At 38.7% G+C, this 265,829-nt stretch overlaps 2 protein-coding genes and 2 long non-coding RNA genes across 11 annotated transcripts; 1 reads left to right on the top strand and 3 right to left on the bottom strand.

Moving 5' to 3' along the window:
- Positions 1-41,014: 41,014 nt before the first annotated feature.
- PIP4K2A (phosphatidylinositol-5-phosphate 4-kinase type 2 alpha) lies at positions 41,015-149,168 on the bottom strand. Of its 3 annotated transcripts, none has more exons than XM_053970631.1 (10): positions 148,862-149,168; positions 91,831-91,928; positions 90,634-90,730; positions 74,347-74,499; positions 62,389-62,535; positions 59,746-59,784; positions 50,019-50,132; positions 46,340-46,583; positions 45,105-45,208; positions 41,015-43,328 (listed from the first exon to the last, which is right to left on the bottom strand). In XM_053970631.1, exons 1-10 carry the CDS (start codon positions 149,000-149,002, stop codon positions 43,248-43,250), a joined length of 1,218 nt encoding a protein of 405 aa, XP_053826606.1. In that variant the 5' UTR covers positions 149,003-149,168; the 3' UTR covers positions 41,015-43,247. The 3 variants fall into 3 exon arrangements, with proteins under 3 accessions (XP_053826606.1, XP_053826598.1, XP_053826591.1); XM_053970623.1 differs by lacking the exon at positions 148,862-149,168 and adding an exon at positions 96,893-96,977; XM_053970616.1 differs by lacking the exon at positions 59,746-59,784 and having other exon boundaries at positions 148,862-149,104.
- Positions 149,169-183,029: 33,861 nt separating this feature from the next.
- Positions 183,030-190,916, bottom strand: LOC128803555 (uncharacterized). Its single transcript, XR_008435757.1, has 3 exons — positions 190,654-190,916; positions 189,486-190,474; positions 183,030-183,179 (listed from the first exon to the last, which is right to left on the bottom strand). It is a non-coding gene; the product is annotated as an uncharacterized LOC128803555 (long non-coding RNA).
- Positions 190,917-191,007: 91 nt separating this feature from the next.
- On the top strand, positions 191,008-254,306 carry ARMC3 (armadillo repeat containing 3). Of its 5 annotated transcripts, none has more exons than XM_053997609.1 (20): positions 191,008-191,229; positions 197,702-197,745; positions 201,080-201,163; positions 202,168-202,216; positions 210,440-210,557; positions 212,557-212,682; positions 213,754-213,822; positions 214,153-214,328; positions 215,685-215,879; positions 216,533-216,716; positions 221,939-222,091; positions 222,219-222,324; positions 234,798-235,047; positions 236,215-236,351; positions 239,749-239,917; positions 240,792-240,892; positions 244,916-244,984; positions 249,793-249,990; positions 252,428-252,590; positions 254,065-254,306. In XM_053997609.1, the coding sequence occupies exons 4-20, from the start codon at positions 202,169-202,171 to the stop codon at positions 254,263-254,265; spliced, it is 2,463 nt and encodes an 820-aa protein (XP_053853584.1). In that variant the 5' UTR covers positions 191,008-191,229; positions 197,702-197,745; positions 201,080-201,163; position 202,168; the 3' UTR covers positions 254,266-254,306. The 5 variants fall into 5 exon arrangements, with proteins under 5 accessions (XP_053853584.1, XP_053853599.1, XP_053853574.1 ...); XM_053997624.1 differs by having other exon boundaries at positions 201,080-201,219; positions 215,685-215,795; XM_053997599.1 differs by having other exon boundaries at positions 201,080-201,219.
- Positions 231,527-235,822, bottom strand: LOC128818367 (uncharacterized). 2 transcript variants are annotated; one of them, XR_008440470.1, is made up of 5 exons: positions 235,734-235,822; positions 234,537-234,626; positions 232,045-232,154; positions 231,786-231,909; positions 231,527-231,675 (listed from the first exon to the last, which is right to left on the bottom strand). It is a non-coding gene; the product is annotated as an uncharacterized LOC128818367 (long non-coding RNA). The 2 variants fall into 2 exon arrangements; XR_008440468.1 differs by having other exon boundaries at positions 231,817-231,909.
- Positions 254,307-265,829: the final 11,523 nt, after the last annotated feature.

Here is a 265,829-nt window from a genome sequence, read left to right as displayed (position 1 = left end):
GGAAAACAAATTCCTGGAAGCAGGAGAAGAGTTCTGCAGAGGTAAAACCATGTCCTGGCTGCCCATGCCCACAGTCCACTGAGTTTGCTACCCAGTGCTGGGGCAGAGGCAGGAGCAGGGGCTTGCAGGGCATGGCACAGGCTTGGTGGGCTTGACATGGGCTTGCAGGGCTCTGTCTTTATGTAGGAGATGGAGGAAAACACATTGAAGTGCCCATAAAGGCTCTTTTATTTTCAACTAAGAGCAGCAAAAGTCAGTTTTGCCCCTGTGTCATTGAGAAATGTGGGATTGTCTCTTCAGACAAGTGCAGCATTCTCCACTGTGTTCACCTTTGCGAAGATACCATACTGAAATGCTTCCATCTCTCACTGTAAGACGTTTTGTAGCCTCTAGGACTCTCTCCTGTTCATTTGTGTCCCACTCAGGAGGTGGCCTGAACAGAGCAGCCCACGAAGGCCGATGTCAGAACTGACATAACTTACTGCATCATACTTGGCCTATATCCATGTCTTTTCCCTAACCTCGGCTCATCAGCATGGGCTCTCTTCTGCTGTGAGTCTTTCATCCTTCTGATGAAAGCCAAAAGCTTGCTTTTGGCTACATTGGAAAGATTATGGTTTGCCCATGCAAATGATCAAGCTACTATTTGGGTTACAATCTTTCCTTCTTGTTGCATAATGTTGCATTGATTTTGGACTTTTTGAAAATACTACTCAGGAATCACTGTATCAAATATTTTGTGCAGTGCAAAAATAAGAAATCATGCATATTCAGCTACCTTCTTTCAAACTGGAAGTTAATTCACTTATCTTATTATAAATAATATTTTTCTATAATTTCCTACTGTTATAATTTTATTCAGTTTCTTCTAGAATCAAGGAGTTCATCTAGGAAATGCCATCCTGGAAATGGGGATATGATCAATAGTGGATGAGGTCAGCCACACCTCAGCTAAATCTTGGAACACCTTCAGGAGCAGAAGTTCCACAGGCTCTCTGGCAGCCATTGTCAGGGCTACCCTGCCCTCCCAGTGAATATGTCCTGTCCAGACCTCAGCATGTGTCCACTCCTACAGCCTTTAGCACTAAGAAGACAAGTTTGACTCTCTTCTGTATAGCCACCCTGTTCCAGCAGCCCTTAGCCTTCCTTTGATCAGATTAAACAGGCTCAGCTCCCTCAGCCCCTCTCATGTTGCTCCAGGCCTCTGATGATCTCAGCAGCGCTTTACTGGACCCTTTCCAAATTGACACTTCTGGCCTTATGCCCTCTGTAATCCCCAGCTCCTTTTAACCAGGATGGTTCCTCAGCGAGGTGCTTCCCAGCCTGGAACAGATCATGTTTCCTTGTTGAACATCATGGGGTGTCTGTTGGCTGGGATCTCAAGTGTATAAAGGAGCCTCTGCATGGGAGCTTTGCTGTTTGTCAGTGCAGACAGCTTAAGTCATCAACAAATCTGACTGTGTCACCATCAAGGTATCTGATGAAGATACTGAACAGTGTGGATTTTGGTACTGATCCCTCGGGTGCACCTCTGGTTCCTGGTCAGACATGACCAGACAGTTTTCAGTGCCTCTTTCAACCTGCTTTTTTAGCCCACACCCTCTAAGCTTCCAAATCATACTATGTGGAATGGTGTCAAAACCTTATAGGGCACATGACAGCCAGCACTTTCATCTTCACACATTCAGCAATTTCATCTTAGAAAGCGGGCTGGTCAGTCAAATTAGGTTTGCTTTAAGTCCATACTACTTGCTTCCCAACTAAGTTTTTGTCCTGTATGGCCTTCAGTGTGGACCCCAAGAGGGACACCTTCCCTGATCTTCTAGTGATCGAGATGATGGTGATCAGCAGGTAGTTCCCCAGTTTCCTTTCTTGCCTTTCTAAAGATACATGAGGTGTTAGACTTTTTCCAGACATTGGGGACTTCCCCAGTCTAGACAGCTGTCACAGACAGTGGTGTTACAATCCCACTGGCCAGTTCTTTCAGGAAATGTGTACTGTGCTTCATGTCAGTCTCTTGTATGTTCCCTTTTTGCATCTGGTTTCATCAAGAAGATGCTTCTGTAGCCAATTAAATATTCTGCTGAAATTCCTTCTTCCTGCACAACAGGATCATTTTTTGCTGAGCTACTCAGTAAGTTGTCTTTAAATATCATTCAGAACTTCTAGGCACATTTCCACTCCATGGTTGCATCTCAAGGGATTTTATTTAGCAACTCTGTGAGTAGGCTGAAGTTTCTTCTTCTGAAATCCAGAGTAATTATTCTGTAGCTTACCTTCCCAGCCTTGTTCTGGAATCTGAATTTAATAATGGTGACAGAAGATAAATCCAGGGTGATACTGTGACCATGCTCACTGCTGGAAGTCGAGTGTAATCCCTAGTTGTCCCCTCCAGCATTCACATGATGGAATTATCACTTGTACTGTAAAAGGAGCTCCTGGATTGCCTGGTCATTGCTGTGTTACCCTTCCAGCAGATGCCTGGTTTGAAATGTTTTGTAACAATCAGACTTGGAGGACACTTCTGCCACTTTTCTGTAGGAAGCCCTGTTCACATGCTCCTGTCCTGGCTGGACATGCTGTGAGAGGCTGCCCTGTTCCCAGTAGGTCTGTCCTCTCTGCTCCTCACCCATTCATTCCAGTCTCAGCATTCCTGCTGGAGCTTGGTACAGTCAGGGAACTCCTTAATACAGAGCACAACTCATATTGTTCATTTTTGATTCACTGTGATTCACATCTCCTTGATTAATTTTGAATCTCTTGATTCATATCATTCTTGTTTCCTAATCAAGATGTCACTGATCTCTAACCTTACAGGCAAATGCAGTCAAAGATAAGAAATCTAATTCCTTTTCTTATTATCTGGGCTTGGTATAGAAGTGTAATAATAATAATTACATATATATTGCTTTATCCTCAAGCTCTTTGAACCTGACCTGCACAGAATTTAGTGTTCTACAAGTCAAGCCATCTGCATGTGATGACATCAGAAGATGAAGTTCTGTTTGCTATAGAGAACTGCATTTGCACCCTAGAATGCTACAGCTGTGAAGGTGGAAGGTATTAGAGGGGCATGTGAGCAAATCTTTGTGCTAATGAAAGTACTGCACCAACATTAACATCAGGGTGAACAAGCAGAATTTTTTCTTTATTGGTTAATACCCCAAAGCCCCAAACAATCATGAAAAGAATAGACTCTTTTGAATGAAAGTCACACATTAACTTTATGTTTTATATTTTCTCCCACACCAGTTGAAGTTTTTTTTTTTTCCCATTCATTCATTTGACAAGGTTTTTGTGTAAAAGAACGAAGTAAAGGTGGGGGTATTTTTGTTTGGATTTTTTTGTGGGGTTTTTGTTGGTGTGATTTTTTTTTTTTTTTTTTTTTTTTTTTTTTTTTTTTTTTTTGTGTAAGCAGAAAGCTTGATCTTGGGCTGTTCCTGTAGCCAGAAGGTGCAGCAGCCTGGCTGCACGGTGACTCATGGCCCTGTGCCACATCACAAATAATGCTCTTATTAATCTCTCCAGGCTTTGTTCTGGCCCCCCTCCTAGTGGTGTCTGATTTCATGGTGTGGCGTAGCCAAAGGTCAGATAAACTACATGATGGCCAGAGCTGCTACTGCAGAAGGAAATCGGAAATGCTTCTCCCAGCAATTTCAGCAATGAGAATGGAGAGAAAAATAATTTCTTTTAGTACTAACCTGCCTGATGCGTCATCTTCTGTTTCTGTTTCAGTAGAGGAAAGCTGTGGTACAGCAGTAACCCAGGGAAGCAGCCAAGCCCAGCTGTGTTGCAAATGCTTCTGGATCTGCCTGGCTCAGTACATTTTTCAGCAAATATGTTCTTTCTTTACGAGTTTGATCATTTGCAACAAATGACAGTCCCAAGCTAGAAGAGATACTGTGCTTTGTCCCTGACTGAGCTGGTGTCATTGACTGATTCATTAATTACCCACTTTTCCCCAGATTAGATTCAACATACTGTTCACAAAGAGATAACCAGTCACAAATTAGTCAAGCTGAAGTTAGATGTGCTTGGCTACAGGGCCATTTTTTTGTTACCAGTTTCAGATGAGTGATTACTCTTGTGAAACTAGCTAGTGCTTCTTGCAAGTTGTTTCTTTTCCTCCATGTCTACCCAAAGTGTTTTTATTCAAATGAAATGGAGCCCATGCGCACTGGGTTGGGTGCTTTGTGAGCAGTTAGCACAGCCAGATCAAACATGTATGCTTGCTGTAAACTGGTGCATGGTTTTCCTTGCTCTCCTTTGAACCAAGCTAACTGTGGTTTCTGGTGACTGCTGTCTCTGTGCTATAGGCTCTGGCTAATGCTGACACATAGAGGACTTATCTGGAAAAAGAGTGGGGAGAACAAGACAGCATCACTTCCTGCACACACAGTCCTGGCCATTTCAATCAAAGATTGAGACCTTACTGAAGCTTCCTGGGTCACATTTAAATTGTTTTTGGGGCAACAGAACCTGCTGATGGCTAGACAGATGCAAGAGAGCAGTAAGATTGTTCTTCTAAAACCTCATAATATTGATATGAACATAGTATATGGATGAGCATAGCAATACCAGCTTCATTACAACTTTCAAAATCACATTAGTGCAAGTCTGCGGTGCGTGGGGCTCTGTTTTTCTGTCACATAGGGATATGCTGGCTCTGCTCCTGGGCTTTCCCTTGCAGCAGGGCTCCCGCTGCCCGCGTAGGCACAGGGCTCTGTTGGCCGGAGCCAGCAGTCATACGTTCCCATCCGGAGCAAGTGCCAGTGATTGCATAAAGCCCAGAAAAGGGAAGAGACTGATCCAAATGATCTGTCTTAAACCTGGCCTCCAAGACCATCAGGGGCATTGCACTGAGCAGATTTGGGGCTCGTCAGTCAGTTGGCTGCCCCCAGCTCATCAGCCTGTTTTCCAGCTGCCAGCAGCGGGCCTGGGCCGAGGCCCTGTGGGCCCCTTACCCCAGAGCTCACCCTGTTTCTGCCCCTCAGCTCACTTGCTGTCCTGTGGACCGTGGCAGAAACTGAGGAGGTGACAGCCAGGGCCTGCCCTCCTGCCTCAGCGTCCAATGTCCCCTTTGCCACTGCCAGCCTGGTCTCAGATTAACCTGATGCCTGGTGGCAAATTGTGCGGGAGCCGTGCCCTCTTTGGCTCGCTTAGCCAGGGGGGTTTGTTTTGCGGAGCGTGGTTATTACTGCTCTGCTTTTGTTCTTTGTCGTCAGTCCTGCCTTATTCTTATGTGCATTAACTGTTAATAATAATGTGAAGCGTTGTGCTTTGGCAGCCAGCTGAGTTCTGCACAAACCCGAGCACAACACGGCTGGCACAAGGCTGCTCGCTGCCGAGGCGGGCGGCCGGGCACGCGGAGCGCTCGGTTTGGCCACCGACAGGACCGGGCGCTTCCCGACGTCCTGACCAGGCAGCGGGGAAGGCGGGGAGGGCAGCCCAGCACATGGCGACACAGGGCTCAGCACTGGCCTGGCTCCCCTTCAGCCCGGGCTTCTCCCAGCACTGCCCCTTGTGCTCCTTCCCACCCTCCCGGGCTCCCCGTCATCCCTCAGGAAGGCAGCGGGAGGAGGGAGGAGCAGAGGGATGGATGAGAGCTGGCTTTACTCACAGATGCTGCTGCTGCAGAGGGAGGCACCACCACGGGAATGTAGACGGACAGGCAGAGGTGATTAATAGTGATACATATTATTTTAATTGAGTCTTGTTTGGCCTCTTGCTTTGCCAGGACTCAATTTTTTTGCTATTGTTGTGCTGTGAATTTAGAATTAATTTAAAGTATAATAAGAATCCCTCACCTGGCAAATGCAGGCAAGACTGAAAATTGAAATGCTATGTAAATCTCACAAGATTAGGGCATAAACTGCAGCAGGCAGTGGAATGGCTGAAGCATCAAGAAGCTGGAAAAGCCTCTCTCCACATTATTCCTGATAATACAAAATCAATTTACATTGAGTGCATTTTTTCCAACTAACTATCCACCACATTCTAGTTGATATTACCGATGAATGCAGAAATTAGATCCTAATACATTCCAGGGAAATATTCTGCAGAGGTTTTATTAGTTCTAAAAATACTTGGTGGCATCACAGTACTTTGTCATTAAAATTGCCAGGTTCTGTGATACATTTATTGTGGAATTGTAATGAGAATGCTGCGGTGCTGGCGGTGGTAGCATTTTGTTTTGAAATCCCAGATCCTTTCTGAGGGTTTTTGGAGCACCATGTATGAGACGCTGCCACCTCCTGCTTTCAGCTCTGCCACAGCTGAAAGCACGGCAGCAGTGAGGCAGGGTGGGGATGGTGCAGGGGACAGGGAGGTGTCAGCCAGACTCACGGACAGCACCGAGCTCACATACACGACTCTGCCTCAGAGCTGCCTTGTCTTCCCCTGAAGAAAAGGCAACAACAAACAATTTCATGAGTTTCTTCCAGCTGGGATACGGCGGAGGCTCAGGGCTGCGAGGTCCCACCGTGGCAGAAGCCGCTCACTTTGTGCTTTGGGGGGCTGCAGGGGCAGCAGGCGCTTGCTGAGGCTGCTACTCCCAGGAATCCCAGCAAACCCCATCCAAAGGAAGGCATCCAGCATGTGGCGGGCCGGAAATCCCAAAGAGCCTGAGAAGGAGGTGAGACCTCCAGCCCTGCAGCAGCACACCGTGGGCTCACCATTCCTCTCACCGCCTGGATGGCTGCTGAGATTGCCGGGAGCTGGCGGTGCGGCTGGATGGCACAGAGGCTGGGGAAATCGCTGCCGAGCCCTCTGCGTGTAGGGCACCCGCTTCGATCCGCCTCCGGTTAGGAGGAGGTGGAAGTCCCCTGCTTTGGCTGTTGCTTGGAGCTCCATCTGCAGCACTGACGAGGAAAGTATCATTCCTCTTGCGCAGAAGCCATTAATTCCCAGCTGCGGGAGAGTAATCCGGCATGGGGCAGGGTCCAAGCCTTTGCCTGGAAGAAGGTGCTGCGGAGAGCGGGCCTGGGGCTCCCGGCAGGTCTGTGTCACCACACGCTATTTCTGACCTGCCCCAAAGTGCCGCTTATCTCTGCAGATTAAGGGCAGCCCGAGCGCGGAGCTGGGGCGGCCGGGCAGCCCCTCCCCTCCCCTGGCTCAGCTTCCTCTCCTCGGGAATCTGGATAATAATATCTGCCCGTGGGAGCTTCCTCGCTTAGAGCCACTGGCTAAAATTGTCAAACCAAGTGAGAGAAAAGGGCCGTGCTTTGTTAGGTTATCCATCAAGGTTTCCATCACCTCCCCCCCCCCCCCCCCCCCGCCCCTTCTATTGGTAAAAAACTACATGAATTGAAAATGAGACACATGGAAAAGAAAAATAACCCCATGGAATCTAAATAAGACTGTGTGAGGCTTCCTACTGTCTTTAATTATTCTGTTGTGCATACAGACAACCGCGCAGCTCTGGCCCAGAGGAAGGTAGAACATCCCCAAAATGAGGGCTGTTGGAGGCAAAGTGGAGAGATGAGCTACAACAGTAGCATTAATACTATTTTTGACACCCTTTTCAGACATGGTTGCAGCTACCATTTATTCTGCTACTGATTAATTTGATCAAACATTGTGAACAAATAATTTGTATTAAAAATTGTGTGAGTTCCACCCTTCCTGTAGTTGGCTCCAGGCGGGTATTTATTGGATAACATAGTCTCAGACTAGTGAATGTTGACATTTAATTAATATGGAAGCTTAGCATTGTGAATATGAAGAACAGAAAAAAAGGCCCAAGAAAATCCTGTGATAATGAAAGGAGATGACAACCAGGTTCTGGTAGTCAGACATTTCTGTTGACATTGAAGGGTCAAATGTAGATATCTGGTGGAGGGCTGCAAATAACACTGCGGGTCAGGGTTTGCATGTACAAATAGTTCCACACGACGTCTGACTTATACTTGAGCTGCAGTGCTAGGGTGGATATTTTTGTCATGACTATACTAGGAAGATGCTACCAAAATAGGGGGAGCGGTGTGACGTACTAGTACAGTCCTACAGCTGTGAATGCCCACCATGCAACCACGGGACTACTTTCCACAGAATTTAGAGGTTAAAAACCCCCAAAATTAGGCTAGTAAAATTGAATCTATGTTAGGGGATTAGGTACTGTGACCAAAAAAAAGCAAAATTAGGCTAGTAAAACTTCATTTGTATTAGGGGATTAGCCACCATGACCTACATGCCTATGCCAGCAGAACTCTGGAGTATCTCAAAAGTACTTGTGTCCTGTCTAACTTGTGACGGGTAACATCCGTGCCCAGGAAAAGCAAACAGACTGCAAAGAACATGATTGTAATAAAAAGAGAGTGTTTTATCATAGAAATGTATGGGAAGTGTTTCTCTTGTCATGCATAAATCAGGAGCGTGGGATTGCCTGAATTTTCCATTCCATTAACTCCTCACTTTTTGAGTTGAGATGAAAATAGCTGGAGGAAGGAAATATTCTCTGCTGTACAATGAGGATATCACAAGGCATGTAAAATTGCTGTGTTACTTTGTTGGGCATTAGCCTGCTACTAACTTCTGTTTATTATGTGGTTTACCTTACAAAGTAATTGTGTTCAGAGTCCTGTTTATTGCATGTGCAGGAAGGGCATTATTTTTTCCTTACATTATTGGGATTTATCGCCTATGCTTTGATCTACTTCATGCTGAAATTTGACCAAAATAAATGTAAAAAGAGGTGAGAGTGAGTCTTTTTCTCTGTTTCATGTTTAGATTCAACAGAGAAGTTTCTACTTAGTGGAAACAGATATTCCATTAAAAGTCCACTGCTGCTGTATAATTTAAATGCTTTTTCAACACCACAAACTACCTCAAGCCAAACAGCTGGTGTTGACTAAGAACGGTATTTGAGCCTGTTACATGCTGTGATTATTACTTCCCAAACAAGAGTTTATACTTCATTTTCAGTGAAGATTAAATTAATTAGGATGGCAATGTGATACGGGCATAAGGAGGTGAGTGAAATTAACAGTTTTCACTTACTCTTAGATTTATTTAATTAACTATTTTCATTTGGAATTGGTGGTCTGGGACTATATTTTAGCAGTAATACTTCTTTTTGGGCAAATAGTACACTTCACAGGTCATGCAGGAAAACACAAGCTTATCAGAAAGCTGATCAGTGCTTCCATTTTGACTATGCATGACATACTAAAAGAAAAAAATTATATTGAACAGATTTAAAAATCTATCTTTTGATAGCATGTATTGAAAATGAATAGCATCCTCCCAGAAAGTAGGAAGAGTTGTAATGTGTGAAGAAATTGTATTCTGCTCTTTTATTATATTTGAAGAAATTCCTTTCTCATGTTGCTGGAAAGTTGTCATACTAGAGAAAGCTACAAATTCCTTTTCTCTCCATTAAAATGTAGTGAGCATTCTCCTAAACCATCAATATTATTGCAATGCTTCTCTCTCCACAGATCAGGGGCTATTTCTCTCTCATCAATAATAAGGTTTCATGTTTAAAATTTATTTCTGCATTTATAATGAGTTGTTGATAGGAAAAAAAAAAGATCATCACTATCCTTTCAGTTGTCTTAAGATTTCATAAGTCATTTTAAAAACAAATAAAAATGAAAAACATCTGCTTTAGAGACCAACCTCTAAGAATGTGATTCTACAACAACACTGGTTGCCCTCACATGCCCTTAATGACCACTTATTGGCAGTAACATAACTTAAGGTTTTAATTGATGTTTTAGCCAGGCTTTTGACTTCAGAGTAGTATTTGTAAAGATTCTAATTATCATGATATAGTAGAAATTAGAAGGCAATTTGTAAATGTTTAGATCAACATGATTAATACAGTAAAACTAGAGCAGCCTGAACATGTATATAGCTTTACCTGGGGGAGCAGTCTGTGCTTAAAAAAATACTGACAAATAACTGCAGATTCAGGTCTTAAGAGATAAAACAGCATCAGTCTCACCAGATTTTCATTTCCACAGAAATCTGGTGTGTAGTGCGACTTGTATTCCACCAATCCCACAAATATAATTTACATTCCATCAATTATATAAACAAAATGTATCTCTTCTTCTGTTTGAATTTCAACCACAAATACATATTGAGATATCTGAATATATTTGTTATTTTAAAATATATAAGTGAGTAAATCTTAGTGTAAATCTTCATGAGTTTTTGAGAAGCATATAGACATCTGAGGTATTTTGACTGAACCTCAAGGAATATTTCTTGCCATTAAACACAGCCCTGGAAATCTGTATTTCCACTATGTGCCTTAGTAAATTTCAGACTCCCTTTCTGTGAAGATTTTCTCACTTTTGGTTAAAAATTACTGTATCAGTGACAGTCTCACCAAAACTGGACAGTATTTTGCTCCTCTGAAGCACATTTGAAAACACTGGATACAAAAGGAATGTAAACAAACTGAAAACAAATTAATTAAACAGCAGAACTGTTTTGTAGTAACATTCTAAGGCATTTTCAGCCTTCTGCCTTAACACTCACCACTTAAGAAAAGACCAGTTTAGAGGTTGCGTTTGCTGTTCCAAACAAGTGAGAACAGCTTTAACTGTGCATTGTTTACAGTGGTACAATTCCTTTAAAAATATAGTCCTTTAACATTTCCCGATCACAGCAGTTTTACTCGTCTCCTAAACTGTGCCCTTTGCATGCAAAAGCCAGCCATCAGAGTTTAAATAGGCTTCCCCCTACAATTCTTCTAAAAATTACTTTCCTTTCATAATTTTGGGGCACCTTTATTTCATAGAGGCAGAGAGGACAGAGGCAGTTTGTTTCTGGGCAGCACGGAGTACCTGTTTTGAGTTAGCTCTTGCTTGTCTGACTCCCCTGAATGATTCTATTGATTTCAAGGGGTCCACTTGCATGAGAAAAGTGAGCAGCAGAGACTGGATGCTCCTTTTATTGTTTCATCCAACACAGATTCATTTTATAGGATCAGTTATTCTGTGTGATGAATGGGAAGTGCAACTAAAAAATTGAGCCTAGAAATCTAATGTTAGCAGTGAGCGTATGAAAGTCTGATTGTGAAATATGATCCACAACACATTTACTAACAGACAAAACTCAAGACTCATTTCTCACACAGGCAGGACTGTTAAAGTCAGTAATACTTCGCTTTTCCATTACAGCCAACAGGATTTCTGCTGCACAAAGGCTAAGCAAAGCAAAGATAGAAAGGTCTGGTGCTTGGAGTGGTAACATTTTCATTTACTAAAACCTCATGTGTGCAGAAGGTAGAATTAATTTAATTGCAAATAAATGTCAAGAAATAAATTAATGAAATAATGCTAGATTTTGCTAAGAGAATATGTTATGGGTAAGCTATTCCTTTGTGTCAGTCTTCCTAAAGAGAGGGAAACAAAGGAAAATGGGTAGAGAAAAAAAAAAAAAGGCTGTACTGAAAGCACATACAGAAATCAAACACAGGAAAACTGTTGGGGACTTAATAGTGCTAGAGGTAAATTGACCACTATTCTTTCTATCAGAAAGAGACCAGAGTATTTGATTAAGTTAAACAGGAGCCATTTCTTTGTTCCTGAGAACAGAGAAAGCTGCATTTCAACCAGACAACTGAGACAGAGAACCCTGGAAAAAAAATCTATTAAAGAGATAACAAAGGAGAAAAGCACTTACACTAATTCTGTCAAAAATCATGAAGCATCCTGAGAGATTGATAAAGGTGATATTCTTCTAAGGCACGTAGAAGCTATAGTAGAATATTTGTGGTAGGTCCAAAGGATTGGTGATTTCTTTACAAGTTAAAGGCCCAGTAATGCCTATGAAATAAGCTAAAATGATGTATTTTTGAGTCACCAAACCAGCACAACTGTGTGGCTTAGAAATTAAATGTTATAAAGACAAAAACACTCAACCTCTGTAATGCTGAAGTTATTTTAAAAGGCTCTGTAGAAAGGCAGGCCAGAGATTGGATAAATATTTTAGCTGTTTTACCTAGAACAGGCAACTCTCACATCCTAAATAGGTGCTGACACTAGTATTGATATAAATAAGAAGATAAAAGCCTGTGATTCCTTGAAGCTGGTCATGTCAAATTAGTATCCTTTTATCTCCATGATAATTTATTAAATTTACCAGAGTGTAAAATAAAACAAACACCTTGCCTGATCCTATGTTCACTTAAATCAATGTTCACCCTCAAGCAAAAAATAATTCTAGCTGTCTACTGTTACGTATTTGTCAGATTTTCAGATGTGAACAGTCAGTTATCTTGTAAAAAAAAAAGTCTAATTTTCTCATTTCTGATAAATTCACACTGACTGTATTTTACAACAGTTCATAAACTAAACACATTTTATGCAAATACAAAGATATCTTAGTAGGGCTAATTTAGGATAGATACTGATTTGAGAGCAAAATATGGCCCATCAGCTTCCATATTTAAGTTAATGCAAAGATTTATTAGTCCTCTAGGTAAACATTGACCTTGGCTTCACCTTGGTCAATATTTACTTCTCAAGTTAATAAATCTTTATATTAACTGCAATTGAAGTCGCTCTCTGCTTAAAAGATAAAGACCAAAGAAGTCCTTATATGAAGATAGCATTCATCAGATAAATGCTGCAGCTTGATTTATCTCTTTGCCCACTTGTCTTAAAAAAATGGTAATCCATAGATGGTGAAGGATGTTCTTCTCTAGAGAGAAAGAGGTTTGGTTTTTTTGTTTGTTTGTTTGGTTGGTTGGGTTTTTTTAACCTGTAGATTTGTGATTTTACTTACATTACAAGGTAATGGCACCAGCTTTTTGTCTCTTGCACTCAGGAATCTTGAGTTTCCAGGAAGTTATTCCAAAGGATATTACATTCCTACACAATCTAGTTACCTATGGGCAAGCCTGGAGACTGTATTACTCAATGGACAGCCCTCTTGGTCACTGACTTGGTTTCTACTTGGTTTCAACAAGGTGACAGGTTTAACTTTTTGAAATTCATAGCTATTTTGGAAAAAAGGTGCTGACTGGGGTGATGAGAATGACACTGCAATGAAACACCAATAACAAACAAATCAACTAATATATGAGGACCTTGGTAAAACAGGAAACTTTGAATTTATCAGAAGAGAAAAGACATCAAAGTCTTGACTTAATCCAGCTACCAGGAGTGGGAATCTGAATTACTGTAAAATAAATTGTCTTGAGGAGCATAAGTTGAGGATGAGGTTACAATTAGAGATTTCTCTGAAATTATAAGTGAAAAGGAAAGCCAGACAAGAACATATTTACGTATCTTCTCTTTCCATGATTTCAAACATTATTGCACTGATTAAAATCTCACCATGCTGTTTTCTCCACATTTAACTTGTGCTTTTAAAAGCCAAAACAAACAACATATGTTTTGTCCATGGGTCTCTCTGATTGAGTTCAGATTGGATAAAGATTATATCATATATCATTTTTACTGAGTTCTGAACAATATGAAACCTTTCTGCTGGCACAAAAAAAATTGAAGACTTGCTAAGAAATACTCAGTCACAGAGAAATTAAAAACTGAACTTTCTGAGAAAGAGAATCAAAGCAGCAATAACTTCAGAAACTAAATGGCAAAGCTGTTTCATTTTAAAAAACATATTTAAGATCTCACTTAAGTAAACATCAACCACTTCACTTATGCAGCCATTTCCTTTGAAGTCAATGGGATTAGCCATGGATAAAATTCGTCCTAAATTCTGTGTAGAAAGACAGGTACAAAGTCACTGACTCACTTAAATCCCACAGAGTCTCAGGCTTAAAAGCTGCAAAGGTTTCTTGTTAGTCCTTTGGAGTGGAGTGCTTAAAAATGTGAAAATCTGGGGGGCAGGATTTGTCCCCACTGGAAGATGCTTTAAGTCTCTCCAGTTACATCCCTCTCTTCCATCGAGCTGCAGTTTCAGCATCCTCTTGTTTTCTCCATGCAGCGCTGATGAGTTTACAATGATGCTGTGGTGCCTTTCTACAGGCAGTGCAGGGAAATATCATGCAAACTCCATTAATAAATCATCCTATTGGCAAAAACAGTTTGAATGGCACAGCCAGCTCTACTAGCAAGACAATGTATTGCATGGTTGTGTGTGCATACAAAAGTATATATACTCATCTTTCAACCCCAAAAAATCTGATCCACGTTTTTATTTCTTTTTTTCCTCCTTTTTTTTTCCTCCTCATTGAAAACAGCAGCTTAGTCAGTAAATGACGAGGCATACAAAGGGATACAAGCTGTATAAAGGCAATGGTGACTGGTATAATACACATCTGACTTCCACTGTAAATGGTGTAACTATTCAGAGCTGTACTTCTCTCTACACTTTCTTATTTCTCGTTCATGAAAATAAACCACAGATAGAATTTCAATATAGTTATAAAATATGCCAGGATTTAAAAAGAATTTTTAAAAGAATAATCATGAATAAAGATGGTTTAATTTACTGGCATGAGAACTGAGATCTGGGAATGTAGCTGTTTGAAGGCTGAACTGTGAGCAAGTGGCAGTCCTCCGAGACGGAAAACCAAACAAATTACGGCTGCTGACTCCCAATATTCCACTTTAATTGGTGGGGGTTGTCCTGGAGAAAGATACATGAGCCTTTCCTGGCGGCAACAGGAATTTGACATAAATAAATACAGGGGCCCATTTGCGTTTGAGTCTTTCACGCACCCGCGTGAGCCGTTCGCGCTGGTAGGCGGCCCGTGTGCCCCCGGCGCCGCTCACGCCGCGGTGCCCGCGGCAGCGGACACGGGCCCGCGGGGCTCGGAGCCCCGGCTCGGACGTGGGACCACCCCCGCGCCAGGAGCGCTGCACCGCGGCTCCACCGCACCCCGGCCCGCCCCGCCGGGGCGGTTCCGTGCGCGGCCCGCGCCCGTCCGCAGGCTGCGGTGCGGGGGCTGCGCGGAGCCCTCCCGCCCGCTGCGGGTTCGGCCGCCCGGTTGCCATGGGACCGGCGCCGGCCGCCCCGCGGCACCGCTCCGCGCCCGGCACCCGCCGCCCTCCCGGAGCCGCCGGCTTGCGGGAAGGGGGAGGGGGCTCCGGGGCGCTCCCGCTAATTTTAACAGCCTTCTCCTTTTTCTCTCCCCGAAATCCGGCGGCCGAAATTGCCGGAGAAGCGCCCCCGCCCCCGCGCCAGGCTCTCGCCTTTGTTGTGCTGAGCCCGGCACCGGCGAAGGCGCCGCTAAATGAATGGTAAACTGCCTTTAAAAGGCGCTGGCGGGCGATGCCCGGTCCCTGGCGAGCCGGCGGCGGGGGCGGGGGGCGGCCAATGCCTGGCGCTGGGACACATGAGGCGCGCTGGGGAGGTTTCAGACACCTTTCTTTCCCCATTTAATCCCCTCTCACCCTGGCGTGACCGCTTCCCCGAAACAGAGTGCCGAGTGAGCCGGACACACAGGGTAGGCAAGGGCGCATGTGTGTAATTAATAAAGTAAATTAAAGGGTTTTAAAAATTAATTCTACTCATTTAGTCACCAATCTGTTAATGAGGCATGGAAAGCCCCCGGGACCGATAGTAGGGAGTAAAACCGAAGTAGGTGAAGGAGGTGCCTGCTGAAAGATAAAAGCTTTATAGAGGAAGTATCCGTATCTCAGGCGATATAAATATATATAAAAGGATGTGTATAAATCTTTGCCTGCTCTGGCGGGGTCTGGATTCCATCGGCGCGATGGATGCAGCCGCCGTCTCCCTAGTTTATGGGGCTCCGAACTTTCCCTTCGCCGGTACCGCGGGGCTTCAACCTTTGCTCCGCCGCATCCTCTCAGCCACAGGAGCCTCTGGCTCCCACCATAAATATTAATACTCTGCGCTAGTGCGAGGCATAATTATCTCCCCTTAATTGCAAATTCAACCAAAAATTGAGCCTGCTGTCATTCAGGCACCTCTAAATTATTGTAATTAGGGTTTTTTTTTTTATGTCAAGTGAATCCCTGGGCTGAATGTTAGTCCTTGTATGCAGTAGTGCAACATGTAAACCATATGCTGTGCCGCTGCTCGGGAAACCCTACGGCCGGAGAAGCCGCCCCCGTCCCCGCTCCCAGGGAACGGCTCGGCTCCAGGAAAGGGTCCGGGCGGAGCGGAGCAGCCCTCGGGGAGACTCGGAGGGTCTGCCGGCCGCGGCAGCGCCGTCGAGCACCGGGGGCGATGCGGGCGCGATGCTCCGCACCGGCACCCACGGCTGCCTCCCCATTCCGGCACCGGCGTCGTGTCCCCCGCGGCCACCACGAAATCCCTCTTCGGAGAACAGACCCGCTCCCCCTGCTCGCCCCGGCCCTTTGTTCGGGGCCGGAGGGGCCTGGGGTGGGGTCTCCGAGCCAGGCAGGACGGGCTGGGGGAGCGCCAGCTCCTCAGCTGGGTGTTGAGCCAGCTGCCAGTGCCAGTGTGGGGGGCTGCCGTCTGCGGGGGGTGCCCAGACTCCTGCTGTTCCCATCGTCTTTTGGGAGTGAGAAATGAGTCGGTCTCCGCACAAATCCTTTGAGCGGCCTGGCACTGAGGCATCGATGAGCCAGAGGTGAGGCTCCCGGAGACACAGGGCAGCGCCAAGGTGTGCAGATACAATGTTCCAGCCATGCCTCTCGCTCAACCAGTCCTCCGAGCAGAGGCAGAGCGCCACTCCTGCGGCCTGCAGCCCTTCCCAGGGCACCCGGGGTCTGATGCCTTCTTCAGGCTCATGAGATAAGCTTTGTCTTTCTGCCGAGTGCAGTGGTAGCTGAGGACACTCTTCCTGACCAAGGACATGCATCGTTCTGTGTGAAGCTGGGGTGCTCCACTGAAAGGAATACCAGATTTGTTGGGCCAGTAAGACAGACAACAGGAAGGGAGCCCAAAGTTTATGCTGAGGACCTTCTGCCAGGATGAAGGGAGCTTGGATCTCTGTCCCCTGTGAGATTTATGCGCTTCATGCAGTAATTCTCATACAAAATACATAAGCAACCTTTATGTCAGATGCTGGAGTTGTCCACTTGCACGTGGTCTGCTAGTGGTACTGTTTGCAACTCTTAAATCATGCCTAGTAAGCTGAAAGGATGAGAACTAATAGTTTGTATGGAAACATGGCATCAAGCTTTCAGAAAACTGCTTAAAACCACAAGTTTTTAAATTGGTGCTCAGGAAATGATCTAGCACAGTGCTAGGTACAAGAGCCAGGTGAGCACAGTGTGTTGCTGCCCAGACAGGAGAGATGCTGCTGGCTCTAGTTGTGATCTCACCTTTGGTGGCAAGGCGGTGTAAGGGGCTATTCCCCTCTTATTTCCAGTTTATTCATTCCTGTCCTTGTGCTGCCTGCTGTGCTGGACTTCCAGAGCTGTTTGAACAGCAGTGACTAGGGAAGACTGAAGATATGTTCCCCCACCAATTCTGATAACTCAGAATTCTACTGAGAAATCGTGCACCTCCCTTTCTAGGCACATCCCTGCACTGGGCCTTCATTAGCACAGGCCACACAGGACTCACCTGCAGCTTCTGATTTCCCAAGCCATGTGATGGAGTGCACGATAGATGGAATTATATTCAGCAAAAAGTTTACTTTCTGTGATGTGTAGTGTTCTCAGTGGAAGGTTTTTTTCTGAGTAAGAAATTCACAGAATAGAAGTCAAAAGAAAAAGTACATAGAATGGAGCACTCAAAAGTAGGAAATAACAGGATGAAGCTTTTCCCTGTAAGTTAATGTGGCCTTACTATAAAAGGGATTTTGGCCCATTTAGATTTTGAGATTTTTACTTTATCTTTGCTGCAAGTCTCTCTCATTTAATGCAGAAGATGCCTCCCGCCCTGCAAGTGAGTCCAGATTGTGTTTTTGTCCTTCCCTGGCACGAGCTGCAGTGTTGGGCAGGCAGCAGGAGCAGGCAATGCTTTTCCTGAGGGGAAACCCACAGGCAGCAGCTTTGCCTCAGATGTGACAGCTTATCTGTCACCTAGGCTGGCCCCTATCACAAAATTTCCTGATGTGGCTCTTCTGTGCTGTGCTTAGCTCTGGTCCTCAAAGAGCAGTTGAGACCTGAGGTGAAGGAAATCTGATTTGGGAAAAGGTTCTGTTTAAGTTGTTGAGGGCTATGCTGTGAGTCCATGAAGTACCACAAAACATGAAGATATCACAAGACTCAGCTCTGAGGGTTTCCAGTTTGGAGATCCAAAACTCAAGGCATTGACATGTCTCACTGTGCCCCACCTGGGGCCTCCCTGACTCTGCCCTTGGCCCAGGCCCCTGTGCCAGCCCAGTCTGTGGCTGTCAGTCCCTGCCCTGCTGGCCCCAAGGGAGCAGCCAGCCCTTATTACTCCCTAAAGAAAACCATTCAAAAGATCTGACATTTCTGCTTTAATTTTTTCCTTTCATTTTATGTCTTGCATATACAACTAAGAGAATAATGCCACCTTGCCTCACAGTGATGTAGTGCAAATACATGAGTATTTCTAACAAAATGAGCTGGCAAGGTGGGAAGGCCAGAGATAGCCCCACAGAGAAACTGGTGGCAAAGTGAGAGGCTGGAAAGTCCCCACTGAAACACAGCTACAGCAGCTCCCATCGTAGGGCAACCACATGGCAGTAAAGAACTGTGCGCTTCACACTTTGTTGTTGTTGAGCAGCTAAATTGCTTAAAAATGAAAAGGTCCTTTGAAAGTCACCAAACATATTAGCTGCTCTGTAAATCTGAAAATAATGTTGCACTGTGATATTTTTCAGTCTGTGGCCTGCTACTTACTTGCCTCCTCCAAAAATTTTACTTGCTGAAGTGGTTTACAGTGACAGAGGTGACCCTGTTCTGGCCCTGTTGAAGTCAATGGGAATTTCCCTGTGACTCATGAGTGCTAGTATTTCCCATGGGGTAAAAAAAATTGCTCTCTTTTCCTCCTTAAATTCAGACCAGGTCAGTGCAGATTTGGTGAGTCCTAAGTGTTACAGAAAGCTCTTTCCTTGAGCCTGCAGATATTGGCCCTGTTTGAGGTAAACTGAGTTGTGTTTTAAGTTCCAATTTTAGAAACAAACACAGATGTGGTAATTACCACCTATGAGCAGGAAACCAAGATGGTGTAAATGGGTCAACATGCTGCCTGGGCTTGAGCCAGAGAAGTGTTTTATTTATGTAACAGAAACCATAGTTTGTTTGGAAGGGAAGTTTTAAATTAAATCGTAGGCCTTTAGAAACAGAGATAGTCAGTGAAGCTTGTGTTATTGTTAGTTCTCAGTAATTCTGCAGAGTTAACATCTGCTGTATATTTTATTTGTTTTGTATATTATTTGCAACAGTGTTAATAACATTGTTTGCAATATTAATAATACAGGATTTCTGTGAACTTGTGCTGAACTGTGTGCAGGAAAATGGGGCCAGTAACATACCACCTGTGAATTTGCAGTTATTAATTAGCAGTTTTGATTGGAAAGGCCACCATACAGGAATTACTGCCCTTGCCCTCAGTCTGAGTTTTGCCCGGGGGCAGCATCCCAACCCGAGGGGCACCAGCGCAGCAGGAGGGATCCCGGAGGAGTGCTGCTGGCTCTGCGGTGCCCGAAGTCGGCCTGACAGCATGGAAATGGCACTCAGACGTCTCTGGCGTGCTTGGTAACAGAGGAGGATGTGAAGGTGAGCTTCTAGAGGAAAGAGGACGCTTTTCTGGAAAAGGTATTCTTGTGCCGATTAAGAATTTCCGCCGAGTACCTTCCCAGCAAAGAAAAGCGGTTAACGAGATGCAGAGCTCCTCTTTGCCCAAGCTCTCACAGTGTACTCCTTGCCAGGATCCAGCCCTTGCTAGCTTTGCTAACATAGTCTCAACCCAGATTTTCTTTGTGCCGAAAAAAAAAGCGATTTTGGGAAGCAAGCCTTGTGCCCCGCAGCTCAGGAGAGGAAGGCAGGAGAGGCACCGTATCCCATGGAAACTGCAGGGGGCACAGTGTCATTACTAGAGGGCCGGGATAATTAGATGCTGTTAACTCGCCTTCCCTAACGACGAGATGAGATGGGGCTGTGGGTGGCAGAAAATCAAGCCCCGGCTCTGATCACGCACCCCAGTACAGGTGCCGTGGTGTGATGCCAAGCCAGCACAGGGCCGAGGCCGCTGCGGAACCCAGGCAGCTCCTTGGCACGGCTGCCCAGCGGCAGCGAGGCCTGACAAGAAGCCCCAGGTGACATCGGGGACGTGGCCCGCGTCATCCTGTTAAAAAAGCGCTCGCTCCCGCCCGCAGCAAAAGGGACCCGGTTCAGGAGGATGCGCTAAACACCCTGAAAATGTAAGGGAATAGGTTTGCCTCACCTTTTCGAAGATGTTAAAAAGCACTGAATATAAAAGAATTTTTGTTAACAGAATGCTTTCTGCTAATGCATCTTCGAAATACATTCGTTTGGAAGCGAATACATTCACTGTTACTTTTGGTGTATTTTTCTTACATGCAGCCGTGAGGCACAGATCCCTCTCACCTGTTCTGGGTCAGCAGGATGAGGCATTTGCTTTCAAGGTAGAGACATAGATAGGGCCATTCAAATGGTATCTTGTGGCTTTTTTTTTCCCTGCAGAAATGCTTTGTATAGTTGACATCACTGGTTCAGCAGTCCACGGTGCTGAATAATCATAAACATATTTGTCCTAGTTATTCCCCTGGAGGATTTTTCCACCTAAGATATTTAAAGGAATATATTCTTGCTGTGACACAGGTCTATTTTAGAATACTGTCAGATTATAGTACTGTTAAAGTTCATAGCTTTAGTAATTGTTTTCCTACAATTAAAACAGAATAGGTTTTGCCTATAGATACAGAGCTCTTTACCAGCTGAAAATGTCCTAACTGTCTAAGCAAAAACATTTATTCTATTTATATAAAAACATCCTCTCATATTAAATATGTGTATGTGAAGTGACTGGTCTCTGGTCTTAGAACTGATAAAGTAGCTTTGGAAATATTTTTTGCTCTGTGTGTCACCTCTGTGAAATATAGCTGGGTACATAAGGAGTTTGATATTGCTTGTGCACTTGCTCTTTCTATGTACTTCAAATAGTGCTAGATTTTGTAAACTTTTCCTCTCTAATATTTGTCTCAAGGGATCAGAAAAAAGCCTTTTTTTCAAATTATGTCTAGGAAAATGACAGTTAAACAAGAGAAAACTACTAACAAATTTAAAAAACAATATAAGGTTTGCTTACCCTTATGTAAACTTAACCTTTGTGGAAACAGAGGAGAAGAAAAAATTATTGGGGAAATGGTGTTCCCTGATCTCCAGGAAGCACTGTTAACAATTTATTAGAATTAGTTGTAGTAGTTAATAGAATTTCAATGAAAGTATTAATATTATTTAATAATAATTATAGACTAATTAGTAATTATTGATTTTAGTTGTTTCCTGGTTTTGTTTTTATCTGATACCAGTTATTTGGATTTATTCAGGTACTTTACTACAGTTCAGCTAGTTAATTAAAGAAGTTTATTAAACATTATCCAAAATACACTGTTCGTAACAGTACAGTGGGTTGGGTGGGTTGGACCATATATTCTCCTAGTAAAAAAAAAAATTATCTAGTACTCCTGCATATATTTAACAGCAGAAGGATTCATTTGAGTTGGTAGAGGTTTCACCTATATTTAGGTGACTGCATTTTTAGCTAGTAAAGGCATCAAGCAGAGAAGAACCTGCCAACTACTTTCACAGGTGGAATTAGGAAAGGAGTCCAATGGAGAAGAATCTGCTGAGTACTTTTCATACACTGAGTTACTTATAATCCATTTTTCAGCTCAGCAGGTTCCTGTGATGAAAGGGAGCTGATCAGAGAAGATTCAGGCAGGGGATTCATGCAGGTGAAGCGTGGCGCAGCTGCAGGGAAGATGAACCTTCCCCACAGTTTCTCCCCTCTGATGTGGCAGCACCACCTTGCCCGGACCTGGCCAGCTCTGCCCTGGTTGTCCTGGAGCAGTCGTGCCAGGCACGTCTCCGAGGGGCAGCTTTCTTCCCCTCCCTTGACTTCTGATCTGTCAGCACCTTTCAGCATCTGGACCTAAGCTCTGCTATTTTTGAGGGGAGCCAGAACAATAAAAATTCTGCCCATCTGCCTTCACCCCTTCCAGCACTTCCTACAGATTTGTGTTTTATCCTGAGTTCCTAATGGAACTTTGCTGTGAGTAAATATTCACATGGTGTCTCAGTTAGTGACTGTTACCTTGGGGGATTGTACTTCCACTTTCCCCTGTGCAGGGTGCTTAGTCCCCCTTTTCTACCCGAACTCCTGTTCCTCCGAAGATGTATAGGAACTTGGTAGCTCAAAGCAATCTGTACCTCCCTGTTCAATTTGGTTAAAGCTGGCCAGAGAATCTGGACGAGAACTGGATCAGACACATACAGAGACACATGGTGCCTTTGCGTCTTGGTTTCCTTAGGAAACGAAGTTAAAAAAGACATCCATATTTTTCCTAAGATCAGAAGCCAAATTAATGCATCTGTGTCCATGGGGAAATCCTTCCTTTGTGACTCCTGTACTTAATAGCAGAAAGCTTAAATGCAATACTTGAAGAAAATAATAGCTGGCTTCATGGGAGGCTACAAAACATGCAGGTCTGGCCAGTGTCCATAAAAGAGTTGGGTGGAAAACTAGTTCCAGGGTTGGGAAGAACAATAGCTATCCAGCCCAACTTAGGCATGCAGTTGTTCTTTGGCTCACACTTTTATGACTTGTTTTCCAAATTTTTACCACTTTTGTACAGCTGTCTATAAGGAAGCTGAGAGATTTAAAAAAGTGGGCATGAGGATTGCACATAGTAGTGGTCTTGGGAGTGAATTGTACTGTAGCAAAATCAATTCCTTTCACTCAATATTTCCATTTGCACCTTATGCCACAGGCTTGTGTTTTGGATGGCATTTTCAGCTTCCCTCTGAGAAACTGATTTTCAAAGTAGTCTTCTGTCCTACCAGCACCCCTTGCTTTTCTGATTTCCATTAGACTTTCCAGAAATTTCCTGTGGGGCTGTGTCCATTTGTCAGAGCACATAAGAATAACGTGTTCACTTCTTTCTGCAGACTTTGGTTTTAGTGCCATGCACGAGCTCTACTGACCAAGCTCTTGAGATTGAGTAGACCATCAATGAATAGACGAAAAAATTGAGAACTATGCTCAGGAGGTTGTCCCAGGAGAGGCCCTTTCAGATATTTTCTCATTAAATGACACCTTATATTTTGATATTCTTCATTAAGAGAGCTTTATCTATATGTGCCTTTTTATCATCATATAAAGTATCACCTGTTGTGTGGTTCTAAGTCAGACAGCTGGAAGAGATCCAGCTGTGCTGGCACAGCCTCCTTCTGCTTTCTACTCAACTGTCCACTGATGCCAGGCAAAATGGTCCATAACTTCTGAGCCATTTTCTTGTGTTTTAAAATAAGGGGGCACAATTTGGCAGTTTCTGTACTTTTAAGGGAACCAGGGCTGTCCAAGAAGAGTTTGAGCTGAGAAGCTTGGTGTAGGTGCAAGGGCTGTGGGTGGGCCTGAAACGCAGAGTGGAGGATGGGGCAGAAAGGGGTCAATCTCAAGGAGAAAGACTGGAGGTCTCTGTTGATTAAAGCAAGGATGGGATCTATGGTTTCTAAATCCTGCCTTTCTTTTGCAATCACGAAATAGCTGAGACATTTTCTGGTGAGTTGTGCCTTGTGCTCCCTTCCAGTGCTGGTCCATGCAGATGTAACAACCTGCTCCTGCTGCCAGCTGCTTCCTGACCTCAAGTGGCAGATGTGTTTGTGGTGAACCCAAGGGTGGCAGCCCAAGTGTTGAGCCATGTGGTTCATCATCCATCCTTTGAATACAATTGCTGCTTCTTGAGGCATTTGCCTTCAGTAAAGTTTCTTCATTTGCCATAGAGCTGGTATAACCATTGTTTAATGATTAAGGCAGCCAAGTGATGGTCTGGAGAACAGCGGCCTATCCTTGCCCCTGCAGGGCTCTACATTTTCCTCACCAGATTATTATGTAAGCCAAATATTTTCCAGGCAACCACTGTTTTCATGTTTGTGAAATAAGGCCTGTGGGAATGCAAGACACTCAGAGGTGGAGTTGGCATGATGAGACCTGTTCTTTCAGTCTATGAAGTCCTATATAATGTCCAATGCTTTGAAAATAGATAACAGGCATCACAAAATTAATTTTTCCCCCCTAACCTGTCTCCAGTTCCTGGTCCGTAAAATGGGATTAATAATGGTGTCTCACATCTAATGTAGGATAAAAAGAATACAAAATTAGAGAAATAATATATTTGATCCAGTGATTAATGTCCATAAGGAAATAAGTAATTCCTTTAGGATAGTAGAGTTTCAATAGCATGTACAAATAAAGTCTTGGATTATACCTTGAATAACAGGAATAAAACAGAATGCTGGGCTTCTGTTTGTTAAATTAACACTCTCTTCTCTGCATGGAATAACATAAAGACCTTGTGGCTGAACAGCGTGCATGTAATCAAAGATCATATATTAAAATCTGATAAACAGATATGCATCTGGAGGCAAATCAAAGTTGCACAGATCTTTAATTCTATTATTTTCCCCAAATCCAGCATCAGAAATCCACTGAAGTGTTAAATATTCTATTTCAATAGACTGCCTGAAAAATTATTTATCAGAAAAACATGATAAAGAACATCACGAGCGGTTTTGTGTCCGTCTCCCCACACTCCCTCCCTGCCTGTTGCCTTATACATGTCGTAAATCCTCTACATTGTTGCTCTCTAAGGAACTGTGCAACTGGTTCATTGTTCGTTTGTCAGTTTGCATATGCAAATGGCACAGCGCCATACATTTCAGCAGCAGAAAAAGCTGTTTCTATAATCAGGAAAACTAGCAATTAATGAGGTGGGAGTAGGAGCAGATATTGCTATAGGCAGGAGCAGCAGGCTTTTGTGCCGTTCCTCCACGACTTCTTATGTCTCTGCCTGGGTTTTAAAACTGTTACGTGGTCGAGACAGCTCCTGGTTGTTGTCTTTCTAGTCACTTCTGCCTTCCAAGGGCTCAGCACTATGTAAACATGCAATTGAAAACTCATTTGCTCTGAGAATGAATTTGAAGGTGAGGAGACTGGATGTGAAGCAAATGGCCTAGCTGAATGGCTTTTAGAAATGTTGTTTCCTCAGCACGTGTGGTGCTCTCTGGGCTGCCTCAGCGCTGAAGGTGGGAAAATAAGAAACTGCAACAATCGAGGCAAACAGTGACTAGAGATGTGTATGTGTATGAGAGCTGGGACACCCTGCCTGAAGGGACCATGGACAGGAGATGCTTCATTCTGGATGTTTGCTCTGCCATATTTTCTGTGTATACTTCCACATAACCCCTGTATTTATCTAGTAGCACTCTACTCTGGTATAAACTGACATATTTTACAAATGGTTTGGATTGTAGCATGGTATTTAAAAGGAAACACAGATGTTAGAGAGCAATTCAGAGAGGAAATGAAAAGAGGAAGAGCATCTGGAGACTTGAGTCTGGGCTGGAGCTCTGGTTGTTGGTTGATTTAGTACTCTGGGGTCTTTGCAATCAGATCTGGCCTTTCTGTTTTTAAGTAGGTGCTCTGAAGTATTCCCCAGCATACCTGACTTTGTTCTGGGTGTGGGACTATGCACTGTGCAAGTTTGAGGCTCTGGAAAAGGACAGACAGAGGAATTACTTTGATGCCAACTCCAGTTGCAATATTCACAGCCACAAGTTTTAGATCCCTTTCAGATCTTATCAACCTTCTAGTAACACTGGTGTCCACAAACAGTTGTCTGTTTTACAAAAACATTGGCAAAGGACAATCACACAAAGGGGAGAGATTCTGGGGACTCTGCTTAAGGGTTTTGTGTTTCAGTCACTTCTCTGAGTCCAGGTAAAGCTGGCAAACCTGCTCCTTTCATAGGTTTAATAGACAGGTTTGTGAGCATCTGTACAGCAAACTGTTACACCACCTGTGGTGATGATAAATATTTTATACTGTGCAGAATTTGTGACTTGGTTACAATTACTTGCATGTTTCTGTTGTGCTTGTGTCTGTTTGCTGAGTTTGTGCAGATGGTATCTGTGCATCTGAACAGGCTTGACAGAAAATTCTTGTGTTATTCATCTTCTCTCAGGCTGAGGAATAGAGAGTTCAGGAGCAGTTTTATGTTGGAAATGTAGTGGTGCAATGTTATTTTCATTCCCTGGTATTTGTTGGGAGAGGGGTTTCTTTAACATCCCCACAGCTCAGTACTTTCTCTCCCTCAACCTCTCTTTGTCCTCAGTGAAATGTGAGATTTAATGAATTCTATGGCTTATACATAGCCAGTCTCTTTTCTGAGCTAATTTTATTATTTAAACAAACATTTTTGTATTTTGTACCCTTCCACTGACTTTGTTAATGCATAGCCCTGCAAATACTGAGCAATTTATCTTTTACTATCAGCGATGTAGTTCATGTCTCCTAATAAGTAATATGGCCATTATCTGTGTTTAATGTAGAAATTTCTTTCTTTCCTTGAGGTTTGGTGCTGTATATTATATGATGTTTAAATCTACTCAAACTTAAAAGCATCATAGAAGACATTTGATGGAAACCAACCTTAGGGTCAGTTCTTTGTTGTCTTTGGAATTTTTTAGGAACAGTGTGAATGAAAAAGTAGAATCAGTGAGATGAGGAAATGCAGGTTTTTTTTTTTTCTGCAGACTTTTTTTCCAATTTATATTTAAACTTATCAAAAAGTAAATTCTAAAGACAGAATCCTCTTTTTAAATTTTTTGAGGTAGTTCTTCCTTGCATTTTATTTTTTGTTGGAGGAGGAGGAATATTTTACTCTGCTCTGGGGTATTGACCACTTTAATCCTCTAAACACAATATTCAAGCCTCCTGGATGTTTCTGCCAGTGCAGCTAATTCAGGCTCCTAGGGCTGCAGTGAGAGAACAGCATGAGAATACATGCAGTACTTGTGGAGGCCAAAAGCATTAAAGGGAGGGGTGGGTCCACTGAGGGCTATTAAACATAATGGCCCAGATGCAACTGTGGTGTTACTGGAGATGTGGACTCTAAATGCAAACTCATTGGTTAGATCAGAAGATTTTGTGGTATTATATATGTGGGTTTGGAGATATTTTTATTTAGTGTGTGTCTGTTTTCTAGATAACTAAATCATGTATGAGTGTTGCAAATGTATCAGGGTTTTTATTTCTCAGAGATAGAAAAGAAAATGTACCCTTTATGTAGCTTCCTTTAAATAATATAACATGTAGGAGAGTATAATAGATTCAGCTCTAGGCAGGCTACACAATACTTGTTTTTGAGGGAATTGTTCTGTTCTTTTTGGAAATCCAGTAGAATATTATCAACATGAATAGGATTGAACGGTAAATGCTTAAAATTATCAAAGCTAAATACATGCAATTTAGCTAGCCACAAATTACATACAGTAAAGAAAATATCACTAGCAGAACTTGTAAAGGAGTCTACATATGGGCTATGGTGAGCTTCAGCATTTAGAGGAAAAATGATGAAAAGAAAGAAGAAAAGCAAACTGCTTATGGAAATAATTTTCTGGCTATCCTGGGTCATAAATAATCTGTGCCAAAATGCACAAAAAGCACTAAAAATGTTTCTTCAATGCAAGTTTGACTGTACTAGTATTGGACAAAGCAGCTAAGTTTGCACAACTGCATAACTGCTGTGTGCATAAACTGCCTAATTTTTTTTAAAAATTGCTGTTATCCCTTCTTGAATAATGAAGTTTCTATAGCAAGGACATAGAAATGTTTGCAGCCTTTAACATTTTACAGAGCTAAAAATAAACTGCATACATAAAAAAAATCTGAATTTCTTTATAAAACCAAATGACACCACTGTTGACTTTATGTGAACAGGAACATGTAGGTTGTTGTTACCCCACATTCATTGTCTTCTAAAGATAATGCAAGTTTTGATGGTGTCTTTATGTGCCACGATTCTCTTCATATTGTGAAAAATGCTTTCATGTTTCTGATAGAGAAATGATAATTTGCAATCTTGAAGAGATTGTCACATAAAGGAGACTGCATGTACTGAGCTGCATATGCTGCACAGATGAGGTAATGTCTGTGGTGCACACTTGAGATTAACCTGTTTGAAGCACAGAATACATTTTAATGATGAATTAAAAACCAAAGGGGTGTGTGTGTGTGTGAACATATTACTTTGGGCAAAAAGGTGAAATCCTTCTCTAAAAAGGTTAAATGTGAAAGAAAAACACCAAGATGCAGAAATGAGCTGGAGAATTAATTCATTGTCAGAGGGAGTTTGGAGGAAAATAGAGTATCTTCCCAAGATGACATATGACTTACTGAGGGGCTGAAGAAATGTAGTGGAGGTGTAGAGGGGAAATAGATAAAAATAATTCCTGTTTCCTCTTACCATCAGACTTCCAGGTGTTACATGTTTTCTTTCCCTCTTGTGTCTAATAAAAGACTTGTGGGAATCAATGAAAACATTTTTGCCTCTGTATTCTATTTCCCCCCAATAACAGAAATTCTGAGAAAAAAAAATGAAACACCATCTAAAGAAGGCATTTCTTTAGATGACGTAGATTGGAAATTATTTTCTAACAGGACAAGCAGTGCAATCTTGAGTCATAGTTCAGCTTTTACACCAGTTCTGATCAATTTTCACAAAACCAAGGCTTTAAGAAAAGTAATTGCCAGACAGCTTCAAAATCTAGTTACTATTGCAAGTGATACATTGAAACATACCTTTTTGAAAATAATTGAGGTATCATCAGTCCATATACTACTGAAATACGCTGGTTTATATACTAAGAGGGGAAAGAGCATGTTTTATAAACTACTACACTGAAGGTTTAGAAATGCAGCATATTATTGCATATCTATATAGACTCAGTAATTGCTGAGACTTTGTAGCCTAATGATTGAGTCTTTTCATTTGCCAGATGTTAGGAATTTCAGCCCCTGTTATGCAAAGAAACTTCTTGCTTTATTTGTATTTCTTTTAAACTGAAATTGTAAGCTGTTTCACTAACATGCTCCATTTATAATGATACTCTTAAGAGTAAACCTTCAAAATGGATTTTGTGTAACTGCAGAAGTGGAAACCTGAGAGGTAGTTTTAGTAATTGAAGAAGGTTAATCTTGTATGGTGAACTTCTTGCATGGATAGGAACAAATGTCACCAAAACTTGAATTGTTTGCTGGTGTCCCATTGCCTCTAGTTACAATAATAAATGTTATATTAACAGGACAATTGTATTAACATAGAAGTCCTTAGATAATTGTTTTTATAATGGTAGTATCTACTTCTGGATAAACAAGTGCAAGAAACACCTATAATTAAACAACTGTATATAATGTTGATGGTTTTATGCCAGCCAACAAGAATCTTTCCCCTGGAAAGGCAGCCAAAATACCAACAGAAGCATGATGCAGGTCAGTGGACTTTAACTCACGACTTAATGACACGAAGATGTGTCAGGGGAAGTTTAAGCTGGATAGTAGGAAAATGTTCTTCCACTGGAGGGTGGTTGGGCACTAGAACAGGGTCCCCAGGGAAGTGGTCACAGCACTAAGCCTGACAGAGTTCAAGAAGCATTTGGTCAATACTCTCTGTCACAAGGGGTGACTCTTGAGATGGTTCTGTGCAAAGCCAGGAGCTGGACTCGATGACCCTGATGGGTCCCTTCCAACTCAGCAGATTCTATGATTCCTTGCTGCTTGAAGTCAAACTGCAGCTGCAAGCGGTAAGTGATTTCAGCTGATGCACCTTCCTGTACAGCATCTACAGGAGTGGAGGGAGGAGTTCTTCTTGGATTTGCTTCACTGTGGAACAGGGTTATTTTTTCCATTTTGTCTCTCAGGTCCAGCACCATCAGCCATGCAGTGGCTGTGCCGTGTTCATTTAGTCCATGGAGTGAAGGCTACTGTGCCACCCCAATCCCCATGTGCTGGGGTGCTCCAGACAGAAACTGCTACACTTCTACTCTGCTCAGCCTGTGCAGTGAGCCTGAAGCTTCTGGGAAGTGTTGGATTCATTGTAAATGTGCAATAAATTTAGCATTCGGGAAGTATTTTGGGCTGACTGTGAATGTGTGAATCAGTTGTGCAGGCTGTTAATGGCAGATCTGAAGCTTCCAGGCAGTGTCAGACCCATGGTGTGTGAATGTGCAGCCAGAATCACAGGTGGCTTGGCTTGGGAGGGACCTTTGAAGACCAGCCAGTCCAAGCCTGCTGTCATGGGCCGGGTCACCTTTCACTAGACCAGGCTGCTCAGAGTCTCCTCTGGCCTGGCTTTGAACATTTCCAGGGATGGGGCACCCTCAACTTCTGTAGATAGCATGTTCACCTCCCTCATTGTAAAAAAAAATTTTTTTACTCCTAATCTAAATGTCTCCTCTTTAGATTAAAGCCATCACCCCTGGCCCTATCACAGTTTACCTAGACAAATCTTCAGGAAATGCATTTCATTTCCAAATGACAAGTAGCTGGAAAAATGGCCTTGTCTGGGAAAATTTGGGCTAAGGCAGTCCAGCACAGATTGCTGTAGAGCTGGTCAGTGCCTTCTGGCAATCAGGGAGACTTCAGCCTTGTCTTAGGTTTGTTGTTCCTCAAAGAGGGCTGTGTAAGGCCAGAACACCACCCCCCTCAAAAAAAAAAAAACCAAACCAAACCAACCAACCAACCAACCAAACCAAAAACCAGACGAGGCTTCTTTCCTTATGGCTTTGCATTGTCTCCCCATAAGCTGCAAATGAGGCAGTGATAGAGTGGAGAATGTGGAGTTCCTGAGACGAAGCGTTTCAGGGAAACAAGGACAGGGATGCATCCAAGAAAGCAAAGTGTGCTTTGCCTCTTTCAATGAATCAGCTGAAGAATAGATTTTTTTAAATCTCATTGGGAATAATTTTGCTGCCTAGTCTTGAAGTTGGAGGCTATTTTTAATTTTAAGAGGATTTCTCTCTTGATGAGGTGATAACCTAAAATGGCACAGGAGGATCTAAAGCAGCATGTTTTCATTCAGGGACTCTGTTTTACAGTCAAGCCTAGCAATACAAGTAACTTTATAGATCCAAAGTTGTTCACTTTTCTGCACGTGTATTTATGGTTTTGAACATTACACTACAACTTACATGCCAAAGAAATACTTGGATGCCATGCAGTCCTCCAACTGCTTATGTATATCCAGAATGTTGCTGTATATGTGGAAATACACTTATTGCACAAAAAGCATCTTGGAGAAGTAGCTAGGGAAAGCCGCCCAGCACAGGACAGGAGAGGATTTGATGATGGACTCCTAACAAAAAAAAAAAAGAAGAAAAGAATCTAATCATAGAATTGTTTAGGTTAGAAAAGACCTTTTATATCATTGACTCCAACCACTAACCCAGCACTGCTAAGTCCACCACTAAACTGTCTCTAAGTGCCACCTCTAGCGTCATTTAAATACCTCTAGGGATGGGGAGTTGTGAAAAACTGAACTGTTAAGTGATAATGGCTCAGAACATCCCCCCGTTTGTGAAGTGTGTAAGGGCGCTTTGCTCAGATAGAGGTGAGCTTTTGGGTGTGTAATGGCTAAACCTCTGATCTGATAAGACAGAGCGTGAAAGAATGAGGGGCTATGAGTGAGATAGGAGAGGATCCTGTGTAGATGGATGCGCCTCTCATCATTGTCCTCCCCCGCACAAACCACTGGGTTGTGAGGCTACCCCTTCCTCCCCGGGGAAGTACAGACACAGGCTGTGGCCTGAGGCTGTTGGTCTCTGCTGATGGGCCATAATCGACTCAGCTGTGCTGATGTGACGGGCAGCTGTGCTGTCTTAGGTGTCAAGGGCTCCCAAGAGTCCACCATCAACACTATTGCATCAATCTCCCTGCCCCAGGAGAGGTCCCTGGGTGTTCCTGAGTGGATATAAACCCAGTAGATGGTGTGCTCCAGAGACTTTTCCCCACCATTTCTTCCGGACTTCCTCCTCCACCTGATGGGTCCAGTCTGTGACCAAGACTACAAGCAGCCAAATCTTGTTGCAGGGCCTGTGAGTGGTGAGATCTTCACTCTGGTCCCTTCTCCCTTTATTTTGTTCCTCATGCTCTTTTTCTTCTTTTTCTTTTTTTTTTTTTTTTTTGTTCCTCATGTCCTTTTTCTTTTTCTTTTCCCTTGTGCATGTCCTTGGATGATGTTGTACTTTCATATTGCAATGTTTTTATGTTGTTCCATTACTGCAGATAATAATAACCAAAATGGCTACATACCTGCTTTCCTTTGCAACCAAATTGTTCTACAATAAACTCTACATTTGTGTGTTCACCAACACCAAGCCTTCCGTGTTGTTCCACTCTAACCTGCCCCACGGGATCTAATAACAAGAACCTGGGTTGCCCTCACCTTCTGTAGGGGGTTGTAACAGGACTCCACCACTGGGCAGCCTGTTCCAGTGCTTGATAACACTCTTGGTGACGATTCTCTTCCTATTAGCCAATACTTAAATCTCCCCTGCTGCAACTTCAGGATATTTGTTCTTGTCCTGTTACTTGGGAATAGAGACCAACTCCCACATTTTAAGTAGAAGTACCAGGAGAACCATGACTAGCAATTGCAGGACTTCTCCCAGTTGCTTACGGAATTTTTCATCTGCCTCTTCATCCTGGTTAGGAGGTCTGTAACAGACTCCCATCATGGTATGTGCCAGGCTCTCAACCATAAAGATTCAATCCCACTGGTACCATCATTAAACTCCAGACAATCAAAACTGCCCCTAATGGACAGGGCTTCCACACCTTCTTTCCTTCCTTGCATATCCCTCCTGAAGAGTTTATACCCATCCACTGCAGCTCTTCCGTCGTGTGAGCCATCCCACCACGCTTCTGTCACAGAAACATGTCACAGTTTTCCTGCCGTGCAACGGCTCCCGGCTGCTCCTGTGTGTTGCATTGGAGCAGATAGATTTGCACTGGTCACAAGGTTAAAGCCCAAACAAAAGCCAGAGGGCAGAAGGAATGTCACCACGTTGGGAAATATGCACTCACAGCTAATACCGTTGCTGCAGATGGATTTTCCGGGCACAATAGCTGGTAGCTGTCCCAGAACAAGCACAATTGGTGCTTCTACCCTACAAACAGCTGATTGTGGGTGGTGAAATTGCTGCTTTAAAATCCAGTCAGGCCATGAACATCCTTTTTCTTTGCCCTTATTGTTTCTCTTTACAGTGACTTCCAGGGCATCTTTAATAACCTTTCCTTGGCACATACACCAAAGGTATCTATTTTTTTTCACTTTTTTACCAGAACAGGTGCATATTTCTTCCTGTCTGCAGCCCCCACCCTTGCTCTGAGGACATGATAGTAGGTTATGAACTTCTGGAGTCAAGGATCAGTCCCTTAACTGCCATAAAACAAAACAAAACAAAACAAACCCCAAACAAACAAACAAAAAAAACCAAACAAAAACAAAAACAAACAAACACCCCCCAAAAAAAAACAACCAAAAAACCCCCAACAAACCCCCCCCCCAAAAAAAATCTCAATGAACCTTGGCATATTTCTCTAAGTGATGTGAATGAGATGAAAGGGATAGCTGACTTCCGTGACCTCTGCTGGATAATTGTGTATCATGTGTTGCATGAATACAGGCGTGTGCTATAGCTGCAAAAATGGGAATTGACACTATTCTGTTCTTTAACAACATCCATTGGTGTGTGACATCCAAGTACATGAGCAGCTGTCACCCTTCATTTCTCTTCTGCTCCCCTCCCAACTTCTTTGTTCATTTGCATGATGAAACTTGGTGAGTGAAACAGTTTGATGCTTACAATTGTTGAGACCCTTGTTCCAACTTATTTTCATAAATATAACAGTAATTATTAGTTTGCTGGTACTCTTTCCATCTTTACTAGAGCAAGACAGCAGGAAAGTCAGCAGAACATCTGGGAAGGTTCTTCCATATCTTGCAGTATTGGAACGTGGAGGAGAAGTACTTTGACAAAGGTCTACGTTACAGATAAGATACTTATCAAAGCAATAGGTTCTTGTGGTGCAAACTGACGTGCATTATTAGGACTTAAATTGCTCTCCAATGTTTTTTTCGAATAACATGATTTTGAGTTGATTTTGTGGTATTTCTTTCTCAATCAAGAATGAGCAGTATTGAAAAGGTTTTGAGAAAAATCAGTTCATATTATATATTTGTGAAATAAATATTGTTTCCATGTTTTTATTTCATTAAAACTTTTGTGTCTGGCTGTAAACCAAGCTTCTGTCATGTCTTACTCCTCATGGAAGGTTTTGTAGCAACTGAAGCTGAAGAGCATCATCTTACTACACCATTTCAGTCAACTTAAGAGTTGAAATGGTCATGCTTGTGTTTTAAATTATGTACTTAAGTATCTTTTGGAATTGAGAAAGTCTAACAGAGAGAGTGTGAGCTTGCTTTCCCTTCCCTTGGTTAGGGCAGAGGGTTCTCCAGTTGCACAGAGAAGCTGCATGGTACTAATTACACTGTAGGAAAACTAGCACATATTCTGTGTGTGTTCTGGAGCTGGATTTGTTCTGCTCTCATCTGGTCTGTGGGAATTTATTTGACAGTTGAAAGGATGTTTGAGCTGGCTGTTAAGTACTACAAGAGCATTAGGCAAACAGGACTGAAGATTCTGTTCAGGAGAAAGTCTGCTCAAACATCTGTCTTGCTAAGTCATTATACTTAATATAGTTATACTCAGTAAATGTTTTGGTGAGAAGTTTGACTCTCCTTTTAAAGCTGCAGTTATGCTGTAAAGCTTTTAGTACAAGAACTGTCATACGTTTTATGCTGGTACAAAGCAGAATAACTCCAACAAGCATCATAAGGAAATACTGGGATACAGGCTAACAACATAGATACTTTTACCAAGATGTATCTAGATCCATGGTAAGAAAGACTGGAAACACGAGTTTATGCTGGCACAGTTAAAACAGCAACACCTTTTAGTTTCACAGGGACTAATTTGTGTGAGTCATGGATGATGAAAAGGTTATGCTTGAAGAACCTGGTTCAATAACTATTGAATTTCGACAGAAACTTTCCTGGGCTTTGGATCAAGTTATAATTTCCAATTCAAGTTATTTGTAAGTTAGAAAATATTTCAAATGCCTCTGGATTTCTTTTGATGTGTTGAACGTGTTCCAAAGTGAATAATGGTTTGAAGGAATAACATGTGCTTGACAGAGTGAACTTCAGAAATAGTACAACTTGCTTTTTACCACAGTAAATCTTTGCTATAGGAAACTCATAGCTAAAGCCAGACCTGATTGCGACTGCACAGGGGTCATCGCAAAGGAAGTTGATGAGACCATTTTCTATTATTCTGATTAAAAGCCAGAGCAGTGCACTCCAGGCTGTGAATTAGTCTGGAAGGTAACATTTTAATTTGTGGAATAAACAAGAAGGGGCCAAAGAAGTTTTTGTGAGCAGCTTGCTTAAAAACCACATTAAGCCACATAGGAGGTCTGTTTAAAATTACTTTCCACCTTTTATCTTCAGGAGAAACTGTGAAATGTAGCCCTCTGGTTATGCTTGGCCATGAAATTATGTTTCTAGGAGCTGGCAAGTCCCTTAACTCTCTTATTCAACCTCCCTGCTTTAGTTGCCCTATGTAATGACAAAATGTATGCTTGGAAACATCCAAGTTGGAGTACATGGACTTTCTTTCCAACCACTCTTTTCTCCCAGACACAGCCTCTGTATTTATGTGGGCTGTGGCTGCCTTGCAAAAGCTACACCTGCCCTGGTGCCCACGAGGTCCAGCAAGCACAATTCTCTCTGAGCAGGGTCACAGCAGGGTTTCTGTTCTACTCACAGCTTGTGCAATTAATTTACTCTCTGACTTCGGTTACTCTGATCCTATTATGTCCCAGCTGCATTTTTCACACTGTCTGCCTATAAAGCATGGATTAATTCAAGCTGATAATTTTGATCTATAAAGCATTTAACAGCATAAAGCTTGGCTGTTTGAAGATCATCTTCAGCCTTCACCTTCTGGGTATCTGTGGTCAGCCACAGTTCACTGTAACGTTTCCCACTCTTGCTCTAGATTATGGATGTATACTTGTACTTACTAGGGTGCAACCTTCTTTGTTTCTTTGTTTGAAAAAGCTTATTTTTTTACTTTGAGCATGTAATGGAATTTGACTAGTAACAACAGCTCTGTAAATTCTTTCTCTTCTGTGAAGCCATGTATGTCAAGAATCCAACAAATGCTGTTTCAGTAATACTCTTGGTAGTAAATGTACAGTTGCTCAGTGGTCCACTGTGCCTTTGGAGAAGGTCTGGATAATGAGCCCTGTTCACCAGCACAAGAAAATATATGACAGCAACTCTTCTATGGATGTTTTTAAGGACAGAACCCCATTTTGGGAAAGTATTTTTTTATTTAAAACATTTGTATTCTAATTCTTCAGAATAATCATACATTTAAAGCATGAGCCTTCAACTGCTATGTATGTATCACACTAGGTGACTTCTAGGGTATGACCTGTGATCTGCTCTTCCACTGCAGCATCCTCCAGTGAATTGATGAGACAGAGGATGCACCTTCCCCAAGCAGGCAAGTTAGAGCCCTGTTTGCTAACTTAAAGCCTGAACTGAGAGTTCAAAGCTAACTCCCAATACTTGAGAAGGGAGGGCTGCTTCCCAGTGGACCTTAAGAGAATGACAGTCTTTTCAAACCCATCTTCTCATCTGAAGACACTGTTCCTCTTCTCTATCAGCTCTCCCTTGCCCAAATGTGCCCATGAAAACAATTGTGTTAGGCCAGACAACTCCGAACAAAGCCACAAAGTGTTTGTGGGGACTGTGTCTGATGAAGAGTCTGAGTTAAAACAGGGGGATACAGGCTACACAGGGCATGGGGAAATGCTTCTGTCCAAAGAACATCCCATCCAAACAAAGTGTTTCCACAGACTGGTTTGGGTCACAGAGCTTATTTTGATGATGGAAATGATCCATGCAGCCACCTTCCCGCTCAGTCTTTTCTTTATCAGCATACCATCATATGACCCAAGTCCAGCAGTTTAATTGTGTTTTACAGGGATATCTCCTTGAACCTTTTACTGCATTTCTTTTAAATATGCTGTGGGGTCTAGGTGTTTTTTTAGGGTTGCTATCATCTATTCTTTAGGCTGATCAGTTCTCTCTTATTCACTCTACTTCCAATCTTACACCATAGCACTGTTCCCATTATTTCAGGCAAGAAGGTAATTATTGTAAAATGCTTTTATGGTGTTGTCAACACAGAAATTTATGCCTTTCCTTTTGCATCATAATCTTTATGGTCTGAGATTTTTCTCTCCTTCCATAAGGGACTGTCCTCCCTGACCCCAGAGCTGAAGTATATAATGCCAAGCCCAGTGCTGCTTCTTTGTATATTGTTTTTTATTCTCAGCTTTATTTCTTTACTAGCCTCAGTACTGTCTCTTCCTTGTCACTTCAGAAAAGGTTTTTTTGGTTTGTGCTCTCCTCTTACCCTAAACCCTTGTTACTGCAATCTGTGGAACTCCACTAGTGACAGGTCACCGGACTGATGTCACCCCATTCACTGTCACCCTTTGTGCCTGACCCATGAGCCAGCTGCTCACCCATCACAGGACATGCTTATCCAGCTGGACATCTTGTGCAGAAGGACTCTGTGAGAGATGGCATTGAAAGCTTTACTGAAATCCAAAAATCTCATTATATCAACTGGCTCCTCTTGATCAGCCAGTTGGGTTACCTTGTCACAAAAGAAAATCAGGTTTGATGAGCAGGACTTTCCTCTCATGGAGCTGTGCTGGCTGTGACCAGTCACTGTGTTGTACAGAAAACACATTTTTCTCCCTCCAGACCAGGACCTCCAAAAGCATCATTGTACTGCTGGGTCCAGTTTCAAGGCCACAAATGCACTCAACTTTCTCTCTTTCAACTGACTCAGTGCCACCTCACTCTCCTGCATCCTGGGGTGAAAGAGCAGCCCAACACAGAGATGCTGCAGCCTGTGGCATGTGAAACACGATTCACAAACTTCTGCTCCAGAGCACTTCACAGTGTAATCAGATCAAACACTGCAATTCCTTCCACACAGATCTTTGCTGACTGAAGCAGCAGAGCAGTACTAACCAGGCGAGCATGCATATCACTGCTTAACTAAAAGCAGATTCTTTCCAGTCTACCCTATGAAGAAATGATCGTCATTGCACAGTACAATTTGATATTTTAACATCTTAAATACAAAGTCTTTGGTGCAGCTGATGTACAAATACATTTCTAAGACTTACTTGGTTTTATGCAATTCCACAGTGTCAAAGAAGATAGGGACCTGACCCAGAGTGTAAAGTTCAATTTAGCATTACATGCCTGGCTGAAGTAGGCACTAATTAATGAGACCTATTTGGCAGAAAGAATTCTTTTGTATCACTCAAATCCAAGGTGCTGGGATAAACAGACACATCTCAGGAACACAGGACTTTCTCTTAAACAGAATCAAACATGACCCTGTTATCCCCAGGTGATGGAAGACAAACCAGAATTGCTGTCAGCCCAGCCACTGGAGCTAGCCCTTCTCTCTGCCTTGGTACAACACATGCACTCTAAACACTAGAGTGACTACAAGAGATATTCTTGTAACAAAATAGCTTTATGCAGCCACTTAAAAATGGATAAAACGGAAAAGAAAGAGTGCTTTGGCCTTGGGCAAGGTGAAATACCAGGAATGTAATGAGTTAAATTACCTTCCAGGCTTGTGTGGAAGTACTAAACCTCTTCAAAACACAAGGTTCCTACACAAACACAATTTATTCCAATAGGACACACATTGCTGAATGCATCAGATCAAGTTGGAACAAAGTAGAAGCTTTTTATGAACTCAAAGCATACTGGGCAGTAACTAAAATGCCTACAAATATTCAGAGGAGTGGGTAAAAATGAATTTATGCCACCTTGCAAGAAGTATTTTTTGTATCTTAATACTTATGGCCAAATTATTTTATTTGATTATCACTAACAGAGATGAGACAGGAAGCTGTGGAAAGGGAATAGGATGAGAAAAGCTAAGATTGTGATATTGTTTAGTTTGGGAAAAGAGAAAAGCAATATTTTATTGCAGTTATAGCAACAACTATAGCAAAGGATTAGTTGTACTCATCTTGAAACTGCACTTTGTGCAAACAGCAATTATGACAATTTTTTTTAGTAGATGGTAAATGAATGGCTATGAAATTCTCAAAACAAATTCAAGAAGCACCATTTTAACTTTTTTTTTTTTTTAATTAGGCATTACAGAAAATTGAATAGGCCATTCTGCCTTGCTCAAACCATTCTGATAATTTTGTTAAATAAGAGAGGGAATATTCAATTTTAAAATGCACAAAAGCTAATATTTACATTGTTCAGTACATAGAGGCAGGATCACATTAAGAGAAACTGGAAGAGGAAGAGAATAAACTGTTCTTAGAGTCCACTGTGGATAGAACAAATATTAATGAGCTTAAAGGATAGTAATGTAGTCAGGTAAGATTCTAGAAAAAAAAAAATCTTTGCAATGATAGAGCTAGTAAGGCATGGGAAGAGATAGCACAAGGAAGTCATGGAAGTAGCTCCCTGGAAAAGATTAACCCTATTTTCACCAATGTTTATTTACAGCTGAACTGCTCTGGCACAGACTATCATTACCTCTTCAAGTCCTCTCTAGATCTGTTTTTTAACAGTTTTAATAAAGCAATTGTTAATGATTTCATCGCACACATAAGGCCTTTGTCACTTGGCATTATAAGGGATATGCTGATTGCCAGAAATCAGGACAGTCATGGATGAAACAGACTTCTCCTTTAAGTTAACTGCTCTCTATTTTTATAGTTTTTCCCCCATTAAATATATGAGTTTGAGAGAAACCAAATGGACAGCACATATAGAGAGCAGACATCGGATAAAGGCAGGCTTTGCATCAGAATGCAACGGTCCCACTTGATGCAGGGACTTGCTAACTAGTATTACTTTGGAAAAGAAATACTAGTTGCACAAGGGAGGGAGCTGGAAATTCAGATTATACACTTAGGTTATGTAGTTGACATAGAAAATGATTGTTTCCAAGAATTTTTAATTTATTTATTTTGTTGCAGTCCTTGCATGGACAAGCCAGCTGGATCTCCTACATGGAATACCATCACTACCTTCAGGAAAGAGAACCTTTTCTTACACTTTGCCACATACACACTTCTGCTAAAGACAGGGTCCTGCAGCTGCCTGCTGCCCACCGTTGCTAATGATCCACGTAATTTGAGCAGCATTCCTTGAGCACCATGTTCACACTAAACTCTCAGCAGCTGGAGCAGCTGTGTGAAGTGCAACCTTAGATTACTAGAGACATCATTAAATGAGTAATTAAGAAGCTGAATTTCTCCAGTCTCTATCATTTCACCTACTTTTAAGAGAATAGTTACTCAGCCACCTTGTCTTTGGGGTGTATCTACTTTATCATTAATTCAGTCATGTATTTTACACGTAATAATGCTGAAAATATTGTTTTGCTACATCTGTGCAATAAAATGAAAAACCCAGAAAGTGACAAATGTATTAAAAGAATTAAATGGTAAGTCAGAACAAAGACACTTTTCTGCCATTTGCCCACAATGTGTAGGACAGGCTGTATCATGCACTGAAAGCCCTGACAAAGTCTTGAAATTCTAGAACAAAGATCCCTCCCTCCTTCCCATGAAAGTTTGGACTTATTCCCAAATATTTTAAAATAATTGGTTTAGCATAAGATCACAGCCAGCAAAGTTCTGCCAATCCTTCTATCAATTAACTATTGTGGATGATCTTGCTGTTTTGTTACTAATACTAGGATTTAGTCCACAGATTTGCCAATTACAAACCTCAGTATTTGCTCTCAGAGCCAGCCACAGCCCAAGACCCCAGAGACTAAATGTTTCAAGCCCCTTAAAGTGAGCATGGAAGAAGCATGTTAAAATCTAGTGAAAAATCTCAAGTTTAAATTTTGTCTTACTTTTTTTCCTTTGTGCTACAGGCATTTAACATCCAAAAATCATCTGTAAGCAATCAAAACCACAGGTGAAAGACAAGAACAAAGGATTTACCTAGTGAGTCATCAAAGTGCTTTATTTTATAAAGCCTTCCTCATGTTTGGAGTGTAATCTAAGCACTAACATACACAATAATGAGTCTTCCTTGCCCTGTCCAAATAAACAGTTTATGAACAAGAGTGAATGACAAAAATGCTACAGAGACAAAAAGAATGCTTTGCTGCAAATGTCTAAAATGGTCTAAAAATGTACACTCATTAGCCGCAATTAAATATGTACTCTGAGTACCTTATTTTTACTCCAGGGTCTCCCTGTAGCCTCATACCTTCAGAAGCTTCAAAAACAAAACTTGGGTGAGAACATAGACAACCAGGGTGTTTAGGGAGAGGGAAAAAAAAAAAAAAAAAAAAAAAAATCAAGCCACAGTACCAACTTATTTAAATACATACAATACAAAAGTATACACATACATTACAGTGCTGCAGACATCACTAAGTCAAACGTAACAAAAAACCCTGTGGGAAAGGTTGGGGAAAGGAAGAAAAATTAGTACACAACAACAGGGACAGTATTGCCTTTGGCCGCTGAAAGTGTATTTAAGGGGTTGCTGTTGTTGGTGAAGTGAACCACAACACAGGTTATGCACAGTTGCAGGCTGAGCAGCACTGACATTGGTTATGGAGAAGGCATGCTGGCACTCCTGATCCCAGCTAGAAACGATGAGAGGGAGGTTTGACTTCTCTTATGTTGCCTATAAAATCTAATAATTTCAATAAAGAAATTTTAAAGGCACAGCTTTAGCACAGTGTATAAGTAGATAAACTTTTAAGCATATGTAAATTTGTCTCTTTCAAGCATGGAGTCTTTCAGGGAAAAATACAAGAGGAGAAGGAATACAATGTTGTTTAAAAATTTTAAACAAGTTAAACATGATCAGCACAGTTTCAGGCAATGTACTATACAATCAAAATTGAATAAATGGTAGGACAGGTCATTTTGATGCTGAAAGACAACCTTGGGAAAAATCCCTCCAAAATATCCTTTTGCATTTTATTGTAAAAGAGTCCACATGGAGGTGAGCGAGACATTCACTTTAGTACACTACTGCACATTACCTCTTGGAAGATGACAAACATTACTTCATTTGTACTGCAAAATAACTTTACATGTAAACTCAAAAGTCTTATATTGTACACGGCTCTGAAATTCAGAAATATCCCTGCTTTCCTAATAATGTAAACAGTAAAATTCAGGGTTCATTTTTCAAGGGATAATCTATAATAAAATACTGCTATTTCAACAGTACAACATAAGCAATTTAAACTTCAAATTCCCAGTAAATTACAAGGGAATGGAATTTCTATCAGTGTGCACATCTTTCAGGATGGGTAGAAGATGGAGCTACTATTGCCCAAAACTATGCGCTTCTTCAGACAAGCTACTTTTACACTTGTAACATTATTAGTTCCTATATTGCAAGAATATAAAACAAATGAAAACTTCAGGTAACAAAGAGAAATAAGCAAAGTTTTCCCTTAACGTAAGTTCACTATAGCAAAAATGTACACATAGCATGAATTATGTTAGCTCTTTCTAAGGTAAGAGATGCCAGCTCTCAGATGCCTGAGAGGCTGAGCTTCCTGATGCAATGTGCTGAAAAAGAAGACAAAAAACGGGAGAGGGAGGAAAGAAAAGGAAAAAACCCAACTGCTAGGAACCAAATGGGAAAAGCCTCCGGCACCAAGGGCTGTTGCAGCTGTGTTTTTAAGGAGTGCCAGTGTGCAGGGTGTAACATTCGCAGTAAGGTCTTCATTATTATCATCATCATCATCATGAAGAATACTGTCATGTATCTTTTTTCAAAATATAAACTGATCCACAGTTTACAATTTGATATCAATATTGTAGATTTAACATGCATTTACTCTTCCCCACCCCCACCCCACACCTCTTTGCTCATTTATTCCATTTCAGCTGGTAGCATCAGAGTATTACTGTCACAGTGCACTCTGAGTAAGCTGTTCTATTTATTTAAATTATTTTAATTTTTTTTTTTTTTTTGCACACACAAAAGAGTCAGAAATAGCTAGAACTATGCTGGGAATATCAGGCAGCTGTTAAAGCGAGTACTCCACCCCACTTCAGTCATCTTTGCCAGCAGATGTAAACAAAGGGGTTGCTTTCTGTAAGATGAGTGCTTCTCTGAGTTCCTTGTTTTCCCTACACTTGTAGCCACTGCTGCTGTCCCCAGGTCTCGTGTCTGTCCTATGTAACATGATAGGTTACGTCAAGATGTTGGCAATAAAGTCCAAGAAGCGCTTTGAATACTGTTCTGGATTAACAGTTGAAATTTCTGCACCAGCCTATACAGAGAAATGGGATGAGAGAAGAAAGAAGAACCAGTTTTTATTTGATGCTTTTGGCATTGAGGATTTTAATAAGTTTCATGTGCAGTTTTCAGAACCAGAGACTAGAAACACAAACTGTAAATTGTGGCCCTCAAGCAGAATCTTACTGGTGCCTTTTTATGCTTCACAGGAGGACACTGATAATCAGTACTCACCCGTGACAGCTATCTTCCATTTCTGAAAAAATTTCTTTTTACCTTCCATGCTTCTCTTTACTTTCGTTGTACTTCAGTCTTCTACATGAATTGTTACAGCACATTAGCCATGCTACCTACTGATTCACCAGCAGATTCTGTCTCTAGAGCAGCAGTGCCTTCATAGAGAGAAGACTGAATTGCCATACTTACATCTGGCATGTCAACAGTTGTGTAACATGTATTGTTACCTGAATGCTACATAGCCTGGTTTGAAATACATGGCAAGAGTAACACTTTTTCAACATTTATGCATTTAAATCTGGACTCGCTGAATAAGCCATACAATTGTTATTTCAATGAGGTCATGATTTCATTCGTATTTTTACTTGAGTTTTTCAGAGCCATACCCACATTTTTATTCTTATTTTTCCTGTTTTAGAAAAGAGGAAAGTTGTATGCATGCAATTAATGAACGAAATTCAGCGTCATGTGGCTCAGCATGGAGGCAGAGAAATAAACAAAATGAATTTATGAAAGTAATGTTCTGTAATAAGTTCTAATCACAAGCAGCTTCAATAATCATAGCTGTTACTCACAACGTATTTCTATCTGTTATTTAAGCCAGAAGTGTGAGTTTTTAAAGTCTGCTACTTTCAAAGTTCATTAATAATTGCCAGATAATGGCTGCATATGGTCTGCATCAACTTTCAGCTGCCCAGAAAGCAGAGAGTAATGGCAGAATTGCTTTAGAGAGACAAAAGAATACCTCCTACACGCCTTTGCAGGTCACATCATTCTCTACTGTAACTAAAAAGCCCAGAGCCCTTTGCCCAAAAATTTCTCACAATGCCTTGACCCTTTACATACTTAGACACAGGAGGGATTTAAGCCTCATGAATGAATATGCTCTTTTTAAGAAGTTTATGAAATTTGAACGTTAAATCACCACAGGAGTGATAATAGTAGACAAAAATCATTAATCTGGAAGACCGGGCTGTTTCACCACGGTTCTTTGGTGTCTGCTGCTAAGCAGCAATTTCAGTCAAAATTAAATAATGGCAATCAAGCAGAAGCCCTCACTGAACAGTCTCTGAGTATTTAATATGTAAATGCTATTTTTATGCCTAATTTTGGAAATTGTGCTTTTTTTTTCTGAAGTCTTCTAGGGTGAGCCACGTTATATATGCTGAAGAACTAACTTTCAGCAGGACGTACCAAACAATGAAACCATCATTAGGGCCCTGCATCTGAAATTGGATTCATGACAGCTTTCATAGAGTGGTGAACAGCTTTGTTTGCAAGAATAAGGTGCATCTCACAAATTTAGGACAAAGTCTTAAAAAGCATCTCACTAGAGTTCTTTGTGGGTGAGAAAGCTGTGTACACAGCTGAAAAAGGAGTTCCACTCTCAGTATGTAATGTTTAGCAGTTACTCCGTACATTTTTATTGCACATTAAACTTGAAAAAATTTGAAAAAAGTTCTGATTTACTTCCCTTTTCCCTAGCTTTATTGAACTGTCCAGTATCAGGGCACTAAACAAAAATACATGAATATAAATGGAGTAAGAGGAAGAAACCAACCCAGGTACTTACCCCATGCTTTACTGTCTTTGCAGCATGGGCAGCTTTCTTTTTTGCATCATAATGAGTAAGAATGTCAATAATGGCCATGAAGTACACCTCCTTCCTGGGAGCATCTGCCAACAGCAAACAGGGCAATAAGGACTTCTGAAACATCCTAACAACGAGTTCTCCTTCTAACAAAGGAGACTTGGTATGACTCAATCAGCAGCTAAGACAGGTCAATGTCAGTCATAATCAAGATGTGTAAAAACCACAAGCTCAAGCTGTCCTTAATTCAGAGTTTAACTGCACTCATATATAATGCAAAATCCTTTAAATGACTGTAAAATAAAAAACTAGCACACAGAAATAGGAAAGATTGCTCAGTTAAGGTAAAGTGGATTTCATCTTCGTGGAAAAACTATGAAGTTTTATATGAAAGGTAATGCTTCTGAGTCAACAAAGATAATTACAGAATGAAGTAGGCTGGAAAAGACCTTTGAGATCATCAAGTCCAACCTATGACCTAACACATCCTCATCAACTGAAACATGGCACTAGAGTGCCACATCCAGTCTTTTTTTTAAACATGTCCAGGGATGTTGACTCCACCATGTCCCTGGACAGACAATTCCAGTGTCCAATCACACTTTCAGTGAAGAATTTTTTCCTGACATCTAACCTAAACTTCTTTTGGTGCAGCTTAAGATCATATTTTCTTTATGAACAAACCCATGCATTTTTCCATATCAATACTTATAAACAAAAAGAAAAGGTAACTTTCCTGTATTGAATAGACACAGGTACCCATTTACACTTAATTTTATGCACTAACTTTAAGCTCAGTTTCAGGCTTCTTACACGCTCCTTATTATGACTTTCTTAGCTGCAACACAGAAATTGGATATGAATGCACAAATTTTCAAAAAACAACCAAAAAATGAAATGTAACTTGGAATGCTGCTTTTCTCATTTTTTTTAGACTGTGTTTAACAGTGTTATCAGCCTGAAAAGACCAATTATAGATACTAGACTTCCTGAAAGGGATGAAAACCCCATGAATTAACTGCTCAAGAACTGGTGAACCAGAACAGCAAAGCATTATAGAAATCTCCTTTCTGCTGCCATCAAAGAGCAAATTTCCTTTTCCACAGAGTAAACATCTGTTTTTCAGTTTACATTTACCTTTACATGGTTGTGAGGACTTCAGAATTTTGATGCAAGAATCAAACCACTTTAATATAAAAACATTTCTTACTGCTTACTTTCATGGGACTTTATTCCATAAACATCAATAGCTGGATCAAATTCCCCTGGAGCCAAAGGCAGTGAGCTGTTCAGTGTATTTCCTGGACTGTCTGGAGGGGTTCCAATGGGGTGGGTCCCATCACTTTCACCTTCCTCTTCTCCATCATTCTCTTCACACTCTATTTCTTCCTGTTCAGCTCTTTCAACATCATGAATTCCAACCAGCAAGCTGTAGTCCATGAGTTTTAACTGAGCAAGGAACTAGAAAGTGATAATAAGCAGTCTGTCAATATTGCTGAAAAACATAAGCTCCACTTACAAAAAGGTGTCACCAGCTGAGAAAAATTTCTAAGGCATTTCTGAGAGAGCAAAAGGTAAGATTAAGTGATAAAGCTGGCAAACAGATACCTGATTTTACTAAAATGTATTAGCAGCACACAAATTACTTGAAATTTATTCTGTAGCTCACTCTTCCAAAAGCCTCTGGGAAAAAAATCCGTGAGTAGTGAAGAGCAGTGTGCTTGCAAGCCAACAGTTACTCCTGGCTCATGTTTCAGTTAAATTAGATTCATAGAATAGCCTGGGTTGGAAGTGACCCCCAAGGATCATCAAGGGCAACTTTTGGCCCTTCTGAACAGAAACACTCCCAAGAGTCACACCATGTGCCTGAGAATATCGACCAAATGCTTCTTGAACTCTGTCAGGCTTGGTGCTGTGGCACCACCCTCTGTGCCCTCCTTTGGACAGCTTCCTTATGTTGTGACTACACACAGCACTTGAGGTGGGGACTGCTCTGTCACTGCTCAGTGACCAGAGCAGTGCTATCAGGTGTAGAGCATGCTATGATCTGGTGCTGAACCCACCCTCTCAATCCCTTTTAAGTCTTATTAAAGAATCATGAAAAAATGTTCAAATATTCTTGCAGTGGAAAGTTGTGAAGTTTTACACCCTGAAGACATGAAATGATGTTGTATTCTCTTCACAGTGACAGGCTCATGATTTACATCACGAAAGCAAAACATGTATGTGAATGAAAGGGTGGTTTTGAATAAAGACTAAGGATGGGAGATTTTAGGAAATTGGAAGATGAATACACTCTATGTACAAACAAAGAGTTATTTTAGTTGAGGAGAACAGGATAAGGCAGAAAGAGGAGTATGGAAATAAGGAAGGTATAAAAGCAGGAAAATGGGATAAACAGCTCAAGGGGGTCAAGGATAAGCAGGACAGCTGTGCTGCAGATTAAAAACAGTACTGTGATTTCAAACTTGTGAAGCCCTTGCTTGTGGTATGCAGAGAAAGTGGTTGAAAATAAAAATTGCTTCAGTTTTTAGAAATGTTAAGTGTTTATAAAAAGGAAGTTAGAGCAGACCAGGGAAGAAGGCATTTGAGCTAGACTTTGGCACAGAGAGAGTTATGGTGATGAAAAAGATAAAATACTAGGTAATGAGAAACTGCAGTTTGTCAAAATCTGATTCTGAGAAAAGAGACAAGCTGGAGATAACTGTAAATTCAAGTGCAAGAAGAAATATTGTGAGATTGATATGAGATTTTAAGAAGAAAAACTGTTTTTTAATAATTTCAGTATAATTTATTTCAATATAATAAAACAACAGACTCTCACAAGACTGGAAGGGATCTAAGTTTGAAAGGATGATGCACAACAATATACAAGACAAGCAAATAAGACTGGCCAAAGGTGATGGGGTGGAAGAACTCCAGGCATATTATTCACTACTTGGTAAATACATGGGGAGGAAAAAAAGTCTACCAATAATAATACAGAACAGCATGAAAGAGAACGGACTCTTGATAAAAAAAACAGTGAGCTACAAATTAGAAGGGAATGGCTCTTGGAAAAAAGAGTGCTGCTGCTAACAACAAGAAGACTTAGGGAGATCAGCACAAGGAAAAAAATCTGATTTTAAATGGAAAAAATATGTAGTTTTTCTCAGGACACCCACAATGGAATAAGGAGATGGGAAAATATACAAGGGGACATCAAAAGAGCAGTAATAGCTTGTGTTTGAACACAGGAACGGGACATAGGACTTGATTAGGAGAGAAATATAGAAACAAAGCTTAACAAAAAACAAGAACAGATATAAAGTTATATCGCTCAGAATAGTACTCCATGATATGTTTAACTATAAATACTGTCTGATAAGATAATAATATACTAAGTGTGGTGCATTTCTTTTCATTGTAGTGAAATGTGAGCTTTTACACGTTGGTTACAAAGTGTGTCTATCAGTTATCTAATCAGGGCAAAAAGAGCCAACAAAAGAAGAACAAGGTTAAAGAATAGCTTGCCATTGTCAAAATCAGGAGCCAGATCACTTCACACTAGTGGTTTACATGGATATTAAACATTTCTCAGTATAAACTTCAAACCCATAAAACCAACCTCTCAAGTCATAATCTGGAATCTGCCATTATATTCCCAGTCTGGTAAATTATATAGATCATACACAATCTACTTTTCGGGGTAAGAAAGGATCTTCCACATTTCTACCACACACTCAACCTATCTGCAACCTACTTGATGTAAAAGCAGAATTTGGCAACAGCAGTACATGTTAAAAGAGCACAAAATTTAAACCCAAATAAACTTATCTCTAGAGCTGTGACATCAGTAGACCACAATATTTTAAGTATAAAATAAACGCACATTGATATTTCACAAAGTATTTATGTTTTCATCGTCCTCACCACCATAAATTTCCCATTGTTACTATGATGGGAAATTATATTTCCTCAGAAGGAAATTATTGGGTAAATTCTAAAGTAACAGAATTTTGTTTTGTAGAACTAATGAGATAAAATCTGAAGAATTTGGAAAGCTAATTCACAGAGCTCTTTTGATATAAATAGCTGAAAGTCTCACTAGGTCACAGACACATTTTGCTACCAACTCTGTTCCAAATCTGCCTTTTTACTTGAAAACAGATTTTAGTTTTTGAGTATAAAGCTGCAAAATACTGTGTTTAGGAAAGATATTTTAAATTACGCAAACTAAAGGCAAGTTGTGTGAACAAGTTAGTCTGATATTTATTGTATGAACAAAATCAGTAAAAATATTTAATTAAATTCATACATTAACACTTTTCTTTGAAGTATTTACTATATTCAGCCAAGTAAAATGGAAATTTATATGAAAGACTACATTAAGATAATGAGAATCCAATTGCTGTATTTAGATTACTGAAGTACTCTACTGTTGTGATACTAAGAATGATTTAAAACTGGATCACTAATATGAAACAAAAAGGGCATGCACAGCTGTGAGCAGGGGAGATGCCCCATCTCTGTTATGGACTACAGTTCATATTTGGCCTTAGCCCTGGTGGACCTCCACCTGTAAAATACAACTACAATACTCACCCTCTCTCTCGGGGGCATTTGGAAGTGCTAGGCTTGTAAAGCATTTAAGTACTAAGCAGTACCATCATTTTAACATCACATCATCAAGGCAGGAACAATGTATGGCAACCAGCTATGGCAGCAAGCTATTTATCACATCAGCAAAGCAGTGATCAACTCCTGAAAGTTTAAATTGTGTTTCATTTAAAACAGTCAGTGTTTACAGTTTTATAAACAAGAGCTTTTATTAATGAATTACAGGTATGATTTCCTGGGATATCCATAATTTGCCACATATTTTAATCACATGTAACCAAACAGGCACGTTCTTACCTCAACATCCTTCTTGAGTTTCTCAAGGAACATCTTTTTGTTATTCTCATCAATATGAATCTTTTGGCCATCATTAATAAAATCATTGTCTTTGAACGTCGGCAGCTCTTTGGCCTAAAACAAACCAAAATTCCTGTAAGAGCAGGATTGTAAAGAGGAGTGTGGTGAAGCTGCTGGTCCTGTGCCTGAGAAGGCACCCCTGAGTTGCCTCTCCTCCATGGCACACAGCTTTCCATAACTGCACCCACAGAGCTCTTTGCTCATCTTACCCCTCCCGGAAACAGCCCAGAAAGCTATGTGTTAACTGGACAGCAAATGCAGCCAGGAGAAAATCTCCACTCAATACCAGATTTTCATTGAACACTGATTTGCATCGAGCTTCTTCCAAGATGTCATTTGTCAAAGTGACTGGCAGTAAGTGAAGTTAAAACAATCTATCCCTCAATAACAAAGGGCTTGCATCAGGTCTTCCACAGAGGAAGTTAGACAGGATTGCATTTTGCACAACTATTATGAATATTTGCAAGTGCCTAATACCAAATAATCACTGGAAAGCATCAAATGAATATTGAAGGATGAAATTCTGCTTAAAAGTAGCAAATGCCTGAGAAAACCACTGCCTCTTCAATATGTAATTAAATTAATATTCTTAATGTTGGAGCAACTTGATTACCTTCATCTTCAACTGCCTCATGAAGTAATTTGCAACACCTCAAATGGGCTCTGTTTTCAATGGGCAGTGACTATAAGTTTACTCAAAAAGCCCCAGCAAACTGACAAACAAAAGAGCAGTTCCTTCAGGACATTTGGTCAAGCAAGCTAGATGTAATACCAACTCCTGCAATCAGAGCTTTTAAAAAATTGCCCCATTAAGAGCAATGAACAGCCTTTCTCCCTGCCCCACCTGTAACCAATAGTATGGAAGAACAGGTTTCCTTTACAAAGAAAATGTTACAGAACAACCAGTGCTGCAATTCCTATGAACTGTCAATGGCCAAGAACTAGTGAGTACCGTGAATAAAATAATATCCCCTTTATCTGAAAGTCCTTCTAGGAATAAAAGGCAGCTAACATCAACCTACAGGAATGTCCTTTGTAAGTTTAACTAGTCAGACATTGCTTATAATCTTGCTGGAGATGGTATTTTTCAAAAAATTTATTTTCTTTCTATGACACAGCAAGGAAAAGAACCCGAGAGCTTCTTTCCTCTCCTCCAATACGTGTATCTTGGAAAGCACAGCATTAAAATGTGAGCACCACAGCAGACTCCCAAAGGCCCTCATAGATCATCACAATGGGCAAAAGTTCTTTTTCTTTTGTTGGCCTGTGTGCACTGAGGTGGCCAAAATACTCAGTTCCCCAACTGTCCAAATTAATTTTTTGGACCCAGAATTTGCCAATTGCTGAGATCCCACAATGTTACTTTTGTTTAGAAAAGTGATCCTTTTCTTCCAAAAACTGTTCAAAACCACTTGAGAAATTGTAACAGTTACATTGTAACAGTGAAAAATCAATTACTAAATCCACGGCATCCTGATACCTATGAAGTTTGAAAAAAAGTAAGGTCACAGTCTGGCTGCTCTGAATTATTACTGTCTAGCATCTAGAACATTCTGATACATTAAAATACCCTCTAATAGGAATCTTCTATTTATATTAAAAAAAAAAAAAAACAAACCAAACAAACACCCAAGCAGCTGAGATGGAGCTATAAGCATTCATCTGTCCCAGACTCCACTTCCAAGGAGGAGTTGTTCCAAGGAGTGCTCTCCTGCTTTACTCAAAAACAATGCTGGACACTTTTTGAAGCTCACAATGAATTGTTTACCACAATATGACTGCACAGTATGCATTGATTTTCTTTCTAGCCTACTCAGTAAGAGGTTTAGGACAAAAACAAACATCAGATAAGCATTCCAGGCTAACAGCTGTAGAGATTACCATACTCAATTGAGCAGAGTGTCCCATGGACAGGGCTAATTCCGCAGAGGCGGGACTGTGGATCCAGGGATGTTGCCAACACTGGAGGACGGAATCCAGTGTGTGGGATGCTTAAGAATGGAGAGGAGATTTGGATGAAATAATTTAAGATTAAGCAATAATGAAAAGAATGCAGGAAACCAAGTTTCCTTCATTTTTAGCCCAAAATCACTTAAAAAAAATCCCCAGATTATTTTTCCACCTAGTATATCCAAGTTATTGATTAAATTAGGCAGAGGTTAAAGTGAAACAAACCCATTAACACAGAAACTCCCCCTACTAGTGCTGTCTAAAAGCTGGAGGGTGAGCACAGAGGGAGGATGTACTTGTGGTTAAGATGCGGAGATGCTTGTTTGCCTCTAGGCTCTGCCGCAGGCTTCCCGCAGAGCACAGCCCCAGTGACACCAGCGGGGCTGTGAAGGGAAGCTGCCTCGCCACTGAGGACAGTCCCATGGTGGTAAAAAGAAACTAAAATTACAAGCAGTGTCTTCTTTGGAAGATGCTAGCACTGGTAAACCAGTTGTGCAAGTGCCATACTTCACTTTAACCTTGTCCCTAACCTATTTTTAATAGAAGTGAGCTAGCAAAGCTGACACTGCTGCAGCTCTTACCTGTCATCACAACACCCAAGGGGCACTCCCAAGGACATTCTGGGCAGTAAGTCAGCACTCCCAAAAAGCCACTCTTTGCTGCCTTGTATGCAGGTTCCCCCAGTCCACCATCATCCCTCTGACAATATTTATCTGAGGCAATTTTTATTCACCCCAATACCCATAGTTGTAAAGACCTGGCAAGTGTAGAACCATGTAAGTTAAAAGCCAGCTCAGAAGCAAGTGGTGAAAAAGGACAAAGTAAAAGCAGTGGGTCCCATATAAGCAACTGAAGCTAAAAAGCTCTGTCTGTGCCAGTGGTTACCCTCACTACATTATTTGCATGATGGCTCCCAGCTATTCTCTTCTCTCCTTCTAGGTGTTACTAGACAAAGCCTTTTTTTTTTTTTTTTTGGTGTACTAGGCAATATTATTCTCCCTATTTATTTGAAGCTGAATAGTCCTAGGATACTGTTGCAGTCCCACATATTAATGACAGCCACTGGTGGAAGTGATTCTAGTAGTACTTTAACTGAAATTTATCTTAAAATTGATTTGTGACTCTAAGAATCAAAACCTATGAAATGTTCAGCTAACAGGGGCTCTTATAGTTATGTCAAATTAATAACACATTCATTCGTGTTGAAAAATCCCACTATGTTCATTTCTTACATGCTGAAATAAACACAAATAGAATCACATTGTGGCAGTTTAGAACATTATCTGAATGAAAAAATTGAGGCTTTGCTTTAATGAAATAATTGATATGGTTAATTTTTTATGATGTCTCAAATATTTCCAATGAAGCAAAATCCTTGTTGGAAAATGATTCTCCTAGAATGTAATTCATTATAATGAACATATTACTGTCATTAAAGAACTAAATATTTTAAGAGCTGCACAGGAGATGAGCATCTAACTACTTCCATTAAATTAATAATAGATTTTCTTTCTGAACCACCTCCACTGTTTTAAATCTCCTACTTAAATATGCAAGAAAGGCACAACAGATTTTACAAATATAAAACATCTATTTATTAAAAAAACATGTTATCAACACACTTCAGGTCTGCATTCCAAAGTTTGCCATGGTCACAGAGAATTTTAATGGCAGGAAGATTTCACTGCCTTTGAAAGGCTGAAAAATCAATAAAGATTTCTTAGTAACTAAGATGACAGAATGTGTAAAGCCTCATTCAAAATGAAAGTATAGTGTAAGAGCTGATACTGTTTTGAGTTAAAAAAAAAACAAACTTGGACTGTAAGAACCAGGTGAAGTTTTATTTCTAGATGAACATGGTAACAGTTTTTGTATACTTCTTAGGCCATCTCAATTCAGCATCTTATCCTAATGAGTTGAAATGAATATTAGCAATTTTGTTATCTCCAAAGGGATTTTGTATGCATCATGACATCAAAAATAATGGTCATAGCTAACATTAATGCTGGCATTTTGGAAGCAGCTTGCTAAAATAGCTGTAGGTCAGGTAAGTTTCCAAATAAGTGACTGAAAAAGGAAAAAAGACTAATTGTCCTCATAACAAAGACAAAGATCAGGTTTCAGGAGAAATGTTGATAGCAGCCTTATTTTTTCTCTGGAACTAGCCACAAGTCACATTATTCACACAGCTAATCATGGAAAAATTTGGCTTACAACTTACAACTTTTGAAAATTATGTAAAACATCTGCCAAGATTGAAGGTCCACACCCCAGACTTTTTAACAGAAAGTGACCCACATACACCTTATGTTTTTTTAAGTACTGGGCTCACCAGCATATATGGAAGGCAGTGTTTGGGGAAAAAAAAAAAAAGGCTATAATACTAAATAGAGTCTGCAATAATTTGGACCAGGTGATTTTGAATTGAATCAAAACTCTGGAGTCACTAGATATACAAGAGGGAAGAATAATTTCCTTTAGAATTATGCAGTTTCTTGCCTCCAATAGTTCTGTGAGCTGGGTCCAAACTTCTGTTGTACAAATTGCCTTGCCCTAGACAGGGGTTCCTAGACAAACGGTCTGAGCTCAAGTTGCCGTCACAGGACTGTAAAAGGCAATGGAAATAGAACTGTAACCCCAAAATAGTGTTTGCGGGGAAACACTGGAATGACTTTAGTCAGTAGCAAAAAAAAAATAATTGTGCAGGATGCTGTAGAAGAGTTAAGTACTAAAGCATGTACCAAAATAGAAATTCTCTTTTCAATGCTCAAGGAAATGCTTCCAGAATTATCCCTAGCATTAATGTCTTCCTGCTGCAAAATGAACATGCAATATATAAAATGCAACACAAAATTCCCCTGTTGTTTTTAAAATTCTTTTAACATATGGAAAGCAGACTTCTAAAGAAAAATGAAACAAAACACCCCCAACCCCTCAAAACCAAACAAAGGCAAACTAGTGATTTGTTTTGAAAAACTGTAATGAGGTTGGTGTCATGAGAAGGCTAAATGCTGAAATCAAGACCCTGAATGTCTCTCCCTAGCTTTGAAAGCTATAATCTCTGTATGTTGCAATGTTTAGATTTATTTCACAGATAAATCTCAGACACTTCACAAGATCAGTACATGAAGTGGACTGAAATCACTAATAAGAGATAAGTATAAAAATGTTCTGGAATTAGTAATTCTAAAACAGCAGAAAAAATAGCTCAGATTTTGGAATGATCTACCTTGAATAATGTTTTACATAGTGACACCAAAAGTAAAAAAAACAAAAAACCAAAAACAAAAAACCACAAACAAATAAAACAAAACCCAAACAAATAAACAAACAAACAAAAAAAAAACAAAGAAAAAAAAAAAAAAAAACCTAAACAAAAAAAAACACCAGAGTCAAGACTGAGTGATCTTTTTCTTATGCTCCTCTACTACAGCCCTTCTTCCTTAGGTTACACTTTCCTCTCAGAAATCAGTTAATTATTGTATGTTGTAATATATAAAGTTAAACACAAAGCTAATGTCTAGTGACAACTTCCAATCTAATGATCATAGCTAAGTATTTTGCATACAATTTAATGAAGATATAACATAGTTGTCAGCTATGGCAATCTTTTTCCCAAAAGAAACTTGAATAGAAAATCCTTTATTCAACTGTATTGACTATAATTTTATTGCACTTATGAATGGTGATTCATGAAACAACACATACTATAGAGGTGGCAATGCAACCAGTTTTAGATTGATTTAAAAACATGTGATAATCTCTGAAATTGCTTGAGAAAGATGAAATGTGGTGGGCACCACTTCATTTAGGATTTGTTTTTCTTTTTCAAATTTCTTTCTGCACTGCTCACTCAGAAGCAAGAGCTTAGATTCTTTTATCAGTACAAGTAGACTCAGCTGTTACTGCTAATTTGATGTTGTACTGCAAGCATGGCATAATTGTGAGCAGCTAGACCACCAGAGGAGTTCTGCATTATCCTCATTTCACTTGAGAGGGCAAAATTGTCCCAAGAATAAAAAGAAAATGCCCACTATTAAAATAATAAAAAATTTAAGAAGAGTAGTAAAGCCCAAAAAGTAAAAAGGAGCAGCTGTCAGAATTTGACAACTGTTGAAACATTGTGTTCTTTTAAAATCCAAGGCATCTGTAAGTGTATGTTACGATACATGTCGCCAAGAAAGCGATGTCTTTATTATTAAAAGTCTCATTTGTAACACAAATGAAAGGAATTGTGTGTTAAGGTGAAATTTAAGGGATTGGTGCTTGTTTCTGCACTGATTATCACAAAATACTGAAATGACAGTTTTGGAACTGCTCATCCATATGTTAGGATATTAAACAGCTGAAGACAGTCAAACAGGAGGTAAACAGCAAACAGGATGGAAAAGTACCACTCTCAATCAGGCAACTTTTCATCCTAAAAAAATGATTTAAAAAAATGTTTGAATAGTAATACCCTTTTTAAACTACCAAGCTAAAGTAGAATTATACTATTTTCCCAGATTTCTTATCCATTAAATCTTTTTGCATATTTGTTTCTTCTTTATTAACTGACTAAATAATAGTTTGATACGAAGAAGATTCAAGAATATAAATTTCATCAAATTTGCCTTTACAAAGTAATTTATCTAAAATTTACAGTCTACATTAGAATGTGACGGAAAGACTTGCTCTTCTGTTTTCTGACTTCTGCAGCTTTAAGAGAAGTAAAGATATCATGCTTGATATTCTGAAAACCAATTGATTACTTGAATGTTGTCATTTGAAACTCAATATGAATTATTTAAAGCCCACTTAAAAACTAGCCATTGACAGACAATTTAGCCATACATTTTAGTACCAAAAGCTTTCTATATTACTCTCACATGTGAATAGCCAAATAGTTATAATAAGTAATTATTGTGCCACTAATTGCAATTTATTAATATTAATGTCATTTCAAGATAATATTAATAAATTGATTATTTAGCTTGCATCTGGCTAAAAATTAGATGATAATTTACTACACCAGCTCAGGTTTTCAGATTGTCTGGTTTCGTTTAATCCCTCAGTGCAGTTTCTTCTGTGATAGGAGATACCAAAAAATCTCTTTAGAGAATTTGCTAGAATGCCTCCCCCCCGCCTTTCAAGTCAAATCTTTCCAGTTGTTTTCAAATCTTAAGATGGATTTGAGATTCTCAGAGATGACAACAAAAAGTTTGAAACACTGACATCTACTTAAGAGAAAATGGAAGTAAAAAACCATGCTACAGGGCTCCACTTGCCATTCAGGAATAATGGATCATTATTTAATGGATCAGGTCAACAGAGTCCTCAGGTCTTGAAATCAGTGGCACATGTGCAGAATACATCTCATGACAGCACCTCCTGAGCACTGCTCAGAGTTTCAGAACCAAACTTTCCTTGACTCTTCATATAAATATAAAGCACCCTTTTAGTCTAAACCTAGAAGCTGTGTGTTAGATTTGAGTAGTCAAAGTGAGTAGTCAAGTGAGTAAATCTGTTGTCATGCCTACTGCAGGAGATTCAGATCATAGTGATGACAAATCTTATGAACATCTGCAATCCACAGGCAAAATGTATTCTGGCCCATTCAAATCAAGCAGCAGACTCCAAAACTTAAAACCCATGCGATAAGCAAAGTACTAAGTTTCCCTTGTTTGAATCTCAAAGAGTCTCAAACTGTAAAATGTTGTTCCCTCTAAGAATGTAGAAACCTACCCAATAATTTCCTTTCTTAGAAATCTTTTTTTCTGAATGCAAGCTTGTCACTTCCCTGCTGCATTACATCAGGGTTTGATGGGAATGATGACTGATAGAAAGCTGTTTCGAAAGCTTCAAACTCTCTGCTTACAACATCAGTAGCCTTTGTACAGTTCCATCCCCAAGAAATCAAACCATTAAAAGAGCAGAATAAGAATTAGGAGGATGAGGCTTTTATGCATTTATTTTCAGAAAAGTACTCAAAATCAAAGGGAAGGTTCTAGGTGTGAAGTTGATAAGAATTTTTGTTATCTGCCTTATGGAAGTTATGATTTCACATTAAATTTACAGAATAATTGTTTTATGCAGTTATATAAAACTACACAAATTTGTTTCAATTTATCTATAAGCAAGTTCAATAGTAATTCTGCCATGAACTTACACAGGAGCAAAATTAAGGCACTGTTTCTTTAAGGTTCTCACTCTATGTATTAACTACAATATACATGTACTATTATTAATCTATTATTACGAGGCATATTCCAGAAATTGCTCAAAACTACTTTGCTAAATATCTGTATAGTATCAGTTCCTGTATAGCTGACTGTACATAATATTTTAAAATTTTTGTTAGTAGTCCAAGCATTAATGTTGCAACCTGAAGCAGTCCTATCCAAATAATTTGTCCTCATCCTTTCTATCAGATTATTTTAATAGTACAACAGAGGTTTTCAATGACATTAGGTATTGTTTGTAAGACACTGCAGGGCTACTCCCTGGACATTAAAAACACTACAGTTGCCACTAAACAAGAACAAAAACAGATGATAAAAGAAAGAAAGGAGACCATTCAAGACATGATCTTGAGGGCCTGGTACAGCAGAAGAGAAGTGTTGCTGGCAATGGTAACTGTAGCTTGCAGGTGGGGCTGTGGTATTGCCTAACGCTAAGAAGAATTTTAAGTGTTCCATCATGACTTAGGAAAGGTGGAAAAACCTGGCACAGAGTTTTTCATGCAGCGAGAACTGACAGCTACTGCATGTCCCTTACTCCTTTAGTGCAGTTGTGTGATCTGTAGAAGACTCAGAGAAGCAGGTATGGTACAACTGCTGCTTAGGAGAAAAACAAATGATCTGAATGGAATTTGGGAACAACAGAAAATGAAGTCTCTTAAGTGAACTCCGGGATGATCTCATGCTAATTCAGGAGGAACGTGCTTGGACAAATTAAGAAAACAAGGGCCATGGGTTGTTAGACCTTGCCCAAATTTGAAATCTAAGATGTCTGAGATGATGGAGACTATGTTACACTTCCAATTATCTGTAGAATCTCCAGAGAAACCTCTCCTAAAATGCCATCTGACTATTTTGCTAAAACCACAAAGAAAAACGGAGAACATTAAATTTTCCAAAAGAACTGAAGTTGGAGGTGAAGAAAAATAAAGCAATCTATTTCTCTTTAGAGCAAAGTTTCAGCCCAGAATTAGATGGAAACTGTCTCTCATTACAGCTACGTGTACATCTAAGTCTGTCAGTCACTTGCTCATTTGTATGAACTTCACATACCCAAGGGTTCTCATAATTTAAGGTTCGGTTCATCCTTGCACTCAGTTTAGAAGTGGTGTCCCATCACATAATTCCATTAACTGACATGGAATATTCATAAATCTCAATATTAAATAGGAAGAGAAAGAAGATGATGCAGGAGAGAAGGGAATAAAGTTATGATGTTTTCCTAGCACAGGGCAGGCCCTGAAGAAACTAAGAGAAAAGAAAAGGAAAGGAGGAGGTAGAGGATTGGCTCACTTACCTCTGAAATTACAACACCTTTGCAAACCAATATTCAAAGGTCTGCAGGAAATAGAGGACAGATAAAGAAGGGATAAGGTAGAACTCAAGAGGGAAGAATATGGCAGAAAAAAGAGGAAAGGGTCAGAACAGTACTAGTTATGTTTGTTCTGAGTTTAGCTAGAAGGTTAATTAATTGAAAAAGAAACAGAAATGCACCATACCTTTTCTTTGTCACTGGCTTCTCGAGCCACAGTAGAGCCCTGAAACAGAAAAAATGGATCTAAAAATGTGCATATGTCAGAAGCTAATTTGAAAATGTTATGATAACAGGTCAAAAAGTGGATGAACTGTATCCTTTTGAACTTGAGAAATGTTTTAAAGAAAGGTGATACAGTAGGTAGAATGTCTAGGACTGCTGAATTGCTGCTATCATGTGAAGAAGATGCATCATGAGAGAAGAAAGATGGATTAAATCCTCAAATGCTCTACTTCTATTGTCCTCCCAATTCCTGGAGCTTTTCCTCATCTCTCATCCTCATTTTGAGTGTGTCATTGCTAGAAGTTTAGTTTGCTTGGTAGACTTCTCATTCTCATCTTTTTTTTTTTTTTCCATGCCAATTTAGCTGCATGGATATGGAACAGCCTATTCTGTGTAACTGTCTGGACATTTGTAACACACATTTGAACAGGATATTACACAATAAAAACACAAAAAGTATTTAAAAGATCATAAAGTACAAACAAGAACAATGCATCACACAGCAACATGGGGCAAAAAGAAGAGAAGAGACCAACTGTGGATCCACAGGACTTACGGTGCTTGCCAAAGACCATTTGGATTTTCTTTTTAAATTTATTTTTTAGATTAAAACTAGTGAGCAGGACCACACCTTTAAATACCCAGCACGTGTTTATCACGTAACAGCACAGCAAGAAATAGTAACTACAAATATAGTAACTGGACATTGAAAGATGGGTAAATTAGCTCTGCTGTTTGTTAAAGGGTGTGCATTGTGTAAAGAAGTGCTGGAGTGGAGTCCTACTAGTTTAAAGAATGTGAGGATCCCCAACCACACCCTTTTATAGCATGTTTTATTCTGTTTATAGAAAGAAACTTAGAAAACTCAGAAGTGATGGGAGAGAAAAGATATATGGGACAGTATCTCTTAGTTATTATGCATGGCCCAGAAGAAGGGATTTCACAGAATTATTCTTAACTGATAATAAAGCCTGGTAAAAGCCTAACATTTCATTTTACTCAGGAGACATCTTTTATATTGTATTCTGTGCTCCACCAGATTATTAGGCCAGAAAAAAGATGAACTGAAAACCAAACTGAAGGAAAAGAAAAAAGATCCACAACAGTAAAAATTAGGGAGGATGTAAAATTTGACATTTGGTAAAAAAATTACATTGAAATAATTTTAACAAAATGCATCTATGGCCAAAAAATACCCTTGAAATCCCATGCTGATTTGTGGTCTTTTTTTTCTTGTATCTACAGAGGTAGAGACTTGTGCTACCAAGTGAGTTCTAAGCTGGTGTCAAAAATATTTATGTACAAAACAGAACTCTGAATCTACAACTGCAGATGACATAGCAAAAAATATCAAGAAAAAGTAATTTATAATAAATTCAAGTAATTTATAATAAATTCAGTGTCACTATAAATCTGTTCAGTGAAGGAGTTTGTTTTGATGTTAAATTTGAATTACATGAGAAGTTAAAGCAATGCTGTCCAGCTGGACAAACTGAATAGACTACAGAAGCATTCACAGAGGTAAGTAACATAAAGAGCTGTTGATACCAATGTTAAGAACATAGTGTATATAATTACTGTTTCTTTCTGTTGTGCTTTCATGCCCTTGTTAATGCATCTGTACATTATGATGCTCTAAGTCACAGTTTTCTCAAATTAAAAAAAACAAATCTTCTCTGGTAACAACTGCTGCCAATAATACTGAATTTCAGAAAATAGATTGTTGACATTCTGGAAATCCATTCTTATAAATCAAGTTAGGTCAACTATCTAAGCAATTGCTAAGCAGACTTGACAGTAGGAAAGGATGGTGCACTACATAGCATTACAAATCTCCTAATACAGAATGATAAATTAACATCTTAAAAACAAGCTTGCAGATGCATTAGTGGTTCAGCACATAGAAATTAAATGTATTAGAAAGAAGTAGGTTTCTAAGGGGATATTTTACAGAGGAAATTAAAATATCATCCCTTGGGTAAAAAGACTAAGACTACGTTTTGGGTATTTGTTTTAAGCCCTGTATACTGTCAAAATTACAATGAGCAGATAAAGCTTCTGAAACAAAACTAAAACAGATCTTATGATAAAAGCAGATGTTTTGGTTTTTCAAAGACTCCTCTCTTTTTCACTTGAATGATTTTTAAAATATTGGATAAATTATTAAGCTTTTGCCATAGTGATGTACTTTGTTAGCAGCATTTGTTGGTTTAAATGATGCTATTTAGTTGTTTTATAAATGCCCTCTGCATAATAAACTGTGGCTTTCCATAATGTTGATAAAAACCTATAAGAAGCAGAATTATTATTATACTAGTGTGAAGGGTTTTACCTTTAACCACTAGCAACATTTAGCAAACATACCTGGCTAAATTGCTTCTCTTAAAAATGCACAAAACAGATAAATTTCTATAATGTCTACAAAACCACCCTTTAGTTTTGCTAAACCTAGGTGTAGAATGAAATAAGTTATGCCGGCTCTTGCATAACACAATTTAAAATTAATTAAAATTCTGAGCAATATTCAAGCTTCAGCATAACCTAACATTTATAGTAAAGATTTTCAGCTACTCTATCAGCTATTTAATCAGCAGTTATTTCTCACCTTTAAATCATATTTTCTATAAACAGATAAACGATGGCTGAACACATTTCTTGTGACAACCATATATACTTCAACTCCATCAACAGTAAGCCGGTACATGCCCAAAAACTGGGGAAGAAGTGTATTCCCATGACACTCCACAATAAACTGCAAAATGAAAAGAAAAAAACAGAAATCAGGATTGACATATATTACATAAGTATATATTTAGAATTTAGATATAAAATACCAAGAAACAATATTTTTTCCCTGAATATTTATGTGGCAACAAACCTTCAAAAAATTATGCAAAAACAAACCCTCTCATGAGCAAGTCATTCTACTTTTAGGCCAGTGTTTAAAAATTAAAATCTTGAACTGCTTAACTTATAACTCTTGACTTCCACAGATAGTCTCCTAGAAAGAAGAGAATCTATTGGACAGACCTTTTAACTTTTATGTTAACACAAAAAGCAAATCTAAGCAGACAGCATGAATTTGGTAGTTATGTCAAAACCTAAGTATTTTTTTAAACATCACACTGCTATAATCTGTACTGTGTTGTCCCAGACTGTATTTAAATTGTATGTTTCTCCATTCTCAGTATTTGTTTATTATGATGAACATTTATGGTGTTATACATTTATTGGTATTATTACAGTAAGACCTCAACAAGGGGTATTATTATAATAATACCAATACCCCAGCAAGGGGTATTATTTATTATCACCAACTTGCTGTTAGCTCCTAATGTGGTAGTTGCATTTTGGGGTCAATAGAGCTGAGCAATGAAGTACAAATTCCCTGTATTTTTTTATTTATGAATCCTTATATTTCCTTAAGGTCACCATATTCCATTACAAGTGGGCTATTAACCTTGTCACCTGCAACCTTTTTTTTTCCTCTAATCACTTGCCTTACAAGTAATTGTTCTATTAGAAAGACCGCTGGAGGAAGCAGAAAAAGCAGACACACATTGATGATGAGAACTATTGAAGGATGAATTTTTATTCCCAGAATAAAAATGCCTATACTACATTAATCTTACTCAGAAACATTCACTTACATGTTTTGTGGAACCAAGGAAAAGTTAAGCCACAATGATGCAAACCAGAAAGCCAGCTTTTCTCTTTCTGTTAGTACCAAGTCTCAAACAGGAACTTGGAGAAAATGTAAAAACCCAAGGCCCAAAAAGGAAACATTAAATTTAATGAACAGTCAGCTTTTAAGCATTAATTGCATACTGAAGCTGCTGTTCCTTTGTGCCTAATTGACCCAGTTATTAGAAACACAGATTTTAGAAGAATTTAAAACAAGTTAACTGAATAAGCCACTTCATTTGTTTAACAAAGGCAGGTAGTATTTGGTAACAAATACTGTAACAAAGCTCTTGAAACCCTGGAGATGTTGCAATTTTGGGCTCCTCCGCTAATTTTAAGGAATTCTTCTCACTAACTTCATACTGGAATCTGCACATATCACAGACAGACCTTTTGATTGGCAAAATAAAAACCAACTTAAGACTCATGAAAACAATCCTGTCCACCAAGAAACAAAGGAAATGAACAACAAATATACAAGTTGTTGACTGTCAATTGAACCCAATTTTGACTGACTCATGAGCCCTGTTAAATCTTGCTGGCACATTTTGGGCTGCAACTCTGCTTTCTGCCTGCCCTGGAGCTGTACTGGAGGTTCAAGCCCTGAAGCACAGAAAAAAGTCACGATGTAGTTGTGCCACTTCACAGCAAAGCACTTTTAAGTTCCAACTGCTTATGAATAGGCAAATTAGCTTAAGGTGCTGCAGAGACTCAGTGAATACAAATCAGAATCTTAGGAAAGGAGTATGACTGTGTGCCTCAAAACACGAACAGAAGTTTGGCAGTAAAAGGCCACAAAAGCAAGGTCAGTTGTGAGCAGTGCACAATGATTGATCAGTATGCATTTCTGTATTTTAAAAATACAGAAGTTTTTAAGTTGAAGTTCACAGTTTGGAGGATTTTCAGAGTCATTGGGCTGTTAACAACATCACAAAAGAGTTATAACACATTACAGGATACACAACCTATTTTGACCACCATTTCCATTAAAGATCTAATCATAAAAGTACTAATCCATACTAGCAAAAATACACTGTTTTTTTTAAATAAATGTTAAGTACTTGGCATATATTCTAAAGGTAAATACTTTTTTAAAGCTTTATAGAAAGTAAGAAGGGTTGTTCCTACAGAAACATTTATTAACCGGCTTCTACTTTAAGATGATTATGTTCTACAAGATGAAAATGAATCTAGCTTCCGACAAGAATTCAGTGTCACAGAATTTCTAGCTACTCAAGTCTTTAACAGACCCAGCCATTCCTAATCTTACAGCTTTTAACTACAGAATTTGAATTAAAATAAATACTATTGTTCAAATTTCCCATATGGGCATCTGCCATGCAGAACCTCTACCTGACATCATACAGAGAGTTTGTGTCATGCAAAGGAATGCCAACTAGGCATCTTGAGTACCAGACTAGTAACCCCCTGCCCTTCCTCTCAGCTGTGACTGCCACAGTACTGACACTTAAACTATCTCTTCAACCCTAGCAACTGCTAACACTCCAATTTTAACCTTTCTGTCCCAAGTGTACCCATCTGTAAAATGGCAATGCCATTACCAGAGCACGAGCACCATATCCACTGTAACATCATAAAATTCATTACTTACACAACCCCCTCGCAAACTGCTCTGTACTATGCAACAAGGACAAAAAGGCCACTAGTGAGAGTTGCTTCAGTCTTGTTTGTAAGTTCGGGTTTGCCATTTGTTAGCACTGTTGTTTCATGATCTTAGTGTGCAAACAAAGACTTCTGGAAGGCCAGTGTTACCACCATGCAACACAAGACATGAGAAGCTCTGCTAGTATTGCTCCTCTTCATAAAAAGGGACATGGCTGTGCTCTCCCAGATTTCTAAGAGACTCTCTCAAAGCAAACCAGGTACTGCACAGTTGATTTCCATTTGCTGCTGACTGTGGACACTCATGCCATTGCAACTGAAAGAAAAGCCTCTAAAATTGTTTCAGTGTTTCCTATGACAGTATTTCTTATCCTGATGGGGAGACAAAGGAAAGAGGGAGGAATGCCACTTGCTTTCAGCATCTACAAGGTTGGTCTAGAACTTCCTACCTTTGAAACTATCAATCCCCCATATCTGCATCACAGAGGAGGCAAAACGTGTCATCTGTTTGGGTGGGAGTCCAGCAGGACTTGCACTGGTGATTGTGGTTGGCAGATTTTCAATTTGTCCATCTTGATATAAAGGAAGTAGCAATTTAGTCACCTCAAGGTACTTTTTAGGAATGATTTCCTGAAGTTTCCCACTCACAGCTGGAAAAAAAAGTGAGCCTAGAAAATAAGCCAGTACATGCTTAACAGGACTGCTAAATTTCAGTGAAAGAAAAAGACCTTCACTCCTTTAATTTTTTTCTAAAAAGCACATTAAAACAGTTCTACTAAGCAGACTTGCTAAATAAAACTGTAATACTCAGCTAATACATTTACAAGTGTTTATATGCAGCAACAAAATCAATTTTTTAAATGAGTGTTGTAATAAACACCCCATCTTTTTTTTGTTAATTCAGACAATTTTCATGTTTGTGCACAGCACGAGGACAATATTATTATTAACACAGTAAAGTAGTATCAGCATATTGACATGTTTTATCAGCTGTGCAGCACATTTCAAATAAGGGAATATCTGAGCTCTCTTGAATGCCATGCTTCAAGTTGAAAATTAGTAAGAAATTCTTTATGAGCCTATTTTCTCATTTATTTTTGTATAAATACAGCTTCAAGATTCCTTAGTAAAAATAAAACTTTACCAATCTAATTAGCTTCTTGCTTCCCTATGATAAGGCTAGCAAGGCATCAGATACATAAAAAGATAACATAATGCATACCATTTATTGGCAAAGAAGTTATACTACTTTTTGGAAAAGTAGTATTTTTACTTTTTACTACTTTGGCTCTTTTTGGAAAAACACAGAATAAAATTTCTGTTTCTATCATTTCTCCTTCTCCACTTGGAGATCATCTGCGGAATGAGTTGACATCGGTGCAGATTAAATCCTGAATTATATCTATCTTCGTTCCATGTGAAAAGTCAGCATTCCTATTTCTCACAGCCCTATTTGGCAAACTTTAATTCAGAAATACACTACATGCTCATTCTCTGTTACCCCTTTATATATTATTTTCACAAATTTTGGTATCATGATTAACACAAGCATTCGATAATTCAAGCATAATTACGTGACAAGTCTATACATTCACCAGGATACTTCCACTAAAACTGAACAGCAAGTTACATAATTATTTTAAACCATTTTGGACATTGTGCAGGACTAGACAGTATTTTTTGTGCTCAACTTCTTTTATATCCTCTTGTCTTCAGCCAGAAATATCCTTCACCAATTTTGTGCACAAGCATTGCCATGCGGAATCACTCCCCCAAAAAAGACTGAGAACTTGTTCAGAGTTATAAATATTCCATTTATTGCCATTTTCCCTGTACCTTAATAATTTCACAGAATATCATGCATTGGGTACTTATGTGAGACATTGCAAGGATTAATTAGCCAAATTACAGCATACACCAGAAAGTTACAGATTTTCAAGGCATATAAAGCTGTTTTCTTCAAATAAGCCATGTAAGAAAGTAATTTCATTTAAAGAAGTAATCAATAAATATACAGGGTTTTATATACAAGCCTTGTGATTCACAGCCTTACACTTCACATTGTTTCAGACATGGCCAGTTATTTTTACTTCTAAGTGCAGTGTAATCTCAATGTTATCACCACACGTGATTATCTAGGCTGCAGATCTGTTACCAGGAACATCATACCTCATATTGTTACAACTGACTCACTCTGTGGATTGATCTCTTCTGAAAAGCGCTGTGCACAACATCAATAACTTATACATAAAAAATAGAAAACACCTGCCTGGTGAAACACAGGCCTCAACAGAGCCAGTGCAGCCAAGAACATTCTGCCATTTTGTGTAGTTATTTACCTAAGAAATGTCTTTCAGGGAAGACTTTCAATGTAGTTTTTTTTGTTACAATCCTAGTCTGTGTGGTCCCTTTGCATATCAGCCCTCTGCAATTCCATCTGAAAACCATCCTAGTGAGTTTCCCATTTTTAGGGTCACCTCTTCTATAGGAAGAGTGAGCCTGTTGGATGCAGATGAAACACAGACTGTTTGGATGAGAACACATACATCTTATGTCTCCTTTTTCTGCCTCTCCTGTTTATTCAGATCAAAGATGCTTTACATGTCAGTTATCTTAGCACAGGGCAGAAGCTGTGTTCTGTGCTGCCTCTGGATTCTCACATGGAACTGCTGAAAGGCTTTTTTCATCTGCATTTCTTTGCGAACCTCCCAGAGATCTGCACCTCTTACTATCTGAGGACATACAGAGTCAAGGACACCATTACATCCTTCTTCATTCATGTTTGTGTTTAAATAACGTTACATTATACTGCCTTGCTTTGCCTTTTTACCTTTTTCCTTTTTTGCAATACATATGAAACTCAGGCAGCAAAAGCAGAGATGGGGGGGTTGGGAGGAAGCCACTGATAACTTGTGCAAGTACTGAAGTGGAGGGAGGATGATACAAACTTTAATGCAGCTCTGCTTCACCAACCTACCAGCTTGACAAGCCCATCCATGCCAGTGCAAATGCCTAGGCACCTAGTCCCCACTTTCTTTTCTGGGGTATTCTCCAGTCTATGTTGCCATCAATTCTTTGACAAAATTGTTTTTATTCTACTATAATGTTTCTGTAGTTCAATATTTATCAATTTATGATTTAAATTTTTCTCCTACATTCCACACAACGATCTGCTGCTGTTCCTTGGGTCCTCTGTAGCCCTGAACTCTGTCACTGGTGCAATTTCTCCCATTTTTACCTTATTGCCTATATTTTCCTCCCTTTAATTTGCTTTCCTGTTTATTTCATATTTTTTCCCCTCCAGCAGCTAAGGTAGTATTTTTCTGCTTTTGTCTTTTATTGTGTCTGTCATTTCCCCCTTTTTGATCATTCTATTCTTTCCTTTCTTCCCATTCACTTCCCTATCACTCCACTGTTTGCTGTGTCTGGTAAACGGGCAGTCCCCCTCTCCTTTACCACTATCCACTATTTCTGCTGGTTGCCAGGGAGACAAACAGGCAGTGCAATAGGTGTCAGTTCTGCATACAATTACCTGTGCAGGGAAGAGAACTGTGCCTTCAGCAGGGACAGCTGCCTACAGAAAACCTAGAAGGGACCTGCACTCAAGTCCCTTTTAGGAGCTTTATGCTGGAAGGTTTGTATGCTAACAATTCTCTCCAGTTCACCTGCTTTGAGATGGCTTCTCTTTTCTCTAGTAAAGTTACTTGGGTGTTGGCAATGAGAAGTCATCCCTTCTGAAGTAATTTTAAGGAAAAAGAAAACGTTTAAAAGGTGTTGGTTTATCTGAGACACTAAAATTGCTTTATTTTATTTTTAAAAATTTCTAACCTGCCCATCATCTATTCTCAAAGAGTAAGGACTCCTCTTTTACACCAATTTAAGATTTAAAGCAAGTTAATGTCACCGGAAAGGGCAGAATGTCTTGATTCTGACATTTCAGATACTATAAAATCTGCCTTCAGATTTTTACTCAACTGTTACTAATTTCTGCCCTTGAAAATAACATTTGTAATTTAGAAAATAGCTACAAACACAGTAATATCTACAATACATATTCTGTATTTTATATAACTTCATAAACATTTTGCACAGGATAATATATCAAAAAATATATATAAACATAACTTGAATATATTATGAAATAGAAAATTTTCCTTAAGGAGGAAGCAGGGTATTACCCATTCCTTAAACACAGGGTGAAATTCTGACAACACACGTATCACAGATGACTATGCTGAACTCTTCCTTAACAAAGCCAAAGGTAGCAGTAGGTTTTAAATCCATTTTTCTGGTCCATGTTCTTGGGGTCAGGAGGCTATGTTTAAAACACAATTGCACTAGATTTGGAGGAATTTCCTATTAATATTTGATTTTGCTCTCAAATACTACTTAATATAAACATGTTTGATTAACTTGCACAATTTTAAATGGCCCAACTACATCTATGAGCCCATACAGCAGTAGTTTTCCTAACACTTGAAAGTCTAACCCATTTGAGGATATCAATGGTTCTACTGCATTTGGTAAGTGACATTCAGCTGAGTAACACTGAAGAGTGGTGAGAAGAGGTCTAGTCATAACTGACAATATACCAATAACACACGCAGTCCAAACTGACTGCAAATTATCAAGGGATGTGAAGAAAAGCAGTACTTCAAATTATGTACCAAAAACTATTACTGTAGTTGGAAACTGGCTAGAATGGCTAGTCACAGCATAAGAACCTAGCATGCCATATATTTGTATTTACCTAACACTTCAAAACCTAGCTCTAGGCCATTTTGGCTTTCAAATGTAGATCGAAGGCTGATCCATGCAGGATGGTCTTTAATAGTCTTGGCAAAAAACACAGGATGCTTTGCTGCTTTAAACATGATGAAAAGTGTAATTCCTCCTGTTTGCTTAATAGCTTGTTTTGCTCAGTTTTTTTTTTTTTTTTTCTTTTAACTTTGGAAAAGAAAATAATTATCTCTAGTGTTTCTGCTCAATACTAAAAGTGTCAGACTCATCTGATGAGTTGACAGAACGTGTCAGTGTTTAGACTGAAGCTTTCACCATCTGTGTGAGGTTGTGGGCCTGACTGTCACTTAAAAAGGCATCATAGGGTAAATGATTTTGGAAACTCATGATTTTTAATAGCAAATATAATTTACAATTGTCAAGATTATTCACAGTTCAACAATTTTAAGTTGGAATCACTATATACACATATATATGCTGTTTTTATAACTCGTATATACAGCATATATATGCTGTTTTTATAAGTCCTAACACTCCTTCAAGCCCAGCTCATTTTCAGTTATTTACACATTTCTAGCATGTAGCCCTGGGCTTGGAATTTATCTTTGATCAGATCTTTGATGATTTAGAAACACCAATCTAGATTTGGGATTTTTAAACTTACAAGTGTCTACAGGCTATGAACTTTTCCTGCTTCTTTTGTAAACTCCTACACATACAGACTGTAATTAAAACCTCAGTTCCTCTGAGCTCCAAAGAACAGACACCTTCAGACAGATGGAGAGAGGAAGGACTAATGGAACTGGCATGGGCTTGTGAACTTTACACGTCCATGGTGTCCAGCTGAAAAAATACTTTTCATTTCTACTTACCAATGGCAGTGTACATGTCCGTATCTAACCCTTTGGTGACTTCCCAAAAAAAATCCTAATACTTGGCATCAGATTTTGGAGGTTCATGGGAAAAGCTGCTGTGCTACATTTCTCTGCCAACCATACAAACTCCCAGATGCCTCATTGGTAGCTCTGTAGTTCAAAAAGGTGCAAGGAAACAACAGGTTTTTTGCAAATGCCGAAATCAAAACTGTTTTGGTAAATGAAGGACAAAAGGAGTCTCACACTTCTGCCTTGTGATGTGATGGTTCCCTCTCTGGCATTCTTTGTTTCAAGATAGATATCTCCTCTGGTATTTATTATTAAGGAGTTCAAATAGTCTTGGAAAAATATTTGATAAGGCTGGCTTGGTCCCTAAGCAAGGGCAGAGGTGCTTTCAAGGTCTAGAATGATTCTATCAGCTTTGTGCTATTAGCCTTAATAAAGAAACAGGTGAGTAAATATTATGGTTTAAATGAAACTCATTCAAAGATTCAAACTGGGAAAGAAACATGAAATGAATTTGCAGAGGGGAAAAAACAAAACCTGAAAGAGATTGTCTGTCATAAATGGCATGAATTTCACTCATACTTATGTGAGCAGGAATGGAAGATACTTACTGCCTTCTTGGGCATTTGAAAGAGTTTGCAAGATAATGGTTTAAAAGACACAGTTCTTAATGGACAGATGACTTCATAACTTCATAACACATAACTCAGCTCCTTTGGGGGAACAAGGGAGAAGAAGCCAAAAATTCACACAAATCACCTCCCAAGACTTCATGCACCTGAAAAAGCCTGTCCTTTCCAGGATGATCCCTGTACTAGCCAACTGGGTATACACACTCCCTTTTCTCAGAAGGCTGAACCCTTCAAATACAGCTCTGCTCTCAGGGCAGACTGGCACAGGGTATGCTGCAGGGTTGTGCCACTGGAACTTCCAAACCATTCCCAATCACACTCAGGCCATGAAACACAGCTCAGCCAGGAATTTTCATATGTGTGGTGAGTGCTGCTGACAATCAGAGAACTGAAACTGGAGAAACGCTAACAAGCGGACTTCTCCCTAAAAATCCCATATTTGGCACTCTAGTGTATAATTATTATTAACAAGCAAGAAAGATATTGGACAGTAAGGTATGATAATCAATAGAGGGAGCTTGACAATTCCTCTGTTGGCAGAAGAGAGTATGCCAAAATAAAACTGAACTAATGAGAACTTGTTTTATTGACAAAAATTTATACAAGAGTACCAGGACAGCATCTGAAAAGTCTTATGTTACTGCAACTGTGCCATCCTACAGAACCATAAAGTTACATCCACACCAGTGAAATAGACAGGTCTTGGAGTGTCCTCAGGAATCAGTTCCAGCTGGAATGGAATAACTCACATCTAAGTTATTAACCTCCCCTCTAAAAAAAAAAAGGATGCTTACATTCAAACTCCTAAGTAGGAATATCTTAATGAACACCTTTATTCTTGCCCAGAATTATTTGGGAGACAATAAGCTGGCCCAAATCAAAACCACAGTAGGACCATTAATGAGCTCAAGTGCCAGCGGATGGTATCTGGCACTGCACTGTTTGCTAGCAGAAGGCCAGACTGTGTGGGACAATTTGGTCAAGGGAATAATTAATACCTTTCCACCAGGACAATGGGTTTGCTAGACTTTGAAAAGCAAGTGAAGATAAGCTTTGCATGCCTGAAAAACATCTAGAGAAATGGGAGGACAAGCTGCTGTATCCAGTGATCCCAAGCATTCAACTTCTGGCAGCAGCACAGAGGACACAGTGTCAACTGTCATTAGAGCTAGCGGATTTAATTTAGATCTTGTTCAGTACATTGCTGAAGATACTGAAATGAATTTATTTAAATAAAAAAATCCAATTATTAAATTGTCTTTGTACTTGAGTGCTTCTGTACTTAGTTTTGTACAGTGCTTTCAAGTTCTAAGACAAAAAGAAATACAAGTTGTATCATTATGAATCTCTTGGAGGCATCAGTGAAAGCTATTTTATATAAAAGATTTACCAGCATAAATTGAAATTAGGTGTCTGGTAGAGATAAATTTCAGATCATTATTCTTTGTAACCTAGCCTAATATGAACTCTGATGTTGCAAAGCATTAATAAAAAATATTCCAAATTATTAAATTCATTAATGTTAGCACTGTCTTCATTGATACTCTTGAAAATTACTGTTTTGAAAAGCAAAATGACTTAAATCTCAAAATCTGTATCATTAATACTAGCTTCTAATGCCAAATATGAAACAGAATAAAACTTCAATTCTGCTGTACAGCTTCAGAGATCAAACCCTTTCAGATCAAAACTAAAATACTAAGTTTGAAAATTTATATAAAAATAACCCCCAAAATACAATTAGATTTAAATTAGGTTTAAAATTTTCTTTGGTAAAACTGTCATTAGGAGATACCTTAGGAATTTTTTTGATAGTAGTATTTATTCACATTAAAACAAACACACAATGGTCCTACGTGTTATTTAAACACAGAACACCACAGGAAGAGAGAAAAGAGTTCACATCTAACATCCTGAAGGCTTCCCAAGTTACTCTGGGCTTGGAAGGCCTTCAGAGATCTCCCTTTGAGATATACAAAGATGGCTGGCAATACCTTCAGTTCCAAGTATCCTGAAAGAATGCTTTGGCCTCCCACCTCAGAAATTAAAGCTGGTTTTACAAAAGTCATGTATTAAAAAAAAAAAAACAACAACCTACTACAAACAAGAAGATTGCATAGCAACGAATAAACCACCTAAACAACAATAAAAAAGCCCAACCCCAAATGTCCTTAAGTCTTTACCTGGAATTCCAACACACAGAAAGGAGAGGGAAGATGGAAAGAGGGACAAAAAACCCTTCCTGTTGCGTAGCATATTTTAGGTGATTTTTTAGAGGCTTTTCTGACTTCTGTAGCTCTAGAACTTATTCAAACAGCTGTAGGGCTAAGAAAACTAGCACTGATTTTAGTAAAGCCTTTTGTAATTCCCAGGTTCTGCTCCTCTCTTTGCCAGCCAGACAAACTGTGCACCAGCACAGTATGGCAGCTATCAAGGCTGATTTGAGGGATCTCTGCTGTTCACTTTTAACTTTACCGTTGAGTATGAAAATTCATATTATCGAAACAAATTTTTTTCATAGTAAGATTTTTACATTGATCATATCCATTTTTTAATTTCTTATATAATATAACTTAAAATCTATGAAATCTGTTCTGAAATACAGAACATTCACAAACCAGACTAGAAAGAGAAAGTCACCTGCGGCATTCATACACATGTACACAGACATCTTCAAGCAAGCCCACAATAAAATACCTTCAAGCCTGGGAGTCCACTAGCCAAAAGAAAGGCCACCTTCTTAGTAAGGCAAAGGACCTCATAGCCTCCAAGTTACCTCTATCATGTAGGCAAATCTTTTTTTATGAAACGCTAGTGTAGATATTTAGAAAAGTCCATCCTTGTGAATTACAGACAAACAGAAAGTTGCTGATGCAAAAGGGAAAAAGTCTGAAGTGACTCTTTTTCCATAATTATTAATTTAAAACTTTTAAGCCTCTAAAAAAGATTGGCATTCTGATATTTAAGAAGACCTCCCACACCTTGGCAGAGTTCATTTATTACCTGATGGTACTTCTTGAGTATGTTGTGCATTTCTGCTACATCTTCACTTGTTATAGTTTTGATGATGTATCTTTTGTCATAAGATGTATGAAAGCGGGCACCACTGCGTGCTTGGGAATCATTGGCAAGGGGTGCACTTCTTGTCAATGAATTCTGTCAATTGATTTAAAACAAAAAAAGCATCAAGTCAGACAAAAGCATGTAACTTTTATTTAGAGCACATATAAACAATTTACACTTATTTTAAAATACTTTTCAATATATCTGCACCAAGCTGAATTCTGAAAAGCATGTATTCACAGACTACATTATCTTGAGAAAACACTTCAAAAATATTAAGAAAAGCATGTTTGAGGAGGAAGGTATTGCTCATCAGTGGTTCAAAACACATCCTCAACACTGAATGAGAATTTATTGTACAATGGTACACATGTATTATCCGCTTTGGGGAAGAAAACAGAGTAATTAAAAATCCAGAAGGAACACTGCATTACACCATAATAATTATAAAGAGACTATTCATCCATAGTTAGAGTTTCACTTAACATTAGCAGGATTTGCTCTTGAGACAGTTTGACCTAGAACACGATCAAGATCAGAGTTACATTTCTGAGTTCTAGCACCAGAGCTACTCCAATGATTTCATAGCTAGAGTTAAGCAAATAATATTGTACAATACCTCCTTTTGTAGAGTAAGCCTACCTCCATACTGTCTCAAGAGGAGAAAATTAGTTAATGGCTATATAGCATTTAGAAGAAAAATTAAGGACTATTTTTAGAGTGAAGTTTAAAATTACTAATGCTTCAACAGAAGCAAGAGAAGTCTTCTGCTTTTTTCAGATAATAAGTAGTATTTAGGTTAGATTTCTTTACACTTATAAAAACAAAACCAAGAAAAAACAGACTAAGTATAACAACATTTTTGCCTGGAAATATCCTTCTTTACCAATAAGAACTTATGCCAATTGTTATATACTTGAATTGCACTATAAAAAACAAACAAACAAAAAAAAACCCCAAAAAAAGTAGTAGCAGCAACACAGCCATGAGAAAACAATGATGTTTTGGGCTCCTTGTGTATTTCCATAAGTATGGACATACTCTGAAAAGGTTAAACAAGGTAATGATAGACTACTGGAACACTTCTATGTTTATGAAACACACTTGCAGTAACCATCTGGTATAGCCCTACTCCTAGCAGAAAACCCCAGCTCCTGCTATCCTTCCTCATTGTACCATGCTGCACAAACAGCTCTTGTTAAATTGAAATATACCTCCCTTCTTCCCACATTCCCACAGCATAATGCTCTCCCTGCTAGGTGAAAAGCCATTTTATTTTCAAAGATAATTTAAATAAAATTTTATATATAAATGCAAACATTGCAGATTCCTAAACAGCAAAAGTTCATCCCCAACAGTTACAGAATGAATGTTTGTGTGGTGTGGTAAGGCACCATGAACTAAGTCACAAAACAGATTTGCACTAGAAGAACAATGATGCTCTGAGAGAGTAATTACCAATACATTTCATCTACCAGATTCAGGTACCAAACCCACACAATCTTATTTTGCAAGACCTATGTTTTATTTGGAGGTTTTAACCATTGGTAAATCTGTTTACACACTCTATGGACTTCAGCAGGAGCTGGACATGCAGACTCAACCACTGCGACAGAAGGTCAGTAATTATTATGAAGTAATAACCTCAACCAAAAAATTGGGGTAACTATAGCCCCCAGTTTAAGAAGACACTTGAACACATACAATTATGTCTCTGTATTTTGTAGATCCATTGATTTCAATAGGCCTTCAAGCATTGTTTAATTTATCCCAACTGTGGGGTGCTTTCTGAAATCAATTTAACATTAAATAAAACCATTTTCCCACAAGGTTACTTAGTTCAACAGAAATACTCAGGACTAGCAGGAATAGCAGTAAATCATCTAAAAGCACACAGCTCTACAAGCGCTTATTAGAATGAAAACCTTAATTATGACATGTAGGAGAAATAAATCTTTTGCACTTCTTTCTATATATTTCTAGGCTTGTACAATGAACCAGAATAATTACTGATGTCTATGATAAAAAGTGACATCTTTCTCTATTATCCTCTCTACTCAGTAATGAATGAAAGGATATGGGTGCTTCTTTAAGCTTTATAAATCAACATTTTTTCTAGACTAATCAGAAGAGAGCTGTAGGGACACCACTGCAGATACTGCAGTTCCTTCTCTACACTGGCTTTTGGACAGTCAATTTTAACAAATATAAAGTCCTGATACACCATCACCTCACACGGTATTGAAGACAGTAGAGAATTCAAGTATTACAGCAGTTTTCTCTGTCTGTTATTGAAATTGATTTCCCACCACTCCATCACTGAAAAGTCTTAATGTACTGAAGTCTATTCAAGGAAACAAGTATTATAAACTGATTAAATTTTCTTAATGCTACACTTGATACCAGTACTCCACTAATTTTCAAATTGAATTGTGGAGGTAGTGGTAGAAACCCTTTGTGCTCTACAGTCAGAAATTGATTTTGTTTCCAGGCCTATATTTAATAGCTCAGATGAAGAGCTGATAATAGAAGTTAAAATCAAAAAAGAAGTACAAATTCAGTTGCCTTCATCACAAACTGAAAATATGATGTAATGTAATAATTATTTTTAATTTTAAAAAGAAGTGAATGCATGGGTAACCATTAGTGTACACAATGAATTAAACTATTGCTAAGTTATTCAGCTATAATTCAGTAATAATAAAGACTACTGAGTAATTACTTGTTATTGTTCCCAGCAGAAAAGGGTACATTATTCTGAGGTTAACTATTGCAATAAACCAGTAACCACAGTATTCTGAATATATTTTTCCCACAGAACTCTGGTCTTCAGACTGTAATCCATATAATATAAACCTTGAAAGCAATTAACCTAGCAGGAGACTTAAGTTGTTTAGCTATAAAAAGCTGCAAAAGAGGGTATTAGCTAGTTGGCTACTGAACATCTGAAGCAGGAGAAGGAAAATGTGAAGTACATGAACTCAAAGTTTCAAGTACTCTTAAGGTGTATTTTATTATCCTTCATGGAAAGATTTTCATATTTGAGTGAAATACAAGCCTGGGTTGTACTTGGGGTATAAAAGAGATACTAGTTGACTGGATACTAGAAAATGTGATGCCCATCTATAAGAAGACCCAGAAGGGAGATCCAGGGTCTGTCAGTCTGACCTGGGTGCCAGGGAAGGTCACGGAGCAGATCCTCTTGAGTGCCATCACACGGCAGGTACAGGACCACCAGGGGATCAGGCCCAGCCAGCGCAGGTTTGTGAAAGGCAGGTCCTGCTTGACTGACCTGATCTCCTTTCTATGATAAGATGACCCACTTAGTGGGTGGGTGAAAGGCTGTGGATGTGCCTACCTGGACCTCAGGAAAGCCTTTGGCACCGTTTCCCACAGCATCTTCTGCAGGAACTGGCTGCTCGTGGCTCGGCCGGGTGCTCTGTTGGATGCGTAGGAACCCGTTGGCATGGCCGGGCCCAGAGGGTGTTGGTGAATGGAATCACATCCAGCAGAGCTCCCCAGGGCTCAGGGCTGGCACCAGCTCTGTTTAAATCTTTATCAATGACCCACATGAGGGGATCCAGGGCACCCTCAGTCAGTCTGCAGACACACTGAGCTGGGTGGGAGTGTTGAGCTGCTGAAGGCTCTGCAGGGGGAACTGGACAGGCTGCACTGATGGGGAGAGGCCAGAGCTCTGAGGTTCAGCAAGGCCAAGTGCTGGGCCTGCTCCTGCCCTTGGGTCACAACAACCCCTGCAGCTACAGGCTGGGGCAGAGTGGCACGAAAGATGCCTGGAGGAAAAGGTCCTGGGGGTGCTGGTCAACAGCAGCTGAACATGAGCCAGAGAGTGCCCAGGTGGCCAAAAGGCCAATGGCATCCTGGCCTGGATCAGCACCAGCGTGGCCAGCAGCACCAGGGCAGTGACCATAACCCTGTACTCAGCACTGGTGAGGCCACACCTCAAATCCTGGGTTCAGTTCTGGGCTCCTCAATTCTAAAAGGACATTGAGGTGCTGGAGAGTCCAGAGAAGGGCAATGGAGCTGGGGAAGGGTCTGGAGCACAAATCTGATGAGGAGCAGCTGACGGAGCTGGGGATGCTTAGCCTGGAGAAGAGGAGGCTCAGGGGTGACCTTATCACTCTCTACAACTGCCTGAAAGGAGGGTGCAGCCAGGTGGGAGACAGTCTCTTCTCCCAGGTAATAAGCAAAAGGACAAGAGGAAATGGCCTGAGGTTGCCTTCATCTAAACAGATCTCTGCTTTTCCAGCAGTAGCTTTTTCTTCCCCTAATGAAAATTTATTCTGCCTGATTGCTAACTATAATGAAAATCAATTTGCAAATACAACTATCATACCAAAAATGTTGCTAACAAGAAAATATAATGTATCTCTGGATAATTATTTAGCTGCACTTTTTCTTAATGTTTTAATGGGTTACAAATAGTGATGCATTTATTTTTTAGTAGATGGTTATTTTATTAGTAGTTATCTATATCAAGATTAATTAAGAATGCACATAGCTATCATTTTACCACATGCATATTAATTTGTCAGAATAAACCAACCAACTTTATGCTAAGCAGCATCTTTCCATACATGCACAGGTAACACAAGTGCCCTCTCTACAATACTATGACTCTACTAATAAATTAAGAGCAAATGTTTAAACATTAAACATGCTTAAATAAAAAACAATCTCTACTTAAACCTTTAATTAAAGTCTTTGAGACTAACTCCCCACTCTTGTGATAGCTCTCTCAATACAATGCACGTTTCAGATACAGAATGTAGTTACTCTGAACTTTAAAAGCACGTGGAACATAGAAGACATTTAATATTACTATTTTGTATGTTTTCTTTTGATACTTGCCCAAATTTGTTAAATAAGTGTGGTTTAAAAAGCAGAAAAAATAAATCTAATAATATCATATTGTGCAGATTACTAGTATTTGCCACTTTCTTGTGTTGATAAATACATAGTTGAGTTTTGTCAGTAGAGGATTTTATTTGCAATGGTTAATTCTCCCTTCTGTGAATAGAGAAAAGTTCAAACTCCTTCTAAAGTAAACCTTCCAGGTACGTTGCAAAACACCTTGTCTTTCAACTATACTAGTTATACTAGTTTATAGATAGAAATCTATAAAATATATAGAAATCTAAAGAAGTCTTCAGTAAAACACATCTACTGTTGCCTGGTGATCATAACAACAAATCTTTAAGTAGAGAGATAATGAGAATTGGCTTCACTGGCAAATCATCATTAACAAGTAAGATCAAGAAACAGCTTCACTGAAAGGATCAAACTAGGAGATTTTAGGGTCTTCAAAGAGGAAACTAAATGGCTTTTTAAATCCACCATGATTTTTCCCTTTTGATGCATCTCACTGAGCCAAATCCTAACATTAGCACTACAAGCATTAACACAATAAAAAAACCTAATATTAACTAAGTTAAAAGTACATGTTTTGGAATTAAAGAGATTCTTCATTAGAAAATGTTTTTTTTTTTTTTTTGTAAGTTAAGACACTAAATGGCCAAGAAGGTCCTGCACTTAAGCCACTTTGAAGTTCAGACATTAGAAAACCTATAACTAGTAAGAAATATCAGAAACACCACATGTGGTATCAAATTTCACTTTTATGTTAGACTTTAGATATATCCAGATAAGTTAACAAGTTAAACTTATTCTGGGATTATCTTGTGAAAGTTTTTAAGTCAAGTTTTTAAGAACTTTATTTTAAGGCAGACAATAATAAAGTTATGCAGTCATGCTCATTAGACCGACTAAAAATACACATTTATTTGAACTGTACAGTCCTGTTGTTCAGACAGCTATTGGTCACATTGTATAGACTCCTCTCTTACTGCTGAATGCAGTTTTGAGAGATAAATGGTAGCTTCTGGGATCCAGACAGCTTTTGCCAGAACACACAGATAAATTTCAGTGATGACTTGTATGAAAAGTAAGAAAGATAAGTTGCACTGTAGACATCTGTGCACAAATTCCTTGGAAGCAAAGCTGATTGAACCTGTCTAAAGAGAGCAGTTGTAGGCCTTTTCCTCTGCTTGAATCCAGCAGGAAACTCAGTTAAGAGAGACCCACTGGGGTCCCTGGCAGAAATAGTTCCGTCTTAAGTGAGGCATCTCTAGTGGACTAGGGAGGAAATAAATAATGAAACATAAGCATCTCCCTTTTCCAAAAGGAAAATATAAACAGGGTTGAGGGAGGGGGAAAAGAGAGACAGAGAGAGAGAGATCATGGCAAATACCAGATTGAATTCCCTCTGGCTCTGCTTTTTAATTAGGGGAAGTCTAAGTGGAATATGAACAGATGGGAAATGAGCCACTCCTCACTTAGCACAGACAGATCTGTGAGCCACAAAGCCAGAACACAGAGGATATCCTTCAGATGGAGACAAAAAATGCCCAAGTCTTACCCTCCAAGAGACACAGGTTTGATGCTGTAACAATCCTTTTACCATCACTTACTGCTACGACACAGCTCCTCCCTACTGTGCCAGGAGCCAGCAGAGCATGTCTCTAGCTGTACAAGGTTGGAGGCATTAGCCCCATTAACTTAATAAAAATCAGCTGCTTATACAATAGCATTAGCGAGCTCAAAATTCAAAGAAGTAAGGGTCAGACTGCCCTGTACCCTTCAGATTTTCCCAGCCTTCTCCAACTCTTCCACAGTGTGCCTTGGATCTCTGGCACAATTAAAACATCTGTCAGCCATGCATACCCTGTTCCACTTAACAGCTTCACTTAGCAACTCACTGCAAGTCTCCTGCTCCGAGTGTGCGTGTTCTGCCAATTCCCCATTCACTTCTCATTTGTGAAGTTTTAATCTTGTGCCTGCTGGTTTTTTGGTCTCAGGAGAAAGAAAAGGTTTTGTACTTTTAAAGTGTGAATACTTTCATGAGGTCACTCCAAGACTACACCAAATTACTTGTGTAATTACTTATATAACTGAAGACATATTTAACATGCCAAGCTCACAGATACCTCTAATACATAAATTTCTCCATATATTCCTCTCTTTCTCAAATAGTTTCCCTCTGGCAAGTCACTGTCTGGAAGCTTAAAGTGCCCTTACATAAATGAATATTAAAAAAAAAAAAAAAAAAAAAAAAAAAAAAATCAGCCATACTGCACTGACTAGCAGGCAACTAGAAATATTAATTTCATCTTCATTGCTGAGAAGCTACAAATCACAAAGAATTTGTCCCATACACAGAATTAATTTCTGATAAAATAATAAAGTAAAAAAAAAAAGAAAAAGCTTTAAAGATAAATTACCAAAAGCCACACCATTTACTAGTACATAACTTCCCAGAGAGTTCTTGAGAAAAAGAAGTTAATCAGCACACCTAAATTACCTATCATCATTTCACCCAAGAACAGCATATTCTTTAGCAAATTACCTGAAAGGTTGTTTAATTTCACTATGAACCCACTCCCTCTCCTCTTTCCCAAACTCTCAGAAATCTGCAGAGAGTTTTATTTCCTACAACAAATATCTATCAGGTAAGGAAAAAGGGTTTTTTTCCATAGGTGCTTTTAGGACCTGATCCACAGTTCTTTTGACATTCACAGGAGCTTCTTCTGGAGATTTCAACAAAATTTCATAAACTAGAATCCAACAGAACTACCTCCATCAGAAGCTATTTCATTTCACCCAGCACTTGCTAAAGGGAACGTCAATCTCTACTTTTGGACTAGGTAAGTTCCAGAAAGGCAGTCCTGATTTTTTCTACCTTCAAAAGACCAAGATCCATCACAACAGTTTTTCTAGTATTTAGCCATTTGTGTTGCTGGAAGGTGAGTTTCATTTTGAATTTTAACTACTTCCTTCTTTGGTCATTCATATTTATTTTTTTCCTGAAGTACCTAGTATTCTTTTTCTGCAAAGATACTCATGTACTACTTACTTCTTAACTCTAATCTTTGCAAGTGCAGCAGGTCAGACTCTGTCACTCCTACATCCAAATTTCAACTTCTTTTTTTAAAGACTACTAGCATCAAAACTATATATACTATTAGCTTCAGGTATAAAACAAACAAATGTCAAAAAGAAGTTAGAACTCTTCCGTAACTTCTTTTTATGCCTTCTAATTTATCCACCCTAGGGTGCAGTTACTCCTAGTCTGAAGTCCCCCTAGTGCTAAACTCTTGTCCTCTTTGACCTCTTGTTCCTTCTCAGAGCTACCACCTCCCTGAACAAAGCCCTCATCTCTGTAGTTCTGCACTCCTTTTTTAATCATATAAGTATTCATCTCACCATATTAAAAGGATCTTGTTTGGACAGGCTCAGAATGCCAGGTCAAAGTGGGTTTTGTCCAAAATATTTGACTTTATTCTGCTTCAACATTTGAACGGATTCTGCATCCTCTGCAAGATTTCACTACATGCAATGTCAATTGCTTGTTGACAATTTAATTTTGACTGTTATTTAATTATCCATTATTTATATAATTTTTGGGTTTTTTTAAATTATAAAGCTCTACAATAATTAGTATTTTAAAAATCCAAGACACAAAATATCACAGCAAATAATTTGTAAGAAGCATTCTCAAGCATCCTTAGAAGCCAGCTAAAACACTATCTAATGCTTTATCCTTTGGAAGTCAATTTTTACCTTACGCATTGGTCAATAAAAATAGCAAATTACTGTAATTAAATAACAATGATATGACTTATATTAGTTACACCACTAGTAGATATCAAAAAAACTAAGCTAATTTCCAGAGAGGCTTTCACTATTTCTAAGAGTAACAAGTTAAGCTTGTTTGGAGCTATTTTATCTAATTGAAACTATTTTTGTGAAGAAAATACATGGAGCAAAGCCACTGAAGTACAGGAAGAACTTGTTCCCCATCTCACATCATAACTGCAAGCTATATTTATAACTGGCAAACCATTGCTCCCCTTTTCAAAGACAAACTGCTGGTGAGGCTCTTCTTCTCTGCCCACTTTGCTTAAAATGTTCACAGCATGAATTTTTATCTCCACAGTGGGAGGCCAAGGATTAGCCCCAGTTTCCAAGAGGGTGGAGAGATTTAAAGGTCAATTTAATTAGCTCATTCTAATCTCTTGCACGCCTAATGTAAATGTCATTGTTTTCTAACTGCTACTTTAGCAGACAAGATCGTATTTTAGAAACTTTGAACACACGAACTATGTGTTGGATGTAATACAAATACTCTGTGTAACTAATTTAAAAAGGGATCCTAATAAAAATTGCCATTGAGTCAGACCTTTTCCTAAGGAAGAGAAAAAGGGTAATAGGAAAAATCTGGTGGTAAAGCATGGAGAGCTTTAGAAGAACAGTAATCTTTCAAAGTGACTGGCTTAACAGCTTCTCATTGATTTAAATCTTCCCGATTTCATGACGTCTGGACAAAGGCAAACAATGGTTTCTGGCGCTGTGATCTCATCCAAAAGCTGTGGAAAACTAAAATGAGCTTTACAAGCTCAACGTACCTTAAAGACAAATAAGATCACATCCCAGACTATGTAAGAGTGCCTCTGGCCAAGCTTTGCATGAGCAAATAGGCAAAAACAGGTGCACAGATGATGCTCTGCAGTGACTGAAATCATAGGTCAGTGGAAAAGCCTGACAGTAGCTCATGGCTGTTGGAGGATGATGTACACATGGTCTTGGCTGTTCTTCTGCAGCAGAAGTCACAGTGCTGCTCTCTGGACCAGGCACAGCTTCCCAACAAGACAAACCTGGAGCTTCCCTCAACCTTTTTTTTACAAGACTTAGAAATCAAGGATGATGAAATTAGACCAGGATTACTGATTAAGAAGGACATCAGAGAGACAGTGTCATACAACTGACATAGATGCTCCAAGGTTATTTGCTATAATTTGAAACAAGTAGCCCACTCCTGAGATGATTTTCAGGACAATGTTTTGCCAGTGACTTGTAGAAGGAAGGATGGCAAAGCACTGGATTTTTTTATAAAACAGAAGCACCAAACCCAGAGATATCTGGGTGGTCATACAGGGACAGGTAGGGGTGACTTTTGGGTCTATTTTACATGGACACAATGTTCTTGCCATTAAGCAGGTGCTTATCTGGAAACCCTGTTGCAGAAACATGACCAGGCAACACTAATTTCTGACACTGGAAGGTCTATAAGGAGTCTGACATGGAGAAAAGCATACCTGACCTACCAGTAACATGCTACAAGCACATTCAGGGGGTGTAGCCTTCCCTGCCTTCACCACATATATGGACAATTTTGCATGATGATTTCTTGACAGCTCATAAGCATGGCTCTCAAAAGGCCCATGGTGAATGCAATGGGACCCCCAAAAGATGAAAACAGGACACCACTAGTCCTGTGCTGCACTCATCAGAAATACAGAGTTCCTTTTATGATCTTGTTAAGATGTGGATGCAGACACTCCAAACACCTATAAACATTTATAAAGAAACTGTATTCAGGGAGTGATTACTATGGAGAAAGATGTGAAAAACTTATTTTTTGCATTGAGCTATCCTTCCAGGAGAAAGGTTATGGGTTCTTTAACTTTGTTGAATAAGAGTTCATGAATAAAACATAAGGGTCTTTCCTAAATCAAGCTATCCTATTGAGACCATAGATCTGGATTTGGAGCTGTCAGCTTAAGGCATGCACTTGCTTTGGAAAGAGTTAGGGCTCTTTTTCTGGGAGCCTTTTCCCTTTAGCCCTGCAAAGCTTGGCTTAATGCCTTCCTTTCAATATCTGTAAGAACTCAGGAGTACCTATCAGTTTGTTCTTTGGATGTTGCCAGCACATGCTAAATTACTATTTTCCAGTTTGAATGCCCGGTTGTGAATGATACTCAGTTTAGGCAAGGAACAGCCAAAAGCAAGGCAAATTAAATCTTTTCTAGGGAAAACCGAGAGAAACCACAAGTTAGAATTTCTGTTGCTATATTTACTAAGGTTAACTCCCACCATCACTAAATTATTATTTGGGCTGACACTTAGACCACTAAATCTTAGAAGATTAGATTTAGACTGAAAACTTCATTTTTTATGTGCTGGAAAGGTTACAAACAGCACAGGTTTTGTAACTACAGCTGGTTCAACACTTTACTACCACCACAGCATATACTCACATTAAACAAGATGTCAGCAGATCTGAATGTCTTTGTGTCAATGTCCACTTGGGATCCACAAACTGTATACTCTGCTATAGGAATCTCATCTGAGAGATCAGGAACTTTTCATGCACTGACAGACTTACCATGCTAAAATAAAATTACTAGCATTGGTATTTTCTTTACAAGACAGTTCTTGCTTTGATAATTTTACGGAATTAATTGAAGAGATTGTCTTAGGGATAAACTCCAACTCCTAACATAGGTTGTTGCAAGGTTGCTGACCTTGCTGTCTGTAGTTTGATACTGAAGGTGGCTTATTCTTTCCCAAACCAAGGGCCAAGAAATAAAAACATGAATTTTAGTGCAGAAGCACCAGCTGAGAGCACCAATTAGTACTTGTTTGTCTGAAGAAACATCATCTTGGATTGCAAAGTATGTTTTAAGTTCTTAAGATGATGTCTTAGGACTGCATAAGTAATGTAAAATGAACAAAAATGTTTAGAGATTGATTAAGAATTTTGATGATCTGAAGTTTAAATACCTCAAAAGAAAATTATATTGAAGGCTGACATCTAAAAAACAAGCCTAGAATTTGCATTTTTTTCCTGATGCCTTGTTATGAGTCTAGACTACAAACCCTTCTGCATAGAAAGCTCTGCGAGATACTGAAAAGTCTCCTTAACAGCCTTATCAGGTTCATATGATACAACTGCATATGGTTTGTTATTAGGGAAATTGCTTAAAAGCAAGAATTCTCATTAATTTAGATTTCATGCTTTTATACAGAAAAGTGCTTAGAAAAACATCAAGTTAGGTAAATTAAAAAGAACTTACAGAACCATCTGCTAAAAGTTCTTTAAGAATTCTTTGTCCTGTACAGAGAATCTCTACAAACTGCTCCTGCAGACAGGAAAAGTCAGATCTGAGCCTATTTCTTACTACACCAAGTACTAGAACTTGAAGGGAGGTCAGTTGTGCTCTCCCTCATCCCCAGTAGAAGGCTCATGAGGTACACTGGGACATTGGTGCCCTCTGGTATGAGCAATTGTACTTGATTGGGCAAGAACCCAGTTTTCCTCTTTTGCTTAGCAGAATCCAGATGTAGGATTCAGCAATAACTTTAAGCAAGAACAGATGTGTTGGAGCACAGTAAGAAAAGTTCCTCCTCCCAAAGCAACAGCAGCAGAAGCATTTATAACAGTAGTAGATCCTATTTTTCTACAGATTGCTGGGGGTTGTTAGCTGAGCTGCGGGCCTGTGAATCTTTCATAATTTTTTCCGTTTACAGAAGCTAACCACGTAATTCTTCTAACAGAACTCTACTCTTGGATCTTCTAAGATAACAAAGTATGTCAACTGACTTGAGAAGCAACCCTGAAGAAAAACAGGGTTCCCCCCCGCCCCATTAGTTGGGCAGGGGGGAACAGGGTGGGGAGGGGCAGAGGGAGTAGAAATCTTTCTGTAGAATAACCTTTACACTGTCTAAAGTTGAGGGGGATTGCAGAAATTAAAATTAGCTTAGTGAGGGACTTTACAATATCTGTTTTCTAATCAATTTTTTCCTTTTCTACTAGAAACAGTTAATGTTCTCAAGTAGTCTCCCATGAATATTAGAAGAATTCTTTTTCAATTAAACAAGAAAATACTAACAAAAATACATAATTTACCCTATCACGGCAGAATCTGTCATTACTTAATGCTCTGTCTTCTGGAATTATTTTGACACTTGAAAAAGTAATCTTCAATCAGAGATCCATACGTACTTGTAACATCCAACAGAACAAAGCAAAATAATAGTCTCTTTCCCTTTGATAATTTATAGTCTTTGTAAGTGGTTAAAATGGTTTTAAAGTTTTTCCATCACTCAAATGCAATGTTGATTCATACCAACTGATCATCAGTTGTGTTCCCCCTTTTAAGAAAAAACAGCCAGATCAGTTTTTAATTTAATGCAGCAACTGTTTTAAAATTTTTTAATACAAGAACAAAGTTTCTTAACCTAGATTAAGGATTTCATTTATCATAACAAGTTTGTATAGGCAATCTTTGAATGAAACTCAAGCTTTCACTAACTTCATACTATATTTTCTACACTGCTGTCCATTATAAAGCATGAAGCACAAAGAAGTCCACACTGTATTAGCAACTGCATCTCCACAAAGCTTCAATCCCAGTTCAGTACTGCATGTTTCTTAGAGATGACCAACTAGCTACAAAATATAGACAGAGCAGGACAGATTACCAAAAACATCTCTAAAAAGAGAGTTGGTTTGAGTCATGTGAAGGAAGGGAGGTCATTCCAGGAACTGTAATTGCCATTACTAGAAATGGCTTCCTGTAAGGCATGAACCATACACAATTTAAAGAATTCCTCTGACTCCTAAGTAAAGACTACTTGTAGGAAAAAGCCATGTACTTTGTGAGACTTAAATCTCTCTTCAGAAACATAAGGAGATCTCTGTAAGACCAGTTCCACATATTAAGTATCCCACATGTGAACTAAGTCTATGTGTTAAGCAGTCCACAAAATTACTACAAAATGAGAAACACAATGTAAAGAATTAAAATTAGTACAGCCCACTACTCAGAGCATACACTACCAATTTTTTTCATGAGGTAGGTTTTGTTTTTTTAGTGCTTACTCATAAGGAAAGACTATTTGCCCTCTGGAACAACTCATCAAGGATATCAGCAGAACATTCTGAAAACAAAGGCATTTAAAACAAATGTTCTTTGAGACTGTGACTGATGTATCTGACTAATGAACAAGGTAATTGGTGTATTTCTCTAAACTGATCCTTTCTGGCTCAATAATGGGAATGACATTGTTCACAGTTGACTAGGACTCCTTTCCTGAAAATCACTATATAAGAAAAACTATCAGAGAACGTAACTTGATATTTCTTCCATAAGCTTTCCCTTACTTCTACACTGCAAATAATTTTTCAATTTCAGGTTTGATTCTGAGAATAAGACAATCATTTTAACCAATAATAACTGGAATAATTTCCTTGAAGATAAAGGTTATCTGAAAAAAGGTATATTTATTAGATTCCCTTTTTAAATCACAGAGACTGTAACATTAAAATGAAAACTTCTAATTTTAATAGGGATAATCCCTATCTTACATGTGAGGAGACAAATTTTCTTTATGGTTAGTTCTGTAAAAATAATTTAATTTTGAAAGTGAGTTCAAAATACATTAATACTTTGAGCATTTAATTTATTTTCTTTTTAATCAGATTAGTCCAGTAGAAGAAGAATTCAGAGTGATAAATTGCTTGGGCAGAGGAAAAAAGCAATAGTGAAGGCAGACATTGTCTTCCCTTAAGTTAAAATTAATATTAACTATCTTCTGGTTTTCACTACATATGCTTTAAATACTAAAAAAACATGAGATTCTTTTTATAATACATAATTTTGTTGTATTAAAAACTAGGATGTAGTTACATGTTCTTATTTTGGATTGTTGATTGGTCACATTACCAAAACACATAGCTACAAAGAAGTATTTTTGGTTTTAATCTGAAAATACAGACCGTTTATCCAGTGACAGTTACTTAATGCCATTTTATCATTGTTATCGTGAATAAATCCAAACAGCAGTATAACATAGTTACAATAGGAATTTCTCTTGCAGAACAGCAGTGCAGATGGAAACATTTCAGTGCTGTGGAATGCAGAATTTTTGATTATGCCAAATTTGCCAGTTTTAACTCACTATAGCATCTTAAGTCATCTAACATTTACTGAACTCTACCTTCCACTGTCTAGTAATGTCAGAATCCCATGTTCTAAAGATAGGAAGCATGAATTGACATCACATTTTAAAAGCAATCACACATCTTCCTTCTTTGTCAAGAAAAATGAAATCCTCATATAAAGGGATCAAGTAACTTCTCAAGCAATAGGATAACGCCTTGGTCCAAGAGCAGAACTGAACCAGGAATGCAATCTGATACATCTATTTAATCTGCTGGCCTCAGTCTCGATGAATTTCCTTTTAAACAGTTCTTCATAACTAAGATAATGAAAAATCATGGAACACGATCATGACAACTCCAAAATAACCAACAATCCTCTTCTCCACTGACTGGCAAAGTGTCTTAGCCAGGTTACAGTGGCTGTATACTGAGATTCATAACCTAATCTCTGTCTACACCCCTGCACATTTCTAATACATTGTTTGATCCTGAAAAGGGGCAAATTGGTAAACAGGATTGTTGAAGGACTCAGATATAGATTTTGGCTGCAACATTCAGCTTGCTCCATTGGCAAGAATGAGAGTGTTATTGTACAAATGCTTTTTGCATCATTTGTTTAGCTACTTAAAACCATTTCTTAAAATTTCTCTTAATATATTTTAGTGACATTATAAATGTAACTGCAGCTCACATCAAAATAGTTTAAAAAAGCAAAAAAAGTATGAGAGAAAGCATTAATGGGTTATACAGCAAGCATTCTTTAGGACAGGACATCTTGCAGTGTGACTGCAGAAGGAATTATCTCTGCGACTGAAATGCTGTGCATTAGGAACTGTTAATGGAAAAGGGAACTGTCAGTAAGAACTGGCAAATCAGGTTGAGGCAGAGTTCAGGGACTTTATTTTGCAAAGGCAGAAAGAAACTCTGACTGCATGGAACAACCCTGCCAAATCTAGAGCAATTTCTTGGTTTGCTGTATCTACTTTACACAAGCAATTTGTTTCCAGATCCTCGTAACAACAGGAAAACGAGACATGATGAAGCAGGATGAAGCTGGCAGGCCATAGGTCACTCTTTTGTAACCAAAAAAAAGCATGAGGGAAAAAAAAAAAAAAAAAAAAAAAGGCTGTGGTCATTTCAGAAACCACATCTCCTAGAGACAGAACACTGAAGCAACTGTTATCTAAGCGACTCAGCTGAATACAGAATCTCTTGCCAGAGGTGTCCAGACGTTATTTTTCCTTATTGCAAGAGGTATTGCCCTGCAGCTTCAGTAGGTGTGACTTACATGGAGGCACCCTAATGAGAAACACAGAGGACTAAAGATGGCAGAAGGGCAGGAACCAGAAGAAAGCTGGGGCAGGCCAAAAGGTTAAACAGAAATGTGCATTTTGCCAGTCTAGGCTTTCTCAAAGTGAACTTACCTGAAAGTCTTGATCATCAATTCCAAATCTCTCTCTTAGATTGCGGAAAACCATTGGACAATATTCTTTAAATTTGAAATGACTTGGCATGTTTTCTCTGAAAGAAGATAAAACCAATTCAGCTTCATTACTGTGCATATATAATAAGTAACTTGAGAATTTTGTCTCAAAGGTGTTCACAGAAAGCTCAGAGTAACAATTCTCTTACAGTTTCTCTTATAATGCTTTCTTTTTTTCACTGAGATTGGGTTATCTTGTTTTTCTTCACAACGTTTAATGAATGTTTATTAGCTTACTATAATATCATTATGTTGTAACTAAGGAACTACAACAATGATGAAATGAACACAACCTGTATTTTGACAGTTCTGAAACATGGACTCAAAAGAAGAAAAGAATGCTTTCCCACTGCCCTAAATGTACTTCAAAGGTGAAATCCTAGATTGGAGTATACAAGAATTACTATACCATCTGTAACATCAAAAAGTAATAAGTGCCAAAACTTCAAGAAAATTTGACTAATTCAATACAGAACTAGTTTTAATATCCTAGTGTTCATTTTAGACTTATACAACAGAAGAGTTATTTTTACATTTGTAACAGAGCTGAAGACCCAAAGTAGCAGAATTTCTTTTCCATATATATTCTTGAATAAAATTCAGGTTATACACAAACCAATATTAATAGTTTTGTATGTCTGTACATACTGCACATGAGGCATTTTATTTTTAAGAGACAATAGATATTACATTAAATTACCATAATGCTTTTGAAGCTCCTATATGATGGGTATGATTTTGTATTATGGAAAATAAAAAGCTGAACATTATTTACATTTGATATAGGTTTTGGATTCTCATTCATATTCAAATACAACACTTAATAAAGAGCACATGAAGTTATATTTTGAGAAAGACATAAATAAATGCTTATAAATAAATAATCACACCAAGAAAGGATCACCTTCAGTAACTAATATACTCATAAGGCAATAACAAACCATATGGTGGAAAAAATTCTACCCAGCAGCCTTTGCTGTTGCTTTTTAGAACAGCACAGACGGTTATGTTTATCTCAGGATTAAATTAATCATCAAAACTTCAGTTCCGTGCACTGAAAAATAACAGAGTTCATAGTACTTCATAAAAATACCACTACCACTATCCACTTCTACACAAAACTGTTACTTGTACTTACTTGTTGAAAAGGTGATTATCCACCTTTATCTTTGAGTAGGCTTTGAAATCATCTGGCATCAACATAACAGGGATTTGAACATGGCTCAGTTCATTGATCTAGAGAAAACAGAATATATTTAGTTGCTGTCTCTGCAAAGATGCTACATATATGTCTTAATTCTGAAAGTCTACTATTTCCTGTCTATATATACCAGGATTGAAAGCAGGTAATGGAAGAATGTAAAAGCAGTGTTATTCTTTCCAGATCAAACACAATCTCAAGAGTGACACTTTGGAAGAGAAGAAACAGTGTTCCATATTTAGACTTGTTTCAGAAATAAGAAAGTGCTTTAAAGCACACCTGGAGTGTACTTTTTATGGAAGGTCAATGACAATGCCAGCAAAATACTCTCCTATGCCAACACATTGTTCTTGTTTTGTCAGTCAAGCTAGGCTTTCCAAAGATAATTCAACTTCTTTATTTCCAATGACTATTTATCCCTGCAGCTTATGAAGAAATCTTATATGCCTGTGTCTTGAACTGTTTGTAGAAAACAAAGTGAAATTCTGCATGCACGTGATTGTACATATTTTCAGTTCAATAAGCAGAAGTTTGTTTCTTACAGTAGTGCAAAACTCAGATGAGTTTTTATAAGTCACAGTATTCAGGCATTTCTTTGATTGTTCACATTGCACAAACAACTTAAATAGATAGATTTTTGATTTCTTTGATTATTCACACTCGACAAGCCATTTAAACAGATACATTTTTGCTTAGAAATAGAGGTGCATGTAAGTCCTAAGGTTTTCTTTATTTTCTTACATTTATGTGGACCATCTACTCTTTCTAGCTTTGAAATTAACATTGTCAGTATTCTCCAGATTAGGATTTTTCCACTTATATTTGTAATTTACTTCTGACCACATCTCTATTATAAAATGTAGACAACTTTACCATGACCTAGTTTGGAGGCATGTTCTTAGTAGTGCATGTATTAATCTACCCTTACTTAAGTTTAACTAGAACATGATAAATACAAGACAGAGAATTATTAAGCTTGCAATGGTCCTTTCAAACGAGGAATGAGATACCCATTACAACAACAGTCACCAAATACTCATGACATACGTTTTATCCATGTTTTCATGGCACTCTACACCCTGGTTATGCATCTTAATTCACCCAGTCAAATATTTTTGCTCATACAGAGCACATTTTTTTCTCAGCAGTTTTCTACAGGGTTTAGAGGGAAGCCCCACTCTATAAAAATGGGAATGTACACTGGGGCTGGATGTAGCAACATAGGTGTGCTCCTCTGCTCCCTAGCACTGCTTATCCACCGGTGTTTTCCAATTAGGAAGATGTTATTTGCCTGTAAATGCTACCCTGCTTAAGAGAGGCTTTTGGAGAGACCTTCACTGAAGCAGCTATAGGTTAAAAATACTGGAGGGAAAAAAATGCACTCCCTGCAGGCATGACCTTTAGAAGAACTGAAGTTAAACAAAATAGGAGAAGAGTGAAGACTCTTCTAGTTCTTAAGCAGAAGAAAGAAACCTTCCTTCTGGCAGGAAGGTCAGGCGGTCTCCTTACCTTTCAATACTTTAAAGCCCCAGTAATGTTCCCTGCTATGTCTCATTTTTGTCATTCAGATCATACAACCCACATGAAAACTGCAAAGAATGCTTCTGTGGAAAGACCTGAAAAGTTCTTGATAGAAGCATGGCAGCTCTAAGCAGATCAGAGAAAGGAAAGAGAAAGATGTCAGGGATGACCTCAAAGTGCTCCACTCCTTGGTGTTGTAGGGAGAACACTTGTCTTAACACTCTCCAAAGGGAGAGACAAAAGAAATTCCAAAAGATTTTTGAAAACACAGCTGTACAAGACTAATAAATCATGATGACACCTCATTAAATACAACATAAAATAACAAAATGCCGACTGAAAAATCACTACATCCAACATACACGCTCTTTACTGAAGTTGATACCTCTGTACATCAATCTCACCCTGAAGTCACAAGGCAGCTATGAGTCTGCAGAACCAGTCTAGCTGCTATACAAATAAAACTAGGAACACGTAGATATATTACACAGACATATGAAATTCTAAATTTGTTTTACAGAACTACCATCTCTTTCAGATTGCCAGATCACACAACAAATTTCACACTTGAACGAAGAGTAGCAGAAATGTACATGCATATACATTACAGACAAAAACGATCCCAAGAACACCTTCTGCTGAATACTGTAATAAATGCTGAACTCAAACATCTTCAACTACCTACAACAAAGTTTGCTTCCAAATTTGCATTTTAGATTATCGAAACTGCATTGATCAAATTTTTATGTGTACTTGCTTTTCTTAATTTGCTGATATGAAATTTCTCTGCATACATCTATAGATTAGCTTTCATGCTGTGGATATTTATATTTGTGCTATGAAATGGCATACTTTTATTTGTGTCTGTAGGCCTTACAAGCATCACCTACACAGTGGAATGAAAAAGTCTTTTTATGTGCATACTTTGGGGATTCTTTGATTTTAAGAAAAAAAATCTGAAATAATTCTCCTAAGAATTCCCTACAAGATATGAATGTACACTCTCCCCATTCCTCAGTCAGAAGGTTTGATGGTTTAGTTTCTTTCTGGAGGGATGAATTTTTCAGGGTGCTTTTTGGTTTGGGTTTTTTTTTTTTTTTTTTTGTTGTTGTTGTTGTTGGTGTTTTTGGTTGGTTGCCTTTTTTAAAGATTCATCCAAATCTAAGGTAAGTAAAAGTAATTTCTCTAATATTTTTGGGAATTCCTCTCCAGCAGTGTAGGAAGATAAAGCAGGTGATGAACACACAGTAGAAGTGACCTTTGGTAAAGCACACCAGCTGAGTAACGGCATATCCCAGCAGCACAGACCATTAATTAATTTAAACCTTTCAAGTATAAGGTCTGGTTGTCTCTGCAATAGGACATTTTTGGATAGATTTGATGAGGCCAGACTGGAAAATGTGCACAAAAGAGAATGGAACACCCATGTCATTAGATCTTGGTGGAAACTGGAACCACATGGGGGGGGGGGGAGAAGAAACGATATCCAAAACAACCCCCCCCAAACAGCTCTTGAAAAGCTAAAAGAAAAGGGAAAGGTCACAGGGATCAATTGTCTGCTTCACCATCACTGTGTGAAGAAACAGTCACATCTGAAAGACACTAAATACAAAATGCAAAGAAAACATTGAGTCTTCCAACTTACCTCAAATGAGTATTTTGCTTCTTTCTCTGTGTGTCAAAGTTAAGCACAACAGAAAATGTGTTAAGATGCATACGATACCTTTGACAAGTATTATGTCCATCTCTTCATGTTACCCATTAAATACAGTTAGCTCCCTTAGCAACAGCAAATGAGATGTGCATGTGAAGATAAAAGTTCAGTATTCTAAATTACAATAGAAACTGTTACAATAGCTGTAATAATTACATAAGAAATAACCATTTTCCTCTAAGGAGTGCTTTTGAATGTAATAAAATCATAATCAAGAAACAATTTCCCAAGAAATTGAGATAAACAAGAGATAATTGCAAAGCATAAATGAAGCAAAAAGAGCTCACTGGTCAGAGAACTGAGTGTTCAGGATCGAACATTCATTTAACTGCAATTACTTCAGAGAAACCACATGTACAGCATCTCTATAATAAATACATATGCATCACATTGAAAAGGAAAATTCTTTTAGTCCTGTAACCTACATCCTTTAATTGCCTTGAATTATTGTTGCCAATGCAAAATTTTGCTGCAGTTTGTCTTTTTTGAAATGAACAATGCTTGCTGTATCTTTGAGGAATTCAAATCCAATAAAATAGCCTTAGAGAATGTATTGCTTTAAATATGAATGACTAAAACTTTAGTTGCACAGTAACCATGTATATTATGTATAAATACTTCATGTGTATTAATAACATTTGTAAATCCATGCACACATGATATTAACAAGAGACCCAGAAACCCCCCTTTTTGTAATTAATTCAGTATCTTTTGTGATATTAGTATAAGCACAGGTGGTTATGAGACTTGGAAACATCTCCCTACAACTTACAAGCTTTAGGACAAAAGAATGTTAAAAGCCTTAGACAGGCATTGCCCCTTCAAACATGCATACAAAAAATCGTGGCTCAGAGTGGTGGCTTGGCCATGGGAGGTGAGAGAGGGCCAAAGCAAAAAGAAGTTTTCAGGCAAAAAACGACTGATTGCAACTCATTTTGCTCCTGTAGGTTTAGCATTGAATTCACACTGTCAGGATAACAGAGGTTGTAATTAAACTGCAAATAAGGGAATAATAAAAGCCTACTGGACACTGAATAAATAGTAAGACTCAGCTGGTAATGATTTTGAAATTAGCACACAGAGAGGTGTTCCCACAAAGCCATCTTACACTGGTGACATTTCAAATAAGCTTCTCTAATTTATATGATTTGAAATCAAGCAATGACTAGATCATAAATTGTTAGGCATTATTAATAGCCCTTATTTAATTCAGATACATTCACCCTAAACACCACATTACTAGGGCAATGCATAATTAAGCATTAGTTTTCATTCTGTCAGAACATAAGCAGCAATAAATTGCTTGTATGCAAAGTAGACAATGAGATATTTAAACTGCATATAATAAGGCAATTTACAGCATATATTGCATGTTTAGCTAGAAGAGTCAGAACAATAATCCTGTTTTCCAGTAGATACAAGCTCATGCCTATTGCTACTATGCTACAGCAAGAAACCTGTGTAACATATTACAGCTGATATTACTCATTTAAAAACCCAAATCAAGCAATCAACCAACCAACCAAAAAAAACCCCATAAAAAACCCAATAAAGCCATGCACAATATCCAAAATTTAATCCCAAGAAGACCACAAATCACACCCAGACTACTTAGCAATGCCTTGGTTTCTTCTGAAACTCTCTTCCTATTTAAAACCTTCATACTCCATGGTTGTTTTTTTTTTTAAATTTAATGTTGCAGGTTTAGTATACAGCATAGACACTGTTTCCTTTTATTTTAACATATCAGCCCACCAGACTCACTGCAACTATGCAGGGATGAGGTGCTTTCACACCAAACAGCCTGATAAAACATCTCAGTTGTGGTTACAGATCTTGGCAGTTTCACACACAGGAAAATCCATGCTGCTCCTGATGCTGGATGTGGCAGGACTTGTGGAAGTGCTACTTCTTTTCAGCTGTTTATCTCCCAGCTCTCTCTGTACTGAAAGCTAATTCACAGCAGTCTGATCTGTTGAGACAAACAAGCTACAACTGGTTTGTTACTCTAGGAGCAAGTCAAGTGCATTTTTCACAAATTTGTGTATTTTTAAAGACTGATTTTGGAAGAAGTGGGAGTGGTAGAAAGACTTAAAGAAATTATTGGGATGTAAAACTAGAACTGAACTTTTAACACCACCAGCAGTTCTGAGATTTTTATGTTCAGGGTTTTACTTTCTGCATCACAGCTTCTCCTTTGGCAAAGAAACTTGTACAGAAATACCAAACCATATTTTTGGTTCAGACACAAAGCCACCATTTTGAACAGGCACAGACTTCCTCAATGGCACAGTTAATTCATTTACTGGCAGGTTAATGCTTATGAAAGCAAGCATATGGGCTTCTTGTGGATTGATCTTACAGAACAGGGCTGCAGAACAAGAACACAACAGAGGAAACTCTTTGGAGTATAAAATTTCACATTTAGGGGACTATTATTTCTCATTCTTCCAGCACCTGGTTGATACTATTGAACACCCTGCAAGTCTTACCAAACAGAGCATTTTCCTGATCACTAGAGCAGGCGCCTACAAGATAAAGTTTCTTCAACTTATTCATTCTATTGTCCTTAAAAAGCCCTTTCTAAAGCTGCTCCTATTTTGTAAGGAGTAGAGGTTTAAGTTAAAGAACTAGGCCGAGCGGTGACAGGCAAGGCTATAGGCAGGCATTTACATCCTCTCCTTCCCAGATGTGGAACACTCTGTGGTATTGCTACCAGGACAGTAAACGCCTTGTGCTGAAGTATAAACTGAAAGTGAAGTGATTATTTTACAACGCTTTGAAATCTACCTTGAAGGGTCTGAAAAGGGTGGATGAGGTCAGCAGCTAATCAATTTTGTGGAAGACATTTGCCTGTTACAGGGCAAAACCATCATTTGATAAATGTCATTTGACAGTTTAAATTACACTCAAACCCATTCTTGCAAGAGAAATAAAAGGTTAAGTTAAGTTCTGCTGCAGAGAAATAAATCAGTTCAGCAAAATACTTCTTAATATGTTTTAAATGAGGTTTTCATCATTTCAATCACACAAAAATTCATGTCTTTCTTTCCCATACCCCCCCCCGCTACCCTGCAAGATAAAAACTATCCAGGCTTTTTTTTTTTTTTTTAAATTTTGCAAGATGTTAGACTTTAAAGGACGTAGAAGACTTCTATATAAGGAATTTCCAGTTACCGATTCAGAATCAAGTCCTGAAATTAATGCAACTATATGACTAAGAAAAACAGAGAGCAAAGCATTTAACTTTTTCTGAATCTTTAGAATCATTGCAATTTAAGGTATATGAACAGAAAAAAAAACCCTAAAAAATTAAAAAGAAAAAAACCAAAATCAAACAAACTTAAACCACCTTCCTGCCAGGTAACAGGCAGCTATATAAAAGAATATAAATTTTACATGTCTCAAAACATCTACCAGCAATTACCAGAGCAGCTTTGTGTTTTTTACAGTTCAGGTGATGCCTATCATTAGATTTCTGGCTTTCAATAAAATACAGTAATTTAATACCAGAAAAGTAGGCCAAACTGAACCAAGAGTATTCCAAACTGCCTTAACATACACTTTTCCTAAAGTACTAACCACAGAATATCTGAAATACTCGGCAAGAGTATTAAATATATATCATATTTAGCAATACTAAGAAATTAACACCTCAATAACAGCTATTACATTTTATCAAAAAGAGTAGCAAGACCTTTGTGAAGTCTTATGGTCTGCCTTTGAATTAAAAAAAAAACAGACCAAAGTAAATTTCACAGCAGACCCCAGATATTTTCATGAGACTTTTTGGCTGCTGTTTTCCACAGGAAAAGGATCTGTTTGGGCAGGGAAGGTCTGCAGTACATGCATCCATGTGGAAAACAGGATATTGTGACATACTCAAGAAAGCTCTGGACAGGATGTTGTCCAAACACAGTCCTAAAACAGAGCAAAGAAATGGTTTCCAAAAAGCATTCATGTTCATTTTTAAATTTGGAGTATCAGGGTCCAAAAATCTAGACTAAGGGTTTTATAGGTTGGTTATCACTCCTTTTCAGAGAGTTTGGAATGACAGGGTTTAAAGAACCTATAACAAAAGCACTTAAATTGCATTTCCTTCCCATCTACTTTGATTGCAAGCTTTTAAGTCTTTCAAGTCTCTTTGACATTTGCACAGTCTAGAATATCCAGAACAGCTGCTGTATACTGTCAGACAAGCATTAAGTCACATTTCTGCAGATTTTGTTAAAGTTCCCATGAATCTCCTTACACGTTTCAATGAGTGCAAAAATTAACACTTCATAATGTGCCAAATAATCAAAGGCCAAAAATAAATTAAGCAGCTCAGATATAGTGTCTGTCATGATAATCCCCCATTCTCCTAAAAACTAGGTCAAATGCCATAATATGTACAAATACATTAATGCCCATTAATGAAATGGAAAATAGAATAATAGAAATATTACTTGTTTGTAGTGGAGATTTTTGACAAGCTAAAGACTTCTAGTAGCAAAGGGCACACAAAAATAAAGTCCTATCTTAGTCCAAAAGAAAATTGTAAAGGACTGCAAGCGCTTTGTATTTGGATGAGTTGTGAGGCACTCTTTAGACATGAGCTCATCCTTGTTTGCAAATGCAATTGTTAAGAAGACCACAAGACAAGGGACACAGCTCAGACAACAATTTGCAAGCTCTTAGCTTGCCACAAATCTGATAAAAAACATTTTCTTTTTTGAGCAAAAATATCAAGTTGTCCCCTTGAAACTTAAATTTGTGCTGGAAGGTTGATGCACTTTGACAATCTTTCATATCAACGAGCATCCTCAATTATTGTTTGGAATAGTGATTCAAAATACACACACTTGTCACAAGGTCTGATAGCCATCTGGTCTGTATTTTTCTAATTAAAAAACAAAATGCTTATCTGGCAACAGAAACTTTTAGCTCACTTGGCTTTGTCCTAAAAGCTTCATAAAAGAATGACTGAAAAGAGGAAGATAGTAGGATGCACCAGGTATTTATTATGACATAGGGAAAGGTTTGAAGAAGACAAGCTCAATTCTACATACAAAGTAAAATATACACTTCAGAGAGATGTTCTGCTAGTTCTCTAAATTATCTATTTATTGTAGATTCTAGAAGAAGAATTCAACAAGGAAAGAACACAATGAAATAAAATTACACTTCTATTCCATGAATCATGTTACTAAGGTTTGGAGAAAAACCAAACTTGCCAACCAACCAGAAAACAAATCTAAAGGAGTCTATTAAATCATGCTCATCTCATAACAGCTTTTAAGATTATATTTTTCATGTATAGTATATCTGAACAGGGAAAAATAGTTAATGAAATTAAACATAAAATTCCAGTATCTAGTTGAACAAGCAAGGAGATGCTGTAGCCTTACCTGAATGCTATAACTGAAAAATGAAAATCGATAGAAAAAAATTCTCTTCAACCCAGAATGGCAAAGTATAATGGGAAAAGAAACCTAAGGAACCATTTTGCATATAACACTCGGCCTTTTAATGAAGAGAAAGGCTTTAAGAGCATCCTGCCTAGGAAAAACAACCTGGGAAGTATGCAGAACAAATGCCATGAAGCAACAATTTAAGGCATCAGATGGGCCTCATTATTTTTCATAAGTTATAACAAATGTAGAAAAGCCAATTTTTTGCCAATTTTTACACTGGTATAATGAAGATAATGCATTTCACATTATTATTACAAGTAGCAACAGTATTAAAGAAGACCAATTGTGAAGGGGGTTTAATGTGCTGTCATATATTCCCATCTCACAAATATGTTATTATTTAGAAAACTGTTGACTTGTGAAAAGACGACATTAAAATATGATTCCTTCTGGCCATTTCTGACTATGCACTAGGTGAAGGTTGGAGCTGTGAGGCAAATTTTCTGCAAACAGCAGCAATGCTATTTGCATTATATAAATCTAATTTTAAAAGTTAGTTAACTGACCAAGAGCAACACTGGGAGTACACGAAGGTCACACCACCAGTGCTCTCAGAAATATGGTGCAGCCTCGGCTGCTCTCGGTAACATGGACCAACAGAATAATTGGAGAGCACGAGGGACAGAACTTGCTCTGCCAGCACATCTTAGCCTGCAGCCAAATGAACCTTTTTTAGCCTCAACCTAAATCTCCTATCCCTCAGCAGAAGTAATAACTTTACATGTAAGCACCATGCAAAATACTGTCCTAGAGGTCCAATGGGTAGGAATTGCATTTCCTTGGTTTAGAGAAACCCCTCCATTCACCTCTCTGATGCATCTTGGTTGTTGCACTGTATTCCTCTTGCATTTACCATATAGTCTTTTACTTCAAAGTAGTGCAATGCCTGAGGTTGGGCTAACAGGTCTGTAGTCACCTGTGAGGGTTATCTGCTTTCCAGGTTATATCAGGATTTGTGGTGGTGCATTCCCCTCCATACCCTTTTCAGGCTGCACTGCAATCTGAGAAATGCTCATTAAGTCTCAGCCTTGAAAACAGTACCCGGGCTCAAGCTCCTCTTGAGCTTATCAGAAAGACTATCTGCTCCCAGGAATGGCTAACAAGCTCCTGTTTCCCTTATGAACAGCCTTTGAAATTTTTTTCTGCCTGAACGGCATATGGTTCTTGTTCTTACACTTTCAAAGAAAGTGCTGACCCAAAGTGTGGCCAGGATGACACATATGACTAAAGCCCACTCTCTTGCAACCCTATAAACAGTGGTCCAAAATGAGTCCTTTGAGCTCTTCTGGGCTGCAGTGGGCTCTGACCAGTGACCTCGCTCTGACTGGGGTCTCTCAGAGCCAGAGAACCCTCATGGTTTGCATGGAGGATCGCTGACCAAGTCCTGGACTCAAACCTCCATTCCTGAAGGCTCAACCCTTCACCCAACAGGAGATGCAGGGCATTCAGTCTTTCACTGACCTCCAAGGGGAATCTTTCACAGGTGCCTTACCTGCACTGACTCTTCATGTCAGTGTACATGCACCTGTGCATATGCTACAGCAAATCTGAGAGGAATGCTGCTTTCTTAGATGTTTAAATACCTTGGATATTGAAGCGAGATAGGCCTGTAAGTAAGCTTGTGACATATGACTTAACCTTACTTAAATACTGCTAAGTGTTTGTTCTTTTGCTGAGTTGCTAAGCATAACTTCAAGGTTATAAAGTTAGGTTAAATGCTACTAAGTGTTATTCCTCTGTTAAATTGTCATGGTTAAGTCATAAATTAAGTTTAAGGTGTAAGTTAAGTTAGGTATAAACTAAGTGTTGCTCCTTCTTTAAATTATTTGGTGTAAGGTAAAAGGTATAAGTAAAGAACTGTTAAGTTTGAGTGCTGTTCAATGCTGTTTTAGGCCATGTTCCTTTTTATCTCACCCTCACTGCCCTTAACACAGATATCCTTAGACTGTTCACAGTTCATTTCTGTTTTGATTGCCTGGATTTTGTTTGGTTTTGCTATTGCTTTTCCTTGCTGTCCCTTAACTGTCCTGTAACTACTAGAGTGAATCTTGCCAATGAACTTTGTCATGCTGTCGCTTAATATTAAATCTGGCTTTTGCTGATACCCTTGCCAATGATTTTTTTAAGCTATCTCAAACACTCCTTCATAATAGGATCCAGACAGTTTTGCTGCATGAAGCCACTGTATGTGCTTCATTTATGAAAATACTCTCAGAGCAAAAGCAGAAGCTCTTGCTGGTCAAGACACCATGACATCTGGAAGAGGACATGAAAGGCCTTAAAGTCCCAAGGAAACCCAAAAACAGCCCAAACTGAATAGCAAGCTCAGAACAGACATCTGGGATTGTTTAAAGGTTGTTTTAGCACTTTCCTGTCCACCTCATGGTCACTGACTTTTTCTGTATATAGTTTCTAAACTTGCATTAATCTCCACTTCTCACAGACATTAAAATACACACTTGCTTGGATATATACTCTGCAGCTTCTGGCTACTGAAGCAATGAGTTTATGTGCCGCTCTTCCAGTGTTTGGGAAAGACCCGTATCCAGGTATGGTTATAATGAGCTGGGTTTTGCTACTGCACAGGATATCCTTTTTCCTCACAGAATCTAAATTTATTTTGGCAGTAATATTACATAAAAAATTTCATTAATTCATTATCATTACTTATGAGATACTAACTGCCCAGATATAACAAGTGTAACGTTCATTTTGCTGAAGGCCAAGTATTTAAATTATTGCACATTATTTCAAAACCACAGAAAGCCTTCCCAGCCCTGCAGAAGAAGAGGGGTGTAAGGGGAGGGTGTAGCAGAGCCACCAGGGGCTCACTGTCTCCCAAGTCCTGTCATCCTCCTAGTTCAATTAAATCGGGAGTTGAGATAATTATACAACTCAAGGTAAGCATCTTCTTTATCCCTTGATAGGAAATAAAACAATTTGTTAAAAGCAACATAATATAATTGTGTGACCTTTTTCGTCTGTTTACAGGTCAGAAAAAATCAGAGGATTTCCATAAGCTTAGGGGGACAATAGGACACATCCAATAGGCAAAGACATAAATCCGCTTTCTATTTATACTTTTTATAGCCCATAAATAAAAAGCAACCCCAGTGGTTTTAGTGCTGTTAATCTGAACATGCATCAGTGCATCTGAAGGGAGAGCAAACAGAAATTACCAAACTTTGTCATTCAGTAAGCACAACAACACCACCACATTGGTTCAACTGTAAAGACAAAACCAAACTGTAATGACACAGTTTTCTGCAGCAGCTTCTATTATCCTAGCCATGATACCACTGTGCCAAATCCAGTCAAAAAGCATTTCCCATGATGAGGTGGTTGGTGACAGTATTTGATCAGCTGCCACTCATTTCCTCTCCTGAATCCAGGAATCACATTTCCACGACTCAGAGAGCAAAACCACCCCACAGAAACTCTCTCTCATCAGTGACATGCAATACATACATCAGGTTATGTATTGCTCATGAACAGTGTGAGAAAGAAAATCTAGCTTTTTGATTATTTCCATATGTGAAAATCCAAATTAAAAACATTTAAAGATTTAATTTACCCCTTAAGCAAGAATTTCATATACATATATACATATTTTACATATACACACAAATAATTTAATAAAAAAGCCCTGATCTGCCAACATGCATTTTCAACCATTAATGCTAATCTGAACACAGCAAATTCTCCAATGCAAATTAAAAAAAAAAACAAAAAACAAAAAACCAGCAAAACGAAGAGTTCTGAATAATGCACCCACAGTGAGCACAACATTGCATTTTTGAAGAGCTGAAGCCACATGGTATTAAACCAAGCAATATTTTTGGGACCAGAGGCAGGAGGAGGCTGCCTGCACAGCACAAGGGCCAGTTAACACGACTCACAGCTGCTTTGCATCACTGCACCAGCACAGGCAATCTGGAATGTGCACCCTCATGCCCTCCCTGTTCCTCTGTGCACACATACTCATTGTCCCATTTTCAGTCTAAGAAATATTTTCTGAAAAAGTGTTAAAAATGAAATACTGCCCTTAGTTTTCATTTAAATATAAAGATCTGAAAAACATACTTTTTTTTTTAAAGAGAAACTCACAGTAGGAGCCTGTGCCATTTTTCTCAAGAAGACTGAGACCACAAGCTACTATACTTTGTAAAATACACGGTAAAATGAGACATAACAGTAATCTGCACTAATGACAACGCAGACACTGATTTCTACAACAGCAAAGTGAAGGGGCTGCAGGGTCAGGTGTGATGTGTTGGCCCTCCAAGCCATAAGGAGTCGGAGGGAAGTTCACATGCAGCAAGTTAAGGATCCTGCTTGTCACTTTTAATCCACCAGGTAACATACAAAACCCAGGATGGACTAAAACTATCTACTTCAAGCTTGTAAACTCAGGCTTTTATTTCAGGTATTTGATGCCCTACCATTATATATGGAAACATTTATGATTTTGTACAAATTTGACTAAAATGCGCAGTTAATACTGGGGCACTTTACAGGAAATCTAAAAGAAACACCTCTGTCTAGTTACAAGAAAGCTTTTGAGAAGAAAACAGGCTCAGTGAGCCACAGGTGTTCTCAGAAAAACATACAAACAAGTCAGTGTTGCCACCATCACTGCTAAAGTAACACTTCAGATCTGCCCCATTTTTTTCTGCTTTTGTACCAAAATTTTTCCCATTCTGACATGCCTGGGTGTGTGGTCAGTTTGTGACAAACCAGAGCTAGAGCCAAAACTAAACCTGCCAAAAAAGGATTTTTGTTCATTTGGATGACTTGCCAAATCTGCTCACTGCGAGGCTGCAGGGAAGTGGAGGCAGCAGAGAAACGTTTCCTCCTGCAATTCCTTAGCCTAAAGTGTTTGGACTATGAGCTAAAGCCCCTCAAGTTGGGAGCACTGCTTGCAGTTTGAGATGTGATTATTACACAAAGTGAAGAAAAATTAATCAAAAAAAATGTACTTTAAAAGTTAAATGAAATTTGAACTTCAAAACCTTAAAAGACAAAATGAAAAATGAACCTAATGACTGAACCTCCTGCACATAAACCTATTTTGACATTTGATTTTGCTGCCAACATTTAAGTACTTAAAAAACCCTGAGTTTGCTGAACTGCAAAACTAACTTTGGGTAACAAACTTGTTTTTCAGGTGCAGACAGAATATTTTCTTCACTTCTGCTAATGAAGTTGAACAGATAGGTCATTTAGAGTTGAAAAACCAATTGGGACTCAAAAAAAAAAGCAAAAAAATACTTGTTTTCCTTTTTTGGTGCCCTAATTAAAAAATGTTATGGAAGATGAGATTTAATTTTGAAATCTTAAAGCGTGTTTTCTGAGTTGAACTGATTATAGTCTTCAGATAATACTTCCTTTGTTTAAAAAAAATATTACAAAGTCAAGTATAAAACTTGGTTTGATTAACTTATTTTCTAGTTTGTATATCCAGGATATTTAAGGTTGCTTTATTTAACTTAGGAAAAAGAATGCTGGTTTAGTGCATTGCTTTGCAATATATCAGATGGAACTTGACAAAGGGGATTTAAAAAAGGATCTCTCAAAGAACAAACTCTTGCCTGCCAGCCCACTGTCAAGAATCTTCAGAAGAGACTGACATGCAGTAGACCTTCCTACTTATATAGTACTGACTTCATTAAATACAAATACAAAACAGAATTAAAATCAGTTACATATCAATATCAATCAGTTGCTTATCAATTTAAGCTTCATTTAAACTTCTGCTTTAGAATTCACTACAGTCTGCTGCCTCAGAGTCACTTAAGCAGACCCTTGTTTGACATGCTTTTTGTCTCATGTTACCTTTTAGAACCTGAATGGATGAGATTGCTCTAACCCCCAAGTAAACAGAATTTCATCTACTTACAGCAAGAAAATGTACAATTGCTAAGCAGTCATCAAGAAAATAGAATAATCTTCAATTCTTGGCTAAGAACTGCCATGCCTAAGCATCAACAAGATTGAAAAAGCATGCATCATTTAAAAGAAAAACATTAGGTTTCTTTTTACCTTAAAATATTGTTCTTCTTTAATTCAAGTCTGTATGACAAGTTTTCAATATTTACACATCTTTCCCAGGTAAATTTTCTGTCTCAATATAAAAGAAGACTTGTAAAGAACTTTGTGTATTTGTCAAACACAAGACAAACATATCCTTTTTTTGACAGCCAGATAGTAGAGAAAAACCCATTTACTCTAATGATTCAGAAATTCTACAAACTTAGTGTTAAAATTTTCTTTTTAAAATTTGAAGCAACAAATAGTGACACACGCTACCTTGGCCTAGGCTTACAGAAGCAGTTATGTCAATAAAATCTTTATCAGCCAACAAACTTTATATCACAAACTCTAAAACTTGAATTCAAACAGCAGTGAAGCCCAAAGCTCTGCTGAACTCTTGGCTAGGAAGATTATCTTTCCAATTCTCATCTCTGTTTCCCTTAGACTGAAGACATCTTTGCAGGCTTCAAATACAGGAAGGTTGCCAGCACTGTAAGGACATCTTCCTGTCTTCAGGTTCCCTGTATTGTCTCCCTTCCACCTCTACTGTCTAGCAGTAAATAAGCCCAGAAGGCAAGACAGATCAAGTAAAGCCAATTTTCAGAGCTGCACTTGGCACAACACGAGGAATATGTTGTTTTAATAGGGTCATAATCCAGGGGGAAAAAAGAAAACACTAGAAAAAAGAAATTAAAAAAAAAAAAAAAGGCAAAAAAAAGTTTCAGACTACAACGTGTAAATTCAATGGCATAAAAATGACTCATGCAGCCCTGGCTAGTTCAAGTGACCTCAAATACTAACACAGATACCATTAAAGAAAACACTAAATAAATACACATTCTAAAATAACACACCATCTATCTGCCAGTGCTAAGAATAGCCTTGTACTAATCTTTTCAAATACTGAATGATGGATAAACAGATGCTGTCGTACTGTGATCTCTCTAACCACAGCAGTGGTTGTGCTTACCCGACCCAGGACTGAAAGATCTAAAAGCAAGTATTTTACTTGTCTGCCCACTGCCTAAGAGAAAAGATCTTCCATTTCCTCCAACACAAGGGCTCCTGAGAATCACCTGCAGTGCAAATGGGCTCTAGAGGAACCAGTGCATAGGTATTCACAAACAATGAAGGTAATTTATCTCTCTGAAGAAGCAGAGGTTTTGTTTCTCAGTGTTGTTTTAATGAAATAAAACATGTCAAAGAGAATACAACTAGCTCAGATGAATCCCACGAGGAAAGCAGCCCCATTTCCTCAACAGTAAGGTGGAATTAAGGACTAGTACCAACCAGGAAGTCATTTCAGTTACTTCTTTTGAAGTGTTAGTACACATGTAACATATATACAGAATACTGTAGTCTTACATTTCATTTTGGTTTACCATCTGGAAATTAGTTTTACTCAGGTTGTAATGCAGTTAAAACTAGCTCTGCACTTGACAGTGTCACTAGTAAACCACAAAGTAGACCTAATTTATGCCAGCAAAAAATTGCACCTCTGCCAGAATAGCTTACTTCATCTCACGTGAGCTGGAGACATCAGTACAAGCTGTTTTGGAAGGAGTGCAGTTTCACAAACAAATCGAAAACACAAAACAGATCTTGTCTATCAACTATGCTTGTCAGAAACCAATTCCTTTTGAAAGGATGGGTGGTGCACCTGGGTCTTTTGCACCCAACCTTACACAGATTTTTGGACGCCCACTTTAGAGTACTTCTCACCTGGTTTTCAGGAGAGCACAACAGAAACAGCTCCCACTGACTTCTGTTCAATTTTGGAAAGTCTGTACTTCCAAGAATTAGCTCAACAATGTTTCTAATTGAGGTTTTAACATGAAAAATTAATCTCTGCAGATAAGCTCTAAGTCAGAGCTTTCCAACTGAGATAGTATTAATTGTTGTTGAAATGTCTCTGAATTACAGTCAAAATAAAAATGCACAATGGACATAAGTTAGCATTAAATGATGAGTTTACTATTGGCTATTGGTTCTATACAAGGCATGTTTTCTGTAAAATATGCAGCTCTTAAAGCCTAAAAGTAATGAAAGGTCAGTGACATAAAACAGGAACAACTTTAACTTCGGAAAGCATGAATTTTGCTGTTTAAAGAATCTCCTGATAAAGCGAATGCTGGAGAGAATGTGATATGAAAACAACTATTGTCCTATTTCCCTTTCAGAAGTGCTAATTCACAAACTGTCATCAGCTACACGTTTTCTTTGTTTTTGAAAAAACAGGAACAATTTTTAAAACCAGTATCACTGCAATAATCTCTCTCTCAGCTCCTGACACCATCTCACACACCAGACATTTCAGCTCTATTTTAACGAGTGCTCTGGAGGAAGCAAAACATCCAGAGGACTTAAGGCTCCACTCAGAGATAAGAAATGCATCTGCAGTAAAATTATTGAAATGCTTGTGTAGCTCTTTAATAGCATGTATCCCATCTTTATACAATTAGTAATTTTAGTATTTTTTTACAGAAGATTCTTTGAGAAGAGGCTGTTTAAAGGAAAGATATTCCCGAGGTCACAAATTACTGCAAATTTGCTGCTTTATAGAACCTAGGGGAAAATATAAGTGTAATTTATTCTTAAAACATCCATTTCATTGTTAACACTTTAAAAGCATATGGAAAGCATTTGTTGTAATAGAGAGGAAAATAATATTCAAAATAATTGTTTCAACAAAGAAGTTTATGCAACTTGCTTTTTACCTTAAGAATTAGAAATTGCCTTCTTTCCTTGTGCTACTAATGTATTTGAATAACAGCCTGAATTTGGCCACAGAGTGCTTTTTAACAGTATGCTGAAGTGCTCTGCTTACATTAATGCCTTCGGGCAAGCAGTAAAGCCAAAAGCAAATCTGGCCTTTAGTAACTGCGGTGTAGGCACTTCCAAAGCAGTTTAGTTCTGTGTTTTTACTAAAAAAACCCAAACAAACATTCTGCTCCCAAAACAACCCCCAAAACACTTCACTAGCACCTACTTACCTGTCAGATTGGGTGCTGTTTCAGTTGCTATGAGACACTTCCCATCATGAGTATAAATCAAATCCAAGATGCAGCCTGCCAGAGCCTGTTACCAGCTCACAGCTATACAGTGACCAAGAGCACCTCAAGTGCTCATACCAAGTTGTTAACAGCCTCTTAACTGCCTCTCTTCTTCATCCCATCCAACCAAAATCATCTTTTAACAAACTCCTGATGTACAGGAAATACAGCAAACACCTACATAATTTCTCACACGCTTCACTTTCCTTCCTCTATCCTCCTTCAACAAACTTTGGTCTTCCCCAGATATAAATTACATTGATTGAAGGATTTAACTATAGGTTGCTTAAAGATTCAGTGCACTCATTTAAGTTGTAAGTAAGTAATTCTGTAACTACTAATTAAACAGAATTCAACTGACAATGGAAATAACGAGAGTTGAAGCACAAGTTGGTAAGTGCAGCTGGGCCATATCATGATAGGAACCAAGTCAACAACAAACTGGGTCCAGAATGATCTTGCTACAGTCAAGTATTTAAAACAGGAAATAAGATATAATGATCTTAGTGCAGAGAAAGAAGTGCTTTAATTCCCAGTGGAGTCGAGGGTGACTAGTTCAGCTCTAGACATCTGCTACTGTAGAGGCATGTCATTTATCATTCCTTTGCTGCTCCGCTATTCAAATATTTTCAAAGCACCTATTTACTGGGAACTATTATGTAGTAGGAACAACTTTGGAGACCAAGGATAAAGACTGTTGACTCTCATGCAAAATACATTTTACCTCGCAGAGAATATAAATACACACAAGCAAACAGCCAGGGGGACATGCAAAGGTGCTAGAAGAAAAAAACCCAAATGAGACACACAACAAGCAGAAGGCCCATGAGCAGCTGCTCTTTTTGCAAGAGTCAGACCTCTGCAAGTGCTCTGAACTATCAGTAATGCTCACCACAGGCTGAGGAAGGGAAAGAGAAGGAAGGAAGAAAGAAAAAAATACAAAGCCTTAGTTTTGGTTTCTTAAACTTGATTTGATGGGAGTTATAAATAAGCATGTGTCTTGTCAACACATTTCAACATGAAATATGCAGTGTTATTGACAGAAAATATTTTCCTGGCTCCAAGTCTGAATTATCCGTCATTTACACTTTAACTAGTTTGAGACCTGTTCTCTTTTTAAATAAGTATATTATGCTTCTTGAATATTTTTCTGATGTTTTTAAGCTGTATTTTGCAATTAGCCACAGATTATTAACTGTTGTTTAATAAAAGTACAGGTAGGAAAAAGCGGGGAAAAAGTAATTAGTTAAAATAATCCTAGACTAGAAAGAGCAACTAGCAAACACATTTATACCACCAAAAATTATTTACTTTTTTCTGAAGTCTTAACCAGGCCAGACTTTCCACCTCGTGCGCAGTGAGTCTAATTTTTTGATTAGTATATAACCATTAGCATATGTAATTTCCATGTGGAATCTTTCTATTTCATGCACTAATTTGCCCATGCTTTCAACTGTAGAAAGACTCCTAAACACCTTAAATATAAAATCCTGGATACACTATTTAACCTATAATCACATCATCTTTGATATTGTGAGATTTTTAGTTAGGAAATCTAAATTATTAAGAAGCAAGAGTGCTGCAATTCAAGGACAATTGCTCTTCTTATCAGTCATTGCCCAAATTAAAACATCTAGTTATAGAAAAAGCATTGAGAAATGGTTAATGAACTGGAGGTGCTTAACTCTACTTTAGGAAAGAGCTGACAGGCCTTAGATCAACTCTTACAAAAAGAAACACACCTTTATCCCAAGAGCACAGAGGGAAAAACCTGCTGCCACATTGGTGAGGAGCCATTTAGCAATGTGGTGACATACAGCACCCTAGAAAGCTTGTGCTAAAAATATCCACTTTTTCTTTTTCTGGAAAAATCAAAACACACTCAACCTCCAGAAGCAGTAATCTGCCTTAGCAGAAAAGGAAGAATACAACAACAATAAAAGACATAAATATAGTTTCTACATGCAATGCAAATAATTAACTGATTACAGGATGGATTTGCTTTTTGGGAGGACCAGAACAAGCCCAGGAGGATGCTCTGTTCACAGTAGCCATTTACCTCCCAGTGTTACAGCTCCAGTGAAGATCTCTGCCTTTGGGAAAAGCAGCATTTAAATCCAAGCATCTTCATTTCCTTCTCCCCCTCCCTCAAACTGTGCTCTACAAGAAGCCTTAGATCAGGTGTGACAAATCTGTGGCTGCAGACATAATCAAGTCAAGCAAGGAGTTATTAGGAAAAGTATGTAAAAGTTTACAATCACAAGAAAGATTCCTTGCAAACACTTTCAGCAGTCAGGAGCATGGACTCATCTCAATAGTGTCTTTCATAAATGCACGTCAGGGTCTCTTCCAAAATAATATCTTTGTTTTCTGCTGAATCATCATTAATCAAAAAAGCCCATAACAGATTAAACTAGTTTCATAGCAGGTTTTTTGTGGGTAGCCTTCCTCTCTCTCTGAAATGCCATACCAAAACATTGAATTCATGACAAAACAAGCCAGAGCCTTCAAAACAGAAAGAACAAAACAATTCTTTTATCTAGAAGGCGAAAAAAAAGCCACCATTGTTTGCACAACAGAATGAATGCTGATGGAAATATTCAGTTTCAAGACAAACTAATACTGTATGGAACCTCCAAGGTAGGACAGATACCTTAAAGACAAGACATTTGAAGTGCCTTTGACAGGAGTGTTAAGCGTTCAGACAGATAAGAAGTGCTAAAGAGACCTTCAGTGTTTCTGACTTTGACATAACCATAGCCATGTCTCAGCCAGTATGCAGCAAACTGGTGTCTCCTGACACCAAACATCATACACAGACATGTTATAAGCTGCTGCTTGACTTTCTATCCCAAAGGCTGTGGATCAAAAACATCTACAATGATGTCTGTGGAGCAGCCTCATAAAACCACTGAAATAAAAAGATGAATCACACGCTCAGTGTCTGTCTTTCCCATATCCAAGAGAATAAGGGCTAGGCTGCAGAATTGGAACTACAGTAACTTAATGGAAATACCCACTGATACTGACAGACAGATTAAGAGGAAGAAGAGCCAAGAGCTGTGTAGAAGGAAACTAAATGAAGGAGAGAGAAACTCAGTGGTAGGAAGGAAGAAACAAACAAACAACAAAAAAAAAAAGAATCCAGGTAACTCCCAAGGTATCAGCATGATGCTCAACCTAAACCAGCTATTTTTGGAATTACAAGTTGTTCTGGGCACATCACCTGCCCAACTATCTTTGTAGTTGTGCATGTTTCTAAAATAAACAAACCAACATGTTACCTGGCCTTTCATACACAGTGATTTAGAAGGGAAACAAAAGACTGAACAATAATATGGGTAAAATTGGAATTCTGCATTGTACGTAAAGCACTGCAAGTGATATTCTTGTTCCAGTCTTTTCTGACCCAGATCTTGATATTGTAAGAAGAGCTAAGTCAGCTGCTTCCTGAATTAAACTTAACTGCTTTTCTATAAGCTGAACAACAAAAATTGTAAAGTCTCAGTAAGAAGAAATGGCAAAAAGCCCTCAAAATGGTATTTCCTTTTTTCCTGAAAACCATTTTTCATATGAATCCTAATATCAAAGCAGTTTTTTGGTGGGGAGCTACAAAGAGCCTGATGACCTAGTGCATCCCACCCTTGTGCCTCTCCCCTTGATGAGCCACAGGAACAGCTACTGTGATTCCTCCTTCTCCCTTCAGTGGTTAACTGGCTGAGATGGCTCATCACTGCACCACGTCACTGCCACAGCCAGCACGAGACAGCAGCATGGGGTGACACAGCACGATGGCAAGCAGCAAATTAAGCAAAATATTATACTGTTGCACAGTATTTCATCCTGAGCAGTGCCCAGCACGACCCCATGACAGTTTCTGTCCATATCAAGGCTTTCCATTCATTTGTGTCAGGTTATCAGCTGGATCTAAACTGGTGTCTTGCCTCAGACTGAAGGGGACATTGCCAGGAGATCAATGGGACATGACTGTGGCAGTCTAAATTTTGCTGGACCACAAATATAAATAAGCAAATGACATAGCATATATTCTGAAGCTCCAGAAGTCTCCTGAGCTTTCCAAGCTTTCAAAGACTGAATTAATAAAACTAATTCTCATATTATCCTATATTGCTAAGTTAGCAGTAGGTTCTAGCATCTGATTATTCCAAGGTATCTCCAGTTAACCAAGAAATCCAGAGATGCTTTCCGCCAATGTTAAAAAAAACACCCATAAAAAAAACATTCAAGCCCCAATAAACTGTGTTTGTAGTAACCTACAGCCTGCTTAAACAGAGGTATTTAGTGCTCACATGGAGTCTACAGTTCATTCAATTTTTACTTTACCTCTTTATATAATTCCTGCATACTTGAACAACAAAAATCCTTATGAACCACCATATTTATTGGCTGATATTAACTCACATAGTAACTCCCATTGTACTACATACATACAGCCATAATAAATTATTAGTATTAAGACGATCACATTTTGTTAAACAGTTATGTCTCACTGCCTGTTTGGAGACAGCTTTAACACCAAACAGCATGAAACTGCACTCCCCAGTAGTAAGCTACCACTATTTCCCTGAAAAAAAACCAATTAAATCAGGGATTCTCATGAGAAATTATGTATTTGATTACAGCACTCCTCTTTCTGGAAGTTTAAAAATTAGTTTAAAAATACCATGCCCCAACTTGAAAATATAAACATGCATTCAAAGCCCCACAGGTGGCTCAGATCCAAAAGATCAATCCAAAGTCTTCAAGATTTGGAAACACAAGACAAGTTTTTCAAGTTTCCTCCAGCAGCACTTAAGGAAGCAAGTGGTAAAGCTGAGAACATACATGGCAAGTAATTTCTACCTTATCAGACCTGAAATTTTACCTAGGTGTACACAGGGGCAATAGGAACTCACACAGGTATATATTTAAATAGGCCCCACCTGCACAAGAGTGAAACCCTGCCCACTTAGAGCCTCACCCAGGACACAAAACCCATCCCTGAAGCTATAAAGCTTGCACTTCTGGGAAACATAGCACTCTGTGCTGCTCCTGCAGTAGCGACAGATTAGTCCAAGTAACACCATCCTGAGTATTTGTTACAGCATTAGAAGTCCCTAACCAAGCAAGGAGAGGTCTTGGAGTTAGATGCTATTTACACTGATGGCTAAATCTCAAAGCAAAAAGAACTAGGACAGAAATAGAAGGGTTGAGTCTGCCTTTAAGTATTGTTATTTCATTATTTTAGCACATTAAAAAAACAGTAACACTCCCTCCAACTCAAGAACTTGAAACTACAAAACAATTTTGTTCTAATGATAAATATTTATCAGTACAGATGTAAGAACCTTAGAGTGGACTACTTTAACAAGTCCTTCTAGTCTCACTTAATTCAGTCATGTTTTGACTTTTCAACTGGAGTTTATTATGTATACAAGTCACATTACATTACCTGAAGACCAATAAATAAGCTAGCATGAACTCAAGACCAGCATTTTTTCCCCAGAATTGCTAGAGAAGGTAACAAGCTCACTTGTGCAAGTCTACTGGAGCACACTGGCACACACTCTGCCAACTCCTGACTTTTATGCATCTCTGCTGTGCTTTTTGAGAATTAGGGTGCTGCAGCAAAACATGTACTCTGATTGAACTAAAGGTTTACAGAGTTTTCCTTAAAAAGGAACAAATGCCAAGCCTTGCTAATTATCCCAAAGACTTCAAAGTAACAAAGATATATTTGAAATAGGAATAGAAAAGTCACACCACAAAATACTCTTCCTCTGCCCCTGCAGAGGTTAGGATTAGAGAAGAAGTAGTGCAGTCTGGCTATATTTTACTCAGTGCACACTTTCAAACCAGTGCCTGATAAACAGGAAACCAAACATTTAAAAAATCTCTTATAGATTTTAAGCGCAGTTGTGCATTTTAAGTGCATTGATTTTGAAGTGCAGCTGATGAAATTTTGAGCAGGCAATATAACAAAATACTGTAGACCTGGTTTTTGTCCTGTCTTGCCAAATAAGTGTTAAATATAATAAAGAGACCTTCTATAACTCCCTCACACACATTCTGTTTGGTAAGGAAACTATACACACCAAATATAAGAAGCTGACTGTTCATTACATTAATAATTTCTTCTACAGGAAGGAAATTCCTTTATTCCTTCCTGAAGGCCCATCACCACTGCAGTTTGGTATCCCAGGCTTTGCAGAGCTCCCCCCAGTCCTACCTCTTTGGCTGAGTTCCCAGCGAGCACAACACCTCAGGGCAGCAGTTGCTGTTCCAGGTAAGGGCCACTGGTCTGACCGATCTGTTTTTAGTTCAGAGGTGAAAGCACCGTTTTCCAAACCACTAGGCTGACTACAGACCAGATTCCCTTTCCTCCTACAGTAGCCATGAAAGGAAAATGCAGGGCCTGTGCAGCTCCTGTGAGGCTGTGGATGAGGGCAGTTTTGGGAGATTAACTCCCACACCACCGAGCACTGCAAGCTACTGGAATTGTTTTGGAACAGTCAGGACCACTGCCACCTACCTTGCCACTCTCCTACAGCTTGCCTTGGTACAAGAAGAAAGTGAATAATGACAGGGACAGTGACAGTATCCAGAAGTTACCTTAAGGATGCAGTGACTTTTTTTTAAAGCATCAGAGATGAACGTGGGCTAAAAGAAGCAGACTATGCCACTCTGATCAGCTACTGTACGATGCCAGAATAAAAAGGAGCATTTTTCTTCCCTTCTGCACAATCCCGAGCTGTAGAGATCACACAGTACCACAAGAATCTCTGTTCAGTTTCAAGCCAACTATCATCAGCTGACAGCACGGCAGAAATCAAAGGATCCATTTAATTGCTAACCACTTGTTGTCAGATCAGCTGTAGACGCTTCTCTGACAAGGGTGCATGTAATTTAAAAGAGAAAGATACCACAACAGGAATGTCTTGATATTTCATAGTAAGATGATAGTGCTTGTGTATGATTTTTTCATTGATACTACTGAATTTATTTTTGATACATCCTTCAGCCCATAAAAACAGAGGTCTATTTTGTTTGTTCTGGTGCTTGATCAAACCATCACATGTTCCAAACACTTCCATGGAAAAATGCCGAATGTTACAGAAGCCTTGTCTATTTTTCTTTGAAAGTTTACAGCTCAGTAGCAGCCTACAGCAGCATTCACACACTCCAGTATTTCACCTTTTGCCCTTAGAATCTCCACTTATGTTCTGTAACCAGATGACTAAAGAAATCTCATTACTGGTTATTTGTATCATATGAAGAAACCAACTTTTACAGACTGTGATACAAGCGTATGGAAGAGTAGTAGTAGCAACAAGAAACCAAGAGGCTGGAAATGCCTGAGGTCTAGCTGCAGTGAATTATAAACACCATGTTATCTCAGTTGTATCTCAAAATGTGAGGAAGGTGTAAGCAATCAAGTCTCAAGCAATGAACACCTTCTGCTGAAACAGAAACTACCATTACTGAATGAGGTTCTTCTCCAGAAAGCAAATTCACTCCTACAACATGTACTGCTGGTAAGGGGAACAATATCCTTTGTCATTCACACCCTCTTTTTCAACATACATTATTTTTTGTCAGCAAAACTTCAAAAAAAGATTAACATACTGATATTTTTTCCTGATTTCACACAAAAACTATTAAACACTTCACTGATAAAACTTCATAAGTAAGGAGAAAGCAGCACAAATAACATCATTACTGAGACATACCACTTAGTTAAATAATGCTTTTAAACCCTAAGAAAACAGTAGAAGTGGAAACTGAGTGCTGTTTCTAGCACCAAGAGAGATAGGCAGCAAGTTTTTCTTAGGTGCTCACTAACCAATCTCTATCTTCAAGATGCTCAAAAAAAACCAATTAAAAACACCTTATCATTTGTCTAATTCAGAAGTAGTCACAACCAGATATTAGAACAATTAACATGCCCTTTATTCCTTTTTTAAATTATAACAGATATTTATGATAGAGAGCATAAATGTAACCCATTACTAAGACAGCAAACTGACCTGCTCACTAGGGTACATCATATAAGTAAAGACTATTTGATTAAGGAAAATCTCAGCAGCAAGTTTCTCAGCTGGCAACAGCTCATTCTTTTCTTTCTGGAGGTGTTTGAAGGAGTAAGGAGGGAGTGAGATTCCCTGTAGCACAAACCTGGAAATCTTCCAGTGAAATCCTCTATACATTGTCACACCTGCATCAACTCCTACTGCAGGAGCCCCTGCTATTTACTTCAGAAACATGTTATCCTGAAGTATCCAATTCTCTGAGCAAGCAGTAACTGACATCCCATTCCATTTCCATTAGAATTCAAATCTCTACAAGTTATTTAACTCTGAATTTCATATTCCCTATGTTTTTATGTTTCCACAGAAACTTGTGAACAAAGCACTATATTCTAAAAAACAAATAATGTAGCTAGCTCGCTATTGTTTCCTCTGGGGCCTCCATATTTAGGGTTTAAAATGAGATTTCAATGGAAATTGTCAGTTTGATTTCTTTCATGAAATCATCAATTGCCTCTTTATACAAGGATGTTTTTTCATTATAGGAGGATCAGTACTAGCCATTCCCATCTCGGGAGGAACATGGTGTCATTAATTGTCACACAGTAAGTACTCTGAGGCTGCATAAACACTGCCAGGCTCAACCAGTTTTTGCTCTTTTCTTAGTCAACATAGAGACAACTGAAAGATCTAGACTAATTTATGCATAAAAATATTTAAGTATTGGTCTGCAAGCTGTATTTGTTCTAATTTTCCTGTCACAAAAAGATCTTTTTCTAAACATTCATCACTTGCAAAAAGCATTTAAAAAGAGAAGCATGATAAAGTTGTTACAGCTGCTATTTATGATGCATTTAAAAGTCTAGCAATAGTATTTTAATTGAAATAGTAAGAAAAATTTGAAGATCAAATTCCTTTTAATAGCTCGAAGGCATGCATTATGAACAGTCAGTAACAAAATTAGATTGAAATGTTTTAACAGCAGCCCTACAGAACTGTAATCCTCCAGTCCAAAATGGCAAATTCCAGTGTAAAGTGATTATAATCCTAAGTAGAACCATGGTACAGTCTGACTTTTTCAACAGAGAGAGAACACCCCCACCCCTGCAATCCAGACTTGTCAGTTTGGAGTCAGATGCCATCAAAAGAACTACCCTGCACAGAGAAGAATTTGCAGTAAAACTTGGCTGAGGAAGTAAGAGAGACTATGGCTGCTGGTGTCAAGATGTAAAATTTCTATTCAGAAACACCTTTTCAGGTTCTAATGCTTGTGGATTAGAGATGTACAGCTGATGGCAAGTGAAGATACCAGACCCACCCCAGACTAAGCAGTTTGTACCAGATCCTTCCCTGAGATTAAGTGGCTAAACTCTGGCTTGAGCAGCAGCATGAGGACCTGAGCTGCAGTGGTCCTGCAGCACAAGCACAAACCTACTTTACCTGCAGACCAAATACCTGTAACTGGTATCCACTGCAAGCGTGGGAATGCTCCCTGAACTGAAGGAGCAGTTTGAGCAGGTTGATAAACCAGCCCTGTGTCTTCCAGACTTTTTAATAAAAATGCATTATTAACATGAGGAAAAGTAGAACTTTCATTGGGTTGTAGAGAACAATGGGTGACTGTCTTGTCAGAGAATTTTGGATTACCTTATTCTTCTCATTGCTTGATCATGGTGGTGATAAGCAAGTAAAAATTATGTTCATTAACCATGAATAATTAGCTATGCTCACAAACCATCTTTACATACTTACATAGTAATATGAGTATCTTTGGTTTCACAGAAGTATTAAGTACTATTAAGTCTTTGCTTTCAGCAATAAAAAATTGTTATTTCCTAGAATGAGGTGCAGCTTTCCTTTACCCCGTCCTTACATTTGGTTTAGAGTGTTTTGTAAATGCCAACCCACAGATAGCATTTGCTCACTGTCTATCAAGAACCACCTCCTCTCCTCTGCAAGTCAGAGCTTTTTTTTTGCTAGAGTTGGAGGTTTTGCAGGTTCCTGTATCTACTTTAATCAGTTTAACGTGGTAGCTTCACATTCCAGTACAACTGGCATATCTCTATTATGTCCCTTGGCATTCCTCACTGCTTTCAGCAGCCTCATGTAATGCTATAACTATGAGGGCAGAAGGACATCACTTCAAGAGCTCACAGAGCCCTCCAATGTTTTACTGCAAATTGTTCTCCAGAAATCTTTTAGAGCCAACATACGCAGGCAACAACTTAGGTGCTCTTAACGTCAGTCTTAGCCTCAGTTTTCCATTAGACGTGCTGTCAAGACAAATGCTGAAGATTCACCAGGAGCACTAGGATAGTCCATTCCTAGATAAGGATGGAAGAGTGGGTGCTACTTCCCTGTGGTAAATACTATCAGCATGACAAGGAATGCCAAATTTAAGATTTCAGTTTTTTGTATAATAAAGGCTACAGAGTTCTTAGCTAATCTCATGTATATGTATCTACCTACCTCTCTGCAGAAAGCTGGATTGTAAGTAAAGATACCTGATACTGTATTGCTTTTCCAAGTCCAGGGATCTTTTAACCCATTTTCAACAAACTTAAAGTTCCTTAACATCTTCAGAGGTCAAAAATAGTAAAGTAAAATAGCAGCAAGTTAAATATTTATCTTCCAGAAAGCTATTGCAGGGGAATTTGCACCATGCAGCCCAGTACAGGACTACAGGAAGGATAAAATAAAAGGAAAAAACGGCAAGTTGATTTTACACCTTCACACTTTCAGTTTTCACTTGCTCTCACTCCCACATAATCCAAAGTACCAAGATGTTGTTTCCACCACAAGTTTTGACAGAAGGAAAACAACTAGTCTTGAAATCTTTGAGGTTTCCAACTGGTGATAAAAAAATGCATTTCAGGCCTTTTTTTCCCCCTGTATTCTTTAAGAGTCACTGATTAATATTGGGTAGTCCTTTGTCTCAAAATCACAAACTTCAGTCTCAGTGAGCATTAGGTCAGGTTGTCTGTCCATTACCAGGTTTTTCTTCTCAGTTAAGAGGAATGGGGAGCACATGGGTCATGCTGCTCCTTCATAATTGTTTTCCTGGTGCTAGGATGCAGCACCCTCAGGGTCTTCTTTCTAGCCTTTTGGTCTTGACAAGAACAGCACATTCCTCACATTTTACAGCTAGGAATGATGGCCTTGGTTATCAACACAGGCTACATTTTTAACCCTTTTTTCTGCAGTTTTCTAAGACCCTTACTATGCACATTTCTACTCATATTGCATTTGGATCAATCTTAACATCTCTTTTACAAAACTTCAATTCCACAATTTTTTCAAATGATCACAGAGTTCATGCCTACATACGCTTAAAGGATTAAGTCTCTAAGATATCTCCAGGCTTTTCTCTGGTCTAGTTTTGCTACAGAAGAGACACAGAAAACACAACACATCTTGTTCTTTTTCCTTTTGACTCTGCACGCAAATGACCAATAGTATATTAGCACTATCTGAAGCTGAAAAACATGGTCAGGATGTCACAACTAACCAATTGTAGCCTTGAAACTTATTGTTCAGTAATACAACGGTAAGAGGTCAAAGGAAGAGCCTGTTTCAGAACAGAAGACTACTGTTGCATGAAACAGAATGGGTATAACATGAAGGGATGCATCACCCACGTCAAAAACTCCTTGATTTATATAATACAGACTAATCTTAATGCTTGAGCTTTAACTATTATTTTAATTTACCAGTGACTACATATACTTTCCACTGGATTAATTCTATTTTTTGTTTTGCTGAGTAGTAAGGTATGTGCAAGCACACATGTAAACTTGTAGAACACAGAGAAACTAGAGTTCCTTGGCTTTTCAGAGTATTAGAAAATAGCAGTTGACAATTGTTTATCATAAAGTAGCTTTTTAATTCAGAATTTTATAGCATACTGAAAAATAGCTTTAAAATGGAAACCAGCTCATAATAACTGCTTGAACAGTCTTGACCAGTGGCTTTAACAAAGCTGCATTTTACAAGTCATCTGTGCTTTTCTACGCAACATGGTTAATCACCTTCTTTCAAGACTTTGGAGGCAGCATATTTCACTCCGTTATACCTCAGTTTTATTCACACATGGAGCAAGAAAAAAAAATCTTGAAATTTTATATTATCAAGCTAAATAAGCTTAAATAAATAAACCCTTCCAACACCCACAAATAGACCTCTGCCAGACAAAGCTCATTTTAGCAGTCTGAAGTTTGAATCAAGTTACTTGCTGTGCATGAGCTTTTATTGCAGTTTAGCATTCTGATCTTTAAAATTTGAAAAAAAAAGTGTACAATACTTTAAAATGTCAACTACTGTAGCACTATTGGCACTACCACTTTCTGCTTTAGAAAAAGACTGACATCATTGCCCATTGAAGCAATTAAACACAAAAGAAACCCCTATTTAAAATACAGTTTTGACCATATTGTGTAAGAGATGACTGCTTGCCTGAGTAACTTATTGGTGCAAAGGCATTAAGACGATGCCTTCATTGGCACCTCCTTGTAAAGTTATTTTTAAAACCCTAGACAAAAGCTCTTTTATTACTGTTATCCTTCAATTGTACCTTTTACCTCCTGAAGTACTAGAACAAATTCCCGTGCCTAGGTGGAGTGATCTGGTGAGCACTAGGCTTGAGGAGGAGAGCACACCTTCCCAAGGGAGATTGGAGCCACAGGGGATGTACCTTCACATCTCTACTTTAATTGAAGCCAACACACATCCAAACCACACTTTGCTTTTCAGTCCAAACTCTGTGTCCAGACAAAGCTGCTGATAATCCATTTGGCAGCAGAGTCAGATCTGGGATGAGAAGGGAGTGCCAGAAATAATTTTTACATTGAGTTGGGAGGAGAATCAAGTCCCTTGTGTCCCCGAAGCCATCAGCAAATGGACAGAGTGAGAATCAGAACTCCATTAGGATCAGTTAGTCTTATTAACTGGAAACTAGATAAAGCCTTAGATATCTGATTTTATAACAATGCTTTTCTACTGTGCTTCAGTCAAACTATGGGTTGTCCCATGAGGAAGCCATGGTACACCTTCTCAGAGGAATCACTATTTTTCTGTCATTTCAGTTCTTACTGTATTTATCTCCAGTAATGGTCATTGCATGTCAAATAAGACTGTAAGTTCATTAGAGAAAATGAGCCATATTTATGCTCTTACCACACTCTTCATTCTCCTACTCAAAAATGATTTTATGAGATCTTTCACATGTTCAAGAACATTTCTTTAATACTAAAAGCTCAGACTCTACTGCTACACTTTAAAGCTGATGGTGACCATTGCTAGTAAGAAGACCTGTGAGAGCTGGCAATCAAGTGAATATACACCTTCTGCCAAAACACACCCACAGCAAATCCTGGGCAAACCAAAAACCATTGTTTGCTGCAGTTTATTCCACTGTTGTTTTGCCATGAGCACTTACCCCTTCCATCTGTTTTGTGAATTCATCTCTTGATAGGTATCTAAAATGGTATAGTTACAAGAAGTTAAAAGGGTTACTGTCTTCAAAAAGTAAGATAGTCTTTTCTTTCCCCTCAAGCAAAAATCGTGTCTACTACTCCAAAGAAATAAAAAACCACAATAGCTTCATATACTATAAATAAAAACCTTACTTGCTCCAGTTACATACAAAAATCCATTACTACTGAATGTTATTTTGCAACAACACTGGTTTGAAGTTATAACTCCTCCTAATTTATAAAAAGTTATCAGAAAGTTCCAGTTTCCAGGATCATTGCTGGCTGTTTCTATAAAAAATCAAAATGTTTAGTCCACATGCTTGCAGAAAGAAGCCCACATATTTAACCTAGAGAAGTTTCAAGCTAAAAACAAACACTGAATGAGTTTTAATTTTTGTAATTTTTTCCCATTACACATTTTCCAGACAGAGCTAACCAATTGACACTGCTTGGTAGGTAGTGGAGACATGAACTGAATTTACACCCTGGGACAATCTCCTTCTAAGTTTTAAAGGAGCACTTATTTAAAAACCAGTCTTTTAATTTTCAAACAGCCTCCTTTATCTTTTACAACTCAGTATATCCACCAGGAAAAAGCCTGAGCTTCTGCCCATCTTTGCTTGGTGCATTCAATAATCAGCTGGATATAGCAGGATTAATTCTGACCCTCAAAACAACACTACTGTGTTATAGTTTTAGAGGAAAGGATGCCAGCAAGGAAATAAGTCACATCTCATTCCCTCTCCAGTTTCATCTGGTATCAGTCAGACTTCTCCAAATCGCCCTTTAGAAATAGGGTATTGGGGGCAGTTGGGTTTTTTTGTAAAAAGGGGAAGGAAGAAATGAAAGGCAGGGGAAAGGCAGCAGTGGGTGCTTTGTTGCTTGTCTCCTTTAATAGAGCTGCCCAACCATTCTGCTGGATGGATTAGATGGGACCTTTTAATGCATTTTCTCATGACATATGTTTAAAATCCCTACATTATGAACACCGGAACCTAGATGTTTATAAATATATTTAATGCACTCCCTAAAAACTGAAAGAAACCATTCATCCATCTGGAAAATGGAATGGGCACACTGCTGACAGGTCTGTGGCATGGAGGGCAGAGCCCACCCTTGGAGTGAAGAGGTTCTCCTTTACATCAGCACCTCAGCTCACCTGGCTCTGACTTTGTGCACTTTAAGAAAGTTTCAAGACACTACAAATCTCTTAAATTTCCTTTTATTTTTGGTATTTCTATTGTTTGCTTTTCCCCCTCTAGACAAGGCAGAGTTATTTTTCATTCTGGGGGGCACTGACAGCTGTTACTGATGAATTCAGGCTACAAAATGTTATGGGGAAACTTTAATTCAAAATCTGAATTTTGGTACTTATAAAAAAATTTCTGAGAGTATTTGTAGACATAATATCAGGCTTAAACCTTGTAATTGCACATATCTTTGTACTTGTGTCAGGGACACAAAAGACAGGAACATAACTTGCTTTAGTATCAGGAACTTAGTTTTGAAGTTTTTTCTAAAAATTTTTGGTGTAATTAAATTTGAGTAATTTGACCTCTCTCATTCACTGCAACACCCAACAGTTTGAAACAGGTGTATTTCTCCACATCCCCTCTGGCTACTGCACACAGTTATCAGTAACTAATACCTGAAGACATACATGGAAACCTGAAGAATGCAAGAACAGCCTTCTTTTTCCTTAAACTAAAACACATTTACACTTGTAAGCTCAACATTTTTCCTTAATACAAAAATAGTTGCTCCTTATTGAGGTCAGTTCTGCTGGGGAATCAGTCTTGCAGTATCTTCTCCCATGTGCTTTAGCCACCACCCAGTGAGTGTATTCTACTCAATCCAGCACTGCTAAATAAAATTAAGCTCATGCTCCTTCTTCCTTCTAGAGAAGTCATCAGATGAGACCATACATACAGATTACTCCCTTTTCTTGATTATGATAAGTAAACCTGCACTAGAATGTTCTTTCTTCAAAGCAGCAGAATTAAGTCAAACACAGGAGTTCAATACACTTTTCAGGGATGATAGTAATGACTGGACCAACTCTGCCAAGATAGGAGTCCCTAACCAGAAAAACAGAGCTGGTATCACTTCTACCAGATATTGATAACCTTACGGATTTTTACGAGTTTAGCACCTTCTAAAGGTATTGCTAGAATTTGAGACCAGACATCTATTTTTAAAGATGACTCTACTTTCTTGTTCTTTCTTTCTGCATAGATACAAGAGACAGAGGCAAACAAAATAAAACAACCTTCCATGCGTGGAAATGATTATAAAGACTTAATGTTACAGTATCTAAAAAGATGCATCAGCATACAAATAAATGACATGAGTTAGAACTGTAATTCAAGTTCTTTTATATACTTTGAAGCCTTACAGCAATTTACATCAAAGAGTAGAAACATTATCAGCTAACAGCATAACACATCAGGCCTGTGTGAGGCAAAGGTGTTGTATAACCAGAACTGCCTTGGAATATGCATTAAGGTTCAAGACAAAAGGATGAGACTCTGATAACCCTATAAAACACTAAATATCCTCAAATGACTCTAAAACACACTCTAAATACCCTTTAAATCAAACTACAGATTACAAGTCAACAATGCAGACAGTATTTTTTCAGGACCGTGAAATGGAACAGTTTTGCATGTTTCAGTAACACACTATGATGCTGCTTCATCAAGGAACAGAACCAACGTTGTCCCCGTGCCTGAAGCCTGATGCTGGGGAGCTTGCAGATTCAACTCTTCAAATTCCAAATAAGTGAGAAACACACACAAAAAAAAAACAGAGAAGCTATCACAGAGAAAAACTTAGGTACATTTTTATCCTCTCTCAGGCACAAGAATTAGATTGACAGGCTACTGAGAATACATGGAAGCTTATTTATAACCGAGACTGCATATAGTCATATCAACAAGATTTAAGAAGTTTTAGATCAAATTATGTCTAATTTTCAGCTATATTAATTACTAATTTTTCAAGTAATCTTTTCCTCTAAGGTCAGTCTAAGCAATTTAAATTATAGTCTTACAGAGAACATGAGATCTGCTTTATAAGTGGGCAAGTGAATCTGATCACAAACTACCCAGAAACTACAAATCCAGCAGAACATAATGAATGTGTGGCATTTAAATTTCATGTTGTGATTTGAAAGCCTTTTTTTTTATTAAAATATTCATCTGAATAATAAAAAACCCCTTTCACATTAATGAGAGGACACTGAACAGAAAGCCTTTAACTACACATCACATAGAGTAGTAGGTAAGTTGTCATTAATTGATTTCCTTTAATGCCTTGGTATTTTGTCATAAAGTCATGTTAGTATCTGCTCAGATCCTGTTAAAGCCAAAGTAAAAGCATCAACAATTTTACTCTTCTTGTTAGACACTGTAAAGAGATTGCATAGTTTTCACCTCTGACCACTCATTGTAGTTCCTTTATTTCACTTCATCATTACATTTTTTCATTAAGACTCAAAAAGAACAAGCAGCAACCTCACACTTTTATCAAAGGTCACTTCTCATAATTTTGTATTTTATTCATCTCCTGAAAGTTGTACAAAAAATTAAAATTATAGCTCATTCTTATATCTGAACACAAAGTAAATAATGATATCATTCCATGCAAAACCAGATTTTAGTTATGTTTACAAAAAATGGTATGTCGTGAAAGTAACACAGCACAAATACATATATACCAAAGGAAGCCAGTGGTCATGGAAGCAGGCACTGCTGCTCCTGGATGATGCAGCAGAGGGGTGAAGTTTTGAAACTCCTCAACTGTAAAAATCCTGTGTTTAAAAAAGCCAATTAACCAAGCTGCCAGCTACATGATTTAAATAAAGAAAGCAATCTTTAATGAAGCAATCTTTAATTTTAGCTGACTTGGTATGTTGAGGACAAGGGCAAGATTTACTTCTTATAATAAACTCCTCACCAGAGCTTTCCCTCCATCTGTCCCTTTAGAAGGGTCATCTGTTCAAATATTCAGATGTGCAGCCGAAAGCACCAAGAGTAGATGGTGAAGCAAAGACTAAATACAGGTCTTGATTATCAGCTACCTTGCTCCCAGTGATGAGCTTTTTGTTTAGTGTCTAATATAACAGTCAGTGAACTCCTACAGCTTAAACTGAGAAAGAAAACATTAAGCTTGATCAGAAGAGCATTCCCATGTAAACTTGTACAAGCAACTACAAATCACAACACTTCTCAAACAGCAGTATTTTTCTTTGGATTTTAATACCGATATGAAACACAAACTTCAACTGATTAGCTAAGAAAGGCTCTACAGTAAGCAAAAGAAATATTAAAAACAAAGGCAGCTTTATTTTGGATTGGTTTCAAATTCACTACAGTAAAATCATTAGAATGCAGTTATGTTTCTACTGTGTTAGAGTATGTTTAAGAATGAACACAGAAAATATGCATTATCTTTTAACTGGAGGAGCAACAATAGCTTGTCATTGACAAAGTAGATGTCTATGACCTTGATAGTTTAAAATTCAGTCCTTCTCTTCCAATGTAGGCAGCAAGTCTATAGTACATCACAACAACTTGTGCTCAAAGATGAAATAAAGATTGTTAGTTTTTATCTTCTGAAGTCTCAAATTTGCTGCATGAAGAACCACTTGATGGTTTTGAACCCAACTTCTACATCTTTCATGGAAAAAGGCAGAAATCACTTCCTGCCCAGTCCTCACTTTAATTCATAACTTCTGAGACCTCAGATCTCCTTCCCAACAACTCTTGATGCTTAGTCAAGAATCTACACCAAAGCTGCTCTGTATCTTTCATCAACCTTCATGCCCTCAACTGAGCTTTAAGCTCTACTCTACCTTTTAGCAGGAGGAGACCACATAAAGTATTCAAAATGCTGATTTACAAACTGGATTTACACAGTAACACAGCAGCCTTTTCTACTTTACTCTGTATTTGTTTTCTGGTAACTGACAATTGCTTGTTTGACACCTACTAAATAATAACAGTACTAAGACCTTGTTCCTGCAGAGTTATGGCCAGTTTAGCATCCACCACTATATGTAAAACTGGGGCTGTTCTCATCAATGCAGCTACCTGCTCTCCTGACAAACAACAGCACTAGAAAATCAGTCATATTACTTTTGCTGTGGTTCTTTTCACCTGTACCTCACCCTTACTATCCCAATTAATTTGATAGCAGCAAGCTTTCTTCCCCCACTGGTCACCAGGGCTTTGGGTAATTTAGCAGTCTTAACTGATACAGCTAAGCATTTGTTTCCTCATTATTTTCTTTACAAATTAAGGAATTATTTATCAGCACAAAGACCATCCCTTCTTATGCTATGGCCTATTAACACCCTTTAAAGCTAGTGAGGGACCCTCTCAAAATTCACTTAGAAACTAGAGACATCTAAATCATTTTTATCTACATGGTTTATGACCCTCCATCAGCCTCCATAAAGTTAGACAGGTTTCCTTACAAAAGGCACACTGACTGTAAGAGAGGAGGCAGAGACTACAAGGACAGAAGTAGTGGACAGCTGCATAAATAAACTATTAAATGAACTGTGTCAGACATTTGCATCAGAGCCTTACAAGTGCTACAGTCTCCCTTACCTAGATTTTGGCACCCCACCTGCCATCTCTATAGCACTGGCTTCACAGTAGATTTATACAAGAATTTACAAATCATCAGCATCCTGCTATTTCATCTCTGAGTATTTAGAACCAGAGTGAATACCACCCTGTCTTTGTACTTTGCTGCTGATAATGCTATCAGCTACATCAACAAACTCTTCTTCTGCCTCTACCATGTTAGACCCACCAGCTGAGGAATCCCTCACAAAGAAAAGTTCCAAAATTGAAACCTTCCATTTCCTCCCCACTGAACAAAGACACAAGTAATTTATTTACCTGCAAAAGCTGTATCTACTATACATGCTTTGTTTACATCCTCAATTCCTACATGAATTGTGGAACCTTCTGATCTGTAAGAAGAAAGTATCATCAGTTTTGATGCCTTTTGTTAACCACAAACTTCTCAGTGCATTTCTACATTAGATTACTAGACTCATGATTTTAACACATTTGATGATTTTAACACATTTGAACATTCCTTCTGCTCTTATGTTTGTTTTGAAGGCAGCTGTCTCCATGCTACCCAAGTTTCTTCTGCTCTCTTGCAATTCTGCAAGAAGGCACACACTGGAACTCTGTTTCACAGTCCATCTCCATGTTGTACCTACACCTGCTTCACTGTGTTCTATAGGTAACCTTGAGAGATCCAGATTTTAAGAGCTGTCTGGTTACTTTCTTTTCAAGAATGCTTTTTTTCCTATTTTTATACCATCTCTTTGAATGAGATAGACTTTGATGCATATATTTGACGGTGTACAAAAGACTAGAATGACTTAAATCTTCCTTTAAAAATGCAAATTAGTCTGTTCTCACCTACCATTTCTTTGAAACATGCTGTGTGGTGATAAGTGTGTCATAAGAACAGCTGGGCCACATGTGGTGTGCACATTACAAAAGACTTCCATTGACTCAAGTTAGGCTCCAACACTCTTAAAAAACCAAAACAGGGCAGGAAGGACAATACAAAAAAAAAAAATCCCAAATCCACAGAAGTATGGATTTGATAGAGTTAGATTTATGGCTCTTCTAAATCTCTGCCACATTCTTTTTTGTTTTGCTTAAAACACAGAGTGGTAGCTGAACTTTATTTGTTCACCAACTTACTCTCTTACTCCAAGATACTAGCACTGGAATAAATCCAGTTTCCACGTAAGTAATTCATATGCACCTATAACATTACATTCAAATTATATAAAAAAAAATTGTGCTGAACAACAACAGTTAGAAGTCTAAGATCTACAAAGACTGAACAGTATTATTCTGACTTAATTTTGTTCATTTTACCACCCACACACTGCAGACTGTGCATCACTTCTTATAGAAAAGAGCTATGAATAGCTATAATTTACACCACAACATTAAATTTGCATTAGCTATAGAATCAGTTCTCATCAGTTTCCAGAATAATGGTGTTCAGAATGGGACTAATGCATTTCAAAACAGTTTACCTTACAGTTCAAGACTGCAAAGGCAGGACCCTGATCTACCCACAGGACAAGATGAAGGTTCAGAAATATTATTTCTTCCATCATTCTCTAAAACCTCAGTGTTTAAAACAACATTTTAGTACTTGGCATATTTAATGTCCAACTGACAGTCACATTTCACTTCCCAATATTCAGTATTTCTTCAGAGTAGAACGCTTGCTTTAGAACACACTGAAATAGGGTATCTAATGCTCACCACATCGTAGCAACTAACAAGTCACTTCGCTACATTTTTTCAGTGAGGCACAGAACATAGCTCCCTAGTTTCACCTCCCTTAGATTTAGCCTTAGTCTCAAAATAATTTTTTCTAGCTCCTCTACACAATAAATATTCCCATTTTTGTAAGAGTCAAGGTACTACCCTGCATATAATGTCTCCCCTCACTACAGAGTCTCAGTTCACCTCTTCAGCATAACAAAAATGTATAGTGAAGATGAAGGAGTCTTGCTTAAAGATGTAACACAGTTAAGTATTGCTGGAGTCTCATCAAATTCTGGGAAGATTAGCAGGAGCTTTGAAGCCTTGCTACACAGACTCTCATCTGTTCACTTCCAACAATTTGCAAGCTAACCAGCATAAGTAACAAAAGTAAGATTGGAGAAGAAATGCAGCAAGAAATCAGGTTTTTTTATAACCAGAAAGTAATTATTTAAAATTCATAGACCTCTATAATATATCACATGTAACAGCACCCTAAAACATTGCAAATATTACAGAATTTAACAAAACTGAAGGTAAAGGCATTTCAAATATACTAAAACCTATCTGACATCACTGCACTTACATTACAGTAGTATGATATATTATTAATTGGGAAGAAAAATCACCTAATCAAGAACCTAAAAAGTTTCTCAATTCACATGGGTGACTTCTCTTACAGATACAGTCTTACTTGAAGGTTTCTCATAAACAATTCTTTAAATAATTTTATTGAGGCATAGCCATTAATTTTTGTAGACTAATGCAGTTGTGTTCTTATATTAAGATATTTTCCATGAAAAGTATTACTTCACATTTTACTGCTGACTTCAATTAGACTGATGCCTTCACCTGAAAAGCTCATAAGGTAAAAAAAAAAAAAATTCTAACATACTTCTATGTAGAGAGCCGAACTCATCCAATATATAGCCACCTACTCTGTAGGATCATACCAGCACCCACACAAATGCTATAGTAATCTACTTTCCCCTTGTCTCAAACTACTGGTGGTACTGATGTAAAAAGCATTTGTAGCCTTTTAACAGGAGTGCTCTTAAAGAACTGAACTTGCCTTTGGCACAAGCCTGGCAATTCTTACGAATTTAGTCTTTGGGATCTGAAGTTTAAGAAACTTCCAATTTCTTCCAAATTAAAAGAATAAAGTAAGATGGCTTTAGGATGAGGTTAATATATTCTTCCTTTCACTGACATATCTGGAAGTACAAGGGATTGCCCTACGAGTCCATTTCTTTGCAACATTTTCAGCTACCATAAAACAGAAAAGCAGCCAATCCAGCAGGCTCGTGTCCAAACTACCACCCTGACATCTTGTCAAAGACCCCATTGACCATGCCACAATTCTACTGTATTAGATTTTATTTTTTGTAATCAGTTCATTATGTCAACTACAGAATGGATTTCACATAACTAATGCAGCAGTGTTCCTTGGGAGGCTGCAAGGCTGCCAGCGCAAATATTTCAAGGCTTTTACAACAGCTAGCTTTTATGGTAGGGCTTCTTTCACGCTCCTGGTGTTTCAGTCTTCATTGTGCTTAACATAAAGGAGAGATCTATGTCATGAGGATACTGTAAAACTGCTTTTGAGTATTAAAACAGATTTTAAATATTAATTGTTAGAAAAGCGTACATTAACACATACAGAGACAAGCAGACCAAGACTCAGTGGCCACAGTAAATTTAATCAGAACCCACACTCCATTAACAGCTGGAAGAGCTCCAGAAGCCGCTTGTGCCCTTGGCCATCTGCCAAGACCACTGATTGTGTTTTAAGTCCCCTGAAATTACAAGGATTTACTCGAATATGCCATTCTCCACTCTTGGTGCAGTATTTACAATTTTCTTTTGTGGCACATATAAAAAGTAGCTGTCTACCTCACCACCAGTACACTTGCATGCTATGGATGTACACAGTCAGACATACTTAACACCACCCAAATTGCATCTCTGTTTGGTACATTTCGTAAATGAACTGTAGAAAATGCACTAGAGACACCCAACATCAACAAACCATAAGTAGCATCTAAAATTTGAATTCAAGTATGAAATTTAATCTATTGAGACAAAAAATGAAAGCTTTTAAGCATTTACCAGAGCTATCTACAAGTATGTTAGAGACAAGCATCAAAATTCTTGTCTCTGAAGCTTCATTCAAGTCTACTGCTCATTAGTCATGGCATGCACTAATACATAGCTCTTACAATAGTGTTGTTCAGAGAATACAGAAAGGAGGAGGAAGTGTTAAAACTAATCACAATACCTGAAAGTCTTTAATATCAAAATGAGAAGTCAATTTGGCCACAATCCAAGAAATCAGGTGAATATATCTCCCAAGAACATCTGCCATGCAGTCACAATTCTCTTTAGAGACCTTCATACGATACGGTATTTTACTTGGGTAAGATACCAGAACATCCAGGTTATGAAAAGAAATAAAAAAACAAGGCAGGTAGTGATGACAAAAAAACTCTTGCAGAAAGTGATAGAAAGGAAAGCAGAAAACTCCCCACAAAGCACAATACTTGTTCAGTTGCAGGTCCAGAATACTCTGGAAGTATCTGATGCACATTTCGTATGTGGAGTCAACTCAAGTCTGAATTCCTCAAACCCACACCAAGATCTGCCATCATTAAAGGAAGAGCTAGAATATTTGCACAAAGTATGTACATTACAACTCACACAGACTAGAAGCTACTCTTGAAAGCACATCAGTGCAAGTATCTAAGTACTGCCAGGTATCAGGTTTGATGTATGGAAACCTAACAGCATAAGAAAGGGAAAATAGTCATTGTCAGAATAACTCTTTCAAACTCAGAAGACTAGTGTACAATACAATGCAGCACTAGAGTGCTAACTCTGCTCATTGCCTTCTCCAATGTAGCTCCACGGCAAAGCGACCCAGCTTGTTGGCCAGATCCAGCCTCCCACCCCCTGGCATTCAACATGCCTTTTGTTAAGCTCAGCTGGTGACCTAGCCAGACAGTAGCCAGCAGCAGGACCAGCTCAGGCTGTGGTTTTTCCAGCCTTTTGCTTCCCAGCTAAACTGAATTACATGATTTGCCACTTGGCAAGATAGAATAGTCCTGCCTCCTTTTCCCCTTTCTACCAACAACCCCTTCGACCAGAAGGCAAGTTGATTCAGCCTATGAACCAAGCAAAAATAAGAACAAAATAAAAGCCCAAAACACAGACTTTTTGCCAGATTAGTCTTTGGTCTTTTAGCAAGCTGAATGGATTTACTGGATCATCAGACAAATACTAGAGCCAGCATAAAACTAGCAGTAGGAACTCAGCCTCCTTTTATTGAAGCTACAGACACAGCTGAGAAGGGCTTGATCAGAGCTAATTATCACTGTATCTTAAGCCACAGGTAGCACTGCTGCTCTGCTGCAATTCATACTGCTGGGACACAGCCTAGTAGAAAGACCACATGAGAAAATACAAATAGGTCACTCAGGAGAGAAACCACTTGAATCTGAAGCATGTCTCTTATTGAAGCGGCAGAGAGAGGAGACATCAGTCTCTGAACAAGGCAAATTAAAACAGTATGTTGGACCAACAGTAGATGCTGAAGGTCTTTTTTAGTAAGCCAGTTAATTATTAGATATATAATGTAAAACATATGGCAGTGCACAGTGGCTGCACAAACATATGTAATCTCAATTAGAGTTCTCTTACTTTTTCACCCATGTAGATATTATACCTGCTTGCCCAAGGCACCTTTAGAGTGGCACTGCTGTGGGAGTCTACAAGTGCCCTCAATGTGTGAAGTTAAAACTGGGATGCAAGACATCAAAGCCAAAGCCAGTAGTTGGCTCCTGTCACAAGGGGACAGACTCATTGCTCCTGCACCCCACCAGGCAGCTCTGTCTGTCCCTTTTTCAATGACTGCAGTAATTGTCAGATCCCACCAGAAACTAAGTACTCAATTTCCTAAAAATATTTTCTCTTCTCTATAAAACAGTTTGGCCAAAGGCACAATACAGAGAATGGGCGTGGGGGGAGAATAGGACCAAACCAACAACAACTGTTGCTGAAAGGAAGTAAAAGTGAAGCAACACCTGAAAATGAACCACAAGTTATCCCTTCCAAGACTCCTACTAGGAGCATATAATCAGAGTCCCTAAAGACATATAGATGCAAGCAAGCAAATACAGCTTTATCTATCTGGCAAATTGTTATTCAGAGTAAGCATAAATTGTCCCTCAGGGGAAAGATTTACTAGAGACACAATCCTAAACTGAAGGGGACACAGTGATGGAGATGTAAGTGATGTACATTCAAAAATAGAAGGGAAGAGACTCTAGGCATGGAAAAAGGGTATAATTTCTGTGAAGATTTTCAATAGTCTCATATAATGCCAGGAAGGAGTCTCATCAGAGGACTGACTGAAAGAAGTAGAATAACTTTCCATTTCTTGGCAAAGAGGCAGGAGAATGGTTTGTTCAGGTTTCCTTATCACTTACTGCAAAACCCTCAACATTAAAGACAGAATACTGTCTTTATGATGGTCTAAGTCTGACACATTCATTTTTAGGTTCAACTATAGACTAAAACTGGTATCAATGTCTCCCACTGGGACAAGCAGAAGCACTTCCAAGATACCAAAAGCTACCATGGATATGGACTATCTGTATTCCAAAGGGATTTTTACAAAATCACATTCCAGAGACTATACTTTCATTTCCTTTGCATTTTAGTTGCCTAGCATTTGTTGTATATACATCTAAAAACATCTCCCCTAAAAGACTAATATTGAAACTGGCAATATCAGAGTTGTCAGATTTTACTGCTTCTTTTCTCAACATAGAAAGCACAAAATTGATTAAGTGTTAAGAGACTTGGTATCTGTTGTTAGAGCACAACAGGCTCAAGAATAAGGAGGTTTCTTAGGGTAAGGCTGTTGGTAAAACATAGAAGCAGTAACTTCAAGCAGTAGCTGACAGAGATTTTACCTTTTCATCTATTGCTCCTCCTCTTGAGGATCACCATTACAACCTTCCAAGTTTAAAAATCACTACCTTCCATGCAGGGAGAGAAACTAATAGAGTCCCAAAAAGGAACTATATGAACTATGCCAGTTCACAGCTGGCATAGATCAGGGCTTAGCCTTATCTCTGTAGTAAGGCATCACACAGCTCAACTCCCAGTGTGCTCTCCTGCCCACTGTTCCCAGCAGTGCTTACATCCCATTCCTGTCCTTTCTGCTCTCCCCTGCCTGCCTTCACACAGCGTTAGTTTTCAGCAGGCAAGCAGCTGACCACACATACACACCCTGCTAGCAGCTGAGCTCACCCGTGGAAAGGACAGGTTTTAGGGAGGCCCACACTCACGATGAAGCCATGCTTTTATATAACAACTTGGCCAGAAATCAGAGAAAGACAACTGAAAGCCATGTAAATCCCCAAACAAAATTCCCCTCTAGTCTGCAAAACACCCCTCCTCTTCCACGTGTGAAGAGTGAAGGTACAATGCCAGCTTTAGATCTTTGGAAATCTTTAGGAGTGAAGGTATTACACTGCAGTATTACTGGTGTCAGGTTAAGTTATTTCATACTTCCTGACCTTAAGTACACCTGAGAAGGGGGCGGGGAAGAAGCCAAAAAATAATTTAAATTGTTCATTAGGAAATCACCATGGAAAAATAACAAGATTAAATGTCTTCAGTTTCTGCTGGAGCTAAGTGACAAGGAAAGTATCACTTAGGTAGAAGATGTTTATACTAACACAGGATATATTTTATATTTACTATAGAATCATGCAACAATTCTGCAGTCATGGCCTGGATAATTGAAGATGACTAACAATGTTGTGGAGTTTTCACTGGTGGTTAGCTTAATTCGGCTTTGAAGTAATTGTGCACAATTTTTTTATTTCAATTTAATTTTTGGTGGCAATTACCATTCTAAAACTTTAGACATCCACAGCATGGACACCTCTCTCTGATCAGTCACCCTGGATGCTTTAAGAGCAGATTTCAGTGTCCACTACCCATGCCAGCTTGACTGGCCCAGAGGCAGAGCTGCAGGCTGGATTTGTTTGACTGCACTTCTATCACTGTTCCACTTACCATGGCCCTCCAAGGAGGCTGCAAAGCTGTCTGCTCCCTGGGGAGCTGTGAAACGGGTACCTTGTGCAACATGAGTGCTGCCAACTCCACCAGAAGCCTCAGTCAGAGTCTCCTGAGCACTTTCCTTTGCGCATTACTTATGCAAATACATGTAAATGCACAGGATCTCAAAGCTTTAGGAAACACTTCAGAAAGCAATAAGTTAATTAGGCAGGAAATCAGCTTATCTGTCCTGGAAGATACAGTAAAATTCAACAATACCAGTCCTTTGGACAGTCCATTTAAAAAAAAAATTAAAAACTTGCAAGCTCCCCTCAGTTATGTAGCGGCAGTGCTATGACTCACTGCACACTGTTTATTTTATGTTCAAAGAGTCCAAAAGCTGAGCATTTTCACTCCTGGTTTGTCTGGTCCCTTTTGTCCACCCAACCTCAAGCTCTGAGACATTAGATATACCTGAAAACTCACAAAACTATTTTTTTAAAGAGTGGTCAAGAAGTCTAACACAAATTTTAGAGATTATTGTATGGCATAACTATATCAACAACTATGCTGTAACAAAGTTTAGCATTCCTGGACAAAACAAACTTCAACAACTGAGAGATCATTTCCATAAACTAAGTACCCTATATGGTTACAGCTGACAGAATTATATTTTAAGTAGTTGACATACTCGAGGAGTATTTCTCACTTGAGGAGAGAGAAAAACACTACTATCTAGACAACTGCTAATAATACATATTGCATGGTATGGAAAAGCAGGATGCATCAAAAGCATGGAGCAAGGCTCCACATACACTCCATAGTACCCAGAAAGATGAGTCTTCGTATCCCTCAGCAGAGCTGCCTAGCATGGAAGGTTACACAGCAACTTCTATGAAAAACCTACATTCAAGTAAGGGGAAAAACACAGCAAGTACGAATCTGACAAACCAATTCTGAGCTCAGGCTTGCCAGCTAGTGAAGCAAAGGTAAGTAAGTAGTAGAGAAAATGTAGCTCAAGGATCATGCTTTACTATCTTGGCTCTCAGTTGCTTCTTCCACCTACTTGAAGCTATAGTATTAAATTTCATCATCCAAATGATCCATGCCAGCTTGCACCACTATTTGTTTGCAATAGCAGGTGAAGAAAATCAGGGAAACCTTTGCAGTAAAACTACTTGTCTTTACAAGTAGCTATACAACTTGATCTTGAGAACTCCACACAACCAAATCTACGTTCTTCCTTTAATGAAGGCCTATATTTCTTATTATTTAAATACAGTGCTTCCCATGTCAGAAATCAGAGTGTCCCAAATTATCTCTTTTCAAAGCCTTTTACCAGCAAGTCAAGTGCTTATAGAACATTTGAAATTTCCCCACTTTTTTATTACTTTTTTTTTTTTGAGGAATAGGCTATATATATTTCAAGACTATCAGCAAGACACAGATGATCTAAGTTCCTTTCAGTTTTGCTTATCAAAAGGCCGCTATTGGTCAGAATACAAGTCTGACTGAGAAATGAGCAGTCCTGAAATCTCAGTTATGTGACACAGATCTCCTGGATGATGTCTTCAATTCAAAAGGGGTCCTGTGGCAACACAAATAAAAGCAAGCCAGTTACTTCAGGTGTTACTTTCCACCACCTGAATACAAGTATGTCTATGCCCTTGTGTCCAGGTTCCAGCTGACATCCTGGCCAACTCAACTACATAAAGTAACACACATGAAAATATGGTGGTTTAAATCAATTTCACCTTGTAAATAAAAAAACCCACAAATTTCTTAAGCCATTAATGCAGTTTTAAAGTGAATTTTAGCCTTGCTATTGAGATAATCATATGCACATAGCAACAGCAACTTCAATGAGTTACTGTCTGCCAGCTAGACATATTTCTATATTCTTCATCTGTTTTTCATTTCTGAACTTCTCAGCATTGTGCTGCCACAAGAACAGTATTCTATCTTGTGACAAAAATCAAACAAGAATGTTTTCATGACCCTAGTAAGTCTTAAGGCACATAGATAAAACAAGTATTTTTAAATGTCAAATACTACAAGGATGGCTTAGCAACTTCAGCAATACAAAGACACCCCACCAAACAACCAATCATTACACACGTTCTCCTCTAAAACAGAAACAGGCTTTTCAGGAAAGTCTCTACATTTTGAAGGGCAGTTATAATGGGGTGAAGAAGACCTCAGGCACATTGCTCCAGAGTAGTGAGCAAGAAGCAACCCATTTTAAAAGAATCATCACTCATAAGAACCCAAAAAATTTTCATCTTTCAGGTGACCAGCACATCATGCAGGAGCAACCACCACTTTCAGGCTCTTCCAGTTACTTCTTAGGTGCTTAACCTTTTATTGTAAAACAAGTCACGTTCAGTCAGGAACCTCAGCAAGTTGTTCACCAGAAAATGAAAAGCTTGACTTAAATATGAAAGTCTGGGAGATTTCCTCAACAAGACACGAATATTAAAAGTCTCCTATGGAATGGCATCTTCCAAGGAGAAACCTGCAATATACTTCTAATAGATTCATCAAATACAAAAGTAATGTCTGAAGAGTAAGGTGAACTAAAAGCACCAATACCAACACCACGTAACTGTTGTAACATGGGGAAAAAACCTCAACAGGTGGGAGAGATTGTGGAGAAGAAGAGAAATCCACCACCTTCACATCAAGAGAAAGGAATACTGCACTAGCAATAGTCAAGATACTCAATATTTCAGTACTGTTTTGCTTTGATGTACTGCAACAGAACAAGCAGAGGAGTGACAGGGGGTGCAGGATTCTGTGAGCTCACAGACATCTGAACCCTATTAACATCCCTGAGCCAACACAGCCTGAAGGACATTGCTCACTCAAATGAAATAACCAGCCACAACTGCCTGCAGCTATAGGGAGAAAGAGAAAGCAGCATTGTTGAATCAGCTGAAGTCCAAAATAACAGCTGGAAAAGCTGCTATGTCAGGAACAGAATGGGCAAAAGATTCCAAAATCAGTGGTTGCAGTGCTTTTCGCCTGCAAACAGGTACACAGGTTTGTTAACAAGCAGTACGGTTTTGTTTCTGTAAATGACTTTTACCACTTGTCTTCTGTAAGCCTGAGGAATATCCAGAAAGCTCTTCTTGTTTAGTCCTGGCCACTGTGTCATCACAGGAGAAGGCTGGTTAACATACCACACACTGCAAAGCAAATCATGAGTCAGACAAAGCACATTAATCTTACAATTCTGCTTAAGACCTGAAGGAATTATAAAACAAGAAAAATTTTTCAATTCTCCTCTGCTACTAAGGGCAGGGGGAACACACATTGCAGCAGGGACACCCTAATTTGCATCAACCACAAGGCACTGCACAGGAAGCTGGGGTCAAGCATCTGACACTGCATTTCAGTTTGAGTGAGTAATTTCTGAGCCCTCTACCTGCAAGTTTGCAGTGACTGAGGAGGTTTGGAATGGGCTTTCCAGTAAAGTCCGCTTGCCTGAGATTGCTGTCTTTCCCAGAGAGAAAACCAGCTTTTTTGAATAGCCAGCTGAGACAGCATGCGTTGATAAGTCCTTCCTCTTCCAGAAGTAAAAATAGCTATCCCATTCCTCAACTCGAATGTTTTCTCAATTTTTGGTATTTTGCAACTTGGTCTCCCAAAACTAGCTTTATGCTCAGCTCAAAATACAAAAAGTCAGAAAGAGCAAACCTTGCTTTTGTTATGTCAATCTTCCAACTTTTGCTCAGCTCCAGGAAATGATAATACATGAGATTTGCACATTGTAAAGGGCCCCAACAACCACAAACTTTAACAACTATTTCTCTCTTAGCTCCTCTAGAAAGTTTTGTTATAGTCACCCAGAACCCAAACCACAAGGGTCACATCACACCATAACACCAATAAACACTAACTACAGAAAACTTATATTTCTGATAGAGAAAAGCATATTGAACAAATAAAAAGCACAGCCAGCAACACTGACATCATAACCTGCTTTACTAAAACTGCTTTTGTTACCCACATGATCTAGAAAGGGTCTACAAACCACTGAGCAACAGGATTATTGAGGCTTGGCACCACAAGCTAATCAGATATTTCTCAATGTCAGTTCAGTATAGTTAAACTATTAATATAGTTAAAAGAAAGCCGCTTTCTTTTAACTGGTCTTTGGCTAACCAAGTTGGGTATTTTCCTCCTCTCCAATAAAACCCCAAAAGACCCCCTCCCTCCAACCAAAAAAGTCAGTGACTGCTACAGTCATGTTTGATAGGCTGCAGGAGACTATTTAAAGGTAGGATTCTCAAGAATTGTTATTGTTTAGAAGTTCTTCCAGATGTTGGCAGTTCCCTCTAAAAGCAACTGCAAGAACTCCAGCCCCTAGGAAATAATTTCAACTTTTCTGAAGACAGTCAGTCTCCGGACATGCAAGTTATGAAGCCAGAGCGTTTACCATGTTCTAAAAACCAAGACTGTAGAGATGACCAGAAACCAATGGGTGTCATAGAGACAGTTTTCTCTTTTTCAAAATACACTACTATTTCAAGAGACTAAAATAGTTGAGACAGTGCAGAATCCAGTGAGAGTTCTCTACTCAAATGGGTTTTTTTACTGTGGACAACAGTTTAAGTTGAGGTTACTATACATGAAACTGAGCTATAGACAGAAGATCAGTGGTCAGTCAAAGAGCTTACTAGAGCTATACAAGTCCCTCCAACTGTCCTTAAGCTACTATAAAAACTCACCTCTAAGTATACATAGATCAGAGTCTTCCTTTAATGCTCCCTGCAGTGTTTGTAATTCCTCTTGTAAGCTGGGACTGACCCTTACAAATATGGCCTTCTGTGGTATGCAACTCCTACCCCATTCACTTTGTTGCATTTGTTTTTCTGTTAGCGTATCTCCCCAAATAAACTTGCTATAGGATCAGACCAGTACCAGAGAGAATGGAAACCAGTCCAGCAGCCCCAGCTTTAGCAGGTTTCAGTATTATGGAGGTTGTATTTTGTCTAACCTTACACTAGCTTAAACTGGCACTTCCTTACAAGGCAGTTGCTTTCCTCCATCTCTTCTAGTTTTGCATCAACTCCACATTCTTTGTGCTGGCACAGCTGTTTGCATAGCTGGACCACGAACTTCAATGAATTATGTTCCATCTAAAAAACTCCTCAAAATATATTATTTTTGCTGAATTATTACTTTGTAGCTGAGTAATAACTAATAAGGAAAACAGATACAGCTGAACTTGTTAACCAGGAAGTCTCAAATGGCAGAGATTGATAAAATGCAAACATAGGTATAGCTGAGTTATGAGACAGCATATGACTAAGACATCAGGAGGGAGATGAGGAAAAGTGAGACTAAACCAGTTAGCTCAAGCAGGAAAGGTGGTTCTTTAAGTCTCAATCTCACCAAGGAGCTCCACAGGCTTTCTAATAATGGCACATAAGGGAATGCAATTTTTTTCAGTTTTGTCTTACAATCTAAAAGGCTCATGCATATACTCACAGTTGTGTTAAGAATATTAGGATTGCCTTGGGAACTTACAATGCACACAAAAGAGCTGGATTTGATTAATTACCTTGCCTCAGTACACAAGGTAGCTGTTCACCAAACCTGATGAAAATCAAGTATTCTAAAAGGTGTATGGCCATGACGTACTTCTACTGCAAACTATTCAACCCCATCCTTTGAAGATAAAGCTAACATTTTCTTTTCAGTTTGAGATCCACCACTACAGCATTCAGCTACTTCGAACAATTTTCACAACACCCTTATTAAGCAATCTCTCAACACAAAACGAATTAACTTATTATAGAGGCTCAACAGGAAAATCATAAGACAGATGATCACATAGCAAACCACATGCAAGAAGTCACTATCTCAACAATTGAAAGCTAACTCATTTCACCATGCACCAGGATGCAGACTATGAAAACAAACAAGGTTTGTCATTCATTACCATCCATAGCAAGGCAGCCATTTCTTAGACTGCTTCAACTGTTTTGCTAAGTGCAAACACATGAGTTACCAATAATGAAAACCAGGAAGGGAAATCAGAACTTGTGTTAGATATTACATAGTAAGCACCAAGTAAAAGAAATGGAAACACATGGAAATATGCCTTGGAAGTAAACATAAAATAATGAATTCATACTGGAGTATGGAGATGAATACGTACTACTTTCAAACCTTTAAAACCCCATAGGTAACAACCAAGATGACTAACCTCTCAAGTCAAGATACCCATAAGCCAAAATGACTACAGCTCCCAAGTGCTTAGTTTTGGCAAGATTACACTGAAGACCTGTAAATAATCAGTAGTATCGCCTTACTCTAAAGTTGTCCTGAGGTTGCACAACGTATAACTAGTGTACAGATCCCTAAGGCACAAGATGTTTTCAAGAAAGAACAAAAAACAGGACTGTAGAACAGGAACTGAATAATGGGGTGAGTCAATTATTGTAAACAAAGTTTACCACCCTGAAACTACAGGAGGAAAAAAAACATCTACCAGGCCCTGGCAATGGGCATAATGCAAGTGTCTGCTTCAATGAGCAAGGAATTAAAAAATAATACCCTAGAGACTCCTAAGGCATCTGGTGCAGGATACTCAAACAAGATAGCTAAGTTGAGCCAACAAAACCAATTCATGCTGCCTATTTGCTTCATGGAACATTGTCCAGCCCTTTCTGCCGGGGTTAATGAAATTCAGTTTCAAAAATCCACAGGAAAAAAAAAGACCCTAGCCTTTGCAGCACCTTATATTGTACACTGGAAGAAACTACAGAACATAGTTTTGAAACTGCTGTCACAACTCTTTCATAGCTCTTCCACTCTCATCCCTAACCAAAGCTTTTGTATGTGTCCCTTTCAATAGTTTACAGAAGGACATGAAATATCACTCCCATTTATATTTCATGCAGGCATGTTTACTACCCATAACCTAACCATAATATTTACAATTTATTTTTATTAGTCCACCCACTCAGTAGCAAAAGCAGTATCAAATTAATTTCTGCAGTACACAGAGCTTGACACCCAAAAAAGAACCAAGTTTTCAATAAATAGCTCTTCCTGTTCTGCTTCCTTCTATATGGAAACATCTGGGCTGAGTGCCCAACTGACTACTTTAAAATAGTTTTAATTGCTTTGTTATCTGCTCTGATGTAATCAATGCTTTTTAATACATTGTTTCTTCTGGCTTCTTAGAAAGAGCCTTGTCCCATAGTCTAACACCACCTTCACTAAACAATTCAAAAGATGTTTTTTCCCAAGCTCACTATTGAAAATCTTGATTAATACCTTTAGTTTTACTTTGCCTTAGTTTTGAAAAGCCACTTATAACACAGCTGCAGCAGTGATGTTTTGCATTAAACACAAATAGTAAGAACACACCTGGCAAGTGATGAGTAGCTCTCCCCACCCCAAGACAGTTTCCAACCAACCTGTTGTACTGACAGCCAGTGCCATGAGTCAATATTATGGTTCCATATCCTCAGGGTGCCACCAGTCACATCATCATTTGAGACTATATTAAAAATATGGACACAGATGTTATCAATTCCTGTAACTTCTGAAGGCACACCACTAGTACTAAGTGCTGTGGGCTTGTTTCGGTCAACCAATCTCACCCTTTCTTTAACGGAAGCTAATCATAAACATGGAGTTTGTATTCCAGAGGGCATAACTTAGTTTTCAATTACTTTGGTTTCATCTTCCTACAGAAAAATTCAATAACACTTTTTCAGTGTCATTTTCCTACATGTACCATGGGTCAGGACAAAGTTCCTAGGAGAGATGCTAGGTAAGTCAGGTCTAAGAAAAATGATTTACGTCACAACCAAGAGGTTCCACTTTACCTAACAAGCTCTCCAGTGGATTGTTAAAACTTAAGGACAGGTATTTATTAACAAGTGAGCTACTTGTTACAAATTTTCATCCAAATACACAAGAAAGACCAGTATACTAGTTAAGAAAACCCCCAAACTGAAAACTGACTAGAACACACATTTTATAGCTTTCTGCAGATACAGAAGCATTCTTAATGTGATCAAATATATCTTACTGCATGAGAGGGGGAGAAAGATGCATTTGCTTGTCATGCTTTTTCCCCCCCTCCCAGTTTCTGACTCTGAGGTGAAGGAATCCAAGAGGTACACTGATAGACTGACGTCCCACAGCTCTCTTTTCATTATTCTGTCCTGGTATTGCTCCACTTCTGTTAAAAATAAAGCAAGAATACAAGGAACAGTACAACAGTAGTGGCAAACTCACAGTGCCTCATGTGAGCAGTTGGAGAAGGTCATGGAGTTCATTGGAGTGTTGAATTCTTTAGCCACAGAAAGTACACTCCTTCTGATGTACTCCACAAAGTGCTGGGGGGGAAGTAATTTTATCCATGTATTCTTGTTTCTCCACACTTGCTTATTAGGCAGCAAGTGCCATTGAGAAGTCAGGCACTGTTAAATTTTTGGATCAGCTTGTAATCATCCAAGAAACAGATGGTGATTACAGATTCCAGGGGCTGGGGGGGGGGGGGAGAGCAGGGAGGGGGGGGTTGTTTGGTTTTTGTTGGGTTTTTTTTAACTTATACAGTATGCTCAATAACTTCATTAGGCATTCATGCTCTTCTCCTAACTATATTTAATTTAATGGTTGACACAGTAGGCAAGCTCTCCAGCAGTCTGTTCTTTACCGCAAAATTAGTTACCAAAAAATCCACTTGTATTAGTTTTCTGCCATCTTTCAGGATGATGTTTTGAAGGACCTAAGCCTACAAATTCCCAGCTTTCCTAACAAGCTCCTAACAGAAGCAGGCAACCAATTCTAGTGAGAGCACATTCACCATCATTGTGCCTGGGATGATCATCATAGGATGAAGAAAACACAATCTGTGGCTTTCAATTTTAGGCACAAAAAACAAGTTATATGCCACCTTCCTTCCCTCTCCTTCCTACAGTTATTGGAAATCCAGCAGCAGTGACAATATAGAGGTAAGAATGTTATTTACCACATCAACTGTAAATTAAATACAATTATGGTGCTAGCTAAAAATATAGCTTTAAGTCATACTAACCACTGACTTTAAATATTTATTTCAGTAGCACAGCCAGATTATCTTTGACAGAGGGTAAAAGACCAAGATAAAATCAACTGTTAATCATGCAGATGCCTGCAAGATCCAAGCACTGACAATTAGTCTTTGCTGCTACAAGTCATCAGTATTACAATCAGATCTACAAAATGGGACACAGTTGCTTTCCCTTTCACTTAGCAGCAAGCTTCATTCTTCAGCACGTGTCAGAACACTGAGAAATGAATTTACAGCCGTGAATGTGAACACATTTTTTATTGCTTCGTAAGACATTGGGTAATGTTTGCATGGTTTCCTCTCACATGCCCTTTGAAATTTACTGAATTTGACTGTATTACCAAGCAGGATTTTGCATTAGGTATCTCTCTACTTCTACCTAAACAGCAACAGCAAATTGCTTGCCGTTTCTTGAATGTGTGGGTAATTGATAAGAACCTTGGGTCACAGACATGCCTCTGCAATTTTTTCCCCCCATTAAGAATTCACACCTCTCCTGTCAGCCCTCAGTTTTGTGACACCAGTGTTTAGGTTTTCCCTTTAGAGTCATGTTTCCTTCTAGGACAGGAGAGTTAAGACAACAGTTTGTTGGGTTTTTTTTCCCTTAACTTCTTCACATACAATTTCGAACTCTGAAAATCCTCCAAAACTCAACAATCAAGTATAGTCCAAAGACTAAAAAACCAATAAACCTGCAGAAAAACAATATTTTTCCTTTATCTTCACAAAGCGTCTCCTTCCAAAACATGCAGCAATGTCAAAACGTAGGAACCGTATCTCAGCTTCACTGTTTCAATGTATATACTTATTCCCCAAGACAGTTAGTAAGGCCCAGGCTTCTATTGTCTCATTAATTGATAGGCACCACAGGCAGTCTTAAACATAGTTTTTCAGATGATTACTGTGTTCTAAGTTTAATTATTCCCATCATGAACTATGATCTATGCTCTGTTCTTAGTCTGGCCTTTGCTTACGGATTTCTGTTTATTCTGCTGAGAAACCTAAGGATTCCTAATTCATGTTCTTAATTAATCCACACATATTATTTGTATTTCTCCCATGAGAAACTCTTATTTGTGATAACAGAGTTAAACCATGCTGTACACTTATTTTCATTTGCTGGACATTGCCATATGAAGCATTACAAAATGACAGGAAAAGCATCTAACAGAGGAGCCTGCAACACTTCAATGCTGCATTCTTGGCCAAGAAGAGATGTTTAATTTGGACGCATCAAATTAACTTTTTTTTCCATGCTCTCTCATTCAGCAGGATTTCACTTCCACAGGGTCTCCAAGCATTACTCATGACTACATTTTGCAGTGGGGTAAGGAAATGGAATGCCATCTGCAGAACACAACAGATATTCACACCTACAACCATCACCTCCATGTGAATGTGAAGCCTCTTTTCTTTGAGCCGGTTGTGTTGCTGGTGTTGTTTTTTTTGAGCCTCTCCAATGAGAGGATTTCAGTTCACAATTCTGCATCTTCTGTGCATGAACCAACACACTTCATTACATTTTCTACTGAGAACAGCTATGCACACTACAGCACGTGACTGCAGGATGGTGAGGATCACATATGGTGTTGCATTTGTCACTATATACTTGGTTATTACTTGTAGTGAAGAGGTCTTTCCTCTAAAAGTAGTGGTATTGCCCCTGTGAACTCGCATAGCAACGAGCTGTTGCAAGAGGAAGATCTCTGCTTTCATCAGTGATCTCCCTCTCTCCTCAGGGAGACAGTGAACAGCCAGCACACGCAGCCATTCAGTACAAGTCTCTCACCCTGTAATTACTAGCTTGCTTTCTTTCATTAAAGAGGCCTGTTTGGGAATTTTCTATAACACTAGCCACTACAAAAGGAGCAAAAGAAATGTGTGTATTTAAGCCCAAATAAGGCAAACAGAATATCATGCACTTCCACAATTAAAGATATTTCTGCTTTGTAGAAAGTAACTACTGTCTTATCAGTTCATGACATAGGATGCCACTGCTCACAACTGACCTACAGAAAACTTGAAATCTTTTGTCACCATTACCTACCGACTCACAGTGCTACCTTAAACAGACTATTCAACTTCACTGAAGCTTCTCCTCTGTCCGGTACATACAGCCAAAGCATTTCCCCATGATCCTCACTTCAGGCACTGTGCTGTTTAACACAGTCTAACAGAGCTCAGTCGTGATGCACAGACTCCAGACTTTGGGCAAAAACTACTGAAACATCCACAGAGGTAAAAAACTCACGGGATATGGATGCGTAGGAAACAAAAGGAATAGCGAGTAAATACTACAGGCTGCTCTGCCGGTTTCATGCGACCGTTTCAAAATTTGTAGTCTGATCTCAAATTGCACACTGACATTCTTACAGGCTCGTTACTCAGCAGCAGACGTAACCCATGTAAACCCAACACAGGCGTACAGGCTTCGCTCCGCCAGCAGAAGGGAATACGCTCTTTGCTCAACTGCCCTGATACCCGATTTCTGGCGATCTTTGGGCTCTACACTTTTAACCTGCCATGGTGGCTATTTAAAGATGCAAAGCTGCGACCTGAACCTCATAATGCCCAAACCATGTGACATCTTTACCAGGCTCCTTATTTTAACGCAGACCAGCGCCCGGCCGGGGGTTCTCCCGGAGCCCGGGCCGCCCGTCCCCGCAGGGTGATGGAGCACTTCGCAAATGGTGCAGTTCTGCCGCCTTACCACACCAAGCCCTTCCTCCTCCCCTCCCCCGCGCACACTGGCAGCGGACACTTGCCGAAGCGAACCGCACGGACACGGGACGAACTTGGCCAGTTCCCACTGATAACCGGGATTTTTCCCAAATGCAGCACATCCATGCGACGCCCGCGCGCGGCCGGCGGCAGGAGCGGAGCTATTCGGGCTCCGCTCGCAGCACCGTCCCCTCCCGGGCACCTCCCGCCCGCTGCCACCGAGCGGAACCGCGGGGCCAAAGGGCGGACACGGGCTACCGCAGGCATCCCGCACGGCCCCCGCGCATCACCCGCGCCCGGGCAGGGCACTGCAGCCGCTCCGCGCCGCACACCCCAGCCTCGGTAACGCGCTCCCGGCCCCGCCGGGCGAGGGGCGGCAGCCAGCGGGGGGCTCCCGGCGGCACGCGCCTGCCCCGGTCCCGCCCGTGCCCCCGCAGCCCCCGGGTGCGATGCCCCAGCGCGACGGGCTGGCTTGTGTGGGTCGAACGGCGGCGCTTACCGAGTGGTTGACCCCCCACATGAGGACGCTGAGCAGCGGGTCGCTAGCCCGGAACAACTTCACTTTTTGCGCCACGAAGTGCTTTTTCTTGGTCTTGGTTTTACTCGCCATGACGGGCACGACGCTGCTGGGGGCCGCCATGGCGCTGCCGGCGGCAGAGGTGGAAGGGGCTGGTGTGGGGCAGAGCGGTGGGCGGGCAGGAGCGATCAGCGCCGCAGCCCCGCGGGCAAGCGGGCGGCGGGCGGGCAGCCGCGGGACGCCGGGCGCATCCCGGCCTGGCGGCTGAAATGGCCCCGCTCGGCGCGGCGGCCCCGCCCCGCCCCCCCCGCGGGGAGCGGCCGCCGCCCGCCCGCCACGCACCGCGCGCCCGCCCCGCCCCCGCGGGAACCGCGGAGCGCCGGCTCTGCCGCCCCACTGCGCATGTTCCCCGCGCGCGGCGCCTGCGCGGCCGCGGGCAGCGAGGCAGGAGGGCCGCCCGCGCCTCCCTCCCCTCAGGGAGAGGGGCCTGCGGAGGTGGGCGCTGCCTCGGCCCCGCCCCCGGGAGAAAGTGGTTCTCGTCCGCTGCCCTCTCGCCCTCACGCCCATCGCCAGTCCTCTGAGGAACCGAACCTCCCATCGCCTTACTCTTTAGCTAGCTAGTCGCTCACACCGTAACTTCGTACAGTTTGTGTGATAGTTACTCCGGTTCCAGTTCCCTCTGTAAGGGATCTGTAGGAATGAGAGGGATCTCTGCAGCAGGGCTTTGCCTGCTGCTCCCGCCCCAGCTCGGCTCCCTGAGCAGAGCGGTTCCTTACAGCCGCCGTGCAGCAAATGCAGAAAGCTCGGTCCCCTGCGAGAGTATTGCACCCCTATGACCTCACTGTGCTGTTACACCCCCAGCAGAATGTTTCTTGATTGTCTCCATGGCCACAGAGGATGTGGTCAGTGACAGGCAACATCCTGCAAAGGCACATCTGCCCAGCTCAGAAATATCAAACACTGCATAAGTTTTGCTCCGCTGTACGATGAGGAACTCAATGACATCTGCCGTCACTGTTCGGGGCCAGTACCCACGGGTAACATAGAGCATACATCTCCTGTGCCTTTACAATAAGTCATACAGCAGCTTCTGAATAATACAAACTGACCTGCCTGCTGTAGATCTTGCTTTGTTCATCAGCTGATGCTTCAGCAAGGTGACCAGATCCTTAGGGAGAAGCAAGAGCAGGGCAGCTCCATGAGGTGGACAAACCACAAGTGAGGGTTCCCACTGCAACCAGTGCCCTCAGTGACAAGGCACGGGCGCACAGGGCCCACACTCAGTGGGCAGGGTGCTGGCAAGAGCACACATCACATCAGCAGTCCCAGAGAAGCTGAGGTGATGAACCAGGTCCATCCAGGAAGGCACAACCTAGGCACAGGATCTATCCAGGGCCAGAAACAGAGGTGCAGGCAAGCTGCCTATGAGAGAGGCCCGAGGTATAACCGGAACACGGAGCTGGAGACAGGTATACCTACAACGTAGCTCAGGCAAAGACCTAAACTGTGCCCTGCCTGAGCTTAAGTGGAGGTCCTGGGCAGAATGTGTTCCCAGGTGTGGCTGTTCAGGGCAACTAAGGTCAATACATGAGTCTGGGACCCTAACACAGGCTTACATAAATTTAAAAATGTGTTGCAAGTCTCCATTTCTCTTTTGCCATTGTGATCTCAACAGCAAAGTTATTTATCATTCTGGAATCCAAAGCAGTAATGTTTAATCTCCCTCCTGCATAGAAGCAGTTACTGGGATTTCTTATATGGTCCTTTGCCTTCATCTTATGGAGAGTAGGACAAAACAGAGATGTATTTAATTTTCTGTCCATTTATGGTTTTTTTTTTTTTTTCCCAGCAGAATTACTTAGAAGTTACAGAGATACTCAACTGTAATTTTTGTTCTTGAAAACGGATTCAACAACAAAAAAAATCCCTTATATTCTGCTGCAGTCAATGGAAGCAGCTGAGTCGTCAGCACCTTTGAATAAAAGCAGGTCACTTAGATGCCTAAATATAGATTTGAAGTCAGACTTTCGGAAGAGTTCAGTACACATTTTATCCCTTACATTACACTTAGAACATGACATCTGAGCATTGTGCAATGCTGCACACATCAACATGGCTAACATCTGCCACATATGTGTCTTTCTTCATCTTTCCAGAGTAAATCCATGTAGTGAAACATTTTGGTTTATAAATAATAAAAATAGCAAACATTTTAGCAGGTTTTTTATACAGAAGGCTGAAGAAGGAAGTTCCTCTTTTTTCCAGAAGACTTTCTTGTCATCTTGGCATAGATTCTAAAGAGCTCTTCTCTGCAAATATGAGTTCTCACTAAGGAAGGTTTTTTTATCAGAAGAACAGAAGATGTTGACCATAACAATTACAGCAAAATTTTTAAAATTCAGAGGCCTGGGCTATCTACATGACAAGGTCTGAGGCAAAGATTTGTCCTCTTCAATTTTAAGTGTCACAAACAAAGATGGTTGCCTGTACTTGCCTTTCCTGTAGGAACCACTGTGGGCACAGGTTTTCCACTGAATCCACGAGACAGATGCAGCTGAACTCAGGGGTCAGTTGAAGAGACAAAACTTGATTACATTTGCAGCCTACACTCCTCTTGGGATGTCTTTCCCTCAATTGTAATCCTATCCCTTAAAATAGAACAGAGGCTGAGGCCCTTCAGCCAATGCCCACCGTAAAAATTTTCCCAGTCCACTTCTTGCAGCCTAGACCTCCCTCTCAAACCTCTTTTAACTCACCTTCCGCTGGAGCTCCAGGGCTCTCTCTCCCCCAGTTCTAGCAGTGACCCTGAGGGAAAATGTAATTTTATGCTGAGTCACAATGCAGGGTCCCCAGCCATTGCCCACACCAAAACATTGTCACAGCCACGTTCTTCTCACAGTCTACCCTTTCCTTTGACATGTTCTCTTTTTAAGCTCCCTCGGTCTGCAGCTGTAGGCTCTCTGTCCAAATGCCCACCTTAACACTAAGACAGATCTTTAGACCAGGTCCCCCAACCAGTGCCCTCAATAAAATATTCTCTCTGCCACATTTGCTCTACCCCACACCTTTTTTTTTTTTAAGATCTGCTTTCTACCTCCATTCCAGCTGCAGCTCCAGGTCCTCTGTGTCTCATAGCTCTAACCTTAAGCCTCAAACAAACCATATGCTGGGCTTTGGATGTGGTGCCAGTGCCCACACCAGGAAGTTCTTGCTGCCAAATTCTTCTGGCAGCCTACACTTCCCTGAGACAGTCACTTTCTAGCCCTGAGCCAGCTGCAGCTGTTGTCTCTTTCCTTCTGTCAAACATAACCTCAAACTTCACCCTACACCTTTATGTTATGTTATGTTGAGCCTTAGACCAGGCCCCTCAGCCATTGCTTCCACCACCAAGTTTTTGCAGGCAAGCTATGCTTGTGGCCCAACCTTTTCACTATCAGCTGCTCTCAAGCTCCCCTTCATCTGCAGCTCTAGGCTCTCTTTGGCTCCCAGCACCAGCCCTAACCCTCACACAAGCTGTATGTTAGACTTCAGACCAGGACTGCAGAACACCAGTCACATCAAAAATTTCTTGCAACAAAGTTCTTCTTGCACCCCAGCTGTGCTAGGCCTGTTCTAACTGCAGCAGTACACTCTCTTGTCAAAAATAACCTCAGTTGTAACTCCAACCATAAGAGTAGGCTGGGCCTCAGACCAGGCAGCCCTGCCAAGTTCCTTGAACTTAGACCTCCCCTTAAAAGCCCTTCTCTAACTCTCCTCCTGCTGGAATTCTACGCTCTTTCTCCCAGCCTTAACTCTAATCCTGATGTAAACATAATCAAATGCTGTCACTCCCCTTTTAATTCCCAAACCAAAACAGTCTCCCAGCCAAGTTCTCTTTGCAGCCCACCTCCTTTCTAACTCAACTCTCAGTGCCACTCTGGGCTCTCTTTCTTTTAACCCTAATTTTAAACCTAGCCTCTACTGGATTTGCATGGCAAGGTTTTGGTTGTGCAGGGGGCTATAGGGGTGGCCTCTGTGAGAAGATGCCAACCCACACTGGAGCAGTCGGCTCCTGAAGGACTTGCATCCTGTGGAAATGGCCCATGCTAAAGCACTTTGTGAATTACAGCCTTTGGGAAGGACTCATGTAGGAGAAGTTCATGGAGAACTGTCTCCTGTAGGAGGGACCTCACATTGGCGCAGGGGAGGAAGAAGGAGAATGGAGCAGCAATGACAGTGTGTAATGATCTGACCACAGGCACCCATTCCCCCACTGGGGGAAAATATAGATAAAATTGGCAGTGAAGTTGAATCTGGATAGGAGGCTCCCCCTGTCCAGTTGAGGAGGGGAGTGATAGCGTAACTTGATGGGCACCTGATATCCAGCCAAGGTCAACCCATCTCAGGCATATCAATAAACCCAACCCAAGGCTGAGTCCTGGGCTACAATTTACCTTGGGCTAGGTGAAACAGAAAACTTCTGGGAACAAAATTCTACTTGCAGCTAACACTTCCAGTTATCCATTCTTTCACAGTTCCATTGCAGCAGAAGCTCATGGCTCCCCCTCTCAAGCCTAACCCTGATTTTAATCTCAGAGGCTGAGCTTCAGACATGACCCTTAGCCACTGCCCAGAATAGTTCTTGAGGCCAATTTCTCTTTGCAGCCCACCCTTCACTTTGAGAGCTCTCTTCTAGCCTCTTCCAACTAGCCTCTTCTTGCCTTCCCCATAGTTTTCTCTTTTTCTCAGCCCTAACCATGGCCACAGGATGAGCCTTAGACCAGGATACCCCACCAATGTCCACACCAAAACACTTTCCCTTCCAAATTCTCTCTGCACTGTTTTTCTCTGAATCTCCTTTGTAAACCCATTCCAACTGAAGATGCAGACTGTCCTTCCCTCGACCCTAATTCTAACTGTACCCTAATCCTTATTGTAAGCTAAGCCTTGGAGACAAGCTCTCTACAGAGAGAGTGAGCACACAATCCAGGTCTTTTCTTTGTTCTCTTATGCCTTAGGGACAGTTTTATACAGGTGTGAAGGAAGTTTTATTCATACAACCTGTCATGACATGGAAGTTGTATTTCAGTCCATTAACAGATTTTTTTCCAGCATGACACTGTGAGTATATGTCACAGTCAGCATTCATGGTACCTATACAGAAATGGGAGATGAAAGACCTGCTGGAACAGTATTTAAACACTTCAGAGCTAAGACTAAACCTGGTACTGTGTTGCCTGTAATGCCCATGGAGAGACATCTCCATTAGGAACCTGGTTTCGTGATGGACTTGGGAGTGCTAGGTTAATAGGTGGACTAGTTCTTAGAGGTATTTTTCAACCTAAATGACTCTATAATTCTATCTCTTGGATCACATATCTCCACAACTGCATTCGTGCTGCATTGCAGGCAACACTGCATGTTTCACTTCACAGATAACTGGTGAACAAACTAACTTAAATGTTGTGATGATGGTCCAGATACTAACAAAAAAATGAAGGGCCAAGATGTGACAGTAAAACCTCTTTTGAAGTTTCAGTGAGTCCTTAGCTACATCTTAGAAATCTAGTCAGGGTCTAGTTCCCATGTAAAGCACTTAGGAAAATGGAGGAGGAGATGAATTCTCTGGGTTACTGTGCATTTCAAATCCTGACTGGCAGTTCCTACTCAACTTCAAAGAAATCCACACCTCAATATATACAAGTGTTTGAGACTTTGAATGTCCAGTTTCTTGATAACTGAATGTAAAGCTTTTGCACTCCACAAGGACTGAAAAAAAGAGCACAACCAGAGCAAACTCACATTGCTTGGAAACCTTATTAAAGAGTTGTGATGCCACCAGTGGAATAAGCTGATCCTTTTGCAAGCACAGAATGTACTCTGCCTCTCATGATGTAGCTTACTATCTTTAATAGAACAGAGTGCATGTAGAAACATCAATGGAGACCAAAAGGAAGAGCTTCTAGGCTTGTAAAACATAACAAAGTAGGCTTGGGGTAAACTATTTATTTTGCATTGTCCAGTCTGCTCCATTTGTTCTGCCATTAGTACTAAAATTCCCACTTTGTCCCATTTTTCGGTGCAAGATACTCCCAACTGGAAACTGGTGGACAAGGGAGAGAGAAGAATTGTAAACAATCTAGCAAGACTGTGCTAATGAATGGCTGCCCTTGACTGACTTCATCAATGGTTAGAATAAATTAAAACAGGAGCGTGAGCTCTCACCTTCAATTTGAAGGAAGGCCTGGGATTAACCATGATTTAGCAAGCTTGCTTCTAAAATCTGTGTGCTCTTTGTGGTGCTTGCCACAGAGTTTTGTTTATCATGGTTGTTTAAACATAAAACTCATTCGTTATTTTATTTCAGTATGAAAAAGTATATGAATCACTTGCTTTTTCTCTCACTGGTCACCCAGAGCATTTCTGCTGGTGAGTTAGGGTCTCCAGTTTGAAGGACAGGGACATCACATAGTTTGTGAGGCTTTGCCTAGCTACTGGAAGGTAATATTCCTCTTTACAATTATTTTCTGCAGCTGCAAAGAACAGAAGGCTCACAGAGTTTCCCTGGGCCAACTGCCATAGAAACTAATTTCAGCTAAGGCAGACTCATAAATTGTTCCATTACTCCATAAATTGGTCTGGGCACATGTCACTTCAAGCCAAGCTGGGTTGCTTGAAATCTACCCTGTAGTTCTGAAATGCTGCCACTTTTTTAAAAGAACATGTCTTAAAGACATGATGAAAATAAATAATGTCTGAAATCAGTTCATATGCAACAAGAGCACAAAACCTACAAGGATGTCAAATTATTAACCATTACCTTTTTTTTTTTTTGGAAATACAAAAAGACCAGACCAAATATTTTTTAAGACAAATACTTTCCTTCATTTGTAAAGCAGAAAAGGATAAATAAAAATGCAGACTCCTTAATTGCTCCATATTCAGAAGAACAAGTCAATCTATATGGGGGGATGATTACTGGATACATATGTTTACAGGCAGAAAGCATTGCCTGCAATTTTCGGATGTGCCATTAAGAGCTACAGGATTCACAGAATTTCACAGTATTACAGAAGATTCCAAGTGGTCCATGGAACAAAATTTAAAATACAAATTCAAAATTGTTAAAATTAATTTGCAAAGATAAATGTAATAATTTCTTAAGCCAAAAGGATTCTGACATTTCATTTTAAGCACTACCAGTTTATTTTTGTTCCTCAACAGGAAGCACAGAACAAAACCAAAGCCCTGCAAAGAGATTATCAGCTCAAATTTGAGATCAGGCAACTAACATAAGTGATGCTTTCTTTTTTTTTTGTTGGTTGTTTTTTTTAAGAGTGAAAACATAGCATCCCACTTCAGTCTAGGCTTGGGAAATTAGTACAGCCAGGTGCAGCTCCTGTAGTCACAATCCTAAAAACAGTGGAAGCCAGGACAGCTGATTTTCACCTTGTTCGGCTCTCCATAAACAAGCCAACTAAGTGTCCCTACGATCAGCATCCAGGAGAAGTTTTCATTAAGACAAAGTCAATTCTCCAAGGCAGAGAAATGCAAAACCCAACTGTCCTGCTCCCTCTGGGGCCCTCTGCTTCCCTTTTATGACTTCCCCACTTCGGCAGCACAGCTGCCAGTTCCACCTCCCAGCAGTTTAACAAGCCACAACTGCCAGGTTTTGCAGCTTATATGGTCTTTAAGGGCTAACCTCTTCCTTTTTCTGTAGAAAAGTCTTTTAACCCTTTTTAGGTTTGCAGGGCCTAGAGTTCAATTTTGTGAGTTGTTTGTGTGCAGCTTTCCAGAGTAATTGAGATTTTCCAGTGTCTCTCTGGAGATTCAACTCCCACTTTATCAGGTCTTATCAGCTGGGAAATTGCAGAACTGTTCCTGTATATTGTTACTTCAGCTGGGGGGTTAGAGGGCAGTATATACAATATATAAACCTTTTTTTTTTCCCCAGAAAATTCCTCAAACTTATTAGATTTCACTATTAAAATAATGATATTTTACAAAAGGCATCAAATATAAGCTTAATAAGAACATTCTGTATATACATTTTCTTGTTTACTCTTCAACTTGAAAGGGGTTTTGCTCAACATCAGGTAATAAATGTAAATCTGAATATTCTATTAATTGCTCTTGTGCCAGTATAAAAGCTTTCTTTTTCTTTTTTTTTTTCCCAAAATATGCTCTTTATCGTATTGAAAAAAAATTAAGCTTCCTCTACCTGCTTTTAATAACCCTTAAAACATAAAAGGACACACAATTGAATAATAGATTGAGAAATAAGAGGTAGTATTTAATTCTTTAATTGCACAACCTTTAATAAAAAATGCTTGGTGCAGAGTTTTGTAGAAAACCCCAAACACTGTAGGTCCCATTTTTCCTCTAGCTGTTATATTTATAATTTTCAAAATTTCAGAAGATTTTTCAGTTCATAGCCCAGAAATACAGATTCCTTAGCAGCTGCCATTTTAGCATTTTGTGCTTACTGTGGTTAATCACAGGAACTACAATAGATGAAGAGCTGTCACAGAATTACAGTTGTTCCCACGTGTTCTAATTTGGACAGTTGTCCCTGGAACTGCAGGTTTTGTTTTGAGAAAAGGTTATGCTTGTGCATTCTTTCAGTGTTGCTTTAGAACATTCTAGCATTCTTCTGCTTGAGACCTTGAAACACTCCACTGATAACAATTAGGTTAGCCCTGGAAATTCTCCTGAAAGTCACAGAAAAGTAAGATACAGAGTTTTCAAAGCTCAATTTACAGAAGCATCCTTTTATTTTGAATGCCTCCATTCAAAACCTCAGATACCAAGACCCCAAGTGCTGACAACAATAACTGAACTCTGAAGCTCTAGTAGACCTTGTGAAAATCAGATCTCCCATGTATCTAAACAGTATCTTTACAGTATCTAAACAAAGTAACAAGTAAACTTCCGCCCAACTTACACTGAATGAAATCCCATGGTCACCATTGCAACACCTATCACTTTGATCCATTCCTGTTCTGAAATCTCCAAAGAAGGAAATCCTGCAACCTTTCCAGTATTTGGCGACCTGCACAGGGGAAACATTTTTCAGTTTATCTAATAAGAATTCTAAATTATCCAACTTGTGGCTGCTGCTGCTTGTCCTGTTACTGGACTCCTCTGCAAAGAGCCTGGTTCTGTCTTCTCTGTGCTCCTCTCCCATTAAGTGTTTGGAACCAGCAGTAGGACCTTCTCTTTGCCTTCATTTCTCACAGCTGAACACACCCAGGTGTGTCTGCTCTCACAAGCACATCATGCAGCTCCATAGCTGTCCTGGTGGCTCCCCACTGCACCTGACCCATTATGTCAATGCTTTTCTTGTCCTGCATACCCCAAAAGAGACACCTCAGATACAGCCTCAGAACTACTGAACAGAGGGCAATAAATGCTTTCCAGACAAGCAGCTACACTGTTGTTATAGCAACCTATTTAATCTATCCCAGATGCAAGATCCCAGACCTCATTTGCCCTTGAACTTCATGAGTTTCTGTCAGATCATTCTCCGGTCTGCCCAGATTCTTTGAACCACAGCTGCTGCCTCCAATGTCATATTGCCTACAAAATTGCTGAGAGTGCACTCCATCCCACCACCCAGGTCATGAATAAAGATATTGAACAGTGTTATCCCCACTATGAATCCCTGAGGGAGGCCACTTGTACAACCAGTCACCAGTTCTGCTTCATACTGTTGATTGCAACTCTTCCAGCATGGTGGTCCAGCTGATTTTCTACACCTGCTATCATCCACTTACAGCATCCATACGCCACTAATTTGGCTCTAAGGAGATAATGGGAAACCATATCAAAGGCTTTGCTAGAATCAAAGTACACAACATTCACTGCTCCTCCCTTCATGCCAGAGCGAATCATCTCATCACAGAAGGCAATCAGGTTGTTCAGGTATAATTTACCCTTGATAATTCTGTGCTGGCTGTTCTCAATCACCTTCTTATCTTTCCTGTGCTTGGAAGTGCTTGTAGGAGACTCAGTATGTAACATTCCCAGGGAGTGCAGCTCAGCGGAGTGGCCTGTACACCCTCAAATTCTCCTTGTCCTTCTCAAAGATGGTTATGTGCTTGCCTTCTTTCTTTCTGGCTTCTTTGTAATATATTACTATTTTAGTCCATTAAAAAAAACCTACAATGGACCCATATATGCTATTAGAGGGTTAAAATGGATCAGGTCTCTCTTTTATGGAAATTATTTATTCTAATGTAAGAAACTTAAAATATTTAGATTTCAGGAAATTGTGATGTGTTTCTGCTAGACAAACTTCTACCCTAGATAACAATCTTGTCTCAAATTCTTTTGATTTACATGAAAAATACACATTTTCCAAAAAGTATTCTGTAAAAAAATGAAAACTACACATAGTAACCTCCTTAAATCACGTTCCATTACTTAAAAAACTTCCCCAATGCCAAAAGATATTTAAAATATTGCTTTAAAAAAAAAAAATGCAAACTATCAGCTTTCTAAATACCAGAATACAAAAGGAAAGAAAACAAATTATGTACTTGTCCATCTAACAACTTTGTAATTACTATATAAAGCTCAAAGGATTTCAGAGAAGAACAAACTGATTTCTCATGTGACCAGAAGGAAGATCAGTGTAAGAGCTACTTAGGCACAAGACCAAAAGAGATTCAAGTGATATCTCCAAGAAACTGCACAAAATGCTGTAGACCAGAAGAGAAAGGTGTTTGAGTGCATGGTAATGTGCTGCAAACCTGTGCTTGGACTTGTCTTTGAAAGGTCTATGCAGCTGCAAGTCACAAGGCCACCACTGCTCTACATGAGGCCATGGTAATAGTTTTGTTCAGTTTACTAAAACTCTTTGCTCTTGTACATGTTTGAAAGTACACATGTATGAGGCCTGATCTACTAATTTCTTTTTTGCTAATGTTTTGTCATTAGATAAGTAGTGTAACGTTTAATGTAAATAGTTATCCAGGTGCAGAGGTAACTGCAACTGTTTATACTAAACAATTTTACTAGCAAAAGAAGGTTATTTCCAGTTCTTAGGAGAAGTTGCTACACTCTAAGAGCACCTTTTTACATGTATGACATTTTCTACCCTCAGATATTGTAGTGCTTTGCCTGTTCTGGTTTAAAAGAGTATGCTGAACAGAATTATTACAGCTATCCTAGAGCTGAGGAGGTGCCTCTTTGCCCAAGGTTTCTTCCTTGGTAAGCTTTAGCAGTGGAGGTGGCACTTCCTGGTGATCATGGGAATGATAAGACACTGCTCAGTCTGCATGTGTGGCTTGGTGTCAGTAACCAGAGTCCTGGTGTGAGATTAATTAGCAGGGATTATCAGTTGTTCAAGCACTGTGACCTGTGTGCAGACAAAGCTTTGATCATTATATGTCATAGAAAACTTCATAGCAGTCTTCAGCAGTACATCTCCCAGGTTTGTTATCAAAGCTAACAGGTTTTAGGTTCTCTGAGTTTCACCAGGGAAGTATGACAATTTCCAGAAATTCAGCTTTGAAGAAAGCCAGTGGTCCCATGAGAAAAAAAAAAGATGCCATTGTAGGTAGGAGCTGGATCAGTTTGTTTGCTCCAAATTGATTCTGTTACATCACTACCGATCTGTAGTAGAGGACTTGGGAAGCTAGATATGGCCAGGACTAGGACTAGCACCATTTACATTGCAGATATTGTTTTGACAAGTAAATGAAAGTAGACTTGCCCCATTTTTCATTGGGGGCAAGTTTTAAAAATTGTAAAAATATGGCCAAATAATGTGTCGTGTTTTATTTTAAAGTGACACAATATAAGCATGAGATTCATAATAGTTTAAAATTGGTTATTAGTGTATTCTGTGTTGTTTTTAACTACCTTCCTTATTTTTTTTTCCTTTTGATGTTCAAGAATTCAGTTTGTATTTATTTTGCATGAGAGCAAAATCCAGCAGAGTGGGATGACAATTGACATAACACAGAGGAAGTGAGGGTATAGAATTATCTATGTGAGTTACTATAAGCAAAAAAGAATGTCTTTTCTAAGCACTGAATGTACTTTAACCCTAGCTAGTTCCTTTTCTCACAAAAGAAAAAAAAAAAGACCATAGCTCCTTTAAAATCAAAGAAGCTACAATGATTAGTTCCAGGAGAGCATCTTATCTGTGATTAAAGTAGACTTGGTGATTGATTCATTCTGGGGGTAGGGGGTGTTGAGGGGGGAAGGAATGAAATCACAGGTGAACAAATATATATGCCCAAAGCTCGCTCTCTAAAGTAAATGGGTTTACATGTGTGGATTAGAGGGCAGAAAATGGAAGCAGAAGAAGAAATACCACAAACCACAGTTAATTTGGCCCTCCACTTTCTTATACTGTCGCTGTTTCTGCACTTGGAGATGAAGCTGCAGCCACATTTCCTCTGCAAGGCAAGCAGAAAGGGTAGCTGAGATGCTTGCAAACTGCAGAGTTAAGTGCAGCGCTGCAGGAGTTTTCATACTGATGAAAATGTCAGCTTCTTGATGTTAGGTACAGCACAGTTCTGCAGAAAGTAAGGCAGAGTTCCCATCCTGTGTTGAAGAAGACAACAAGGAAGCCAAGAGGCTTTGTTTTTCTTTGAAGCAAAGATAAACAGAGGCTGTCTACAAATGAAATATTCACATGTTCCGGTATGTTTTTCAGTTCCTTGAATAACTATAGTTTGGTTTCAGCTCAAGTGTGAGAAACGTTTTAAACTCCCATGCCATTGAAGGAAAAGGCTCCAAGGCCTAAAGGCTGTGCTGAGTACAGAATCAGGGTATTGGTGACACTGGACCAATACTACACTTACTGTTGCAGACACTTATAGAATCAGTATTTACTCACAGAAAATTGTCCAAAAAATAAGAATCAGACATGCTTAAATATTTGTAATGGGGCAAGAAACCTTTTCCATCCGACTCGCTGTTTGCAGACCATGGTTTCTGCTCAGGTCCTGCTGGGAAAGAAAGGAGAAGAAAGAAAACCTGGGGCAGATTGTGGAGTCTCTTCTATTTCCAAATTAGAGAAAACACCAGTAAATATGACTATGTAAGCTAATATTTTTGTGCTTTTCTGTGTTAATCTTTTCTGTGTTATTTTGGCTGCTGAATATTGCAAAGGAGAGGCTTTAGCCATCCTTATACATAGTCAGCTCTTCACTAATTGTCAGGCAGAATCTATTTTTCAAGATCATTATCTGACTACCAAAGAATAGTGTTAAGACACCATTAAAATTTTACAAGAAAATACTATTTCTTGTCATTTAGTGCTTGCACAACTAGGCAGAAACATACACACAAATACATAAGTCAGAAACCCCGTTATAGTGAAGAGCTCAAAAAAAGGGAAATGGAGGAGAGACAAGTACATAATATAATGAAGAGGGAGGGAGAAAGCAGTGGGTGTTTTCTTTCCTCTTCTGCATGCTCTTCGTGACAAGAAAATTACTTTGGAAGTTTAGGCACCAGATATTTAAAAAAAAAAGTAGCAGAGAAACCATGAATGAGACTGTTCTTTTGAAACAAGAATTACCTTATAAATTACATTAAATATTTTCTACTGGGACAGCAGGTGTCATGAAGTATGATATCAAAGTGACCCACTGTCAGATAGCAAGTTGTGTTTCCCCTTTTGCTCAGAGAAAAGAAACAATTTGTGTGGCTTATCATGTCAGTATTTTATTAATTTTCTTTCTTATCCATTAGTGGGATGTTTTTTATCAGTTACTAGGTTCCTCTTGGCTCTGTGCTCCATTATGTTCACTTGCAGAAAGTAGTATTAGCTTGAAACACATCTCTCAAGATGTATTTCTCTAAGCATTCCAATAAACCTGAAATATTGTTGCTTCCAACAGTTTCTAAGGAAAAGTAGGAAAAAAGCCAAGTCAGAGTATCTTTTGGATGAGAAACTATTTAAAAATATATGTAGTCTTTTGTACGTTAATTTGGTTTCTATGAAGAGAGCAGTGTTTGCATGTCAGGGAGCAGAGTGTATGGTACAGGAGTGGTTTGTGCTGTGGTTAGCCCTAACAGGCTGGAGTGGAAAATGTGAGTCCCTCTGTGCCATGCATGAAGAGCTGCACGGGCCAGCTCTTCACTGCCCACAGGAGTGTCACAGGCACCATTCCCTGACAGTACTCCCTGTCTAGCTTCAGTGTATCCCAGCTGGTACTCACAGAGATTATATACTAAGTTCCTACCATTCTTCCAAATACCACACCACTTGTTAGGTAATAATAGCAGTAGTACCTAAGCAGTAATTATGGATATAGCAATAGTAAACATTGAAAAGATAAAAATATTCTCCAATGAAACTTATAGAGAAAGTAATTTCTCTACACTGCAGCCCTGAGATTATTCCCAAGTGTTTCAATAACAATGCTTTAACAATTGCAGGCTACAGTCTAACAAAGTGGGTAGATACATTAAATATAAATGAATGTAGAATATATGTGGAAATTTACAGCCATGTAAAAAACGTAAGTATAAGGGATTAGAGTTGATGGCTGAACCAGTTAAAAGCTTCCATTTCTAAAGGTTCCACCACTGTCCTGGAGAGTTTCATAACTGAATGGAAAATTTCACATGAGTTTTATGTTAATAGAAAATTTTAAGATTTAAAATCTCATTCCTGAATACTGTCTATTAATATGCAGGCATATTTCCCATGATGTCCAGGTGAAATTTTTCAAGCTTAAAAGTAATGATCAATCTCAAAAATCAGCTTCCTATTTGGAGATTCCTTTTCTCTTTTTCTCCACTTATTCCTGAATCTTGGAGTTCAGCAGCATAAATGGTGCCCCCACTGACTTCATCTGGTGAACTGACTGGGCTGGACCTCAGTAAAGAGTTTTCATCACACCCAAAGTCCTTTCAGAAAGATGAGCTCTGGGCTGTAGGAGGTAGTGAAGTACTGTAACAATATTTCAACCACTTCAGTAAAGAGTCATCTCACCAAATATATACAAAGGAGGGATCGGAGGAGTAGGAAAGTATCATTGATTACACATTTCTCACCTGAGCAGAAGTGCACTTGAAAAACATTCAGATAAAAAGAACTACCTGAAAAAGAGCTATCCTATGCTAAAGCTACTTAAAGCTCGTAACTAAAGTGAAGAAAATGTGAATAATGGCATCTGAGGACTGGTTCTTTTGATTTTTACTCAGGAAAATCACTCTGATTGAGGAGAATTTTACCGAAAGCATGAGATCCATGGGGTGCCTTGGGGTTTACTTACACTGGTCTTGGCAAAACCATTTTTGCCTTGAAAATAAAAATTGATGGCTTAAAGGAAAGGCACTATTCCAAAAGGAGGTAAGCCCTTGGGCCACTATGAAGTCAGATACAGCAGGGTCTCAGTGCATAGCAAGTGACCACAGCATGGGAAGCTGCTGTAATGAAAAAAAGAGGGAACAGGCAGCCCAAATGTCTGAAATTAAATGAAACCGTGCACCTTCTATCTCTAAGGCTAGAAACAACCAGTTTGGGCATTGTTAACTTCCTGACAGGGAGACATTTCCAACACTGTGGAAATTTCCAGAATGGATATTTTGCCTGCTGAGAGAAACCTGAAGTTTTAGCTGACAGGACATATAAGACCTGCTGCTATCTTAGGAAAAGTTCATAATGTATCCCAAAGGAAGTTACTAATATTATTTAGTATTTATGTATTATATGAGCTTTTTAAAGCATGGAACAAATTACAGTTGATTTCTTAATTAACTGTTTCTCAGCAGATGGGGAAAACAGACATTGAGAGGTTAGAAAAAATTTGCCATACAAGTAAATGGCAGTCAGGAACATGAATCAGTATCTTCTGGCAAACAGGGCACAAGTCTTTGCCAGTCTGTGACAATATGGGCGAATCAGTGCTTGCTGGCTCCTGTTTGCCTCCTGCCAAGAGGCAGTGTTTTATGCTTGCCCAGAGGCCCCTCATCCTGGCATGTGGGATAGTCTCGCCACAGCCACTGGTCTACCCCAGTCCTCTTTACCCAGTGAAGGACTTTATTGTTCATGTATAAAAAAGCCTTAAGTTCAAGCTTCTTTCTTCACACCATTGTCAAAACCCTTAGAGATCTGATCCAAAGTAATTAGGTTTACTAATGCCTTTTAATTCTCAACCCTTTTAGTAATATTCTAAAAAGTTATATTGTTTATCAGATTATTTACGTGATTCAAATTCTTAATTTCTTGAGATCTCTGAATTTCAGCCAATGCAGTTCAGGTACAATGGACAACTGTTCAGTACAATCATCTTAAACAGTCTACAACCTATGGCTTGGTTTGCTCTGTTCAAATCTGTTAAGTTTTCCCCTTTCAGGCTGGAATCTGTTTTGTATGTCTCTCTGGATGACACACAACCTTTAAAGGCCATTTAAAAACACCCCTCTGATGCCCTCCCTTTTTCTGTAGAGAACACTCACTTCTTTGCCATCTGGGGACGCCAACACCAACACTTACCCTACTATGAGGGGAGATGTCATGTTGCAAGCTCAGCCCCTTAGGCTTGATTTCTGACAAACCAGCAGGAGGTCTAATTGTACCTAGTGGGACAATTGCTGATGTTACAGAAGGACTTGATTTGGGGTTCCAAAGCATTGTTGTCTGTATTAAAATCTAGATCTTTGGGAACAGTTTTCCCAAGCTAAAATTGGACTACTCAATTCTTAAAACATTTCCATGTCAGGAGAAGCCCAACTTCAGTGAGTCCCAAATCTGAAAATTTCTGCAGATATTCAAAGCATTTCTCATAAAACCACTTGGCCATTTCAGGGGAGCAACATACCATCTATCTCTCAGCTTCACATGAATTCATTTTACTCCTAGAAAACTTATTATGAAATAAAAAACATTATTCTTGGCATAATTGCAGAAGAACTTCGCTCTTGTAAATATTCAGAAACTTTCTGGATATGTTCCTGGGCAATTGGTTTTTGGTGTCCCTGCTTGAGCAGAGGGGTTAGATCAGATGACTTCCAGAGGTCCTTTCTAACTTTAACAAGTATAAACATGTCACTAACAAATCTTTTGTCTTAACTTTCACTTATGCTGCAGTTCCATCACAACTTAGCAACTCTTCACCCCTCGCCCCTCCCACCCTGTTCCCCCTTCCCTCCCTTGTGCTACCACTGCTGCATGGTTCAGCCTGGGGAGATCCAGTTCAGAAAACCATCACTTTTTATGCTTGAGTAAGTCTCTGAACTGGTACACTGTGGATCAGATGAGTACCAACACCAGCACAAGAGAGAGGTGAGGAGGTAGGCAGGGTAATTTATCAGAGAATCACAGCCTCAGGCATACTTTGAGGTGTGTTTTGGCCACAATAGCCAGGAGCCATCTCATCAGCACTACACCTCTAAAACACCATCTTTAGGAGTATGTTCTTTTTCAGTAAACATCCTGTTTCTCAAACAGTAAACTCAGAAGTTTTCTGTTTGCCATTGGATATGCAGAGAGAGTCAAAAAAATTTTAAGACCCTTCCATTTCTCTACAGACACCGTATTTCTCTATCTCTGTATCTCTTTTATTATACTGTGATTAAGGGTATGAATTAATTGCTCAGCATCTGTGAGAATGAAATGGAATAACCCGAAATTTGCTTGAGACCTCCTGTGATGTGCAAAGTTCTATTTCTTCCACTCTTTTGTTTTAGGAATAGATATTTAGACATATTTCACAGTAGTTTCACTAATTTTGAGAATTACATGTAATTAAAATGTTACTGCATGGAAGTTTCAACCTTTTGAGATTAGCGGCATCTTACAAATATCATGCACACTGTGATGATACTGTAGTTTTGGTTTCAGAGGCCAGTGTGGCACAGTGCCTCTCTGTCCCATTTGTACACTTTGAAACATTTCTGCTTTTTTGCACTTTCAGAGGCTTGGATGCATCCTTTCCTTGCAAACAGCCAAGTTTGGACACCTCATTCTCCAAACAGTGCTATTAAAATCAAAGAATGCTAATGGCTAAATAAGGTGTAACTCAATATTGCTAAATTAATGAGAATATACCCTTCATCTTTTGCAATATAGGAACCTGCTGCAGTGCTGCCTACAAATTTGTCAAAAGAAAAGATACTCAAAAAACATGAGAACGACATCGGTTCTAACAGATTATAACTAATCCGAATCTGCCTTAGCCATAGCAAAGCAAGTAGCTTTTCCATGTCTTATTTTAAAGGAATTGTAAAAAGAACCACAAAGACCACCTTCCTCCACCACACATACAGTAATATTATTTCTTACCCTTTCTAAAGATTTGGAAAAAAAAAAAGGGGATTGATTCAGTATTAGCTGTCATACTTGTAATGTATAAATTGATGTTGTAAGGGCAGCTTAGGGAGCAGATACTCAGGACGTGCAAAGGGACTGAGCAGTTACTCATATGCTGTGTTTTTCCCTTCATATTACCCTGCACACCTAGGGTAATTGCATTCAAATTGTACTTCATCCTTTTGTTCTGTTCAGGTCTGATCCCAGTTTTTAAATGGAAAAATGTATTAATAGAGCCATAATCATATTGCTCCCCCTGGTTCCAATAGCTTTGGAAGAGCTGCATTTCATACATTATATGTAACCAAATTAAAAGGCTCAAATTTTTTGTGTGTGATTTCTGGCTCACAGAGGCTGGGTATAATTATTTCTTCTAGGGTACTGCATTATACTGTAATTTGCACAATGGCCCAAAAGACTTCCAGTGTGCCAGCAGAATCAAAAACTCCACCACTTTATAGTCAAGTGCAGTGCTACTGCTCTGCTTGTTTCAGCATGGGTAGACAATTAGATAAATAGGGTGGAATTAACCCCCTCATCCCCAAATTAGGGGTTTTACTGGTATATAAAAAGAAGCTCTGAGGTTGGAACATAAACCTATTGATTTCATTTCATCAAAAGTCACCAACGTAATATTAAATAACATACGAATTAATTATTTTGAAGTGTGCAACTTGAAATGTTGAAGAGGTTCTACAATAGATTTTCATACTGAAATTCATGAAATTGTTTCCCCTGCAGCTTTCAAAAGCAGAAACCATCCTTTCTGTTCTTCTATACATGTAAAATTAGGTACCATTGAGTCACAGCTGTCTCAGTGGACAGAAAACATTTTTATTGTGACAAAAAGTACCCTCATATGAAGCATTTCAGTAATGTCACCATTTCAGCTGTCAGCTGACATTCAGCTTGACATTTACAAGGTGACTTCAATGACATTTCTGTAATTCGACTAACTAATGAACCTGAATAATCAAGCGATGATAGCCAAGATAAAGCCCAAGCATCTGAAGCACGTCTTCAACTTACATTTATGTCACAAATTGCTATGAAATTTTGACGATTCTAAATATTTTAGTGGTCTCTTTAAATCTTGGTTGGATAATGAATATCACAAAAGCAAAAAAATGTAAAGGAAAGTTAATCTCAAATAATTGTTAAATTTGTACAGCTGGGCTCACCATTCACTTCATACAGAACAGAATATCACAGACATTTTTTTAATAGCTTATAATAACACTCAATAGTTTTTCTGGTCCCAGGTTAAATTTTGCTTTCTTGAGATTAGATTATTGCAGTGCATTGCCACTTTCAAGACATTGGTTGAAATGGAAACAGTAGCTGTACCAAAGAGAAATGCCAAAAAAGTAAGTTCAACTTTTTTCTTTACTTATCAAAGCAATTATTTAAGATCTCATTTGATGAATTTTTGAAGCAATTTCAGAGTTTCCATTATATTCAGAAAATTATGCCAATTTTCCTGCATTATTATGGGGTTTTTTTTGGATATAGAAAATAAATGCTCAGGGAAGTATATAATACTTTATTTTTCATATACTGAAATGCATAATTTCATATATATTTTCTGTTAGTGTTCTGAGTTCATCTAGTACTTACTCTGCAAGTATTCTTTTAAGAATATCTGGATATGGAAAGTTAAGGCATGTCATTGTAATGAGTTGCTGTCACTCATTCTTTCTCTTGTTATAGCATGGCTAATATCAACATTGCAAGACATTACATCTATTCTTTAAATATGTTTATTCAGATGTATCTGTTTTATTTTTTCCTTTGGAAGTGTTGGAAGCTAAATGTATTCCTTATTATTACAATCTTCTAAAGAAATGCAGTTGCTTTTAATAAGTCAAAGAAACTTGTTATCTTTTCATCAGTTCCCTCAAGTTCCTTTGTCCTCTCCTCTCCTCTCCTCTCCTCTCCTCTCCTCTCCTCTCCTCTCCTCTCCTCTCCTCTCCTCTCCTCTCCTCTCCTCTCCTCTCCTCTCCTCTCCTCTCCTCTCCTCTCCTCTCCTCTCCTCTCCTCTCCTCTCCTCTGTTGGTTGTAATTCTCTAAAAGCTTTGCTTTTATGCTTAGAAGCACATTGATACTAAAACATATCAAATAGCAAAGGACAGGGAGATTTTAATTTCAATAGAGGGTGTTTTTTTCAACTCAGAAGACTTCTTCATCTGAACTAGTCATCTAGACTCCTTTCTAATCACTGAAGATCTAATTATCATTATAGTAGGACAGTTGGACCATGCTTGGAAAGTTTCTGTTTCCTCTCAGTGGGATATGAAAAGAGGTTAGGATGACTTGGTCTGACAGAGACCTCTTGCTGTTGCCACCCAAAGTAAGAGATTAAACTCTCCCAAAGCCCTACCTGTGTATCAGCCATAAAAAAGCCACTGGAAACTGTCAGTTCTGGCTATGAAGAAAGATCAGCCTGCTTAAAAAAACTAAACCACAATAAACAACATGTGGGGAAAGATTTGTTTCTGATGAGGTAACCTAGAAAGAGTAACACTATTAGGCATCTGGCATTTGGCTCTTATTACAAGGAACAGTAAGGACAGGTCAATGACACAAACAAGAGAAATTAATTTCCTCACAGGAAGTGTACTGGCTGTCTTTTTAATTACTTCTCTACCAAATGCTTCTATTTTATGACTTTGAAAATGTGCACTTTATTTTTATACTTCAGTGGTGATCATATGCCTTTTTAGATGGGTAACTAGAGTGTTATCTAGAGTGTTTTTTCAAGGGTGAAAAATCCCCCAAACCCCAGAGCATTTTGGAGAACTTATAGTTTAATTGGTATTTTGGGTCATACAGGCATTGTAGGGAATAGCCTATATTGGTACAGAACTTCTAGGGCATCACCCCAATCCAATTTGCATGATTATACTGGAATGCAGCTGCTTTTACGTAGCCACCCTCACTCTTCTTGTCTCTATCTCAAAGGTGCAGTAGCTGCCTCAACTACCAGATATAATCTGAGAGAAAGAAGCCCCTGAGTAGAGAGAAGAGGCTCAGAAATCATCCTGACTTGGAATGTTATTTATAGGACTGAGTGGAGATTTTATGAATATACTCTTTTGTCATGAAATATTTATTTAATTAAAGAAGAAACATTTGCAGGCATATTTGCACCACTTTTGTAATGGTTTAGACTGCCAGCCTCCCACTTGCCTCTTGGTTGTTCTGTTGGCTTTTTTTGGTTCATACTTTCCTATTCCACTCTGCTTTTCTGGCTCATTATCTTTGTCCACTGATGGGATACAAGCCTGGGAAATTGTAGAAGCACGGGGCAAACTTGCAGTCACTCCACAAGTTCCTTAGTAAAATACTCTCAGCTCTCAGTACTTCTTAACCCAGAACTGCATGTGTTTTGTTATTTATTGTGTGTATCAATGGATTTCACATAGGATAGGATCAGTTTCAAGTTCAGCTTCACCTCTTCCAAAGTACAGCTCAACATAAAGAAAGTTCAGCTTTGTCTCTGAGTCCTCAGGTTGCAAATATGCTCTTGTGAAGTCTTGGCAATCCTGGGAGCTATCAGACACATGACTACCCTAAGGAAAGTGGAATTTGCACATTTTTTAGCTTCAAAATGCAAATTTCTCTACTGAACATGAACAATCTGTGAGTTTATAAGAATTTACAAATCTTATAAGAAGGGAAAATTAACTGGACCTTTTTAGCCACAAATGCTGGAATGTGCAAAGCTACAAGTAACAAGAGAAAAAAATCTATAACAGAAAAAAAAAAATCTATAACAGAAAGTATCAGCTGACCATGACAAATGTGCTGATCTCTGCCCTGCATCACACTCATCTGCTGACCTATAGGGCACAACACTCGTAGCACAGTGAATTAGGTACTTGAAATGTTGTTTACAAATGTCTATTTGTTATAGACAAAACCAACATTGTACCACCATACTACGAACACATATTACCCTACTTGCTTCTCTTAACACTCTAAGTGTTGGATATGTGTAACAGCTTGACTTTCCCTGCCATCCCCTGTGATCTCTGCTCTGTCTGCCCTAGTCACTCAAAGCTCAGGAATGATGTGAGTCTCGTTCACTGGGGACTTCAAGCTCTTGCCCCAAGCTCATCCTTCAGCTTGAAATGTGGGAGGCACTCAAGTCTTAGATTGGTCATAGCAGTTTTTGTATCTTGGCCACTTCAGTTGATGTTTCATGCATGAGAGGCTGCATCTCACTCTGCATTCCTACAAAGTATCATTTGCTGAGCCTGGGGCTAATATGAAATCAGCCTTGAAAGCAAGGAGGAGCAGATCCAGCAATCCTCATCTCCATCAGGAGACACTTCATGTACTGCCAGTGTAGACCAGAAAAGTAGACAGGGACAGGGACAGCTGGTGTTGATGCCGATGTCATGAAGCAGCACAATATTCAGGAAAAGTATCACAGATAATAACTGATACATTTTTGGTGGGGGGGAGTTTCAATAATTGTTTTCATCACAGATTTTGTAATCTATTCTCCCAGCATTTTGAAGAGCTATTTTTGGGCACCACAATATAAAGCTGTTAGAGAGTATCCAAAGGAGAGCCATGGTGAAGGGTCTGTAGGAGAAGCCTTATAGGGAGTGGCTGAGGTTACTTGGTCTGTTCAGCCTGGAGAAGAGGAGACTGAGAGGAGACCTCACTGTGGTCTTCAACATCCTCACAAGGAGAAGAGGAGGGGCAGGCACTGATCTCTTCACTCTTGTGACCAGTGACAAGACCCAAGGGAGCGGCCTGAAGCTGAGTCAGGGGAGGTTTAGGTTGGATATCAGGAAATGTTCTTCACCCAGAGGGTGGGTGAGCACTGGAAGAGCTCCCCAGGAAAGTGGTCACAGCACCAGCGTGACCACTCTGACAGAGTTCAAGAAGTCTTTGGACAATGCTGTCAGGCACATGGTGTGATTCTTGGAGTGCCCTGTGCAGGGCCAGAAGTTGGACTCAATAATCCTAATGTGTCTCTTCCAACTCAGCATAATCTATGATTCTGTGATTCTATGTTTTCATCCCTACATTCCTGCAGTATCTTAATCTTTTTGAAAAGCCTTATAATTTCAACAAGGTCTACTTCCACGAGTATACCCCTTATTGCTCTTTATTGCAACATGCATATTGAAGCCAGGCAGCTAATAGAACACTGTACTTGCTTTTAGCCTTCCTCCTATACACACAATTGCATGTAGAGAAACAATCATCTAAGGACACAATGGATTTTTGTTTACTTCTATGGAAGCCTGTACAGCTAGCTAGTAAACAGAAATCTTTAAGCTATATTAATGTCTCTGACAATGTTCGGGATGTATGGTTATTACAATGGAAAATCAAAACATATTAAATTAGTACCAGTGTGAAATACTGTTTGTAGTCCATTGTCTGATGATATTTTATTTGGCTAAAAAAAATAAATAAAACCACACCAAAGACTAAGCCAAATTTACCCAATACCTCAGTGGGTCTCAACTTCAAATTCACAATCACTGGTGTTCTACTGAGGTAGCATATGGCCCATACCTTTAATCTTGATTGATATTAGCAGTAAGATAATATAATACTCCATATGAAAAGATTTTGCTTACATTAATACAAATATGTTAAGTAAAGAGAAAGACAAATGGTGATGCAAGTAAGTTAGCAGAATTTGGTAAAAATATGAAGCAGAACATTTGTTCCTCAGATTTGGACAGTGATAGCTTACCACATTTATGAATAATTCCTTAAATTTTTTATCATTTTCTGCCCCAGCAGCTGAATTAGTTTTACAACTATTAATTGAATTGTCTAACTTCACTATGCACTGGGTGATAGAAAGGATTATTAACTCCACTTTACAGATAAGGAAACTGAGACAGGGAGAGGAAATTATTAACTGGAGATCACACAGGGAATCAGAGACAGATAAATCCCAGATCTCTCCATCCAATGTGTTAAGCGCTGAACATTGCTACTTCTCCTCACAAACAGCCATCAGAAATGAGACACATTTCAAACAGAAACAATTAAAGCAACATTTCATCAAAGATAAAAGCTTCTGAAATTCATCCTATGCTGGTGATCCCAAATGTTGTTCTCTTTTGTCTCTGTCACATTGTTTTAAGCACAGATTATCCCTCCTTCCTTGCTTCCTGCACCATTAAATAGGCCAGGATGTGCAGCACGTGCACTTCCATCTCTCCTGTAGCCCCCCTGAAAATATCTGCTCTACCTACATACATACACTGCTGTGTATGCACATAAACACCATTTCTATTGTACAAAAGCTGATCATTCCTTAGCACTCTGGTACCTGAAGCACGTCTGCCTCTCCAAAAGGGCAGTCTCTATAGAGATGTAGGACATTTCTTCTATTAAGAAATTAATGGGCAAATTTAAGAGCAAGTTGTGCCAGGTTCAATTCTCTGAGAGGATGAGAAGTGAGGGGTAACAAACAAACAAACAAACAAACAAACAAATAGCAATATACCGTATACATCAGAGATTTGCTTGGCCTGACCTCACTCACACTCTGGGTGACCAGGAGAGCTCTGGCATATTCAGCTTGTACAGCACTTGACAATTTCAGCTATCACTGTTCTAAATAAGGTTCACGATTAAACTAATTAAAGTGCTGCTTGTTAGCTGACAGCCATTAATAAGCAAGCTGGTTAAACACTTGCCACAATGTATCAATCAACAGATTAGAATTTTCTTTGTTTTACTGTAAGCCTACATGTCTTTGTTATAATTACCTTAGTACTTAGATCTAATCCTGAAATTCCATAAATCAACAGGTATGTTGCCATTAATTTACAAAGGAAAAACAATAGGATCTCTATTAAAAACTATTTATAAAGCACTGAATGTAAGGAAATCAGGTGTCTATATGATTATGGTTTTGAAGAACTTTCGTTTCTGGCTTTAGCACTTCTATGCACACTCTTGTCCCAAATTAATACTTGTACAAAAATTCTTTGCTCTGTTTCTAACAGAGTGAATGCTGTCTAATGACTTTCATTTAATGGGTCAGGTCTATGCCACTGAAGAAGACAACAAAATTATTACATAGCAAACATTAGGCCAGGTGTGTTGATTCAAATAAAACAAAATATTCAAGAGATAGAATTAACTATTCAAAAAATCTTGTTTGAGCTACAGTATTTTGAAAACCATTCTTAAGTTTTGATGTGCAAGTTTGTAAAAATAGAGTTTCTGAATAGCAGCATGGATCAAAAATCATTGTATTTTTAAAACAATTCTTAATGATTGCTATTTTTGGGTGGAAATAGCCTTCCAAAATGTTCAAAGTCACAAAAAAATATGTTTGTCTGGATTGGTTTCAGACAAACCAGATTGGATTCAGACTGGAATCACTGGGAATATGATCTGATCAACAACTTGCTTAGTACTTGAAGATTAAGCTTCAAAAAACTATCTGAAAATCAAGAAAATGCAGATAAAATTAGAACAACTTAGTAATCATTACTGACACTCCAACAGTTGTCTTTACCTATCACTTTCCATAATTATAAGTAGTTTTCTACTGGATGGTCCTGATGTCTCATACAAGGCCCAGAACATGAACACATTCTAATTTACCTATGACATTACTTAGCTAAAAAGTATAATGCATTACATTTTAATATTTGGTCTAGATACATAAAAAATCTTTCTTTTGCTTGTGAGGTGAATATTACAGCTATTGACTTATAATTATTCTTGGGACCAGATATATTTTGTTGGAACAAACTATAATGTGTAAAAAATGATAGATGAACACTTTTAAAAAAGCCAAAGTGAGTGTGGTTTATAATAAGACTTTTTCAGGCTATCTAGGAAAAAGAATTTGTAATTAAAGACTTGTCTTCTTCATAACAGCTGTAATAGTCCTTAAACTCAAAGCCACCTGTTTAGACTTCAGGTGTAGGCCATTACACATCTGTGACCTTCTCCCACCAGCGGTTTAAGAACTTTCATATTGAATCTTTACCTAATGGCAATTGTGTTTTCAAAAAAAAACAACCCCAAAACAAAAAAACAACAAACGCAACCAAGCAACCAAACAAAAACCCCCACCCCTGTACCCAGAATTCTGGAATGAAGCACTGCCCTGCTTCCAGAAGGCACTGCCCTTGTTCTTTCAGGCTAGAAGGGGCTCAGAAATCCAGGAAGTTCTTCCACCAGTGTTATTCTACAGAGGGAAAAATTCATGGTGTATGATCTCATTAAATGCCTAGGGCTGTGTCAAGGCACTGGATTGGCACATCTGGACACAGATTAATTTTCAAACCCATCTTCAGAAATCCTTCTCATCCTTGCCTCCCAAGTCCCAGTGCAGAGGCTTGGTCTGCTTCAGTTCCATTTTAGATGCCAAGAAGAATTGAATGTTCTGCTACAAAATCCAGGCTACAACTGCATCTCTATTAATGCTGTGTTTTGAGGCAATGCAATTCCTGCACACTGGTGCAATCCACAGAACAGTGTTTATGCTAACTGGGTTTCCTTTCAGGGATATGTAACCTGGTGATGGTGCTCCATATGGCCACCAGTTTCACTTCAGCCCTGCTGGGGACACATGAGACTGTAACAGTTCTTGCTTCTCCAGAGCACCATGACATTGCAGTGAGTCAGCTCCATCAAAAGTGTGTGTTTGAAGTGGATCTCCTGGCTGCCCCACTCTTTGATTTGCACCACAGAGGAGTCTCAGAGAGCCTAAACTGGATTCCTTGTAGGTGAAACTAAACTAGAAAATGTACCTCAGTTTCACCTGGGGCACTGCAGCTATTAATGGACATTCAATGTGTAAGATCAGATGAGATCCAGTTTGAAATACACCCTCTGAAACACATAGAGTGTGGTCCTCAGCACTAGCTACTTCCATCTGCAGGCCTGCTTTTCTTGCAGCACACAATCTGCTAACTTAGAGAGTTTCAGCCTCAGAGAGTTTCAGACTGCACCTGTGGTCATGATGATTATGGGGGTTTGGCAGCCCGACTTCAGTCAGCTGCACAGTAAAACCCCTGGACTGCACATAACGTAGATGTACAGGCCTCAGAACTGTTCTGCTCAAAAACTCTTCCTTTTATTGCACCAAATTACTGGCTAATGTGGACATAGTAGAGAGCTCTTTGCCATTAGACAGTAGCCTCTGTCACGCAAACTAGAGGACAGGTATTTTAGACCTGTGAAAAAATATATGCCGTGTTATCACAATTGTTACACTTGAACACTTATGCTCACCTCTCTGTTGCTTTAACTGTATGGCACTACAGACAGTAGGGTTGCAAGCAGGGAGAGGGTGGAGACCTGCCATCATAGAGACCCTGAATAGGGTTGAGGACATTGCTTTTCATATCTCTGCTTAGTTAAGACAAAAATTCCATCATGCAGCTTTTACTGATGGTTTATTTAAATCCTGCAAATGCAGTTTTATTTTATTAATGTACTGTATATCAGATTACATTTTGAGTGGTTTTTTTTTCCGCTTGGTGTATCACCTAGAATTAAAAGTAGAGTCACTGAAATATAAATAAATACATAAGTGAACTCAAATCCACCATAATTCTGCTGGTCTAATTCTGATTTTATGTTAGCATTAATCAGAACTAAAACAACTGAAAAAAAATACAGAGTGATATACTTCCAGAGCTGGTACTAGTGCACCTCACAGAATCAGAAGTGCACCTAGCAGCACAGCAACTTCTGCTGTTGTAGATTGCAAATACTAAATGAAGAAAGAAATCACGATGGAGCCTAAAATTAATCTGATGCAAAGCCCAAGAGAGATCCTCCATGGTACTTGTCAAAAGGGAACATGAAAGATTCAACCAAGTATTACTGGTCAGGAATTAAAAAGTGGAAATGAAGGTTTCCACATACCTCTGACTTCTGCCTTTTGATTTCAGTCTGCAATATAATCAACATACAAAAGAAAATAAATTATGAGAGAACTACAGACAAAGACCAATTTAGATTAAGTTACATCAGGAATCTGCACCATCTGTTTTGTATTGAAAAAGAGCAATATTTTAAGGCACGTTTATTTCAATATACTAAGCATCTTAAAAGCTCACATAGTCCTTTAAAATATATATTGAAATTAAAGTCGAAGTCCAACAGTGGAAACTGAGGGTCCTCAGCATCTTTCAAGAGACATTCAACAATTTCACAATAGCACTGTAAATGGAAAACAAGCCTAATATATATGATTCTTGCCTGAATCCTGTAAAAATAAACACCATTAGTTATACTGTGCTACTCATATATTTTACATTCATATCCTCATATCTGGAGAATAATCTCCAGTCATAATATTTACAGATAAAGTTGTTATGCCATTTTATGGAGAATTTTATAAAACAAGATATTTGTTTCTTTTCTAGTCATGGATGGACCGGCTGAATTTTCATACACTAGACTTTAGATAAACTGGATTTAAAATACATATGGCTTTTTATTTTTTCACTGGATAAAAAATTCACTGTTTTTGTTGGTTTATATAACTTTTCTCTTATTATTCAGACTTCACAATGTCCTTGCATTGTATGCCTTGGTGAATTCCCTAACTCCAGGTTTTGTTAGCAAAAAAACAATTGATGTATCACCACATATTATCCTTGAGCACTGCAGTTACAGTTTCCTTTAGACAATTTAGGCAACTCAGCCATGCTAGGACAACTCTCAGTTGTCTTTTTAAATGAGTTATCCAACATCATGATAGATATAAAAGGGCTTTTTTTATCTGGGGCTTTTTTAAATGGTTCTCAGAAACTAGGGTTACAAAGATGACTTCTCTGCAGCTTCCCTCTTTCCAGGCTCTGACTGTCAGTGCAGCAGCAGTGCTGATGCCATAGTGGCTGCATGAGCAGCAGTACAGCCTCCTGGCTCACAGAATGGAGCAGGCCCTTCTATTTGACACTCAGGTCCAATTTTGGCAACCATAGCACAAGGACAACACAGGCATACTGAACCAAGTCCTGCAGACAAATGTTTAAGGGACCAGAACACCAAGATGTTTAAGGGATCAGAAACACAACATACAAGAAAAAGCTGAGTATCTGGGTTTGTTCAGTCTGAAGGAGAGATTACTAAGTGGGAATCCAGTTTCTGCTTTCAACTGCCTAACTGGGTTTACAGGAAAGATGAAACCAGGCTCTTCTCAGGGCTGCACAAGGAAAATACAACAGTCAGGTTGCAATAAAGGGAATTCTGAGTGAATACAGAAAAAAATTCCTCTGTGAGAGTACTAAAGGACAGGAACAGATTGCCCAGAAAGAGCAGGAACCCATCCCTGAAGATACTCAGACTTCAGCAGGACTACCCACAGTGACCTAAAAGCCGATTCTGCTTTGAGCAAGGGGTTGTATGTGGTGACCTCCAATAGTCCTTTCCAACTAAATTCTAAGCCTATGTGCATGGCTTGCTACTCCTATCACAGTAATACTTCCCATATCTAGCTTCTATATCTGCATCTATACACTAAATCTGTCATCTAGATCCTCATAATCCTCCATCCTGATTAATTCAAAACTGCTGCTTTCAGGCCATCTGTTATACATATTCCTTCCTGCCCCCCCTTCCATTGAGTATAGACAAGATACAGTGGTTATGGTATTCCCTGACCACAATTCTGACAGTACTGTGTTTTTGTGTCTCATCACAGCATTGCTTATCTTTCTCCCACAGCACAGCAGATTTGCTTGCCCATTTGTCAGATTCTGCCACTAGGTTCTGCTTGTGCTTGCAGATCTGCATGGCAAATCGCAGGCTATGACCAGTCCACTGAACTAGTGCATAAATGCCTTCCTGCCTTCCACATTCTTCTGCACAGAGTTTAATTATTGAGATTTTTTGAAGAAGCTGCCAGATGATGCATAACTTGAAGGGTCGCAGTGTTTGTCAGTAGCTTTCTTTAAAATTATGTGATACAGATTAGAAGATTAAGGAATGTGCAGAATATGCTATGTCAGAAATTACATTCAATTAAATAATTACATGGGTCTAGATAACAATATAAATAATCCCAGCAGTTTTTCAAAGTATATGAGTTCCCACAGATATGGGACCTTTTTGGCAAAGAGTCTAGGTAACAACAATAAAAATGCTGCAAATTAATTAATTTTAATTTAATTAATCTTAATTAATCTAAGTTCATTTTCAGTCCAGTATTCTTCAGGCATTTTGATGGTTGTGTTTCTGGAGAAGACTGCAGGATGTTGTGCTCTATATAAATGCATAATTCTGCAAAATAAAATCCATCACAAAGGTCTGATTCACTACTTGTACACAGGCACCTGGTGATCTCAAAGATGTCCTAGTTTCTTGCAAACCCACCAGGGCCTCTGTCCGGGTACTATAGAAAAAGAACTAATCATACACTACATTTGGCAGCTACCTGAGGATTCCTGAGATCCTCTGGGATGTCTGAAAAGATATGGAGTAACTTCAAATACAGGCAACTAAATTGGAGGCCTAAGTCCCCAGCTTGTATGTAACTTGTAAAATAATAGAATAACCAAAGAAATAATTCAGCAAAATACACTGAAATTATTAAAAGAAAATTGCAAGGATTCCAATGGAAAAAAAAATCACCATCAGGTATTCCGTTTCAAATGTTGGGTGTATCAGTACTTGGCATGCTGGAATGGAAAGTGCTTTCAGTGCTGGTGAGTTTGGTCCCTGCCATCATTGGCACAACCTATAATCCTCTCCAGACCCAAGAGTTTTGTCCTTGAGCACATATCACCTGCTCTGCCAACTAACAGCCAAACCTGGTAATCAGTTATAACCCCTAGATATATGTGATACAAATATGCATTATATTTTCCTGGAAAGATCTACATTTTGTTTGTTTCTCACACTCTTTCCATTCTTTTGGAGTGTGTTTAGACCATGATTTTAAAGAATTGTCAAGCTGGTTATCAAGCTGCAATTTATGGAATTATACTTGCTCCAACTATCTGACTATAATGTTATTAGAGAAAGTGGAAGTACTTTCTAGACAACAACCCTGTATTTTTCATGTCTTTTGGATAAAAACTACAAATAATGATCTCCTTTTGTACTGCCTCTGTCCATTTTGGACAGAGAATTATCTGTCTAAAAACTGATGTTTGGTTTATATTATTCCATATAAAAAGAGAATAATTAAATTCAGGACAGATCAACACAGAAAAACAAAATCCCCATTTTCAAAGTGGTCTGACAAGCAACAGCTTCTGTAAGGGAAGATTAGTAATGCAACTAATAAATTAGGATTTTACTGAACTCTCTACCTAATGGGAAGTTAGAAACGTTTGTGGCTGGACCTCAAACTACACAGTCAACAGAGGTCAAACACACTGACTGGAACTGAGATGTGGATTTGATTCACTTCACAAAGGAAGGGAGCACTGCTAACTTCCCGTATTTTGGTCATCTTTTTCCTTGAAACTCTTCACTGGAAAGTTCAAAATAATGTAGAGGAGGAGGACTACAAACTAAATGTTTCAACAAAATGAAGGTAGTGTTCATCAAAACTACAGAAAGCCTTGTCCACCAGACAACTATGAGATCCTAGACCATAAATAACTGCATAACTCTGTGAATATAACTACAGGAAAAATCTTTAATAAAACTGTCTACATTGGTCAAAATATTTGCATATTAAATCCACCAAAATACCCCCAAATGCATCCACACAATCATTATTCAGCACAATATATTAATTACAGATTGAACTTGACAGCTATGACCAGTTTCATAAAAGCATTCTGACATGAAGTGTAACCTCTCATTTTACTTATAGTAAAAGATTCTTTTCTGGATTTAGGTGACTTGTTATAAGAATCTCTATCCTTTTTTTGGGATTTAATTACCATATTCTCTCTGTCCTTAGCAAGAAATTGAAAATATGTGATGGTGTTCATTTTCTTGCTGTATGTTGCTTCTGGCATAATAAACACAATGTGGTTACAGCCTTCTATCTCTTTTATCTAAAAGATGTGAATGAATGTACAAGATGCTAGTCTGTGGTAATCACATCCATTACATAACTGAATTTAGACTTCAGACCTGCCAAGTATTTCACACAGCTTGCAGGGCTCCCACAGTTGGCTCCTGCCTGGCCTTCTCTTGCAGCTGGGGATCCAACACACACATGTATTCAGCACTTACACAGATCCTTTGATTTGGTCCATGAGATCATGGAGCAGGAATGAAGCTGTCACAAGCCCATGCCATCTTAATGGAGCCTTCTGCTCACAGAGGTCCTGCTAGGGGATGTGCTCTCAGGGTGCTGCCCAGTTTCCCAGCTGCATGTTAGCACATCACTCAGCGCTCCCTCTGTCCCCTGGCCTCACACAGCATTCTCACAGGTACTGAAATAAATAGGACTGAAAGAACCGATATCTGATATCATGCAATGCACAGAACTTGCAGTTTATTATAAAGCAGACAGTGCAATAAATCCCTCTGTATTATATTTAGCAATGGTATAATTTGTGTCATTCAGGAAAGTGATCTGGATAGTTTTGTAAAACCCCACGGCTTTGAATAAATCACTTCCAGAGTGAAGTATTTGACTGATGAGACACTAACTGTCCTACAGTGAGAAAATTATTCAGGCTGGGAAGATGACAGGTTCAGAGCCCAAAAAACAATACGCCATAGAGAGGCTGGAAAGAACAACATGTACAAAAGACCAAAGGGCAATTGTCACTATCCCTGAGTAATGACCATAACAACAGGTGCTAAACATACAATACAACTATATAGTACTAGCCAATTTCTAAACTGGCAGAAAGCTGAATAGCCAAGTGAAACCCTTTTATAAGCAAGAGAGTCTCATTAGCACATTGAAAGGGACAAATAAAAATGACTAGGTTTTGTTTGCAATACCCATTACAGTCGCCTGCAATGTGAAAGAACTTCCTGTTTTCTACTTATATATGATCGCCCTATGCCATATCTAATATAATGGTTGCCAAGTGGAAAATAAGTAGAATCTGTTGTTAAAATTGTCTGTGGCCTTGTAATGGTTATATTTTTCTCCATCTTTCTTTCCAATGAGATCTCTGTCTTACCAAATACAATATATATCTATTCCAATTTTCCTTCTCAAAGATGTTTATCCTTTCTTATCTAGCCTGCCTGTCATATCTTATTATAATTTACAGAAATCTGAAATACACTGTTCTGATAAACCTGTCAGAATAATAACAGAAACACATATAGTTAATCATTGTGATAGGGTTTTCATATTATTCTGGGAAAGACAGAACTCAATATTATGAATAATGCTAAATATAATTTATATGAATATATAAATCCTTACCAGTGGTTTCAATTTTCTAATGAACTTGAAATTTTATTAGATACTAATTGCTAATAAGCATGATTCATTATGACTTACTCTGCACAGATTTACCATTTGTGACAGTGAAGTAAGACAGCAGACATGGGCACAGATTATTCCTGAAAATTTTTTAAAAAGTTATCTATCTATAAGTCTGCCTAAAAAAGTAGCTATCTATAAGTCTGCCTAATATAAAATACTTGTTCTAAAGAATGTCAATATGTCTGTGTTGGTCTTCAGTAACTACATTACTCTCAGCCTTTTTTTTAATATAGAATGCAACCAGGCTGAGGTAGCTAGAGATAAGGATTGGCATCAAGTTGTCATTTGGGGAAATATTGCATCTAGATTCTTCAGTTCCAGTCAGGGAGACCTGAAGGGAGATTTATCTTTTCCCATAAATTGCTAATGACTTCAACATTGAATTCACAAATTCAGAGAACAGAAAATATAAACCCCAGAGAATGACTTTTTTTTTGTTTGAAAGGCACATTAGCTGTAATCCTAAGCAGATGACTCTGCCCCCTGCACAAATATAGGAAAATCCAACAGAACAAGCAAAACCATTCTTTGATTTATTTCTCTGACTGTTCATGCTCCAGCTTTGTCATCAAGCAATCCATTTCAGCCTCCTCTGTGCACCTTGCATGTTTTCTCATTTTGCTGTTTTTCACTGCAGCTCTTCTTGCTGCTACTGCCTCCTAAGTCACACACAAATAGATTTAGTCATGAGCATTTAATGGCAAAGGCCTTTGAAAATGATAGAACTAATTTCTTTTTTTTGTCTAGTTGATAGCTTGCAGCACCAAACAAAACAGAATCATTAAACGGTTCAATGGACTAACATCAAAGGGAGACACCTGTAAGCAAAATCCTCTATTATCCTTTCACTGTCAAAAGTAATTGTTGCTAATTGAACAAGTTTGTTTAATTGTAATATAGCTCAAGAGACCATATCCTGAGCTGCTGGAAATAGATCTCGTTCTGCTGAAGTCAGCTCTGCTAATCTATAGCAACTGAGGAACTGTCACAAGGAAAACAGTTAACCCATTGCTTAACTGCATGGGCTGCGTGACCAGCTGTTGCAACCAAAAATGTCTCAAAAGTTGGGCTGAACAAGAAAAAGTGGTCACATTAATCTTTGCCTAATTTGATGTGGGAAGCTATTAAATACACACACAGTAGAATGAAAAATGTCCAATAGAATTTTATGAAGGCCAAATTTAAAATATGCCAGCAAATCTGCAAGCAGACATCAGCAATCATTTTGTAAATGCTTTTAAAATCTGATTTCCCTTTGCAAGCAAGCAAGTTTCTCTCCCACCTGCTCAGTTTAACACACCACCACAATAAATCAGCAAGCAATGAAAAGCAGTGCTAGTGTACAGATTTAAACCTTTAGAAAGCAAATAATCATAAATCCAACACATCTTCAAATTGGTAAAAAAGGGAATGCTTCTGAGTACCCTGTTTTGAGTGTGCTCAGCGTCATGTGTCTTGTGTCAGGAACTAAAACCCATGAACTCTCTGGCTTGCATCCTTCCCCTTCTCACTCCTGCTTTAATTCTGCAAGACAGTCCCTGAATGTGAATGGTGAAAAGAACAAGATCCTGGGGTACCACAAAGACAGACCTTATTCCATCTGGGTACATCATTTGTGTATCTCACTAATCATAAGGTAGGCAACAAAACACAATTATATATCTAAAAGCCTTTTCCAATGCCATTACTCTCTGCATTGGAAACCATATCCTCAAGCCTGAACTTCCCAAGTTCTTTGAAAAGTTTCTGCTCTGCTCTAAAAATGAACCATGTAAGGCAACTGACTTCGAATTATTGCTGTTCTGGACAACAGTGATTTTGCAAAACCACACAGCTTTTAGTCCTAGTCCCATTTAAATATTGCAAAAGGTGCATTAGTACGTATCTACTCAGAAATTAGGAATGGGCAAGTACAAAAACTGCAATTCTTTTCGAGTCAAAGGGAGTGCCAGATCCAATGACACCTAACTGAACACAGGAAAAGCAGAAAACAAAGGAGGGCTGTATTGCAAGAAATGTTAGTTAGCATCTTATTCAATATCCTAAATGAAATGCAGCTCTGAAACAATTCTGTGCAGAAATCCTACCAAAACTCCTGAACGCACCCTGACAAACACCTCAAATGGCTGGGCTGATGACCAATTTCTTAACATACAGAAATATGGAGCATTTTGGTAGGCTGAAAATATGCCAAGGTAATTTTCAACACAAATAATGCCAAACCAAGAACTGGATAGTAAACAACACAGGAAATGCGTGAAATTCAAAATAATTTTAAATAAAAATGAGAGTCTCATGCCACTGACTGAAGCATGGCTTATCGTGCTTTTTGTGCTCCTCTTCCACTTTGTCTAGCATTTTTTGGGAACGAAAATATAAGAAGAACTTGGCTGATCTAAATCTATATCTAGATCTAATTGAAAATGTGAATGACACTATTCTAACAGTAAGGCCTGGCTCTGCAACCAGGTAGACAGCAGCGTTGGCTCCTTCCAAGTTACCCATTCGTTAAGCAGTTGGCCAGCAAGATGCTGGGCTCTCATACTGGTGGGAGTCTGGCAAAAGCTTTCCAAAACAAGTGTTTGTAGGGTGTGGGAACAAATAGGTGCACTGAATCTTACAAACATTCCACTAACTGAATGTGATGGGAAAAGGGAAGAAAGCAGCTTGAAGATATTTAGATATCCCTAAATACAGTATCTGACTTCTTGCAATAGTAGCAGACTGTTGATATACTCTCACAACTTAACATCAGAAAGGACAACAGAGAGATACATCCTAGCTAAAAGTAAAGAATGTAATAAATAATGATTAAAAGTAATATACAGACTGACAAATTATTTTAAATAATATTGGTTCATTTCTGAACCCATTTTCTAGACATAAAGGGAATTTCCAGTTAAAAAAAAAACCCAACACAACGGGACTTTCATCCAAACTAGTATCTTTCTTGGGAAAATTTATTTTTATGACTCATGTGCATAACCTCAAGCTTTAAAATGTTTGTTTCTTTTCTGTTTTCTGAATTTAAAAATCCAAACCCTATATAGGGGATTTTTTTTCCTCTCAGCTGCAGTGATATTTTGCTTTAAGATTTTAAAAGTTGCACAGTAAGAAAATGTAAAATGCAACTGTAATTGTGTACTCTGCACTGTTTTTTGAGTTGAGAGAGTTATGTAAATTACAGAGCAGATTAATGAAGAGGAACTGAACAAAAGTGAAAAAATTGCTCAATTTCCCCTACGAATCTGAAAGAAACGCAGGGAGAAAAAGAAAGGGACCAAACCCTCAAATTCTGAGAATTCTATATCTATAATTAAAAGAGCAAAGACTTTGATAATGAATAATTTTCATTCTGAATGCTGCAGTATTGAATCAACTTTAAAATATTCATTAAACTATCTTCTATATTTTGTGACTCTAACCTTCAAATGCAAGATAAGAACAGAAAACAACACAGCCTTGCTGAAACACAGCCTTTGGCAAGACTTCAGAGGATCAGTGATGCTACAAGAATGGAAACAATGCAGCACAATTTGTCCTGAGGACACTACAGAATATTTCATTTTGAAGAATGAAGCTGTACATTGAAATTTGGGCAAGAAAAGTCTTGGGCTTTTTAAACATAATCAGTGTATTTCTTCACTGGCACAGGAGATTGTGGTCTCTGAGAACACCTGATATCAAACAATCTGTCCAGGATGACACTTAACAGTATCCCTGAGAACTGATTCAGTTTAGCCTTTATATGTCTTGGGAAAACAAGGCTTAAAATGTATTTGCTGAGAGATGTGAAAATATTTAGGCAGAATTATCTGATCTGTGTTAGAGATAAGGTCAAAAGTTTCTTTAGTTTCTTCCCTTTTTTCAGTCATTCCTTGCAATCATCCTTCAACTTTTCTGATAATATCTACAGTTTTCAAATACCACTTTAGATAAAAACCATACTTGTACATGTTCATTTATATTAGCTTACAGTGGTCACTCCTAACCTACTTTTACAAAAAAATATGAGTCATGGTGACTCTTATTTTCTTGGGATACATATGCCCTAAGAAATAAGTGTGCTACATATTGATTTCCCAGGTAGCACTCAAGCATCTCCTTCCTGATTTTGTAATGTTTATGTGCTGCAGCAACAAGTTTTGAGGACCATAATGAATTTCGTCTCAAAACACTGTATATGATGAGACCTTCAGAAGTCCCCAGTTTCATTGGCAGAAATTCACCTACAGAAAGACTAAAGTATTTGGTCATTCCTGTTAAATAACTAAATTGGTTTAATTTTATGCAGTTTATTCAAGATTACATAGAAAGTTCAGTGGTCACAACTCCTGGCTTAACGCTTTCACTGGTGAACCACCTGTCCCTCTCTGAGAGTCTCAAACTATTAAGTATACTATTAAGTATACTAATACAACTTTTAGAAAATAGCGTAACACTATCACCTAGAAACTGATGACCTGCAGCCATACCTTGTACCTAGTGCTGGTCATGCTATGCCACATCAGCGCATGTGTATACTTAATAGTACATTAATGTACTATTATTTGCTAAAAGTTATAATTCATGAATTTAATTTTATTGTTTTATAGAAACAATATACATTGGGGGAATATTTTTCAATACTCCCATACCATACACTTGTTCAGGCAGGGTGCCTATGAAAAATGAAAATTTACAAATCTCACTTGCAAATTGAAAGAAGGAAAGGCTTGTTCTCCGTTTTGATTTTTTTTTTTTTTTTCCTAGAGAAAGAGGTCCATTTACATTGATATTGAGTAATTTAATGTGTGAAGTAATACAGAAAACTGAAATGCCAAGCTGATGTGTTGTAAATTCATCACTCCTTAAGCCAGCTGCTTCTTGACAGAAAAGGAAAGTTCCTTTTAAGTGTCTTTTGAGACTGATATGAAACATGTTATATGACAAGACTGTTTGTACTGTATGTCATCAGGTATTTCTAAAAGCATAAATTATGATTTCTTTTTAATGAAAAAAAAAGAATTATTTCATACAAGCATTGCAGCAAATAGCAATTCTACTTCTGATGTTTCAGGAAATGAGAAATTACTCCCCCAGTGGCACTTCCAATAAAAGCAGAAAGATAATTTCAAACACTTTACCATGCAAACTTCCAACACTTAAATTCAACAAGTACTTTCATTTGGCAGTAGCTTATTCATTTAAATCCCTTTTGAAATTAAATATTTTAAATGTTTTAAAATGTTGTTCCCCAATATTCTTTCAAATATGTTTCTAATTCATACTTGGGGAGTGTTTTTTTCAGAACCGTTAAATTAATCAAACTGATTGGCCATGTCCCTTCATAGGACAGCACAAAAATTCCATAATGGCTTTATCAAAAGTTTAGTCACAAAATTTCAGTAAAATGTGTAGCTAATAAAGCTCTTGTAGTTATAAGTCCTTTTTCACTCTATTAGGTATTGAGTTTCTAGGAAGTTCTTTTATTTCATAATCTCCTATCTTTAATACAATATGTATTATTTTGGTTTGTATATTTTTTAGCGTTAGAATAAATTATATTTCAATAAAATATTGAGTTCAAGAAGTGTTTGGACAATGCTTTTAGGCCCATGCTGTTATTCTTGGGGCTTCTTGAGCAAGGCCAAGAGTTAGACTCAATGATCCTTGTGAATCCCCTCCAACTCAGAATATTCTGTTATTCTGTGGATTCTGTCATTTCTGACTCTTTTCCTGTTGTGAGTTTTCATGGCATTTTGTAGCTGTTCTCATTTGTTCTCTCCCTTTGCTTCCTTATTAGTAAGTTGTTACTCAATGACACATTCAGAAAAATTTCACAAAACTAAATTTAAAGATCTTTTTCTTGATATATTTGTATAATTTTGCCAAAACACAGGTAAAAATGCTGCAATTATATGTCTGTCACACAATGTTTGCCACTTCTCATGGCAAACACAGATGAAAGTAAAAATACCAAATCTTCATTCTGTCTCTGCAGGCTCAACTTTCTCCTGGTCATCTGCTGCTGTCCATCTTCCTTTCTGTTTCACGAAACAGACTCACATTCTTCACAAAATTTGTGAAAAGTCCTGGCTACGAGTCTGAGAGTACCTGTGCATTTCCTACCTGTAGAAGACACTTTAGTCTTCAAGGACAACTGAGCCCATGGTTCCATGTGAGTGTATTGAAATGTAGGGTGAACACGCACCTGAAAACCACATCCCTCCTCTTTCACATGGACTCTGCATCTGTATATCTTTTATGTGATCACTCATATGAAATACAGAAAATATCTAACCAGCTAGAAGTTGGCCAGAATTATGTTTAAAATAGCAATAAGAACTACCATTATTGATGACAAGAAAAAGACAAGCTTTCCCCAGTAATGGATATTGTGTTTGGGATAAGGAGATCCCAAGCAGCAACTATGTACCAGTGGGCTGCTTGATCACGGTATCTCCACACCCACAGCAAGATGAGGGACAGAATTAGAAAAAGAGAAGTGAGAAAACAACAAATGGCTCAAGATAAAGACTGCGTAATAAATTAAGAAAAAGTTTTAAAAAACCCCAACGATCTGCAAAGACTTAGCACCTCCCACCAGCAGGTAAGTGCCCAACCAGTCCCCACGCAACAGCTACCCTGGGAAAACCACCCTCTAGCTTTAATGCTGAGCCTAATGTGATTGGGCATAAAATCACCCCTTGGTCAGTTGGGGTCAGCTCTCCCAGCTGTGTCCCCTTCCCAAACTCCTGCCCACCCCCAGCCTACTCCCTGGCAGGGCAGCGTGAGAAACAGAGGTGGCCTTGACATTGTGCAAGCACTGCTTAGCAAAAGTGTAATTGGCACAATTTTGGTCACAAACCTACAACGTGGCAACATACAAGCTGCTATGAAGAAAAGTATCTGCAGCCCAGCCACACCCAGCACAGAGTTAAACCCAAATTTTTGCCTTTACTATTTACAATCATAGCACCTACCTGTTACTGTGGTGCCTGTTTAGAGAGAAGTACGTGAAGAAGTTAGGGAAGCTGGTGACTTGCCTCTACCAAAAGGTTTTGCTTCCTTTCCTGCCAGGGTGAGACTCTACTAACCATTGTAAACCTGAGACATCCATTGGTCAGGCTTGATGGAAAGTCAGTCAGTCACAAAGTCTGTGAAAACAAAGTATGATTTCCTCTGTCTCCAGAGGTACAAGTCAGTATAAATTGCTCTTGTCTTGTCATGGCAGTTGCTTTCCAAGGAAGATGACTATAAATCTCCATAAGTTTTCTATAGGAGTTATGATGTTAAAAGTGGAAGGAGATGCCTTCATATGTGTCTTGCCTATGGCTGAAAATGTCCCACTGGCTCTTTTGTTATGATGGTACACATTTGTCATGGTGTGAGGCCAGGACATGTTTCTGCCATGATCTCAACAGAATAATATAGCTTATAGAAATAGAACTAAGTTTATACTTGCAGTGTAACATTGTAAGAAATCTGGGAAGAAAGCAATGATATTTGTGATTAAAAGGAATCACAGGAGAGAGATGGTAGCAGCTGTAATTTCTTTACCTATTGCTACCTGACTTTGAGGCCCCCAAATGATTATATTTGCCTGTTTTCTGTTACTCCTGCAGCTACTGATAGCAATTATGCTGCATTTCAAGTAGAAAATGTTATTTGATTTCAGAATTCATTCCTTCCAAAACAGCCCTGGCTGGCAAAAGAGAACACTGTAATGAATTATTATTCTGAGACTAGCAGAATTCTCCACACGGCTCAGCGTCCTCCATCACCAGCCTAGAGCTGAGAAGAAGAGGTCGCCCCTCGGGCCCCTGCTGTGCCTCTGTGCTGATGTTCTGCCCACGGGGCTCTGCCAGAGCTTCGCCTGCGCCGTGCTCTACCTCGTGGAGAGGTTTTACCCATTTCTCCTGAAAACTGCTGGCTTCCACTTTTCTTTTTTCTTCTTTTCCCCATGAATGCTCTGAAAATAAACATTGAAACAGGGTAGAGAAAAATCACGAAAGTAAGGTGTGAACAAACAAACTTGCAATTTTTTGACAGACTGCACGTTTGTTAATTTTCAGAAATTGTGTCTTTGGGTGAGTAAGTAGCCTTTGCCTTTAGTCTGCAAAAATAACTGATTCCTTTTTCCATCATTACCCAGGGCCCATCAGCAATAACGACTTGAAGTTTCCCTCAAAGCAGCGTCACTGGCACTTCGGAGTCGGGATAAACTGCGAAGAAATGGATTTGCATGTGCCACGGCGAAACGCTTCCCCGAAGGCTGCTGGGAATTCACATGAAACGCTCGAAGCCGTCGCCCAGGGACAACTGGGAGAGCGGAGGGAAGGAGGGGCGGGGGCGGCCGGCCCGGCTCCCTCAGGCCCGGCTCCCTCAGGCCCGGCCGCCGCCGTCTCCCGGCAACGGCGAAACAGCGGCGCGGGCGGCGCTGCGCGATCGCCCCCGGGCGGCGCGGGGGGCGCGGGCGCTGCGCTCCGCTGGCTGCGGGGCAGGGGCGGGGAGCGGCGGCGGCGCTGAGGGCAGCTGGGCTCGGGGCGGTGAGCACAAATCACCGGGTACAGCCCCCGGGTCGCGGCGGTGCCGGGGCAGCATCGGCGGTATCGGGCGGGCGGTGCGTTACCGGCCGGAGTCCTCGGGCCGTGCCCCGCTCCCGGTGGGTCTGGCCCCTCGGCACTTGCCAGTGAACTGAGGGCCACGTGTCTGTAGACCTTCAAAGTAAGTTAAAGTTTTAAAAGGTTTCGTGGGTTGGTTTTTTTGTTTGTTTGTTTGTTTTGGTTTGTTTTTTTGTTTGTTTGGTTTTTTTTGTTTTTTTTTTTGTTTTTTTTTTGTGGTAGTATCCTTCCAAGTACCGGTGACAGGATAGATAAGGTCAATGCAAGACTAATTGAAAGAGAGTAGTTTTAGATTAGATATTGGGAGAAAATTCTTGACTGTGAGGTTGCTGAGGCACCGGAACAGGTTGCCGAGGGAAGTTGTGGATGCCCCATCCCTCGAGGTGTTGAAGGCCGGTTTGGATGGGGCTCTGAGCCACCTGGTCTAGTGGAAAGTGTGCCCTGCCCACAGCAGGGGGGTTGGAACCAGATAATCGTCAAGATTGCCTTCAACCGTCATTCTAAGATTCTATAATTTTTTAAAGCCATACATTGAAGTTTCCTCCAACCACAACCAAAAAACCCACTAAAAATGGACTGTCTGCATGATAAGGATATCTACCCCTTTAAGAACAGAAGTGGCAATTGCAAGATTTATATTAAAGTTGTGGTGTTTAATAACAGCTGAAGTGTATCAGTATGAACATAAATAAAATTTAAACACGGACAGAGAATAGCCTGCACTGAAGGGCTTCTCACACTATTTCATATTAGAATCTGGGAGTTTAGGAGCTGGTGTCAGCAATTGGTGGACGCATTCAGCAGATCACTGTACCAGTATTTTTAGATATGAATTGGAAGCAAGAAACTGAAAAATAAATTTTATGTAAAAATCTAGATAGATAATATGGAAAAAGAAAAATAACAGTTCACTTCAGGTGAGACATGGAATTTCTGTGTGACAGTAACATGAAAGGTATGAAATCTAAAATTCTATGGATTGGAGATGAGAATAAAAAAAACTCGATACAGAAGTTTTCTTTGAAAGAACAGTAACAGGTGATTAGGCTATTAGGGGGAAAACCTCACCTTATTTATTAATATTTCAAAGGTTTTGGGACTTTTGTAGTTGGGAATTTCAAAGCAAAATATGGATCAGCTGGTAGAGAAGTATCGTCTGTAGTACAGAACTCTAAATTTTAAAGTCTTGGTTATCTGAAATTATCATTTATATGAGATAGTCTGATTATTATGGTAAAGATATCTGCTTTCTATTGTTCATTGACAGACAGCAAGATCACTTTCATATTTATTGATGAAAGCAACATTTCCTTTTTTAACTTCCTTTCATTTTTGTGATTTTTATCATGTTGCCATTTTCTGATTATCTAATATTCCTCTAACACAATGAATGCCAACATGGGCTTATATGTCCACTGTTGTCCTTAGGTTTGCAAATCTGCTACCGGCATATTTGCCTTAAACTGCAGCAAATGTCTTTTTTTTTTTTTTTTTTTTTTTTTATTGTAAACATAATAGAGCCTGGTAAATGAGCAGTTAAAATGAAACAATTGGGCTACCCTTGCAGACATAACCATCAAAATCATGAACGTGATAGTAACACATCTGAGACAGTTCCCGTGTCAACAAAGAAGTATGAGTACAATTTTGTACAAGGCAGAAGAGGCTTCATGTGGGATGTTCAGCAGAGGTCATCCATATTTTCAAAAGGACTTAAAAATGCTTATGAGGATGATCTTTCTAAAGCAAAAATTCAGAAAAGGAAACAGCCAATACATTTCTTTGAAGATAAAATTATTAATAGAAGCAGTTTCCATATCCCTATATTCTTACCGGGTCTTGGAAAAGTAAGGGCTAAACTTAGAGTTTATCTCATTTCCTGGGGTTCTACTTATGTTGTGGCGTTCTTTACTCATAATTCATGTGTGTGTGTGTGTTTTGTGGTTGCTGTCTTTTTTTTTTTCTTTTAATTGAGTCCCCTTTACAGCTTGCAGAAACTCTTTTGTTGCCTTTGCTATGTTGCGTCACAGCCATTTTTCAGAGCCTATTTATACTGTTTAAAATAACTTCATTTTCTGAAAAATACTTCATACTCTTGAGCTATACTTTAGTTAACCGGATGGTGACATATGGCCATGTCTCTTCTTGCTCTTTTGGTTGTACTTGCATAAACTGCATATTTGCAGTGGTAAACTATTTTACCAAGAAAGGAAAGAACATAGGATTTCAGTATGTGCAGTGTGAGAAATCCTTTGATTAAGAGTGCAGTTTTGCATCCTTCAAATAGACAGAGACTATTATATATGTAATATACATATGGATGAAAAATTTATTATAGATAACATTATTATATATTTATTATGAATTAAATAGAGATGAGGAAAAACATTCTTTTTGTGTTTCATTTAGGATTTTTATTTGTTAAAAGCCTGACTAATCTATAAAATTTCACTATAAGATATAATCATTATAATGTTTTACAATTTTTATTAAAATGTTATTCAATAAATAACATGCTGCTGGGACATGATTTTTCTTTCTAAATCAATCTGAGCACTTCGGTCAACAGCACGTGTCTTCAGAAAGTTTGCAAGGCTCCTTTTTTGATCATCTTTTTATGTAGATAAATCTTTAAACATTCTGGTTGAATTTAGATACATGTTTCTGTAGTTATTTATACTAAAAGAGGCCCTGGGGAAAGATCTTGACTAATTAGAGGATTGGGAAATTACCAGATGTGAAATTTAACAAGGTCAGGTGTCAGGGATGGGACAACTCTGGATGTATGTATAGGAAAGGGACCTGGGGGTCCTGGTCAATGACAAGCTGAACCTGAGCCAGCAGTGCCCTGGCAGCCAGGAGGGCCAGCCCTTTCCTGGGGGGCATCAGGCACAACATGGCCTGCAGGGCAAGGGAGGGGATTGTCCTGCTCTGCTCTGCTCTGCACTGGGGTGGCCTCACATCAAGTGCTGGAGGCAGTTCTGGGTGCTACAATATAAAAAAGAGATTAAACTGTTAGAGTGTCCAAAGGAGGGCCGTGAGGATGGTGAAAGCCTGGAGAGGAAGCCGTGTGAGAAGCAGCTGAGGTCACTCCTCTTGTTCAGCCTGAAGGAGACCAAGAGGAACCCCGTCTCCCCTGCCCTCACAGGGAGAAGTGGAATGTCAGGCAGTGGTCTCTTCTCTACGCCAATCAGTGACAGGACTTGAGGGAATGACCTCAAGGTGTGTGAAGGGGGGTTTAGATTGGATATTAAGAAAAATTTTTTCCCCCAGAGGGTGGTTGGGCAATGAAACAGCTCCCCAGGGAAGTGGTCGGAGCACCAAACCTGACAGAGGTCAAGAAGTGTTTGGACTCTCAAGCACATGATGTGACTTTTGGGGATGGTGCTGTGCAGGGCCAGGAACTGGACTCAAAGATCCTGATGGGTCCCTTCCAACTCAGCATATTCTATGAGTCTGTGTGGGAAAAAATTATTCAATTTTTTGGAGGAAAGTAGAATTCTTTAGGCTAACAAAATGAAAACTGAATGGGGATAGGTTTGTTACCTTCAGATAGAGGAAGGGCGTGATCAGAGGGCTGGAGTACCTGTCCTCTGCAGACAAGCTGAGAAGAGTTGGTTGTTTTCAGCCTGGAGAAGAGAAGGCTCTGGGGAGACCTTAGAGCACTGTCTAGTACCTAAAATGAGCCCACAGGAGAGCTGGAGAGGGATTTTTACAAGGCATGTAGGGATAGGGCATATGGGGGAATGGCTTTAAAAATCCAAGAGGGTAGGTTTAGGTTAGATAGTCACTCAGAGGTTGGTGAGACATTGGAACAAGTTGCCCAGAGAAGTTGTGGATCCATCACTAGAAGTGTTCAAGGCCTTCTTGCATGGTTACCATGGGGGTTTGAGCAACCTCGTCTGGTGGAAGGTATTCTTGCCCATGGCAGCAGGGTTAGAATGAGATGATCTTTAGGGGCCCTTCCAACCAAACCATTCTAGGATTCTAAATGTATTCTGATTCTAAATATGTAAATATATGTGGAATTTATATAATATACTATATAGTATGCATAGAATATAGTAAATATATATTGTATAGAATAAATATTTACTATAAGTAATGTTTTCATACATGCCAGCAAAGAAAGTAATTGAAGTAATTGAACAACTTTTTTTTAAACAACTTTTTAATGAGAGAGGTGGGAAAAAATCTAAGGTTTTTAAGATATAGCGTGGTAAGCGGGCTGTGATGGGGAGGGGGACAAGTCCACTTGTTCAGAATGTCCCTTTCCCCCGGTGTCCCTCTGAAACTGACAGGAGGAAGCATTCATTTTAATTCATGTAGATTGTCACAGCTGGCTAAAATCTTAGGAGTCAGACCATCTTTGCCTTCTGAATGGGAAGTGTCCTGCTATTATAGCTCAGATAGTGGTTGTGTAACTACTGTCTCTCATTTGGTTTAGATTAAGTCAATTTTTCTTTAGTCCATTTCTCATGGGATGAGGGATTTCACTATGCATCTCAGACATTTAGAATCACTCATGAAAGTCTCCTTGATTCATCTTGTCACAGCTTGGATTCTCCAAGGATAGATCCTAGGTCTGATGTTATTTAATATGTTCATTATCATTTGGAAATTAGCAATAACATAGAGAAAAAATATTCTGGTGAGATTAAAATAATTTGTTACAACTAAGAAAGACTTGTAGAAACTTCTGAGAGGTCTTCTGCAGTTGGGTGAACTAGTAACACCATGAAATAAAATCCATTTTTGATGAAAGCAGTGTAATTTATACTGCCAGGAATACTTGGAACAATATATTCTTCAGTAGTAAATCTAAATTAATTGTGGTTGACTGAGAAAAATGAGCTGTTTACCATATGTGGATAACTTAGTGAAAATCTTCACTGAGGAAACTGGGTAAAAATAAATACCCTGAAAGTTACAATGTCACTTGAATAAGTCAGTAGTGATCTAGAATTGATTACAGTATTTCTTGTTAGGTACATAATATCTGAGAAAGGTTTAACAGTCACAGAGGGACTCTGAGACAGGAAACATACATGTCTGGAAAAGCTATATGGAAAAAAATAATTAAGACAGCTTAGAAAGGAGGTAAATCAGAATGTGCAGTGACTTATAAAGGAAGGTAGAAAAGATCAAGTCAAAGCATCTGGTAACTAAGGTTGGAATATAAGAATGAAGGGTTATTATGTTGAATTGAATAACACACTTAAGCTATTTACATATTTTTAAATCTAAGGAATAGTACCTTATACAGTACACTTGACAATTGAACCTGTGCTGTAGCATGTCTAAGAATGAGGAGTAAAAGGATTAGGCATTTATGTGGACAGTAAAAATAGCTACTATTGTTAGGAAGAACATAAAAACTTTAGGAGATCTAAACCATGGTACTTTAGGGAAATAGAGACCCTGTAACAGATGGAAGAAATCTGACTTTCAGGATTAGTTTCATGCATTTATCAGAAACACTTGTCTGTTGTCATTCTGGAGCCTGGATACTGATCAGCCATGTGGAAGACTGTTCTTATTCACAGAATCACAGTGTGGGTCAATTTGGAAGAGGCCAAAGTGGGTCATCTGGTCCAACCTCCCAGAGCACATTGCACAGGATTGCATCCAGATGGTTCTTAAATATCTCCAGTGAGGGAGGCTCCACACCCTCTCTGGACAATCTGTCCCAGTGCTTGATCACCTGCAGAGTAAAGAAGCTTTTCCTCATATTCAGGTGGAACTTCCTCATCATTTTTTCAACAAATATACACATGCACACAGATAAAACAGTGGAAATTCAAAGGCCTTGACTTAATTGGTCTCCCATATAATGTATTATTTTCATATGGCACAAATATCTATATCTGCAGGAACTGAATATTAAATTGGACCTGCTATCTCTTTTTAACTCTCCTATTATATGAAGCCAAGTTTTTTAATAGTGTGGTAATGCTTGCACTGTCATGACAACACAGGGAAAGGGAAGTCTATTGATCCATATTTAAGGAGCTGGGCAGAAAAAAAGATGAAAGGAGAATTTGGGAGAAGGAAAGGAGTTTCAAGACTATTCCACATTATTCTCTTAATTAAGATGAAGCTATCTGAGAATGATGAGGATATTTAAGCTGGTATACAGAGGACATATTGTTTTATGGACTCAAGAAAGGAATGAGATTGTCTGCTGATAATATGATTATCTTTTAATTCCATTGGAGAACAGCAGTACTAATATGTCTATACAAAAATCCATTGAAATAATCAGTGATAATGACTGATTTATAGGCAATTTATAATGTTATCACAAGAAAAAAAAAAGTTTCTCTGAGACAAAAATAAACAGCTATATTTCAATTAAACTTGCTCAACTAAATTGACATTATGCAATTATTACCTGTAAGGCAACAAGAATCTCACTTGTGCATCATTTTCAGTAAGAACCTGAAAATCGTGGCTAGGTTGTAGTAACATGTATTGAGACTATCTTAAAGTATTGGGCTGTTAATGTGAAAGTGTAATAAACAACTGGTTAGAAGCTATTTCTAAAACCTTCTCCTTGCATTGCTTTTCCACAGGGGTAGTTGCTCTCAGCGCAGACCTCTGCTTCCTTGACTAAGAGGTAAGTTTCACTGCTGGCAGTGCTTTCAACTTATTCCTGTTCTTTGACTCAGCTCTTGCAGTATGTGCTGGGTCCTAGGTTTGCAACTGTTGTTTAAGGTTTTAGAAAACAGAGGATGCAAATGGAACAGGAAGTGTTTTCTAAATGTATTGTCTCATTTAAACCCAGGAAATACTACGTTCTTTAAGTGTATGCAACAGGACTCTAATAGGGCAAAGGAAGTATTTGTAAGACTTCAGTGTTTCAAAAAGAAAAACAATCAGAAATCTTTCCTCATATTTCAAAGTAGTATTTATAGATTCTTTCTTTGTTAAAAGTCACTTGCTAGCCATCATCTTGTGTTTTTAAAAAATAAAAAGTGTAGTGACTAGAAATAAGTGGGTATCTCAAATTTGCAATCTAAGAAACTATTCACATTGAAAAAAGCAGCTATTCACATTAAAGCATCACAGTAAAAATAAATAAGTACAGGGATCAGGGCCATCATTATCTTATGATCTAGTACTTGGAGTCTCCTCCTCTGAGCAGGCATCTGCAGCAACTCTTTCAAAAATGAAATAAATTTTCTGTATTTTATTTGACATGGCAGAGATGCCAGTTCCTGATAAAATAGTTAAGAAGTTAGAGGTTTCCACTTTGAACCAAAAAATCCACATTTGTGACCTTCAGCAAAATAATTTTCCACTCACAGGGTGAATATTCTGGTCATAGAGATATTACTTGAGATGTGCCTGTTCCTGCAGCCATTGCAAAAAAGACAAGGTGGCTGTGTTTGTATGCCTGGTTCTGCTAGTGTTCAGTCTGCTATGATAGTGTCTGCCAGACCTAGCCTGGCATGTGGATTCATGTGGAGAAATGGGGTAATAAACTTAGTTCACAAACTTAGATGTCAATGTAAATACATGAGCTAACAACTCTGGACTCTGGTCTTGGTCCAAGGAAAAAGTAGTTATTTTTAAGGTGCTATTCCATTTTAGATACCTCCTTTAAGATGAATCTGCCTTAAGAGCTATTGAATATGTTGACTAGATATCCATCAATTATCAAGCAGAGTGATTAACTTTAGTGCTGATACTTACTTTAGTTTAATGGACACTACTCATAGATTCTGGATATGGGTTTAGCTTAGGATGCTCACACCAGAGTGGTTCTGGTCCTGTGGGAAAGCTAATGAAGTTCAGAGTGAAACAGGGAAGTGCATACTGAACTAAGGCACTAAGAATAGCGAGAGCTGAGGGAGAGCTTTGGGGATTGTGGTTTTGGAATGAGGATTTAGTTAGACATAATGACTGTCCTACTGCTTGAGAGACACCACCTGATTGCACCACTGCACTAAAACTAGGTCGGAGAAAGAAAAGCAGGCTAGTTTGTCTACCACTGAGGCAATAAATTCCAGGTGAAGGACAGGAAGTAGCATAGAATGATAACTTCATGGATTGCTTGGCTATGTATTGGCTACATCTGTTAGGTCAAAGTACTTTATTACCTTGAGCTCTACATGATTTAAAACAATCAACCCTTTAATCTCAAAAAACATATGTAGAAAAGGCATGCTCCTATGATTCTAGAAATGTGCAGGGCATGAAGTAGAGGATATTACTCAAATGAGAATATTATTTTGTCTTTAAGATTTAGAATCATTTAGTTTGGAAAAGACCTTTAAGAACAAGTCCAACTGTTAACCTAACACTGCCCAGCCCACTACTAAACCAAATGTCTTAATACCTCCAGGACTGGTGACTCAGGCACTTCCCTGGGCAGCCTGTTCCAATGCTTGACAACCCTTTTGGTGAAGAAATATTTCCTAATATCCAATCTAAACCACCCCTGGCACAACTTGAGGCCATTTTGTCTTGCTGTATTACTTGTTATGTGAAATAAGAGACCAGCCCCCACCTTGGTGCACCCTCCTTTCAGGCAGTTGCAGAGAGCAATAAGGTCCCCCTGGGTCTCCTCCAGGCAGTGTTAACCCATCCAAGCCATGAGCAGCAAGTTTGTCCAGGAATTAATTAATTTAATTACATTTACATGTAATTATTATTAACAATTTAAATTTTTATAATAAGTTTTACAGGTGACATTAAGCCAGCACTTCATAGATATAAAAATTTAAGTCCTACTACAATTGTTTTCCAAATTCTAAATATTTAGATTGGTAAACTGAGAATCAGAAATAGGCATACTGTAAACCTACTATAAAAAGACAGCATGCAGTTATCTTGGAGGGAAAGGGATTTGCGTAAAGAAGCTCTTTTATGGGTCAGTAGCATTTCAATACCTGTACACGTTGATTATCTGTGATAATTACAGTTCAATGCAGAAGATACATTTTTAATTATCTGTAAGCCAAAGAATTCCATGTCCATCATTCCCTCAAGTCAGAGAATGACCACTGAATACAGAGAGCGTTATGGAAACAAAGCTCACACCAACACTTGATGGCAGAGTGTATTGAAATCTGTATTAGTAACTGCAGCAAAATAGACTGAGGGGCATAACCGACAGTAAAGTAATTGACCTGTTCTCTCTGCTTGTTGCCACAGATGACACTGCTTTTTTTTAAATGACATTTTTTAAGGGACCAAATATTCCTGAACACTAAGAAATATGTAAAAGTTTCTTAAAAATATGCTCAGAAATTGGATGTATTTATACAGAGTGAAGAAATATTTGCCATTAGAAGCCTTAGTTATTCTTGGTCTTGAAATATATATAATTTGAATCTGAGAACATTAATTATATAACATTATAAATAATTTTACATTAATTAATTTTTTAAATTAGTTGGTTTAAACTTAATTAAACTCACTCAGAATTAAAATTGCCTTTTATGACTGCAGCTTAATTTATATCTGAAATGAAATGAGCTGAATTGAATGATTCTGAATATGTGTCCATATCTCCATACCAGCATTTAGCACAATTTAAATAACCCAGATTTCCTGAATGTCCATCTAAATCTGGTTCTTGCATGCGTGCATGATTCTTACTTTCTACAGTGACTGCATAATTCAGAAGGTAGTATGTCCATCACACCTGTTGAATATACTGTCAGTAATTTGTCCTTATGCTTTTTCTTATATAAATTTATTTGTCTCTGGCCAAATCTGTGCTTTCTGAAACACTGAATCTCTGTGTGTGTGGTTCATACATGTGTGTGTGTAGAGATGCAAAATGGTAAAGCAGATTGGAGCTGAAAAGTCTTTGGCTGTGTGGATCTTCCTCTCAAAACTGTAATTAGTGACCTGCCTATGAAATTTTAAATTTCAGATCTTTTTTTAGGATGTGCTTTATCAACTGCTTTCATTAGTGCTGTGTTACAATTTATTTGTAGAGATTGGTAGAGGAGCAGTACCTGGAAAATTCAAGAAGAGCTGCAAATTTTTGTTGAAAACAACGAAGAATAGCCTTGACTTTTGTAAGCAGCCAGGCTACAGCTCATGTTGCACCAGAAAATAATCTCTTATACCAGAGGTAGGCTCTCAGTAAACTCTGGCTGAGGGTGAATGTGTGGTCTCCCTTTCAGAACTAACTGAGGAATTAACAAGGGGTACTAACAGTGCACATTTCACTTTTACACAGTGTTAAAACAAACTTGAGTTTGGCATAACTTGGATTATGTTCTATGCATAGCTAGTGCTAGTGGCTCATGTTGCCCTTTACTTTTGCCTGTACCTTAACTGGAAGGCTCTGCTGAAGTTTTGCAAGCTACATGAAATTAGGTCCACATGAGGTATTACATCTATATGCTTCAGAAGCTGCTATTAGATGCAGCTGAGAAGGTCTTCTTGCTTATGTGCATGTGTGCTAATACAAAAAGAAAAATAAGACAAGCTGGATGGTGTGTAAATAAATGTAACTTTTTAAAATCAATTCAATTTATACTGTGCAGAACTGTTTCTTAATACCTGCAGATCTGATTTTTGTCTCCTGTGAAATATGAACAGAGAATTCAAATTGTATTTGAACCATGTTTTCAAGATAGAACTTGTTTGTATATTCTGCAGTTGTATGGAATGTTTGCCAACATAGGATGTATAGACAAACAAGGGGAAATACCCTAAAAGGACTTTCAAGTCCATATATGATTTATAGATGCAGATAAAACTAATTTACAGAAAGGGATGTTCTATGTATTTGTACCACATTACAACCTGAGCCTGTGCTGTCTGAGGCCTTTTTATCTATGTATGTTGTTGACAGATGTATTTTACCAAATGTGTACAAATGTTAGAAAGAGGGACTACTTTCTCTACAGAAATTACTATGTCAAAGAAATTTTCAGACTGATTTGGTGGGTCAAATGAATAAGAAACTCTGTCTTACAAGGTTCCCTGAATCACTCGTAAACTGGTTCCTAAAACACAGAAGGGAGTTTGTTTGCCTGTTTTTATTTTTGTTTGTTTATTTGTTTGTTTTTAGAATGGGTAAAAAAGTAAAGAAGGAAGCAGAGTCTCCACCCAAGGATGTGGTAAGTTTATAAACTGCTATGTGCTATAAAATAAACATTACACAATTACAGGCCCAGCTCTACCGTCCTTACATAGTTCCTTATTCTCCTAGTTTACCCACTTTATTCTAAAAATGGCTTTTAAAGATGTCTCTGTTTCTGCTTTTCTTGGACAGCATACAAACCAGAGTGACTGGGCATGTGTAGTTCTTTGTAGAGATTGTTGTCTTTGGCAGGCATTGCAAACAGTTATGTATGAAACAATCCAGGCTTCTTTTTATTTGAAGAACAGTGTTAGCTTTCTCTTTGTAAAAATCAAAGGAGAATGGAGAAGAGCAATCTGAAATCTGCCTGTCTTTTAAACTGTGAATACATTCTCTTTCTTTAAGGATGAAAGAGTTAAAAGCCTAGATGGATCTGTGTTTTTTTACTGAATACAAAATTTGACAAATATTTTGAATAATACTACATACTCTGTCTCTTTTGCAAATACATACAGTCTTAGGGGGCAGTTTATGTTTTTCTGTTGTCATTGGAAGTACAGTGAAAAGTACAAGAGTTGAAGCCAAATATAGAATAATGGTGATAGGGAGACTTTTTTTTCCAAAATATGGAGGTTAAGGGTCTGACACTAGCACACTTTTCAAGAATTCCTATAAATTCACAAGGTATAAAGAGGCCCCCAAAAAGATATTTGTTCAAAACATAGATATTTTTTAAAGTTTAATTGTTTTCTTCAGAAAGAAGTAGAGGAAATACAGAAACATTGAAAAGAGTACAGTATAAATTTTGTGTTAAATAACAACCAAATTAATGAAAATGGGGCCCTCAACGAGTCCCACAGAGGGAGTCCCATTCCCTCAATGAGTCCCACTAAATGCCATGTTCTGTACACTGTTTTAAAAAACCCAATGGATTTATGTCTAAAGAGTTGTGGTACTGCAAGAGCTTTTTCAAAGGTCACAGAAAAGTTAGCAAAAACTACATTGCAGGCCTGAAGAATTAAGACTAAGTATCTTTGCAGCCTAAGAAAAGGTTTGACATGACAACACATTTAAGTCATACAGATGAGCTGAAGTGATAAAAGTTGGCTTCTTCAGTAAATAGCTAGCAAATCAGTAGATGCAGCACCACAAGTTCTATATCCAAAATATACAACTAGATTTTCTGGAGAAAATGGTGGTACAGCATGCTGGGTACTACAATAAGCTGTGAATACACAGAAACAGTCAGTAAAACTATCAAAAGGAACAAACTGGAAAGAGTGAATTCCAGATGGCATCTACAGCTTTGGCTTAGTTTTTACCCTTATTGTACTGCAGGCTAGCATGTCTATTCTGACAGTCGTAGCAGGAGAAATGTTGCATATCAAGACAGTATTAAACATGAAAATAGATCATTGTAACGATTAATTAAGAAAATCTTACCATAATAAGAATTTTGTTTATAATGATGGTGTAAAATCAAATCTGAAAACTTTAAAATTCACCTGGGTGTTTCAGATGGCAGGAAATGAGATGCAGACAAAATAAAAGATGTATTAGCTATTATCTTGTGATTGATAATCTGTTTATGAAAATGTCAAGTCCAAGAAAAGAAGCCTTGAGATAATGTAGATGGGCTTATAAAAGAAGGCCTTTGTGCATGTGGAATGCTCTGAGAATATATGGTACTGCATATGACCACTAATTTTTTATAGATTTCTAGGAACAGGTGGGAAACACATCTCTTAGCCTAGCCACTGTTTATGTGTTTCAGAACGTATTCTTGAGGACTCTGTTTTCACTGCCTTTCATAATTTGTATTTTAGTATTCTCTGTTCTGAGAATTGGTCTCCAAGAAGAAAAACATTGCTTTGAGCCTCTATCTCTATGTGAATGACCTAAGACAGTAATTCAGGCAGATAAAATATGCTAACTTTGACATAGATTGATAGAAACTTTTCACATGATATCTATGTTAGGTTTGGTCTAGACAATACTATTATTTGGTCATCACCTAGGTCATGGACATTGAAAGGGGAGCCCAAGATTATCCCTAGAGAAAATACTGAAGTGTTATCACTTGAAGAAAGCTATAGATACCCTGAGTATTTTTGAAAATGGCTTCATTCACAAGACTGATGTTAAAAAAGTGGAATGTATCAGCTGGCAGGGTCAGCTCCTGAAATTGTCTCCACATAAACACTTTCTTTTGATTAATGTCTAAATATTAATATGACTTGACTTTAGTGAGGCATTCAATACTGCCTCTTGTAACATCCTCATAGGTAAACTGGTGAAGTACAGATGAGATAAGCAGTGTAAATGAACCAAAAGGTAGCTGAACTGACAGGCTCAGAGAGTTGTGATCAGCAGCATGAGATCCTGTTAGAGCTCAGGCACTCGTGTTGTGCTCCAGGGGTTGATCCTGGAGCAGATACTGTTCAACCTCTTCCTTAGTGACCTGAATGATGGGACAGAGTGCACCCCCAGCAAGTTTGCAGAAGATATGAAAGAGGAGTGATTGACAGACCAGATGGTTGTGCAGCCATTCAGGGGGACCTCAACAATTTCCTAGAGAAATAGGAAATTGGGAATTTAATTAAGTTCAATAAAGGGAAATGGCTAATTCCTGCACCTGGGGGAAGAGTATCCGGAACAGACTGGGTGAAGACCAGCTGGAAAGCAGCTTTACAGGAAGGAACCTGTTGGTTCTGGTGGACATGCACCAGAAGTGGGAACTTGGGACAAAGAAAGCTGACAAAATCCTGGGCATTAGGCAGAGTGTTGCCAGGAACTTGAGAGAGGGGACTCTTGTCTTTCACGGAGTATTGGTGAGTGAGACCACACCTGGAGTGCTGTATCCTGTTCTGTGTTCTCTGGTTTGTGAGAGACAAAGCCTTACTGGAACAAAGTCTTGGAGCATTTGTCATAGGACGAGAGACTGACAGTTGGGACTGCTCGGTCTTGAGAGAAGGCTTGGAGGGGTCTTGTCAGTGTAAAAATTGCTGATGGGAAGAAGTAAAGAAATCAGGCCAGGCTCTTCTCAGTGGTGTCCCATGAAAAGATGAGAGGCAGTAGGCACAAATGGAAATGCAGGAGGTTTCCATTTAAGCATAAGAAAAAAAAAAAAAAAATCCTCTTTTACCTTAACAATCATGGAGCATGGCATAGGTTGTCCAGGGAGCTTGTGGAGTCTCCATCCTTGGGGTTACTCAAACTCAGACTGGGCACTAGCCCTGAGCTCTAGCTCACCCTGCTCTGAACAGAGCAGTTGGGCCAGATCATCTTTGGAGGTGCCTTCTAATATCAACTGTTTGTGATTCAGTGGAATATCTTGGGATTTATTGTTAGTACAGGAGATCAGACACTCACAAAACTGAAATAATTAGCATATCCAGGTATCTACTAAATCTGTTTTTCTAGGTAAAGGAAAAGGGATTAAGAATAGTGAAGATATCTGTAATGCTTCTGAAGATTCTATGAGAAGTTAAAAGTTAAAACTGACCTTAAATCAAATTTGAGGGATTAAAAAAAAAAAAAAAGAAAAACCAGCATGATTAAGCAATAGAATAAGTAGCAGATAAATACATTCTTCAAAAGGTAGAATTTTCATCCAAATGGGAAAAAAAAAAAATGCTTCCACTCCCAAATGAGAAGTAAAAGCACTGTCACTCTGCATCAAAATATTTTGGGAGAGAACTAGCAAAGATACAAAAACTAGCAGTAAAGCTTTTTCACATTGACTAGATGCATGAAGCTTCTTAGGCAGGACACTATTAGGTGATTGCAGTCATGAAAGAAAAGCGAAATTACTTATTGTTGTGTCAAAAGGCAAAGCAATGTGGTAATCACTAAAATAAATGTGATAAAATTGCCCAAGTAGGAATAAATAGTGTTTGCCCAGGTCTTGTGCTAAATGAAAAATAGCTAACATCTGAAAATATGTTACTAGAAGAATGGATAGAGGAAAATTTTGTTTTTGAGAGGAAATACAGCAATAATTACATGAAGTTTTTCTTCTGTGCTGTGTCAATTGGTAGAAATAGTTCTTGAAAAAAACAAAACCAAACCCATGGATAAATATTATAATAATGGGGAAGAATCAATAGCGCTTGTGTAGAGGAAAGTTTGAGCTATGAAATCTACTTGAGTTCTTTAGAGGGGTCAGTGAGCAAATGGATAACGGTGTTCTGATTGATACAGTTGCTTAGCTTTTCCAAAAGTTTTCAGACCAGGCTTTTCACTCTCATAAACATGAACAGGTAAAAAGAAATTACTCTCCTAGCAATAATGTCTGGTTATAAAATAGGAAGCAAAAGTGAGAAAACAAGTTATTGTTCAGATTTCGTAATGGGGAGAAGTTGCCAGTCATGGAGTTTTTATTCTGCAACTGTGTCATCCAGTGTGTCAGAATGAATGTAGATATTTTCATGAAAATGGCATCCAGTTCCTAAGTAGGAGAAAGTGAATAAGTACAAAATTTCAAATTCCAGAAATAAAAGACAAAACATTGTGTTACTAGCAAATGCCCTGTACATGCACATGAATGCCATTAACAGTTCTGGTGTCCCATCTCAAAAATGTGGAGCTGAACTGTAGAAAGACAACAGAATGAACATGACAGAAAGATTTTTAGCTAAACTATAGAAAGACAAAAGAACTAAGAAAGACAATAAGAACAGACACGGTGGCCTCTGTTTTAGGAAAGATCAAAGGAAGTAGGTTTCTTCATTTCCAGAAGGAATCACTATGAAGAGGTGTGGCAGCACCTCTGGCCACAGAGAGCAGGCACAGACTTTCCCAGGCATTTTCCTGGGGAAGGCTGTGAGAAGATCAGAGGAAAGAATGAGAAACAATTCTTACCTCCACTTGCACCTGCTGTTGTGCACATGTGGAATGTGTCATGGACATTTGTTTACCAAAGGGTGATTTCTTAATTGGACACTGTTTGGATTAATTGATCAATTAGGTCAAAGCTGTATTGGACTGGCTGGAAGGGCTACTGAGTTTCTTAATAAGTATAGTATAGTATAATATAATATAGGATGAAATAATAAAGCAACTGATCAGCCTTCTGCAATCATGGAGTCAATGCTAATTATTACCCAGCTGGGGGCCTGCAGCAACAAAGAGTATCACAGAAACTTACAAAATCATGAATATACAGGGAAGGCAAATGAATGTAATTTATTTCACCTTTTGTTATAGTGAATTAACTGTGGAGGATAAATAAAATTATCAGGTGGTATTTTTAAATCAGAGACACAGTTATTTCATGACTCTTTAACTGTGATACATGTGTCTCAGAATATTAAGGATGTTAAAATACAGATGTCTTCAAGAATTATGTAACAAATTTTTCTTGGATTTTTTGAACACAGAGATAAAATCCCTAGGCTGTCCAGTTCTCTAGGTTGCAGAGCTGGTATCTGAGTGGGAACATAAGTAAAATTTAATAGTCTCTTGCCCTTTTACATGGCCCTTTTCAGAGACAGGATGTGGGACTAGGTGAATCTTTGGTCTGACTGGAAACATACTTTGTATTAAAGTAAATTGCAACTAAATTAAGCTGATGAAATAAAAAAAAAAAAAAAACAACCCTAAAGCACCAAAACCAAAACACCCCCACCCCCCCCCGAAAAAAAAAACTAAAAGAAATTTAAAAACAAACAAACAAATAACCAAACAAAAACAAACAAAAACCCCAAACCAAAACCAAGCCCCAAATACTCTTCAGTTGCTAATGGCTTTGAGGTGAAACATATACAAAAGTCTAGATCAAAGACATGTTATAGATTTCTTTTTCATTTAACTTGCTGTTTTCTTAATACAAACTGAATGATGGAAACGTTGTTGCTTATAAATTAGTTAAATTTCTGTGTTTTTGTCAAGGTTGTTTGTAACTTCAAGTATATTATTCTAGAACATAATGTCTTGTATGTGCCATTACAGGAAGAGTCTGCAATGATATATTAAGATTTAGATGCAAGTCTTGGATAAAAAAAACAAAAAGGTGGAACACTAGCTATGCTGGCATAAACATAAGGAGAAATCATAACCAGTTCTATGATAGTTTTGATGAACAGTGTTACCTCCCAGCAGATCACAGAGTGGGTCAGGTTGGAAGGGATCACAGTGGTCATCTAGTCTAACCTCCCTGCTCAAGTAGGGTCATCCTAGAGCACATTGCACAGGATTGCATCCAGATGGTTCTTGAGTATTTCCAGTCAGGGAGACTCCACACCCTCTCTGGGCAGCCTGTTCCAGTGCACAGTCACCACACAGTAAAGAAATGCTTCCTCAATCACTCACTTGCTCAGGCCTCTGATTCTTAAAGATACATTGATTTCAGTGACTATTTTCACTGTGTTTTAAGCACAAAAGTGCTTTTAATAGGAAAGTGCCTATTGAATATTGCATACAGTAATAGCAGATCTAATGTCTAATGAAATGGGTAGAGATTAGACTAATTTCACTGTGCTCATGTCAACCTGTCATTAAATCCCAGGAATTTTCATTGAGTTGGGGTTTATACAATTATTTGTAAACATGAGAAACGCTGAAAACGGAGCAATGCAATTCTGACTTTGGTATTACATCAGTGTGTAAATAACTGAGATTTGAAACTCTTATTTCATCTTTCATTTCTTATTGAACTTCATCTAAGATCAGTATTGGTGTTTATTTTTCTCTGAACTACCAGACTTTCTTAAAACTTGGAGCTTTATCCCATCGCCAAGTATTTGATCAAACTCAGGAGCTATGTCTGTGTTTAAATAATAGCACTTACCTGGGGATCATGTTCTGTCCATGCAAAGACCCAAATGTGAAGAAGTAGAGAAGTATGAAGAAGCTAAAGGGACTTTCTATCACCTCTAAATTCTCCCATAGGTAAAATGAGCAGTGATAAGCTGGATTGTTTTGCCTCGTTACAATCCAAAAAGAAAATTCCTATAAATTATTCTATCATTTTAGGTCCATCCTTGCACCTCTATGCTATTATTTGATTTAATTCCCATTGTGGAGTCATTATTAGGCAAAATGACTTATGGTACAGTAAGCAAGTTAGAGAAGGGAGAAGAAAAACCTTTCTCTGTGTTTATTTTTCTTCTAGCACACTCATATTTTTTTTAAGATTTGCTCCCCAAAATTTCCTTGCTGACAACTGATTTGTATGTATCTTCATACCTTGATTGTTCAGTATGTGCCTCTGATGTAGCTATTAGAAGTTTGTTTAATGAAGTAAAACAAATGATTGACATTTGTAAATATATATGTATATATATTGTAATAATATTATAAATTAATTTGTATTGTTATCTTGTAATCTGCTGTATTTTAAAGATAAATACATTGGTTTTGAGAAACTGCATGACTCCAGTATCTAGTAGTTTCTGTATGTAACACAGATTACTGTATAGGCCTGAAGTGTGAGGATAGAAGACAGCTTTTCCATACTAAGCAATTACTTTAAATACAAGGAAGCTTAAAACTTTTTAATGAGTAAAATTTTCAGAATTCCTTGAGTCTTCTTAGGAAACAAAAGGCTTTTTAGAGGGTTCCCTTGCTCAAGTGATGTTAGTCCTAAGGAGTCTATTAAGAGGGTGAAAACTGTCCCATTTGTTGGAAGATTTCTTTCTGCATGAGAGAGCTCAGAAATGGAAATGAAACCTTTGTATCATTTCTGGCTGGGTGAGCAGGAATTATATCTTGGAAGTACTTCATCTAGTACAGGATCATGGTGAGCTGGTGAACTGAGCTGACAAAGGCACAGAAAGTGTTCTTTTATTTTTCAAGCAGCCGCAAAGTGATATTGCCACAGAGTAACCAAAACCTCTTCCTTGTACACCTGCTGAGTCCACGGGCTCTGTGTACAGCTGCTTAAAAAAGACTTCTCATGTCTGGTTCTGAAGTCTCAGAATGCTCTTACATGTATAACAACTACATAGCTTGTTATCTTCAAAACTTTCTAGATTTGCAGGGAAGCATGAAGGTTTTCCCAAAATCTTCATATGTGATAAAATCATGGTTATATTTATTTGGAAGTTAATTATTCTTTCTAATTTTGCAACAATGACTCTAATTATTATTTTAAAAATTGGGCTTTTCCAAAGAAACAGCAACTCATTAACATTTCTGATTCACTGTAAATATCAAACAAGATTTTATTTTATTTTTAATGAAATGTGGGAGTCTACTGCAGCACACAGGAAGACTCAGTATAAATCAAACTTTTCTTTCCCTTTTGTTTTGTTTTTAGTTTGATCCTTTATTGATTGAAAGCAAAACACCAGCAACAGTTGTGCTAATGCTTAGTTCTCCTGAAAATGAAGTTTTGGCCAAAGCATGTGATGCTCTATATAAATTTGCATCAAAAGGTTGGTATTTTTGCAATGAGCTTTGTTTTGCACTGCTTAGATTTTGATAGTAGTTCACAATTGTTTTGTTTCCTGGCATTGAAATCTTACTTTCTCCTCAAAGGCATCTGTTGAAGTTTGGGGGGGTTTTTTGAAATTTCTATCCAACCTGTAGTTGCAGTAATAAAGAAGTCTTGTAGTTTGCATGAAGGAAACTTTTACAATTTTGTTGGAGAATTTTATATTTACTGTTTAATAGAGCTTGTTTTAAATATAAGACAGATAAGGATTTTTATAAGCAACAGATCTGCAGTTGAGAAAGAATTCTTTTATGTTCTTTTAATTCTTTATGTTGGAATTTGAAACATCTGTACCAGTGTAGTAATTCTAATATTCAGTTTTCAGTAACAAGAACTTTGTAGCCTTTTTCTGTTATTTTTACACAAAGTTGATGTGTTAGTATTTCTGTGCAGGTGATTCATTGGAGCCTGCTCAGCCTCCTTTATCAAGCGTATTTCTGTATGAGTTGGGAATCTAACAAGTCTCCAAGATTCCAAATCTTCCAAAGGTCCCTGTATAATCTATAGCTAAACAGCATGTTCAAGGTGCTCAGGAGACAAACAACTGTGTAACAAAGGCTCAAATTTATGTAGCACGTAATTTCCTAAGTTGTCTCCTACTTATTCCATGTTATTTGATGTTAGCCACTCACATTGGCATACACTGGTAGTATTCTTGCTCTGATTAATCTGGTTTAATTTTAATTTCCATTTAATTTGTCTTCTTTAAAAATTATGCATTTATATGCTGATTATTATACTGATGTAAGTTACCAACACTCATGAAGTTGTGAGAGAAGAGCTGAAGTCTTTGACAGCTGGCTAGGGGTCACTGGATTCTGAAAGATATTTAGTTTCTGCTTAATATGGCAAGCTTGGTTGAGAGCATGAGATCAAATTCTGAATATGTGAAGAAACAATGTGGACTGTTGGGAGACAGCTACAAACCATAAACTCTTGCTGGCTCCTTCCCTCCTATCCACAGTAAAATATGTCACACTGCAGGAGGATAGATGTGTTACGTCTTTTATGTTTATACTAAAAGAATAATCCTTTAAATTATTTATGTAGATATTCCCATAATCTTCCAGAAGACTAGACTGTAACTTTGCGGTGTGGCACAAGAGAAGAAGTTGTTTTCAGTTCATTAAGTGCAGTTAATCTATTTTTTGGAGTGTTGCTAGTAAATAAAGTCCCATAATAAATAATACTTCCTCCATTTTAATCATGTCTTGGCCTGAGAATGAGTATAGATCTCCAGTTTCCTCTCACATTTCTCACTTGTAGCCAGGAAGGGCAGGCGTGGTTCATTAGAAAATTAATTATAAAGCTGTTGTGGAAACTGAGACTAGGAGTAGGATGGGATTTTGTTTCTTGGGGTTTGTGTGTGTTTTGTGTGAGCAGGAACAGAAGGCTGTAATCATACTAAACTCCTCTGTTCTTTGCACGTCCAGCACCTAATCAGCTACAAAGCACTTCATTCTCAGGTGGCAGAAATCTCAGGTAGGAATTAATGATACAAATCCTGATAGTTGCTTCCCTTGAAGGATAGTAAAGATTTACAGAATCAGTGAAATGTTATGTTGAGGAAAATGCAATTAGGAGGCAAGAAAGGAGGAAAATAAAATGCGTTCACCTGACACTTTTCACCTGTAGTTTGCTAAGTAGAAAGCTTTCCTTTATACTTCCACTGCAGTCTCCAACAAATGAGTAGAGTGTCCAATAGACAGAAGCATCCTTTGCTTGAAAAATGTGAATTAATCTGAGATACTATTAATCCTTGGAACTATTTGACACATATTTATTAGGGGTGTAAATCAGATGATCTTCAAAGGACCTGTCAGGCCTCTGTTCTTTGATTCTTCTGTTCAATAAAAGATTGGTAGTGGTTTTACCTTGCTTCGTTAGAACTGTGAGGTTGCTGGCCTTTTCCTTGGGCTTTTAACCCAGTTCCTTTTCAGATGATGAAAACAAAGTGACACTTCTTGGTCTTGGAGCATTGGAACATCTGTATAAGCTCCTCTCACACGAAGATCCACTTGTACGCAGAAATGCCATCATGGTATTTGGCATCATGGCTTCTAATAGTAAGAGTCTCAAGGTTTTACTATTTTTCAGTGCGTGGTCATCAAAACAGGAGGTTGATCATGTGAAAAAGTCCTATATTAATGGCCCAGAATAAAGTGATGTAAGGTTGAGTTTCAGTGGCTGTTATTTTTATAGTGCCGTATAGACCTATATCTGAGTAATGTAATTAAACAGGTCTTCATGTAGTGAATATTTTACCCAGTTGTCTTCCATGAGGATATCCCAACCACACTCTAAGTCTTTTCAGCAGCTGCTACCTACTTGTCATGCTGCACTGGACCTTACCCACTTAGATTACTTTAAATTTGGCATTAGCATATTGTCAGTGGTGCTGCACAAACACGGATTTGAATGAACAAATATGTCCCTTTTATATTCACATCTTAATTGTTTTTTTATTTAAAATAAATTAAACTCATACCTTTTTTTGTCACATTTCAACATATTGAATATGTTGATAATAGCAACACAGCCTGTAGAATCACATGAAGTCTGTCCCAAAAAATATTATTTGATTTTTCTGTCCAAGGGTTAGAGTTTTGCTACTTTGCCATTGACAACATTAGAAATGCAATCTGAGAGACTTTACTGTGATTTTAGTAAGACCTGTGTAATTCATGTTTTCCATTTGCTGTGTGGACTAGTGTTAGCATAAAATTGTGAAGTGATGGCTTGAAAACTAAGTAACAGAAGGATTGCTTTTAATTTGATAATATTAACCACAAATAATTTTAACTATTGGGGTATGACTTCTTTGGCAACAAAAATCATGCAATATTTAATCAGAACTTGCTAGATGCAAGTATTTTGAATAAAGTTTCAATGAAATATAGAGGAACTTCATGTGTATCAAATGTCAAAGGATGTCATCTGCAACTTGAAAGTCTCTGCTTTCTTTCCTGGGCCCATTATGATCTTGGTCTAACTTTAGTTGTGTGCCTTTCACAGTCAGGTCTTTTTGTCACTCAGGGGATAACCATAAGTAAATTTTGGTTGGAGCAGATTCTTTTTCTTTATTCAGCCAACACTGCCAAATGGAAGACTACATGTTTGTATTTACTTCATTGTAGATGATGTCAGGAAGTTACTGAGGGAACTGGATGTCACAAATTCACTTATATCACAGCTGGCTCCAGAAGGTACCTTATAGTATTCATTCCTTGTGCAAAAGTATAGTCAGAAATAATTTATGATTGCCATTTTATCAGACAATTTAATAAAATCTACCCTGTAATGTGATTTTTCCTAGTACATGTTAAATAGGTAAATGCTTTTATAGGAGTAGCTCTGTAGCTCACTAAGTAGTGTTTTGTGTTGTACAGATGGAGCAAGATGTTTATGGGCACATTGGGTATGGTTAACAGCTATTATTTATTGACTTCAAATAATGCTTTAAACTACTGAATTAGTGAAAATATTCTGTGCTGAATAAAACTTAATTAAAATGTGTATTTTTTTTTTCCCCACAGAAGACGTAGTTATCCATGAGTTTGCTACTCTTTGTCTAGCACATATGGCTGTTGAATATACTACTAAAGTAAAAATATTTGAGCAAGGTGGTTTAGAACCGCTTATCAGACTGCTAGGTAGCCCTGATCCTGATGTTAAGAAGAATTCACTGGAGTGTATCTACCTTTTGGTACAGGTGAAGTTTGGTCTTGTTTGTTGTCCTAAACTTCAGAGGCAGATAAGCATTTGCACCCCCACCCCTGACATTCTCTGTGGATAATTTTAAAATATTGCTGTGTGTAATTTTAAAATATTTGCTTCCTTTACTCCACAGTGTTCATGGATGATTTTGGAACATTGAGTCCTTGCACCTGAGTCCCTGATTGTTAAATTAGTTATGAATATTGCTGCTTTTTAATTCTGTTGAACTTAATGCAGTTGTTTTTGGTGTACTGCAGTAAAAGTAAAATCAGTATGAGGTTCAGATTTTTAAAACTAAATAATAATTTGCGTTCTGTCTTAGTTGAAAAATGTTAATCTTAGTAATGAGAGTTGTAATCTGTCTATTGAAAAGGTTGGAATTAACCTGTAAATTAAGGAACTACCAATTGCATTGTTTTTTGTTTTGACTGGCAAGTCCATAGCACAATTTGGAACATCTTTTTAATGATAGGAGAATGCTGTCAACAGCTACTTTCCATACTGTGAGGAATAGATTTGTTATTGGCTACTTCCACTAATGTCATCCATATGCTTCTTAGCAAAAGAATGGTGCATTTGTGTGGCAGTTCTTTCCCATGGCTTAAGCGAATCAATTCAGTAATGAATTCAGTTTATAACTCTATCTCTTTTGGGGCATCAGAGCATGTCTATTCAGAATCACATTTTACTCTTTCTCCTTTTTTACTATCTCGCTGTCTTTGTTGCAGGGTATATCTGGATAACTGCACCTGGTGCTTGCTTATATTGATAAGGATAATTGCATGCTGCACATGTGCAATAAGCTATTTAAAAGGAAATTGTAATTTATTTATTTATTTTCTTTTTTAATTTAATCAACTACTGTCTTTTTATTAAGCTGCACATTCCCTGTTTAAAGTTGAAATTTTAAATTGTCATTTTATAATTGCTAAAACAAAAGAAGATATAACCAGGCAACAGCAGCAGAGTGCAAAAAACTGCTTTCCTCCCACTGAGGTAAATAAAAATTGTGAAACTAAATTTTAAAACTTTCTAAAAGAAACATTTATGTTGAGGCAAACATGGTAAAATCAAGAATAAATAGGCTTTTTTATACAGGACTAGATTTTTTGATGTGTACTTCAATCATGAAAACCCCTAGAATTTCAGGTTCTTGGAGCTTGATTATATTCAGTTTGATTCTTAGCTTAAAAGAAAGAAGACTGCTGAAAGAACTGGAAGCTCTGCAGTATTGACTCATTTTTTAATGTCTGAAATCAGATTTTTGGTGGTTTTTTTTTGCAAAGTGAGAAATTGATGTATTGTTATATTCTCTATCACTAACATTCTTTGTTGGAATATTTTACTGCAGGATTTTCAAAACCGTGCTGCAGTTCGTGAACTGAATGTAATTCCACCCTTGCTGGGACTACTGGAATCTGAATATCCGGTCATTCAGTCATTGGCCCTTCAAACCTTGGAAGTAATTAGCAAAGACAGAGAAACCAGGATATTACTGGGAGAAAATAAGGGATTAGATTGCCTTCTGAATATACTGGAAAACAATGTATGGTTTACTTGCCCTAAAAGTTTTTTTGTTCTTGGTGCTGATGTTTGTATGACTAATGAGAAATAATACTTATTTTATGGAAGAGAGATATAAGAACAAAGAGTTACTTACTTGGAGGGATCTTTGGTAGAAATAGGATAAACTAGCATATCTAGCTTACTAAGAAAAGAAGCAAAGACATTTCCCAAAGTGTTTATTATTAAATTTTTGAATTGAGTTTACTTTATATAATGGCTTTAGACACAATTTCCTATCATGTTATGTTATTATGAGACTCAGTGCTTCTGGAGTTCAGGTGTCACAATGGGAAATATAATGCATAGAGATATTAGTGAAGTTTTTTAAGTATTAAGATCACAGGCTCATTCTGAGTACCTGTCTAGCCTGCTTTGATGTAAATTAAAAACTTCTGGGGGTTTTACTATTTTTAATAAATCGTGTTGAATCCTAAGTCATCATCAAATAAATTATATGAAAATATGAATTTGTAAATATGTATTTTGCAGTATGGATAGAATGTCCAAAAGAAAGTTGCAACAATTATCCTACAAACTTAAAAGCCTAAGATATTTTAGTCCTGATTTCAAGGTTGTTTGGTTTTTTGTTTGTTTTTGTTTGTTTGTTTGTTTGTTTTTTAAAAAAATTATTAGGAACTCAGCAATCTACATATCGAAACTCTTGCTGTGTTGGGAAATTGCCTTGAAGATGTGCATACTCTGCAACAGATTCAGCTGACAGGAGGCCTTAAAAAACTAATTTCATTTTTAGAAGTCTCTACTGTTCCTGATATTCAGAAGAATGCAGCAAAGGCAATTACCAAGGCAGCTTATGACTGTATGTGACTTTTTCAAGAATCCATGGATATGAAATTGTTTATGAAGTAAATTTTTATCCAGAATCTTCTCTGGTTGAGGGTAGTACTTGTGTTGAGGAAAGCACTGGCAAGAATTAATTACAGTGATGAGTCTTGCCAATCAGAGCAGCAATTCGATGCTAGGAGATTTTTTATTTATATATATGTATATATGTATATGTATATATTTGGAAATATTATGGTTTTGCCTCAATTTCTTTTCAATTTATCTTTATTATTTTATTTTGGTATATTCTTGTAAAATGCTGTCCTCAAAGGGAAATGGAGCTCTGAAAATATGATCCTTGTCTTTTGTTTAGTGATGCCAGCTGACTGCCATCTTAAGCCACCTTTGCTGGCACTGTTTCTGCCTCTATCTGTTAAGACTTCATTGCAAGCTGACTTCCTTTTGCATTCAACTGCTCTTCTAAATGTCAGGCAATTTCAAATACAAATTCCTTTAACAGAGGCATGAAAGGAAACCTTTCAAATGGCTTGCAGATTAATATTCCCAGGGGAGTTAAATAGTTTCATTGTAATCTTTTTATAATTATTCATCCTATAGTTCTTTTTTATATACTTTTCTTTAATTCACTGAGGAATTCTGAATTAGGCAGAACATGCTCATCATTTATGCCCACAAGGATGCTCTTTTAATCAAACTACATGAAATTCCTTCCATACATTGGCTACTGAGTTGCAACATGTGCCAAAGTAGTGTTGTATAATAAAATGCAATGTAACTAATAACATACTTCTAACTATAGATTTTACTTCTGTGAAGGGATATTTATGACAGTAGAATTTAAATATTTCATTCATAATTCTGGCACCTTGTGGTTGAATTGTGGATTAATGTGTATTTTAAAAATAGGTCATTTAATTTAATACATTGATAAAATAATCTCTCCTTTCTGCCATATTTCAGACCTCCTTTCATCTCCCCCCATGCTATCTTTCTGATTCTTTTTTCACCTTGCTTAGTTTGATATCCTCAATATTTGTAATTATTTGGATTGAAAATGATACACAGAAAGACTGTCCAAGTATTCTGTGGGTTTTTCTTTGCTTTTGTCATTATCTATTGGAAGCTTGGCAAGTCACTGAAAATTGTTTTCATTAATGTTCAGGTATCAAAGGCAGGAAGGGACCTTCTTATGTCAGTATTTTCTTTGTGTATTTTCCTGTGTTGTTATTTTATTATGCTACTTAGGACTGTCAGTATCATTTTTATAGTCCTGTGACAGGCTTGTAAGTTGTATGCTAAGCAGATTTATATTTGCTCCCACTGCTTTCTACTGCATCTTCCTCCTTTATCATATTTATTTTCAAATAAGCATAGCCTTCTTTTCCTCTTTCACACTTTTTTTTCAGTTTTTGTGGCCTAATATTTTAGCAGCTGTTAGTAGAAGCATGTCTGAGCACATTTTTAAAGCGCGGTTGCAAGAACCACACATAATATATTACAGTACTGCCTATGATCTTATATCATGGGATGTTACCGTCAGTGAAGATGCATCTTCTTGTCATGCTTCTTTACAAATGGAGTCAATGAGGTTTCATTATAAAGGTTTGCTCTCTTCTTCAGCCTATGACAGCTAGTATGGATGGAGCAAGCTGGGAAAATACATCAAAAGGAGATTTAAAATATTTGCTTTCAAGCTGTAGAATTTTGGTGACACCCAGTTGACAATAGGAAACTTCTTGTCCTGGTGCAGTGGAAAACACCACAGTCCAGAAAACTTGCTGCTCAATGTAGTCCCCAAAAGCACTGAAAATTTTGCAGCTACCTAAAGATACTGGTCTAAAGTCAGCCTTGCAGTGAAAAGAAAAGGCCAGTATAAGAAACAGCCCAAGTGCAAAAAGAAAATGGAAATATATTCAGTTTTTGGTTTTTGATTGGATTCTGATTGTAAGCATACTAAACAGCCTATCCAAAATGCAACACTAAAGTATACTATACTAGTATTTGCCTTGATGTGAATCCAGTATAATACAAGACAGCTCTTAGTTCTGTAGTGTCTTTTTCATTAAATTTGCTATAGCTATACCCACATTCTTCAGGTTTGATAATCATGATTGCAATTTACCAACATTTCCTATTTACTTGGGTAAAAAAATACTGCTTTTCATTGGAATGAAAAATGTACTTTTGCCATGACAGAACATGTATCTAGCTGTTTTTTAATCCTGGCAGCTGAGTATACAACAGTATCTGTTTTTGAAATTATTGTTGTTGACAGATGGAATTTGGTTTTGGATTGGTTTTTTTCCCCTGATAGATGTGATCATAGCAAGCAGTTTTATGCCCCTTCCAACCCCTTGGAAAGGGACTCTTGTAACTGTGTGTTGTTGTTATAAGATATATTTATCCCTTAAGAGTTATTCTCAGTATCAGAATAAATTACATGGTATAAACATGATATTCAACTTTAAATAGCATCTTTAGGATGCTGCTCTGTTTAAGTACATTAAAATGGATCATATTTCTATGCATAATCATTATGCCTTTGTCCTAATTTTTTTTTTGTTCTGTAACATAATTTTGAATTTCATATATTAATTTATTGATTATTTTGTTTTGTGTGCTCAGAATTACAGTGGTGAATTGTACTGTGATTCCTGCCTTGCCTGCCAAATAATGCAGTCATTTCAGAATGCTAAATTGTAATGTAATGCTGTAAATTGTTGAATGTCTGTGAGTGGATTATCTGGACTGTTGATTAAGGAGAGCCTGATTTTCTCCTGACAATGCCAGACACACCAGCAACAACAAAACACTGTGGAGTGTATATGGAGAAAGTGATGATCACGCTTACTCTGCCAAACTTCTGGTTTGAAGCTCTCCACATTCTTTCTGTGTATCTCAATTCATCTCACGCTCAAAGGGAAGCACACTAAACATGCTCTGTAGCCTGATTAACAAATGCATTTCATAATACAGATCTTTTTTTTTTTTCTCAGCCCAAGATCAGTGGGAGGTCATGATACTATTTAACATTAACTTTTTTCATTTGAAATTGGTATAAATAATTCCGTAAGGTGATGACAGTGACCTGAAAAGTAATCAGTAGAACTCAGATCATGATTTTGGGGTAAGAGGGGGAAGTAGGAAAATATATTGAAAAATAAAGATTGTCTCACCATGGGGTCAATCCATTAAAATCTGGACAGAACGGTTGATACTCCAAACTCTTTTAGTTGTGTGTGCTTGATTTTCCTTCATGTTAAATCAAATTACAATTAATTAGGGTTCAAGAAATGAATCACTGTATAATTGGTGTTGGCACTGACATACGAAGTACTTCAGCATAAACTATGCTTTTCAGTTGTGCATTCTAGTCTGTAGTAAAGGACACAACGCAAACAACTCATACAGAAAGAGAGAGGATCAGCAGAAAATGTTCATCCCTTAAATAGAATTGGCACCTGGATATTGAAATATTAATAATTTTTATTGATCTAGCTACATAAATATACATACATACATATATATACATACTCTTTACCATAAATTCAATTTCAATATGTTTTTCTACATTATTATAATTTTTTTTTCTGTTTAAAGTATTTTAAATTACTATTTTCACTCATTCAAATTATTTATTCTTATTATTATTTAGTATAGGAATCAATTATCTTTAAAATAAATGCTTACCCATCGTCATAGCTGCTTTTAAAAGCAAGAATTATTTTTAAGAAAATCTGTAAACAACTAAGTAACTTGCTGTACAATAAACAAATTAATGAGGCATGAAGAACCTCTAGAGATCATTATTAGGGATTATGGACTACCTTGGCAAGTAATAGGCCAGCGACATACTTGACAACTTGTCAAAACAGTCTCTCATCCCAACTGAGGCCTTCTCTTGAGAGCTGGCTGATAGGCATCAAGGTTGTGGCCAAAGTTCTGCTGACACTTAAAATCCTCTCTGTTTTATTTGTTGCATCTTTGTTTTGAGATTTCATTTGCGTATCTGAGGATTCTAAAAAAGTTTAAAACTGAGCTGAAGAGGAGAAATTGACTGCACCCGTCTCATCTCCATGCTTTGAGTCATTTCTGCTCTAATTACATTTTCAATCAAACTTGCTTTTCATTGACTTTGTGGACATGTATTTGTTTACTTTTATTCACTACAGAATCAGATTTATCTAAAAGAATACTTACAATATTTTTTTTACCTTTAAAATTTTTTTTTGGGGGGACAACAATCCAAACAAGGGACTGATCCCTCAGAATGGTAGCATGCAGTGGTAAAATTTCTAAATATTTTGAAGTCCTACTGACTTCTCAGTTCCTGAAATTCTTTAATACATTCCAAATTCTGCTATGTAGATATAATTTCCAGCATGCAATTAGTCTGGTTTAAATTATGCATATGGTTAAATGTTTATTGACTCTCATTGTAGAGCTTCTGTGCTCTCCAGCGCCTTTCTGCATGAGAAAGTTTCTTTCAGGGATCTTTCTAAGAAACACCTGCATTTCTGAGCTCATCAGTTTATTGGTATCTACATACAGATGTCTGTAGATATTTTGTGGGTGCTGTGTGTTGTTACTTGTTCAGAGGAAGGAGCATCTCTCCTTCCGCAGCTGCTGCCGGTCAGTGCAGTGTAGGTCAGCAGTCAACACTGTGCTAAACTACAAAATTCAAATTCTCTGCAAAGTGGGCGGAACTTTTTTTTTGTAATGCTCCTTGCCTTTTTTTGGCTATTTTAATACATTGAGTGGTATTTCACCAAGTTCAGTTGTACCTTCACTGGTATGTTCTTCAGTTTTATGCATTTGGACTTTGTTAGCATAAACTGAAGTTCAGCACAATCCTGAATAAGTATGATCTCTTGCATTGGAAAAGCTGTTTCCATCAAGCCTGTATGCATTCTGTGGTTTTAAAGTCTTGCAGAGAACAAACTTTGCATTCTGTTGGGCTATGTATGTTTATACTGTGTTTGTCATTATTTGGGCTTGGTTCAGAGTTCGGTGAAGCCTAATCCAGGAGCTGGATTTTGGATGATCCTTGCGTATCCCTTCCAACTCAGGATATTTTATGAGGGGATTTGGCTCAGGTCTTTTGTGCATATTTCTTAGTGGCTGGTGCCTCTGTTACCAAAATATTTCCAACAACTAAATGAAATCAAATTAATATCCTTTCACTGATTTGGAAAACAAATGCAGATTAATGCTATTGTTATTTCTCATTTAAAGCTGAAATACGAAAAATCTTACATTGGGAAGAGGTTGAGAAATTTCTCCTAAGCCTTTTGGAAACTAACAATGATGAAGTTAAAATTGCTGCTTCCCAAGCCATTTCTGCCATGTGTGAGAATATGGACAGTAAATGTGTCCTTGGACTCCAGGGTAAGTAAGGTGGGAAAGGATGAAATGTGAATTTGTGGGTTTTTTCTGTTTATAAGGAGAATATTACAGTTTTGCAGACTGCCATGGTTTATTTAAATGTTCATATATGTAATTACTTCTTTCAAAGGGATTCCTCAGCTAGTACAGTTGCTAAGCAGTGATAATGAAGAGGTAAAAGAAGCTGTAGTGACAGCATTAACTAATTTGACAACAGCCAGTCCTAGAAATGCAAGGTGAGTCTGCAATAATTAAATTATTATTTTAAACTCTAATCTGAAGTGATAATATTTTGATTTTTAAAGGATGCCTCATCTTATCCTACAAGGCAGGTCTGTTTGAATTTGACTATAAGGCACTTTTTGGTGCTTATGAGTCACCTGGAATAGCTAGGTTCTCATCAGTGTTACAAGAGTTGTGCTGTCTCTACTAACGTTAGCGTCATCAAGGAAAGGTATGAAGCAGATGTAATGGAAGCAGAGCTGTAAATCATGTTTTGAAGAGAACATACGAGCAAAATATGCCTTATAATCTAAAGCATTTGATGTGGAGCTCTTTTTTTATAATCCAAAATCATTGATACATTTTAAAACTTGATGGTTCATACAACCTTTTTGACTGATCTAAATCCATTCTTTGAGGGAGATTGATCTTCTGAACATTGGCATTGTTTTGCTCTTCCTTTTTTAATTATTTCCCAAGTAATAGAGAAGGCTTATAGTGCATTCTCTGAAAGAAAAGAAGTGTACCTTCAGAATCCAAAATTACTAACAAAGGTAACAATGATTAGCTCACTATATGTTCCAAAATAATTGTTCTTTTATCCCAACTCTATTAGAAGTCCTCTTCAGGAAAAAGTAACAGAACAGTGTGATGTATATGAGCAATCACATGTAACTTACAAACCAAAAAAAAAAAACCTTCAAAGTTTTCTGGAATATACTTAAAGAAGTTGTAATAAAGTCACGGGCATTCTTTGAAGTGAAAAAGTAAAATAACTCACAAAACAAATTGTTTCAATTTATTCATTCAGCTCTAATAGTCACTTGTATTCACTTAATGTTACCAGATGGAGCAATAATTTGACACAAGAGAATAATACTCTGTTCTCAGATTCACATAGTACATTTTTTTTTTGTCTGATATTCTGCTCTCCTCATGTGCTGGACTCTTCAGTTGGTGTCAGTGGGAGTCACACACACATAAAACAAGCACAGTGCTGGAGTCCAGAGGTCAAACTTTCAGCTCCACTACAGCTGGTTTTCGTAGTGCAGCCCTTTGAGGTTTCATATTGTGAAAAGGGCATCTCTGGAGAGTTTTGAGTTGGTATAGCAGCTTTTGCCAACTCATTCCATTTCTTTTGCTAAGGAGATAGTCAGGACATTGTTTAGCTCAACTGCTGGAACAATTCTCTGAGACCTCAGGCAGGGAAATAGCTGTCTCTGTTCCTCTGCAATTATAATGAAGTCCGTATTTGTTTCTTGCTGGGCAGAGTCAGGAAATTGCAAAGGTGGCTTACATATACTTCTCTCTCCTCGCAATCCAGCTTCAAGTACAATATGGAAGCACCAGATAATCTAATCAGAGGTCTTCTGTGAAAATCAGGAAGCAATAATTTACATTAAATATGTATATTGGATGAATTCCATGTGACTATATAATTACTTCAAAGCTTCATTTCTAAATCAAAACCATTAATAAGTCACAGAAGGGTCTGAGTGTGACTAGGATCTATAAATGAATATATAGTGTTGAACCCTTAGCTGATACAAATTGGTATAGTTCCAGCTCACTGACTGACTATCAGACCCATATTTATTTTACATTCACATAATAGGAAAAAAAAATAGTTTGGAGAAAATTCATTCCATATTGAGTTACCATAATCATATTTCATACTAGAATGTTTCATTTGTATGTCCTGTAGACCACTGAAAATAAGTGTATAAATAATGAAGATGCTGATGCACTTTTATAATAATGTGACTTCGCTGTGTGATTATGTTGACAATATTCTGATCTCAAATGAAACTGATGAGACTAGTGCCCTTTTATCAGTTATGTATTAGATTCTTGTTATAAACCCTCCAAGAATATAAAATCAGAACGGTAGTAGCAGCAGGTGGACCTTATGTGGCAAGAACAAAATGGGTCCAGTGATAGGGAAGACAATTTGCTGTAAGTGCTTTCACTTTTTACTGGCCAGTCAAATATTCAACCTTGTTGAACTCATATGCATGTGTTCTGCTGTATTTCATGTCATAAGCATTTTTCTATGTTACTTTGATTGAAGGATGTGTACCTTGTTCTTTTGTTTGGTACGGTATATATTTGAGGATATAAAATGAATACAAGATGTTGCTATTTTTGCTGGAGATTTGTTGTTCTTGTTAGGAATATCAAAAAGTACTTCCAGCTTTTCATATAGTACAGAAAAAAACTCAAAGCAATAGTGTAATTAAAACTCCCAACATAGGTAGCTCATAAAGTGTTTCATTGATTAATAGCACAAGAGCAGCATAGGCAGTGGGCAATACTACCCCCCACTAATGTATATTAACCTTGACCTTTAGGTGCTTCCCCACAGCAATGAAAGGCTAGTTCTATACCCCTACCCAATCAATCCTTTGTTCCTCAACTGAGACAGCTAATAACGGTGTCAAATATGGTGGAGGTTTGGTAATTAGAACACCTGTTCACGATGAACGGGACAGAGACCAGCTTGTCATTTGACACAAGTCATCAAGCAACCACAATTTGGCAAAAATTAATAAATTAATGAATTACTCTGCTTCCTGTAGTATTTTAACAAAAAATCTAGAGTAGAAGAGGACATGAATCCCATATAAGTGGTTTGAGTATTCAGGTTTGCTGGAGAAACATGGATTTTCAACAGGATCTCCACCAGAACACATAGCAGTTAATATAAATAATTTCTAAAATATTTCAGCGTTTAAGTTTTTGCTGCAGAGCTGATGTTGTGTCCCAATAGCACAATAGCGCATAGGAAAAAATACGGTGGTCAAATGCCTCCTTAGTTTATAGACTGACATCTCAGAATATGCTTTTGTAAGAATTTTACCATAAAGGCAGTTCTAATCTGATCAATATTGATGATAAATTCTTGTTAATATTTAGGCTCAGTAAAAATAAAATTGCAAAGTACATTGCAGCTTAATATCTCATGTGCTTATTCTAATGTGGTATGTTACTATGTGCATAGCTCTGAGGTCATCCTTGATAATACATATCAGAATTTGTTTCTGTGGTCTGCTTCTGGAAAAAAAGAGAATTATGTTCAGCTGGTTATTTGCATCCGTCTTATCTATCACATTTTTTTAAATCCAGAGCAATAATTTGCTTTATTGAAAATAGCTATTTGGGCAGCAGAATGCCATTTAAAGAATCCCTGAAGCTCTCTGGTTTTGCTGTGTCCAGGCACCGGGCAGTGTGGGTGCAGTCACTCCAGCAACGGATGTGATGCACGAATGGAACAATTGCACACGAACAAAGAAACAGCAGCGTCATCTGTTGGGCAGGAAAATAAGTGATTCTGTGCCACACATCTAATCGTGGAACAAATGGCTTACCTCAGCCTCTGCCTATTTTTTCTCATTTAAAGTATAATCAATTATTTTCACTTTTCATGTATTTAGGATTAGATAATCATGTTAAATATAAATACGATAAGAGAAGTAGCACATAGAAATAAGCTCTCACGTATACCAGTTAGTCAGACATGAATTTGACCAGTTCTTTCCTTCAGTATTGTCATAGCACAAATGCCATTTCTAATAGCTGCCTTCAAAAATCTGGCAATGTCTGAATTCTGGGCACCTAATGGATTTGCCACTAAAGGAAAACATATGCTCTGAAATTTAGAACTTCATGCTGGACATGCAAACTAATTTTTAGCCTCAATAATATTTGTCCTAAATTGTATATTTTAACATCAAAATTTATAGCATTCAGTTAGAATTTGGTCTGGGGGAAGAAGGAAGAGGATGGTTTTTCTTCATTTGTACCAAGGACTGCAGAAAGTTGTGGTACATGACAGACTTATAACAGGATATTTCTCCTGGGGTTTATAATAAGTGTCATGTGACAAAATTCTGTTTTATTTCTGGATTCAAGATAATAAAGTATCATCCCAAAATTTACAAAGTCAGCAAGCTTGATGTTATTTAATTTTCTAATTCTTAAATTCACAGGAATCAGAGAACCTATTTGAATTCGCAAAGGTTATATCCATATAGGCAGTTCTACGCATTAGTGCAGCATCTGAATACATGCTTTCTCAAATGTATCAAGATTGTAAAGATTTGAGAGCAGTTTGGGATAGGAGGAGAGGTTGGGAACTCATTGGTTATGGATAACCAGTGAGGAGAAAGTGAGTTGTTCCCTGACTTTAGTGGATGTTATATCTATTAATCCAAACTGAAATTCATACACTGATCTAATGACTCAAAATACATCCTCAATCTGTTTCACCTGTGGTGAGAGTGTCTCACCTTTTTCAACTGAGATTTTCAGTACACAATCGATTTTTTAATTGTTTATGAGTATGGCTGTCAAGGAATAAATTTGAAGAACATCCAGGTTTTTTACATTTCAAATATTGTTATTATTAGGAAGTTGGGATTACTACCATTAGGTAGTAATGTCACTAGGTAGTAATCTTCTCTATTAGAAAATGGGAAACTTAGTAATAGCTTTTCTCTTTCAAGACTGTAGATAGAACCTAATTCACATAAATATTAAAGTGTCAATATTATGTAAGATAATACATTTGTATGAATATATGTATTAATTTATGAGAACAGGAACACAAATTTAATAGCATAAAAAGGTGACAATCCACTGTAGGTTTTGTCTTTTTTTGTGGTTTTAGTTCTTTATGACATAAGTTCGTTTTTCTGAAGGAGGAAATCAACAATAGAATGCTGACTGTATTGTGTAGCTGTAATATGTTTTAATACTGACCCCTAGTGACGGAATTGTACTTTTGAGCTGATGTGCTGCAAGGTAAAGGGATGTTTTTGAGTTTTTTGGGTTATGCAGTTACTTTTTTACATTAGCATCCACGTCTACACTCTGTAAAATACAGTTATCTCAGGCCAAGAACAGGTTCCTCTTTTTCCTTTCTCTTATTCTATATCCATATTGTGGGAGGAACTGTATTTAAAAAAAAAAACAAAAATACAACTAAGTCATTATCCACTACCTAAGAGCTCACAAGCTTTTCCCTGCAAGTTACATCTTGACTTCCATTGAAAACTGCAAAATATTTTATGACAAATTTTTCCCTTGGCAGAAAAGCTGAGTTAAGTCCTGTGCCTGGGTTGTCACTCAGAAATGGGTTCCCATTAAGACTTTAGCATCACATCAGATGACAGATACACAACCCATGGGTCTGTGCCCTGCTGGCAGTCAAAAACCTTTAATACAGCCAGCTGTTGTATTTTTCTCTTAGATTGGGAAGGTGTGGCTGCATGGGAAAGTCCTTCTGTAGGCTCAGACACTCTTAACTGTTTTCTTCCCAGTAGACTTCTTCTTTCACCAAAAAAAAAAAAAAAATTGTCATGCATTCTCCTAGGGTTTGGGTGTGGGTTTTTTTGTTTTGTTTTTGTTTGGTTTTATTTTTGTTTTGTTTTGGTGGTGGTGGTGGTTTTTTTTTTTTTTTTTTCCCCTTGGTTGTTGTTCTTTAACTTTGGGGTTATATTCAAGACAAAGACCAATATAGAACATTTATCTCTATCTAACACAGATCTCATGTCACCACATCTTAAAGTGCATGGAAACCTAAGTAGGTCCAAAATAGTTTTAGACAGAACACAGAACACTTGTGACCTGGGATGATGATAACTACATAGAAATTTTACTCCTTGTAGATACTGCAGAATCTTTTGACCTGTTTGTACAACCCTACTTTCAAAGCCTTGCAGTATGATCACTGTTTATCTTAGCTGTGGACAGCTGGAATTTCACTTAGAGCATGTTTGTTGTCACCTGTAACTTCCCATGATGGATTTCTATGGGATCAGGTGAAAACTTTTTCTTCCTGGATGGAGACTCCTAAGCCTGGGAGAGAAAACTTCCTTTTGCATAGTGGCACAAGTACTGTGATTACTCTTGAGTGTGTATCCTTGCAATGTCATTCAGTGATATGCACTGAGATAAAATATGCCTTTTATTAATTAAAAGTGGCAAGGGTTATTCTACATATAAGTAAATATTTCAGACAAATGTATTGGTGCTTTTGCATGCACATTTTCTTTGTAGTAAATTTCTAAATCAAATTATTTAAGTGTATATTTTAACTTTAAGTAAGTGAAGTTGTTTATTTGTTTATTTAAAGTGTGAAGTTGTTTATCTGAACTAAGGAAATTTTTCTGTGAGGAAATTTCAGGGTTATGACTGACCATGCAAGCTTAATTCTGCCCTGCTGTGAATTTAACCTGTGCACTGACTATGGCATATTAGTCACTTGGACTGTCATCTGGTAAAAATAGGGTTTCACAAGTAACTTTAACATTTTGACATGCAACCTTAGTAATTTTATCGTAATACAGTCATTTATGTGTATTTTCTTAGAGATGTAATTTAAAGAGACAAAGCTAAAAGCATAAATTTCTGCACCCTAAATCATCGTAAGAGCTTGAGCTTGTAGCAAGGCAAAACAGACAGCTGCTGTTTGAGATATATTCCCAGTTGTCCAGAAAAGAGTTATCCAGAAGAGAAAGCTGAAGTTCACAATCCAAAGTACTGTGTTTAGAGACTGACTTGGCACAGCTCTGTTATCCTTCCTCAGCTGGTGCTTCCAAAGAAGAAGAACCACAGGATGTTTCAGGAGCAAAAGGGGTTTCTATTGTTGAATTTTAAGCCTTCCATATAATAGTGGAAATACCAGAAATTCTTCAGAAAGGTTGCAAACATTATTATAACAGAAAGTCTCAGGCATCAGGAACAGATAGTTCATTACCAATTCTCATGTAATATTTTAAATTAGGTATACTACAGTTTTAGAACTGAGATCTCTGTAACTTTGCCAGATGAGTTCAATGAGAGACATTAAAAGATCTCTGTGAATTGCTAAATCAGGAACAGATAGTTCATTACCAATCAGGAACAGATAGTTCGTTACCAATTCTCGTGTAATATTTTAAATTAGGTATACTACAGTTTTAGAACTGAGATCTATGTAACTTTGCCAGATGAGTTCAATGAGAGACATTAAAAGATCTCTGTGAATTGCTGAATGAGAGTCAGGTATTACAGTCTCTGCTAACCCAGACAGTTTAAGATTTTATTGCATCCAGACTGTGAGGTTTATTAAGTTTTGGGTTTATTACAGTTTTAACAAGATACTTGTCATTAGAAAATAGGAATAGAGGCTTCAGTTCCTGAAATAAAAAATTAATATGGTTTGTTGATATTATCAATATTTTTATTGAAGCACAAAGGGCCCCCAGATTGTAGATCAGAGTCTCTTGTGCTAGATTCCCTTATTCAGAATAAACATACTGACATTAATCTCCCTTGACTAGTGAAGAAAACGGAAGTAATATTAGTCTTTAAATAAAATACGAGTGACTATTTACAACATTCAATTGCTTTTGAAAATAATTAAATCACAAAGTGAAATTTTTGATAAGTGCAGAAGACATTTATTGGATGTGATTATTCTGATGGCATGACAAGGCTAATGAAGAATATGAATACATTTAAGGAATAAAAAAGGAAGCTATTTCTTGACGCTTTTTCAAACTTCTGGTTATGATATTCTTTCTCAGACAGAAATTGCATAAGAGAGCTGGATCAAAAATGCCTTGTGTGAAAAAAAGTCATACGATTTAACACAGATAGAGTTGATTTTAAAAAATGTGTGTAATTAGATGCATAATTCTTATGCATAATTTACATGCAATTATGTATGAAAATCAGCTATGCACAGGCATAAATGGCTAGCTAAGCACCTCACACACAATCACAGTAATTTTGCACAGAAATTAAACATGCAGTTGCAAACACATTTGAAAAAAATGAAGTCCAGTGAGGAGGAAAAATTTGAATTTTTTTCTGAGCAGAAATTGTGTCAAATCCTCAGTCAGGAAGGGGGGCAGTAAACAGCATAGAAGTGAATAAAAATATAATTGATTATAAACCAGTTTATGTTCAGTCATGGTAGAAGAAACAAAACCAAACATACTTTACCATTTTTATGAAGTGTCAATCTCACTAGTGTAAATTTAGTACAATCCTGAGTAAACAGTGGTGTCAAGCTGTACAGCTCTTCTCCTCTCTCCCCCCTCCCCCAGAGGTTGTTCAGGTTGGGGGCTTGAGGGGCAATCTCAGTGTTTTCTGAAAGCTCTTTGAACACTCTTAGTTGCTTTCTCCCTTAGGCTAGATTTTCTCTTCAGGAAGAAAAGCTAGCTGGACCATTCCTGATGCTCTAAGTAAATAATCTGTTCTTTTTCTTGCCATGGCTAGAAGGTTTGGTCACAGAGCAGAGCTTTTACTGTCCTGTGATGCCAACAAAGAGGTGGTTCTTGCTGCAGAGTGCTTATAGTACTAAAAGCAAAATGAAGTATAAAAACCCCACAGGATTTTAATCAAATTTTTACTGCTGATTGTTTTCACAAGTCCCAATATCTGAGCTTTCCTCCTGCACCCCAGACAACTAAAGCAACAAAATACTCACTTCAGTGACATCCATACACATCTCCAAAATGTCTGTTAAAAAAAAAAGTTTGTATTGTGAAGTTTTTGGTAATGATTTTGTTGTCAAGTTTTAATTTATTTTTGCAGTAAAAGCAGTAAAGAAAATGTTTGGTTTTCCTCAGTCTCTCAGCATTTATTCTTTGAGTCTTGTATTATCTCTTAGAAAATTTTCAAGAAAATGTCTTAACATTACAATGTATATTTAAAATTAATAAATTAAATATTTATTATATAAACTTTTAATCCCAATGACGGCTGAAAAAAAAATAGCTATTCTTGAATACAGTAATTTGAATCCAATTGTAATCAGAACTTTACTGTTTCACTAAAGAGCATGCTTAGGGTCCTTAGGGTACCTGAACTGTATATACCATGATAAAGGTAAATGCCTAACCCTGTTAGGTTAAGCATTTTAAGGATCATAATATGTGCTTATAATTCATAACATTTCAAGTGTTTTAACTTTAATTTAAACTCTGCAATTCCTACACCTGTTTTGTCTTTTTGTTTCTTCCTGTTTGTTGTTCAGAATAGGCTGCTTCCACTTTTGAGGAAAAAATGGTGATGTGGCAAATGTGACATCCTTTTTTTTTTCTTCACTTGTCGTCTTTCCTTTTTCCTAACCCCTTTTCTCTTTGTTTAGGAAAGTATGTACATTGAATATATACAAAACACAGAGGAAAAAACTTGTGAATTTATTTAATTTACTCCTTTTCCACATCAAAAAGTGTATACTTTTCAGCTAAACCAAGGCTCACTTCTTCCTTGAAGATATAGTTCTGTAGTGGAAGCACTGATAAATTGCAGTCTCAGTAGGATGTGTCTGAAGGAGAGTCTTCTGGAGGCAGGGAGAGTCTAGTGCTGATCTGCATTAAGCAAAGACAGAGCTGGTAAAAGCATTCTCTGACTTTTGTTGCCTCATAATAAAAAATTTACACAGTGCATGTCTCTGCCCGAGATAAAAGGGAACAAGGACCTTCATACTTAGTGTTGTGGTATTTCAGCACCTTAAACTTAACCATGTTCATCCTCTCAGCTCCCTTCTGAGGTCAGGTTCTGTGGCCCAGGATGACAGTGCTATTCCTGTGTTCTCCAGAGGCCTGTGGAGTAGGAGTGAGTTGAACTATAGATTCCCCATTCCTCCTTCTTCTGTGTGCACCTCTGTTACCAGGACACAGCACTGGCCTCAGATGTTCACGCCCTCTTAAAAACTTATTCTCAAAGGTATTGCTTACCTTCAACTCTTGTTACCAGCCATTGTCACTTGGAACAAATTCTTTTTGCCTTGTGCTCAGATGTGCTACTTGATTCAACTATGTGCATGAAACTGGCATTCAAAACAAGTCTGCGCAGAAGTAGAACACAGGATAGAAATAAATATGTATGATCTTCTAAATCAGTGGTTCTCAACCTGTTTGAAGTTGAGTGGCACTTGAGAAAATTGGCTGTGCTCTGTACCTTGCTGAGGTCAGCTCTGAGATCATGAGGAGCCGTCACCTTGCTCTTTTGTTAAGTGCTTGTTTACTTGCTGGTTTTATGGAAATTATTGTAAATCTGCTTATGTTGTGTGCTACGTCATTCAGTGCTGTGTATCATTCTGTAGCCAGTCTGTTAGGGCCTATATGTTTACTAAGAGCTCCAGTGGGAGAATATGTGAATTCTTGGGTGTACTATAGGAATAGTAAGTCCTGTACTTACTGCAGAAATATTGGATATACTACACCTGTGAGATGCAGTGCTGCATTTTATGAGTAGTGAATCTGTCCCATAAATCCTGGAATTTCTGTGTATCCATCGTAAAGAAGAAACTGCTTGATTTTGCTTTTGGGTTTGTTTTGTTTTTTTTTTTTTTTCCTTCCTGGGTAAAGTGAGTGTGTATGCACTGCATGATGCAGTAAGTCTGATAGCTCATGGACACACCTCACTGTGTGCAGCTGTGTGTGTAGTGTGGGTCTCACCCAAGCTGTGCCAGCAGGTACCTCATGGCATTGTTACACATGCTGTTAATGTGATGTTTTCCAGCAAGCCTGTGATACATGTGGTGTACAGCTCATTCTTACATGTGCAATCAGCATGTCCAGAATTTCTTCACATACAGCAGCCTGGATAGAGCTACAACAGTCCTGAAGCTGAAAATTTGGATAAAATTTTCTTGGGCAAGATAAGACAGTATTAACCAAATAAGTATCGTGGCCTTACCTAAGTAAAAAAACCCAAAACAAACACAGGGGAAAAGCCACCCAGCAAATAAAACATTTTCAGCTCTTCTTGATCTGGTCAAGTAGGAAAGGGGAGGACACACAAAGGGAAATCCAGCTACTTGAAGGAAGACAGAGGGGTGCAGTGTGGGACATCTGAAAACATGGGATTTACTTCTGAATGGAGACCAAAGTGCTTGCATTAAAGCTACTGGTGCTCCAGGAGGGTTAATTAGGCAACACCAAACTGACCCTGTATCTTAATGCTGCACCTTCAGTCCCTGGATTGCTACTTTTCCCCTGATTTTCTAAACAAGTAACTGTTGTCTGCATGAATTGTTACATTCATGCTCCAGCACTGCTTGTGAGCTGCCACTGCCTTGCACCTGAGGCAGAGATGAGAGTAACAAATCCCATTAGGCTCTGGTTGTTCATTCCAGGTATGCTCAGGAGCATCTGTATCCCCCTCTCTGACCATGTGGAGATACTTGCACTAAGATGAGTTCACAGTAAGACCTACATCACATTGCTCATGTATTGGCATTATTGTAATAATTATTATTAGTGGCACAGGTTGGCATGTATTCTACTTTCTGTCCTGTTTGCATAGAAGTGTGACTATCAGCATTCCTCATGGGTTTTTTTGTTTGTTATCAATGCCAGCAGTCTTTGGTAGTATAGCGGTTTCTTTTATATGTGATACTTCTAAGCTTGGTTTATTTTGTAACTGTGAAAGTTATCCAAATATTAGTCAAATTTTGGTATGGTACTGTTACAGTAAAGGATTTTCACATACAGATGTCTTTTATTACTATGTTCACAGAAATTCAGCAGAACTTATAAAAAGTGTAAACTCTTTATTTGAAGATTTTTTAATGGTTTTGATGTAGACAACATGTATTAATAGAGGGTATAAAAAGAAGTTGCAGTGAAAATTCAACTTGCCATCTGTGCATTCTCAATTCTAATAATATTGCCAACTTTTGTTTAACAAACAGATTAGCCTTAAGTAAAATTATATATCCTCTAGTAGTACAGCTCCTTACACCTTCTGCTGTCTCATGCTCAAAGTTGCTATTTCATTAATAATGCTTCTTCAGCTGTTTTTTTTCCCTTGACTGTTCTCTAACTTAGATCTATGAGATTCTCCTTAGAAAAAAATCCCAACCATCTTCCCCAATATTATTTGAAATAACATTAACATATATTGAAATAACAATAAAATAATAGATTATTTTGCACGTCTATCTTAGGACGTGTCCACAGGAGCATTTGTTCCAGCACTGCTGAGGGGCAGCACCCTTCAGCCATGGATGCAATATCATCTGGTAACAGGAAATATGTAAACTGCATCTGCTGTTAATGCACTAGTTGATCTGGATACTCTGTTCACTATAATCCTCATTAGTAGTTCTAGAATGTTTATGGGGAGAGGTGGTAAGAGGCTGCAGAAGCATTTGCCTGGAACTAAAGATACTGAAATTCTGCACCTTTGAAAAGATGCAGAATTTAATTTACTTGTTAAATACCTCAGAAATAATCCATGTCCTTGTAAGTTAAAGAATCCAGAAGTTTGTGACTTGGTTTGTCTGCTGAGATTGTGCCTCTTGAACTTCTCACTGTGAGTCACATAGAAATCACGCACACACACAATTATATGTACAGATGACCACATATGTATATATGTAAATCTTGAATTGTAATACTAGTTTAGTTGGTAAAAACAGCATACTAAGAAGAAAAAATGGTCCTAAAATAACAAATATTTTTCCCCTTTTTCATTTTGCTAGTGTTGTAGCTGAGGCTGAAGGAATTGTGCCATTAATGAACACCTTGAACGCCCAGAGAGATGGAGCCATTTCCAATGCCATTGCAGTGCTAACAAATCTGTCCCTGCAAGAGCCATCCCGTGTCAGTATCCAGAGCCATGGCATCATGAGTGCCCTTGTGCAGCCGCTGCGCTCAACCAACAGCCAAGTGCAGAGCAAAGCAGCGTTTGCTGTGGCTGCCTTTGGTTGTGATGCTGATGCACGAACTGAGGTAAAACTACTCTTTGAGGTTGTGTTTATTGATGATGTTTCTAGATCTGAGGTGGGAGTTATATTAACCAGATTCTGAATTAATCAGAATCTGTTGTGTTTGACCTAGAAGTCCTGAGCTTTCTATGTAGTTACGTATTTTTGTGATACTTGTTCTGCTAAATATAGCTCAGTTTTTTAGATTTTGGAAAGGGTTTTCTTTAACTTGAATTTTCACTACTGTGTATGCTTGCACCAAATTACTGTTTTTCAGATTTTCAGTGACTTCAATGAGCTTTAACCAGGGCTATATCTTGATCTGTATATTTAGAAGCATTAAACATCAAGGTTTCTTTCAGCTGCAACTGTCGGCTGAACTTTGAAGATGGGAAGTTCAGTCCTCTTTACTCTCCCTCAGTGTTCTGTTGCCCATTTTCAAGGCCTGAACAGCAATGTCTGACCTTGATTAATGAGATACTGGATGTGCATGGAGTAAATGTATTTCAGACAAAACTCAAAATATAATTAATCCTTTCATCAATGACATCCAGCAAGTTGAACTCTTTGCTGTTTATGAATTGGTCATAGTATTTTCTTCTCATAAATAAGAATGATGCTATGTGCATTCATAAATCATAAGCTGGGCTTTTCTCATGGGTCAAGGCTATTAATTAGGACATGAATAAGGGGCATAGATAATTAATCTACCTCTTTCAGTGTCCTTAAAATGTCTTTCTCTTCAAAAATCCAAATGAGCAATATTTCCTCCAGCATGTATAGGAAAGATACTGTAGCACACAAGAGAATAGGATGTTAATAAGATTGTCATACCTACAATACAAATTCAAATGTATTGTGATGTAAATTAGTTGCTAGGAGGCACCAGAACACAGAAAACGCTGTGTAACTCTCTGTGGCAGTCTTGGATTGCATAGTCTCTTTGGGTTCCATGCTGCAGCCTAATAACTGAAAAGCAGGGCAGAGCAAGAAGGGATGTCTGCCTTGTACCACTCTTAAAGCTCCAGCCTATGCAGACTTCACAGAAACACAGAATTCCCATAAATGACCTTTATTCAGCCCAGTGTAGCTTTTATACAAAGCTTGAATGTTTTGGGAGGTGAATTTCACAGGCTATTCTTGCTGGGATAGGTGAAATATGTAAGTGGAAATGTTTTCGCTTTTTTAATAGTTAAGAAATGTAGGTGGGCTGGGACCACTCGTTGAATTGCTGCATTCTAAGAATGAAGAAGTCAGAAGAAATGCCTGTTGGGCTGTTATGGTCTGTGGAAGTGATGAGCTAACTGCTGTTGAACTGTGCAGGCTAGGGTGAGTACAAATGGTATCAAAAGTCCAAAGAAATTTTTTCTTGAGAGATCTCAATTTAAGTCAATCTTTGCATATTTATAGCAGAGTAACAAAGTTTTCTGATAAGCTGAAACTACTTTTGCGCCATGGTTGTTACAGATGAAATGGTATTGATTTTAAGGAACAGAATCTTCGGACAAAATATAAGCCTGTTGAGAGAACTGTCTAGAATTATAAAACATTTATTGTTTCTGTGACTGAATTAGGCTTTATATTGAAGATAGCTTGTATCAGTCAATATTAAGGACTACAGTGCCCCATACATTTGAAAGTGAAATAAAGGTTTCAGACTAAGTTTAATATACAGTAAATTGCACTCACTACACACAGGCTAGATTTGATTTAGAAGCTCTGGTTAACTTCAGGTGTGCCGAAGTGTCATGGAAAAGTGGCTCTGTTTTATTCTTTCTTAGGAACTCCCAGGTCCATCTATTAATATCTGAATTATGAAAGCTGGTTTAGGTTATAAGAATTATGACACGGGACTCCTCAGGCAAAGCGACTCTTTAGTTACTGTTAAATTAAAATTTTTGTAATTGCCCTGCTCCCTCTGCTGGGCACTACTATGGTGACTGCACAGATACTTTAAATCCATCTAGGAGGGAATTTCAGAGACGCTCAGAAATTCAGATCAGGAGGGGACCTCAAAGGTGATATTATCCAGGCTGTAAGGCTGATTAAGGTACACTGACATATTTTGGCTTGGGTAAATTTGGATAAATACTGATCCTGCGGGAGTTTCACAACTTTCTGAGGTAACCTGTTGCAATGCTGGAATATCCTTAAACTTAGAAGGGGTTTCTTATTTTTAAATATCCCTTAAAACCAATCATATTGTCCTGTTTCCAGTGAGATTGAATGACCACTTTTTATAGGAATTTAACTCACTGAATTTTCTCATTTTTCATGTCCCGCTTGTTTCTTTTTCATGACAAAGTAAAAATGTTAGACAAGTTTTGTTTGTATCATTTCATCACACATCTCTGAATTTCTCTAATTTTTAATGCCATTTTGAAGTACCATCTCCCAGCCTGGATGAGGTACTTCAGGTGAGGATATACCACCATCAAATAAAGCTCAGTAATTATTTTCTCTAGCCTGCATATGGCACTGTTCTTATTTAATCCCTTTTGTGACAGTATCCAAGCAGGACTCCAGTTTATGTGTCCTTCAAGTTTGACAGCACATTATTGACAGTAATACATTAAGCATAGTTTTTCAACTAGTCAGGCACTACTTCATGTTATTTTCACATAGATCATATTTCCCTGACCTGCTCATGAGTATCCAAGTATGAATAAGTGAAAAGACTTATAAAAGTCAAAACATGTCTCAAATCAGCTCATATCTCACATCTACTTCTTCTGCCTATATGTTAAGTCAATTACCCTGTTGCAGCAAGGATTAGATTGACTTTTCATGATTGATTCTTGACAAATATGTAATGGTTATTTCTCATCTCTTGTTGCTTGCCTACCGATGGTTTGATAATTTGATGTGGTGTTCTTTGGATGCTGAAATTTGGCTGAATCATCTCTATTTTGATTTCCTTTTTCATAGTTTTTTCAAAACTAGATAGTATCTTTGCCCTTCTCCACTCTCCAGCCATCTAGTTTAGAATTTTCCAATACAATTATAAATAGTTCCAGTGTTGCTTTTGCAAATTCACAGAGTGTTTGAGGTAAGTGTCCTCAGGGCCTGCTAACCTTTTCTCCTCAAACTTATCCTAGACATTTTAAGACTATTGTTTCTACCTCCTTGTTAATATTACTGCCAGGCATCTGCTTGAAACCTTGCTATGAAAACTGAAGCATCAGTTCAAACAAAAAAGGCATCAGACACTTCAGTCTTTTCCGTGCCATCTGTTATGAGTTTTCTTCCCACATTGAGTAATAGACCTACATTTTTCTCTCTTACTTGTAGCATGTGAAACTTTTTTTTTTGTTTCAGTCCCTGAATAGTTGTGTCTCACTTTGCCTGTTCTTCTTTAAGGTTTGTTCCTTACTTTTTCATTTTGTTGGAAATGTCAGTGTTTCCATTTCTATTTGATTCCTGGCATTCTTTTTTTGCTTTTCAACTCTTCACAGAATTTTTTATGTAGCTATTTTATTTGTCTGGTTTTGCCTTATCTTTCTTCCATATGAAGGTAATTGTGCCTGTAATGCCATTTGATTTAGACCCTGCTGTACACATTTTACATGCTTTTCTTTATTCATTTTCCCCTTTAAAATTGTTCCCTGTGTTACTTGCTGATTATCTGCAATATGCTGTAGATATACAGCCTGAACTGCTCTTCCACTATTTTCTCCCACTTCTCTCTTCTGTAAGAAAAGGATGTCATTTGCCTTGCCTGTAAAACTTGTTCTCTGGAATTCATCTGAATTCGTCCCTTCAGAAATCTACATGGTAGATGTCCACAGCTGAGGCTCCCTGTGTAGTACACAGAAATACATATATATTGTGTATATATAAAATTGATTCCTTGGGACATGAAGAATATCTGCATGTGTGCATAGTCACACAAAGATATTTGAATATGTACTCTTAAGACACACATGAGAATATATAATCCTTTCTTCCTGGTGTTTTTTTTTTTTTCATTGCTGAACAGTCTTAGAACTGCAGTATATAATGTTTTCCTGACTCAGTTTCCTTTATTTTCTTAGTGATGTTTTCCTAAGTTTTTCAGGTCAAAAGTTGTCACTTTGTGGGTTTCAGCACTAGAAAAAGCTTAGGAAATTAATTTCCATCCTCCCTTGTCCCCATGTTACTTTGTTTTTATGTCCACATTGCAAAAATCCTGCCATTCTGGTGGTGTTGATACAACTCCTTGTGTTTCCATGCTTGTTCATGTTTAGCAAATATCTGCCAGCTGTGTTCCCCCAAACACAGGAACAGTGCTAGACCAGAAGGATTCACACATTGCATAATGCACAACTGAATCTGCAAATTGCCTTGCAGCTGAAAAGAGAGAGAGAGGGAGAGAGGCTGCCTGGACTGTATCATATGGTCAGCTCTGATAATTACTCCTTTTACATGTTTTTTCTCCCAAGTTCTCTATGGTGCTCTATAACATCCTTCTAGGTAAAAGGTTGTGGCATCTTGTCTGCATTTCTTTAGGTAGCATTTAACTACCTAAAGGAATTGCTTTTGCTTTTGAGCACTGCACGGTGTTTTCCTTCCCCAGAGAAGGAATTCTGTGTGGCACAGCCACTCCTTGCTGGCCCAGAGGGCACAAGATCAGCACTTGGAAGTGAATCCATCTTGGCCTTGGTAATGCTGAAAACTAACTCTGAGCTGTATAATAACATTTAATTAGTATTTAATGACTAATTAGCCTTTGTATTTTATTTATCAGTGCTTTAGACATCCTAGAAGAAATTAATCTGTCAACAAAGCGTAAAAGTGAGTTTAGTGAAGCTGCTCTGGAAAAGCTACTTGATAACAATCTTTCCCAAAAGTACAGCCGGATGGGATATTTATCATCAAGTAATATCATTACTAACGGATTCTATGATTGTGGTCAGGTAAGCTATTCTAAACAAATTATTTAGAAAGAGTGACATTTTCCCCTTAATTTAGAAAGAGAACTGTAGCAACAGCCAAATTCTGGCTACAGAAAATACTTTGTTTTCTTGTCCTGAAATTTCACAGCTGTTATACAGATCTATTTTGATTGTCTTTCTTAATGGATGAAATCATCTTCATGGTATTCCCTAGTTGTGTTCTTCCCAATCCTATCTGAGCTGTTCAGACCCTTCCAGATCCTTTCTCAAACTTTAGTTCTTCTTTAGGTCTCTTTCCCTGCACTATACTTAATGCTAACTTGACATTATATGACCTATGGACACTTTGTTTGTTAATTTTTACATAAGGAGGCAAAGAGTTCATATTTTTACCTTGGTCATGACCTTTTCTCTCACAAAAGAAGTGTTTGTGTATAAAGACTGACTCCAGTATCACTTATTAGTGCTGTGCTCAATTTAAATCTGAGAAGGACTTTTCAAAATACCCCTATAAATTAGAAATACCAGTCTTACTGACAATCAGTGAAATAATGCTCCTAAAGCACTTTGTTGCTTTTGAAAATTCCATCCTATGTTGTAAAGCCTTCAGAGGCAGGAACATTTCCTTATTCTGGAACTGTTTGGAATGCTTCAAACAAATAACTACAAGCTAAAATATTTATAAACAATCTTTTCTAAGAAAATTTGATGAAGAAAATGCAAATTGAGAAGAAAATAATTTCAGATATTTTTAATAGCTTTATAAGTTCTCACACAGTCTTTGGTTTAGGATTAGGAATTTTAAATTACTGTTTAAGTATCTTTTAAATATATTTTTTACTCTGCTTCTTTAACTGAACAGAAAACCGTATATTTTATGCTAATTTTCTTGTAGATAAAACATGGAGGGAAATTTTTGTCTTTGGAAGAGCTAAGCAAGCAAGAGCTTACTGACCGTCGGGCAATAATCTTCATTAATGCTAAACCCCAAGAAAAGTGAGTCATGTTAGATCTACTAGCATTTGTTGTAATAGCTCATCTTTTTAATGGTTTTCACTGTTCCAGTAAAAAATCTATCTATCTGTCTATATATCTATCTATTCACACACACATATAAAAATAGAGACATCTATTTTATTCCCAGCACAGTGCTTTTATGTCCTAGGAGGCAAAACATTCATATTTTATAAAATAAGAATTTGGAAAATAGCTTATTCAGTTGAGTTGCTTTATTTATCTTAGCCTTGAAGACTCATTCATTTAACACTCTTTGATTCCTGATGATGGGACACACAGTGTTTTATTAGTTATAACAAAGCTTGTCATCTGGTGTAATAATTATGTCATCTGAGCTGAATGTCAACATTTGACAATGAAAGCTATGATTTGATGGCCCTCTTGTACATACAAATGCATGGAATTTTAAGCACATCATTCCAAGGGGTGGGACAAAGCCAAGCATTAAGCTCTCAGGCTTGATAAAGAACCTGTGTCCATTTCTTCTCTGTTTAAGTTGAAGCCAGCCTAACAAATTGTCTTAGATTTGAATGCAGGAAATTGGTATTGGGCTTGTTTAACTGGGAGCCATTTCCTGTAAACAGTCTCACAGATCAAAGATCGCTCTACCAATATTTTGCAAGTCCAAAAACTTCTTCTCTGTCAACACATCACATATTTGGGTTACAGTATCATTAGCTTCCCTTTTAAGCTTGTATATGACACCATAAAGATGTCTGGGAATATCTGTGACAAATTAGACTTCCCTGCTCTTTGTTGATCCCTAGAGCTGTCTTCAACTATCAGGTCTTCATTCTTTGACTTTAATACAGCGTCTTGCTTTTGCACGTTGGCAGCAGCCTTACTGCCCAGTTACTTTTGTGTTCATCATTGGCATTCTCAGAAGAAAAAAAGAGTTCTAGCACAGGAGCTGGCAGGGCTCACTGGCAGAGCTTTAAACCAGCCTGAAAAGGGGAAAGGGACAAAGCCAGGCTGGCCAGTGATGAGTGATGGGATGGTGTGTCAGTACTTGAGGAAAGGAGCACTAACAGGATCCCTCAATCTGCCTCAGCAGGTGTCGGCTGCAATGTGCCACACCTGAAATGTGTCCACACTTAATGCACCCAGCATGAGGGACAAACAAGGGGAATCCAGGTTTTGGCCCAGTCCCAGAGATTTGACATTGCTGGCAGAAGTGAAACCTGGTGGGATGGATCCTGTGCCTGGATCCATCCTGTGTTGGATGGTTACAGGCTCTTCAGGAAGCACAGGCAGGGCAGGAGAGGTGGAGGGGTGGCACTCTATGGAATAGAAGGGGTAGAATGTATGGAGCTCACAGCTGGCAAGGGCACAGATGAGAGCCTCTGGATAAGAATCAAGGGACAAACAAATAATGCAGATGCCATCGTGGGAGTCCACTACAGACCTTCTGGACAGGACAATGATGAATTGTTCTTCGAGGAACCAAGAGACTCTTCCAAGTCAACTGCCTTTGTCCTTATGGGACACTTCAACTTGCCAGAAATTAACCAGGAACATCACACAGCTGGTACAACCTGGGCCAGAAGATTCCTAAAAACCTGGATGACAGCTTTATGGAACAGGCCTGGAAAGATGCTCTCCTTGATCTCCTGTTTGTCAACAGGGTGGATCTTGTGAGCAAGTGGAGATTGGAAGCCATTTTGGCCACAGTGACCACAAAGAGATCAAGTTTAAAATCTCTATTAACAGAAGGAAAAATGCAAAAACCTTGACTCTGGACCTGAGGAGAGCAGACCTCAGACTGCTCAGGAAATTAGTGAGTAAGGTTCTCTGGGAACGTGTTTTTGGAGATGCTGGCATTCGTCAGTGTTGGTCACTTTTTAAACATCACCCCCTGAGTGCACAAGAGCAGGCAATTCCCAGATGTCAGAAGTCAAGCAAGTGAGGCAGAAGGCCATCTTGGTTGAGCAGGAATCTTCTCTTAAAAATAAGGCAAAAAAGGAAGGTGTATGCCCAGTGGAAGCAAGGTCAGGTGACATGGGAAAAACACAGAGTCTCTGCTGGCCAGTATAGGGAGAAAATTCATGTGGCCAAAGCTCAGCTGGAATTGAAGCCAACCAGAACTGTGGGGAACAATAAAAAGTTTTTTCAATTATATTAATGGCAACAGGCAGTGTAAAAACAACATTGTCCCATTACAGGATGAGGATGGTCTCCTCACAAACAGAGACAGAGACAAGCCAGAGGTGTTTAACACATTCTTTGCCTCTGTCTTCAACAAGAATGATGGACCAAGGGTGCCCTGAGCTGGAGGACCATGACTGCAAGAATGATCAATTCACAGTCAACCCTGAAACTGTGCAGGATCTGCTGCTCCTACTGGATCCCTACAAATCTGCAGGGCCTGGTGGGATTCATTCAGGAATCCTCAAAGAGCTGGATGATGTTATTGCACAACCTTTCTCCATTATTTTTGAGCAGTCTTGGGATTACAGAGAAGTCCCAGCTGACTAGAAGCTGGTGAATGTCCTGATTTTCATGCAGTGTGTCAAGAAGGATCCCAGAAACTACAGGCCTTTTAGTTTCACTTCACCAGTGCCTGGTAGAGTTATGGAGAAGATTATTCTGGGAGGTATTGAAAAACACCTTAAAGACAACACACTCACTGGTCACACCCAGCACAGCTTCATGAGAGGAGAGTCTTGCTCATCAAACCTGATTTCTTTTTGTGACAAGGTAACCCATGGGGTTGATCAAGGTGAGCCAGTTGATGTAATGAGATTTTTGGATTTCAGTAAAGCTTTCAATGCCATCTCTCACAGAGTCCTGCACAAGATGTCCAGCCGGATAAACACATCCTGTGACGGGTGAGCAGCTGGCTCATCGGTTGGGCACAAAGGGTTACAGTGAATGGGGTGACATCAGACTTGTGACCTGTCACTGGGGGGTTCCACAGGGCTCCATGCTCAGCCCTGTGCTCTTCAACAGCTTCATCAATGTCTTGGAACCAGGACTGGAAGGAGGCTCCCTTGTTGAGAGACACCTCAACAAATCAGAGGGCTGGGCAATCACCAACCATTGAAGCTCAACATGGGAAAGTGCTGGATTCTGCAGCTGGGATGGGGCAACCCTGGCTGTACAGACAGACTGGGGAATGAGATGCTGGAGAGCAGTGCCATGGAAAGGGACCTGGGGGTCCTGGTCCATAGCAAATTGAACATGAGCCAGCAGTGCTCTGGCCAGGAGGGCCAACCCTGTCCTGGGGGGCATCAGGCACAGCATGGTCAGCAAGGCAAGGGAGGGGATTGTCCTGCTCTGCTCTGCTCTGCGCTGCGCTGCACTGCGGCGGCCTCACCTCGAGTGCTGGGGGCACTTTTGAGTGCCACAGTGTCAGAAAAATATTAAACTATTAGACACCATTTAAGGAGAGCCACGAGGATGGTTAAGGGCATTGAGGGGAAGCCGTGTGAGGAGTGGCTGAGGTCACTTGGTCTATTTAGCCTGGAGGAAACTGAGGGGAGACCTCATGGCAATTTACAACTTCCTCATGAGGGGAAGAGGAGGGTCAGGCACTGATCTCTTCTCTGTGGTGACCAGTGACAGAACCCAAGGGAATGGCCTGAGGTTGTGTCAGGGGCGGTTTAAGTTGGATATTAGGAAAAGAGGGTAGTTGAGCACTGGAACAGCTGCCCAGGGAAGTGATCATAGCACCAAGCCTGACAGAGTTCAAGAAGGATTTGGACAATGCTCTCAAGCACATGGCATGACTCTTGGGGATGGTTCTGTGCAGAGCCAGGAGCTGGATATGATGATCTTGATGGGTCCCTTCCAACTCAGCATATTCTGTCATTCTGTGATTCCATACTTCATTTTTGATCCCTGAACTAATGTCTGGTTTATTAGTACTTATGTTATTTCTTTCACTTATATACCACCTCTGAATATATTTATTGTACTTTAAAATCCAAACTCCATTTTCATAGCTTCACATGCAAATATTAACTCTGTAAACAAATGCAAAAATATCTTATTCTGTTTCAGTATTGTAGTACAAAAGGTACAAGATGCATCACCATCTGTTTCAGGAAGAAGCAGCAGAGAAAAGTCAAGGTATGGTTCTCAGATGTACTAGTTGTCAATGTTGTGTTACTGCTGTAACACTAGAAATAGAAGTCTGAGAAAACAGTGACAGATAGTTTCTGAATGGAGTACAAATACCTAAACACAATATTAAATATATTTTTGGAGTCTTTCTTTCATCTCCTATATGCAGTAATTTGAACAGCTGACACTTATTTGCTCTTTTTTTTTTCCTTCATTATCCCTTGAAAGCAGTGAAATACTGTTATTTTACAACTTAACAATCAAGACACAGGGAAATTACAGTAGAAGTTCCTTCTCAGTTTAGAACCTAAACCATAAAATGTTCCTACACTGCCTACATGCCTCCTTATTTCTAGATTAAATCTCTTCCAGTGCAGTTGACAGATGACTAAAAGCTGAGAAGAGTGTGCTCAGAGCTGTCCTGATTTTTAGACAACCAGGCTAAAAACACTTCACTCTTGCAGCACTTGTCCTGATCCATATGATACACTAGGTACAGTGCTGCAGTCTGTCTCTTCATACCAAGTAGATCAGAACCTCTACTCTTGTAGTGAAAAATTAACTTCCTTCTTTTACAGAAAGAGGATTTGAGTCTGTCCCTCACACCTGCAGACAGCTGACCACAAGATATTTGGGGTTTAGCAGTCTCTTTGTGGTTTGTTGTGGCTGATCACTAACGATGAGGTGTAACGAACAGGGCATTTTACTTGAGCTGTTCAGGTACTTAACTCTCCTTACTCTCGCCAAGACAGGCTTTTAGTCCTTGTCTAATATAAAATACTTAACCTGTAGTTTGTTCCTGTGGAACGAAACTGAGCCATGGTCTCCCAGCTGCCCTTCCTGTAAAACAGCAGCACAGTCATGACCACAACAGTGCCTTCTGCAGAAGGCAGATGTACATGCCTGATTCCAGGGGAATCCAAAAGCAGTCCAAACAGAGCCTCCTTGCCATCGATGGAATGGTCTCTAGTTCTTGATAGGAATGTGATACAATCTACAACTGTCCTTGGCTTTTCTGATAGCTTCTGTTAGTTTTTTCAATAATTCAGGGGTATCTCCAATAGAGGAAAATTAGAAGTTACCTGGACAATGGTGTTCACTCAGCAAAAACAGCACCAGAGAAAAAGGCTTATAGTATTATTCTTTGAGTTATATTTGAATCTATATATTTGAATTATATAAATTTGTTTAGAACAGACATGCAAATTATTAACAGATAATAGCTACTGACTGTGAGGTCTGACTTCCAGGTTTTGACTTAAATCAGGACCCAAATTGTCAGACTAGTCTATCCAAAAGTTATTGACTTACAAGGCAGACATTCCCATTTGACTAGTTATTTGGACTGCAAGCACTTCTGAAATTCAGTTTAAATAATTTTATAGTAGACACCTGAAATGGATTGTATGAATTGCATTGTGGAAGGTTCCTGTTTCAGGATGCACCAGAGTAGATACAGCAGCTTGAGTGCCTTAGGAGGCTTGTTCCAGTTTCTGCCCCCTTCCAGTTTCTGCCCTCTTCCTTCCACTGCCCCACATGCCCTGCTCATGACCCACTGTGCCTATGCCAGTTTCGTCAAAGGGAGCAGAGGCAAGGGGAGATGCTGAGCCCCAGTTTTTTTTTCTCTGCTCCAGTGGGGAGTTCCTTGGAAGATGCTCTAGAGTCATAGGCCATTTTGTATAGTCTCAGGAGCTGGGAGACCTGTTCTGACAAGATAATATATTTGTTTATTACAGTGTGTGATGAGGATACACTCGGATAGTTGCTTTCAAATGTAATTTATATCACTTACAGTGTAAATGACTGCTCTGTTTGCAACCATAACTCCTTTGAAAAGCAAAAAAATTTCTATAGGAAAAAACAAATACCTGACTCAATTTCCCATAGTAAACCTTGGAGGAGTACAAGGACTCCTTTCTTCAAGTATGAAATAATTGCTTTTGAATGTCATGATCACATTCTATGATTTATAACCCCATTGTCATTCATTTTGAATCCATAGTTCATACATCATTATTATTATTAATTTCTGAGATATATGGGAGTTACTTGAAGGTCAGTAGCTGACTCCAAGTCTCAAACATGCTTAGATTTTTCCTATGTATTTTTCCCTCAATAATATGTTTCTGTTCATCATTATTTTGCAAGGTACTACTGAACACTGTTTAAAATCATTGCTTTGAAAAAGTGATACTACTTTACATAAACCATAGTTGAAAGCCAAGAGAAAGGGCAGTTGTAATTGTCTGCTGGAAATGTTTGAACTAGATGTGAGGAAGTGCCTAGTTGATTGTTTGACATATATTTTCATTGACAGCAACATTTTAAATAAGGCTGTTTCATATCTAATATACACATTGATTGGGCTAAAAGATTGTATTTAATGTAGACTAATAAATGTGTATTTATTTCATCCTATGTTTCAGTACTGCATTTAAAGAAATACTTCCCAATGCTTGTTTGTTCCTTTTCAAAAGAGAACCAGAGCATTTAAGCTATGCAAAATGGGAAAGAAAATAGGTGTCATGGCTGCTTTTTGATGGTAGACTATTGTATTAGCTGCCTTCTTCCTCCAGCTGATGCTCTGGTGACCTGTTGGACTCTTGTACTAAAGTTGCAGAGAATCAGAAACAGCTTGGAGACTATTAAAGTGCCATGAGCTCTCCTTTGCAATATTCCTCTGCTTTCACAGCAAGTAGTCTCACAACTAGGAAGACAGCTCTGAGAAATGAGAGTGATTTTTTTCTGATGTCACAAATTCCCACTGGCAAGAAAATGGGGATTAAAAAAAGAGGGCAGGAAAAAAGACAGTAGAAGTCTCCTGTAGAGGTTACTGGTTATTTTATAGCACTGAGCTGTAAGACAGCAGCTCCACAGTTCTTTATGAGATAAAAATTAGACAGATATGATGAACTGAAGAGTTGAGGAGTAAGATAGAGAAAAGTGTGGAAGACAACCTTAAATCAGCTATTCCACCAAGGAACACAACATAGACATACCTGAGAGAAATAAGCAGCAGCAAAAAACCCAAACAAATGACTGTTCAAACCCATCTCAGGTGTTTTGTTCCTGAAAATTGGAAGGGAGGAGAATAAGTGTGATTCTAGAGTAATTTGAATAGATAGGAATAGGAAACAAATTCTCCTATAGCACTGTAATTTAATGGTGCACTTCTCATAGAGAAAATGAAGTACTGGGAGGATAGAAGGGGAGAAGGGGGAAAAGGGCAAATGGTGGAGAAACAAGAATTACAGCATTTGTAAATGTTGTTCTTTTGAAAATCTCCTGAACTGGACACCAGAGAGTTGGGAATAATTCAAGATTTTTTAAACATGGTGTTTTTAACCATAATATATAAATGGATAAGTAGATAGCTACTTAATCTAGCATTCTAAAGTTCTCTGGCTATAGTTAGATAGAGTCAAATTAGACAAAGAAAACTGTTTGTCTGCTTTTTTCCAAGTGTAAGTGTAATTAATAACCAGAACAGTTTATTTAAGAGAGTGGTGAATTTTCTATAATTTAAAGATTAAATCTTAATTGGTTATCCTTCTAAAATAATGTGCTTTGTGACACCTATTTAAAGGGCTTTTTGTGAATATGGTAAATCTCAATAGGTTAAAGAAAAGTTTGCAAAGTATTCTGAAGACAAATTGCTTGAATTCAACTACTGATAATGATGTATGCCCTTTTGCTTTGTTCAATGCCTTCCATCTTAAGAGTGCTATTCATAGTATAAATTTTAAGAATAATTTGAAGAGCATGCAATAATGATAGTGTGTCTTGGAGCCATGTACTTTAGTGGTCCTTTATTTCTTTTTTTTTCTTTTTCTTTCCAAGATCACCAGAAGTATTACAGATTTTAAAAAATAAGCCAGAACTGTTAAATGAAAGAAAGAAGTTTTGTTGTATTTCACAGTAAAAATTTTCGGGATCTACACTGAAAAAAGGCACAATGCTTACAAAACACTAGTTTCACGTGTTCCCACAAATGAAAGATCCTAAACTGTCTGATTGTATAGACCTTAATAATACCTCTAGTAAAATAATGATTTTATAGTTGCTGCATAACTTGTCAAATGCACAGTATTTAATTTAAGCAGAACAGTAATTTCATTTATACTTCTGCTGGGTGCTTAAGATGCCTGTTTAGGATTGTAGTAATTTTTCAGATTCCAAGCATTACTAAAATATGAACCTTGTGCAATGAAAAAGAGTCAGCAAAAACACAGACTTGTTGTAAAATCTTTCTCTGACAAGCCATGCTGTAATTTGCATAATGCTTGAAGTACCTCAACTTGCAAGTACAGAGGCTGTCTTTTGGAATGTCCTGTCAAGATTTCAAAAGCTGTGCTTTTGATACATTTTTTTCCTTTATTTGAAGACCAGATTTTTATCAAGTAAAAACTCATTGGAGTTCATGTTTTTTATTTCATATCCATATAAAACTAAACCATAACTAAAAATATGCTCTATATGTATATAGTAGGTAAGTAAGTGTCTCCTCTATATAATCCATACATGGGAAAGGCATATCAGAGCCATTAACTAAAAATAAAATGAGAATTGACAACAACATTAATATGGAGCTAGTGGCATTTGTTCCTAACCACCTCCTGTGGGCATGTTCCACAAGTGTTCTCTACAGCTTTGTAGATTTTGGATATTTGTTATCAAGAGAAAAGATGTCTCCTACCTTCCACCTCTCCCTAGACAATTTGTCTAAGTGTCCTGTTGGAAACTAATGTATTTGAATTTGAACTTTAGAGAATACAGTATTCTAGATAAGTGTATATTTTTTTTTTCTATGCAAGAAAAGGGAAGGGAAAAAAAGAGGAGGAAAAACCAAAAGAAGTTATTCAAGTTACACCTACAGTCCAGGAGGAAATAAATCTAGAAAGTTCCCATTGGCTACCACCACCTGACTTCATTTTAATGGATTACATTAATGATGCTTCCAAAAAAATTCTACCACTAACTAATACCCGGGAACAGGTTGTGGCTCTTGCACAGTGAGTACCAAATCGTATTTCCATAAGCTGAATTGGTAAAATAACTGTTTTCTTATCCAAAGTCAACTTTTTCAAAATAGTTATTTTCCCATGCTTAAGTGGAATTCAAATCAGCTTTGGCCCAGAATGTTGACATATTTAGATTTTAAGCTTCTTGTTTCTAATTTTGTTGCAATTAATTTAATGTATTTTTAAATAAAGTATCACTTGCAACAAAAGAGTATCAATTTCTCATTAAAAAAAAATATTCTCATAGACAATTTCAGGTTATTTTCCACATTTATTCATCTGTACTGATTCTTTCCAGTGAACACATCAGCTGCATATAGCATCTACATAATCAAAGAACCCCAGAGTCCCAGGTTTTACAAAGCCTAAAAACATGGTTAGAAGCCAAACCTAATAGTTAAGATAGTTGCTAGTTATATATATCATGTCTGTTCTTTCTCCTACCATCTTTCCTGCCTACTTGGTTTTAGAACCCCTTGGGACAGCAGCTCTGTTTATTTTGTTTTCTGTAGAGCTAAAAGCATAAGACAAGTCTCCTAACATAGCTTTTAAGTGCTCTTGTAATTAATATCCTGATAATTAATAGTGCCAGAACATTGCAATAGTGCATGTACAGACTGTTGGTATCAATGTGTGATTCATTGGTTACACTGACTGCTCAGCCTGGGCACCAATCACTGTCGCCTCCAAGCAGTGTGTCTGCTTTCATCTTCTCCATAGTTTAACCTTTATATCTTAGCAGTTTCCAAGTTGCCTTCTCAATCTGGAGAGTTTGGCATCAGACCCCACTTACTTTCACAAAATTTGTTACTTTTACTAACTCTCATTTTTAATGAAGTCGTCTAATGTGATATGAGGAATGAATTTTCCATTGATTGCAGGATTTGACAAGACAGATATTCATCCTTATCTATCCAGCTGTATATAAATCATGCTGCCTTCTTCAAGGTGGAATGCATAAAATTCTCTTACAAATCCACTCTTCTAACACACCAGTGAAATACTTGCAGACACATAACCCAGTGAAACAATCATGGAAAGTTTAAGTAGAATGTTTTCTGTGGGCATTTTCCTGTCTGTGTTCCATTTCAGGCACCTGCCTGAATAGCGTGTGTTAAATAGGGAGTTGGGGAGAAGGCAGCTGCAGCATCCCTGATCAGCCTGGCAGCCTGGCTGGAGGTCCTCTTGTGCTCATTGGGAGGGGGTCAGGCTAGATGAGGGGACATCAGTAATGCTGGATGTCTCCTTTGAAACAAACACAGCACACCTTTGCATAGTGGTGATCACGTTGGCTGGGGTAGCATTGCTCTCTTTAATGAGGGCTGGCCACGGGCACACACAGCACAAGGGACTGCCTCGAGCCCCACACTTTCTCAGCTTCACCCTGTAATTCCCAGCTTCAAGATACCCTGTCTGACACCCTTGGTGATTGCTCCCTGTGCCCATGCTATTGCAACCAATGCTTCTTCAACTCTAAATTTTGAGAAGTGAGTCCTTGGAGCTTGCCTTGCTTGTGCTGGGCAGAGGAACATGTTCACTGCTTCTTCAGAGGAGGGGATGCAGGTTTTAGCTCCCTGTCTGAAGCGATGGCTTGTGATTTTCATGTCAGCTATGCAACATCTTGTCCAGAATGAGAGACCTCAATAACCCTTGTGCCTGTGGCTGAGACACTGAGGGGAACAAAGGTCTTTACATACAGTGATCTGCACTGGGGAGATGAAGGTGTGTGTGTATGGGGAGACTTACAAACCAGGGCTTGGTCCTGTGTGTGCACAGTCCCCCAAAAGACATGTTTTTGCCAGAGCTTGCACTGACAGTGAGTTCTGATCTGTTTCTGTTCCTGAGGCATTTGTTTAAATGGATAAATACCACTCACCCCCAAAATACTGGCTTCAATATAAGAAAGCACATGTAGAAGATGAGTACCTTCAATTAATACAGCTGCTTTTCTATGTTGGGATCATTACCTATGGCTTTATTTTTGTCATGCATATTCTCATGCCTTTATTACTATTTGAAACAAATGATAGGTTTGCAGACTGTAACATGTAACTCACCTAATCTGTTACCTGTAAACATGATCATCAGCTTCTGTAATTACTTCCTCAGTAATTACACTGTTATTGATGACTTTTTCTGAGGACTTTGTGCCTATACTGCACCTCTTCAGAATCTCTGCTTTTGCACCTTTGTTTAGGTCTGTGACAAATATGAATGATCTGAGTTATGGTTATCTGTATTTATCAGTAAGCATATTTAAAATACCAATTATTAAATTTTAAAAAAATAATTAAGCAAAAGTAGAAAAAGTATTACAGTCTTAAAGGTCATTCACTTCCTGCTTGTATATGTTTTATTGTGCTACATTTTTGCAATAAATACAAGAGGAATTATAGATGTCATTGATCCCAGTATGCATTTTGAACAGGTTTGTTGCAGACAAGATGGGTGGCACGGTTGAAAGAGAGCAACTACATAACTTCTGCTGGGAACTTAACATGAGTGAAATAGAATTTGAACAGAAAAGCAACATTGTGCCTATCGCAAAAATCAAAAGAGGGACATTCTATCACAGAGCTTTACTTTTCAAGGTACATTATCATTTATTTTGCAACATAACATATTATTGTTAAATGGATAATCTAAACTAAAGTATATTTGCATAAGTATAATACATTATTTATATTCATGCAAAATCTTTTGTATATACTTTCCTAATTTTTCAACAGCAAAGTTGATTTCCCAGTGAATGCAAGCCAGCATTGCTTCTTTCTGTAAACATTCTTGTTGTCATTAAATTGTCTTAAGTGATATCAGCAGAATACTTGATAAATGGCAAAAAGCCAAAGTATTTGAATTGGAGTCAAAACATTTCACATTTTTTGTAAACTGTAAAATACTGAATTATGCAGCTTCCTTCTTTTTCCATGCTGCACATGTAGACTTGCTGAGACAATTTTTATTTGGTATCTATCCAGTAATCTGGGATAGTATATAACAGCTTCTATGTTCTAGTTTCTTAGAAGAAACTGGGAAGTTTTATTTCGTCTTTCTTTGTATGGAGATGTACTGGTTACAGCCAGTTATCTGCAGCCTGGTTATCTGTCCCGTCCTTTTTCCTTGGCTGGATTTTTATCTTTCTTGATTAGAAAGAAACAGAAAAACAAGGGCCTAGCACATTAAGCAGGAAGGACCTAGGAAAGAGTACACAGGAGAAAGAGTATGACCCTAAATTTATGGTATCCACAGGGAGAGAAAGTTTCCGACTTATTTTATGACATTCTGAGGGCATGAATTAATTATGCTCCACTGTCCTAAGGAACTTTGTAGGGACAGGTCATCTCTCTTAAAGCCACTGCACTCTAAGCAATGGGTATCTATCCATTTGTAACAAGTGAAAAATCTTCCAGGATTTCATTCCTTCACAGCAGATGTGTGTTGAAAAAGCAATTTGGTAGCTGGAAACCATTATAGGTCAGTCTGTGATAGTGCAGTCCAGAGGAAAGGCAGGTGTTTCATCTAGCAGACACTTGCCTCGCATTTCATTGCTTCCCACATTTCCAGGGCTGGAAAGCAAGGACTGTGCTTCAGAGTGAAGCAACAGTCCTAAACTTACACTGATAAAAATGTTACATTTTGACACTTAATATTTCATACTAGCTATATGTGTGCAGTGTGCCTACACCTCATCGCTTGAATATCCTTCAAAATGTTGTTCAGAAGTAAGTCTTCCAAATAGACAAAAAACATTGCTGGGTACTGTGGGTGTTGCACTTTATTTGAGATATGAAGGACTGGCTGATAAATGTATCACTGTTTGAAAAGAGTTAAAATGAAAGTTTTTCATGTTGTGCATACGATATGCGAGAAAGAACATTTAAAAGCCTACACTTTCTACACAAAACCAGCAATAAAGGTTTGAAGTTTGGAACACTTGAGAAGTTTATAAAGTCTGTTTCAAGAAAGCTTTAGGCCTTTTGGGTGTTGGTTTTGTTTTTTAAGCATCACTGGGCCTTGCTGTATATCACAGAATCTGCATGAATGAACTTTTTGTTTCTTTTTTAGGTGATAGCAGACAGAATCGGCATTGGCTGTAGTTTAGTTCGTGGCAAGTATAACAGAGCTTGGAATGAAGTTAGATTGGTTGAACGCTCTCCCAAAGGGCTTCTGCTTCCTCCTCAAGAGTATATTGTAGATCTAATGTTTGAACCAGGCTGTTTGCTAAAACAAGGAAGTGCAAAGGCTGATCAATACAAACGTATTTAATCATCTTGATGCATTTCACCAAAATAAATATTTTAAATATGTTTGCAATGCTGTATTTATGAAACATGAGGGGGGTCATATCCAACTATCAAAAAGAAGCGTATGTGGTATGTTGTTTTAAAGGTTTAATTAAATGTGGTTTTGATATCTAGCTTCAGTGCTTAGAAATTTTGTTAATCTGTTGGTAGTATTTTAAGACTGAATTGCAAAACTGCAGATTAAAATTTGGTAATCAATGGTATTTGGTGTGTGCTAACATTACAATGCTTATTAAATAGGTTAAAAACCAATACAGCATATTCTTTTTTTTTCTCTTCAAATCCCATGCACACTTCAGGAATTTCATGTCCGTAAAGCAAAAAAAATTGACATCTGATGAAATGACAAGACATCTAAAAACAACTGGACAATTTTTGTGTGAAATAACCCAAGAACTGGGAACTAGAACTACAATAACAGTATACTTTCATCCTCTGTAGAAAAAATCCCATTTATATTTCTTAGAACTTGGCAGAGTTAATATTTACAGATAATAGGATACTCTGGATGAAAGTATATACTGTTTGTCCTGGCACAAGAAAGACAGATGATTGATAAGTTAGTGCTTGTGATCTGTTTAAGTTCTTTATTTTTGACTTGAAGATAAAATGGACTCCGAGAAGTCAGCAGTTTCAGACAGGGAATTTGTATTTCTTGCAGTCTTGGGTAACATGGTGTTGCTGAAGACTGGTGGCGCTTTTGAGAGAGGTAAAATACGGGCTAGAACATTCTGGTAAACACTTCTTGGTGAAACTGTCAGGAATGTACTGGAGTATTTCAGAGAGCACCACTATCAATTGAGATTACTGTGGAAAACTGAGAGAATGTACTGTACAGCAGTTAGGCCAGTGCAGGCCTAACAGAACTGAATTTCAGTAGACCAGAACACCTACAACAAGGCATTTACTTCCTGCCTACCAAAAATGTGATTAAAAAATTTGGGGTCTGTGTTCTTTTAGCTTTCTAATGTTTGTAGAAGTACAGTCATTTGCCTTGACTGCTTTGGTTGAGGAGGAGGTTTGTATCTGTTGTATTCATTACTGCTCATGAGCATGATCCCACCACTCCCTCTCATTCCTCCTCTGATATGCAGCATGATTTCCTGGTAGCCCTTAGGGGAACATTTTATCTAAATTTATGTTGTAAATTTGCTTATATGCCCTCATGTTCATTTTTTTTAGCCTTATGTTTAGCAGTCCTCTAGACATCAGAATGAAAAAGAAATCTGGAAACAAAATGCAGGATGTGCTGGCAGAACTGAGAGAAAGGTGAGGATGTGTTTCTCATCATTGCTATGTAGCAGGTAGGAGACTGATGGAAAGTCATATGCTCTCACTGACAGGTATGACTGGGTATAGAAACCCACAACTTTGAAAGTCCAGTAAATTGAAGTAAAATAAGAATTAATTTCCTGCTAGCTATCATTTTGTATAGTTTTCTTACATTGGAATTTCATTATTTTGTATTGGAACCATAATGTTAAAGTATGACTTACTGTGTTTGAGGAGATCTTGAAAAGAAAGCAATTTCTGTTGTTTCTAATAAAAATCAATATTTAAAAAATAGTCAAAATACAGTTTTTCAAAATAAAAATTGAGACATTTCTAGACATATAAGCTCACCTTACATAAAATAATCATCTAACCAAATAAAACCAAATACTATACTCTGCATTGTATAATGTAGAATTTGATGATCCAGAAATGTAGGATCCAAAAATGTTTTATGTCTTTCACAGTTTTGAACTTTGTACTGTCTGAGTTCTTTCACTTCAAAATTGTAATGCACTTGGATGTCAGAATTAAGATCTAGGTAGAATATAGACACTTCAGTCTAGAATGATTACTTTGAAAAACTGCACTTTATTTGTCAAGTATATCAAGAAATGCCACACTTTTTTTATTTGATGTTAATCAGGGACCTGTAATTGTGTCCATGGCCTGGTGAAGAATCCCCCCACCCTTGATAACAGCAGCTCAGCTCACACTCATTCCAGAACTTAATCAGAAAACAAAATGTTTAAACATTTCTACAGGGCTCAGCTGGGTGAGTATTCCCAGGACATGCCCAGCACACACCATTTGGTTTGGGCTGTGCCTGAGGGAATTGATCGCCTCCTTCATTTAAGGAGCAGATGGGGAAGGGCTCGTATTTCCTTTTACATAATAGTTCACTGGGCAGATCAGTCACACAGAAGGAGTCAGGCTTGATGCCTTCCTAAGCATGAACAAAACAATCTGCAGCTACCTCATTGCAGGATCTGTTCTGGCCACTAAGCACTCTGCATCCCTTTTTGAAGATCTGCTATCATGCAGAAAAGAATGCAGGATTAATAGACTACAGAAACAGAAAAGTTGAGCAACCTCTTCAACTTAATATCTGGGAGTAGCAATTAGGCTTTTCCTTTGGGAAAAAGTAGTCTGGGTCTCCACTATCCACTTCCAGAAATGTTCTTATATTTTACTGCCTAGACATGTAAATATCTGCTGTAAAATGTAGAAACTGGACCCTATCTAGAACAAGATCCTCATAATTAGGTGCTCTCCTGCAAGGTGAAAAGCTGTCTTTAGCAACGGTAAGAACTGAAGCAAGGATCATTCCTGCAGAGCTGTAACCACCAGGCAATGACACAGAAATGGGCCTTATGGCCAGCAGCTGTGCAGAATGAAAACCAAATGAGATGTGCTCTGCTTCTTGAAAGTGAGGGCATGTAAATGGTCATCCCAGGACAGTGATGGGGACTGAAGATCCTGATTTGAACGAGGCACCCCCAAGTCATCCTCACTGTCATGTCTGTGCTTCTGAGAGAAGCGGGCCTGAAGACTCTTTCCTCCTGTTCATGGGAACTGCCCAGCTTAGTATTAACTGTGCAGAAATGATGAAGTGCCCTGCTCAGTTCCTGCATGGTCTCTTTCAAGGCATCTGCAAGTGGCACACCACACATGCACACACACACACACCCTGCTGCCCCCACTACTCATTAAAAAGAATTTTAGTTTTGATTTGGCATTGAAAAGCACAATGCTTAATATATAGCACATCTGCATATCAAGAAATACAAATCTGGACTGTCTTAATAAAAGCTCAGGTGTGATTCCTACCTGTCTGATGAATGTGTCAGTAAAGCAGCAAACCAAACTGATGGTGGTATCAATGGGATTGCAAGTTCCAGCAGAGGTTTTAGTATGAGTCTAATGTCTGTGCAAACCTCTGCTTTTGCTTGTTCTGTGTGTCTGGGACCATTGTGACTAAGGGAGTAATTCCAGGCTCTGCAGATGAGTTTTGGGCTGAGACCTGTTTCTGAAGGGTGCTTCTGGTAATCGCCTCGCTGCAGAAGTGGACTCTTCTTCCCGCAGCAGGCACCAAGGCAGTACAGATTGCTGGCAGCAGCAGCTCTTCCATGCTTCTCTTCTGTTGCCCTCAATCCTGAGCAGTAGGAACGCTGAGGTTAACTTACATTTGTTTTATCTTTATGCTAGCAAGGAACAACTGTAGTGTAATTTATAGATTTGGGACATTTCAAATGGTTTCTGATTACCCACTGTTAAACTAGAGCATTGGCTTGACATCACTCCCTTAAACCATGCACTCCCGTGCATGGAGAAATTGAAATGAACTCTACCTTGCAAGTGAGCACAGCAGACCCTGTCTTCCAGCAGACCAGATGCTTGGGCTTCTTTGCTTATGATGCAGGATCTCTTTGCTTATATTGGAATAAGAGACAAAAAAAGCTCTTCAGCAAGAGCTGTTAGCTGTTTGCTGCTGGTTTTCACTCCCTTATCCATGCTGCATAAAAGTAACAAAACTCTCCCTAGGCTCCATAGTGTGCAAAAGTCTTTCCTTTTTGTGGTGCCAGTGTTGTCCAAGTTTGCTGTAAAATATGGTGCCAAGTTCTTGTGAAGCAGAAACTGCTCCTAAGTCACTTCATTCTTTTGTTGCAAGAAAGGTTGAGCTAACCACCCAACCAGAGACCTCAGTGCCTGCTGCTCCCACAGCTTGCAGTCTTGCTGTTGTCCATTTCTTTGTTGCTTTATCTTACTGTTTCCAGGAGACATCCCTAGATTTTCTTGCTGTGTCTGATACTCATCTCTTGTGTTTTCTCATCTACATCCTGTTGTGGTTTAACATCAACCATCAGCCCCACACAGCCTCTCATGCTCTCCTCCTCCTGTAAGTGGGGGGAGAAAATCAGAAAATCCAGTTTAATAGGTAAAACAAAAGCTGCACATGCAAGCAAAGCAATGCTAGGAATTCATTCACCACTTCCCATGGCCAGGCAGGTATTCAGCCATCCCCAGGAGAACAGGGCTCCATCGTGTGTTAACAGTGACTCGCTAAGACAAATGGAATCACAGATCACAGAACCAACTGGGTTGGAACAGACCTCTGAGACCACTGAGTCCAGCCTTTGACCAGACACCACCAAGTCAGTTAGACCATGGTTCTAAGTACCAGGCCCAGTTTTTTCTAAACACCTACAAGGAGTGCACCTCCACCAACACCATAAAAGACATCACTCTGAATGTCCTCCCCCTTCCTTCTTCTCCCCTCTGTTTTATATATGGAGCATGATGTGATATGCTATGGAATATGCCTCTGGTCACTTAGGGTCAGCATCCTGCCTCTGTCCTCTCACAGGTTCTTGTGCAACTCTAGCCCACTTGCAAGTGGAGTAAGAAGCCTAAAAGGCCTCAGTGCTGTGTAAGAGCTGTTCAGCAGTAACAAACACAGTCCCATGTTATCAACGTCTCCAGCACAAAACCAAAACACAGCCCCATACCAGCTACTGTGAAGTAAATTAACTCTATCCCATTCAAAATCAGCACACCTTTTTCTACAGATCAGCAGTTCTTCCTAGTTATAAGAAGGATTTGAACAAAAACCCCCACACCATAGCATGTTTTTAATTCCTTTTTAGTATGAGCTTCTCTGAACAAGGTGCTTTCAGTGACACAGTCTGGAAGAAGATTCCTTAAAGGCCAGGTGTCAAAAATATATTAAAGAGTCAAAAGGCTTTTCAAAATGTCAAGTCATTAGTTTTAATTGGCATTAGGGAACATATTATGAAAGACTGGAGGTCTGCTCAGTGTCCCAAGATATAACAGAGGTTGGTAATGATACCTAATTTCCAAAGCTGGAGAATTCTCTGACAAATGGGCACTCTTAAGACACAGTTTATCCGTGGTAGATCATACAGAAGAATCACATGCTGTGAGTGCCAGTTTCTTTTCATTACGCTGTTTTTTCTGCAGACTTCTAATGTAAGTGGGTTTAATCTGAGATTCACCTGCTATTAATGGGAGCTGCATTACCAAAGAGAGAACTAGGCCACTAAAGACTGGCTACTAGGTATAAATACGTGCAAAAAAGTCAGGGACTTTAAGCCCAAATATTGGGCTATTCAGTTACTAAATTTCTTCAGGAACTCCCAATGACGAGAGTATCAGGAACTGATGGGAACTTGGACTTTGCAGCACTGGGCCAAATTTAATGTTGGGTCTAAGTAAGCTCACTGCAGTTTCCACAAGCCAAGAGCTGTGTGGCATGTGGTACAGGTCTAAAACACAAATAATGTGAAATTCAGGGTGAGCTCAGGATGCAGTGTTCCATTTACCAAGGGTCGCACTGGTCCAATGCTCTGCTTCTTCAGAGCAAAACCTCTGGTCAGAAATATGGAGTTATTTACACAGGGTTTAGTCTGTAGCATTTGTTACCATGGGATAGAGGAGGGATGGGAGTCACAGAATCCTAGAATGGTTTGAGTTGGGAGGGCTCCTAAAGATCATCTCATTCCAACCCCCACAGTGGGCAGGGACACCTTCCACTAGACCAAGTTGTCCCAAGCACCATCCAACCTGACCTTGAACACTTCCGGGCATGGGACATCCACAGCTTCTCAGCGGAACCTGTTCCAGTGCCTCATCCAGGGGCTGCCACTGATTCAGTGCATTGTTGCCACCTGCTGTGTATTTGCTGACCACAGAAATTCAGCAGTAGAGAGTAGCACAGGTTTCAGTCAGGTCCATGCTCAGTTTTGATACTGAAACACTGCTGGACGTTAGGTATGGTGGGGAGGTATCTTTGCTTGGCACTCAGAAATTAAAGCAATTCACTAATAAATGGGCTAGCAATACCTGGCCTATCAGTATTTTTTCTTGGTAGACAAATGACAGTATGGTGTAGAAACAAGATGAAACCATGTGAAACCTAGAGCCTGCTCTAGTCCTTTCTACCTTCTTCTTACATAGCAGATATGGACAAAAACATCTACCACAGCAGCACTGACTCAGTACACTCTGTCTTTTAAAAAGCTCCTCACCTAAGGTTCCCACTTAAGTAGGTTTTCTGTCGGAATCTCCCCCAGATTGGGGTGACTCCGGGTGGTGGTAAAGTCTCTCCTCCAACCCGTGCCTTCAAAGAAAGACTCAGTAGTCTTCAGTCGTCTGATCTCAAGGCAGTTTATTGCATGTTATCTCAAGGCACACAGACTTCCTGACATTGTCCCTGATTCCTTCTCCCTCTGCATCTCTCTCCGTCTCCCTTCGTCTTCGTCTCTCTGGCCCAAGGGGCTGGTGCCATCTTTTATATCACACATTACATATTAAATGTTTATAGTTTTTCCCCAATGCCTATTACCTATATTGAACAGCGGCTTTCTACTCTAAACCAATCTGTGAGTGCCAACATCACCAAGAACATGGGGAATAGGAAGGAGAAAGAAGGAGGACAGGGCACGCCCAAATCCCTCCATCTTAGAACCTCTGACCCCCATGTACAAAACTCAGACCCCTCTGTACAAGGCCTAAAACCCCCCTGTACAGCACTCAAAAATCCTACCTTTTACTTTGTGATTACTTCTATTATAATATCTAAACTTTTGTGATTTCTTCTTCTTCCTGCAAAGTTGGTAAATTGTTCCATGGGTCAAACTCAAAACCACAGGGGTTTCTGGCTGCCTGCCAGGGTCTCAGAGGCTTCTGCCCTGGACCCGGAACATCCAAGAGTGTCTGAGGGACACCTTGGGTTCCGACAGTTTTCCCCACAGATCTGGCCAGATTTTATATCAGATGAAGCTGGAGAAGTTTTTGCTCAGCTCAGAGTTGCTCAGACAGGTCCTGGAAAAGAAACCCTAAATCCTGTTCTAGTGGGAGCAGGGTGTGCGGGCCAGATTGCCACCAGGCACTTCATTTTCATGAAATGGAAAACCAGCTCATGCCTTGAGAACAGAATGCTAGTTTTTCCAACAAAAATAAGTCTTTGGGGGCTCACCTAAGAGAGAAGGAAAGAAGATTCATAGCTTCACTTACATGAGTCCCAAATTTAAAAATACATATAAGATGAATGAGTGGGAATAAAACTCGTTCTAGCAAAGCCTCATTCCTCAGTAATTCCCATTTGTTGGGAAAAAGGCAAACTCTGTTATCAGGAAAGTCACTCTATGGAAGAGAGTCATTTTCCTAATCAGAGTGTGAAGCATGCCCTACTCTTAAATCATTTATATTTTACTTTTTTATGATGCAATCATGAATTAGCTTTTTCTGTGTTTGTAATGAGAGAATAGAACAGATGGTCAGGGCTTAGTTCAGGGTGATAAATCCATTAGGATAACCTACAGAAAGTTGCTGCTATGGCAGTTGCTGCTAAATAAGTGTTCATTCAATCTTCTGTTCAGGCTTTGGGTACTGTGTGGAAGAACCATCTCAGTTCTTCACTACCTTGGGATAAAAGGGATAAGAAATCTCACACAAATTTGTGTATTGTATTATTACTGTCTATATGGCTCAAGGAACTGGATGGTATGATATGGGGGATGCATAGAGTAATGCAGGAAATAGCCTGGATCTGTTGCTTCCCAATAGCTGTCCCTGAAGATACACATACTCCATACCAGACTGCATGTCTACTTTTAGCTGAACCAATGACTCAATTGCAGAGTTGAGTTTTCTATTGAGGAGTGATTGCAAACTCCCATTTAACTTTGAATTCATGCCTTCACTTGTTATGCAAGAAATTTCTCAAAACATTTAGAAACATTTAGTATAATTTATACTGGACAGGACCTATGGAGGGCATTTGGTCTAATCCAACTCAAAGCATTTGTCACAGTGGACCAAATCCATAGGTCTCTTCCAACTGGAACTATTCTATTCTGTCCTGTTCAAATTCTACCCTTAGACTCCAAGAGAAGGCTCTCACTTAAGCTAGCCCACAAATATGACCTATTACTTTCCAAAACCAAAGGTTAGAATAATCAGATATTCTATAGCTTATGATTAGCAAAAAGAGATATTAAACCATAAAGCAAACAAAGTGAGAAGTTGTGTGTTCATTGTTTCTGATGATGTCTTTGACCTGAGTCACATCAGGCTGCTCCATAAATGAATCTAAGCAGAATCTATAGACGAGCTTCAGGAGGTTCAGATCTGCATTCAGTCTCTGTGTGTCTCTGGAAACCAGCAGTACCCTTTTCCAAGGTACTTTGACACTTCTGCTTCCAATTATTTTTGCCAAAATCCCTTTTCATCACTGGAATTCAGCACCAGAGCACTACCACATATCTTTAGATAATGTTTCCATGTGGAAACAGTATCTCCATATACCAAGAGCTCCATAGTTTCGTCACACCTGAGTGGCTAGAGGCTGGCTGTGGAGCTGTGTCAAGTCCATTAGAGGAGAGAGAAGACTCTGCTGTGGAAGGATGTGGAGTTCCTGCAGTATCTCTTACAAAAGCTTTGAGGGTTTACGTGGAGGAAACAGAGCCCCCCACATGTATTAAAATACAAGTCCTCCGGGCTTCACCCGGGTGCCCAGCCTGTCCGGGGGAAAACCCTCAGAGGACTGGTCCGCGGGGAGGATGTGGCGGGACCCGGATAGCTCCACCGTAAGGACGAGAGGGCTCCGAAGTGGCTTTATTCCTAGAGGCTTTATTTCAGGAGCGTCGCAGGAATAGGAGGGTGAAACGAGGGGCACGAACTCTCCAGAAAGGAGCGAACTCCGGAAGCCCCGAGGAAAGGCGGGGCTGGATATTAAGGGCAAAGAAGTGGGAGTGGTTAGGGTACAAAACAGCCAACGGGCAACGGGTAAAGGGGGGGAGACAGAGTGGGGTGACATACAGAGAACTAATCGGGGTACAGAGGAGGAGTGGTATTCTAACAGGAGCCAATGGGGGTAACAGAATAACTGAACTTTCTGGAACTGGGGAGTATGCTAAACATTGATGGACAGCTCTTCTGGGGTGGAGAGCAGCAGCTGGTTGGCAACCTTTTTCTACACTGTTGCTGCCTCCCAAGGGAGAGCAGGAACCCCTCCCACACCCACAGATACGAACCCCCACGGAAGGGCTTATGGCAGACCCCTGTCCTTCACTCCCCGGGCACCTGGGCACACAGCACCCCTACATATGACAGGTCCAAGACAAATTGTGGCATGGTGAGCTCCCACGTGTTTCAGTGGAAACACCCCACAGGAGGGGGCATACATTAGGTCTGACAAAGAGAGCAGAGGAAAACTGATTGCACACAAATGCATTCAAAATAAAACCACCACAATTTCAGTGTTTTCTTCCATACGTGGTAATGTCAAGGGGCTTTATTAACAAAAGCTGTGTAAGCAGAGGTTTGAATTTGAACAGGGTTTTTTTTCACTTCTGCATCTTGTTGCTGCCTGGCTGAGTGCTCAGTATCTGCCAACGCAGGCACTACGTGATGCTCTGCTTGTCCCCATGGCCATCAGTCAAGACAGAGCCTGAGCTGGGAAATGGCTGAAACCCCAATAAATATTAGCAGGATAGTGTGGGCTGAGACTGCTTCCCTCTTCCCTTCTGCTCTCACCTACACTTGTGGTGCTGCTGCTGCCTCGACACAGAGCCACACTACAGGAGGAGCTAAGGAGCTTTTCCCCATCTACACATGTCTAATGGGACACTGTGCTTTGGATGAGTGGCCCTTCCCTGAATGCAGTTTGTGCGTATGCTGGAGACAGATGACATTTTTAGCAATAAATCTGCTGAATTACAACTCAGGGAGAATTTACTTGAAAATTTACATATGTAGTTAGGGGAGATTTTTAAATGCTTCCCCTTGTGCATAAGGGAGAAAAAAAAAAATAGGAGGAAAATTAAGTAACCATTTAATTGGCTTCCAGAACAGTCTATGGGGAGAAAGGCAGGCCGGATGTCTGCCTAGCTACACGGCTTGGTGTGTGCTGTAACCATGGGAGGCAACATTACAGGCATGGCAGGACAATGATTTGGTTTTTCAGCACTGAAGATCTGAAAAATGAATTACCTCCAGCTGGGGGGTTGTTTTCCACTTGAGGAAGACCTGTCATGCTGGTTTGGATGACTGCAGGTCAAGCTTCTGTTTCAGAGGAAAATGGAGTATTTTCTCCTGCTCTGCCATGCACCACCTCAAATGTGGATCACAGCTGTTGCGAGGAATGGGATCTGCCTCTTCCACCACCCCCCTAATTTTAATGAAGGAGTGGCTTGTAGTGAACTGGGTAACTGAGAGGATGATGAGGCTTGGGCTGATGAGCCTGATGCCTTGTGCTCCTTCGTGCTCCCACTGCCCCCCAGACCCCTACTTCCCTCCTCCAGAATCTGAGGAAAATGGTACAGCAGCAGACCTGTGTTGGTTCAGTTCCCACTGCCTCAAAACTGCTGCATTTTGGGATGGTACCAGTAACAGAGACCTGCAAGAAAGATACTGACAGTTCATTTTTTATTTAATTTTGTCTTTTAAAAAAGCACCAGTTAAATCGATGTCAATTACATGAAAACATGCAAGTTTCAGGACTAACCACTTTCTCTCACCCTCCTTCATTTCTCAGGTAATTCAGGGAGAACTCTATTGATTACCTGTCCTCCTCAGGAGCAAACACCATCTGAGTGAGATTAAGACCAGGAATGTGAAGGAAATGCCTCTTTTCTACAGCTGAACTGGAAACAGAGGCCAGGAGTCACATCATCACCTGCTACCACTTTCTAGCCCTAAGCCACTTGCCAGAATTGAGAAAGTGTCAGATTGGGTCTCTCCTCACCAAAGGCTCCCTAACCTGTTCTAACTCCTTCCTAAACCATGGCTAAATGACGGATATAAGATGCCATAGGGGTAAGCTAGAAAGTGTTTGGAAAGATCACAGGATCATACTTGCCAAAATGGCTGAACATGGAAAAATGTTGTCCCTCTGCCTATAGTGTGGATGCTGCCTTCTGCTAGCACCAAAGGGGTGGCAAAGCCCTCTCCTCCCTGCCAGCAGCACTACTCTGCTAACATCCTGAATCACAGTCCTGCGGACTCACAGGCATCACATCTCCAGGGTTTTTATCCAGGTACTCTGGCTTCATTCCACCGTGTCTTATTACACAGCAGAAAGCCATAAATCAGCTGTGTGCCCCACTCCCCCCCGCCACTGCAGACAGTGAATGCACCATGGAGGAGCCTTGCTGATATCCTTCCTGTGGTGCAGTACTCTGGATCCAAGCAGAGGCAGTGATTACAACCATGGTACTGATCGGATGCTGT

The sequence above is a fragment of the Vidua macroura genome, chromosome 1, assembly GCF_024509145.1.
Source record: "Vidua macroura isolate BioBank_ID:100142 chromosome 1, ASM2450914v1, whole genome shotgun sequence".
NCBI classification, from domain to species: Eukaryota; Metazoa; Chordata; class Aves; order Passeriformes; family Viduidae; genus Vidua; species Vidua macroura.
This window is presented reverse-complemented; position numbering and strand designations above follow the sequence as displayed.

Bases quoted from the DNA above. Each gene is read 5' to 3' on its own strand.
- PIP4K2A (XM_053970631.1), bottom strand. From the start codon at position 149,002: ATGGCGGCCCCCAGCAGCGTCGTGCCCGTCATGGCGAGTAAAACCAAG. The intron at 90,731-91,830 runs GTAAGTACAAGT...ATCTTCTTTCAG, and splicing joins GATAATCACCTTTTCAACAA to AGAAAACATGCCAAGTCATT. The intron at 50,133-59,745 runs GTATGGTGCATT...GGTTTGTTTTAG, and splicing joins AAGCCAGTGACAAAGAAAAG to GCCAAAGAGCTGCCGACGTT.
- ARMC3 (XM_053997619.1), top strand. From the start codon at position 202,169: ATGGGTAAAAAAGTAAAGAAGGAAGCAGAGTCTCCACCCAAGGATGTG. The intron at 222,325-234,797 runs GTGAGTCTGCAA...TCATTTTGCTAG, and splicing joins GCCAGTCCTAGAAATGCAAG to TGTTGTAGCTGAGGCTGAAG. The intron at 239,918-240,791 runs GTAAGCTATTCT...ATTTTCTTGTAG, and splicing joins GATTCTATGATTGTGGTCAG to ATAAAACATGGAGGGAAATT.